The sequence below is a fragment of the Ursus arctos genome, unplaced genomic scaffold (genome assembly GCF_023065955.2).
Source record: "Ursus arctos isolate Adak ecotype North America unplaced genomic scaffold, UrsArc2.0 scaffold_26, whole genome shotgun sequence".
Classification (NCBI taxonomy): Eukaryota; Metazoa; Chordata; class Mammalia; order Carnivora; family Ursidae; genus Ursus; species Ursus arctos.
In genome coordinates, this window is record NW_026622941.1 from 20,315,962 (window position 1) to 20,604,319 (window position 288,358).

The window sequence follows — 288,358 nt, forward strand, 5'->3', positions numbered from 1 at the left end:
TCTAAAGTTTTCCCCGTTACTTCCCAGTTGTCCAGTTTGTTGGCATGTAGTTGTTCTTAGTGGCCTCTTCTGATCCTTTGAATTTCTGTAGTATCAGTTGTAATATCTTCTAATTTTGTTAATTTGGGTTCTTTCTCTTTTCCTTGGTCAGTCTGGCTAAGGGTTTGTCAATTTTGTTCATCTTTTCAAAGAACCAACTCTTAGTTTGGTTAATCTTTTCTATTGCTTTTCTGTTCTCTATTTATTTATTTTGCCTCTCATCTTAATTATTTTCGTTCTTCTGCTTACTTTGGGCTCAGTTTGTTCTTCTTTTTCTAGTTCCTTATGGCGTAGAGTTAGGTTGTTTATTTGGGACTTTCTTGCTTCCTAATGTAGGTGTTTATTTCTATAAACTTCCCTTTTACAACTGCTTTTGCTGTATCCCATAATTTCTGGTATGTGTGTTTCCATTTTCATTTGTCTCAAGAAACTCTTACTTCTTTAATTTCTTCTTTGATCCATTGGTTGTTTAGGAGAGTGTTGTTTAATTTCCATGTGTATGTGAATTTTCCAGTGTTCCTCTTGTTATTTCCATTTTCATGCCATTGTGATCAGAAAAGATAGTTGGTATGATTTCAATCTTCTTAAATTTGCTAAGACTTGCTTTGTGGCCCAATATATAGCCTATTCTAGAAAATGTTTAGTGTATGCTTGAGAAGAATGTATATTCTGCTGTGATTGAATTGAATGTTCTGTATATGTCTTAGGTCTGTGGTGTTCAAATCTGCTGTTTTCTTATTAGTTCTTTCCTGGATGACCTATCTATTGTTGAGAATGGGCTATTAAAGTTTCCAACTATTGGGGCACCTGGGTGGTTCAGTCAGTTAAGTGTCTGACTCTTGATTTTGGCTCAGCTCATGATCTCAGGGTCATGGGATCAAGCCCTGCATGGGACTCTGTGCTAAGCAGGGAGCCTGCTTGGGATTTTCCCTCTCCCCCTGCCCCTACCCCCATACTCTCTCTCTCTCTCCAAAATAAATAAATCTTTAAAAAAAAGTTTCCAACTATTATTGCATTACTGTTTATTTGTCCTTTTAGCTCTGTTAGTTGTTTTTTTATATATTATATATTTATGTTATACTTACATGTCATAAACTTATATAAGCAATGCTGGGCGCATAAATATTTACAATTGCTATATCGTCTTGATGTTTTGACCCGTTTGTCATTATATAATGACCATTTTTGTCTCCAACACTTGCTTTTATCTTTTTCAGCTTAACCATTCTGGTGGTATAAAATAGTATTGCATTGTGGTTATCATTTGCATTTTGGGGTTACTAGTGAAATTGAATATCTTTTGATACATATGTTGACATTTTGGATTCTCTCTTTTGTGATAGGCTGTTTCATGTTGTTTTCCACTTATTTCTATTTGGCTGTTTGTATTTTTCTTATTGATTTGTGAGAGTTATATATAAATACAGGTATGAGTTTTTTGTAACATATGAGGATGGCAAATATCTTGCCATTCTGTGGTTTGTAAGTCCATTTGATCTAATTTCGCACTGTATTATTTAGGATAAAGGCTAAGCTCGATGTAGTGACAAAACATACAAACAAACGAATTTTGAAAAACTAAAAAAAAAAAACCCCACTAAAATAAAACACATACTTCCTTCTTTCTCATGTAACTGACTGCCTAGAGGTAGATCGTCCGAGCTAGTGTGACTCTATTCCACAAAGTCATTTAGTGTCACAGGTTTTTTCCATCTTTTGGCTCCTTGGGTTTTGTCATCATTAGCCTGGTGAAAGCTGGTCTCCACCACATATGTGTCTGGTCCATGGGAAGGAAAAAGAAGGTGGAGAAATGTAAGCTGGGGATTTTAAAAATCAAGAACAAGAAAAGGTCCATTTGACTTCTGTCCATGGGCCATTGACCCCAGATTAAGCACATGGCCACCACTAACAGCAACAGTCTGGGGAAAGTAGTATCATTAACTGAACCACTCTGTTGCTGTGAAAGAAAGGAAGAATAGATTTGGGGGAAGATAGTTATCAAGCTGCTGTTACCATTTATTTTAGGCAAGCACTGTGTAAGTAGTTTAGGAACACACAGACTTTTAATCTAATGAGGAGAGGTGAATATGATATCAAAACATTATACAATACCAGTTATTATGAAATAACCACTACACAGAGGTACACATGATAGGAAGAAGTAAGTTAGGTGGAAAATTTGAAAAGGCTTTGTAAAAGCTATAGCTTTGGTAGAGAGAAAAAGCACAAATTTCAACCTCAGAGACTTGCAGTCTTGTGTGAGAGACTGAATGAAGCATTCAATGAACTTGAAGCAGTCTCAGGTGTTGAAGAGGGGGGCAGGATTGAGGAGGGAGGCTGGGAGATAAGACTGGAAACATGTATTGGAATCAGACCACAAAGAGCCTTGAATATCATGCTTAAAGAATGTGGGCTTTTTTTCAACAGTCAATGATAAAAAATTGAAGTCTTTTTTCAACAAAGTCTATTTTAACTTCTGTTTTACGGATAACTATTTTATCCTCCATTTTTTCAATATTTATTCAATGCAAACCAAAGTAATCCAATAGTAAGTAGAGATCCAGCCCTAATATTTTTGTTTTCTCAAGTGATTAAAATAAACACTGCGCAAAGTAATAGTTTCACTTAAGATACCCCAGAGAGTATTAGAGTCAGGGGGAAGGGTGTCATACAGGACTGCCAAGAAAATCTTCTTGAGAACTAGGACAATAATCAAAAAAGAGTACTAATGAAGATGTGAATGATCTGGCATGAAATTGGGCTCTGATGTGATAGTTTGATCTGAAATTAAAAGCTGATTAAGATTTTCATGAACTTAAATTTGAATCTGTGCAGCAAGTTATCAAGGGGTGTAATTAGAGTCACTTCCTTCCTAGGTCTGTGGGGAAATTCCCATCACCATTGATGAGAATTGTGCATAAAGATCATGGGAAGAGCATGGCCCTTGGGTTTCCTCTTAAACAGCCTGTAGGATTTGTTATGGTTATTTTAATGCACTGGTCCTTAGAGACACTGATTTCAGTTCTGCTTCTACCTTCGACATGCTGAAAATGACAGAAGTTGGGAGTGGGAACCCCGAGAGATATAGATATCTTTTCCTTCTTTCTTCTTTATCTATAATTAATTTATTTTCAAAGAGGAAACTTCTTGCTCCGTAAGTGCCAAATTATTAAACAACAACAGGCCAAATGACTCCTATCGATGGAAGGGAAAGACTACTCCCCCGTGTTGACCACGTGGCTAACAACTTCTTTGGGAGTTACACTTTGGGAACTGAGGTCATTTCTTTAAGTCACTGCTGGTTCTGAGACACTTATGTGCCAAAACACTTGGTCAGGGGATTTAGAAACGTCTGTGGTCTGGGAAACAGGATTTTTACTCGGAAAAAATCTTGAGCCAAGTGGCAAATGATGAGGAATTGTAGAAGAAAAATGTGATATTGGGCTAAGGTAAAGCAGGAAAAAAATCATTTCTAAGTGTGCACAGTGTCCTAGTTTCTCACTGCACTCTCAGCAAAGCTATCTGGGCAACAGACCTGGATCTTCCATTGTCTTTGTCTGCTCAGTAACTAGGAGTAGGTCTTGAGTTTGATTTTGAGAGGAAGTGTCTTTTCTGTAATTCTGGTACATAAACCAGTGTATCTTTCCTCATACTTTCCATTTCAGATTACTGAAGAGCGGAATCAGCACCCACCCTACCTATGAATTTCTGGTCCCCCCCAAAAAAAGAGAAAGAAAGAAAGAAAGAAAGAAAGACACCTAGCTATTTTTGCCAGGTGGTAAATATCAGACATTCACTATATATATTACTGGATGAATAAATAAATGACGGACTTGTAAAACCAGAAATATCCTCTGTATGTAAAATGTGTCTCTTTTACACATTATAGTAATTTACATGTTACGCTATTTGATGACACGCCAGTGGCAGGTATCAAAGAATCGGGAAAAATAACTGGGAGTGCACTGGTAGATGTAAGGTCTCCGCTACAGATTTCAGAGATCAGATTTACATTGCAAAGATCTTTTGTCTCTGGCCTAGAGAACAGATGTAATGCTATGAATCAGTCATTTACTAAGAATGCAATTAATTTCGAGGCAGTCCTTCATTTCAAGCTTTTGTTCTGGGCAAATCAATTAAAGTCTTTTAAGCCCTTTATTGGTGTTAACTCACTTACTCCTTGTAACAACTTAGGAGGTAGATACGAGATCATTCTGATTTTATGCATGGGGAAAATGAGGCAAAAGAAATTAATTAATTTGTCAAGACCTCACAGATGCGAAGTGTTGGAGCTTAAACCAAGAGAGTCTGGCTGCAGAGTCTAGTTCCTTAGCCATAACACTATATGGTTTCATGAGATGGCACTCTAGTCACTAAATATTATAGGAGAGGCCCAGGAGACTTTATGGAGAAAATGCTCTGGGCAGAAGAAAACCCATGATATGAAAGTATGTATGAGAGCAGCAAGGCCAGTATGATTTAGAGTGGAAAAAGGGGGAGGGCAAGAGTGGTAGTAATGCGATGTGGTAGCTCACGGGCGTTGGGAAAGATTTTGGTTCTCATTTTTAGAGAAACAGGAAGCCATAGGAGGCTGTTGAGCAGTGGTGTGGTGTAGTAGTATTTAAAAGAATATTGTTGGGGTGCCTGGGTGGCTCAGCCGGTTGAGCATCTGCCTTTGGCTCAGGTCATGATCTCAGGGTCCTGGGATGGAGCCCCACATCTAGCCCGGCATTGGCATTGGGCTCCCTGCTCAGCAGGGAGCCTGCTTCTTCCTCTCCCTCTGCCTGCCGCCCCCCCCAACTTGTGCTCTCGTTCGCTCTCTCTCTTTCCCAAATAAATGAATAGAATCTTTAAAAAAATATATTGTGACTGTGTATGAAGACTAGGGTGGATGCAGAGACTAAATATTTAATATAAAATAATACTTTAATTCAACGCATAAGTAAAAATTACACACATACAATCTTGTTTTCTAAAACTAAATAGTTCCTGAAACCTTTTAGCCAGTTAAATATATTTGAGCAAAAATATGTTCTCCAGTCATTGTAATACTCTAAAACTTTTGTATATTTTTAGGAATTAGGAATGTGATCTTCTCTTTGATGTGGCTGTCACCAGCTAAATGATGTCCCTGCCTGAGCCACGACCTGACACAGGAGGCCCTTCAAACTCTTTGATCAACTTCCCCATTAAATTGATGGTCATCAGGTTTCTGGCACCTAGTATTTGGTTGCAGCAGGAAGGGGGCTGGGGGAATTGCTCATGCTTCGTAGCTAGATTTGCCCCTGGGTGCCAGGGCAATCTGTGTCACTTGGACTCAGAAATCCTGTATTTTGGTCCACTGACTATGCCCCAATATTACCCCCCCTGCAGCCTGTGTCCCCTCCACTAACACTGGCTTGTGAGTGGGCAGCAGGCGGGCATTCTACGTATTCTTACTGTTGCTGTGGCAGCTGCCCTCTGGCTCTGCTCAGCTGCCCTGGGGCGGGAGTGGGGGACCTGCCTCAGTGCCAGAACTGCTAGGAAGACAGATATCCATCTCTGAAACCTCTGATGGGCTAAGTCGTATTAAGATAGATTGTTTTCTTTGGCATCCCATTCAAAAATGTTTTACTATTCTGACAGTTGGTATAGCTGCAGTCATATATACTGGGTAATGAGCACCCAGCTTGGACTCTGGAGGAAGTGGTAGAGGTAGACAATTGGTCATACTCTGGATATATTTTGACGGCAGACCTAACAGATTTCGCTAATGGATGGCATGTGAGGTATAAAAAAGAGGTGTCAAGTATGACTCCCAGGTTTTGACCTGATTGGAAGAAAGGCTGGGGGGGGGGGAGGGTAGGTTCTGTTAGTGGAAATGGAGCATTTGGCTTTAGGCACGTTTTAAATGCATACTGGGTATCCAGGTGGAGCTTCAAGTACCTGCTTGATACATGAGTCTGGAGTTCAAAGAGTGGTCGGAATTGTTCAGAAATGATTAACTCAGTAACCCGAGAAATAATTTCCATTCATCTGGTTAGAATCCTGAGTCATTTGTTTAAGATAGGATTTGAATATATTAATGATTACCTGCCTCTTTCAAATGCTCATAAATGAAGTAAAATAAATACAAACCCCCAAATCGGTGTAAAAGGCTATCGAAGAGCTCAGCTTTCTGATGTTCAGTTATGTGAAACAGAAGCAGAAACCCGTAGTCTCTCCACTTAGTGCTTCCTTGGGTAACCTCATCCCTTTCCTGAAGAAACAAGAGCTAAGGATGATTAGATCAAGTCTGGTAGAAAATCTCACTTTAGCGAGTGAGATAACGCTAAACCAATATATGCCAGGCCTGAGTTCAGGAAAAGATTTGTAGAGTTTTAAGATGGGAGGTTGGAGAGTCAACGAAAAATTATTGTAAGCTTTCCATGATACATCAGGCTCAGACAGAAGAGCTAAGAAAACATTTCAAATCTTGGAGGGAAATAAAATCAAAATGAAACAAAAAACATAGTTCCCTTGGAATAACCAATTTCAAAGACAGGAAGACCTGAGAAGTGTTATCACTGTGTGATATCTCTTTCACACGCCTCTAAATATGTGTGGTTTTTTTTTTTCCTTGAGCTTTGACTAGAGATAATTTTGTGAAAGAGAAATCACAAAACTACAGTGAATACAAAGAAAATATTTTAATAAAATATTCAATACAGTATTTCCCTTGTGGGGGCTTTTAAGAAGTGAGAAGCCAAAAGCAATAACTGTTACTTTTGGGAATCCAGTCCTAAGTGAGACAGGAATGTTCTTAGCTTTTCTCCAAAGCTCTTTGCCCAGTTCTGCCAACAGGCTGCCACGAGGAGGATGAGGAAACCTGCAAAGGTCACTGTGAAGAAGAGACTGAACACAATCTGTTTAGAAGCAACTAGAGGGAAGCAGTTTTTTGCCTCAGGCTTCTTACCAGGTGCAGTATCTGGAAAAAGGAGAAGGCAACTTACTGGTTGATACACAAACAGAGTTAACAGCACCCTTTTGGGGATCCCCTCCCCATCCTCCTTGCATTTTCAGAGTGACCAATGGAAACAGAGATCTGTGGTTTCAAGCACTAAGCATTTCAAACAGAATCATTCCTTGGCCAACTTTGGTATTCAAGGTCTATTACTATGAGTGGAATTCTTGGGTTTCAAATTGAGAGAAAGGAGAGCAGACTACTTCCTATGCATAATAGAAGCATGTCACTGCAAATACCGCAAGTGTGAGACACGTGTCCGCCATGAATCCTCCACCTTGTGTGTTGCCGGTTATTGACACAGAGAGTGCTGTTGCTTGAATATGAGTGTCATTTGGTGCATGAAGATATAGAAGAACAAATTACTGTGTTCTGGCTCTGGTGCAGTCTGACAGTGCTTTGCCTAAACCACCAACACTTGAGGAAAATTTTCTTGAGGTTGTCTTGCTGTCATGATTCCGATGTGTTCTGATTTCCCTCCGGGGTCATAAATTGCACCTTTGGCACCATGAGGGATGAGTTGTTCCTGCGGATGGAGTTATTTCTCCTCATGGAATTGTTTCTCCTCATGGAATTACGCTTCCTCAGAGAATTTTGATGGGATAGTTCACTCTTCTGGAGGGTCTGAATCAGGATGGAAGGCTTCTCATCAAGCTCTCGGGCACTGCACCTGGGAGCAGCTACTTTAACAGTGTTGCCAAATTTGGAGTAATCCACAGAATACACTCCTTCCTCCTCAGTTACAATAGACACAAAGCGATGGCCCCATTGGATCTCCTCAGCGATATAGGAGGTTCTTGCTTGTGTGGTAATGCCAGTAGTTTCAACCACTCCTTCCAGAATCACTATGACCTCTAGGTCTTGGTTGGCGAGGTCAGTTGCTGAGATATCGTACAAGGGGCTGCGCTTGTCGATCACATGGCAGATGATCAAAGGGGCCACAAGAAAAATGTTATTACTCTCAATTGGGTTATCAACAGGAATGTCCAGCTGGTGAATAGGCACCACTTCCCCTTCGGGTGTCGTTGTCTTCTTGACCACCTGGATGCGCACTGAGGCACTAATGATCATGCTCTTCCTTAGGTCGCCCACTCGGAACATGAAGCACAACTTGCCGTTTCGGACAGCAATCACAGCATGGCGGCTGAAAATCAAGGTTTCCGCCCTCCTGTGAGCCTGAGCTGTTTTCATGAAAATGCAGCCCAACATGACTGCATTGATTATCAAACCCACAATGTTCTGGAGAATCAAAACTGTGATGGCCAGAGGACATTCCTCTGTCATCATTCTCCCTCCAAATCCGATTGTCACTTGAACTTCAATGGAGAATAGAAAAGCAGAGGTGAAAGACCTGTCAGGAATGATATCAGAAAACCGTGCCATCAGATCACATTTTGCGTAATGAAGTATCAGTCCAAGCTGAATTTTCCATTTTCCTCCTCCAAAGGCTATTAAATGCTTTTGGAAAGACTTGGCAACTTAACCTGTCAAATGCCTGATTCTAAACACAAGCGCTTTCCCTCTCTCCCTCTCATCAGAATGCATCTACTTCCAGACTTCTGGAATACAGTTCCATTGTTTTCTATGTCATGTAATGATGGGCCTACTTATATGAAAGCATTAAAATAAGTTAAAATAATAAATACATTTGTATTTATAGACATATTTTACTTTGTGAAATACTTTCACAATGGCATAGTTTACTTGGTGAAACTTCTTACCAGTTAGATGTTTATTATTAATTGCATATCTGAGTTTAAGTGACTGGAGTCATACGGGAGGGTCCTGAGTAATAAGTGAACTTTTTATTATTTACAACCTTTAAAATCGTATTCATTGACTAACACTTACTGCATACCTTATACAGAGAAAGCACAGTGTTAAAAGGTCAAAACACATCATTCAAAAGTACTAGTGTTTTTAATTTAAAAAAATGTTTTAACGTTTTGCCATTTGGAAAGAAAACTTTTTTTATTGATTGTCTCATTTTGTTCTCTAATTCTAGAGAATACTGAGGCTATTAAAGAAAAATTTGAGGCAGAGATTAGTAAGTAACTGTGTCAAGATCACATAATTAATGAGAACTTGAACCCTCTCAATTCTGGCTTGGTGCTCCGAAAGAGGCAAAAGGATAGTGAACAAGTGTCAGTGTTTTCCTGGGAAGCTTTTTCAAGTCGTACATCTCATCCATATATCTCAATGTCAACAATGATTTGGTAGGTCCAAGGTTGACCTGGGTAAGACTTTTGAAAAGCTCTCGGGTAAGTCTGATCTATCCCCTTGCTTAAGATGCACCACATTTGTTATTCTTAAGATTAATTTATTCACCAAGCTACATATTCTATACTGCTGTGACTTCTTAACAAAGACAGGTTAGTCCTGTGTTTACCCCCGATGCCAATTTCAAATTTCTCTAATTTTACAGAAGATTAACCATGCGCAGGCTATCCACATTATCTACCCATTAATGCTATGCACAATGAGTCAGCAAAATGCTTAAACATTTGAATACTGAGTATACACGTCGCACTTTGGTGCAACACCATGGGGGGTAAGCAAAAATGATTCTTTTAACTTTTTTTTTTTTTTTAAGATCCCATTCACTTATTCAACAGAGATAGAGATAGCCAGCGAGAGAGGGAACACAAGCAGGGGGAGTGGGAGAGGAAGAAGCAGGCCCACAGCAGAGGAGCCCGATGTGGGGCTCGATCCCACAACGCCGGGACCACGCCCTGAGCCGAAGGCAGACGCCCAACCGCTGTGCCACCCAGGTGCCCCTTTTGATTAACTTTTAAGTGGAGTGTGAAAATTGCCCTTTAACCCTTCTTGTTGCTAAAAAGATTCGTGGAGAACAACAATGATTGCTTTTGGCACTAGCTACACAGATGTGTTGTGTGATCCAAAAACTCCACGAAGAATAAGAATGGACCCCAGAGGAAGGACTTGGACCCAACGCTGATTTCTAATAACATCTATATATTTCATGGAGCAGCCTGTGATGAATATTCCCAAATGTTTCGTTTTAACGGATTGAGGGACTATTCAAGTGCCATATTTTACGTATTGTTTATTTTATGAACAAATTTAATTCTAAACATTATATGCTAGCAAGATCCAGCCTTTTATGGACACCTGTCACGCTTTCAAAAGATAAAAGTGTTCAGTTGCTCGTTCGTTCTGCTACAGAGGGAGTTAGGCTGAATAAGAAGAAATATGTTGGTTTATTTTCTGGCTCATATTGGAAAAGTTATCCACATGAAAGGGAAAGGGAGCCATCCTAAAATGAGAATGGTAAAATGTTATTTGGACATACTGGTGAGTTACCATCACAGTAAGGTATGTCTAATTTCGAGGAAATGGTGGGACATTGAGCTTCTGAAAGGAAATGCAAAGAAGAAGAAATATTATTAGGCATCTCTTAAATTCCCTTTGGGAAAGAATGGAGATTTTTCTGTTTCTAAATTTTGGTGAAAAAAACTGTATCATATACGGTTTGTTATGATTAAGCTGCATGTTGAGCTTAAAGCACAAATAGTACCATAACATTAAAATAAAATTACTAAGATTTTAAGCTTCAAAGATGTCAAGTAATTTTTTTTAGGTAAGAAGTGCAATTAAAAATGTGAAAATTGTCAGGCTAATAAGATCAATTTTGTCTCATTGTATTTGTGATACCATTTCTCACAGTAAACTGAATGCTCCCACCAGCAGGAATGAACACGCTTAGGAACGCATCTTGGTGAAAAATAAGAGCTCATAGTAAAACAGCTTTTAACAACCAGTGCACTCCATATTCTTTTAAACAAAAATCATGGGAAGGATGTCACTTTTGATGATACATCTTTAATAAATGCTTCATGACTTCTTTTTCACAGGAAAAGCCAACATATTTGTCTTGGAATTAAAATCTATCATTTATTTTCAAGGCTTATCATTTCTGTTTCTTTTGTCTCTTTTTATGACTGTCTACTGCATGTTAATTAAAAATTTATCTTGATATGAAAGTGATTCACCAATATCAGTGCCTGTAAATTTCTTAAAGAGAAATATTATAGATAATGATACTTGACCTACAAGTGCCTGTTAAACACAGTGTTTTAATTGTTTCCTTTGTATCTGGTATGCTGATGATGACCAACATTTTTCATCTATATTTTCCTAGAGACAAAAGTTTGTGAAAAGTTCAAGACAAGAAAGTAATATCTACTTGGTGATAAAGGCAATGGATCAATTCAATATATTTTTCTCTCCTCAAAATCCGAGCTGGAATCTGTGACGTGTGATCTCGGCACACAAATGCCACATCCCTCCCTGATACGCTGGCATTGCGGTTACTGAGGACAGACAAGTTCACCGTCTGGGTTTCTGCTCCTTGCCGTCGTATGTTAATTTCAGAAGGTTTCGGGGTCAGGAAAGGTCTCATTCTTTACAGTTGCCTGGCAGAACGGTGCTTGTTCAACTTGCTTTGCTTTGTACATTATGTGAATTTGGAATATTACTCAGAAAATGTCCTGGCAAAGTTTCCAGTATTATTACCATTGTTTCACTTCAGAGTGAATATTTTTGCAATTGATATAAATGATCTCTTTCTGCCTTCCAACAAAACAAATTAAAAGACAGATCATCCCAACTAAATGTTCTTAGGCCATGTGAAAATATGAAGAGAATGACTGAAATCAAATTCCTTTTACTTACTTTTGAAACACAATATAAGCGAACGAAGCAAACGTTAGGCAATCTGAGGACTGTCTTGTTCCTATTCTATTAAAACTTGTAAAGAAAACCACAACATTAAGTCACTTCTATAGAATCTCTTCCATGAAAAACTTGGACCAATTTCCATTAGAACTTATTTTTTCTAGTTCTGCATCTTAGCATAACTTTTTAATTTTGGAATCCAATGCAAGCAACCAGATATTTAAGATAATCTTGATAAAGAAGGGCTTATATCTATTTATTTCATTTTTAGTGGATTTTTAATCTAGGATATCTCCTCACCAGTATTTTCCCGTTTTCCTCCCGATTTCTGAAAATGTCACGGGTAAGAGAAGTCAGGGAAAAATATTACTAGCATTTGCACAATATATTTTTGTCGATCAGAGATATTTACTTGTGGACACCGGAACTATGGACAGCAGCTTTTTCATACTGAAAACTGAAATGTGTGCTTTTTTCGAGTAAGGCACTCTGTGGAATCCTTTGAACCACAACCATTCTTTAACTGATACCGTATGTTTAAAGCTAACCAGAGGGATTGAAGCTCCACGTTTTCAGAGGCTCCTCAAACATAAAGCTGCATTTAAAAAGATTCTTAATGTGTTAGATTAGATTTTTTACTTCTTTGTGTCTGAAGGTACTAAAGCAAATGCTTTATTTCGCTTTCAACAAAATAACTGTGATACAGAAAGGGCAGTTTAATGTTTCTTTCTATACCATTTTCAATCCCTGCCTCATCCCACTGCATTCTTACCTGACATTAGTCACACAAACAGTGGACTCCAAACCACTTTTCTCCATTGCACTTTTCTCCATGTAAGCGTAGATGTCCCCATGGGCAAAGGCCACCAGCCACCACATGATGGCGAAGAGCAGCCAGCTGCAGAGGAACGACATGGTAAAGATGACCAGCGTGTGGCGCCATTTCAGGTCTACCAAGGTAGTGAAGATGTCCTGCAGGAATCGCCCTTGCTCGCGGATGTTCTTGTGCGCCAGGTTGCATGCCCCGCTCTTGGCGATGAAGCGGGCTTTGGGGAGGCGGTCTCGGACGCGCGGCTTGCGCAGATTCTCCGCCGCGATGCGCGCCAGCACATACTCCTCGGGGATGATGCTCTTTCTGGCCAACATCGTCCCGTCACCATAGCCAGCCTATTCACCTGTCTCTGACCTGCCTCTTCTTCCCTCGGGACGTCCTCCTGCATAAGGGAAACGACGATTTAAAACGTTCCCCTCCCCCATTTCCTCAACTCTTCAGTTCTCGCATTCAGGGATAGGTCTACACGTTCCAGGTGACGTGCAAAGCTAAGGTATGATTTTCTTAATCTAAACACGAATCTAGTTTGTGCTTGAGTTCTGGGATCGCGGATAAATTATTTGGTCTGAATCGGAACGGTTTCAATTTTCCTTTTCGCTTTGAACACATATGGGCATAGCCTTGGTTAAACAAAACCAGGAGCCCTCCTGTAAACAGCAGGGTCAACGATAATTCTGAGATTAACCGCGTCTGTAGATTAGTGGCAAAGATACAAACACGCGGCTTCTATGATGAAAATTGAAGCCATCTGGTTATCACGATCCATTTATTATTTACACGATATAGCAATATTAAAAGTAAAGAGAGGAAATTCTTCCTCCGTTATTTTTAGAAGTACGCGAAGAAAAGGCCGTGGCCTCTTGCGCAGTATAAATAACATGCTTAGTGAAATTTGACAAAATAATAATAAGCGATGTACTCCGTAACTTGAAAATGACCAAGAAGTATTTTAGGTTTAAAGAAGTATGAATTGCATTAAAAAAGAAGAAAAATTCCCAGTGAAATTCGTAATATTATAAATGAAAAACTTTACAGCGAAGGGATCAAACATAGAAGCTGCAGGAAAAGCCCGGACAATAGCCTGAGGGCTGCAGATAGAGTTAAAAGAGTGTGCCCCGAAAAGTCTATCCAACACTGTAAACCTCTGCTGTGTTTGGCATTTTAAATCATTTGCGGGGATGCGAATAGCCTCCCCCTCCCCTCCCCGGGAGGAGCGTTGAAACTTACAGACTCTGGGCAGCGGGCGCGGCGGCTGCACCTCCCTACACACGCCTGCCGACCGCTGGCAGGTCCCTCGCTCTCCCATCCCGGCGCGCGGGTGCAGGGACCGCGGACGCCAGAGGGACAGATCCGGGGGCCGCGTGTCCTAGGGAGAAGAGTTAAAAATAATAAAAGGTGCAACTGAATCTGAACGCGGGAGGGCTAGAGGAAGGGGGATGGGTGTGGATCTTCCCCTCCCCCTGCTCGACTCTACTTCCCGGGCCGTTGCTCCGGACGGAGGAGGGGCCGGGGGCGAGAGGACCTTGGGGGTGATGCTCCACAAATCAGCCTCTCGGTTTGGGCTTTGACGCGCGCCAGACCTCTGAGGCCGCCGAAGTTGGCGAGGTGGAGGCGGGAGGGGAGTGGGGGGAGGTGCATCTCGCGGAGGTAGGGAGCCGGCCAGAGGGAGGGGCGAAGAGAGGGTGGGGAGGGCGGGACCTGTAGAACCCGCTCTTTTCTAGTAGCTGCGACCCCCCGCTGCCAGCTTGACCCGCTCGACTTTAAAAGGCTCCCTGCTCAGGAGGGAGAACTTGGGAGTCCAAGTTCACTGACGTAAAGAGAATTTAGTTTTTATTTTTATTTTGTAATCTGCGTAGATAACTGGGCTACTTAAGATTGACTAAAACCAGATATAGAGATCAGAGAACAGTTTTCCGAGGTGTTCAAGCTGTGTTTACATATTTATTTACATTAAATTTCCATCTAGTGGTGATGATACAGGTGGAAGATGTTTTGGAACCCACTCTAAGTAAAAGTGTTTCTTCACCAGCCAAAGCTAGTTCTCAGTGAGTTAAGCGCGCGCGCGCACACACACACACGCGCGCGCCCGCGCGCGCAACGACCCCCTCCCTCCAAAAAGAAGAAAGAAAAAAAAGTCGAGTCTCTTCCAATGAGAAAGTTTACCCCAAAAGGGATCGCTGTCAACACTTTAGAACTCAAATGGCCATTCTTCAGTACTTGGTTACTTTCTGAAATGTTGCAGCTTCCTGGTCGTGTCTAGATGGTCTGAATGATAAAACAGAGCAATTGCGCACAAGAAAGATTATATAGTAAATATCTTTCTATAGTTTTTTGAATAGGCTCCAGCAAAGACAAATGTGCTTTCTCCCACAGGTCAGGCCTCCTGATTTGGCACTTGTGTTAATGGAAACTTTAATTCTTGGAAATTACGTATTTTCCAAGACTCAGGGCAGAAAGTGTATGGAGCATAAACAGTGTGTTCATTTAATTACCGAAAGACCTAAAATTAGTCTTTAATAAAGGCAATGAAGAATTTTTTCCCATTGTGGATAGATCTGTTTAACCCCTTTCAGCCCGGAGATGCTGTTAGTGGCAGCTCTCATCTCTACCGACATTAATTTTTACAGTAATTTATGTAGTAAATTGCCTATAAGTGTGTGGGGATCGATTTGTATAGTTAATCCCCTCAGTGTTCTATTTTACAATTGAGTTTGCTGTACAACTTATTCCCTATTCTTTTGGCTTGGGGAACATTCATTGAACACCTTTTCGCCCTTTTATGAAGGGTTTTGTTTGTTTTGTTCAGGTTTATAGATACATAAAGTCATAGTTGCTGTTCTGAAGAGGCAGACAGTTGTAGTAAGAGAAACAAGACTTTGATAATAAACTCCAATACAAGCCAGGGTGTGATTAGAAGGAGAAAAGGAAATACAACCAAAGTTCCATAGGAATTCAAATGAGAGAGATTAAGATAAAGACAATAAGGAGAGCTTCATGGATTAATTGACATCTGATCCAGTCTTCGGACCAGATATATTTGGGGTATGCAGAAAAGCAAAGAAAGGATGTTCTGCAGAGAGGAAGCATCAGGGACAAAATTGTGGAGTACTGACCAGAGTGGGCTACGTTTTAGTCACAGAACTAAATGAATTAGTATTGATGAAGCAAGGTCAACAAGGTAGCAGGATTGGACGCTTGAGTCCAGGGTTGCCTGGACAGCCTCTGTCACCACTCTTCTCAACACGTGGGTTATTCGTGTACTTGTCCCCCCAGCCACTCACCCCCATGAAACTGAGGGCTGCTGGAGCGCAGGGCTGGGGCTTCTTTATCTTTGTGTCCTAAGCCTCTGGCCTATCACAGCTCAAATGACAGGTGCTGAAAAAATACTTTGGAACCGATGCATGGAAAAGGTAAGGCTGAAAACCACATTGACCATTTGGAAATAAATGCATAAACGGCCTTAAATGCTCAACAAAGGAGTGGAGGCAGTTTTCAGTAGGTAGAGATAAGCTGTGGAAAGATTTGGATTAGAAAACAGCACAGTAAGTCTGATTTAGTAGGACTGATCAGGAAGCAGGGCTATGATGGCTTTGGGGGTTGCGTTTCTGAGTAGAGTTCCTTGGGCTCCAAAACTCTGTGATTGGCAGAAGGGGATACTGGAAACTATTATATTAATTAGAGAAGGAATGAGGTCTGGGGCTAATAAGCAAATACACAGAAAAGGAATGTTACACAGAATCAATAGTGGGAGAGGCAAAAATCAGAGCTGACTGTGGTATTTATCGTGGTGACAGAGAAATACGGTTGACCCTTGAACAACACGGGCTCACCTCTAGGCAGATTCTTTTCGATAAATACAGTATAGTACTGTGAATGTTTTTTCGCTTGTGATTTTCTTTTTTAAAAAAATTTAAAATTTAAATTCAATTAATTAACATATAGTGTATTATTAGTTTCAGAGGTAGAATTCAGTGATTCATTAGTTGCATGTAATACCCAGTGCTCATTATATCATGTCCTTGTGATTTTCTTAACGTCTTCTTTTCTCTAGTTTACTTATTGTAAGAATACAGTATATAATGCATGTAACATACCAAATGCATGGTAACAGACTTGTTTATGTTATCCATGAGGCTTCCAGTCAAAGTTAAGTGATTAGTAAAGTTTTTTGGGGGGGAGTCAAAAGTTATACATGAATTTTCAACTGTGTGTGGGGTCAGCCCTCCTAACCTCCAAGTTGTTCAAGGATCAACAGTATTTATTATTGATCGATACCTAGTTTCTCTCCCTTTTGATCTTCCTCTTCTCATATTATGGCCCAAAATATGAACATTTAAATTCACCTTGAGAAATTTGTTAAGGCAATCAATTAATTTTTTAAGAACACATTTACTACTTAAGGCTTCTTCATCGGTCTACTTGTTTAATCACTATTTTGCTATCATCCACTAAAAGTTACATGTGTTTTCTTAACTGTTCTATAATTTTCCTATTTGTTCTTTCAAGAGTGAAGACTACTTCGTGCGCCATTCTCGAGGAGACCAGTAATAAATGCAGAACAGAACTAACTTTTAAAATCTCATGATTTCCTTGACTTTAAGACTTTAAGAATTCTGTTAGAATCCGTTCATGTTGCATACCAGAGAAATTTATGCAACTGGGAAGCAATTCAAGGATATCTGTTCACTTTTAAGTGAACATCTGTTAGGTTCCTTTTAGATTCTATGAGCATTTTATTTGTGGATAAAGACATTTCTGCCATTCCTGTTCTCCTAAAAACAAAGTTTGTCAGGTGCCTTCAAACAGGTGCAGAAAGTATGAGGCTGATGCTTTTCCCAGTTTTCTGCTGCTTTGATTATCAAGTACACATCAGTGTAGTCCTTGAAAGCACTCTCTAGATAGAGGGTGAAGTCCTGGCATTTAATGACCTTGCCTTTGACTAGACTTGTGAATTTCGAACTCTTGGACTTCCTGAGCCATATTAGACGTAAGAATTTGGAGAGTCTTCAAAATGACAGTGGAAACGATTCATGTTAGCAGCCCAAATAACTGTTGGTCTATTTGCTTGGTATGCTACTTTATTAGTGTCCTCATATAAACCACTTTGGAACATACTGCTTGGGAATCAGCTTAATAAAACTGTTACATAAACTAGTAATCAAAACAGCATGTTATAAACTCACTTTTTTTGAGTTATCATGAAATGGGAATGACAATATAACTCTTCTTATTTATCTGTTCCAGGGAGGTTAGAGAATATTTCTTTTTGAGATGTGTATCTATTTATGTACAAAAAACCCCTCCCTGTCCTTGAAATGAGGCCACCCCATTTCTTTAAGGATAACCACCAGCACCATTCGTGCAAAGTATCCACTCAGCTTGCATGCCCAGCTCCTCAAACTTATGCCAGCTCCTAGGTGTGGGTCAGCAAGTCAGGAAAGGAGGCATTAATAACAATCACTACCTCTTAATGTACATCTGGGTGAACAAAACAAAGCCCCTGCAGCAAGGCTTTCTTGGGGAGGAAGCCATGAGCAAGCAAGCAAACGTAATACATTATGTAGTTATCAACAGTGTCAAGATTTAGAAGGAGAATAAAGCAGGGGAGTAAATATTGAAAGTAACTGGAGCCAGAAATTGGCAATTTTATATACAGTTTAGAAAAGGCCTCTTTAAGAAGGTGGAATTTGAACAAAGGATTAGTCAGGTGATCAACAGGGCTGGGGGTTGCAGGAAGAGTGCTTCAGGCAGCTCAAGAGCAAATATGAAGGAAATGGTCTGGTGTGTTCTAACAACAGGAACAAGATCAATATATCGAATCGAGAAGAGAAAAAGTGGATGAGTTGGGAAGAGTGGCAAGGAGATTCCCTGATCTATCTATCTCTCCATTTACCCAAAGAATCGGTAGAGTCTGCAGTACTGAGTTCTGGAAAACATTGACCTAATCCTTGATACAGCTATGCTGGGTGGTTTTCTTCCTTTCACACACGAGTCTATTAGGGTATAGCTAAATGTCTCATCCAAAATCAAATACCTAGTAGATGCAAAGTTACAACGAATGCAAAGCATCTGATCCCAAATCCTGCTTTTCTCACTGGACAGTATCTCAGAGGGATGGTTGTTATTCCATTGTTCAGCTACATGAGAAACACTGGGTAACATTATTTTATGCCACCCCAGGCTTTTACTGATCAAGGATAGAATAAAATATAAAATCTTTGGCCCCAAAATGAAAATATCTTTAATGAGAAGGTTTAAATACTTCTAATAAAATAACACCCATTTAAAAGATCCCCTGGAGATTCTCTTGCTCACTCAGGTATAAGAAACTCATAGAATTGTCTTGAGGACAAGATGACGCAATCCCTACAAAGTGCTCAGGATAGTGACTGGCGTGTAGTAAGTATTTAATAAATGTCGGTTCTTTTTTAAAATAATTTAAATTCAATGTAATTAACATATAGTGTATTATTAGTTTCAGAGGTAGAATGTAGTGGTTCATCAGCTGTTGGTTCTTATTCATATAGAGGGCTGCTTTTGGTTGGGTGATGGTCAAAAAGATCTCAGAGCCGGGTGTGGAGAGAGGAAGGGGGGAAGGTATAGACCCACACATTCCTTTAACCATTGGCTAACTATCTCTCCTAACCTAAGACTAAGGAGACAGGACAATATCATTTTATAGACTTGAGTATTATTTTTAGACCTCACTGACCTTCAGAGTGCTAACCAACACTTGTACTGGTATCTCCTCAGCTCTTGAATTTAATCGAGACATTGAGGACTGAAAAGAAGCCAGCTAAGACACTGGTAATAAAATAAGGACCCAGGAAGTCAACCTGTTTTACTGTAATAGTGTCTCCAAGAGAAGAGTGGTTCCTTCAATAAGTAGAAAGTACCTGTGGTAATTATTTTTTGCCAGCAGGGCACAAAATGCTAGTACTAAATAAAGTTGGCGGGGTCTCGTCCAAGAGAAGAGGAGGAATAGTGGCTGTTACCGTTCGTTTTTCCAGGCCTTGAAATTATGCTTTGATATTCTTGTGCCAAAGGAAGACAAGTTCACATGAGCCTGGGATCTGTCTTGCCATAGGAACTTTTCACAGGTTTTTCTGAAGCTCTTAGGGAAAGACCAATTCCCAACAATGTCCTGATCTATTGCAAAGCTTTCATGTCACAATGTTTTGAAAATTCAGTGACTCATATGGTGCTTGGAAAGAGAAATCTGACATTTTCCAGAACTCTCTGTAGGGTGATTCCTTATTGCCACCTTTCAAAAGTGCCAGTTGCAGAAGGGATTATAGAAGTCTAAAGTGATATTTAGACTCCATGATCATTTGCCAGAATTTTTTTCCTGCTATTAAGTGACCTGGATTTTCCTTTAGGTAAAAATTATCTGTGCCAGAAAAGCTTTCACAAAGTCATTTTTCTAAACAGGTTCATATTAGCATTAAATATTTGATATTTGTTGCTAATTTAAAATGCCAAATTACCTCACTTATTGTTAGAATAAATGGGGTAATAATATGCTCTTTCTGTAAACCTACAGAAGTTTATTGTGCTGTTGGGTCAACTTTTTTTTTTTTTTTTTTTTTTTTTTTTTTAATTGAGGGACCGGAGCAGATGTGTGAAATATGCCGTAACCCTTTGTTTAAGTTCACAGAGTTCTAGAGTCAGAAAGATGTGGATCGGTTGCCCATTCTGCCACTTACTTAGCTGGTGGCTTTGAGCAACATACTTCATCACTCTGAACCTGCTTCCTCTTCTGGAAAATAGGCACTTTAACATCTACCTCTAAGAGTTGTTTAGATTAAATGAGGTGAGTATGTGAAGGATTTAACACAGGCTGATACACTTAAAACATAATATTTTCTAAAAAAAACCTATAATTTTGATACAGCCTTCTTAATTAGTATTTAATTAACTTATCCCTTATTTGAATATTTTCTTTACCTGCATTCGTTAGTATTTTTGGGCCAGTAGTCCATAACGATGGTAATAACAGGCATGCTCTTCTTCTTAGTGATTTTGAGAAAATGCTTCCAGAATATATAATTTACATAGTTATCATTTTAAGGTAGTGTGCTCTTTCTACTTTTCTAGGTTTTTAAAAATTAATAATGGATGGTGAATTACATAAAATGCCTTTTTAGCATATATCAAAGTTATCTTTTTGTTTCTTCCTTGGCCAATTAATATGGTAAATTAAAGCACTGGATTAAAAAAAAGTCAAATTGTTTTTACATTCCTGAGATAAACTGCATGTGGTCATGGTGAATTATTATTTTAATATACGACTGAATTGTTTTTGCTGATATTTATTTAGGATTTTTGCATCAATATTTATATTTATAAGCGAAATTGGTTTGTATTATTCTGTCTGTGTTCTCTCTGCCTGGTTTTGGATGAAGGTTATGTCTTTAATTTTAATTTTAATTTTTTATTTATTTTTTAAAAGATTTATTTATATAGGAGAGAAAGAGAGAGGGAGATCGGGTGCACACGCACACGTGGTGGGAGGTAGGGTGGAGGTAGAGGTGGGAGGAGCAGAGGGAGAGAGAATCCTCAGGCAGACTCCCCATTGAGTGTGGAACCTTGGGCTCCATCCAAGGACCCTGAGATCAGGTTTTTTTTTTTTTTTTGGAAAGAGAGAAAGCAAGTGTGCAGGGGGAGGGGCAGAGGAAGAGGGAAAGGGAGAATCTTAAGCAGGATCCACACCCAGCGTAGAGCCCCAAGTTGGGCTTGATCTCATGACCTGAGCTGAAATCAGGAGTCGGAAGCTTAACTACTGAGCCACCCAGGTACCCCAGGTTATGAGTCTTTGTAAAAAAATTGATGCAGATTCTTTCTCTGTGGATTGTAATAGTTTAAATGGATAGGGATTAGCTCCTTGAAAGTGCAATAATTTTGAAATCATCTGAGTTTGAATTTTTTAAGAAATAGTTCTTGGCTCTTTAAATCATCTTCACTCTGGGTTTTTCTTTTTTGCTTCCCAGACCCCTATTTCAGACCTTCTAATACAGTCCTTCATATCTTCTCATTATGCTTCTTATTTTCTATCAGCTTTTCTGTGCTGCATTCTGGGTACGTTCTAGATCTGTTTCCAATGGAAAGAAGTCTCTCATAATCTAAACTTAATTGCTGTTTAACCTGCCCATCGAATTTTTAATTTTAATGGCTCTTGCTTTTTCTTTACTAGTTCCTTTTGTCTATTCCAAATTAATCTACTTTTTCTCACCTTTTAAAAACATGCATGTACAACCATATAACTGCCACGTGGATCACAGATCAAGACATAAAATATGTCTATCACCCTAGATTTCCTCCTGTGCCTTTGCAGACTGTCGCTGCTCCCTCCCAGAGCTAACTCTATTATGACTTATTTCATCGTCCGTTTGTTTTGCTTCTTTTGAGTGTGTGTACATGGGCTCCTATAGTAGGTGCTCTTCGGTACCTGACTTCCTGTACTCCACGTATTTGAGAGATTCGGCTACGTTGTTTTATTTGTGAGTATCTCATTGTGTGGAGAAACCACCATTTACTATCCATTCTCTTGTGGATGGGCAGTTGGGCTGTTTTGGGTTTTTTTGGACTATTATGAATAAAGCTGCTATGAACGTTGCTGTACAAATCTTTTTGTGGACGTAGCACTCATTTCCCTTGGACACAAGCCCAGGAGTGAGATTGTTGAATCCTGGTATAGGCACATATTTAGCCTTAGAGAAACTGCCTGTTTTCCATACAGCTTGTGCCATTTACACTCCCTTCAGTGGTGTATGGGAGTTCCAGCTTCAGCAGAGCTTGCTACGGTCAGTCTTTGTAGGTTTAGTGATTTATTGTCAGTCTTTGTAGTTTCAGCTGTTTTTATTTGCATTCCTGGTGAAGAATGATGTTGAGTACATTTTTACATCCGTATTGGCAAACATACATATTTTTAAATCTCTTATAGATTGTTTTAATATTTTCAGTTCTTGTGCTAATATTCCTATCTGTTATGTCTCTTGCTTCTCATCATGGTGGTTCATTTTCTCTTGTGGTTCTAATTTTGAAAGTGAATTAATTCTGTTACTTTTTTTTTTCTTTTCCAGGAGATCTAGGTTATACCCCAACAGACTGATTTTGCATTTGCCCTTTCCAGAACCCCAAGGATATCAATATTCTAGAGCCATTTTTGTATAATATCTCGGCGTGAATATATCATCTCACCATTGTAAAGTTGGAATCATATCAATTTTTTTAAGAGGGAAAAAGCTTATTCTGTGACTTACAAAATAATCCCGCATAATACTATTAAGATGTGGCATATGTAGTGGATTGTCAATACTAATATTTCATGTCAGAATGGGCTTTTCAAATTATAAAATCCTTTCATCGCCGTTTAATTGGAGAATCACAAAAACTCAATGAAGCTGGTAGAGTAGTTATCATGCCCTTTTGTTTTCCTTTTTGCAAACAAGGAAATGGAAACTCCAGCTTTATTTTATTTTATTTTTTTTTAAAGATTTTATTTATTTATTCGACAGAGATAGAGACAGCCAGCGAGAGAGGGAACACAAGCAGGGGGAGTGGGAGAGGAAGAAGCAGGCTCATAGCGGAGGAGCCTGATGTGGGGCTCGATCCCAGAACGCCGGGATCACGCCCTGAGCCGAAGGCAGACACTTAACCGCTGTGCCACCCAGGCGCCCCGAAACTCCAGCTTTAAATGATTAGTCCAAGGCCACACATCCAAAATGTGATAGAACCAAGACTAGAACTCAGGACTTCTAATTCCTGGTCCAGTTCCTTTTTTCAATATATTCTCCATAGGCTAACAGAATTATTCTTTATTATATATCACAGACCATGTAAAGCACTATTTCCAGGAGAGCTCAATGGATTCACTAACTGAATCATGACTCTAGTATACACATGGCCAGGAGTGTGGGCCTTGAGGTCCGACTGCCTGAATCTCTGTTCTACTAAACCTAGGGCAAATTAGCCAGTCTGAACCCCACTTATAAAATGGAGATATTGCTTGCCTTGTAGAATTTTTGTCAAGATTAAATGAGATTATACTTATAAGGCTCATATCATATCTGCTCAATATATGTTAGTTGTAATTATGCTTTCATCAAATTTTTTAATGAGATGGTTTATGCAATATGCATTCTACTGATAACTGAATTGATTTCACATTGCTCTTTTCTTCTTTCCCCCAGGAATTTTGCATCTCTCATGTTGTGTGTTACAAGATGGTACTAGACATTACAGAGATTATATGATATTTAAATCATAAGTCATTATGTCATCTCTCTGCTTTATTGGCACACATAGCTAAGCTTTATTAAAATACTGTTTAAGCCAAGAATTTCTCATGAAATATTAGGCTTGCTAATTTTTTCCCTAAGTTTTTTGGCCAAAAGCCTAGATGCCTTGTGTTTCCAATATAATATTTTACTGAATTTAATATATGCTAGAAGTTCAGTCAAGTGGGAATAAAGAAGCTCCTTTTTTCCAGGTGAAATCTTGGACCCCAAATCACAGACTTTTGCCACCTCTTTTTTCCAGTTTGCCAATGACACAGCAAATTCAGTGCCTTGGCCAAGTGCTTGGCACTTGTAAGTGTCTGAGAGTGACAGGTCCCCGGGAGGAACTGGTGCCTCTATCTGAAATATGTTTGTAATTGTCCTATGTGTTGGGGATCCTAAAATGGGTGAGAGAGTGCAAGTCTAGGTGGGTGTTACTGCTTGTTTTGAATGGGTGGTTGTGAGAAAGTGTCTCACAGGCTGTGAGTTATGTAGTCATTCCCACAGGGAAATAAAACTTGGGCTTAAAAAGTCAATATTTGGAGGTGATTACTTATGGCAGGAGAATTTGTTTTGTTTTCTTCTTTAAAAGAAAATTAATCCTTCCTTGGACTTTCCCTCTCTCTGGAGCAAAGGTAGGGTGTGGGACCATGTAAAGAATGTCCAAAGGGTTTAGTCAACCAGCTCACTCTACTGCTCATGCGATAGAAGAATGGTTCTCCCTCCCTTAATTTTTTTTTTTTTTCCACAGGAAAATAATGGTAGCCAGCTCACTATCATCACTCTTTTCCTGAAACTACTGGTTGTGATTTTGGTTTGTATTCTTGCTTTCATGTCACTCTCCAGACTGTGCTACGTTTTCCTCGGCACAGGGTATTACTTCCAATTGGCTATACTGTCTGGCCCCAGCTTTTTAGGCCAGAGGTCAGTCCCTGACCCAAAGTGAAGTAGTGACAAGTTGTCCAGTCATGGATAAGATAGAAAGATGAGTTCCACAAAGGAGATTCCTTGCTTGATAGTTTGAAAAGGACAATCTGAGAAGTAGAGGTAGTTGTGGGCCCTGGTGCTAGATGATTTCATCTGAGATAGGAGTGGTTGATAAAGGCTATATGCAAGATGAGAAAGAAGTGGATGGAAAGATAGAATGGCACAGAAGGGTAGAAGGGAGCTGAGAAGCTTGAGAGAGATGGAGTTGAGGGAGTGGACTGTCCCCAGACAGGCTGTTAGACCTGGCCCAGCCCGCACTTGTCCTCAGACCTGATAATTCTGCTTTCCCTAGATTTTAAGGCAGATGTGTCCTTTCAACAGCACTCCTATCTCTCCACTCCCATCCCCTGGTGCTTAAATTGCCATCTCGGGAGACAGATCCATGATTTGGAGGTGATTCATTTAAATTCTAATCTCAGTTCTTTCCCTGTACAAGTACAATAAAGATAGTTATTTCAGAAGATTTCATACTATTTTTAACATACTAGAAAGTTCTGTGCTATCCTGACAAATAGTCTCCTTGAATTACACCTGATTTATTCAAAGGTGAACACATAGCAGATAGTCACAAAATTATTAATCCAGATGAAAAGCCCAAGTTTGTTTTCCTGTACCATCCCTTAGTAAGAAGACAACCATCTTTCTTTCACAGATGCCCAGCCCAGGTCATTACCTTTATGACAACCGTTATCATCTCTTTGTTGAACTTAGAGCCTGTTCACTATAACCCAGCAATATGTTGCCATGTTTATCTTAAAAAATGATAGGAAAGAAATATTGCATCTCCTCTCACTGGAAACACATTCTATGATCCATCTAGAAGTGAAATGTCTTCTTAAGGTGGTATTAGGGCTAGAAAATACACTTAAAAATTATTGTAATTATGAGTTTCTCTTCATGCCGTCCACTGTAGGCACCTACATTTGACTTTTCTATGCATTGTACTAATATGCGATGAAAAGATTCATGCAGTTTTATTCTTCTTTAAGATGCAAGATAAAATGTGAACAGTTATGTGCCCATGGGTGTGGCATGTACACTGGGTGAGGGGTTGGAGGATATGTTGTAACTTGTGAAAGAGGGTTAACGGTACACATTAAGGGGTTCAAACAGTTGAGAATTCCATTTATGTCTACATTCAAAGGTTTGGATGTCTGAAAGAGATTAATTTTTTTTAACTGCTCCTTACTTAACTGGTGTTGGAATAAAGCCCCAACCACTATGGGTCAAAGAGCAAATACCTAGATATGGAAGAGCTGGTCTAAATCCACTTGACTCTGATAAGTCTTTCACTTAACAATAACTGATAATGTGTATAAATAGTGCATAGTGTAGCTCTAAGAGAAAAATGGGAAGTGGCATTAAGCAGTGTTGTACTGTTGCTGTTTATGAACACATTACTTATTTTATGCAGTGGGCAGATTAAGAGATAAAAACAATGGTCAGAAAACAAAGTTCTTTGTCATTAGTATGTAGTATATGACTGCAGATGATCTGTCATAGTTGGTGGTGGCACAAAGGTCACAGAGGACATTCTTCTTAGAGCCAATTAATTTACTTAGCCAGGTATGACTCCCTTGATCTTTGTCAATTTAGAAAGACAGCATTGGTGACCATAGGGTGAATGGCTAAGGGAAATTTGCTACTACCCATAGAAAAAGAAATTATTTATTTTAAAAAGATTTTATGTATTTATTTGAAAGGGAGAGGGAGAGCACGAGCAGAGGGAAAGGCAGAAGCAGAGGAAGAGAGATAAGCAGACTCCACGCTGATTGAGGAACCCGATGCAGGGCTTGATCCCATGACCCAGAGATTACTACCTGAGCCTAAGTCAGAAGTCAGATGCTTAACTGACTGAACCCTAGGCACCCCCCAAAAGAAATAATTTAAATCCCGTATAGTAGATATATAGAATGAGTATATCAACCTTCACAGATCAGTGGTGACAACACCACCTGTAGAAAAAAAGGTGAAAGTGGAAAGGGGAATAATCATCAGATAACTTACCTTCTTTCCATATTGTGAGGCATCAAGAGTGAAACCTACCCAAAGTGCTCACATTTATGGACTGTAAACATGGAAATATGGAAATATGACTCCAAATTTAGCGGAATAATGTACAAATGATTCGACAGCTAATTCAGATGTTGGGGGAAAAGGCTTTGCATCTTTGTGAAGAGGCTTCCCCCTTAGATTCCATATCGCTGCTTAAACCACAGAACAAAAGAAAATAGCATTCAGAACCGCAGTTTACATCTTCTGAGGTAAGATTCAGTTCATTTACCTCTACGTTTCCTTTATGATGGAACAAAGGGGTTCACTTGGTGACACCGAGAGGCCCGTTTTAGCCATCTGGAAGACGGTCATGTCAGGAAAGAGAGGGAGCATGTGAAAACCACCTTCAGGATTCTGTGGCTCCGTGTTATCATAACAGAGACTACATGATGACTGAGGTAGACCGTGATTCCCAAACTTGGCTAGTTATGAATCTCATCTGGAGAAACTTGCTAGAAATACAGCTATAAGCCCCTTCATTGGAAAGTCTGAGCCAGGTGCATCTTGCTAGTGCTCGAGAAAAACTGTTGGGAATGATGTGTAGTTACTCAAGAAAAAAATAAACATAAGTGACAGGACACATCCTCTTGACTACTGTTTCTTATGCTAAAACGCTAAGATGAGAAGATTACATTAAACTTTAGATAATGGACCAATAAGGGAATTATCATGGTCCTATAAATCACAGAAGTCCAAAGAGTACAGTCTAAAATGATAAAAGATATATTGGAAGATAACTATAAAAATTGCTCAATAGACCTTAGGGAAAAGTCCAGACATCCAGCTATTTAATTAGAGATGTCATAAAATTTATTGATATGGTTGTTTCACTTAATGGAAACTTCCACATGGAACCTGTACATAAAACTAATAAAGTGCAGGACAAGTGGCAAATGTGAAACAAAATTGTCAAAGCAGGGTATTATCTCAGCAATTGGTGTTGATTTACATGTATTGATCATCCTGGTTGATACCCAATGATATTACAAGTGAAAGAATAATAACCCTATTTAATCAAGCAAAGAGAAAGAGTAATTTATTATATAATACCAAGCCAGTATATTTTCACAGTAGAATAAACACAACACAGGAAGTTAAGAGAATAACCCAGAGTTTTAGGCCCATGGCTAGTGGTGAGACTAATCAATGGATCAATCAACTACACTTATTAGGACCTACTGTGGGCTAGACTCTTGTATCAAATGCAAAGGACATAAAGACAGACATGGTCCCAGATCTCAACTATCAGTTATGTGATCTCAAATACCAGTCTTCTGGTATCTAAACTAGAGCTAAGCTTTTAAATGGATCATGAGTAGTAGGACAAGAATAGAGGACGCATGGTCCTTTAAGAGAAATTTTTTAAAAACCTCACAGTGATATCAGTAACCTTGTTATTTTTCATATAAGTTTTTATGCATTTATTGCTTTTAACAAATATTAAGGAATTAAAATTTATAAAATGGATTTTAGTTAATTAAATGTAAAATTTGGGAGTGTAAGATTTGATTTGGTTAAGGATCATCCTTTATAGGTATGTATCTATTTACTAAAAAGTTATTTCAAGATGAGCCATTTCTATATTCAATAGATCATGTATATAGCATAATAAATGATTAAACAATTAAAAACGTCGTTCCTGACTTGATTCAGTCTGTTCAGTTTTGTAAACAATTAAACACTCAACTTCAATGACCAAAAGTTATGAGGAACTAGTGACCACTTGGGTGTCCGAATGATAAATGTGATTCTCAGTTTCATGTTCTTAGCTGTGCTTCTGTTGACATTGCCTGTAGAGCGGTATAATTTACAAATATCGTGAGGGGTTACTGTTATGGGTAAATCCCCATTTCTCTGTGAGAATGAGGTGTAAGTTGATAACAAGCATCATGTAAATGCAGCCTTACAAAAATTTCCATGCCGGAAATACTTGGAGGAGATTGGGAGAATTTTTAGAAAATATTTTCAAGATTGATTTAATAGTTACTGATTCTGTTTTGTTTAGCTTTGGAAACATTAAGAGGCTTTTTCTCAATGAGGTTTTATATATACAATAAACGGTGACAATTAAAGCCAGATGACACAGAACATGTCTGTCCATCCTTATGGAACTTATTTTAGGTAAACATCAGGACGCTATATTCAGGTGAAGGCCCAGTCATATATGCCAGACAAACAAGCACTACAGATTTCCCAAGAGTGAGTACACAATACAATAAACTGAACATAAAAACTAGAGGAAGGGAGCACAAATTCTCTTTTTCTATCAGTTATAATTCTTCAGAATCTAGCAATGCACACAGGTCCTCGTATGAAAATCCATGGTATTTATACTAGATGGGCAGAGAATCGTAGTAGAAAGCTTTGGCTGCTTAGTATGACAGTGCAGGTAAGTTTTAGTATTATAAAATTTATTAATTTATATTTAAGCAAAGCATAACACTACTATTCCATCCATTTTGGATGCACTCTTAACATGCACATTAAAATATAACATTTTGAATCACTTTTTGCATGTGCATTAAAAATTAGAGCAGTACCAAATGGATACACGTGGGACACCACTGGGCAGAAATGTCAAAAAGAAGTATACTCTTGCACCTTGAAATAGACACTTGTTTCATATATATTTATATAGGCAAACGAGGCCACTTGCCTATGCTCCTGAATCTTGAATAATGTGGCATTTTAGGGCTCAGGATCGTAACCACATCTAGTGATGAAAATTAAACCATAGAGAGCTTTAGCTGGCCTGTCATGGAAGGATTGAGTGTATTTACTCTTTGAACTTTAGTCTGGAAAAAGCACATTATTCCTGATATCTTAGGAACTCCCTCCTGACTGGACAGGGAAAGATGGAACCTTCAGTATAAGTTTTCAAATATCCAAACTCTTTCCACGATCTTTCTGGTTAAGGCTTTGCCTTTCCAAAGGTACCATAAATGACTTCTTGGTAACAGGAAACAATTTAGATGAGGAAGAGAGACTGGTAAAGGAAGCATCAGTATTATTATTAAGGAAATGAACAGAGAATATTCTCATCCAGTAGATAATGGATTTGAGTGTTTTATTTTCTCACTGATTAGAAAACCTGCCCTCTTAATTCTCTTCCAATAACATCTGGGGACACCAACAAAAAGGAAATCATATTCTTACAAATAAGAGTATAACCATACTGAATACTCATGGTGACTTCTATGCCTGAGAGATATTTATCAGACTTAAAATTATGAGAAATTATAGCTGTTGACTTACCACTTAAAGTAGCTTACATGTTTTAATACAGCCTACTATTCTTAAAGTTAAGTGGCTTAATCATTAGAAAATCATCAGTAATGAAGATATTAAGCAGTAAGATCTTGGAAAACAAAACAAAAAAGAAATATCAAGAGGAAATACAATATTCATTGGTAAAGTGACATTGTAACTAATTACAAAGTCCCACAACACAACACATATGCTTTACAAAAGTGTAAAAATTTAAGATGCCACTTTTTGAAGGTCTAGCTGATGATCCGTTAAGTAGGTTATGACTGCATTATTTTAAATCCATGTATCGGTTTACGACAGCCCTTCACATGTCTGCACGAACAAAAGAAGCAAAAACTCCATCTTCCCTAGCCAAGAGGCTTTCCGGAGTGTCATATTCTAAAATATTTCCTCGCTTCATCACAATAACCAGGTCTGCCGTCAGAATAGTGTGAACCCGATGCTGCGAGTGAAAAGAAAATACACGTACTTGTTACATATTTCACAAGCCAAAGCAATGGAATACGCATGTCTCACCGATTATTTATCTTGGGGTGCTAGGAGGTACCAGAATAGAAGCACAGCCTTTTTTTCTGTCTTATTTAACGTATCATTATTTACATACTTTTAAACACTGGCGAGTGTGACTGGGTCTTAGATGGGCTGTGTTAAATTGAGTGTAGCTAAATAGTAGTTTCAGCACTTTCATGGAAACGCAAGGAGGCTAATTTTGTTTGTCCAATAATTAAACGATAAGAAGACCCATCGTGAACCAGTTGGGTTATAGTTTAGTCTAGACTAAAATTATCTCTTGTGTAGAGTCAACTAATTCGTGGGCTAATGCACAATTTGAAGAGCCTTGGAAGGTGGTTCGATTCTGGGAACACTATGGGGAAGTGCATTCTGGCATGCAGCATTAGCAGGGGTTACCCAGGACTTCAGACATGCCGTGCCTTAGTCTTTAGAGATCACTGCCACACACTTGTTCTCTCTTTTCACCTGGCACCTTTTGGAGAGAAGCTTTGGGATTAGTAATTACTACTAATAAAAGCTACTTGAACATATACATTAGGTGCTCCACACACATACTTATTAATCATCAAAACATTCCTCAAATGTGGGTGTTTTCCCTCTTCTTTATGCACAAGACCATTGTGGCTCACGGAGATAAAGCAAAAACAGGAGATCACGTAGATAACAAGTAGCAGATCCAGCATAAAATCAGGTATTAACTTCAAAGCATGAGGTATTTCCAGCCTGCTATCAAATTGTTTTGTAGGGAGTATCTGCTACTTTCAAAGATTGCTCACCTTCCATTATTAGCGCTGTGGTTAAGAGCGTAGGCTTTGAGGTTAGACTGAGCGTGTATTTTGCTTTCCAAAACCACCTGTGTGGTTGTGCAATCCTGATCAGCAAACTCAACTTTTGTATGACTCAAGTTCCACATCTATAAAATGAGGCAAAAATATAGTACCTGCCTCGAAGAATGGTGGTGAGGATCAAATGAAGTAATCCATGTAAAAGGAATTCAGCAACTTGTCTGACACATACGAGCACATACTAAATGTCAGCTACTATTACTTTTTATTTTTAAAATTTACAAGGGAAAAATCTGTGCCCATGGGTCTTTTTACTTCTCTTGGTAAGATAGGTGCTGTGAAGTAGAAATATAATGTGGACCACAAATGTGAGACATAAGTAATTTTAAATTTCTTAAAAGCCACATTTTCAAGGCACAAATAAACAGATGAAATCTATCTTAAGTTATATTAAATCCACTTGATTTTTTTTTTTTAATGTAAGCTCCATGCCCAATGTGGGGCTTGAACTCATGACCCTGAGATGAAGAGTCACATGCTGTACCGACTGAGCCATCTAGGTATCCCATGAAATCCATTTTAATAATATATTTTAACCCAATATATTCAAAATATTTCAATATATAACCAATAGAAAAATTAGTAATGGTATCTTTTATGTTTTTCTATTAGTACCAGGTGTTTGAAATCAAGGTTGTATTTCACATTTACAACATGTCTTAATTTGGACCACCTGAGTTTTAAATGCTCACTAGCCACATGTGGTTCTGGGCTACCATATTGGACCTGGACTATGCAGGTCAAAACACCAGCGTGCTGATGGGAGTGCCAAACTCAGAAATATCGTCTGTGAATCTGATACACAGGTTTCCAAAGTCCCTTCTCCTAACAACCCAGAGTCCAACCTAAAGCCATCCCTCGGGCCAAATGCCTATCATCAGCCCTGGGCCATGTAGATGGGGTAGTCTCAATGCTTATGCTTTCAGAAAAGCAAACAGTCACAGTTAGGACAACTGGAGGAGAAAAGAAAGACATACCCGGAGGATAATAAAGATGCCAGCTCAGAACATGTACCACCATTTCCAACATCCATAGACAAACCTACCATTCACTGAATATTGGTAATGAATAACATGTATTTAGGAATTACCAAAATTGGCAGGATAATGTTTCTTTACCTTTGAGAGGATACTGGAGTCACTTGTCTACCCAAAAAAGATTAATTCTTCAATAACCATATCACCGATGCTAAAAAAAGAATCTGGCCTCTCAATCCCTAAATAGAATATTATAAACATTGCCTTATTATACTAAAATAATGTTTGTTTAAGAAATAAAAATAAAAACATGGAAAAATCTTGGCCAACAGAAAGAAATATATGTGGTGCTTATTCCATTAACCCAAATCATTTTTTGCTTGAGAAAGTGTGGTGTCAATTATAAGAGTATTGATGCAATTTTCAAAGTGCTCTAGAGAAATTAATCTAATCAAGAGTGAAAGATGAAAAATCACTTTCATAAATAAATGCCATGCACTATTTTGGTGCATGAAGGCTTCCTTTTAGAAGACAGAGAAAGTTATCTTTTGAAGTTCTTTCACAATTTTCACTGGTAGTTAACAAAATTAACAGAACAACTTTTAGCAGGGAAGAAAGAACAGTTACTGTTTAACTAAAGAGCTGAGAATCACTCTACCAAGGTTCTACCACAGGCTGCTGGTCTCTCTCTGTTAAGAGCCTGGTAAGAGGAGTTGGTCCCATGGTAATTCGTCCTACCCATGGCTTTCTGTGTCCCCGTGGGGAGGTATCCTAGTGGCCTTGAAATGAAGAACGAGTGAAAGATACAGAAGTCTATGGAAAAGTATTCAGTGAATGTAGGTGGACAAAAAGAGAACATAATCTTTTGGTTAAAAATACAAATTATGCTCAAGTAATCTTCCAGGTGTAAACTAAATGGGGCCGCTCAACAATACCATGCTTCATGCAGAAGAGAGAAAACATCTTTTGGGTAGCCAAGGATCTGCTTCCCTCCGCCTTTACCTGCCCTTTCTTTCTACTCCCCCCACAAATATCTCCCTACCGTTTCCAGTGAGAAAATTCTTGAAAATATTAGAGAACTGTTTTTCAAATTAGCCAATTCTCTCACCTGCTGAATCATTCACACTCAACTATAAATGACTTAATCAGGTGGTAACTGTCCTCCAGGGCAGAGTTCATGGAGGAAGTGAGAGAAAAGAGGCTTTTTCTTTACTTAGGCCCGGTGTCCAGAAGGTGGGCCCTGATGGGAGTCATTTCCTGCTACTTAAAAAAAAGCTACACTTCAAAGGGTGCACTTTCTCCATGCATCATTCACAAAAATGGAAGCATAAGCAAGCACTCCGTACATAGCTCCCAGTATTCAACAGTGAAACCTAAATAAGTCTGTGAATTTAAAAAAAATGCCATCTTCAGTCAGGTAAGGACCATGTACAGTATTTTTAAGAACACTTCACAATATATCCCCAAAGAACAGTGAAATTGGCCCCCAGGACAGAGGTAAATCTGGTTCTCGGATTTCTGTAAATACTATCTCTTATATATATTAGCGAATTATGCGTGCGCCCCATTTGGTATTGAACATAATGGAAGCAGCTGGTCGAGCGGATTTATGTGAGAATACTCGGTAGATAGTTCCCACACCACCCCCTTTAATCACTGTATTAGCCCTGCCTGGCTGAGGGGACCCCCCTAAGATATCTACCAGAGAATGGGACAGTTGGCAGAGTAGCTGATGACGGTCTACTTGTTGGTCATCACCAAAGTGGAAAAGAGGCCATTCTTGTGGGCGAGCAAGTTGGGCACAGTATCACACTCCACTAAAATACCCTCAGAGAAGACTAACACAAGACCCGCATCCAAGATAGAAGAGACACGGTGCTGGAGAGAAAAGAGAAATGGAAAGACAAGAATCAGCAAGAGGGAAAATGTCCAGGTGATTCATTTTAAAAAGTTCTTGTTAAACAGTAAGCCCAAATATGAGCAAGAATCCATCCATCTGCAAAGAGGAAGAAGAAAACCATGGCCTACTGTAAGTAAGCTATTACACATACAAAGATCTGGGCAATTCCTCAGTTTGATTGGTGCTCAGAGAAAGTATCTGCCTCAGCTGTGATGTACCTCATTGCCTTCTTTTCTGAAGCAGTTAGGTGAATAAGAACAGAAATCAAGTGTAAGCGGTGGCAGAATTGGTAGTCAGGTTGAAGAATTTTGCTTCTGAAAGTGCTCATCAGATGATTAGATTATTGAAAAGAGAATTATCCCATATGAACTACCATCTGTATCTGGTGAAAAAAATGCAGGCATTCCTACTGGAATCCTTAGATTTAGGATATCCCATCACTGTAACTTAGTGGAGCTAGGTAGAACAGTTTTGGGGAAAAAAGTATATAAAAGCTTTCAGAGCATAGCTGAGTTTTTGTTTTGTTTTGCACAGATACAGAACATTGGCCAAGAAATACATAATTCAACATACGTATACTTGAATTGCCCCAAAATAAAGATTATTGCATCTTTGAACAAAAACCAAAGAGGAGTAAATCCACCCTGTCTCCGATACTTACAGCTATTGTAACAACGGTGCGGTCTGCAAAAGCCGTCATCACCACTTTCTGCAAAATGTTTTCCTGCCAAAAAAATAAATAAATTAAGTCTGCATTTTTTCTCGCCATACTATTTTGTCCCTGAGAGCAAAGACCACACCCACCCCTCCAAGGCCCAATCCCTTCTGAGAACTCCCAGCTCCTGTCTTCTCTGGAAGGTGCGACAGGGAGCAGTCCTCACAGCAAGTTTCTGTTGGGCTCAGAAAGGGTCTTCAAACAGCAAATAAAACTCAGTGATCAACCCAGAATGACTGATAGTTACGAGGGAACTGAAAGGGGAAAACAACATTAAATGGGCATGGAAATGCTCACTTGAGTTATGCCACAAACAGTATGTATTCAAAACTAATAAAACCCTAAAATGGTGTTAACCCTGGGGTCAGAAAAGGGAAAAAATAAAATACATGCCCCAAATTTGGATTTTGACTCATAAAACAACCATCCAGGCAAAAACCATTTTTATCTTCACCACAAACTGTTATCATACTTTGAAAGATGTTCTGAGTAAAAATTCTCTCTCTCTCAGAGGAAAACTTGATTCTTAAGTCTTAATATAAAGACTTCCTTCCTGTCAAGTGGCTTATTGCCAATTAATTCATTCTCCCTTTCTCTCTCATCTCTACCGAGGCTGTATTATAATAGCCTTTATTGTAAATTGTAAATACTGTAAATCCTTAGCAGTTAATACTAATTTTGATGTAGTTATGCTTATTTAGTGAATTGGCTTAATTAGAAACTATTTTATTACTTTAAATTATGTTAACTTTGAGAAGGATATGTAACTTTGTATAACTGATTAGTCTTAATAGAAAGAAATGATGTCAAATTAGCATCTTCATATATAATTGTCTGTTAAGAATTCCAGTTTTTTGGATATTTTTTATCCAATCTAGAGTGTGCAGCAAGAAAATATCATGTTTGTGGATATTTTTTATTTTTGTCCTTTCTGATGCCAAACTTTTAATACCAAGTTAACTTGTATGACAACAACATTAATTGCTCACGCTTACAGTTTGTGGCTTAATGTGACATTTTCTCCACTCAATCACAACCTTCTAGACAGATTCCTCTTGGCATATTTAACAGTTTTAAATAATTTCTTTCAAAAAGCAAAGTTTCTGGTTTGTTACCATGAACACACTGAGAAGGTCATTATTAATTCTAGTGAATCTTTCTTCTTCAAATTACTTTAGAAAATAATGATTGATTTTGGTTAGCAATTTCTATTAATAGAGATTTGCAGACTTCATTCTATAACTTCCATGACGAAAGACTTGAATGCTTGAATACAGTACAGTACTCTCGTCAACTGAGCACTGGAATTTTATGGTTTTAAGAATTTATCAAAAAGTGATGGCCAATTTATTTTATGTTTACTGGCAGTAGACTGTCACGTCTCCTTTACTGTAATTCCCAATGTGCTATCATCAGTTGATTAAAGAGATGAATGAGAAGACACTGAAAACAACAGTACTAAGGACTTTGAACCCAATCAGGAAAAACTAAGCTATAAATTTCATGTGCATTTCCCCAGCTCTTCCATTTAAGAAGCGTAGATAATGCACTCACCGTGGCCATGTCAATGGAAGCCGTGGCTTCGTCCATGATGAGAATGCTGCTTTTGCGGACAAAGGCCCTAGCAAGACAGAACAGCTGTCTCTGTCCAACGCTGAAGTTCTCCCCACCTTCAGTGACAACTGCATCTACATCAGGAGAAGCAAGGATTTCGCTGAAATGCTGCTAACATTTTCCTTGAGCAAAGTAAGGAAAAATAAGAATGTCCTAAAGAGGATGCTGGATTTCACTGTACTGCTGCGAAGATTTCATACTGGAAAGGTGAAGAGGAATTTTACGTTGGGAAAATGAATATGATCCTGGGCCGTACTGTTTTTGACAAAAGGTGGTAAATTACCTACTTATAGCTGGATATAAAATACTGTTAAGGCATTTTGAAGACTGGAAGACCCTAGAGGCTATTTAATATAATTATTTAAGGAGATTATTTAATATAACTATCTCAGGCCCAGAGAAATGAAGTGGCTTGCTCATGATCACACAGCTAATTTGCAGTAGAGCTTGATAAGAAACAGAACATTCTTGACTCCAATGTCCATTCTCTTTTCATTATACCATCCCACTGGACTGTAAGTTCCACATGGTTAAGGACTGGATTTATTTTTGTTCATCAGTATATCCTCAGCACTTGGTATCTGACATAGCAGCTGAACAGAACATTGTTGAATGGATAAATGCATGTTAGTTCCTCATTATTGTTTTCTTTTTTTTTTTTTTTTGGGTTTCCATCCACATTTCATAAACTGTTCTATTGTGAGTTTAAGATTAATTATGATTAATTAAGATTAATTTTGTTTTACCTCTTTTATTAGAATTCAAACACTTCCTAGTAGAGTCCTAGGGGTAAATTTCTATTTTCTATTTTCTCATTGCATCACATTCTTATAATATTTCATGCTTGGGAGCTATGCCTTTATTCTCTAAATTTTAATTTACATAATAAATAAGGAGGGTGTGAGAGATGATGAATGTTCTTCACCAGAATTGGCCCGAACCAGATCTTTATCAAGCAATTGATGTAATCTTTATGAAGACAATGAACATAAGCAACATTCAATTACATAGCGTAAATATAATCCTCTGTTGCTTACACTGTACCCTAACCCTTGAACACTGTGCCTATGATTCAAAACAGGTACATACAACTTTCATGTGAGTGAAGGGGACTACAAAGCCATAATTGCCTGTATTCCCAACTACTAAAGGTGTGTCTAAATACCCCAGGAGAAGGGTCTATATGCATTATCAATTTCTCAAGTAGACTTGCAATGGTTCGCCATGTAAGACATCAAAATTATGATGGGAAAGTTCATCCAGGTCCCTGGAATTGCTCCCATAGTCTAACACTGGCAAGTTGATAAAACTATCTTTAGAGACATGCTATCTCCATTTCTGTTTGTGGGATGCCTTTCCCTTGGGACATAATTTAAAATCATAAAAGGTATTGTTTTTGAGTAGATCCTCTTTCCCAAATAAACATGGTGTTATTTTGTGGGCTGATTTCTTTTCTAGATGCCAAAACAACACAATGAACGTGGCAACTACATATTATGTACTAAAATTAGAATATCAACCAACTCTTACCTTTCTGTTTTCTTATATGAGTTCATATTTTAAGGTAGCAAAAGTCCAAAATTATAGATATTCATCATTTTTATGAATTAAAGACTGCATTGTGCACTTTCTGTTTTTGGTTTTTTTTTTTTAAGATTTTATTTATTTATTTGAGGTACAGCGAAAGTGAGCGAGTGAGAGAGAGAGAACATGAGCAGGGGGAGCGGCAGAGGAAGAAGGAGAAGCAGGCTCTTCACTGAGCAGGGAGCCCAAAGTGGGGCTCCATCTCAGGACCCTGGGATGCCGACCTGAGCTGAAGTCAGACGCTTAAGGGACTGAGCCATCCAGGCGCCCCTCTGTTGTTTTGTTTTGTTAATCATGTTCTTTCATTATTGTTGTTGTTTAATTCTGTCATTAGTTATTTGCCAGAAATTGTCTACCTCTGGGACTAAATTTATATCAATGATTGTTTGAATACATGCTTTATCCCTTACATGGGTGGCTAAAACTGACATTGCAGCAAGATACAGTATATAATGTCTTCATGAAATTACATCACATAAATATAAGCAAGAAGCCCTCCTGGCAACAAAGAAAATGGCTGCCAATGTGGAGAAACTGTCTGCTCCTACATGGTACTGACTACTTTGAACCTAATAGCCTCTTCAAACCTCTTACCCATTTACTGGGGGTCAAGGGTCATGTCAATCACATGAATAGTATGACCACAAGGAAACATTCTGATTCAAATGACCTGTACCTAATGTAATAAAAATTATTAAAAAACAAAAAACAAAAACAAAAACAACAAATGACCTGTACCACTGGGGCGCCTGGGTGGCTCAGTAGGTTAATTGTCCGACTCTTGATTTCAGCTCAGGTCATGATCTCAGGGTTGTGGATTGAGCCTGCTTGAGATCCTCTCTCTCCCCCTGCCCCTCCTCCCCTGCTTGTGCTCTTGTGCCCTCTCTCTCTAAAAAAATAAAAAATAAAATAAAATAAAATAAAATAACCTGTACGACTCAAGTGAAAAGACTGAAGAGTTAAATGTATTAACTGGAGTATTCTGGAGTATTCATATAGAACAGAATTTGTTAGAGGTTTCATCCTCTGATATCCCATGCAAAAACATTAGATTTTGAAGTGTCCCAATGACCTTTTGGAGATTATTTTAAATATAAGGGATTTAACATGAATTATGTGGTTCCAGCATAAAATATAGATAGAGATATATAGAAATAATTGCATATGTAAAAACAAGTGCATTCTCTAGAAAATATACCTAGACCTCCTGGTAGGGATTTGACCATATTCTTCAGCTGAGCAATTTCTAGAGCTTCCCAGAGTCTGTCATCTGTGCATTTACACTCTGGATCTAAATTAAATCTGTAGGGGGGAAAATAAGTTATTTAGTCAATAAATAAAAATAAAGGCATTTTTACATATGTTTGCTTATTGCTGTTCTTTCCTTAAAATATAAGTCCAATTTGTTTTGGTTATTGCTCTATCCCTAGTACCTAGAACAGTGCTCAGGACAGAGCAGGCATTCAATTCGTGTTAGATGAATAAATGAATAACCTTAATGTTATCAAAAATGTTTCCTGAAGACACAATCAGTAAGTTTATATGCAAGATAGGACATGATAAAATTCATTATGTAGATTTATCCACTTTTATATTATGTTTAATATAACTTGAATAGTGTCTAGCAAAGTGTTTTTATAGAACCGATGATAAAAGGGAACATGTAATACTATTTTAGATGAACCACACTGCACCACCCACAATAGTAGTATTCATAATAAATCTATCCAGACATATAAATTCACCATGGCAATGTTAAATAACTGGATACATCCTCAACTTTTAACTTCTACAGCTGAATATTGAGCAATCTTATGTCCATTTTCTCTTCAAGACAAAAGGAGGTGGCAATACTTCTTTGTAATTAAGGTAGAGGAGGTGAACAAGAGAGAGCAGAGGATGGATGCAACGAGAGACATGACCTGGTGGATCATGCCATGGAGAACTTTGGAGTCAGACAAACTTTACTTGGAATTGTGGTTCTACCGCTTACTGAGTGTATGAACTTGAACTAGTTAGAGCTTCTCTGAGGTTCAAAATTCTCATCTGTAAATTCAGGATAATAATACGTATACTAGAGCAGTGCTTTGAGGATGTAATGAGACAATATATTTAAAGCACTTAGCAGATAGTAGATATTGCCTTTTTTTTTTTTACTGCGGGAAACCATAAACCAGGCATGGAGAAGATTGTAGCAGCTTCTTAAAAGCAATTCTGGCTGCAAGAAAAATTGTGAGGGATGGGGGAATCAAGGGATTAACCGAACTCAGTATCTGCTGAGCCCAAGCCAGTTGCATTAAATGATAGGCAGGAGATCTGTAGGGTAGAACACCTTAGAAATGTCTGCCAAGAATCACTGCCCCAAGTACAGAGGGAAAGTGACTTTTGTGGAATCAAATTGAAAGAGCAGAGCTCCTGGAAAAACATAAAGGACTGGCCTCTGTAGGTTAATTTAGCAGCTCTAGGGTTTCCCAAACCAAATTGTTGGCCAGAATATTCGATCTTATCATCCCGATAATGTCATTCACACCTATCTGAAAAACAGTTCTGAGTAAAACCCTCCTATGAGCCAAAAGGTAAATCCTGAGACATTCGGGTTTCTGTTGAATACATCACTTACCTAATGGAACCACTGAATAGTATTGGATCCTGCAAAATGATTGAAAGTCTAGAACGTAGTGTGTGCAGTGGTAGTTTTGAAATGTCTATCCCATCAATGACAATCTTTCCTGTTAAACAGAAACAAAAAATTGCAGGCATGTAGTAAAATCAGAAGTAAAATAATATTTGTTTACAAATTGAAAGTACTTTCCTAGTTCAGGGTTGAAACTCAGAAGGTGAAGCTTTCCATTTAAGTATTAAAAACATCATTATCCATCTCTATGAGAAATATATATTTTGGTGGTAGTTTCTCTTTCTTATGTAGTTTCTCTGAAAGACATTCTCAGTTTCTATTCAGTTCCCATGGTTCATACAAACCCAAAGTACTTTTTCTCCTTAAAGCGTCCTCTTCCTTCTAATATTCCTTTATCCTTGTTCCCTGCTTTCTTTTCTTTCGTAAGATATTCTATATACATGCAACTATCTTTTTTTTTATTGTCTCTCTTTCCCGACTAGAATATAAACTCTTCGAAGACAGTGATTTTTGTCTATATTCACTCTTTTATTGATTGAACAGGACAGTGTATTGCAAATAAGAAAGGAAATTCTATAACATAGATATCAACTTTTAATTAATTTCTCCATACTGTATTTAGACTTATTAGAGACTTGTGCCATCTTGATGTCTTTGCCTCAAATTGATAGATTATTTTATCTTATCACTTTGTGCAAAGACAGAACTGCCATATGAAATGAACAGGCCAGGCAAAGAGTGGCAGGTAGAGTCCCTTTTCCAGCTAGATGTAGTTTCAAGAGGAGACAAGGTTATCAGTTGAAACTTTCTTTCAGGAATAACACACTATCTGTTAAAATCTTAACAACCTAATGCTAAACAAGAGAATCAGTCATTGATAGCCCATATGGGGCCTGAAAGCATGTTTCTGGATTCATAAGGAACAGGCTAATCTATTATGTTCAATTCTAACCACAGTTGTTTTGTTTTTTAATTAAAAGTGTCAATCAATTGTCTTTGGATCATGTAACTGAGTTATAATGCAAATCCACTGAAAGTCTTTATAGTAGCTGTGTATTATTTATTATTACTAGCCATGGAAGAGCAAGCTGCTAACCCAGCAGCCGATGCCAAATCCAAACCCCAAGGAGACTGCAATTACTGTAGTTCATCTCTGTTCATAAACTGACCTCTTCACCTCACAGAGCTGTTGTATAGATTAAATTAAATAATATAAACTGTCAAGTACAATAAAAACCTGAAGTACTATAATCATCATCACAATCATTTCAGATAATAATAGGAAACACTTCCTTGAGCTGATCAAGCATATTGCTGGATACCCATTTATTCAGGATGGTTTATGTGCTGGGCTATTTATAGGCCACTTGATAGACTAAATAATGTGACATATTTTTTCTAAAGCAAAGATTAAATTATTCCATGTATCATGTTATAATTTTGTGGATGAATAAATATTTTTTTATATTGTCAACATGTGCTTGGCACTTTGCAGGTTGCCACCCCCACAAAATGTTCAGCATCATTAAACTATGTTATGAAGGTAAGAGTCTTGCACCAAAATTAATAATGCAGATTACTTATCTCCTTGCATTTTTTTCCTTTGATGGAAATGGATGTGTTTTTAGTTTGAACAAAGCAAGACAGTCTTCCTTTCTCTCCCTTCCTCTTGAAATGCCACCTGCATCTACTGCTGTGCAAAATGGGTGGCTTTGTTTTCATTTTATCAGTTTATTAGAATTCTTTAACAACACTCTCTAGAGCTGAGTTTAGAGCTAATAATTTTATTAGCAATTTTATGTTCATTCTTTACTTCTAGACTGTTGATCTGGGACACCTGCCTCAAACCATGGGTCGCAGGACACAAAGTCCTTATAAATATTTGCTCTTTATTCCTGCAGGATTAGGTAAGTTGATGTCTCACTTCTTCTAAGGAAAAGCACCACACAGCCAATGAGAACATTCAGTTGGTAACTTACCATCAAATATATCCACCATTCTGAAGAAAGCCAGTGATAATGATGATTTCCCGCTGCCAGTGCGACCACATATGCCCACCTAAAAAGCAAATGTCACTCAGAGAGAAAAGGACTCAGAAAAAAGACAGAAGATGGGCAAAAAGTGTTTTTAATTTCAACAAGATACCACGGGGGAAACTACGCCTCTATTTAAATAGTTACAATAAACCGTCATTCTTTTCTTAGGTCTCCTTTATGTATCATCATTAAGGTAAAAATAGAGTCTTCACCGAATATTCAATGATTTCATTCTAACTCTTTTTATTTTTATGTGGCTGTGTTTTTTCTTCATGGCTTAATTTTTGCATTTAGTATATTATTGCTCTAATAAGTATTCAATTTTATCTTAGAAGTGATGATTTTATAAGAAAAAGTACACTGGCTCTAATTTTTTTCTGCACATTTTCTCTTTTTATTTTTTATTTTATGGATTTATTTTTTATTGTGTTCAGTTAGCCACCATATAGTACATCATTAGTTTCTAATGTAGTGTTCAACGATTCAATAGTTGTGTATAACACCCAGTGCTCATCACAATATTTTCTCTTTTTAAAGTAGCTAAAACAAATAGCTTTGGGACTAAAGCTAGTACAAATGCATTAGTTCCCAAGGGGATGTCTGATATGGCTGTAAGCCAGGAGCCAGAAATTTGGAAAAATACACATATTGTTGATTTTCCTGATCTTCAAGGGAGACTAATGAACGGCAATACAACGTAGAGAACATGTATTTTATCCTGATCCTATCTCTCTCTTTTCTCTTTTACGTAGATAATTTGACCTGTAAAGTGCAGGGAGTATTATGTGAGCCCAGTTGAGAATGTTCTTGGCTGAATGTCTCAAGAGCTTAGATAGTGATCAAGTGGCTCCATTTTCTGATTTGTATGAAACAAATGGCAGTGAGTTCCATACCTTTTGCCCAGGTTTGATGTAAGCCTTGACATGCTTAAGAACAGGTTTCAGATTATTTTCATATCTGACACACAGGTCATGAATCTTGATCTCTCCTTCTTGTGGCCAATGGTCTGGAACTTGAGAAGGGTCTGGGGGGTGAGGGTGAAGTAGGGAAAATGAATGGGAGAGAGAAAGAGGGGGCCAAGGAGAGAGGGAACGGGATAGAGGGGGGAGAGATGGTGGGAGAGGGAGGGAGGGGGAAGGAAGGAGAGAGGGGCAGGAAGACACATACACATACTTATATACATTTATACATACTAACATATACATTTTTTATGAATTTAAATAATATTGAACCAAATTCTGTATCTTTTTAAAATTAAAATTACATTCGGAGTAAAGGCCTATTGATTAAGAACCTTCAAAATAGTTTTCTATATGTGTGTTTCTTTTTGAAGCATGAACTATCCTGTCTTTTCTACATTCCATCACTTGATTCTATTGAAGATAGTTCATCTGCGAATTGATTCATTTGTTCAGTCAATCAATCTTCAAACATTTGAGTGCTTAAAATGTGAGAAGTGTTTTGCAAGATGTTGGGAATATGGAGATGAAAGACATGCCTCAAGGTGCTCTTGTGTCCTGGGGAAGCATCGGGATCTACAGGACTGCATGCAGAGTCACATGATGGAGTCCAACCCAAGGTGCTCTGGGAGCACGGATGCTGGTAACCTGAGAGTTCCAGGAGGGTTTCAAGAGAAGATGGTGCCTGCGATGGGTCTTAAAGGATTAGGGATGGGGAAATTTGTTTCAAATATATATGGAGAGAACAAAGATAAAAAGAAGGCATAGAATGTTGGTATGACCAGAGTAAAAGTCATGGATAGATGATGAGAGATGAGACCAGATAGGTGGGCAAGGATCAACTAATGAAGAGTCTAGTGGTCTTAGCTAACTTTTCTGGACTTTGTCCTTGAAGATCTAGATAGTTATTGAAGGATTTAGGCAAAAGAATGTATTTTAAGCATGAAATTTGAATTTAAGAAAGATCATTCTGTCTGCAGTATTGAATTTCCTGCCAATTTTATTCTAGCAAAGCTGAGAATCTCAGTAAGATCCAAGTTTCTTGACATCTAAGTTAATAGGATCTTGAGGAAGAGAACACAATAGTTCATAGTGTAGGCTGGTAACAAATGTAATGAAGTCCAAATACTTTTTATAATTCCCTTTAAATATTACTACATAATATCTATTCGGAGTCTGGTCGTATCCCAAAATTTTCAGGTCTAGTCATATCATTTCAGGTGTACCTCATAAAATAAAGGCAAGACGAAAAGGGATTCTCTGGATATTAAAGTGGAAAACAAAAGCAAAAATGACAATGTGTCTGACACACAATTAATATTTGTATAAAATATTTAAGTGAAACAAAATAATATTCAGAACAATACCCATAGTGCCTTCATAGTTCTCAGATTCCATAGTCAAGAAACTGTTCACTTTCTTCACTGCCCCCATCTGGACCTCCAGGTCAGCCAAGTTCCTCACAACCCAGTTCAAATAATTGGTTATCTGTGTCAGGTGACAAAAAGAAATTAACACATTTAAAATGAAGTAACGATCTTTGTAATCACTGGATATTTTAGGATAGGATGACTTGGACAGTTAGTGTACATCATGTGGTACAATTTGTAAGTGCTGCAAGATATCAGAGGCCAGGGAGGGTGTCATGGGATAAAGCAGGCAAAGGAGGTGTCCACTCTTCTTCAGGGGTCCTCACATGTCAATGATTCGTGAACTGTCCTCTGACTTCCCTGCACGAGTTGGATGTACCCGTTTGCCCTTATCTCATTTATATTCGTATTCATTTTAGTTTCCCAAAATAGGTTGTGAACAACTTACGACAGGGATCTCAAACAGCCTTGGGAATCTCTCACCATAGATTCTGAGGAGTTTCTAAAAACCGATTCGCAGTATCAGGACTGAATCCATGCTGCCCGAAAATGCTGGGTTTGGGCCCCAATCTCCTATTATTTGTAAGAGGTCATTTTGTTGTGAATTTCAATCTGCTCCTCTTATGTCCATGAATAGTTGATAATAATTATGGAAGGTACCTCCAACACTACATGAAAAGAGATGTGTTCATCGATACCTACCGTAAGTGCGTACAGAAGACCCAAACCCACCAATCCAGAATTGGAAGAGCCGCTGATGGATGCAATAGAGGCAGTGAGGACAATGCAAGCTCCCAGATAATCCTAGAAAGGAGCGAGAAAAAGCATTACAAAAATTTCCTCAAGTTCTTAAACAAAAGAACCTAATCAATTTAGAGAGGTGATCACTAAGACAGTACACATAACTTCTTGTGTGTCCTGTTAAGTTTCTGAGGAAGGCTACCTAAGATATGGATGAATGCCGACTCACCATTTTAAGGCTGGAATGGGTGTAATTCAATGCTCTCATTGTATCCATGCAGAAACGGATTCAGAGAACTTAAATAACTTGCCAGAAATTCAGCTGCAATTTGTGGCCCAACCAGCATCAGCCATAGGGTTTCTTTTTCTCCTCCCCTTCCCCCCACCAGCCCTTTCTATTGCATTGTGTTGCCAGATAAGTAATTATTTGGGGACTTGATTTACTACCTTAAATTTCATGTGTGCTTATGTCTGGGTTGTGTGATCTATCTCCCTTGAGCAATATAATAAGGGCCCTGCAGAAATTTGCATCTGGATACCTTGTTGAGATTCATGTCTAAACTTTTTGTCAAATATCTGAGCTCAGAGTCTGGGACATTAAATCTCCAGATTCCACGTAAATAAGAATTAGGGTTGTATTTACTCATAAATGGGAAGTGTGGGACTGTCTTAGAGCATCTGAATTATCTATGGTCTATCAGTGATAAACTCTTTGGCGAAATTTAAAAAATTCATTGAGACCAGTCTTTAACTCAAATAAAAAAGAGGGCAGAGCTGTCCATTCTCTTTTCTTTCTTTTTTTTTTAGAAAAAAGATTTTATTTATTTATTTTAGAGAGAGAAAGACAGAGTGTGTGGAGGGGCAGAGGGAAAGGGAGAAAAAGAAAATCTTAAGCAAGGTCCATGTCCAACCGGGGCTCAATCTTATGACACTGAGATCATGACCTGAGAGCCGAAATCAAGACTCAGATGCTTAACGGACTCAGCCACCCAGACACTCCACATCTGTCCATTTTCAAACACTTCTTGCTTCCCCATTCACCAGCACTCTTAGGCACTGTTATGTCTTATCATTTGAAAAAAAATCTTAAAAACTTTTCATGCCGATGAGTCATATGTCCCAGAAGCAGGTAGCATTTCAGGCATGAGCACTTCTAGAACTATTTCAAGTCTCATTCACTTGTGACCTTTCTAGCTAGATATGTCTCTGATCCCTCAAAAAAAAAAAAAACCCAAAAAACAAAAAAAAAAACCCAACTAATTACTAGGTGATAAGACTTTAATGACGGTAATGGAGTGTTTAACATGCTGGAGTCAACAAATGAAGTTACTCAAATCAGCTCACATGTGCACATTCTTGCCTCTTTTTAGAGCAGATCCAAAGATCCAGCTTTTAAGGAGCAATCAATAATCCCAGCCTTGAAATCAGAGATCTGGGCTCAGATGCTGACTTTGCCAATTACCACACAAATAATTTAAACTGCTTTGAAACTAAGTTTCTTTGGAAAATAGAAATAATACCTAATTCAAAGACTTTGAAAGGACTAAAAAAAAAAAAAAAAAAAAAAAAGATTAAATACCCGTTAGATTTCACCACCTCCATGTACCAGGATGTCTTTTTTCCTCTGGATGATTTTCAAATCTTTGAAACAAGCTTAAAAGTTTATGTGCATCATAAAACATCAAAGGTTACAAAGAGGCACTAAAATTTAATTCCATAATGATTTCCATGATCTTTACAAAGAATAAAGAAAGAAATCATGCAGAGTTACTCTCTTGAGGCAGTAAATTCCCAAGAGGTAGTAAATACTCCTTGGATTGCTTCTTCCAGTTGGACCATGTGTTAACAACTTGTCACATCCCAATTAGGTAGTACTTCTTCTTTTTCCCTTTATTTGAAGCAACAACTACATGGGTGCATAATCTAACCAGTCTGGGCCACTCTTACATCTGACAAATGCCAACATGCTTCCCAAATACTTCTAAAATATTTACAGCAATATGAATTTTTCCTTCCAGCCCTCTGTGTAAAGTTAATACTTCTAAAGTTATGCCATAAATTTGTAATTTCTATATTATCTTTTCTAAAAAGACTCATAAAAAGTTTCTGTGATGAGTCCCAGAGAGTAAGTTAGTATCAGGAGATACTTGGAGCAAGGCCCTTCCTCCCAGCTTGATATAAAGAAATGCGCCATTCAGTTTCTGAGAAATTTCTGTGGGTAAGGTACACATTAAGGATTTGAAACAAGGCATATTTTTATTAATTTCTATTCAAGAAGAGCTTCATTCTTCATACTATCATATATATACGTTTGTTTCAAGATTTTTAAAAATTCCACTTAGTTAACATATAGTGGAATATTTCAGGAGTAGAATTTAGTGATTCATCACTTACATACAGCACCCAGTGCTCATCACAAGTGCCTTCCTTAATGTCCATCACCCATTTAGCCCATCCACCCATCCACCTCCCCTCCATCAATCCTCAGTTTGTTCTCTATAGTTAAAAGTCTGTTTTATGGTTTGCCTCTCTCTTTTTTCTTTCTTCCCCCATGTTCATCTGTTTCATTTCTTAAATCCCACATATGAATAAAATCATACGGTATTTATCTTTCTCTGATTTATTTTGCTTAGCATAATACTCTCTAGCTCCATCCACATCACTGCAAATGGCAAGATTTCCTTTTTTTTATGGATGAGTAATATTCCACTGTATATATATACCACGTCTTTATCCAATCATCAGTCAATGGACATTTGGGCACTTTCCACAATTTGGCTATTGTTGATAATGCTGCTATAAACATCGGGGTGCATGTGTTCCTTCAAATCAGTATTTTTGTATCCTTTGGGGAAATACTTGGTAGTGCAATTCCTGGATCATAAGTTAGTTCTATTTTTAACTTTGTGAGGAACCTCCATGCTGTTTTCCAGAGTGGCTGCACCAGTTTGCATTCCTACCAGCAGTGCAGGAGAGTTCCTTTTTTGCCACATCCTCGCCAACATCTGTTGTTTCCTGTGTTATTAATTTTAGCCATTCTGACAGGTGTGAGGTGGTATTTCATTGTCGTTTTGATTTGTTTTCACTGATGCCGAATGATGTTGACCATCTTTTCATGTGTCTGTTAGCCATCTGGATGTCTTCTTTGGAAAAATGTCTATTTATGTCTTCTGCCCATTTCTCAACTGGATTATAATTTTGGGGGGTATTGAATTTGATAAGTTCTTTATAGATTTTGGATACTAACCCTTTATCAGATATGTCATTTGCAAATATCTTCTCCCATTCTGAAGGTTGCCTTTTAGTTTTATTGATTGTTTCCTTCACTATGCAGAAGCTTTTTGTCTTGATGAAGTCCCAGTAGTTCATTTTTGCTTTTGGAGTATTTACTACCAAGAGGTTGATGCCTGGGTTCTCCTCTAGGATTTTGATGGTTTCTTGTCTTACATTTAGGTCTTTCAACTATTTTGAATTTGTTTTTGTGCATGATAAAGTGGTCCAGTTTCATTCTTCGGCATGTTGCTGTCCAACCTTTTGTTGAAGAGACTGTCTATTTTCCATTGGATATTTTTTCCAGCTTTGTTGAAGATTAGTTGACCATAATGTTGTGGTTCCATTTCTGGGTTTTTCTATTCTGTTCCATTGATCTAAGCATTGGTTTTTGTGCCAGTACCATACTGCCTTGATCACTAAAGCTTTGTAATATAATTTGAAGTCCAGAATTGTGATGCCTCCAGCTTTGCTTTTCTTTTTCAAAATTGCATACATTCTTTTAAAAGTATAACAGCAAAATAATCACTGAGTTTCAAAAAATGGAAATTAGACAGTAGGCCTAACGTAAACATTCTAAAGGAAATGCAAAACTTTATGCACTGAATCTGTCTCTTTTCTTCTCTTTTTCTCTCACCCCCCCCCATTAAATTGGCTATGGAATCTATATTTTATATTGGGGCCTAGATTCACTCATTATATAGATCTAATTGGTAGATTCAGTTAGATGATAATTTAAATTATTTTCTATTGAATTAAAATGGTAATTCTGGTAATAGATTGATAGCCTTATCCTGGCAATATTGCCAGCAAGAGAAGTGAAAACAGAAGAAGGGAGGGAAGGGAGAAGGTTGATGAGTAACTTTGAGCTAATATATATTTTCTGGCTCTCTTTCACATGGCTAATGTTTTTAAAACTACTTGAAAGGTTCTCAGTATGATCATTAGATACTGTTATTTTAATTATTAGTCCAGTATATAAAATATTCCAAAATTTATATATAAAGATAATATATATGTATATATCATATATATATATTTATATTTAATTTCAAGTTAGTTAAAATACAGTGCACTACTGGTTTCAGGAGCAGAATCCATCCAGTGATTCATCACCCACATACAATACTCAATGCTCATCCCAACAAGTGCCCTCCTTAATGCCCATCACTCATTTAATCCATCCCCCCACCAGCCACCTCCCCTCCAGCAACCCTCATTTTGTTCTCTATATTTAAGCGTCTATTATGGTTTGTTTACCTCTCTGTTTTTATCTGTTTTTTTTTTTTTGCTTTATTTTTTATTAAAGATAATGTATAGAGATAAATGTTTTTGACATCTTAGCAACAAGGCATAGCTTCTTGAAGTACATTTATAGCACATTTTCCAGTGGATAAACCCATTTTCAAAATCTAAGTCTACTAAATTCAAATAGATATGAGAGCTTAAAAGTCAGTATGTCTGCAGTTTAGTAGCTATAACAAAGTTATTTTATTTATTATAAAAATATTCATTTTTTTAATTTTTATTTTTTTATAAAAATTTTTTATTATGTTATGTTAGTCACTATACAGCACATCCCAAGTTTTTGATGTAAAGTTCCACGATTCATTACTTGCGTATAACACCCAGTGCTCATGCAATACGTGCCCTCCTTAATACCCATCACCAGCCTATCCTGATCCCCCATCTTTTTTTTTTAGAAAGTGCTATTCTTCTTGTCTTCTTGTTACACCAACTAGATATTTTCAGCTCACTCCTGGATTATTACCACTACTCAAAAATCTTTTTTCTAAAAAAAAAACAAAAACAACAACAACAACAAAAAAAAACAAAAAACCTTTTTTGTAATGAATTTGGTTGGAATGTTTTGGAAGCGTTTGATCAGAATTTTGCCCTGATCTGCATAAGAAAGGAAACTCCTTTGTGCACCATGTTTATCAAGAAGACTCATAGCAAAATCACTAAATTGCATTAACTTTGATAGTAAGAGCTTGTGTTAGCTCCCTATTTTTCACTTCCTTTACCATTTTTAAAAGATTTTATTTATTTATTTGTCACAGAGAGAGAGAGAAAGAGAGAGAGAGCACACACAAGCAGGGGGAGAGGCAGGCAGGGGAGAAGCAGGCCCCCCCCCCCCCAGCTGAAGACAGCCGCTCAACCCACTGAGCCACTTAGAAGTTTAATGAATTACAGAGTGATTCTATGCTTACACCTTCTTTCCTTTCTCTGCAAATATGCCAACAACAAAATGGTTTCAAGGCAATAAATTAAGAAAGGAGAAGCAGCTGGTCTGAATAACTCACACAAAGGAGAGCAAATACTTGGGGATCACTAGCAGTGTCCTTTCTATGCTTAGTCCTTAGACCTTCTAACCAATGAATTCAACGAAAGCACGCTTGTGAACAAAACGATATAATGGAATGAGAGATTCAATTTAGGAAACAGGAGCTACCGCATATGTGAACTGCCAGTTCTCAAAGAAGGCCCCACCGCCAGACATTGTATCTGGATAGTGATGAATTATAACCTCCATGGAGTTTGTGAATTCAACTCTCCCCCAGGGGAGAAGCCTTTGATTTCCAAGTCAAAAGAGAGGCCTCTTCTCAGATTCTTGGTGATTCAGTGACATGTATCCATCTATGGGATTTTAGTGAAAACCGTAATTTTCTATAAAAGACTTGCAAATAGTTAACAGCAACACAATCTCTTTCCTCACGTAGCCCTCGGAAGTACCAGTCTATGGTACCGCTGAGTATCTGGGAGCACATATCAGGGCTCCCAGTGACAAGATCAGTGCACACCTGTCTGTGGTGGAGTTACGAACACACAAAAAAGCTCTGTGCTGTTTCATAAAATCGACTCTTGTGCGAACTCACCCTGAAGGCTATTTTCATTTTAGCCTGTTGATTCTAAAGACTTTTTTTTTTTTTTTTTTGGCTTCCTGATGTGAATTTTCTTTTATCCTTTCACCACACAGCAAGACAAAGCCTTGGAAAGACAGCCTTTAGATAGAGTTACACAATTTTCGCAAATGGAAACACCGATGCCAAAGAACTGGAACTGTTTAGTGCAGAGGGCTGAAGAGAAAACGCCGTGCTGAACAAAAGAACGTAAGCAGCCTTCAAAGGTTCGGCTGTAGCGACAGGCTGCACACGATTGTGGCCACTTCACTTGGCACCCAGAGGAAAAACACTCCCCTCTCTGCCAGAGCAAGCCGGGTGGTCACAGTCTCGCTCCTTTTCCCACCAGCCAAATTACTTTATTCTTTTAGACTCTTGTCCTTTTTCGATGTGAGTGTATTGTGACCTTTATCTTTTTCCTAATTCGGAATGAATATGAAGTGACCGTGGTGGGCAGGGCTATGTCTTCCATAGGGAAAGCTGTTTACTCAGAGAAAGGGAATAACTTGTGATGATTTTAGCTGTTTCTTAACTTGACCAGGAAAAGAAACAAGAGCCATATATTTAAAATAAATCAGAGAATAAACAACAATCGGATGGGGCTCATGGATCTTCCGGAATCCCATGAGGAGTGTTTTTCTCTGGTTCCTCTTCCTTCCTTCTCCTTGAGGTTTTCTGTCCAGGGAATTCAGTGGCATTGCTTCCCAAAGCTCGAACTGAGAGTGAAGAGGAAGGGAAGCGAAAAATAGCCACAGAAAGCTATGAGAAGTTTTCTCTTTCTCTTCATGAAGGTGATGAGTCCATGAATTAGAGTTGGTGAAATCCCCAGATCTGCATCAGGAAATCCTACTTGCTTCTTCTGATTTATGCCCAATGCCTCAACCTTCCTTGTACCATTTTAGTTGTGTTTCTGCTCTGGGAACTCTAAGAATATTTGCTATAAGCAGATATTTTTGTTAACTGAGGAATATGGCAAAGACTAGAGAAAGGAGGGGTTGTGTTGATACTGTGGATAAGTAAGATCAGTGCAGACTCACTGGACCAAATAGAAGTTTTCATTACTTATTTTTCTAACGACTTACAAGGCAGAATATTTCCAGCTGTGGGGGGTCAGAGAACAGTTTACACCCTAGTCTCCAAGGTCCTGTATCTCAACATTCATGTTTCTGACACAAGATCCATTTATTTCAAACTGCAATTGTGTCTCCAGTGATGTGGACGTGTCCACAGGAGCTCAGTAGTAATGAGGTCATTTATATGTGTACAATTGGGAGAAGAGTTACTTCCTAATAGGAGTTACCTAGTTAACTTATTCAGTACCCTTACTGTGACATACGTTCTTGAATTACACACTTATATTTGAGTAAAGATTCTGTTATTCACATATTCTAAATAATATCCTGGTTCTAATGAACATTCTCAAAGTACTCAGAAGAAAGAAAGAGAGTGAATCTGACTAGTTTAAAGTTGGCTCATTGGGGTTGTTTAGAGGTGTGTGTGTGCGCGTGCGCGCACATATCCGCATAAACACACTGACACACAAAATTAGGCAAAGGAGAAAAATCATACACAAAAGACTTTGGACCTTGATTTCTGTCAGCAGAGATGCCTAGAATTTTGCATAAATCAACAAGTTCCTTACCAAACCTTACCTTTACCCATCAGAAACAGAAGCGAAAGATTCCTTTTTTTTTTTTTTTTGGTATTGGTTTTTAAGGGAGAGCTCTGGTAATGAGACTAGACAGGAATTCTTGGAAGGTTCGTAATACACAGCAAACAAAGACAAGACACACTAACAAATGTATTATCAAGGAACAGGATGGATGGCAGAGCCTGCCCTTCCTGTTTCAAACGTCAATATTTTCTTTAGGTCTCTACAGCTGGAACTAGAATTCTTTTACATTCGGGTTGGTCCGCTGCCTTTTCACATGGGGGTTAAAGTAACGAGCTGTGAGTCAAACTGAACTAAGCCATTCTGAATCTGGCCACGCTACCTCTCTAATTTCTCCTGACCTCCCCTTTCTTGGCAGTCTGAAGGCTCTAATATCTTGTCTTTTGGCTATGAAAGCAGAACATATGGTTTGCTTGAAGATTCTTGTTAAACACTTGTCCATTAACCTGACAGTAGGAAGTGCTAAAGAGCAGAAACAGGAGTCAAGTCAGACTTTCACCTCAAGTCCAAAGCAAACACACTTGCCCCTAAAAAACCTGCCTGATCTCCAAGTTCAGAAAAATCAAATAACAAAGGTAGCCACTGACATTTTCTCTTATGATTTCGGGACATTCTTTCATAAAGCTACTTCGTGATTAGTTCTGTTTTTCAGATGTGATTGGGTTTTTTTTTTTCTTCCTTAGAGAAAACAAATTTAAACAAACAAATAGAAGCTTAAAACAAGGAATTGGGGTCTGGAGAGGATCTAGGAATAATGTCTTAGTTTTGGTATAAATCCCAAGCAACACTTCATCCGCCTTTATGCTATCTATAGGTAATTCAGGAGACATTTTGCCTTGCCCACAGCAAGCTGGAAGGAATTTCTTATCAACAACCAATGCTTCTATCTAAAATTTGTAAAATATAATTGTGTTGTGTCACTGAATAATTTCTACATTGTAACTAATAGAGTGGAAGAGGATCTCTGTAAACCAGGGGGAAATCATGTCAACTAAAGCTCACAGGGGCGTCCAAGAATCCATATCAACTTGTATCCAGCCATCAACAACTCAGATTATAACTTGGGCTCCTTCATTTCCATCTCATCAAATTTCTTTTACTATCTGCCTTCTTTGGTCTGTTGAGTTTTAAAAGCCTGAATATACTAGGGATGCTTAATTAGCAGACATGATATCCTTATAATAGTACAGATAAACTTCCTTTGCCTTTTGACAAATGGATAGATAATTATTTTATTTTTATGTTTTTGAAGATTTTGTTTATTTATTTGAGAGAGAGAGCACTAATGGGGTGGAGGGGGGAGGCAGAAGGGGAGGGAGAAGCAGATCCCCTGCTGGGCAGGGAGCCTGATGCAGGCCTCGATTCCAGGACCCCAAGATCCCCTGACCTGAGCTGAAGGCAGGTGGTTTATGGACGGAGCCACTCAGGATCCCCAATAGATAATTTTTTTTTTTAATTACAGACATCTCATCATCACCACCAAAGTAGATTATTTATAGTAGAGATTGTGCACACCGGTCAGCAAACTACATCTCCTTCCCTTCTGGGACTTGTGTCCCATCCGTCTCCTGGTTCATACTCCAGCTGGTTGGCTTATGAACCACTTACCACAGCAGGTGCTGTTTCCATTCACTTATTTATTCATCCATTCATTCAAAAGACATTTGTTGAGTGCACCTGCTAATCGGTGAACTAGGGGACTTATATTATTATTTTTCATCCTAATATCCCCATGAAGTACCTATTATTATTCCTATTTTACTGATGAGGAACAGACTCAAATTAAGTTGCTAGATCAAGTCTGTGTGATGCCAAAGCATGTGCCTGATCCCCTCCTTCATAAGGCTAAGAAGAAGGCAACTGATGATTAATTGTGGTTTTTTATGTTTTGTGCTAATGTGATCCTCCACTGGCTTAAAACATAGAAAGTCACCATCTCTTCCAGGCCTGTCCTGCTCAGTGAAGGAAACGAGTACATCTGTTCACTTGTCAAATTTGCTCTTTTGAAAAAAAAAAATGAAGTTATACAAACATTTGCCATTCCATTAACTTATGTAATCTAGAGACTAATGAACACAAAATGAATTTTTGCTTTTTGGGCTATTTGTCTTGCCATTAGCTAAAACATTATGACAAATTTCATCTGTAACATAAACAAACCTGAGCTATTTTAATGCCCGGAAAAAGTGAAGTTAGTGTGAATCTCGGTGCAAGACTAATTTTTACAACTGTCTCCCTCTTTGCATCAGCCCCCTTTTTTGTTTGGTTTCCATTTCGAAATCATGAAATGAACGTACCGTTCTGACCTCCAGCCATCTGTTGGCTGCGGAGAGAAATAAGTAGGCAATGTTGTTTGTGTCCGTCAGTTCCAGCATACGTTGCTTAAATCTGGTTTCATGCCTGCAGAAAACAAAACTATTATCATCCTAGCCACACAACGGGAGAAATAATAAGAAACAGTCACACTTACTACTACACTATTTACTCAACATAGTGACAAACGGATGGGATGAAATGACTAGTAAATGGACTCCTACTTCAAAATAAAGGCCAGCTGCTACTGCTCTGATGCACGCTTACTGGAGAGGGTGTGGTCCGGGGTTTCTTCTTTCTCAGACCCCTGCTATGAAAAGGAAGCTTTCTGATGACAAAGTCCTATTAAGGATCACTTCATAAATTTCCACATAATTTTGCGGCCACAAAAACAAGGCATGGCCTATGTTGCAAGGGCCTTACAAAAACCAGAGTAAGTTGTACAGAAATGCAATATGCTCTACCTACTTTTTATTACACTTTTTACTTTTCCAAATAACACAGTTAGAGGTGGGTGGGAGGTGCTGGACAAGGACCAGGGAAGACAGGAAACTATGCGTGTGTAACAGGCAAATATACACTTTTAAATTTCTCCTCCTGCTGGCGTTTCTGGGAACCAAAGAAGGAAACTGAGTGGAAAGAAGTAGAGGATGGGGGTTCTTGGAAGCGGCAGATGTTCTTGTTAGATGAGATATCTGATGCTCAAGGTTCTAAAATATTTGTAAGTATGGTCACTGCATGGTAGGAGCTCTCAGTCTATGGTACTTACAGGATTTTATGACAAATACAGTTTAGATATTGATCCCTGGCCAAATTAAATTCATTCTTGGAAATCAACATCATCGGACCAAATTTTGGGTAATCCATGTTATAAATGAAACTTCTAATAAGAATCTTATCCATCTGAACATGTGAGCTACTTTTTCACGTTACATGGTGATAAATCTTTCTAAATAACAAAAATAGTCTCTCCATTTTTCAGTTATTTTCCCTGAACAAAAGAACAATGGAAAGCTGGATAATATAATCAAAATAACTGATTTGAACATTGGAGGAAATGCCAAATCAAAATGTGGTCTATTCCCTCCCCATGGCTGTGACTGTTCTTATATGGACCGGCTGTCTGCACATTATGTTCGTAAGGAATAGCCAAGTTTCATTTGACAGCCCAGCAATGATTCCTGTTTGATAAAAGACTGCCCCAAGTTTCCCCAAATCTTCAAATCAATTTGCAAAACTTTATATTAAACCATCACTATGTCAAATGCATGAAGAAGTCCTGGGTGGGGCGTTCACTTGGCCCACAAAGCCTTCCATACAGGCCAATATAAAGCAGATACTTGATATCTGTCCAATCCATCTGATCATTCCAATATGCCAAACCAGATAAATCAGATAACTGAGTCAGACAACATCTGATCTACAATAATCAAAGGATTTGGCAATCAGAGCCAAATAATTACCTCACTTTGAGTTATGAGTTTGCAGCCTTGACTTAAATGCCATGTATAGGAGGACCTACACTGAAAAGCAACACACTCGAGTGGGGCTGAGCAGTCCCAGGAACATGGCTATCTCATTCTGGGATGGCCCTTTAGAAATGAAGAGAGTGAATAAGGAAGAGGAGGATGGCCCACAGGATTAGAGGATTTACTGCAATAATGGATATGAACTGTAAAGAGATATATATCCACATAAGGACCAATCTTTATGTATTTGCAGTGTTAGGGAGATTTTCAGCCATTCATTCAGAAACATTTAGCAAGCACTAACTCTACATGATATATATATATATACACACACACACAAGATGTACCCTCTGCCTTTGAGGAGCCCAGTCTTTAGGGAAGGAGGGAAACATGGTGTTAACAAGAAAGGACCATGCAACACAGAAGCTGGTTATAACAGCCCTGTGTACAACATGCTACTTGAATATAAAGAAAGGGGGTGATTTGCACAGGGAATGAGGTGGAGGATGGGGAGAGAAGGAGGATTAAGCAAAGTGTCATGGAGGACTGGGAGGATGATCCCAGTGAAGTTTTAAAGGATGAGCTAAATTTTTCAGGTGAACAAGGGAAGACAAAGCATTGGAAGCAGTAGGAAGAACGTGAGCAACAGCACAGAAATGAGAAAACTCATCACGTTCAGGGGCTCGAGACAGGGTTCTCTCCCTAGAGGACAGTGGTAACGGGGAGATCAGAGGTGGGGCCCATTGGATCAAAGCCACTGGGCCACTTTTGAGATAAACATCAAGCACTTTTTCTGACAAAATGCTTTGTCTGGGACACTTCTTACTCTTCATTTAGTTTTGGGATATTGTTTCAGATACACTCTTAAAGAGTTTGTAAATGGAATTGGCAACGGTCTGAAGCAGCAGCGAGAGGGGAGGGGTGGAAATGCAGTGAACATTCTTTCTGTGTGTTTCTATTTGGCAAGAAACCTTCTGTTTTCCTAATGGAAACTTTGACACACTCAGTCTGTATCTTTTCATCCACATCCAGCTCATCTTCTGAACATTCTTAGACCTTTATTCTGTTGGACCAAAAAAAAAAAAAAAAAAGGAAAGGTCACTGAAATCTCAGTCTAATTTAACTGTGATACTTTCGTGGTAAACTACTTGAGGGAGTTCACTGCCGCATGTGAGTACACCACGAACCCTGAATGCAGGGGAGGAAAAGCAGCCTAATCAGTAAATACTAACTTTCCAAAAGAGCTGAAGACTCTGGGGACTCTGGGTAGCCTGAAAGAAAGGAAGAAATGGATGGAAAAGAACATGTTTGATTCTTGACCAAAAGCACCAAATGTAAAGACTCTAGAATTTTAATCATGGCAGCACGACTGTCTCCACATTTTAAAACTTCCTTTGGTTTAAAAATGCTGATATTTGTGGTACTTAATATTTAGTTTAGAAATGAATGCTGGACGATGTAAATCTGGATGAATATGACGCAGATACTTCTCCATAAAAAGTTGGGTTGTCTTTTGTTTCTTCCAATCATAATTCAAGTCTTAAAGGTTTAACACATAGTATTTTGTTCTTCTTACAACTACCTAGACTTTTCCTCAAGTAAAATTAGGAGTAGTCATGCTAAATTCTGTCCATTTGTTTAGCAAAGAAGGTGAATGAAAAGCCTAAACCTTGACTCTTGGTCAAATTCCTCTGTCATTCTAAACCATTATTTCCTTTAAGACAATTTACCTGATTCCAGTCCCCATCACTCTTAGAAAATAACTTCACCTTGTTCAGGGAGACAACAGAGCAGAGGCTGTTACATGTTGAACCCATCAACGTCTTGCTGTTCTATCAACCAGCTTGCCTGAATCCAGCCACTCTTTGCACCCCACCTGCCATGTTATCCTATCTGTTTTCTCTGTGGTATTTATCTGGGATGGAAGTGGCAGGCCATGTCTTTGTACTCACATCAAAGGTAGTACCTAGCATATGTTCAATACTCAAATATATTGACTTGAAAGGACTTATTTGGTGAAAAACGGAATCTTTAACATGATAGACTTATGAGTACCACTGGTTGGCTTCTATCGGGATACAAATTTGTCTTACTATTATCATTTGATGTCAATAAATAGTTTTGCCAATAAGAGGCACTCTGATGGGAAAACACACCATTATAGAAAGTCTGAATCTTCATGATGAAGTCTATGTAGAAATTCTGTGATACATATTGTTAATGGTTATATCTCTATATTCTACTTTTTTTTTTAAGATTTTATTTATTTGACACAGAGAGAGACAGCCAGTGAAAAGGGTACACAGCAGGGGAGTGGGAGAGAAAGAAGCAGGCTCCCAGCAGAGGAGCCCGATGTGGGACTCGATCCCGGAATGCCAGGATCACACCCTGAGCCGAAGGCAGACGCTTAACTACTGCGCTACCTAGGCACCCCTCTATATTCTACTTTTTGACTCAAGTTTATATATATAATAATATAAATATTTCTTAGGTTAGAAAAAGCTCTAATTGAAATCACTACATATTTGCATTTAGGGTTCCAAGAAGACATTATACTTTAAGATGTCAATTTTCAAGATTAAATGAAATGCTCAGTCGTGCCACCTTCTCTTCTGAGTTTATTTAACACGGAAAATAGGGCCAGATAATTTTCTGAGTGTTAAGTAAACATTCTTGATCAAAAGCTTGGGTTCTTACTGTTTACCAGTAATAACTGAAGAAAACTGATTAAATCCTAAAATAACTTGATATAGAAGTATTTATTTTATTTTATTTTTAGTAGTGTTTCTTTTATTATTATTAATATACTTATTTTAACTTGTTTATTGCATGCTTCTTTGCTAATCACTGTGGTTAGTGCTTTCCATACATTTGTCAATTAGCCCAATGACCCTAAGATGCAAAGCTGATTTCTCCGTTTCACAGTTAAGGAAACTGAAGCTAGGGAATTGACAAACCCAGTCTACATTACACAGTTAGTATCTTCCCAATATGGCGTTCATTCTTTCTTTATTCTTGTTAAAATTTCAGAGGATTAGACTAACTCTGAACATCTATTGCCATCTTTTTCTCTCTTCTAGTTTAGAACACTGCCGTACCCACACAGTGGACAACCAAAAAATGGTAGCAATTACCAGTTATTAGCAGATAGACTTGTTGATAATGTAATTGCCTAATCAGCAAAATGAAAATATGTTTGCTCACCTAAATGCCCGAATGGTGGTGAGTCCTTCAGCTGTTTCTGAGAAGTGGCAAAGCAGAGGGAGCTGGGTACTATCATCAAGTTCCTGGAGATCCCTAGAACAGAGAGAAGTGCAAAATTAACTTCATATGCATTCGGGTTCAGAGGCTACTATGTCCATCCTAAGTTAGGGTTTTTACTTGTCATTGTCACTAATTTCTTCTAGAACTCAGTTAACAAAAACCTCAACAACTTATAATTTAAAGAGGAAGAGAAAGATGAGTACATAATGAATTTTGGTTCAGGCCAAGTATATACTGTGTTGTAAAGAAAACTACTTGCTTTGTGTAACAACTATAATAAACTGCTATGGGGACACAGAGGAATGGATGATTAACTCATACCTAGGAGATGGGTAATATTTTTTTGAGCAGGTAGAATTTAGGCTAAATCTTAAGCTTTGAGGAGGGCTTCAATAAAACAGACAAGAAGTGCATTCCAGCTATGGGAATAAGAGCAAACACAGCAGACTAATGAACCTGGTGGGTTCAATCTGGCTGGTGCCCAGAATCCTTTGCGAGGGCTGAAGTGGGGAAAGGCTGTATCAAGGAGAGGTGGGACTAGGTGGTGGAGGATCCTGGGGGGCTTGGACAAAATCACTGAAGATCAGAAATAAAATGATCAGGCTATGCTTAAGCAACATGACTTGGGAGGCTATAAAGGATGCAAGAGAGTGAGTTAGTATAGTCCAACAGATTTTTTTAAAGTTCTGAATTGCTGGGATGCCAGTGAGATTTAAAACAGGGGAAGGATTGTGAGGTAGTCTTCCAAAAGTAGGCTTCTAAACTGCAACAATTAATGAATCGTAGCAGGGCGAATAAGAGAAAAGAGTAAAATATGGCTTTGCTGTTTCTCGCTTAGCAGACTTGACAAATGACCATATTATTTATCAGGATGGGGGACAGAGAATAAAGGAATTTGAAGAAAAAGACAATGAGTCTGCCCTTAGCCACAATGAGTTTGAATCCTTGCCTCCATGCTTCACAGAACTTTTTCTCATAGGTCCTCCAAGAAACATTATATATATATACATATATATACATATATATATATATATATATATATATATATATATATATTATATTATCCAATGAATGTTTGGTGGGCCATCATCTGAATCATCCTTTTCATAAAGATGCACACTACTGATGATAACACTTCCTTAAGCCACATAAGCTAGCATTTCTAGAAGAAAGGCTAAGAGTTATACCATATGTTTCAAAACAGCCCTTTTTTCTTTTCAGTCTTTTTTTCTGCCATTTTTTAGGTTTTTGGGGCTGAGGATTTAGAGTTGCAGCATCAATATTCACCTTCCAGAGTCAACTGAATTATACTGTTACATAATCTTTAACAATTAACTTGGGCCATTCTGGGCTGCCTGTGTAGTGCCACAGAAAATGCAAATCCCTTTTGAGTTTCTACAATGGATTTGTCCACTTTAGAAACTGCAGATGAGGAGACAGAAAGAAAGAGGGAAGGGAAAGAAAGAGGGGAGGAGGAAAGTGAATATGAAGGAATGTGAGTAGTTTGCTACTTTAAACATAAAACTAAGTGGCTATTTGTCAATTTGACCAAGTAACAGGTGGTCACTACACTTGAGGTTTGTAATGAAGGGAAAAAATTAGGAAGGAGAAACCTTTGTTTATAGGACTGTATTTTGTGAAACCAAAAAGGTGAGGGTACAGCTTGACCTTGTATTCTTGTAAGTAGGAAACACTTCCTTGCAGAGCTAACCACACATAAGGTCTTTAATTTCAGAGATTCCAAATTCCATGACATTTCCTGTCTCCCACTTTAATTCCTTTTGGTGTTTACAAAACAGTCTGTTAAGTTGCCTGAGCTTTTCAATATGAGTGAGTCCTGCAGAGCCTCAACATCTAGAAAGGTTTTGGGTTTTTTAAGATTTTTTATTTATTTGTTTGACAGAGAGAGAGAGCACAAGTAGGCAGAGTGTCAGGCAGAGGGAGAGGGAGAAGCAGCCTCCCCACTGAGCAAGGAGCCCAATGAGATACAGGGTCCATCTCAGGACTCCAGGATCATGACCTGAGCATAAGGCAGACGCTTAAGACTGAGCCACCCAGGCGCCCCAAGAAAGGGTTTTTTGTCCGTGAAATTTAATGTCACGTGATCATATTGTTCACTCTCGAAGAATTTCAAATAAGAATGGTTGATAATCCATTATCAGTGTTCATTCTTTAACAGTGATCATCTCCATGCAGTGTCTGGGTAGCGCAGTCAGTTAAGCATCTGATGCTTGGTTTCAGCTCAGGTCCTGATCTCAGGGTCCCAAGATTGAGCCTCACATGGGGCTCTGCACTCAGCGTGGAATCTGTTTGAGATTCTCTCTCCCTCTGCCCCTTCCACTCATTCTCTCTCTCTCTAAAATAAATAAATATATCTCTTTTAAAAAAGATCGTCTTCATATTTTAGTCACTACCAATGCTAATAACAGATTGTTCTTTCTTATAATGAACAAAATTCTCAATTCCATTTATTTATTTATTTATTTATTTATTTATTTATTTGATGTGCAATTCCAATTTATAATGGACTAGGAATATTTGTCTGGGCTTTGCACTCAATATGTATTGCAAAGGGGCAAAAATAGGCCCAAATGAGTATGTGACTGAAGTAAGACATGACCGTAATATTTAGTGGTAAGAAGACAAGGATAGATTTGGAAAAACAGAAATGAATAACTGAACTTCTTGCCCCTCCAGCAAGCAGCAATAACACCAGAAGAAATGAAAGACTGAACTCATGACTAACTTCTCCCTTTTGGTCTTATTTTGCTACAAGAAAAGCAGACGAGGCTGGGAATGAAAAACATTCTAGATTTAATACAGATCTCTAACATTTGAAGGACCCTAAATCATAGCCAAAATGGAGAAACAACCACATTTTTTAAATTTAAAAAAATGTTATATGATATATTGAGAGGTTCCCAACTACAATCTTGGCTTTTCTTGTTACCTTCCCCAATTTTTCATCATTTTCCTTGCACTCAAGTCCTATTAAATATTCTCAGTTTACTGAATAAACTCAGTATCTACCTTCTTATTCCAGCACTTAATCCACACCCAAGGATTACCTTATCTATGTTTTATTTTCCACAGATACTAAGTTTTTTCAGAACAGGTTCTTGTCAGGTGGATCTCTTCACCTGCCACGTGGCTCACACAATTATTTTCAACACAGTAATGCTTACTGAGTGCTTGTTGCAACAAAGTGATTATTGCAATGATATAAAATTTACTGTACTATTTATAGCAAGGCTTCAAAGCTAAACTGGAAATTTTAAAACAATTGGTACTACATTTCATTTAAGTACAGTACATCTCAGCAAATGATAAATCTTATATTAATAGAAGAATGTAAGATTCATGGCTACTTTCATTTATATTTGGCTGGGTACTCAAGTACGTGTTAAATGATCCAATCTGGAAAGTTCTAATCTCTCAGAGTTACAGCTCTTCTATCAAACATTCAAGATTATCTACTTTTCTAATCATCACTCTGGCTTATCTCTTTAACCTTTTTAAATTCTTCTAGATTTTTACAGAATGCGTTTTAACATTTTACAATATTTTATCTTTTCTCCCCACTTGTGGAATAGAACAACATGAATTACTTACCCTTTGGAACTGTGTTTGGTTTTACAAGTTTTCTGTCAATGTCATGTTCAGAAAAAGGACGATAGCATGAAAAATCTGGCACAGTTTGTGGACTCAAAACTCAACATGTCAATCCACATGTTAATATATGTCCAAGGCTTAGACAACCAATTACAGAAACAATTATAATAGAGCTCCAAATGAAATATAATATAGGTTTTATCATGTTAAAAATAGGTTGCATTTCCAAATTCCATACCTAATCTTGAAAAACACTACAGCAAATCTGGATCACAGCAAATCAAATGTATAGGCTTTTGAAAATGAATAGAACTTGGTTTTACTTACTTAGACGCCACTCGAAAGTATTTCTGGATAAAATAAAAGGCGACCCCAAGAGGCACAAGAGCGACCAGGAACACAGGGGTGGCATATGAAATCATGCCAATGGCAGACAGGCACAGAAGTGTTGAGCGAGTTAGAGATTCCAAAGTTGGAGGGATGTGCTATTAAGAAGGTAGTTTGAAAGGAAAATATTTTAGCTCAAAGAAAATATTCGTTACAATGAAATAAAATATTCACTTTGTATTCATGTTAAGTTATATAATTAGCTCTTAAAGTAGTATATGAACATTTTCATTGTAAGCAAGCCTTCACTCCTTCAACTTCACTCACTTTCCTTAGTTCAGTATTTTACTCATCTATCTACCTATCTACTTATCATTGGTCAGTCTGTCAGTCTATTTATCTTGGGGATTTTATGGATTTTATGGTACTATACTATAAATCTTATTCGCCCATGTGTTCTTGATTTATTTTACTGAACAAGATAGACTATAAATCTTCCCATGTTACAATATACAAATCTCTCTCCTTTTTTTAATGGCTGCATACTATTAAAAACATAGTTAACTATTCCTCTTCTGTGAGACAGATACATTAATTTTCTGTATTTTGCTTGCTCATATCCTTTACATGTTTTTGATTGGATTATTTATCTTCCTTGTTGATTTTTAGATGCTCTTTATAGATTATGGATGTTTTCCTCTTGCTTTACATATGTTGCCAGCTTTTCTCCCAGTTACTCTATTATATTTTAAATTTGACTTTGATGCTTTTAACTCAACAGAAGTTTAAAATTTTATATAGTCATTTCCGTTGGCTTTTTTCCTTATTCAGAGTTTTGTGTCTTACTTAATTCCTACCCCAAAATTCTAAAATTACTCTCCCACATTTTATAGTGTTATGTTTTTATATGGCTATCTTTATTCCATATGTATTTGCTTTGTATTTTATGGGTAGTTAATTGTTCCAACATCCTTCATTGAAAAAATAATCATTTCTTACTGATTCCAGATACCACACTTATCCTGTGTTAAATCTCTCCATATGCTTGTGTTTCTGAGTTCTCCATTTTGTTCTTTTGATCTACTTGTTTTCTGTGATCACCAGAGTGTTTTATTTTTATAATGTTTTCTAGGTATCTGATAGGGGAATTCTCTATATACACAGGATTTTTAGGATTTCCAGGATTGTTGTATCTCTTTTCTTCTTATTTGGTTCTCTCTCTTTTTGTTTTTGTTATCATTATGAATAGAATTTATTTTTCACTTAATTTTTAATTGGAGTGGAGAAAGTTACTGAATTTTATATCCTATATCTTATGCAGATACTCTTCCGAACTTTCTAGCTGGTGTTTTATTATGCTAATTGTCTTGGACTTTCTAGGTGACAAATATATCATCTTCCAAATAAGGACTGTTTTGTCTTTTCTTTTCCCATACGTATTCCTTATGAAGTGTTTTGGATGCAGTGTGACTAACACCAAAGAAAACATCAAAATTTTTCAGTATACTTTTTACTTAATTGAATGCATTAAGCATTCTTTTCCTAAACTGAGGGTAATTTGGTATTCTGAAGGTAATTCCGAAAAGTCAGAAAAGACAAGTGCTGGAATTGATGGATTCTTTTGTCAATCATCCTAAGGGGTCTGTTCTTGGAGTGATCCAATTTTAGAGTTTTAGGACTTTAATTTCAGGACAAAATTCTAGAGGCTGAGGGATCTAAAACTAAACTGGGCATCCCTGGAATATTTTCTGAAATATCACACCATCTAAAGCTTTTTTTATTAAAGAGCCAATCTAGTTGAAATAAAGGACATCTAAGACAGCTTGGCATTCTATCCTTTGCTTCTGAGAGACACTCTGGATCAATACTAAACTTTTAAGAATTTTGCTGTGAATGGAGATACAACATTGATCAAAATGATTCCTTTCTATAATAAAAAATTAAATATTAGTTTATTCCTTGCTATTTCCCTTTATTTCCTGCTGATTCTCTAAGCATCCTCTTCTACATGCATGAATTATTTCAAATTAAGATTTTCCTTTAAGTTTTTATTCTAGAAATTAGTTATGCATATAAGATTGATAAGTATGTATATAGGCTTGAAGTTTTAGGAATCCTCGTTGTTAATAGGAATCATGGTTTATCTTAAATGTTATTTAGCTTATACTGAAAAAAATTGTTTCTGAACTTGGAAGTAACCCAGGCACTTACCTGATCAATGATATTTGTATCAGCTGAGAAGCGATTGAGAATCAGTCCCAGGGGGGTGGTATCGAAGAATCTAGGCAATAAACAGATTGGAATGTATGATAATACTAAACTATCTGGAACCTGAGCACTGCTAATGGACATCTTAGAGTCAGGAAAAGGAGAAGATTGTTATTTATTTGCTAAAAGGCTAAACACATTCTCTAAAGTTTCACATTTCGCTTAAATTTAAAGATGCATGTCTTTATGATTTTGTGTGGAGGAGTAAAAAATAATTACTTTTTTACCTTATTGGTCCAAGAATTATCTTATTGAGGAGATTGTGGTGAAGGTTTTTGGCAGCTGTGAGACCCATCCATTCTACAGTGAGAGATGTAACAAGGCAGAGGAAAATGCCTGCTCCACAAAGTATGCTAAATCCAGCCACATAGTAGGTCTAAAAAGCAACCCAAACCAAAAAACCCACATATGAAATTATCAGTTTTTTCTTACTAGAACACAAAATGATTCAAAGTCAGACAGTATTTTCAACTTCATTATCTTGCATCAATTTAGATAGTTGAAGGAGTCCAGTTTTTGGACACTAAAGACAGTACCCCACCATGTTCCTACTTGTTTCCTTCACTCTCTTCCAAGGTTTGCCTAAGGGCAGATGAAGCATTAGAGTCTGTTTTCAGGTTTGAAATATTCTTGGCTTTCTACACCGTAGAGCTCATCTTTCCTATCCCTAATCTCAGAATGACCAGCCAACACATTGGCGTCAGTAGTCAAAATCAATACCACCAAAACAGTAACAACAAATTACACACACACACACACACACACACACACACACACACACACTATCATGGGCATATACTTCCTTTGAATCCAAATCCAAACATTATCTTTAAATGTCTCTTATGATAAGCTTTAAAACACAAAAGCAATCCTAATAGATTCCATTTTGACAGGTTGTTCCATTTCAGGTCGTATTCTAATTAACTTACTGAATCATTACAAAAATCCTATGACATTTGGACTACTAACATTAAACTAAATAAAAGAGCATCACTGTTAATCTCAACATTTATTTCCTTGATGATTTGAAAACAGAATTCACTCTACCTGATCAGCTTTTCCACTATTGTTTATACTGCCCTCCGAAGTCCATGTGGCCAGCCAGTAGTCTATGGCCACAATGACTGAATGTTTCAAAAGCTTAGAGAAGATCATCAGGAAGAGCAAGAAGAATCCCCCAGAAGTAAGGTATCGCCAGCAGGTTTTCCATGGCATTTTGGTCCTGAGCCTCATTACAGTGGACATATTATCATCCTCATCTTCCTCCTCTTCTTCTTCTGCATGTAAAATATTAGTTTAAGCTTTCCTCAGTCAACAGGTAGATAAAATTTGTATTATCTCACAAAAAAGCATGTAAAAATCTCCCTCAGATTTATAGAAATACAAGTGTTAGTTTTAGAAATTTTAAATGCTTTTAGCAGGGAAAAACCTTATTTAAAAAATTGGTGAAAAGTGAATGAATGAGTGAGCAAAACAATAAGCAACATCTATGTCTGGATGAGATCATTTGCCAATTTATTACACATCAAATTGACAGGAAGTGTAGACTAGAAGTTTACAAAGTTATCAAAAGAACCAAGTTGCCAATAAAACCACAGGTCTGGCCTCTAAACACTTACAATTTTTTGAACTCTATATTTCTGTATTTGTAAAACTTCACCAGAAGGAAATAGGCTCTGAAATTTGTGGATTGCCCAAGAGGGCATAATCTTTGCTCTCTATGGTCCGTTTTAGATGTGGTCATGGAGGAGAATGAGCAAGAAGAAACCTTCCAGAGAGCAAAGGCAGAGGACAGAGGACAATAGTCAAGGAGTTCCTCTCAGATGTTTAAACCATCTGGAAACTCCAAGATGGTTATCCTAAGAACATACTCCATTATGAAGATGGAATTTCGGCATTTCCTCACCAGCAAAATTTGACTGTGTGGTCTGGAGACTGTCGTGCGTTTCCCATCCCTTCCTTTTCCAAGACCATTTTCATTACAGTTATCTTGTTACATATTCCACTACTATATATTGCGCAGGTTGTGGGTAGGAAAGATAGATGACTTTGATTTACAGGTTATCAGACCACAGAGATCTAAATATGGATACTATGGGAAAACTGAACATCACCAAAGATCCTAGTATTTCGAACTGGATGCGGTAAATGAACATACCTCAGATAATCTGTCCTTTGGTAAGGGTAGGTTCCATGTGTGAACAGGATTAGAAATCTGCATGATGAAAGAGCTAGATACTTATGGACTACTAGCTGTCTCCACAACATCCATTCTTTGTTTCCATATTAACTGAAATTTCAACTTGCCTATGGCTGCCCAGCTAAAGACAAGATTTCGTCCTTCTCCCAGTACCTCATCTGTCCATGTAATGAATTGGCCAATTGTAAAGAGTTAGGAACAGTATGTGCAACTACTTCCTGTCTTCCCTTCCTGGTGGCTAGAACAGACATAGTGACTAGGACCAGGAATAGCAACCTAGTGGGAAATAAATAGTAGCATACTGGGCTCTTTAATATGCATTATGTCATCTTATTCTGTAAGAAAGTAGTACTACCTTATTTTATGCCTGAGAGAGTGGATTAACACAACAAGCCCAGGGTAGAGTATCCAGCCATATACTCACCACTGAAACAGTGGAAAGTGTAACTGGGGATGACTCCACTTTTAGAGTGCATTAAAACTAACTGGTTTTAAATTCCAAAGGCTGATGTCTGTTTACAGCACCAGACATCTTTAAAAATATTTTTAAATCTGAGGACCTGAAGTGTGAAATCTATTCATTCATTTGTTCCTTCGTTCATTCTCTCAATGAGTATTTATTGAAATGCTGAATAGTTATCATCTGAAATATAAAGGTAGCACAATTTGGTTCTTTGGCTTGAAATTACAATTTTCTCTCTTTCTTAATTGGCTTGTAGAAATGCAGTCTTAAGCAAAAACTACATAAGAAACATGAAGTACAGTGCATTTACCCTACAGACTTAAATGAGATTTATCTTACAAACTTCTTGGCAACAAATGTCAAGGCAATGTAATTATTTCATCTTATTCCTCAATTTTCCAAGAAATCTTTTTTTTCTGTACTATACCTTATTAGATCCGGAAAACTGAAACATAACAAATGGCTTTTGTGGAATTCTCTTATTCTTCATTGCTGTATCGTCATGAAAATTCCATGAGGACTTACTGAATGATTCAAGTATAAATATTTCAAAACAGTATTTTCTTCATATTCCCCATTTATTGCTTATTTCTGAAGGACTGGCATTTTATTAATAACTTGATTTGGTCATTCTACTAGAACTTTCCAATTTATATGAATGAAGGTCTAGAGCTATTTAGCTCTTTTCTTCCTGCAAAGTGGCTTCTTATTCTTCAAGGGCACACTCGTGCATTAGTTGCCAAGGTAAAACAATCATGTCCCACTTGAATGTTTCAGATATAAGAAAAAGATCTACCTTCGTCTTCATCCTCCATTTGGGCTTTGGCCTCTCTTGAATACATGGCTCTTCGGAGGGTTTTCCTCTCTAGAGTTGTTTGGTCAGCTTCCATATCCTACAGTAAACACCGTGCTGTCATCACTCAAGGAGCTCACAGCTGCAGGAAGGTTTTGACTTACCCATCAGTGACCCACATATACCAATCGTTAGTTATCTTTGCCAGTCTTGGCCTCTCTGCTCTCTCTAGAGAAACACAACTCCTGTTGTAGGAGTAGTTGTGAGGCAACATCTAAGGTTTGTAAGGTTTCTGAGCTTAGAGGTGTTGGGCAGTAAGAAGCCAGGGCAAGCAGCAACAACACAATGGCACCAACCCCAGGAGCAGAGACACCTCCTTAAGGCATAATTCCACCTTTGTTTTATCTTTACACCACTTTGAGATACTCCCTGTAACTCTCTAACTAAAGATTTTTTCATGTTAATAAATAATTTCCTTCAAAAATGCATGCAGTTCTAGACTTGGTCAAGCACTATCACTCATCCCCTCTTATAAAAAATTATTTAATCAGAGTGAGTTTCCTTAGCATCTCACTAGGGTAGCTGCACAAAAGAAACAGACTTCAAGAGGCAGTGAAGGAAGGTAGGTAATTTTGAAGTAAATGAAAAATGAGGGTACTTAGGTGCCTAGCAACTTAGGAGAAAGCCCTAGGAGGGGGAAATATGCAGAAGGAGAAGGGAAATGTGCCCTAAACAAACTTTGTGAATTTTTCAGGGTTGCTTCAGTCTTGCATGCTCAAGACAGGGAGAAGCATTTCATTTTCTCTACTCCTCTGCTTCCAACACCCTCTTCTCCTTGGCTTCAGAACTGGAGTGGTAGTATCAGTTCTGATACACTGTGGGTTAAATCAGCTGAGGCAGGACCCTTTGGGAAATTAACCGTAGTTTTGTTTCTATGGGGAAATGAATTCTGAGTTCCAAACAACTGACCCACAAACTTTTGGGATCTATGGTAAATTGAGGGCTTTCTGTATATGGTCACCACCCACTCCCCCACCCCCCACCCCCGCCACACACACACACACACAATCACAGTTTGACTGTTACATCAATAAACAAATAAACCCTTAGTGATCAGTCTCTAGGTAGTGATCACGGTTGTTGTTGTTTTCGTTTTGGCCTTATACAATATGTGTGATTTAGGAGACTTGCTAGAAGGCTCTATTGCTTCCAGATTCTTAGTTTAAAAAGAATGAAAGCTAAAGCCTCCCTTGAATAGCATTTTTTTCAGAGACAGTTTCATATCGGCTTTTAATTTTGCCTAATGATAGGAAAACTAAAGCTTGTACATGAGATTAAATACGAAATTAAAGTTGACTCGATCCTTTGCATACAGGGTAATAAAATGAAATGACCCTGCACATTGGAAAACAGCAGATTTGGTCCTTGTTCAACTCTCCCTGCTATGTGAGCAAAAGATGGAACATCTCAGATACTTAAAAAAAATCTTTATTCATTTTTCTTATAAGTAAATGCTCCGATTAAGCTCATTACAGGTTAAATATTTTAAATTACATTGATATTTGGCTTAAGTAAATGTGAATTTCGTTTCATTTGTCTAAAAAGTATTTCTTGAACACCTGTTATGGATCAGATCGAGGCGAGGGCTGGAGGCTGGGGGAGGAGACATCAAATGATGTTAGTTTATTTTGCTTAATAATATTAGGAAGATAATGGTGTCATCCAAGCTAGAATTTTTAACAATATTTAAATCAGCTCAAAGTGTTATCTCTTCCTCCTTCTTGTAGTTTTCATTGCTATCCTTGTAACATATTCTTTTGTTGACACCTTAGCCCTTAAACTGACAGTTGTGTCTAAAGCCCAGGGACAGGATGTTTTGTTTCGCCGGCCTTCTCTGCTTGCTTGATCTGCTCTGGCTCTAGGTCAGCCTTTCTCAATCTTGGCACTATTGACATTTCGGCCAGATAACTCTGTTGTGGGGGCTGCACTGTAGATGTTTAGCGGCAGCCCTGTCTTCTACCCACGAGAGGCTAGTAGCACCTGCCCACCAGCTGTGACAACCAAAAATGTTTCTAAATGTAGCCAAATGTCCCCTAGAAAGCAAACCAGACCCTGGTTGAGAACCAGTGCTCTTGGCAAACACCCGACCCTGCCATACAACAAAGTGAACAAGAAACTGTTCCCCATCCCCGCCCCCCCCCCCCCAGTGTGACTCGCCCTCCCTTCAGATAGATCTCCAGTGCCTGCCCTTCTCTAGGTGGCAGTAACCTCCCTCCATACCCAGGTGAGGATTCTGGACAGGTGCACGGTTCCTTCTGGCTTCTGCTGGCCTCTATTCAACCTCACAACTGCATTTGCTCTGTCCACACCCGAACTTGCTTCATATCTCTGCCAGCTGATTTATAACCCTGTAATGTGTCTTTAATTATAGAGCTATGCTATCTCAAGTGATCACTTCATTTCTAAATACGACTTAATGGACTTTCTTCCTGGCTTGTTTAACAGTCAGAATCACTATAAAATCAAGCCAACAACGCTCTCTTTCTCTCTTTCTCTCTCTTTTTTTTTCCAGATCTTCTTTCCAAAGTAAACCATAAGTGGCCCCACTCCTTAAGCTTACATCATATTCTTTTGTCCCTGGCATCTAGGTCACTGTAAAAAAATGTCATTTGGAGCTACCCCAATCAAGTTTCTCACAGTATAATTCCTAAGTGGGCACTTGCTGATGGTACCTTGTAATTTTTTGGGGTAAATATCCTCATTTCAATGGTTCTGTGATTTGTCCTATTCTACTTAAACTTCTACTTTTACATATATTTTTTCTTTCTTAGGTAGTTTGCTTTTGAGATCTTTGGCAAATCCACAGAAGACAGAGCAATCCTAGGGTCTGTCTGACTTTTTATCTTCCTCTCTCTATGGAAACATAGATCCTTTTATTCTTTTATAAAATAATGCATTTTAATTTCTTGATATTCTCAGGAATTTGCTGATACAAAAATTTCATTTTATAATGCTGATTCCTGGCCAGAAGTACCAACTTTTGGACACTTCCTATTCACAACTCAAAAAACATTAAAAAAATTTACTAACACAATTTACAATTTCACCTCTCAACCACAAGTTGTGCTTTCATTGCTCAGTCTGGTCTCCGACTCGGTTATCACCTCATTCAATGTTATATGTGTGTATATATATATATATATATATATCATGCATAACATTATACCGGAATTACATTGAATACAGACCTGGGTTTAAGTCCAAATAGTACTGCTTATAATATGTACTATACATCTTACAGGGCTTCAGTTTTCTCACCTACAAAAGTGAGATCATATTTTCTTTACTTATTTCCCATATTTTCTTTGCTTTTTTCTCGGGGTTTGTGAAAATCAAATGAGCTCACGTAAAAAAAGGCTTTAAACTTAAAAAGTATATCAATATAAAAGTTAATTGTTATTTCCTTCTGATCACCTTCCTTCACTCCCCAGCCCTATTCCAGGCATGCTTAACAACTTCACCCACAGCTCACAGCTCTTCCTTCTTTCAAAATCATCTAAGATTTTGTTTTGTCCATGACCCTCAATTTGCAGGTGGTGAATGAAAATATCCTCACATTACAGATGAAGAAAATAAGATACATAGAAGGAAAATTAAGATAAAATAATGATATAAACATTTGAATAAACATATAATTATAATATAGTTCAAATTCAAATCCAAATTCTCTGAAAACCTGAGAGCACTTCCGCCAAAAGGTATCATTAGAATTATATTGTTTCGAAGTAGCCTATTTATTTAAGATTTTAATTATCTAATTTTTTTAAAAGATTTTATTTATTTATTTGACAGAGAGAGAGACAGCGAGAGAGGGAACACAAGCAAGGGGAGTGTGAGAGGGAGAAGCAGGCTTCCCGCCAAGCAGGGAGCCAGATGCAGGGCTTGATCCCAGGACCCTGGGATCATGACCTGAGCCGAAGGCAGACGCTCAATGGCTGAGCCACCCAGGCGCCCCTAATTATTTGAGAGCGGGAGCGTGAATGCATGAGCGGGGGGGAGGGGCAAAGGGAGAGGGAGAAGCACGTTCCCCACTGAGCATACAGCCTGACCCAGGACTCTATCCCAAGATCCCAAGATCACAACCTGAACTGAAGTCAGGCACTTAACCAACTGAGCCACCCAGGTGCCCCCAAAGTAGCGTATTTATTAATGACATATAAATATACAATTACTTTGGGTTTCAAATGAGGACCATTATATCATCAATATTAAATGGTAATACCACTTTAAACGAATCTTTAATAATTATACAGTATATTCATGACTCTTTTAAAGTGGACTCTGAACTCTTCTGACTTATGAGCAATTACCTTTTCTAATTCTTGATCTTGCCGATTCATAAGTGTTTTCCAGTGTTCATAAAGCTCAACATCTTTGGTTTGAATGTCCTTCAAAGTCCCTTCTCTTAGTACACTTCCATCTTTCATGGCTATGATCTAGGGAAAGTACATATTAGCATAACTGTGACAAAAACCCTTAACTGGCCAAATGAATTATTTTATCTCAGACAGCATTTCTTAATCTCCCTATTTACTTATATGCCTGTAATACTAAAATTAATGAAATTTCTTTTAAACTCTTACCCAGTCAGCATGTGTTAGATACTGTAATTTGTGAGTCACAAGAACAAGTGTCCTTTTGTCATCTTGGAGAAATTTCAAAATCCCTTCCTGCATTAGGTGATCACTCAAGTGAATGTCCAGGGCAGAAAATGGATCATCCTACAACCAGTAAAATGGAGAGAAGAGGAAACAATTTCTATATTCTTGATATGACTCAATTTCTCTAGAAAGTAGAAATATAAATAAGAGTAAATTATCTCTAACATCCAATTTATTAAAAAAAAACACTCTGTCCACATTTAAATTGTTGAGAAAAGGTATTAAATTAAAAGTGAAGCTTTTGTTTTCTCTTTCAAATTACTGAAATTACTATTCTCTTAAAAATTATTTAAAAAGTAAATAACAATATCCCAAGTGGTTTGTATTATTATATATAAGAACTTCAAGCTCAAAAAATGACACTTCTTGACAACCTTTAACAATAGATCAATGGAAGAATGAAACAATAATTCCACTAGTTGAAATTTAGATAATAAAAATGGGCATAGACTCCAGACCAAGATGGCGACATAGAAGGCTCCTAAATTTCCCTCCTCCCATGGGTGCTCTGACTATGCAGCTACACACAGAGCAATTCCCTCTGAGAGAAATCCAGAAACTAGTCGAGTGACTTCTACACATTGGGAAACTAAAAAAATACCCCATCTAAAAGGTAGTAAAGGCTGAGACACACTCTCACCACAAACATCACCTTCTGCACAGCACCATACAATTGGATGGAATCCCCAACTCCCAGCTTCTCTCTGAGGAGTGAAGGATGGAGACCATACATACATCTAGTTCCCCAACTTTTATGGCTGCTACCCAAGGGACAGGCCTCCAAATCACTTAGCTTTGAAAGCCAGTGGGGCTTGCATTGATAAGTCCCACAGAAATACAGGAAACAAAAAGCAGTTGGTAATAGGCACATGAGCACTTACCACATCTATCTCTCCAGGTCTCAGCACAGAGAAAGCAGACAAAAAAGCCCTTTACCAAGTCTCCCTGGAAGGAGTCTGACTGCATACTTTACAAGCTGCTACCAGAGGGTCCAACTTCTAATTAGCATGAACGGTGCTGATTATGATCCTTCCTGAAGAGCTATTGGGCACTTCCCCTGTCTTTTCTTTCCATCCTATTCTAACAATAAAACCAAGTTGCCAATATCTCCCTGGAAGGAGATTCTCACCTCTAGTGTCCCAAATGTTATGTTTGCATCCCCCCCCCACAAATGTAAATATGTGAGGTAATGGATGTGTTGATTAACTCAATGGTGGGAATCCTCTCATGATGTATACATTTATCAAATGACATGTTGTACGTTTTAAATATATTTTATTTGTCAAAAATACTTCAATTAAAAAAAGAAACTCCAGGTGGAGTCTGATTCTAGCCATGTTAACTACCTTTGCTAGAACTAATCAGCTATCATCATAGGACAATGTAAGAATTTAGATATATCACCTACAATATCCAGGATACAGAAAAAATTAATAGATAAATAAAATAATGGGAAAGTTTGGGCCATAGTCAAGAGAAAAAGCAGTCAGTAGAAACTATGACTCAAGATGATGCAGATGTAAGAATTAATAGCCATTTAAACAGTTATTATGGATATATTCAAGGGCTTGAAAATATATGGTAAAAAAAGCATAAAATATTCATTGGATCAAATGAGACAACACAAATAAAGTACTTGGTATAGTACCAGGTAAATAATAAACACTAAACAAATGACAGCTATTATTGTATTTTCAGTATTAATAGTAATAACTATAAGAATATCATACCTACCACTGAACTGACAAACAATTGTCTTGGGAAGAAAGGAAGTTTTTATGTACCAAGTGATTAAGACATTTAGGAAATAATTGACCGTGATGACATTCCTGTTAATTATTTTGACACACATTTTGTTTCTATAATGTTATATACAGCATCATAGTAGATGCTTGACGTTTTGGAATCCTTTAATAGAAGAAAACTAGAAACTACTAGAGAAAAGTGGAATGTTTCCAGAAAACGATGAATTAAAAAAGCAAAGTGACATGCAGGGAGGATGGTGAAGAGATACATAATCACCAGTTGAAGCACTACTCATGGCAGGAGATAAAAGAAACTCAGAGACAAAGCAGTAGAAAATGGTAGAGTTTTCTGGCAAAGAATTGGGAAGAGTGATTAGAACAATGAAAAAGGAATTCATAAATGTCTTCATTATACTTATTTCTTTGCTGTTCCCCATACATGCAATACGAAACAAATTTTTACTTTGTCTTATGGGACCAAAAAAGAAGTCCACTCATTCTACTACACATAGGTTACATATTGAAATATTTAAAAATTACAATTGGGGAAAAATTTCTAAACAATCGAGTAAGCACAATCATAGTGTATATACAGATAAGTTGCATTGGCTAATTATCTGGACAGTGAAAAATAGAAACAATTTCTATTGAGATAGAAATTAATATCTGGAAGTTAGAATAAATGCATGTATGTGGTCATTACACTAGTGATATGATTAGCTCAATAATTTCACAAAAGTCTCCATCAATCTCTGCCTGCATCAACAGAAACTATAAGCAAGATGACTTTATTAAAGTACTTAGGAATAGCCTGTATGAAAATCAATATTAGCAAGGCATTTAGATAGTTGAAGGGTGATTTAAAATTATAATAGGTTTTAAAATATCAGTCTACGATTTCATAGTGATGAATAAAGAGGTGATTTAATTAATGTCTTCAAACGGCTTTTATGGGAATACATTTAACAACAGAGACATGCTTACTGTAATCTCGTTTATTTAAAGCATTTAAATAATGCAACATTTTGGACAATGTAATATTTCAGTTAATAAAACGATATCATTATACACACACACATATATATACACATATACATATATGTCTTAATGTGTGTGTATATATTTTAAACATGGTAATGAAACAAAATGGGCTTAGCGACACAATCGTCTTGATTGTCCTGAAATTTCTTTGGATGACATGGGAGATACTTCAAAATCTTTCAGAACCTCTGGATCATCTTAATGAACATTATTTTTGAAATGTTCCAAGAAGAAGTATGAATAGGAGATTGAATTAGCTTTTTATAAAATTTATTTTTTTTAATATTTTTATTTATTTCACAGAGAGAGGGAGAGAGAGAGAGAGCACACAAGCAGGGGGAGCGCCAGGCAGAGGGAGAGGGAGAAGCAGGCTTTCCTGCTGAGCAGGGAACCCAATGTGGAACTCGATCCCAGGACCCTGGGATCATGACCTGAGTCGAAGGCAGCTGCTTAACCAACTGAGCCACCCAGGCATCCTGAATTAGCTACTTTTACCGTCCAGTGAGTTTATTTTTTGAATCATCACAGACATCGTCTTCTTATGTGTCATTTAGCTTCTTTTAATAACAAGAAACAACTCTCTTATTTGAATTTTCTAATTGTTAGATTTTGGATAAGTGATAGAGAGACAAACTAATAATATATGGAATTTCTTTTAACACAGAACTTATGCTGGAACTTAAGAATTACTTTAAAAAGGAGAGTTCAGGTGTCAATAGAAAGTGATGTGGGATAAAGCAATGTTTCCACAGAAGTGGAAAAATACCACCAGTATCAGGTTATGCTGACAAAGGTTTCTCCATCTCCATTTCCAATAAAGCAGCAAGGATATAATGACCAAAACTTAGCTACCAACAAATCATTGACTTTCGAAAATCAGGTAATGAGGGGCGCCTGGGTGGCTCAGTCGTTAAGCACCTGCCTTTGGCTCAGGGCGTGATCCCGAGGTCCTGGGATCAAGCCCCACATTGGGCTCCCTGCTCCGTTGGGAGCCTGCTTCTCCCTCTCCTGCTCCCCCTGTTTGTGTTCCCTCTTTTGCTGTGTCTCTCTCTGTCAAATAAATAAAAAATCTTAAAAAAAAAAAAAAAAGAATGAAGAAAAAAAAGAAAATCAGGTAATGATCGTAGAGGTAATCTGATTGTTTCTGAAACAACCTATTGCCTCTGATTCCAATAAAACCCTAAGAATTCCTTGTGATACAGACAAACCTATTCCAATAATTCTGACAACTTTTCACACAGAAATAGGACATGAATTGGAAATGAATTTTTAATAAAAATTCAGTTTGGTTTTCTATAAAATTCTGACTTTAAATGTTTAAGACAGTAAGGCAAATGGAAAGTCCATTATCTCTATGTTGAGAGGCTCAAATTTTAGTCATGACTCCACCTCTCTGTTGCTGGGTAATTTTCTAAACTTGGTTATTTCATTTGCAAAATGGGGATAATAAAGAGACTTGTCAGCACATAAAATTGTTGCAAAGATTAAATAAAATATGGTAAAAATCTCTGTAAAGTGTTTTAGAAGTGTTGTTTTATTATTATTTTTCTTTTAAATAAAGTCCTGGTAGATTAATACTTTGCTAATCCCCTTTAAGCAACACAGTGAGAGTTTAGTGACTTCCAGGGATCTCTTAATAAGGCAGACTACAGTGGTTAAGAATACAGTCCATGAGGGGCGCCTGGGTGGCACAGCGGTTGAGCGTCTGCCTTCGGCTCAGGGCGTGATCCCGGCGTTATGGGATCGAGCCCCACATCAGGCTCCTCCGCTATGAGCCTGCTTCTTCCTCTCCCACTCCCCCTGCCTGTGTTCCCTCTCTCGCTGGCTGTCTCTATCTCTGTCGAATAAATAAATAAAATCTTTAAAAAAAAAAAAAAAGAATACAGTCCATGAAATCAGGCCATCTGGGCTTATATTTTTGCTTCTCCATTACTGTGTGACTTTGGATAAATTATCCTCCAAAGCCTCAGTATCCTTATCCATAAATAGCAGTAAAATAATAGTAATAATAATAATAATAATAATAGCAATAATGCCAAAACTAATAGGATTGTTCTGAGAATTTAGTGAGTTAATGTGTATAAAGTACTTAGAATCACGCCCACATCAAAGGAAGCCTTTAAGAGTGGTTGCTATCATTTATGTGCCATAGCTTCATTATGGAGTATCTTGGTGTTACAATCAAATGTAATCTTTTATACAACTTAATAAAAATCTAAGTTTGGTGGCTTGGGAATCATTCCTTAAGATTCAGTTTGTATATTAATATTTTGAGGAGATACTTCTTTTAAAGAAAGCAAGACAATTTGTCAAAAGACCAATTCAATGAATAAACAATTTTTCATTTTCAAGAGCATATTATTTATTTTTATATACATGTATACAGTTCTCACTAATACATTCTTCCTATATCCAGTGAATATGTGTAAGTAGTATAGGCTTTGCATGGATATACTTTTGGAAATAACATAAATATATTCACTGATACACACAGCACACTTGTAGATGCCATAAAGCTTCAAAAATAACTGATATCCTTGATAGATCATTAAGATGTTTCCGTTTGGCTTTGATATTGTGTAAAGGCTAATGTGAGAAAGTTTAATTAAAGCAAAACATAACATCATCCAAGTAATTATTTGCGCAAGGTCCTTAAAGATAGGAGTAATGTCTTTTTCTTGTTTGTTTTCCTCTACCCAGCACAGAAGATGGCACTGAGGACATTCACTAAATATTGATGGATGGAAAGAAGGAGGGAAGGAAGGGAGGAAGGGGAAGGGTTGGAAAAGGGAAGAGAGGGATGGAGGAAAGGAAGGAGGAAGCTAGGAAGGGAAGGAAGTAAGGGGGGGAAGGCAAAAGGAAGGGGAAAACAGGACAATACAGGTAGTAATTTGACAGTAATATATACTTTGTAATACCAGAGAATCTTAACTGATCAGAAAAACAATACTCAACAGACATGCTGTTCTAGCCCAGACTTTGCCACTCACTAGTCATTAGTCCTTGGGTAAGGCACTCTATGCATACGCTTCTTCATCTAACATGGGGATACCATCTACCCTCACTCATAAGAATCAGAAAGGATAATATTGAGTGTTTTGGGAATTTTTAAACAATGGAAGAGTAAGATATCATTTTGAGGTAATTATTAAAACACATTGACAGTATTTTTTTGCAGCCAAAGTATTATTCAATTTCAGGTTGCAATGAAATACATATAATATTTAGATCATAAGATTCAATAATTTTACGGTTATCTGAGCTGACCGGAGTGCATCTAGAAGACACTTTTTCAAAGGGACTCTGACGAACACTATAACATCCAGGATTAAGAAAAGTTATAGAAATTATATTATTGTGGAAGAATTAAAAATACTAAGCTTGCTTAGCTTAGAAGAAAGTAAATTAAGGCAAGTTGTGGAAGTAATATTAAAATTTGAATATGGCTGCATAAAAGAAATATATGCTGCTGCAGAAACAGAAGGAAAACCAATTAATGAAAAATCCACAGAAGCAAATTTTAATAACATATTAACTTTCCAATAAGAGCTATCTGTGATAGGCAGAATAACAGCTCCCAAAGATGTCCATGCCCTAATTCCCAGAACCTGTAAATATGTTACCTTACATGGCTAAATGGGACTTTTGCACATATGATTAAGATTAAAGACCTCGAGATTGGAAGATTATCCTGGATAATCCAGATAGGTCCAAACTAATTACATGAATCCTCAAGAGAAGGGAACTTTCCCAGCTGTGAAGAGAGAAAGATGTGACTAGTAAAAATGGTCAGAGATACAGAGTTGCTGGCTCTGATGATTAAGGAAGGCAGCCATGTGCCTAGGAGTGTGGGCAGCCTCTAGAAGTTGGAAAAGGCAAGGAAATGGACTCTCCCCTCGAGGCTCCAAAAGAGAACACAGCCCTGCTCACGTGGATTTTCACTCAGTGAGATCCATATTGGACTTCTAATCTACAGAACCATCACATCATACATATTATTTAAATCACCAATTATGGCAATTTGTTATGGCAGCAATAGGAAATTCATACACTGACCAACTCCACCTTGAAGTTAAGCAATCTGTCTTCGGAGAGAGTCATCAAAAAGCTGTTAGAGGCGATGTGAAATGTCATCCCATAATGAATGGATGGGAATCTACAGGAAGTTAATCCTATGACTTCTCTGAATTCCATGACTCTACAACTGAAATAAGTAAGGGTCGTTAAATTGAAGGCAATGGAATGAACAGGGATAGAATACTACATCCAGAGAACCTTGGTCTCTTTCAGATTCCTGAGTCATTTTGTCTTCAGGTGGTTCAGCCATTATCGGATCCCAAAATTCAAGAAGTCATTTCCAGTTGTGGGTCCATCCACTGGGAAAGGGATTTACATTTATATAATTTACTGCTAGATCCTGCTGTAGTTTTAACGGTATGTTTTTCTGGAAAATTTTGGGGACAGGTATTCTTAGGGATATTAACCTGAAGTGAATATCCAGTATGTCCAAATTCTATTCCTATCCCCAGCAGTAGGTCCAAATTTAGTGGGAAACTAAAACCAATCTACTTTTTGAAGAGCTTCTAGATATTAGATGGACTGAAAATGCTAAAGTAAGTCTGGAAACCAGATTTATAAATGGTTAATAATTGCACAGAAGGAGAAGGCAGGGGAAGGATGCATTTATACAGTCTGCTGGTCTCTAATATACATACTTGTAAGTTAAGTTATTTTGGCTACCTCCTGATGGAGGAACCAAACTGGAGCAAAATTCATAATCAACATAATCTTCAAATTCTGTTTATGGATCCATAGGTAGGACCAAGTTTTTTTTACCCAGGATACACATGAGAATTATCCAAGGAGCTTTTTTAAGACTCAGACTCTAGACTCTGCCCTTACAAATTATGATTTGGTAAATTGGGAGTGGTACCAAAATTTCTATAGTTTTAGAAAGTTTCACAGTCAAAGCTCATACACAGCCTGAATTGTACACCACTGGAATGGAGCAGTATGCCTACTTAGCCCTCTGTCCACCAAGAGTACATTTTCTAGTCCTTCTTTCTTTGTCAGCAAATATAAATGAGAAGACATATGATCCTGTCCAGTTGATCCAATAGCATACAGACTTTTTCATTAATGAGGCTCATGGTTATGAAACTCATATATAAGCAACAATTTAGGGCACCTAAGTCACTTGGACACCAATTTGGATACCCCAGCTCTTAACCGTAAGTGTTGATCTGGTGGTTACTATGGGATTTTGTTTCCTTCACATTCTTTATGATTTCAGAAGTTAAACTGTCTTTCTTTTGGTTACTTGACTTGTTTCTTTAAAGGCTCATTTGTTCAGAGGGAAAAATGAAATAGAAGTAAAGGTCATTCTCACCAAAAAAACAATGTTGGTATTTTGATAGAGAGCTCGTGCCACACAAATTCTTTGCCTCTGACCCCCACTCAGGTTGATGCCCTAGAGAAGAAATAACAATAAACATAACACCCTTTCCAATAATAAATGATCTATTGGTTAAAAATTCTCTTTAAAATACGAACTTCTTTTAAAAAAATCTACATTAATGGTAATTTATTAATCAAATTGAGATAACATTGGTAAGATGAAATGAAAATTGTCTACTTTATAGTTATATTAAGATAATTTTTGACTAGTAATATTAATCTTTTTTTTCACTCTGATAGACAGCTCTGCTGTACAAAAGCATCAATAACCAAACACATAGTGAGTGTTAAACACTGCAAGTAACTCTAAAATTTTTACTAGTTTTGTGAATTGTGTCTGTAGTTTTCTTAACATATACTTCTTAAATTTGATATTACCAATTATGTTCAACAGAACTATATAGCAATATAATTTTATAATCAAGTACTAATTATAAAAATGTTTAACCTATACTGAGCACTTAGTATGTGCTAGGCTTGTGTGAATGCCTTTACATCCCTTATTTCTTTTATGCCTTATAGCAATTCCAACATATAGGTATCATTCCCTTTATACACAAGGAAACTAAGGCTCAGAGAAGTTAAGTCCATACTCTTAAATACTGTACTGCGCTATGATCAAGAATAGCCATTAAGAACACAGACTACAGAGGTAATTGAATCCCAGCTACACCACTAACTGGGCAAGTTCTTCAACATTTCTCAGCTTAGTTTCCTCAGCTGCAATATGCAGATGATGATAACACCGATATAACAAATTTGCTGTAAACGTAGATAATGCATACAATTTTTGCCCAGTACTTGAAACTTATAAGGGTGAAAAAATTTTAGCCAAAATGTTATGAAGATTATATACAGGCATAAATACTTTTTAGCTACTCAGAATAGTATGACATCACCATAAAACGTGTTTACACAAAGAAAAAAAAGGACACCTTAATAAGAATAAATAGATGTTGACAAGAGTAGAAGTCGGAAGCAATCTCAATTTCAACTCCAAGTAAGGAAAAATACATCTGATCAAAGGCAGGAACTGCCTTATATTCCTTAAGAACTCTCTAGTAGCTAGCATAATGTTACATAGATGGTGGTTACACAACAAATACTTAAGAGTGGCATTAAAGCTCCTGTGCTGCTGTTTCTGGAATCTGTCACTAGGACAACACACAGCCCCTATGCTCTCAGATTTCATTATGTTCCATTAAAGGTTAAAGACAACCAGAAGACTTTTCTAGATTTTTGTTTATTGTTTAATTAAACTATACATAGCTCACCCTCTCTCCAATTTCAGTTTGGTCTCCAAAAGGTAGTAAGTCAATATCTGGCTGAAGAGAACAGGCATCTGTAACAGCTTTGTACCTTTGGGAGAAATTATTTTGAATTTTTAGATCACTATTAATATATTGCCCATAAAGTAAGTCCCAGGTTCAGTATCTTGGAAGCCAAAATACAACATTTGTTGAATAATTTAGTACAGATTAGCCTCTACAGTAGGCTTGTAGTTACAAAGAGAATTAGATATTGGTTCCCACTCTTACAAAACTACTAAATGGAGCAGAAGACTGACAAAGAAACCTATAATAAAATGGATCTCCTTAGGCCCTACAGCAGAGATAGGTGCAAAATGCTCCTAGAATACATAGACATGGCTGACCACTCTGAGAAGTCAGTGATGGCTTTGCAAAGGAGGTAACACATAGGCTGTATCCAGAAGGATGAGCTGTAATTTGCCCAGAGGAAAATGAAGGAAAGGAAGCTTCAGGAACTGCACGAAGTGAAAAGGTCATGGTGCAACTCAGGGACAACAGGAGGCTCACTAGAACTGAAACAGGTTGTGGGTGGGTGTCTGTGCATATGGTCATGCATGCAGAAGGGAGGAGAAATGGAAGGTGTTGAGGATTGACGATACTCAAATAGCTCTAAGGCTGGGACTGGAAATGGTAAATTGGAAGTTTAGGGAAGCATGGAGATAGGGAATGCTGGGGAAAATATCCATAGTTTCATTTTCTCAATTACCTAGTCTTAAAATATTAAAAAGTCATTCTCGAGTAATCCCTCCTCTTCTCCTTGCTCTTATTTTTCCATTCTTATTCTAGAATGGTTTTCTGTCAACCATCGCTTCTTTCCTATTTCTGCAGTCACCCCCAAGTTCAGGCAATGAACACGGCATGCCTGGAAGATTATTCCAACAAATGTCTAAATAACTCCTTGCTAATTATTCAGAGTCATCCTGTATGTATCTGCCATTACACTTCCAGATTAAACATCGCATTTACTTTGTTATTCCCCTTTCTAAAACTTACTGTACCTCCCCAGAATGCGCTGAATTATATCCAGTTGGCTTTCAAGGCACTCCGCTACATCATTTCAGCTTTTATTTGAAATCTAGTTTGCCATTGTCAATACACATAAATCCTTTTCTGACTGGTTTGCTCCCCAGGCCCCAAATGATCCCATGTAATTTAGGTTCTTCCTCCCACACTATCTGCTTTCCTTTTCCCGCCCCTTTTCATGCCTCTCCCCTGACCTAATTCTTTCTCTCTCTCTCTTTTTTTTTTTTTTGAAATCCATTGGTTTATTGTCAAATAAATTTTTGTTACTCTAGGAGAGCCTCCATTACTAAGTAAGTTGATCTCCCTTGACCTAATTCTTAACTTTCGAGGTTAGACTTTGGGTTTTAAGACCCAGCCCCGAGATGATGGCTTCAGGGAAGGGTTATGCCTTTGTGCACTCTGGTGGTACTTAAAGATGTTTGAGAGATGGCATATTCTGACTGCTTTCAGTAACTAGACCTCTCAGATTCCACATTCTTCCTCTACTTTCCACCAGTTACTTTCCTTCTGCTCCTTGGATTTTTCCTTCTACTTACCAATAATCTCAGTAACTCCCCCTGTCGGCTCCCCTCCCCCCCGTAATTCCATTTCAGCTGTTTAGTTTTGGTGTACAAGTTGTTCTCAATAAATGTATAGGATGGGCTGAGACTTCCAGTAAGACTTCTGTTTAAAAAGTTGACTCAGAAGACCTGGTGGTGAGGACGGAAGTAGGCAAGCAGGGAAAAAAGGAAGTCATGGCTATAAAGGTTCCAGAAACCATGGACCAAACATAAGAATTAGAAATAGTTGTTCATTTTAGTTCTAAATTTTTTTTAAGATTTTATTTATTTATTTGACAGAGAGAGAGACAGCCAGCAAGAGAAGGAACACAAGCAGGGGGAGTGGGAGAGGAAGAAGCAGGCTCCTAGTGGAGAAGCCTGATGTGGGGCTCGATCCCAGAACGCTGGGATCACGCTCTGAGCCGAAGGCAGACGCTTAACGACTGTGCCACCCAGGCGCCCCTAGTTCTAAATTTTATACATTCAAAATTACCTCTGTTTGTTGAAAGGACTTCCAAAGGTAATATTTTCTTCTACTGTAGCATTTAATAGCCAAGGCTTCTGAGCTGCATAAGCCACAGAATACCTGTTCCTACTGAAAAATGGAAAAGAAAAACAAAATGCCAAAATTATACAAGGGTGTTGTGCTGTGTGTATTTTAGTAAAACTAAGGAAAATAAAAGTTGATAAAATATCTCAGACACAAAAATGGAAAACTTCCAAAAAAGAACATTTTAATAACTACCAACCTTATTATTTAATGGTTAAGTGTTTCACCTATATTAAAAAGATCTGAATTTAATAAAAATGTCTCCCAATGTGTAAAACTTGATTTTGCTATGCTAAAGAAGTATTTAAATAAAATGAAAATTTACTTTCTAAAATGAGCGTAATTTCAAAAATAATTAAAAGATTAATAGCAACGCTCTCTCTGATAGCCACAGATAGTTTACTTTCTATTAAAAGCACTTTATAAAACTATTAATTTTATATGCAGACCTTAGAAAAAGACATGAATTGGTACTGTGTCTGTGGCTTAATCACATTAATATATTTTAAGGTAATAGATAATATATAATTATTTCAAAACAAAGAATAATATATTGAGGAGTCCATTTCAATATTGAAATAACTATACATTTCAAAACATATTGAAATAGTTTATTTTTAAAAAATGGCAATCTCTTTCTCCTCCCCCATTTTTTTTTTTTTTTGCTTGCAAATTCTACCAGATGTCTACACATCAGACTTTAATTTGCAATAACCAGGAAAATACATGTGAGTTGAAGATAAAAAAGATGAGGGGACTGGGGTAGGAAAGGGATGAGCTTAAAAGTCACACTTCCACAGTTAGTTCATGGTCTGTAAGTACCAATTAAGGAATCAAGGTTAAAAGATAGTAAGGTTAAGAAAAAGAATAATTAGAAATGCTCAGTGATCATCTTGAAACATTATGTCTTTGGAGTTTAAAAGACATGATGATACACAGTATGCTAGTAGTCTCTTAGATAACCATATGTGCAGCATAACAGTGGTTCCCAACTTCTGACATGTCTGCTTCACCTCCCCCCAGTCTTCCCATCTCTAGCGTATGGACAGATCCCATCACTGTTTAACTCATAAACAATATACATATTCTTGCATTTTTATTTTATGAAGTCCCAAAACCTATTCACTAAGAACGGTTTGAGTTTCAGCCAAAGTTGAAACCTTTGTGCCTCATGGAGAGGAAAACCACTGACACAATGGGCCATTTTGTTTGGCAAGTTAATTTTTTAGCAGCCTGTAAATGTTGGGAATCACTGCTATTGGAAATATGTCGGCACATTTTAATAAATAACTTCGTACACTATCAGAATGAATAAAATGACCAGGAGTAAGAGACAGTATTAAGTAAAGTCTGAGGAAGAAAGTTATTCTTATTAAACGCAGATTAAAATAGAAATAATACCTTCTGGTTGCTTCAAAAGAAGGTTCAGATTCATTTACACTGCAAGTATGGCAAACAATGTTCATTAATTATGAAATATAAATATAGAATGAATGTGTGCATATATCAGGTAAGAAATAAAATAAACACTGAACATATTAAATGGCGATGTTTCCCAAATGGTTTTTGATATTAATTTCAAAGACAGACCAGACAGATAATAATTTTCTTTTATGTCTTCATCAGCTAGGAAATAATTACTTAGTAAGATTCCAAAAGATAGATAGCATTTTCGATTACATATAAAATCTGGATTCATATAGTAATCTGGGTTCTACCCCAACTCGGTTCCAACTAGCTGTGTAAATTTAGGTAATCTTCCTAGAATAGTTTCCTAGTGGATACAAGGATTTGGTTATCTCCAAGGCCTCCCTCCCTCCCTTTAAAATTCAAATTTAATCTATTTAAATTCCTAATTAGCTACCCTATGGCATGAAAAGAAGAACATTTTGGGAGCTCTAAACTTAAAAGGTTTAGACACAGCCTGGCCCTTAAGGAACTGGTGAGAAGGACAGACATGTACAATAGTTCAAACTGCAACAATTGGGTATAATTAATTATTACTGATATGATTTATGTATAAAGAGGTGTTTACCTAAAAACACTTAGTTATATCTATGTTATGGGGGGAAACACCTGAAGACCTATTCATTTTATTGTTCTGAATTTTAATAATGTAATTGAATTCCATCCTTCTCAAAGACCTGAATTCAAAAACTACACACAAAATTAAAGTCTAGTGGAACCCCCAAAATAGATCTGATTTGGCTTTGGAAAGCATCATGTGCTTTTGTGGAGAAAATATACCTAAGTACGTTGCCTGGTGATGTTTAACTTTGAGCTACTAAGATTTTCATGCATGCACGTTGCTAATAACATCTTGGTATGGTTAATGGAGGCAGGAAAAAACAATCTCAGACTAAAAATTCCATCTCAATAATGATTATTCCTTGACTTAAGTTGCTCATTAAAAAAATGAAATATACAATTTCACCTAAGTGATAGTTCCATATAATATGTTTTAGATATCAAGAAATTTGATTTTTTAATGGTAAAAAACCAGTCAATGAACTCAATGGTTTTAGTTACTTTGAGGAAGATGGAAAACAGATGAAGAGAAGCAGGTGTATGGCAGAAATTAATGGATTAATTTGCCTACTGGCCATTCAGCCAAAAGTGCCAATTAGACTTGTGAGAATGCTCACCAGATGTTTGAAAATGTCAGCCCGAATTGGACATATGAATTTGGAAGGCATCAATTTTTTTTCAATTACTATTCATTAAATTCCAACTATATTTATTCAATATCAATTTTAAAGTATTGATCACCTCCCTAGGGAAAGAACATCCAATCCACACTTGGCAAGTCAGGGTATACAGCAGAGCTCCTGCCAGAGGGGCAAGCAAGAGTGAGCTAGATGAAGTAAAGGCGAAGAGTATTTCAGAGCCACTAAAACACATACTGGATGGCCTTGAGTTATCCTGGTCTTGTAAGGAACTGATGTAAATTCGGCATGGCTAAAATGTGGGTCTAAATGGCAAGTGAAGAAAAGTATGTAGTGAACTTAAAAAGCATGCACAGCCAGATAACGAAGAGGCTCATAAACCAGTTTTACAGTTATTGAACTTGTCTTCAGAACAACAGACAAACACTGAAAGGATTTAAACAAGAGAGAGTGAGATGGATTCAGTTTAGAAATATCACTCTGACTGCAGAATGTACCAAACAAATTGGAGGGAGCATGACTAGACTGGCAGAAAGACCACTGGAAGTGGCCAGTAATGGAGATATGAAGGCAGTGCTTTGAATTAGAGTAATGGTGAATGAATAAGGAGAAGTGGACACCTTCAAAGATACCTAGATTGTGTGACTGACAAGATGGGAGGGGAAGAAGTTGTGGACCAGGAACACAGATGAGAAAGTGCATATGTTGGGGGAAGATAGCAAATTCAACATCAGACACATTTCGTTTGAGGCACCCAAGGGATATCTGATGACCATGGCCAGGAAGCAGAATTTACTCAGGAGAGAGATCTGGTAAACAAATGAAGACTTTGTGGTGATTTTCCCTCCCAATATATGCCTTAGATATCAAGGGCTTTGGAGTCCATCCTTTATTAGTGAAAAGCCAATAAATGAGTTCCAACAATTGTAACCTGTTTCATAACAGAACACAAGTACAGGACCAGATAGAGGAAACTAAATTCATAGGAAGCTATGTGATTGGCAGGCAAGTATATACAGAGGCAGAAATGAAGGGACAAAGTCAGAACCTGAAAAACAGCACTATTTAATAAATGGCTACGGAAGAGACACCTGGAGAAAGGACCAAGAGGAACAGGCAAATGCTTTGAGGTAAACTCAACCGTGAGTGGAAATTAAGCAAAGAGACCTGTTGAAGGAAAAGGTATGGGCAGCAATGTTAAACGGCCAGGAGATCAAGTAACATGATCATCAAAAAGTACCCGATGAATTTAAAAACTAGGATGCCACTGATGGACTTAACAGTTTCAGTGGAGTGGCAGAGGTTGGAACCAGAGTGCTGTGGGCTAAGGAAAGAGGAGAATAAGAGGAACTGGAAAGAATGAGTGAAGGTTTTTTAATTTTAATTTTAATATTTTTTTATCTACAAAAGGAAGGGGCTAGAATAGTAGCTGGAGCTGGCTGTGGGTTGAGATTAAAAAGATAGAGACAGGATAGAGATAGAGATAGAGATAGAGATAGAGATAGAGATAGAGATAGAGATAGAGACAGAGATGGGAGAGTGCTGTTTTTCCACAAATAAAAATAGAAAAGAGCCAGGGGCTGGACTAGATGTGAAGCAGATAAAGAGAAAAAGACAACATGCTTTGGATATGGGGTAGCTCAGCCTACTAAGGAGAGCACCCACATTAGTTACTTAAATAAAATACCAAGGGACCAGGAGAGAAGGCACATTTCAATCTACCTGGGAGAATAAGAGAAGGCTTTGTCAAAGAGATAATATCTTAGTTGACACTAGAAAAAAAGTGAGGCTAGGGAAGGGCATTACAGAGGAAGTGTGTGCATTTGGGAAATACCTGCAGTTCAGAGTTACTGGAGACAAGAATAAGGGTAGGAGGATGGCAGATACGAGCTTAAGAAGTTAGACAGGGGCCAGATCATGAAAGGTCCTGGTATAGTATGCAAAGGTCTTTGGAATATTTCTTGTATGATTTGGCCAGTGACTAAAAAATATATATATGTATATATATATATATATATATATATATGAAGTAATTAGATTTTCATGTTAGGAAGGTACATGTCATAACAGTATGAAGAAAGGTGAGGGAGGTATTACAGTGAATAGTTCACATATGCAATTCTCCTGAAATAGGCAAATTAAAATAGGCATAGAAATGTTAAGGACAGACAGAAGGAAAGTGATTGGTTGGATCGTGTGGGCAACGGAGAGAGAAAAGAATCTAGGTTGAATCTTTCAGTTCTGACTTGGGCATGCACCAACTGATTTCAGTGGGTGGGGACACACCCCTGCCAAGATACAGGAGAAGTACGTATTGTAGATATGAGGAATATGAGCTCAGTTTGGCTGTGTTCAATACGCAGCTTATATAAGACTTTTGGAAGAGCTATTAGGTCTTCAGAAGAAAGATCTTGGCCAGAAATGTACATTAGTATGTTGTTAACACTCAGAGAAGAACTGAAGTCAAAGATAGAAATTAATGGCCACGTAAAGGAAGAGGATACTACAGCAGACCACAGAAAGACTGAAGAAGAATTAGAATATTCTTCCCCACCTTCTATCTCCACTTATATTGCAGCTCCTTACTTTTTTGACTCATTAATTTTGGTTTATCCTTAAAATATAAGTTCAAGTATCATTCATTTATGCATTCTCCTAAAAAAGTTTTGTTGACCCCACCGACTCAAGTCAGTTAGGTTACTTATTATTTGTTCTTATAAAATCCTGTACTTCTTCCTGGAATTTATAAAAATTTAACCAAATAATTACTCATGAAATTATTTTCTTACTTCCTTGTGGCCTTCCCTGCTAAGCAGTAAGCTTCATGAGAACAGGGCCTGACTTGTTTTGCTCAGTTATTTTCCCCTAGCGACTATCATAGTGATTTGCATATCAAAGATATACTAGTATTAGAGTAAGAAAGAGAAGGTAGATATGGTTCTTTTTGTAGGTAGACATCTTCCATGAACAAATAAAAAAATCTTACTCTTTCTTTTTCCGTGAGTCATATTATAGTCTTTAACTTCGAAAGACCACCTGTACAACCTTCTACACAGCAGCATTGTTTAATCAAATTCGACTGTGGAGGACTATTTTTCTCTTCCAAAATCAATAGAATTATCTCTGACTTCCAACATCAGATTTTATTTGATTACATGAAAGTCATCAGGACTGCGTCCAGACCCATCCTCCACCATTCACTGTGGCGGTGAACAGCACTGAGAGCCACAGGAGAAAACAGGTCACGTGGAAAATCCTCTTCTGGAAAATGGCATAAGATTTCCCTTCTGCATGAAGGATTTGTGTGTATTTTCCTTCAAGAGTAAAAATTAAACTTGATAGCTAGCAACTTTCAGGTGTCATGGTTGATACTTATGGAATGGGAAAGGGTGACTTTTGTAAGCCAAAATTTAGAGGAATGGAGCTAGATGTGGACACAAACATGCTGAATTATATCTAATCCAGGAAAGCTGACTCAATGTGTTATTATTCCTTCATGCCAGGCAAAGTCACATGAAAAGGAGTAACTTCTCAATTCACCTGTCTCAGAATAATTGAACCACTGTTATAAAGCTGATTATATGAAGACACTAGAAGATAGAACATCAGCACAGGAGGATTGTTAGCAGCCTGGGCAAGAGGGAAAGAAAAAGAGTGGGAAACTAAAAACAAATGATGTCGGTGTCTCACATGATTACCACACTTATTACACATTCCGGACTCCCTCACTGGAGCCGCCCATCAGGTAGAGTAGTTTAGTTCTAGCTCCTAAGATGTCAGTAGGAATTATTTTTTATTAAGACAACTAGGGAAGAACAAATTCATTCAGGCAGAATATGTTCTTTTCTTTTTTCTTTTCTTTTCTTCTTTTCTTTCTTTCTTTCTTTCTTTCAAGATTTATTTATTTTTAGAGAGGAGGGGGAGGGGCAGAGGGAGACAGAATCTTTGAGCACACTCCACACTGAATGTGGAGCTCTTTGTGAGGTTCAGTCTCACAATTCTGAGACCATTATCTGAGCCAAAACCGAGAGTTGAACACTTAACCGACTATGCCACCCAGGTACCCCAAAACATTTGCTTTTCAACAATCATCAAGTATACCAACATGCAGGAGTAAAAACCCTGGCATTCTGACAATTTTGGAGAATTTTTTAGTCCCTTCCTTGTCTCTCTCACCTTTCTGTTCTGGGGCTACAACATGGCAGACTAGGTCAAATGTAGCAATTTCCAAAAGAACATCTACAGAGGTCTTTGTATACTTGGTTCTACCCATGTAGGTATGTCCTAGATGAACAGCAGTACCTTCTCTCCCGCCTAAAGTAAATATTTATCACCACAATGGGGCAAAGTACTTTATTGGACTTTGCTCGTGCCAGGACACATGTAAAAATAAAATTTGTGCAACCAGAGATACGTGCAATGGTGAAATAATGACAGCAAGGCACTTCATAACTTACGCTAATATTTAGTTTATTGGGGTTTTTTTTTTGAGCTTCCAAAAGTATCAGACAATTTAATCTGCTAAAATAAAGTACTTCTTAGCATTTGCACATCATCAACCTATCAATACTGATCATTTCTAAGTTAGCTTCACTTTAATAACATTTCTATGCCTTTCCTTATTGGACTAGGCACAACAGCCTCTTACAGAATGAAGATTTATTACAAATAACTCTTTAAAAGAAGGTCAGTATCTTCTGAATATTCCTGGTCTGAAAATACGTTTTATTAGAGATTAAGGATACCAGAGAAGAAAATTAAGTAATTCTGGTATTAAAGGAAAACAGAATTTCTGTTAGTTTATCAAATCTCTTAGAGGCTTAGTTTTTAAGTTGTGTGTCTCTAAGCCAACACAAACATTATTTGAAGAAAATCTCAGTCCTTCTGCCATTAAGAGATGGGATTATTGTCTGTGAAGGCAAGTGTTCATAAAAAGATGATTTTTAAATTATGAGGATTTTACAAATAGAGAATTATCATAAATCCTTTCCTACACCTTCATCCTATTGACTCCATCTCTAAGATATAATCTTTTTTTATTCGCTTTTATTATTAGGATCCATAAGAAAGATTTCTTAACCTCTGTTGAGTGAGTGTATGTTTTTATCTCTAGTTTCCTGTTTGCCTAGCTTTCATGAAGATCAGAGTGAAATATGTACTCCATATTTTATAAGTGTGCAGCACTCCAGTCCATGCATTTCTACCTATTCACGTCTCAGATTACTTAAATCTTATATTTTTCTTGATAACTTTATCTTATTTTTCAAGCTTTATTATACTATGTTATTTTACTTATTTTTAAAAATATTTATTTATTTATTTATTTATTTTAGAGAGAGAAAACAAGTGGGGAGAGGGTGAGGGCAAGCAGACTCCCCACTGAGCACAGAGCCTGATGCAGGGCTCATCCCAGGACCCCGAGATCATGACCTGGGCCAAAATCAAGAGCTGGATGCCCAACCAACCGAACCACCCAGGTACCCCATATATATTATTTTAAATGAAATAATTCACTATCTTTATGAAATGAGATAGGATATCTTGCTTAGGAATGCAAAAAAAAAAATACTAGATTATGTAAAATACTTTCCTAAGTATCGTATCATTTATTTATCCATTAACAAAATGATAAAGATTATTAATGATCACAGTGGCAGTCGATCTGGCCTAAGTGGAATCTTAAATAACACTAGAGAAGACTAGATTAGAAGAACATCCTAGAGGTCTGAAAATAAAATCTCAAGCTTCTTCTGTCACTGTTTCCCATTCTTTCTGTTTCAATGACAGTGAAACAAAGGTAAAAATAAAACTTAAATAACTTGATTATGGTTGTACATGTCACACAACATAATTTAATCAAGTAAAACCTATTTCTCAAAACCTACAGTCATCCAGGATGGATGGAGATAGTGGCAGGGCATACAGCCTGGCGCCTAACCTTAGTGATCACCAGGAACTCGTCATGAGGCAAACTGCAGATAGAGATTATTTACCAAGCTCTCTTCTGGATATTCACTGAACAGTTTCATGCCTACTGTCTTTTAGGTTGGCCCGCCAAGAATAAAATTTACACTCAACATTTCTCACTCTCCTTCTTTCATCCATGATACCAAATATAGGATGTTTCCAATTCAAATTTCACATCCACACATTTCCTTCTCTTCACTGGAGTTTAACATAGAAGCAATTCTTAAAATGCCCTTAAATAGTCTTTACTCACTCTTGATACATATCTGTGTATAAACAGCAGAGTCAGCAACAATAGAGTTCACAACGGTAGGTGCAAAATATTAGATTGTTGTGTGTGGGGGAGGAGGGCGGGGGGAGGTCCTGTGCATTGTAGGATATTTAGCAGCAACCCTAGCCTCTACCAACCAGATCAGAAGCAATCTATTTCCCCAGCGTGACAACCAAAAATATCTCCCCTGGGAGCAAAATCACACTGGTTGAGAACCACTGTTCTACAATCCAATTTCTTAGATAAGCTGTAGCCAATTTCTTCATAAACTGCTTATAGGGAATCTACTAGGTAGGTCCAACTAAATAATTATATAATATTATATAATGTAATAATTATGGTTCTGAGTCACTTTACTACTGCATTGTGCTTTGAAGACCCCAAGCCAACTGTATAAATATTTAGAAGAAACCGCATGCTAGATATCTCCTTTTTCATGCCTTTACAGTGACACACCATGCCACTCTGACCTACCTATATCTCTCTTACTAGATATTTCTTTTAAGAAGATTACTTTAAATTGGATGTGAAAGGGGTGTGAAAGGTTGATTTCTTAGCCCCCTATGAAGAGTTTGGAAAAGATTACTTGGTATTTCTTCACTGAACACTGAACCATTACGATTCTGTTTGCATTTAAGCTTTATGAATAATGTTAGCTTTTCATAACTTCTTTTAATTCAAGATGAATTTTCAAATTATTTCTATGAATGTTACTCATTTAGCTTTGAAAATCCATCTTTACAATCCCAATCATACTAGTTTATAGTATTTTAAACGTAAGAAACTGTTTTGTAATTTTTAATATATGACATTTAAGGATTCCACTAAAAAGCTGTACCTATTTCTGAGGGGATCCTCAGATCCCCTAACAGATTCCTCCTAACCTGGGAATCTATTGCTCTAATTTCTTCCCTTGGAAGATCATCAGATGTATGACAGAGCAATAGAAACCAATTAAAAATATACCTACTTGCTCCAGTGAACTTTGCCTTCCAGTGTCTGCATCTCACCAAGGATAGCAAGGAGAAGAGAAGACTTCCCACATCCCACTTGGCCCACAATCATGGTCAACTGACCTAGAGAAATTAAATAAAGGATAATAACAGGAGGAGATGGAATCCTCTTAGTAAAATAAAACTAAAATACATTTAGAAAGGCTGATGTTTCAAAATCAATGGCCCACGTTTGGTCTCCAGCAATAAGTTATATATTTGGTATAACTCTTTCTCTAATACACAATTTTTTTTGAAAAGGGAGAGAAAAATTCAAAGATATAGGTCTTGTTTTACTGTTTCCAACTATGGGAACAGCTGACATTAATGAAGAAAGCAATGAAATAATTGCCTAAATAATCTTGATTAGTTTTAATTTTATTATGCAACTCATTCAGGAGAAGAAGGCAGTTGTGACTCAGATTGATGATTGAGTTGAAAGGGATTTGGGCTGGCATTAAGACATCTTCTCCAATTTCTTACTTTTATATGCATGTAAAATAGAAAAATCCCAACCTATTGGCCATTAGGCCATGTCAAAAGTGTATTTTTATTCAATTACCTAGACCTTTCAAATAAATATTATTGTGCATTTGAGCCTTAGATAGCTTGAAAACTTTAGTTGTCTTCAGGGATAGAAAATAATTATCTTACATATATAGTCTTTCTTTAAATCCTTTCTCAAACAAAACAAAAAATCAACTATCCCATTTTTAAATGGACAAATCATAACTTGTCCAGACGTCTGTACACTCTGTAGTGAAAGGCAGGTCTTAGCATTTCCAGCCATTTCCACAATGATACCGTGGCTTATGAGCTATGTGGTGCAAAAAAACCCAAAAAAAAACAAAAAACAAAAAAACTATCGGTCATGTTCATAATGTTTAAAAAGACTTTTTTTTTTTGTTAAGATCAATTATCTTGGAAATCCATAGTTTTGATAATTAAAAATTTTAAAAATGAGTAACAAAGGACTCTTACCTGTTGGAATTCGAATATCTATATTGGATAATGTAGCTAAACCACTGCCCCATGAAAAGTAACCATTTGTGACCTAGAAAAGAACACATAAATTAAGTTCTAAAACTACGTATATATTTAGTGTTAGAGAATAATTTCAATTAAAAGCATTTTCTCTTTAGAGCACTAAAAGACTTTCAGTACAAGGTAGAACATACAGTGGTGAAATTCTAATTTAGACTTGTAGCTATTGAGAGGTATAAATGAAAAACAAAAAAGAATGGAAGTGAAAGAAGGGTTTTTGAGCTAGTGATATTATGAAAGGCTAAAAATTACAATTTTCTCTGAGAATTTGGGATTAGTAGATCATTTATATGAAAGTGTTCTTAAAAAGCAATCATCCCAGATATTTTTCAATGTAACCCCAACACTGATTACTTTCTCACTTTTAGGCAATTCCCAGAATCCTGGTAATGCAAGGTATAGAGTGGAAATGATGACAAATTATTCCAACAAAATGATTCTGTTACCAAGGAGGAAGGTTTAGTAATAAAGGAGTTTCCTGAACTGTGTGGATTAATGTCTATTCAATGAAGTTAAAACAAAGAGTAAAAGGAAGAGAGGAATAAAGCGCAGAAATGAGGTAACATATATTGGTGGGATAAACCTCAACAACCAGCAAAGATCACAAGACCTGTAGTCATCCAAAGCAATCTATTTAAAGGCATGAGGTGGACTTGATAGTTTTAATAGTTACAAAAATGGGAAACGAAAGGCCTGAATCAAAGGACTGAAGCTGCTTGAAAAGACGAGTTTGCCATTTTCAACGTAGGTTTTCTCTAGCTTATAAAATGTAAGACATTTAGTAATATCCATCACATAGTTGCACATGAAATTAGCCCTGGGAGGAGGGTGGCATGCAAGGGCTGCATTACTGATTGCTTTACAAATATTTGCTGAGCACCCATTCTGTGTGAGGTGCTGTGGTCATATCGATGTAGGCTACAAAGGAGGTATGACACCTCCTCCCTGCTTGCTTGGAGTTGCAGCCAGTTGAGTAAATAGACCATGGACAGGAGCAAGTACAGTACAAGACGGAATGGGCTAAGTAACAAATAGAGGGGACAGGCAGACAATAAGTGTAACAAAAAGAAAACCACTCATGCCTGAGATGGGGTTTAATTTTTTTTTTTTTTTTGAAAGAGGAGGTCGATTAGCTAGTTTTGGAAAACATATTGAATTACAATGAAGGCGTTTGGGGGTGAAGACCTACCATACAAATAGGCACAGGATCAAAAAACTACGAAACATGTGGGAAATAATGAATAGAGCTAGCTGGGTCAGAGGTTTAAGATACTGTGGCTCACTGACAAACGATGCTCCAAGAATTAAACAGGCTGAGGGTCCCTGTTTCTCTGAGGCTCAAAGAGCTGAAACTATAACTGCGATTGGAAGTGGGCCTGCATGGAACTGAGAAATAATCTGGTGTTTTCAGTGAACTGGGAGTAAAGCTTATCTGCAGAGAGAAGAGGTCAAAGGGGACATGGAAGGAGGTGAGAAGACAGTGCTGAAAGCGGAAGAGCCATGGGAGGCTGAGGAAACTAATGCTGATGGGAGGCACATAAAGGATCGCCAGGAACTACTGAGGGGCAGTGGAGCGGGAAGATCGTAAATGTGGGGCTCTGCCAACCGGTCCATTGTGTTGTTTCCTCCATAGTGCTCGGCAGCCTCTTCTAGGAGTGTTGAAGGCACGAAGTTGGGTTGCTTACAGAAAATGCTAAAGGACTGTGGGAAAAAGAAGGGGCTCAAGTTGCTAGAGGTCTCCATAAAGTTAAATAGCACTGTCAGCAAAGGTGAGGCCTGAGAGAACTGGAGGTAGGGTTCTGGTGTCAGGGACTGACTGACACAATAGAGTTTAAGATTTCAGAGGAGCAGCAGTTCCCGGTGGTGGCCAGGTGTGACCCCAGGCAAGGCTGTGGAAATGGAGTGAGAGCAGAGTAAGACATCTCCGGGCTGGGATACTAGAGAGCTGTGCACTTGGAAGTTTAAACCACATCCATGAATGGCACCAAATAAGCTGGAGAGATGGACAGGGAACTAGGCCCCCAGTCTTCAGTGATGGTGCAGAGTGATGATGAGATCCTCTGACAAGAGATGTGAGAAAGGTAGACAATGCCAAAACTTCGCAAGGGTGTGAGAGAGGAAAAGATATGGTCTGAAAGCAGCAGGGAAGGAGCTAGAGGAAAGCACTATCACTACACAGAAGTAAAAGAGGGAACAACCTCCATTCGAAGGGGATGATGGAAGAGGGTCAAAGTTAATCTCCCCTGCACCAACCACCAGCACTTCCACTCCCTCCTGCCTTTTACAAAATAGTCTCATGTCCCCACCAGGGTTAAAATCCTAGGTTTCCCTAGATAGTCGTTTGACCTTGGAAAATCAGACAACATATAAATCTTTGCGAAGGTTCATAAAAGGGTAAGTACAAAAATGATCATCATAGCATGGTTTGTGATAGAAGGAAAATGGAGGCAAAGCCATGTCCATCTCTAGGAAGTAAGGAAAATGCAGTGATGCATACTACAGAACACAGTAGTGTTGTAAGAAGGAGCAAACCATCATGAAAACATTTCAGAAGACCAAGAGCACATAGATGCTTATTCCATATTTTGCAAGGATATGAGTATGTTTAGGCACGTATATTGAGCACATTAGAGCTGATACCATAATGGCGGGGGAGTGGTACAGAATAGGAATGAGGAATGGGGATTAGGGGAAAGAATGTATTAAAAGTAAAGGAAGGAACCAGACAGAAGCAAGTGACTTATTGCATGATCCATTTACATAAAAGATCCGGAATAGATAAATCCATAAAGACAGAAAGCAGATTGGTGGTTGCCAGAGGCAAGAAAGAGGGGTAAATGGGGAGTGACTGCTTAATAGGTATGGGATTTCCTTTTGGGGTGATGAAAATATTTTGCAATGGGAAAGAGGTGATGGTTGCACAATATTGTGACTGTCCTAAATGCCACTGAATTGTTCACTTTAAAATAGTTAATTTGGGGACGCCTGGCTGGCTCAGTCATTAAGCGTCTGCCTTTGGCTCAGGTCATGATCCCAGGGTCCTGGGATTGAGCCCCACGTCGGGCTCCCTGCTCAGTGGGAAGCCTGCTTCTCCCTCTCCCACTCCCCCTGCTGGTGTTCCCTCTCTCACTGTGTCTCTCTCTGTCCTAAATAAATAAAATCTTTAAAAAATAAATAAATTAAAAAACCAGTTAATTTTATGCTATGTGAATTTTAGGTCCATCAAATAATTTTTAAAAATTTAAAAGCAGATGTTACACAGATCATTGTTCATTTCCTCCTGCTGAAAATAACCAATAAGTAAAAATCCTGAATAAAATGTAGTTTGCAAAGAAGTTCATTAAAACAAGGAGTAGGGAAATACCAAGTCCAAGTATAAAGAAAAGGACAAATTCAGAGCTGTAAACTCTGAAAACACCTAAGCCTCTTTCCCACAAAAGGGCCAAGAATAGCTAAGATATTTTAGAAGAAAAACAATAACATATAAGAACTTGTCCTAAAATATGTCAATGTTTATTAGGAAGTTATAATGATCATAACAGTGGAATCTAGGAGAAAGAAACAAATGGAAAAAAAAAAAAAAAGAAGCCAGCAATCAGTCCAGACATATAAAAGATCCCTGATGTGTGTATGAGACTACACTGAATCTCGGTGGGGAGGGTGACCGATAAGAGGGACTGGGACAACCAGATGTCATATAAAAAGTTAAATCAGACCTTACGGGCTCACTATTAAATGTAGTAAAATTGCTGCCTCTAAATTTACCACTGCTAAATTTCAACCAAAATTATTTGTTACCGATTTCCCTACTACATCACGTCCCTACTTCATACCAAACACAAAGATGGATCCTAGGTCAACTCAAGAACTGAAAGTGAAAGGTGTAGCTTCAAAGATTTTGGGAGTTAATATAAATCATCTTCATGACCTCGGGTAGGGAAAGTTTTCGTAAATGAGACCAAAAAAACCCAAAGCATCAGCGATAAGGAAAAGTTATATAAACCAGACTGCACTAAAATTAACAGCTTCTGATACGATAAAGCCAAGCTCTAAATGGAAGAAGAGTTCTGTAACATATAACTGCCAAAACAGCTAAAGTATAAAGACTTAGTGTCCAGAAATTTATAAAGGGGAGGGAACAAATAAGCTGGCAAGTCACAGAAGAGGAAATCAAAACCCACGTGGCCCATGCATACTTGAAAACCGCTCAACCTCATTAGACATCAGAAAAGTGCAAATAAAAACCACAAGATACGACTGCACCTCCTCCCGATACACACTTTGGCAAAACATTGGAAGCAGTAGTGAAGATGAGGAGCCACTGGAACTCTGACCACCACTGGTGAAAGTGTAAATGGGCCCAAGCACTTGGGGAAACAGTTTTCCACTATCTGGGAAAGTTAAGGATGCACACAGACGTTGTGACTCGGCAGTTGTTCACAACGGCCCCAAATGCAAAAATTACCAAAAGCCCGTCGAAAGTAGAGCAGACAAATTTCGGCACATTCATACATTGAAATGCTACGCAGCAATGAGAATGAATGAAGTACGGCTTCACAGGACGATCCGGATGAAAGAGACATACGTTAACGAGCAAAAGAAGCAAGACGCGCACACATACACACACACGTTTAAACTTAAAACAACTAAAATATGTTTTAGGGAGGCACGCATAGTAGGGGTAATCCAGGAAAAGATGACGATAAAAGTCAGGATGGCAATTGTGTCTTGGAGAGATATGAGAGGGACCAGCAAACGTGTGTGTTGGGAGGACCTTCGGAGGGAAGGTGTACTTTTCTTGCTGGTTGCACAGGGGTTCACATTTTCATTAAGTGGTACATATATATTTTATGTACTTTTCTGGAGGCATGTTCTATTTCACAATTTAAAAAAAAGATTTCAAAAAGACAAATGAGTTATTACCAACTTGAGAATTTCCACCATGAATAAAAACTTAAAGGCTTGACGGTGGCCTGAAACTGCAGGGCCCATCACTAAGCAGTTTTTTTGAGTTTTTTGTCTTTGCTTTTTTTTTGTGGAGTTTTTTTTTTTGGTGCATGAAAGGTCAACTTTAGAAAAACAAATGATAGCCTCTGTTTTTTTACGTTCTAAATAAAAACAAATTTAGTAAGGCACATGGAAAAGATGTATTTTTAGACTCTTACTATATTGAATAGAAAATGTCAATTAAAAAAAACTGATCCTGTTTCTGTAGTCATACATATAACTTGTTATGTGGGCACAACTGGAAGTACGAAGCACAAAGGGCCCTTCTTAGTCTCTCATTCCAGACCTTGTCACAGCATAGTACTTCACACCCTATCCACATATTATAATTGTTAGGGAACTACTAGAACTATTTTTTTCAATGATGCCTGGGTCATATTCATACACACACAGAGTCACACACACACACACACACACACAGTCACACACACACACAGTCACACACACACACACACACACACACACACACACACTTAAAGCTTTCTGGGGGATTCTAATGTACATCCAAGGGTAAGAATCACTAAAGCTCCAGGGGTGCCTCAGTGGCTCAGTTGGTTAAGTGTCTGCCTTCAGCTCAGGTCATGATCCCGGGGTCCTAGGATTGAGTCTCATGTCAGGAAGCCTGCTTCTCAGTCTCCCTCTGCCTGCGGCTCCCCCTGCGTGTGCTCTTTCTCTGTCAAATAAATAAATCAAACCTCAATGTTCATAGCAGCATTGTCCACAATAGACAAAGTGTGGAAGGAGCCGAGATGCCCTTCAACAGATGACTGGATTAAGAAGATGTGGTCCATATATACAATGGAATATTACTCAGCCATCAGAAAGAACGAGTTCTCAACATTTGCTGCAACATGGATGGGACTGCAGGAGATAATGCTAAGCGAAATAAGTCAAACAGAGAAAGACAATTACCATATGGTTTCACTCATTTATGGAACATAAGAAGTAGGAAGATCGGTAAGAGAAGAAAGGGAAGAAGAAAGGCGGGGTAAACAGAAGGGGGAATGAAGCATGAGAGACTATGGACTCTGGGAAACCAACTGAGGGCTTCAGAGGGGAGGGGGGTGGGGGAATGGGATAGGCTGGTGATGGGTATTAAGGAGAGCAAGTATTGCGTGGTGCACTGGGTGTTATACGCAAGTAATGAATCATGGAACTTTACATCAAAAACTAGGGATGTACTGTATGGTGACATAATATAATAAAAAATTATTATAAATTTTTTTAAAATCACTAAAGCTCTTTAAAATTGACATGTGACATATTTTATCCTCAAAACAACCATGCTAAAATGGCATCCCCACCACAAGATGGGTAAACCATAGCTCAGAGAGGCGAAGTAATTTGCCCAAAAGTCACACACCAAATCGACAGCAGAGGTTGGGCTAGCATTTGCTTATTCTATCCAATCACACATTTGCTCCAACTGCAAAGTATGGTGTCAGGCAATACAGAGAGAGAGGAGATCTAAATGTAGCCCTGGGCTCTATGAAACTCCGCGCGGAGGCTCCCTCCCTCTCTGACTGGCCTGGGCAGCACAGGGAGTCGGAGAGCCCCAGCAGTCCGGCAGAGTGTTCTAAAAGGGCTAATTTCCAGGACTCTGGCTGCACCGATGTCCAAGAGCCCTGGACTGCTCAGCATCTGTTCCTGTGGAGCACTGACCCCTATGTGGACCCATGATCAGTCCTCAGCTGGTTATCCCTTCGTGGCCTGTTCTACCTAAGCACGCTTGCTGGGAGAGCACAAAACGCTGTTTGAAACTAGATCAAAGGCACTACCGGGAACCCTGCGGTAGCGGGGTGTGTGTGTGTGTGTGTGTGTGTGTGTGTGCTCGGGAGAACACATGCAACACTGGCTAAGCCTCTCCTGGTTGAAGACAACCACTATCTAATTTATTTCCTTACAACCTGGATTTATAATATTGGTGTTCTCTATAAATCAATTCACTAGGTAGAGGAACGTAAGAGTATGACAGGAGAAATACGTTGGAGACTAGCTTCTAACGCAGATTGAGAAGGCTCATGCTCCAGTTATTAAAAAAGAGCTGCTGGGGCAAGAAACGTGGTTGGGAGGCAAGGCAGACCTGGCAATGAAACTCATCAGAACACTTCTGAAAATGTTATGAGGATTGGTGATCACTGTAAAGAGACTTTAAAGACACGATTTAGGACACTTTTACAGAACTTCACCATAAAATAGCAACCTAAATGTTTCTGGTCATGCAAGAATCCAGGAAATAAAATAACCTTTATTGCAATATCCTCTGTCTCTACAGGACGTAGACGCCGGGTTGATTGCTCATAGCTGTCCAGGTGATATCTTCCAGGCTGCTTCCTGTTTATAGTTTTCGGCTGCTGCATTCCAAATGGAAAAAAAAAACACAAGTTGAAGCTTTATGAAAAAAAAGATGTTTTACTGAACATTAACTCATATTGCTACTTCTCCACTTGAAATTTCAAGAAAAAGAAAGAAGCAAAGTGAATGTGATATTTTAATTCTTTCAGTGGCTTCTCAACAAAAAAAATAATAATAACAAAAAGCCTTAAGCTATCATTTTAAACCTAATTCACAAGCCTTTTAAGAAAAATGAAAATACGAAGATGTGATACTTGGAACAGATGGAATTGTAAGTGCAGAGCTCCAAACTAGGTTTTGGATAGTCTTCCTCTAGCTCTCCTGATAAATATACCCAGGCAGTGAAAAACAGCGTGTGTGTCAAAAGGCAAGCAGACTAACTCAGGTTAAACTAGAATCTACTTGGGAGGCCAGTGAGCTTGTAAATGCTCCAACAGTACATTTTTGATCACCCTTTGAATCATGAGGATTTTGAATTTCATACACTCACATAACTCAGATCGGGCTACACATCACCCAAGGATCCACTGTGGAATGAGAAAAACCATAAGGCTCTGGGATTTTTTTTTTTTTTGGTCCAAATATGCATATATACTGTTCCATAAGTATATAAACATATAACGCGGATGTAAGTATAATAGAATGATCTAGTCTTTTTCAAATGTTATAGCATTTTTCCTGGTCAAAGGACTAAAGCATCCACATAAAGAGGATGCTAGCTGGGGTTGGACAGTTTTCCCACACTTAAAAGGAACTTCAGTTAGGTCATACAGATAGAAATATGTTATTCTCTAAATTTGACTTCAATGTCATGCAGTAGAGACAGATGACTAAAGAGAAGGTAGAAAATTCAGCTCTGTAAACCCCTAATACAGAAAAATTTATAAGCTCAAAATTTGTGCCAGGAGTCTAGTGAACAACTATTTCAACAAAAATAATTATCTGTCTTACTCAAATACTTTATAGATGTTATGAAGGCTAAGTAATAATATACTTTAGAACTGTTAAATTACCTATAAAAGCAAAGTATTCTAGAATTGTAAAACTTTTTTTTTTCTTTTGGCCTGGAATTGCAGGTTTATCTTTTTGAAAAATCCACTGAATTCTACTATGGGAATTAGAAATGTCCTCAAATAATCGGTAATTTAATCCAAACAAGATATTGCTCTTCCAATTTCCATCAATTGTTATATCAACAGAACATCAAATTATCAAATAGTACATTGCTAGGCTATGTGCAAATAAATACACAGATTAAAAAGGTACTGAGGAAAACTAGCAGTGGTTCTGTCACATAGAAAATACTGAATGCATTTTAACTTAAAAAAAGTAGAGAGATTGTTCCTGAAATTTTATTTTAGTTCTGTTTTTCTTTTCACAATCTCACAGATGACCTTGGAAGTATGTTGCATGAGATGTAGAAAGTCGGTATCCTTCAAGCTAAGTGTATCTTCCTCACAAGACGAGTCTATGCCTTTACATAAATCCTCTGTCTTCTAGAGTCTTTAATTCCATAGTACTATTGCCCCAGAGGTCCAAAAGGAATGACGTCATGTTCTTCACAAAACTAAGAAGAGGGTGGGAGGAGGAGATGTGTTGACAGAGATTTGAGTCGGAGTTCCACAGATGTAATTTGAAGAGACTTTGGCTCTAGAATGTCACTAATTCTCCATGGAGATTCTACAGCCAAAACCACTTAACTCTAAGCTTTTACAGAATACATAGCATCTTAAGCTCTCAAGAAGAAGTTTCCATTAGTGTTATTTTCAAACACACAGCTTTTTTCACTCCATTTTAAAAAGTTTGTCGTTTGTGGTTTGGCCCATCAGCAGTGATGAATGACCCTGAAAGACATCAGAAGTCCAGTCTGGTTTCAATAACCCTGAAGATATTGAATACATTTGAAGAGGGTTCTTTTTTCCTTCCAAAAACCTTTTCTCAGTTCAATTTTTCTTCTATCCCTCATCTCATACAAAAGGTTCTTCAGATTTCCCTAACTCCACAAACTTGACCTCCTACATCCTCATTCATGAGGTCATCCACTCTGCTCATCCTCACATCTCTGAAAGATGACCTAGTAAGTTCTTTGGTAATCTCCTATAATCCAAAGAATGACAATGCTGGTTCTAATCAAGTACTTGACCTTCCTGCTGCCTCAAAGTATAGACACTCTATAATGTGTTCCTGTCTTTGTGTCCATGTCCACACAATAGCAAACTAGCATTTTGAGGCACGGTTACTCCTGCGTATACAGGCGTGGGTGGTAGCTTCTCAGACAAAATGACACTGGCTCAAGAAAACGACAGAGAGTAAAGTAAAACTCCAGAAAGGCAGAAGAAAACAGCAAGTCTAAATATAGATGAGTGTTCATCTCAACTATTTTTAGCAGTTTTAAACATGATGTAGAGAAAAATTTAATATAGATTGACTTCCTGGTAAAAAGACTTTCCAAACCTCAATTAATTCCAGTCAGAAGATTGCATGTGTAATTTTGCTTGGTTACAAAAATAGTAAATCTATTCATATTTTTGTCTAATAGTAACACGAATAACTAATATTAATTATAACATGACTCATTTAGAATAGCATCTTTCTATTTTATTATTATGAAACATACATATTAATTTTAAAGTCTTTCTTCAGAATTTTTGAGACACACCTTTCAAGAAAGTGATGTGATCCAGTCTCATTGATTTAAATATCTAATGGCTAATGACTCTTAAATTTACATCTCTAATGCTGACTTCTCTTCTTAGATGTCAATGAATGTCTCAAAATTATCATGTGCAAATACACTTCTTGATTCTACCTCAACACCAGTCCACTCACATCTTAGCCTACCTACCCAGTCTACCAGCAAGTCTTTATCAACTCAACCTAAAAAAAAGTACACTGAATTCGATCACTTTCTCACAATGTCCACTGCAACTGCCACAAAAACTAATTCTAACCATCACCATTTCTTGCCTATGTTATTGTAATAATCTTCTTATTGATCTGTTCTACTCTTGTTTCCACTGATTACCGTCAAGCCAGTAGCCAAAGTGACCTTTTAAAAACAACCAAAATTGGGGTGCCTGGGTGGCTCAGTTGTTAGGCATCCAACTCTTGATCTCAGCTCAGGTCTTGATCTCAGGGTCCCGAGTTCAAGCCTGATGTATAGATAGATAGATAGATAGATAGATAACCAAAATTCTATTAGTCCCTACTTTAAAACCTTCCTATGGTTTCCTATTTCACAGCAATACAATCCAGACCCTCAATCCTTGTTCTTACTTTATCTTATCTCTCCATTCTTCACCAGGCTTCAACCAAAGTTTCTCTGTTCCTCAAGCACATCAAATTCATTCTACCTCGGGGCCTTTGCATCTACTGGTTCTCTGCCTGAAATGCTTTCTTCCCCCAATCTTTGCTGAACAGGTATGTACTCTTCATTCAGGTCTCAGACCAAATGCCAGCTCTTCAGAGAGGGGCCTTTCTGGGAAATGATCACCCGGCTTCCAGTATCCCAGTCACTCTCTCGTACACTATTTTATTTTCTTCCCAAAGTGAAATTATCTCACTTTTTTAACTTGTTTATCATCTGCCTCCCACCTTAAGAAAGATAACTGTGACAAGGAGGAGCTTGTTTGCCTTGTTCATACCTATACCCCTGAAGTACAGGGTAGCCAATAAGTCCAGAAACACAGGCAAATACATATATGGTACACATCATATTACACGTAATACATGACAAAATAATATTGAACATGTTTCCAAGCTGTATGTAGATATTGAGTAAATATTTGTGTGATGGATGCATAAAATGGTTCAGGAGTTATAAGACTCAGGTTTTAATTCTGGCTCTGCTGTTTACTAAGTTTATGACTTTGTTCAAGCCACATAATACACAAACTCAATATATTCAGTTGGAAGAAAAAATAAGGTAATATGATGTATTGAGTCAAAAGATAAAATGCATCAAAAGCACTTTTTAAACTAAAAAGTGTAATACAGCTAAAAGGCATTAAAAGAATATGGTGTGGGAGTTGTTAAGCTTATTTAGTATTATTTTTATATAAAATTTGGGGCAGACAACCTTTTAATATTTTTTCAATTGAACATGTGCTGTCCCTCTTGGGATGATTCTTTGATGATTTCTAATGACAAGCCTTACACATTTGTTCATGAATCTTAGACTACCGAAGTTTGTTGTAGAAGCAGGTGGCAATTTTTCTTTATATAGGTTAAAAGTGGAGCTTGCAATTTCTTCTAATTGCACTCATTTAAAATCATCCAATATTGGGACTGTTGTCTAGTCACAGCTTCAATAATAAGAAAAAGCACTTACCACTCCAGTGTGTTTCTTACAGGACTCAAAAGGAAGAGAACCTTCACCAGTTCGCCAGCTATCCTCACCAATCTCATCACTCAAGAGAAACTCATTCAGCTTTTGAACACTGCGAAAACCAACCACATAAAAAGGGGGTTAAAAATAAAACCACCAACAACCAAGTTCTCCCAAAATAAACAATCATTTCCCTCACTCATTATCATGTTGAGCAAGCCACCTCTGAGAGTCATTTCTCAAGACCAACTGGGAATTCAGCTCTGAGGAACAAGCATCCTAACTAAATTACCCAAGAATGATGGGCTCCCAGGACCTGGGACTTTCAGTGCTAAAACTAGAAACGTCTCAGGAAAACCAGAAACAATTTGTCACCCCTTGAATGCAGCCAGAGTTTTTTGCACTTTTTTTTTTTTTTTTTGCAATTATGTCTCTTGTCAAAGACAGTAGAGTTGAGGAAGAACTTGAAACAGAGTGGTTAAACATAATAATGCCAATGAGGGAAGTTTACCCATTATTCTAATTTTACAAACGAGGGGAAATAAGTTATAGAGAAGCTAAACAGCCTGCTTAAAAGCATTTAGCATATAACACACAGCTCTGGGGTCCATGACCATTCTGCTATCTTGCTTAAATACTATATACTACACATATTTTCTGAATCTGGCAAGAAGACAGGCCCCTACAGAGTTGCTGTTCAATGTTGCAAAGGACCAACAGCACCAGCATCACCTGGAGCTTACCAGAGACTCTCAGGCCCCACCCAAGACCTACTAAATCAAAATACTCATTTTCACAAGACCCAGAAATGCTTCATAAGCACATTACAGTTTGAGAAGCCTGGCTCTGGAAGAGTGGTTTGCAAACATGCTTTATTATGGTCTCCTTGGGCAGGACACAAGACTCCTTGGCCCACCTACCCCTTCCGTTCTAACTTTTTCAAACCAGTTATAGAATCAGGAGCAAGAAGAAAGAACCAAAGAAACAAGAGCATGATTCAAAAACATCCTCCTATAAATAAAATAATATGCTAAAGAAAGTTCTGTGAAGCTGCAAAAGAAATGCTCCATTTAGCATGCTAGGATGCTGAAGGTGAACAAATCTAGCCTGGCACATGCAGCATCAACCACAGGGGAAATGTTGTCTGTAGTAGGAAACTGGAAAATAAAGATTTGAAACAAAAAATTATTTGTATTTTTTTTCATCTGAGCTTGTAGTCATGTTAAATGCCTCCAAATAGGTCTGCAAAGCTTGTTTTGTGTGTGCGTGTGTGTGTGTGTGTATATGTGTGTGTAACAGACTAAGAAAATGAAGAAAAGTAAATCTAACTCAGTCTTTTGCCTATTATCTCTAAGCCTGATGGCCTCGCGTGCCATAGAAACTGCTTCTTTTCACTGGAAACAGAAAGGTGAATAAACTCCATTGCAGCACTCTAATTATTAGCTTCCAAACCGCATTTACAGAGAACTAAAAAAGATAATTGTTTAAGAAGAATTTTAGTTGAATAATCCTCCATATGTATACACTACATTTTATCTGTTTATTCATCCACTGATGGGCATTTGGGTTGTTTCCGCTTTTTGGCTGCAGTGAATAATGCTACTATAAACCTGGGTGTACAAATATCTATTCAAGTTCCTGCTGCTTTGAATTTTGGGGGGTATATATCCAGAAGTGGAGCTGCTGCACCATATGCTAATTCTACATTTAATTTTTTGAGGAACTACCATACTGCTTTCAACAGCACCTGCACCAGAGTTCTGGAATTCCTGATTCAGTGTAATAGATTTATGACAACATGGATGAACCTTGAAGACATTATGCTAAGTAAAATAAGCCAGGCACAAAAAAATCCCCCACAACTAGCGTATGAGTCTACCTATATGAGGTACCTAGAAGAGTCAATCATAGGGACTGAGAGTCAGTGGTGGTTTCCAGGGCCTGGGAGGAGAGGCAATTGTTATTGTTTAATGCATATAGATTCTAACTTGAGGAGAGAATTTCCAGAATGGACTGTGGTGATGGTTGTACTGCAATGTGTATGTACTTAATGTGACTGAACTATACACATGAAATGGTTTAAATGGCAAATTTTATGTTGTGTATATTTTACTGCTATTTAGAAAAGGATTTCAGACCCCCTCAAAAAACAAAAGAAAGAGAGAGAGAGAGAGAGAGAGAGAGAAAGAAGGAAGGAAGGAAGGAAGGAAGGAAGAAAGAAAGAAAGAAAGAAAGAAAGAAAGAAAGAAAGAAAGAAAGAAAAAGGAAAGAAAGAAAGAAAGAAAAGCTTCAGTTTGTGTACTTCCTTTGAGCCTTTGTCAGCAAATACTGACCATATAGATTGGAAAGCCAACATTAGAAATGTGGTATGAAATGGCCGTTTGTCTTAAATGACAGGTATTTCTTCTTTACTTTTTAAATTGACATGTATTAGTTTCAGATGCACGACATAATGATTCAGTATTTGTACATATTGCAATCTGATCAGCACAATAAGTCGAGTTAACACTGTCACCATACGTAGTTACAATTGCTTTTCTTGGGACAGGAATGTCTAAGATCTACTTCTTAGATCTTAGTAGGGAAGGGAGTAGTGAAAGATCTTTATCTTTACAGAGTTTAGTTGTCGTTCTGTTCTTATATTTTGAAGAGTGGATTTTAAGGAGCACAGATTTGCCATTCCAAGGAATACCTTTTAAACAATTTCATATTATGTCTTTGCATACAAAGGGAAGTCCAGGGGTCAGGCTCGTTTGCCTTTGTAACTCTATGTAGAGCTCCTGCCACATACTACTCAATGAATGTTTGCTGAATAAATCAAAGAAGGAATAAACCAATGACTTAGACGTTTAAGTCAAGTCAGTTGATTCATCCTCCATTTCACTTTTCTAACACACACACACAAATCTTACTGAAGCTTTTATGGAATTAATGAGCCCCATTCTTGCTAAACATCAGGAAGCAATGGTTTCTGAGCATAACTGGGGCATAGAGAGAACTTTCTTTCCTCTCTATAACACCGCACTTTGGAATTGCAACTACAAGGAATATTGGAGGACCCCAAGATGAATGCTTCTCTAAGCCTCTTCTTCCTTTCCTTTCCCCTGCCCTCATCATTCTAGGCTCTCTGGCTGAGGGTCCCCAGCACTGCTATTTGTCATTTTTTGTTACTATCTCTCCCATTATACTGTGAACTCAAGAGCAAAGATTTTCATCTTCAGAATCTAGCCCAATGCCAAAAATACAACATAGTAATTTCTCAAGAAATGTCTGGTGAATGAATAAATGGGTAATACAAAAAGCATTTCCTATTCATATGAGGTCCTTTCAGAAATCACTGAGGCAAAGCAATTATGGAAAATGCATGAATCCTGACCAAGGGTGAAGTAATCTCCACCATGCTGCCAGGGTTATATATTAAAAATCCAAATCTGTTTATGTAGCATTCCTCTCCTTAAAATAACAAATGGCACTCCTTTGCCTTCCGCACCCTTAGCATCTTTCCTGGCTGCTCAGGATTTTACTCTCCAGCTTCCTCCCCTGCCACTTTCCACATCAGAACCTGTCACCAATGACACTCAACTATGTTTAGTCCCCTAAATATACCAAGATCTCTCACCTACTTACTCACCCTTTCCCCCCTGAATACATTGCTCTCTCAGCTTGAAAACGTTTTCCCTTTTTCTTCAACTGACCAAGCTCCACCTATTCTTTAAGATCTTAAAAGGAGCCACTACTCTTTTAAATCTTTACTGACCAGAGTGTCTGCTTTCTCACTCGATGAGCTTCAGCGACCCCCATATATGGCCCCATGACATTCTATGCAGAGCTCTGTAAATAGCATAACACACCATATTGTACTTAGTTTCCCCTCCTGGTCTCTCCAACTAGACTGTAGGTTCCCTGTGGATTTTACTCTACTTTTCATCTTTGCAATTCCTAATACCTCGTAATGTACCCAAAGTATTAAAAAGTGCATGTAGACCCACAGAAGATATCTCTCTGAAGCTCAGAAGGGAGAACAATAAAATGGGAGTAAATTAGTAAAATGGAAACCGGTAAAGTATCTAAAATATTTAGGCAATGTGCCAGGCACTGTTCATATACTATCTCATTTAATTGTTTCAATTGCCATAAGCAGGAGCTATTATTGTGCTCATTTAGTAAGTGAGGAAGCTGAACTATAGAGACACAAAATGACGTGGTGGAGGTTGAACAATGAGTACTCTAGGGCAGTCCTAGTATTTGACAGCAGATATATTTGATACCAACCAATTTCCTAGCCTGCCTCCACCATGTTTCTACGTCAGTGTTTTACTAATTTCTCATGTGTTTGGATAATTCATACCAGTCTTCAAGGTTTTATTTCTTCACTTTTCAAGTTCCACTTTGGGTGTTTAGATAAAGCTTGAGTACCTTGGACAGGTGCTGTTATGTTAATTTGGAATAACTGACTTTGTCACTGGCAATTATGTACTTTTCTTGTAGGAACTATAACATTTTTGTAAACAGGAACGGGGTTGAAGTACACATACTCTATGATAAATATCAGGAACAATTTATTTGATCAAAGGTAACTGTCGTGGACTAGCCAAGCATACATTCCTTTGGGAGGTATATGAGAGAAAGGATACAAAGTTATTTTCCAACAAAACAAGGGATTGCTTTTACACATTTTACTCTTGGCAAATAACATCTTTGGACATAGATATTGCATTATACATCAAATACCATAAAACTTCACTGAAATTATTTATAAAGGATACAACATATCAACTTATATTCTCCTCCAGGAAAGCAAAAACGCATAAATTATTTCCTTACAAATAAAGCAAAGTGGAAAATTGGGGCAAGCATCCTGGAAAATCACTCTTACTCAAATATTTTAATATTTTAGATAATAGTGACTTTTCCTACTTTCCCTCATTTCATGACTCTGTTTTGCAAATATAGACTGGTATACGATATCATAAAATGTCCAGAAAACTCAAATGGTGTGGGGTGTAGGGTTGTAAGGAAATAACCTGAATCATATCTGCCTCTTTCTTCCATTTTATTACGTATACATGGGGTCCCACCCATTGAGCAGCATGAAGACAATTTTGGCTAACAAACTCAACATTTTCCAAAGAAAGTATAGAATTTTCAAGTAGGAAAGAATTTTACATGGCATGTAATTTTCTTACATTAGAGAGGTCTGTAAGTTTCTTACAGGCATGTGTAATGCACTTTTGGGAGTATGTTGTACCCCCTTCCAACCCACCAAATCTCTGATGCATTTAAGAGTGAAGCAAAGAACTTATGACTGCCACGGTCCTGAAGAAGAGGTTTCAAAATCAGCTCACCAAAGTCTCCGATTATAAACAGGCTGCTCAGCTCGTTGTGGGCCAACTGGCATCAAAGACTGGTCACGGGTTCCCAGGCACAGAAGAAAATGCCAAACCCAGTCAATACTGGGAAGGAGCTCATTTGGGTTCCCAGAACCAGCACACAGTGGGGAAAAGGCCTGGCTCCTCTGTTGACCGGTCATCTCTGTAGGACCCACAAATCAACCACTGAGACTCATTTTAGAGAAGCAAGGTTTTATAAGCTGATTCTATTCAGCCTATGGCTTGGGAAATCTGGAGCTGAGCCCTGAAAACAGACTGGTCTTTATCAAACTGGCAAATGCCTTTCCCTGGGACTCAAAGAAAAAAGAGTGCTCTGCAGAAATATACAGTGAATATTATTCACTCTGAACTTCACCAGCATTTGCTGCAGCAGGACTGTGTACTATGGAGTGGGAGGGCACTCCTAGAGTTTTTGGTGGGCTTGCTTTCTTTCTTTCTTTCTTTCTTTCTTTCTTCCTTCCTTCCTTCCTTCCTTCCTTCCTTTTCTTTCTTTCTTTCTTTCTTTCTTTCTTTCTTTCTTTCTTTCTTTCTTTCTTTCTTTCTTTCTTTCTTTCTTCCTTTCCTTTCCTTTCCTTTCCTTTCCTTTCCTTTCCTTTCCTTTCCTTCCTTTTTCTCTTTCTTTCTTTCTTTCTTTCTTTCTTTCTTTCTTTCTTTCTTATAAATTCTTTAAGTCCTTTTGATGCTTGGTAACCTCCTGATTTCAGAGAAGTTAATCTGTTATAACTTATCAACTAAATGTTTTTTATCCCCACTGGAGATACAAAGTCAAATTCCAATTAAAAATGAAACCATGAGAGGGACAGCTATTAAATGGAGAAAATGAAACTAAGGACCAAAATAGCAGACTTTGGCCATTCATCAATTTTATTGTTTGAAGCAGCTTCCCTTCCAGAGGACTGCCTAATTTGGAAGTGGCGCTACGAAAATCAGTCAGTGTTCTGTACAACTGTTTCCGAGGCAGAACAGTAAGAAAAGCAAAGGAGGCAGACGAGGCTAGAGGGTCTGATTCTTAAACTCTAACAGCTCCAGAATTGGTTACCCGTGACATAAGCTACAGAACAGGACTGAAATCATTTTGTGATACTATTATAACCAATCAGAACTTCAGGGTATAATAAGATAAGGCATGTGCATCTTCCTGTTATTTGGGATTGAGCCATTGTTGAACCAATATAAATAACCATCCAAAGCTAAAGATTCTGTATTTTAAATGTCAAATACTAGTTTTCTTCATAATACGTAGCCATTAGGAAAATTCATTTTAGAAGACTTTACAAGAAAATAATTAATTAAAAAAAAAAAGCCCTTACAAGAAAATGCTCAAACATTGCTATCAGTGGCAATGCCAGGCTTCATGTATTTGAGGCCTCCGTTTTCCAATTTTCCTTAGTATTGTAACATCTTGACATTTGTTTCAAAGGCCAGGCATGATAAAGACTGTTTATAAAACATGCTGAGGTTTTATGAAGTTTATCCCATCTTGAAGACTTTCTTGTTCATAATAGAGTGTCAGACAGTGTAGATTGGTGCATACAGCATTGCAAGATAAGTGTGATATAGTTTGGTGACATACTTATTTATAAGACACAAGAAAAATGGTGGGAAAATGGTCATTATCGTATCACACCTATTTTTATTGTTGTGCATTGTAGGAAACTGTAAGTCTGACACAAAGTATACACTGGTTAAAAGAACGAGAGAAGCATATTTAAAATGAGCAAATGTGGAGAGGTTTTGCAAAGTCTTTCCATTGGCAGAAACCATGAGCCTACTTAAATTTTTCCCGGTTAAATTAAAATTAAAACAGTAAATATGTGTTGATGGGAAAGTTGTCCATCACTATAACTGCAAAGATAAACTAACGCAGCTTTACAGGAAAATATTATGGCCATTTTTATTTTAAAAAATCTTAAAAATGGGGGAGCCTGGGTGGCTCAGTCAGTTAAGTGTCCGACTCTTGGTTTTGGCTCAGGTAGTGATCTTGCAGTGATGGGATCGGGCCCTGCATAGGGCTCTGCGCTCAGTACAGAGTCTGTTTCAGATTCTCTCTCCCTCTCCTTCCCACTCATTTTCTCTCTTTCTCTCTCAAATAAATAACTAAAATCTTTAAGGAAAATCTTAAAAATGTGTAATAGTTTTTGACCTACCACTCTTTAAAGGCAATATAGCAATATTCATTAAGAACCTTAAAAATGTGCATACCATTCATACAATTGAACACCAAAAAAACAAATAATCTAATTAAGAAATGGGCAGAATATATGAATAGACATTTCACCAAAGAAGGCCTACAGATGGCCAACAGACACATGAAAAGATGCTCAACATCACTCAGCATCAAGGAAATGCAAATCAAAACTACAATATGATATCACCTCACACTGTCAGAATGCCTAAAATCAAAAACAGAAGAAACAACATGTGTTGGCAAGGATGTGGAGAAAAAGGAATCTTTTTTTTTTATAATGATTTTTTATTATATTATGTTAGTCACCATACAGTACATCCCCGGTTTTCGATGTAAGGCTCGATGATTCATTAGTTGTGTATAACACCCAGTGCACCATGCAATATGTGCCCTCCTTACTACCCATCACCGGCCTATCCCATTCCCCCACCCTCCTCCCCTCCGTAGCCCTCAGTTTGTTTCTCATAGTCCATAGTCTCTCATGTTTCATTCCCCCTTCTGATTACCCCCCCTTTCTTTATCCCTTTCTTCCCCTACTGATCATTCTAGTTCTTATGTTCCATAGATGAGAGAAATCATATGATAGTTGTCTTTCTCTGCTTGACTTATTTCACTTAGCATTATCTCCTCCAGTGCCGTCCATGTTGTAGCAAATGTTGAGAACTCGTTCTTTCTGATAGCTGAGTAATATTCCATTGTATATATGGACCACAACTTTTTAATCCAGTCATCTGTTGAAGGGCATCTCGGCTCCTTCCATGATTTAGCTATTGTGGACATTGCTGCTATGAACATTGGGGTGCATATGGCCCTTCTCTTCACTACGTCTGTATCTTTGGGGTAAACACCCAGTAGTGCAATGGCTGGATCACAGGGTAGCTCAATTTTTAACTTTTTAAGGGACCTCCACACTGTTTTCCAGAGTGGCTGTACCAACTTGCATTCCCACCAACAATGTAGGAGGGATCCCCTTTCTCCACATCCTCTCCAACAATTGTTGTTTCTTGCCTTGTCTATTTTTGCCATTCTAACTGGCGTAAGGTGGTATCTCAGTGTGGTTTTGATTTGAATTTCCTTGATGGCTAATGATTTTGAACATTGAGAAAAAGGAATCTTAATACACTGTTGGTGGGAATGCAAACTGGTGCAGCCACTGTGGAAGACAGTATGGAAGTTCCTCAAAAAATTAAAAATAGAACTACCCTACAATCCAGTAATTCCACTACTGGGTATTTACCCAAAGAATGTGAAAACACTAATTCGAAAGGAGATATGCGCCCTTATGTTTATTGCAGCATTATGTACAATAGCCAAATGATGGAAACAGCCCCAAGTATCCATCGATAGATGAATGGAAAAAGAAGATGTGGTATATTGGGTGCCTGGGTGGCTCAGTCTATTAAGCATCTACCTTCGGCTCAGGTCATGATCCCAGGGTCCTGCAATCGAGCCCCGAATAGGTCCCCCTGCTTAGTGGGAGCCTGCTTCTCCCTCTCCCTCTGCCTGCTGTTCCCCCTGTTTGTGCTCTCTCTCTCTCACTCTCTCTCTTGGTCAAATATAATAAATAAAATTTTTAAAAGAAAAAAGATATGATATATGTATATACACACAATAGAATATTACTTAGCCATAGAAAAGAATGAAATATTGCCATTTGCAACAACATGGTTGGAGTTAGAGAGTATAACGCTAAGTGAAGTAAGTTAGTCAGAGAGACAAATACCATACAATTTCAGTCATATGTGGATTTTAAGAAACAAAACAAATGAACGAAGGGGATAAATGAGACAAACCAAGAAACAGACTCTTAACTCTAGAGAATAAAGTGGTTACCAGAGGGGAGATGGGTGGGGGGATGGGTGAGATAAGCGAAGGGGACTAAGAGTACACTTGTCATGATGAGCATTGAGTAATGTATGGAATACACTGTATTGTACACCTGAAGCTAATATAACACTGTTATGTTAACTAGGCTGGAGTTAAAAAACTTAATAAAATTTTTTAAAAATGCAGATCCAGTTAGAACTACTACCCCTACTTCTAGAAATCTGTCTTAAGAAAATGATCAGAGAAAAAAGTTTAATGATATAAAAAGATGTTTATCTCAATGTTATTTATGTTAGGTAGAAAGTAGAAACACTCTAAGTGCCCAATAAGGAGGTAATCATTAAATAAGTTAGAGTACAGTACTTTGAAACAATGGACTATTGCACAGCCAATAAACATCATGATCTTAACAAGGGGAAAAGAATAAAAACAATAGGTGTAATAAGAAGTCTACATAATTTTGAGCTACATAAACTCAAAATTTTCATTTCAGAATAATAATTATTTTCATTTAAAAATAATTGTAAAAGACTGGAAAGTAGCATATTCAAGTTTTAGCAATGGTTATCTCTGGGCAGTAATTTGAATATTCTCTTTTATACTTTTTCAAATTGACTACCATGAGCACATATAATTTCTATAATCAAGCAAAAAATTCCAGACATTCCAGGGCATACCTTATGATGGCTTTGACTGCAAATCTGACCACTGTGGAGAGTAGGAACAGCGGGGTGACCAGGATATGAAAGAGAGACAGGGAAGCAAAGGCCTCCGCAGGTTTTAGATTGTTCCCGCTGGCGTACGCGTGGGTCACGAATGTCTGCGCAAAAAGAGAAGCTCTTCAGAGCAAGCTGGAGAAACTTCCACAAATGCTTACTTCAGTTTTACAGAACTAACCTATTCTGCTACGCCAATATGTCCATCCCAACTCTGAAAGCAATTACTTCACCCAAATTACTCCCTAACAAAAAGACTTGTTATTGACAGTTCTTAACAGTTTACATAGACCATCCTAGCAGTGAACTTGTGAAAAGGGCAGAGCAGATTCTGTTTACAGATTAGGAAATGGACTTCTGTCAAATTACTGAGTAGGGGGTATAACTGTGAAGTGAACCTAGAGTTCTTAACAACCAATCATGTTCTTTCCAACCAATACTAAATTTTCTAGGAGGAAAATAAGATGTTCCATTGTTTTAGGGTCCCTACTATGGATTGTTAGCAAATTTACCAACATTAGTGTTCGATGCAGAACTATTTATGTTTCTACATGTAATCCTAGTTTGTCATTTTAGTTTGAAATATAATGTACTTTTCTGGTTGTTGATCTAGCAGTATCTTGATGTAAGAATGCTTGGGAACCAGATCATGAAGATTATAACAGTAAGATCCCAACTACTATTCATTTTGCTCCCCAGGGCACACTTGGCGGTGTCTGGGGAGCGCTAATAGCATCGAACAGGTAGAAGCCAGGAATACTGTTACACATCCTCATGCAGAGGAAAGGCCCTACCAACACAGAATTATCTGGGCCTAAAAGTCTATAGTGTCACCATGGAGAAACCCTGGATTAGAATTATTACAAAGGGGACTGCAAGAGAAAACTGGCAGAGGTGAAGTAATATATATTACCACCCACACATTCTTGCTCATAAATCATTTCTAAACACTGACTTAGTTCCATTCCTAAAAGCAAGAGAAAGTTTCTTACAGCAAGCACAGCTGCTATAGGGATTGCTGCGTTCATGAAGACTGTGGAAAGAAATAAAATACATTAGGTTAATTGAACTGTGAAACATTTTCAGTAACTTTAATTAATCATCTATTATTACTTTAACTTCCCTTAAAGACGAAGAAGACCGAGTGCATTAAATAACATTTTGTCCAGAGTCCACAAACCTTGCCCTGTTGGCATTTCCTTGTTTGAAGTCCTATGAGTTCCCCCTCATTAGTTTGAAATAAAAAAATATTTTTTCTTTTTTTTTAAACAGGGTTTTTTAAAAAAAGACTTTACTTATTTATTTGAGAGAGAGAGAGCATGACAGGGATGAGGGGCACAGGGAGAAGCAGACTCCCCGCTGAGCAGGGAGCCCGATGTGGGTCTCAATCCCAGCCTGAGCCAAAGACAGATGCTTAACTGACTGAGCCACCCAGGCACCCCAGAAAATATTATTTCTTATGGAAAAATTATTTTTTATGAACTGTTACAAACCGCAAAATTCAGATGAAATACTCCTTTAATGATATAAATAACTAGAATCCAATCCAAATGTGCCTTCTTAAGAATATTTCCAGTCTATATTTCACTTGGTCCACTAAGCTAACTTACATATATGAAAATTGAGTTATTATGCAGCATACCAACAAGAATTTGACATCACTTCAAGTTCTCCTTCCAAAAGTGATATTTATTTTCAGTTATAGACCTTTTGCTTAACAAAATAACTCCAGGGATGCCTGGGTGTCTCAGTTGGTTAAGCGTCTGACTTTGGCTCAGGTCATAATCTCAGGGACCTGGGATCGAGTCCCACATCGGGCTCCCTGCTCGGCTGGAAGCCTGCTTCTCCCTCTGCCTGCCGCTCCCTGTGCTTGTGCTCTCCCTCTCTGACAAATAAATAAATAAAATCTTCAAAAAAACAAACCCTCTGCTTGTTTGAATATCTCTTCAGGAACATACTGCACTCACATTTGACGAGCGTGATATGTATAACTGAAACAAGGAAAATTCATATTTTAGGCTAAAATGCTAACATCTGGAGATCATAGTAAAATTAAAAAGCAAGTTGATGATTTGTAGTTATACTTTTCAAAAACAATAGAATTCTAGGGACTGAGTAAAAGAGTAAGCAGTTGGTAACGAGTGAAAGCTAGAACCTGGTTTTCTTGACATGCAGGAGAGAGTCCACCCAAAAATTCCACATCAGTCCTCACAACCTCCTCTCATGAACTACCCTGACCACTGTACACTGAACCAGATTATGCTTTTGCAGGTCCAGATGTGGCTTGGTTATCAAATCCGAATTCTTTTTTTTTTTTTTTTAAGATTTTATTTATTTATTCGACAGAGATAGAGACAGCCAGCGAGAGAGGGAACACAAGCAGGGGGAGTGGGAGAGGAAGAAGCAGACTCATAGCAGAGGAAGGAGCCTGATGTGGGGCTTGATCCCATAACGCCAGGATCACGCCCTGAGCCGAAGGCAGATGCTTAACCGCTGTGCCACCCAGGTGCCCCTCAAATCCGAATTCTTGTACAAGACTGAGAATCCAAACTCTGCCTTGAGGATCATAACAGCACAGATTAGGAGCTATGTTTCTGCCTCCATCTTTTGTGGCTATTGTCACCCTGTTCTTTAAGTCTATTTTTCTCTTTTCCCCTCATCATTTTTTTTTTTTGAAGATTTATTTATTTACTTGACAGAGAGACAGAGAGAGAGCACAAGCAGGGGGTGTGGCAGAGGGAGAAGGAGAAGCAGGCTCCCCACTGAGCAGGGACCCCCCCCCCCCCCCCCCCCCCGCCGCCCAACTCGGGACCGGATCCCAGGACGCTGAGATCATGACCGGAGCCTAAGGCAGCTGCTTAACCAACTGAGCCACCCAGGCGCCCCCCCACATCATTATTCATAATTCATTTTATAGTCCACATCTTTGACTGGGTAATCTCCCCTTGAGGAGGAAGAGCAAGAACAACTGTTTTTGATTGAAAACCATTTATACAGCAATCTGCACCAGGTACATGTAGCAGGCACTCTTCCTATCCCATTGCAAAGATGAGAATGAGAAACTTCAGGTCACACAGCTGGGATTCAAACCAATGCAGTCGGGCCTATCAGACTGCTCGCTACCACCTTGCTCTGCACTAACACGTCACAAGCATTGAGGTGCGATAAGAGTGCTTCACATACATTCTCATATTTAATGATCACAGCTACCCTACACAATAATGAGGAAGCTTGGGAAGGGTAACATGCAAGATTCCAAAGTAGGAGGTGATAGAGCTTAGATTTAAACCCTGATCTTTCTGGTTTCAAAGCTGTATGTTCTTGGGGAGCCCAGGTGGCTCAGTCGGTTAAGCATCTGTCTTTAGCTCAGGTCATGATCCTAGGGTCCTGGGATGGAGCCCCACATCAGGCTTCCTGCTCAGTGGGGAATCTGCTTCTCTCTCCCTTTGACCCTCCCCTGGCTGTGTTCTCTCCCCCTCTCTCTCTTTCAAATAAATAAATAAATAATTTTAAAAAAGCTGTATGTTCTTTCCACTTCTGCATATAAGACTCTATTAAAGTGAAGAGAAAAAAATATAGTACTGTCTTTTTGCCTTTTACCAATGGATTAAATCCATAAATAGCACACGACCATTTGGCAATGGAAACTAGGAAATTAATAGAATTTCTCTTCTCCCCAGATATTATCTCAACTGGCAAGAACACTGATTCATAAAAGCAGAGATGAATCTTCAGTTCTATTAGTAAGTGTCCTGTTTTAACTTTGCTTTTCAATATTTTCAGATACGACTGATTGAGCACTTTTATGTTTCGGGTACTTTTCTAAACACTTTACACACATTATCCTATTTAATTCCCAAAGATACTCAATACTTCCCAGCTTCCTGTTGAGAAAACTGAGACTCTCCCAAATACTAACCGGGGCTGTAGAGCTGAAAAGTTGCTGAGGAAGGATATCATTTCAGGTTAGCTTGCCCTCTAAGACTCAATAGTAACTACTCTGTCATACAGCTGACTTTTTCCTTTCATTATTTTTTATTTTCTTGTGGTACTCTACAAATACTATTTATAAAATATACATATTAATATAGTATAATATTTTATATTATTAATATTTTAAATATATCATATATTTAAATATTTATATATATTTAAAATATATCTATTTTAAGTATATTTTATATTTTAAATACTTTAAATATATATTTTTTTATATATTTTAAATATATATATATATATATATATATATATATATTTTTTTTTTAAGTAGGGTCCATGCCCAGCATGGACCCCAAGGCAGTGCTTGAACTCACAGCCCTGAAACCAAGACCTGAGCTGAGATCAAGAGTCAGACGCTTAACAGACTGAGCCACCCATGTGCCCCTATTTATAAAATATTTTTAACAGTTACTGAACAGTGTCACATTCACCGCCTCATTTGATTCTCACAATATAACTGTAATAATGATTTATTATTATTACACCAATTTTTAGATGAGGAAACTGACGGATGGAGGTTAGTAAGCACTAGACCATTTGCCAGGTGCTTCATATGAGATAATGAGGGTGAAGCACTTGACATCATGCCTGGAATAGAATCAATAACCCAATCAACATTTGTATCATTCATTATTTTAATCTTTACTACGGTCCTACATGGTTGACATTTATATCACCTCATGTTACAGATGAAGAAATTGGGGCTTGGAGGATATAAGCAACTTGGTCAAGGCCACACGGCCAAAAAGTGGCAGAGTTGGGATTTATAGCCAGCACAATGCAACTCCCATAGTGCAAGCTCTTAATCACCAAGAACACTGTATGTAACCATACCATAAATCTTAAAAGTGGCCCAACCGGGAATTTTACACCATTGACTTAAGAATTCTTGCTGCCTGTCATAAACACATGACTCTGTATTTTTACCTTCATGATTTCTTGTTTTTCTCCTCTATTATGGCCTCCTCTGTCCTCTCTTCTTTTGTATCTGACTTTCAAAAACCAACTCAAATTTCATGTCTGGAGACAGATGAACTGGATTAACGACCCACTTCTGCCATTTAGTAGGTGGATGATTTAAGGGAAGTTCAAGTTACTTAAGCTCCTCCACCTCAATGTTTTAATATCTAAAATGTAATTAATGGTAGAATCTAAATCATTAGGATGTTGGGAGGATTAAACAGGATGATATGTGTAAAACCACTCATGGCAATAATTGGCTGAGTATCTCAATATGTTTTTATTGCCATTCTTTCTGGCTGTGTCCATCCTTCTCATGAGTATTTCAGTCCACTGCAGAGAGAAATATACATTCCTCTGTCAGGTCACCAAATTAGAGTACTATTATATAAACAAGTGGATATCAATCATTCCATCTTCTAGCATTTTTTTTTTAAAGGTTTTATTTATTTATTCGACAGAGATAGAAACAGCCAGCAAGAGAGGGAACACAAGCAGGGGGAGTGGGAGAGGAAGAAGCAGGCTCATAGCGGAGGAGCCTGATGTGGGGCTCGATCCCATAACACCGGGATCACGCCCTGAGCCGAGGGCAGACGCTTAACTGCTGTGCCACCCAGGCGCCCCCATCTTCTAGCATTTTGACACCATATTAGCAGTGGTGCAGAGCTAAGATAAATCTCCTTCCCATTTCATTTCTAATGCATCAGGCATCAAGGCTAGAATAAATGAGCTATACAAACCAAATATTTTCTCTAAATCTATTTCACACAAGAAGTATTTATAATCTGTAAGAACTAAAGTAGTTTAGAATTCGAGAGGAAACAATATATTAACCTCCAGAATTTTAATTTGTTCAAAGTCTTGGGAACAATAGAGATAAGCAAAACTGACACACAAACCAAATCAAATGTTAGTGGGAGTAGTTCGGCTGAGTTTCTAAGAATCGTACTAACATAAGCTTAATTATTCTCGAGAGTACCCAGTGTCACTCTGAGGGGAAAAAAACAACAATTTTTTTAACAGCTGCTTTATAAAAATTAGAGTTGAAGATAAAAGTGTTCCATATTTAAAAGTTCTTGAAAATGTATTGGAAAAGAGAGTTTTATGTAAATGTAACTTGACTTCTTCTACTTGACATTTCTTCTCAATTTTCAAAAGTAGCATTTTAACTATAATCTTCAAGAAAATATAATATCATAAGCTTCTAGAAAGACAGGTAAGACAACTGCAGATAATTTTTGAGGATCTTTGGGGATAAGAAGATCAACAGTAATACAGTCAAATCAACTTAAGTAAACCAATTTTTACTGAAAACCCACTATTCACCCCAATGGTAACTGATGTGATGGTTTCAATTACAGGTACTATGCTCAGCACCATCCCCATTTTACAGATGAAGAAACCAAGGATTTCAGATGCAAAGTAATATGACAAAAGCACACATCTTAAAAGGAAACAAATTTAAGTCTACCTGACTCTAAGCCTATGGTAACCATGCTCTTTAATTTAAATTTAAATAGGCTCATGTGGCTAATGGCTATTGGGCAGCATGTATGTAGAAAATGAATGGGCTTCCTCAGATAAGTAGAATGTCTCAGTGATCACAACCTAAAGTGAATAGGCCACGTGTTTTCTGGTGGTCCTTAAAGCAATGGCAACTTACTGGAGAGTGACGTATAAAGTGCAAAGGTTTTGAGACTGGATAGTTCTTTCATTCTTGTTTCTTCTACACTTTTGCAAAAGATGTGCTCCCAGGCATACAACTTTAGAAGTTTGATGCCTTTCAATATTTCATTTGTTTTCTTCAATCTCTCAGTAGAATAATCCTATAAAACAAAAACAAAAAAACAATGCATGCTGCATCCAAGTGATTCAAAGAGCAGGACTATATATATAAAACAGACAGGGATGGACCGGATCTTGATTTCTGCCTGGCTTTGCCACTGATTATGGCTTTGAGATCCCCTGGGAACGATGGCAGGGGCGGGGAGTGGGTGGGGGAGAAGACAAACTCTCTGTGCTTCCACCTCCAACTCTAAAATGAAGAGTTGAATGAAATGGCCTCAAATATCTTTCCACCTAAAAACTGTTATGCTTCTGTTGCTTTGGGTGAAATAAAAGCAGTTTCTTAAAGTTTCACATGATCTGTTTGAATAATGTTTGCAGATAGTATATACAGACGTTTAGGGAAATGATACAGAGACTTTCAGTGGTTCCCTCTAACATCTAACTCATTTTATTCTCTCCTCAGCACTATCACTCATACTTAGAAAACAGTGAATGTAAGAGAAGTTGATTTGCTTCTTATTTGGGAACGTGAAGGTTGTATATGTTCACATTGTGTGTGTTCATATTGTGCCTTCCTAATACACTTCTTGAAACCAAGGACATTACCTTTAACTTCAAGAGATTTCTACATACCTCTTCTTAAGCTCTTGTTTAAGGCCTAAATTAGATTTACTCATTACTAAGAACTTGGATTAACTGTAAAGAGATTTTTACAAAAGTCACAATTTACTCAACTGCTGCAACTTCCACCACCGCCAGGTATTAGAATGATCAGTAAGGTACATTATGACCTATGAACCACTAAAAGGAGCAGGGCAAGTGGCCAAACGGTAGATAGGAGGAAGGAAAAATAGCCAATGGTTTGGTTTTTATTCATCTTCTGGTCTCTACAGGGTCTTAGATGCCTATCAAATGATTGTTGCATGAGTAAATGAATACAGTATGACTAGCTAAATGAAAGACAGCTGTTTGAGGATAGTAATGTCTCCGCTTTGTGTCCCTCTTCCTCACCTCTCGGTATTCACATCCTGAAGTAAAGATGGGTATATGGCTCAGACAGAAGTAATGAGTAACCTCAGCGGGAGCAGCAGAAAAACAAGTGATAGAACCACCTGCATGACACGCAACTTGCTTGTCACAGCAGAAACCAACTTGGGAAACAATTCCATCAGTGGCAGACTCCCTACATTTTATGACTGATTTACAGACAGCCTTGCTCATACTTAATCAAACTTTATTTCTAAACATGCTGTCAACAATTTTATTATTTGCAAATATTTCTTTAAAAGAAGCCAATTCTTACTCAAATAAAATGACTTCATGGCACATTGAAGCCAGAAAGCGTCAATAATTGGACTTCTTCTTGCTTGCCAAGTTGACCATGAACACTATTCAGCCAGAGAGGCTGCCACTGAAATACTTGAGTGTAACTCCATAGATCATCACATGGTTTGATTCAACTTGAGGGAAATTTAACTTCGGAAGCAACAAACCTGATGCTTAATTTGTTCTTTGGTCCAAGCATTCCATGTCAATAATTACAACCAACGGGCTCAAAATACACTTAGGTATATTCTCTAGACAAATGATCTAGAAGAAGATCCAACACCTCCTCACTTCACGGCACTTAAAAACATCAGGAATTGTGACTCCAGTATTTTGAGTCTAAGATCATCAAATCATACATTTCAAATCCACTTTTAAAAAGTGTTTTTTTGCAACACAGAAATTACACATTTGCTGCCTAAGAATTGAAATGAAATATAATAATTTCCAAATTATTCTGAGCGGCATGTATTCATTTCCCATTATTTTAAAAATAAAACAGCTTACTAGATTTTTCCTAATCAAGTTTCCAAAAGATGTGAACTTACCAGAGTGCTTTTCTGAGCCTCCGCCAACTTTGTAGCAATGAAGTACTGAATTGGCGCAAGGAGCACAATGACAGCTGCACCAACCAATGCGCTTGATCCAAGTAAATTATAGAGCAGAATCACTCCCATTATGATCTAGAAAGGAAAACATACGGAAAAGAGAAAATGAACAGCGTGTGGGGACCACTGCATGAAAGGAAATATATTTTGGTGAAAATGTAGTATTTCTTCATTATTAATTGACTAATAAATACATTTACTTGTAGGGCAACTCAACTAAGAACAGTTGGGTTTTGCTGTGTTTTATTTGGGAAAAGCTAAGTAGTAGGAATTTATCTTTAGTCTGATGATCTGTACAACGGGTGTCAATCCAATTTACTGTGTGAGGTTCCCCCGATGTTTCTGACCTTCTAAGACAGTCTTCACATTTTTAAAAGCACATGAAATTTTTCGTGAAAATATTATCACCCTCTGTAACTGACATTCCATATTGTCGTGGAATTCTACCAGCTTTTCCGGGCAGGAAGGAAAGCAGGAGGCAGCATCATAATGTAAGTGAGCACTGGATGGTTGTCTGCAGGCTAAGGAATCATCTGAGCTCCTCACATCCTCAATAACCCTGGAAGTCACTCGATGACAGGAAGGCTAAGCGTAACTAAAACTGTGAGGAAGCTAACATTGATGGTTCTCCATCATACCTCTCTTCCCTTTTTAAATTTATTTCCCCAAACCCAGGGCTGACCCACGGAAGCCAACCCTCTCTGGTTTGTCGCTTTCTTCTTCTTCCTTTAAACACTTAGGATTTGATCCCTCAATCTTCTCTCCCTACTTTTTTTCCTCCAGTAGCTCAGCTTATCATGGCTAAAAATGTCAACTAATGAACTATATCCATGTAGTGAAAGCATCTAATCCTTGTGTGTTTGCCAATGATAACAGCTTAACAGTGGCCTTTTGGAGGCAAGTACACATATTTACTGCCTAACCAATTAGGCTTTTTAGGGATTCCAATCAAAATGAAAGTTTCCTTAACGTCACTCATGATGCAGTCATTCAGAGGCAGCCTGGGATTTTTGGTGCATTTTAAATTATATCACGTAGGCAGCCACCTACTTGACTTGTATATAAGTACATATTGATAAAACAAGACCAAGCATATCTTCAATCTTTCTTTGTGTCATGCACTGCATAGGATATACACTTTTATTTGACTTGGATTTCCATTTAAAACTAAAAAGGCAAACAAATTTTAAAACTACCATATCTTCTTTATTATTGTATGCATTTTAGTAAACGTGGCACACAGGGACAAAGGTGACAGATTGGATCAAATAAGATCTACAGTTTAAGCTCTATCTACAGGATGCCAAACTCAAGATAACTAAAAATATTCAGCATCACGTAGAAGAAAGAGCTGAAAACATTTCTTTTGCTCTTTTTACCCAATTAGGGGGGAAAAACTGCATCTTTGCTAAAATGCTATTTTCCATAAAAAATAACTAAATTGCCCTCCAGCTTGTTAGTGTTCCTACCACCTAATAAAGTTTGACATTTTATAATACATCAGCTATTGAAACTATGGGATGGATTACAGCAATTGTTCTACTTTAGAAATGCTGTAAGAGAGTCTGTCAGAATGAAAGGGGTCAAGCCTTGGCTCTGTGACTTGCCTGAATTTGTTCAATAACAGTAACAACTAACAAATACTGGATGCCCATGAAATGTTAGGCATTATGCTGAATGTGCTACACATATTAACTTAGTTAGTCTTGACAATTCCAACAATTCTAGAAGGCAGATACTATTATCATTCCCATTTTAAAGTTGAGGAAACGAATGTTTTGAGGATTTAAACACTTGTGCAAACAGAGTAGAGCAGATATTTGAACCTAAGCAGTAGAATTCCAAACCCTACTTTCTTAAGCTATGTCAGAGCATTTCTGAGTCTCAGCTTTCTTCTCTATAAAAAGAATATAATAATATCAGCATATTCAAAGCGTTTGCCCGTTACTGAGCTAAGTATCTCATACTCCTTTTGTTTTGTTTCCTCTGCAAATGAGAATATTACTTATATTGATCTACCTGAACAGGCATTGCCCATAGATTGGGACACAGGAACAAGAACCACATGAGTTGATTGGTTTCAATGGCAACCAAGTTATTGATCTGTCCCAGGGTCATCTCACCCATGGATAAATTAGATGTAGATAGCCTAAGGATTTTATTGTATATCATGGCCTGTAAGAAAGAAAAACAAAAAAAGTACTTGAAGCTCTGAACTTAATCAACACTATGTTTATTCACTTTTATTGAAAAGATAACATTTTAAATTTTTCTGGAAAAAAGAGGGGGAAAAAACCTAGAATGCCATCTTCTTAAGTCAACCACTACCTTCATTTTAGCATAGTTACTTTCAGTCCTCAATTACGTACAAACTTAATTTCTGGCGATATAATCAAAACGCATATTCAATTTCAAACATAAGCTCTAGAACAAATCGAAACAGAGCTAAATAAATGAGTTTTCAAAAGCAAGCTTTCTTTCTTTCTTTCTTTCTTTCTTTCTTTCTTTCTTTCTTTCTTTCTTTCTTTCTTTCTTTCGGTAGGCTCCACACCCAGCATGGAGCCCAACCTAGGACTTGAACTCACGACCCTGAGATCAAGACCTGTGCTGAGATCAAGAGTCAGATGCTTAACTGACTGAGCCACCCAGGTGCCCCAAAAGTTTTATGATTATAAAAGCTTTTAAAAATTCAGTGGGTTTACTAATTAGCTTTGTTTATTTTATTAAGCAGCTAGAAGTGTTGAAGTTGCAGTATCAAAGTAAAAACAAAGGACAATATTGACTCCACTACCCTTCTATCATCGGATGGTGTATGGCATTTTCAAAAAACAAAGATCATTCAAAGCTTGTACATACCAGAAGAGCTCCACGAAGGTTAATGCCAGTCTCTATGGTTACATAGTAGGAAGCCTGCAAAAATGTCCTTTGCAGAATAAGGGCCAAGAAAAGAAGAACTGCTAGTACATAAGCATTTTCAAGAAATTCCTTTGATGAAAGGGTTTCTGAAATCTTGTCCCAGAAGAAAAAGAAATAAATTAAAACTGGTCTTTTCATATGCCAGGTGTACAGTTCACATCTATTAAATGATACATGTTTTTTAAATATAAAATCTCAATGTCTTTATAACAGCAGTGGGATGAGCCACAGCAAGGCAATTTTGGCTTTTCTTCATCATGTCCACAGATGCAAATTCAAACTATTTCAATGCATAAAATCCCAAATTGATCATTAAGATTGCTGGAAATGTCTGACTGTAGAAAAAAGGTACATTTTAATTTTTAAAAATTAAAGTATATTTTCTGTAAAGACATATTATTCTGTCTTAAGAAGTAGTAACTGAAGATTGAAGTTGATTTAGACTGTAATTTTAAGTAGAAACCACAAAACTGATAGTTGGTCAGCAAGACCACTGAAACAAAATACAATTTCTATAGCTTTACTAATTTAAAATAATTCTACATAGTTGACTTAATCTAATTTTCAGATATCTTAATTTATATTAACAACAAAATAAATTACCAACTATGAAATATGTAATGTGGCTATTGATTTCACCCACATTGACTTTTCCAGTGACAAAACACAACTTATGAAATTGTTTGAGTAAGAATATGACTGAAACCATCATAAGGACATACAAAACTGGTTGCTTTTTGTTTGTAACAATAGTATTTGGTAACTTGTTGGTTAGAAGTGAGGGAAAGGTAACACTCAAATAAGTACACCATGTCAATATCAGCAATCTTCATTTTTTATGGTTTAGATCCATTAATTTCTATGTCTGGTCCCCTCCTCTTCTTCCATGGGGATACAAAGAAATGTGTAAGTTCTGTTCCTTCTCAGAAAAACGTGTAAGGGAGAAGGATGATAGAAAAATTCTAGGTGGAATGTATGGAATGTAATCAGGCTAGTAGGGACAAAACATCACAAAAGTGCAACCAATGGTGAAAATATCTGGTTCTCTTCAATAATAATTGAGCACCAATATGTGCAAGCGACTAGGCTACACATTGTGAACACAAATATGAACAGTTCACAGTCCTTCTGTTTAAAGGGCTTACCACCTAGAAAGGTAAGCATATCCATAAATAACATGTTTTATTATAAAGAGCACTTATAGCGAGTGCCAAGGTGAAATAAACAACGTGTTGGACGGAACAAAGAAGAGTCAAATTCTAACCAGAACAATCAGAAAAGCCTCACTGAGGAGGTGCATTTGATGTAGGCTTTGAGAATGCATGAAATTTTAATAGGTGAAGAAAAAGGACCGTAAATCAGATTAAGGGCATAGAAAAGGAAAATTGATGCATCTAGTCTAGAGATTCTATCTGTGAACATAAGGAAATCAGCTCTTATCTTAGAAACTGGGAAGTTCATGATGAGACTTTCTTAAGAATAGAGAATAAGAGACTATATATTTATAACAGCAAATATATAGTATCTTATACTGTATAGCCCCCCAAATAGTAGCATAATATCTAACAAAAATATCATAATGTGACTTGCCCTGATCATTGTGAAACAGGGTGATGGCTTTTATCATATAAGAAAAGATAAATGTATATGGTGCAAATCACATTGCTAATGTGATTGATCACAGGCCTCCAAAAAAAGTGACTCGGCCACCCCTCATGTACTCATGCATGAAAATTCTTGGAAGGGTTGCTGAAAAGATCATAGAAAATAATCAATGTGAAATTTCTGAACATGGTTTCTGGCTCATAGTAGATATTCATGAAATATTTATAGGCTCTGAATCTGAGAAATAATTTTGTTGAACAGATCCATTCAATGAATACATAAACACATGATTTTCTCTACATGGAAAATTATTGTTTTCTTTGCTTTAAATGCATTCAATTCTCTGTAAATAAGCCTGTTTGAACTGTTCAAAGAACTGCATTAATAAAAAGGAACAATTACAATGAAATCTGCCAATAATACGTTTCTTTTCAAAAGCACCACAAACTTACTCCTGTTGTGTTATTTGTCCCATTCTGGGTTTCATTCACACGCTGAACTATTCCAGAAATACAGAGAGGTCCAGCAAAACCCAGTAAGTCTGCAAGATAACGGAATGTGCTACTAAGTAGAATTGGTCGTCCAAAAGCTCTATACATTGCTAGCCATATAGATGGAGTCCGGTTTGGATGATCTGCTACTTTTTTCTGAAAGAAAAAAAAAACAAAAAACAGACGAACCAAAATAAAACTACTAGCACAGCAATTAATCTCAGCAACTGTGGCAATTCCTTTTGGTATTTCTGATGATATTTTAAGTTTATAAGTAAGTGTTAATGAGTCCCTTTAGTAGAGTATGCATAATCCGTATCCTTGCATTCTATGCAAATGGTAGCTACTGCACGCCTTTTAATGGGATAGAATAAGGAGTATGGTCTATTTAGGCCATATTTTCAAAGACTTTGCATTATTTTTAGCTGTCAAAGGATAACCCCATATTCTTAAGGTCAAATTAATTTTAATTCTTTTTGATTTGGAACATACATATCTGTCACGAAAATTACCAAATACCATTGTATGGAAAAGAAGATAGTAAAGTACAAAAATCAAGCTTATCGAAAGACTAGTCAAGATTTCTGGAGTTACTATATCACAAGATATTTATCAGAAGCTCAAGATACTTCACTACAAGCTAAACAAAACTGATCATCCCAACTTCAAATTGTTTCTCTCCCAGGTATTTCCTATCTCCATGAATAGTAGTCAGCACCGTTTAATGTTGTGTTAAACTTATGTTTCCTAATTATTTGACAAAGAAAGGCAAATTTGAAGATGGCATATACGTTTAAGCCAATGCATGGCTTCACACATCTGTAGTGGTTTGTTGAAAGGATTTTAAGACCTGAACAATCATCATAATTAATTCTTAGAGAGGAGGTGGATAACATTTTTTCATTGTAGGAACCCAACTCAATGGAATAGAATTCAATTGTGTTTCATATTCGATTCCCTGTTAGATGAATAATTTGATTATTTTTAAAAGTTTATTAATGCAAATGTTAACGCACTAAGTTCAAGCTGATCTGTTTTATAAAGAGTACTCAGAACACTTAAACTATGTTTAGGCTATATTGTTAATCTTTACTTTAGCAAAGAAGTTTTAAAAACATTATGCAATACTTTTCCCAGAGGTGAAACCAAAAAGATGACTCAGGTTCATTTGTAGTAACCATTTCCTGCAATATTTATTTCATAAGACACATTTTTGACACAAAACAGAGGTCATTTTCATCATTTACCATAAATGCTTTGTTGTTTATTTAGAACAGACAAAAACTCTAACTGATTCACCATACCCTACCCCTTTCCAATGTTGTTGTGAATACTAATAATTTCAATCGCAACAATATTTGTAGATGACTGCCATATAAATTACATCTACCACTGTGGAGAGCACACATGACTATACAGAATAATAACAAGACAAATTCAAAATATCCAAAGACTCATGTTTAAAGTTTTTAAAGCAATTGCTCAAAGAAAGTACCAGAAGAAACCAATTTTGAATGACATAGAGGATGATACATGGAATAGGTAGATAACTTTATTTAATTCAGTTCTCAAGTTTGGAATACAGGCTCCAAATTTTAGTAAATAATTATTTTAGGGATCCTAGTTTCTTAAAAGTGGTTATTAATGATATGATTTATTTTACCTTTATATAACAAAATTATTGACAAGATACTTAAAAAAAACTTAACAATTCCATGAGTTATTAACATGATATGGTAACAAGAATTAGATATACATGATCACTGAGCTTAATTTTTACTTTCCACTTGGTTCCAGGAAAAAAAATAATGTTCCCTCTATCCCTCCTCATGTATGAACTGGGCAATTAACACAATATAACTTTATTTCATTGGCTCTTCTGGTATATTCTCAGTGGCCCAATTCACATGACTCAAAATTATTGGGATAGACATATGAAGAAAATCTGATCTTCCTTAACCAAGATGCTTAAGCTTAGTGCCTTTTACTTAACAGACCCATTTTCTACAATTATGGACATGAAAAACAGATACTAAATTACCTTTTGTTCTTCATATGCATCTTTCAGGCAAACATAATTCGTTACCGCCCTCATTGCTATTGGTAATTTTCCAATTGCTTTCAGATCAATAGGCTTTTTATGAGCAGATATGATAAGCGTGTTCATCCACCAGTATGTTGCTTTTGACAATAAATTTACAAATGGTTGAAGAAATCTCACACCCAGATCCTGGAGGTCTTCAGGAGGCTTTACTTTCTGAGGATTCATGAAGAATACATATCTCTGTGGCAAGAAAAATTCCACGGAGTAATAATAACCCAATTATTTTTCCACATATTAAAATTAAATTTTAACCTTTTCTACATTTTCATTTCAGGAAAACAAAATGTATATTTTAATACCTCTTACATTCCTTTGGAGATATTTTTTAAAATATTTCCCTTCTGTTGTGACTAGATTAATTAGTTAAATGCCAGAATTTTATGTTTAATCCACTTAGGGACAATTCTTAAAAAACCAGATTATCCCTTTAAAATATAGTTATTACTAACAACCAGTCTTTCATGATATCCTGTGATAGGGTCAACTAAATAAAGATTTTTACATTATTTAGATTTTTTAAATGTGTTGACACCATTATTGAGTCATTCTCTGATAATTTGTGGTTTGGCTGATGTTCACTAACTGTTCTCCGCTATTCCTTACAGATTGTGATTTGCCATTCAGAGCAAACTCAAAGTGATCTGGTAGAAAATGAATATTGAAAAATCATTCAGAAGTATGTCACACAACATAATAGCATTATGTGATGCAAAACACAATAGGTTTGTAATCACAGACCAGGCATGAGTCTTGACTGTGTGACTTTGAATGTATCTAGTTATCTCTGTAGAAGTTTCTTCATCAGTGAAATGAGCAAACATATTATCTTCTTTTCATTTTGAAATTTCTAATACAGTAGTTTGCTTAATATAGGTGTGCTTGGGGCAAATCATGGATGATGGAATTTCCTGATGAAAACACTTTCATCTATAATATGAACAGAGCATAATGTTTGGCACATAACAATCCTGCTCAATCAATATTTACAAATGAATAAATAGATTCAAGGGTCATACCAAGATTTCTGGAACACTAATGGCCTGAAACTTAGTGATTAGTTCAACTTTTATACACATGGAGGATATACATTTGTTCATCCTCTTGAATACTAATGATTTCTGGCTAACTATAATCTTTAATATAGGGGTCTTAAATTCCAGTAATTAAACAAAAACGATTAGATACCTACTCTGACCCGAATTACATTGATCTCCACAGCCATGAGCAGTCCGTTCAAGATGACCATCATGCCAGTGATGCAGAAACGCAGGTCTGATACTCCCCAACCAGACTGCCAGTATTTGACCAATTTTATGGTCTTTGTAATAAAGGCCATTACCCAATACAGAAATAGGGCTGGAAAAATAAAAAGGAAAAGGAAAAAGATGCAATCTTTCCCTGATATTTTTTTTGACTTCACTGAAATTTCAATATAAATATAATGCTTTTCAATAACAAAGATAATTTTTAATACTTTATTTCCACATAAATTTTATTTTTTAAGAAAACAACATATATGCCCCAGCGCACTTTTAGAGTTTTGAACTGAAGGTGCGGTAATGACTTTAAAATGCTGGTGCTATATTGCATGGTGCACTGGGTGTTATATGCAAATAATGAATCATGGAACATTACATCAAAAACTAAGGATATACTGTATGGTGACTAACATAACATAATAAAAATTATTATTAAAAAAACAAATAAATAAAATAAAATGCTGGTGCTTCCACTCTGTAATAGATGGGCAGATGTAAAAAGACACGTAAATAGGAATAACCTACACTCCAGAACTTATGTGTAATTCTGTTGACTTTAAAGTCAATTCTACCTCCTGATGTTGCTTTCTTTTTTTTTTTTTTAAAGAAGCCCCGATTATATTATATGCATCACCTATCCCATAGGTAAGTGTATTGCAGATTCCAGGGGTATGTCGAATGGTATTACCCTGGAATTACTATGGAATGTACGTTGGCTATATAATGGGGTTTCTGCTTTACAAATGATCAACATTCAAGTAGTAAGTAACTCTTCTCACCCAAATGGCTTAAAACACCACATTCCTCCACAAACTGAGGAGAAGAACAATGATCCTACAGAACAAAGCCAGACCTTACACAATGGGATGAGAAAGGTAGGGATCTATACCATCTCCTAACCACAGCCAGCCTTTCACAACAAAAATGAGATGGACACAGACACTTTACTAGAAATCAAAGGTCCAGTATACTTCAAACTTTGAATAAAGATCAGTACAAATGAATATGGGATTAGAAAGAAGTAATCTGAAACATATACGAGACAATCCATTGTACAATACTTATCAGAGTTATTAAAGTTTAAAGATGGTCACAGCTTCCTTAGTGAAAAAGAACTGAAACTTTGGCATATAAGTACATCATCTATTTTATTCTAGCATAAAATAGAAAATGTCAGAATAGATTTAGAAAAAAAAAAAAAAGACCAAATTACATGCAACTACATGCTACCTAAAGAGATTCATCTTGGGGCACCTGGGTGGCTTAGTTTGTTCAGCGTCCGACTCTTGATTTTGGCTTAGATTATGATCTTGGTGTCTTGGGATTGAGGCCCACATTGGGCTCTGTGCTCAGCACAGAGTCTGCTTAGGATTTTCTCTCTCCTTTTCCCTTTGCCCCTCCCTCTGCTCACCTGCTCGCTCTCTCTCTCTCTTTCTCTCAAATAAATAAAATCTTTAAAAAAAAAGAGGGAGATTCATCTTACGTATAAAGAAACAGATTGAAAGTAAGTAGATAGAAAAAAATATACAATGAAAGGAGTAAACACAAGAAATCTGGAGTGGCTATATTAGTATCAGATAAAGTAAACTTTAAAACAAAGAATATTATTATCAAAAATACTAATCCGAAGGGATACATGGACCCCGATGTTTACAGCAGCATTATCTACAATAACCAAATTATGGAAACAGCCCAAGTGTCCATCGATTGATGAATGGAGAAAGATGTGAGATACACACACACACACTGGAATATTACTCAGCCACAAAAAAGATTGAACTCTTGCTATTTGCAATGACATGGATGGAGCTAGAGTATTATGCTATGCAAAATAGGTCAGTCAGAGAAAGACAAATACCATATGACTTCACTCATATGTGGAATTTAAGAAATGAAACAAATGAGCAAATGGAAGAGGAAGAGAGAGAGGCAAACCAAGAAACAGACTCTTAACTATAGAGAACAAACTGATGGTTACCAGAGTGGAGGTGGGTGGGGGGATTAAGGAGTGCACTTGTGATGAGCACTGGGTGATGTATGTACATGTTGAATCACTAAATTGTACACCTGAAACTAATTCTACACTGTATGTTAACTAACTGGAATTTAAATAAAAACTTGAAAAAAATAGAGTATTATCAGAAACTTTGAAAACTTTTAATAATGACAAAGGGTCAGTTTTTTAGAGACACAACAATAAAAAAAAACACATTTGCCTAATAAAGATTTAGAAGATCAGAACGCTATCAACCACTTTGAGCTATTGATATTTATAAGGCTATATAATATTTAATATTATAAAAATATACCCGAACACCCAAACACCTTCAGAATACACATTCTTGTTAGTGCACATGGTACTGGCATAGGCTATATACTCAGAAAACCAGAAAAAATAAAGAAATCATATGAAGTATGTTCTCTGTTCACAATAAAAATAAATTAAAAATCAAGAAGAACATTATATCAAAAGCTAATGATGTACTATACGTTGGCTAATTGAATTTAAATAAAAAATAAATAAAAATGAATAAGTGAATAATAAATGAAGATTAAAATTTTAAATAAATTAATTAAATAAAAAACAAACAAGAACAATCAGTGTATTGATTTTCTATTACTGCTAAGCCAATTATGACAGGTTTAGCAGCTTATATCAACACACATTTATTATCTCACAGTTTCCATGGGTCAAGAGTCTGGGCATGGATGAACTGGATTCTTTGTTTCAGGGTCTCACCAGACTGCAAGCCAGGCATTGACCAGGGCTGCAGTCTCAACAGAAGCTCAACTGATTTGGTGTCCTCATCTTTGCCACACTCTATTGACTAGAAACAAATCACGTGTCCCACTCACATTCAAGGGTGTGAACACCAGGGACAGAGACTGTGAAGGTAAACGTCGAGACTTTCCACACAATTAGATATCTAGAAGTCTCCAAACATTTGGAAGTTAAACAACATAGTTTTAATTAACTGCATGTTAAAAAAGAAATCACTAGGGAAATTAGAAAATATTTGAACTAAATTATAATAAAAATAGTACTTATTAAAAATGTAAGGATTGCAACTAAATCAATACTCTACAAGGAAAATTTATGGCTTTAAATATTTATTTTAGAAAAAAAGACAGATCCAAAATCAATGATCTAAGTTTCTATCTTAAAAGCTAAGGAAAGAAAAACAATGAACAAAATAAATAAATGGATGAAAATGATAGAGATAAGAGTGGAAAGCAATGAAATAGAAAATGAATAATTGAGAAAATTAACAAACCTAACAAAGCCAACAAAGTTGATTTTTGTAAAAAAGATCAAGAAGATTGCTAAGTCTCCAGCTAGACTGATCAAGAAAAGAAGGAAATCATAAATCACCAGTATTAGGAATGAAAGAAGAATTATCCCTACATATCCTGCATACTTAAGAAAGATAATTGGGGAATACCTTGAACAACTTTATGACAATAAATAAAAAAACTTAGACGAAAGGGAAAATTTCTTGAAACCTGTAACTAACGAAAACTGCATAGCAAGAAATACTCTGAAGAGTCTATATCTAATAGAGAAATAAGTTTAAACGTAATAAATTTTCTCCTACTGAGATTTTTTTTGGGGGGGGAATAAACAAACTGACTCTAACTACATATGACAATACAAAAGAACTAGAATATCCAAGGCAATCTTGGGAGAAAAGCAAAGAAAACAAGTTGTATGGGTACACTATATGATTTCAAGACCTCCAAAGCAATAGTAATCAGATGAAGACAGAATGGTAATCTCATAAAACTCACAAACAGATCAAAGGAACAGAAACTGTAGAGCCGAGAAATAGATCATACTAAAATGGTAATTTGATTCAAATATTTTACAAAGGTCCCAACACAATCTAATGAGAAACGGAAAGTCTATTCCACAAATGGTGCTGGAACACATGGATATCCATTTGGAAAAAAACAGCCTTGGTACCAGCCTTACATCATAGACACAATTAATTTTAAATGGATCACGGTCCTAAAAATAAAAACTAAAACTATAAAGCTTCTAAAAAAAAAAAACAAACAAACCCAGGAGACTATGAGGGAAACGTATTTTGAGAAGAGGCAAAAAATTTTTAAGACACAGAAAGCAATAATTATGCATGAAAAAATGATAAGTTATGGTACATCAAAATTGAAATCTTCTGCTCACCAAAAGACCATGTTAAGTAAATGAATATGCATGCCACAGACTGGAAGAAAAATATTCTCAAAACATACATCCAACGCCATACTAATATCTAGTATATATAAAGTACTCCCACAACTCAATAATACAAATGCAACCCAATAAAAAACAGGCAAAAGATATGATATAGCTGCTTAACAAATATAACAAATGGTTAATAAACTTATCAAAAAGTGCTCAACATCATTAGCCATCAGGGAAATGCAATCTCAAACCACAATGAATTATCAGTACACACCCACCAGCATGGCTAAATTAGAAAGATCAACTCATCAAAGTTGGTGAGCATGTGGATAAACTGGGACTCCTACACATTATTAGTGAGTATGTAAAGTAAACCACTTTGGGAAAAGATCTTGTGGGTTCTTAACAAAACACCAACATTTACCTACATAGCCTATGATCCAGAAATTCTACTCCTAGGTATTTACTCAAGGGAAATAAAAAACACATATCCACAGAAAGACTTGCACATGTATGTTTATACACTTTTTTTTTCATGATAGCCAAAACCTGGAAAAAGTCGAGGTACTTATTGTCAAGAGGACAGAAAACTGTGGTTCTTTACACAGTGGAATAATACCCAACAATTACAAGAACAAAACACTGATCTGTACTATATTATGGATGACCCTCAAAAAAAATCATGCTGAGAGAAAGAAGTGTTACACAAAAGAATTTATACTATATGATTCAATTTATGTGAAGTTCTAGAATAGACAAATCTTATCTACAGCGGGGCAAAAATCAGATTAGATTTTTGCCTCTATGGAGATGAAAATGAGGACTGACACAAGAAAACTTTCATGGATGATGGCACTGTTCTATAGTTAGATAGGTGTGTGCATTTAGAAATTTAAGATTTCTATACTTCAGCATGTAAGTTTTATCTCACAAAAAGAACTGTAGGAAAATTTAACTCTAGTTAATGATATGCATGCTGAAATAATTAGGAGGTAAAGCATATTAATGTCTGCAATGTACTCTAAAGTGTATCAAAAAAATAAGACAGCCCAATGGACGGAGGGATAGAATGATGCAGAAATGTGACCAAATAGAATAAAACGGAAATAGGAGAATCTAAGTATTAGCTATTTATGAATATTCACTTGGTTCTTTTCAACTTTCTGTATGTTTGGTGATGTTCATAATATAATGTTGGGACAAAATTACTTGTTTTGTAATATGAAAATAAGTGTGATTTTTCTAGGCCCAAAGATTTCTCTCCTAAAATAATGAGAAAGTTAGACTATCTTTTATCTACATAAGTCCTTCCAGCAATATGAGCTAATTGTGCACTCTGCCTCGTATCTACAGCCAGACTGTGACCAGGTCTCCTTCAAAATATTATCAAAATGCACATTTCTCTTCTAATTACATCTTATAACTCATATCTTATTCATCAGCAGTTTTTCAGAAACTTACATGCCTAACATACTGGATTCCCAACAGCATATATAGTTTTTGGCTGTTGTCTGGTAAAAATTTCACTCTTTTTTCTTGGCATCTTCAAAAAAAGATTTCTGTGATAACATCTGCCTTTCATGTTGTACTAAACAGCTTTCTATTAAGATAATTCAGACTTTGACAAGCCTTTTAAATTAATATTTAACCCAGTATACTTGTTTGTACTAGATTGCCTTTGCCCAATCATATAATGTGGTGCAACACAGAATTAAATACTCAGTATTTTCCAGTAATTCACTTTAAATTTCGATGTCCTCCGGACAAGCAAATAAAATATTTGTGTGGTTTAATTATTACTTTTCCAAATTTCTTTATCAGTAATCAACATCACTCTCATCATTTAACAGTTAGGTGCACTCTCTGTACCCTGTGTCCATTCACACAAACACACAACTCTGCCTGCAAAGTTCAGATATTCACAGCCCCTTGCAGCCCAGCCATGATCCATGTTCTACATCTTCATCCTAGCTCTCTTTATGAAAGTACACACCACGGAATGCAGGGATTGGTCAGGGCATTAAATGTAGCTAATTGGGATAAGCAATATTTTTACAATGTCGGGCAAAAATAAAATTAGAACACTTCAGATAGCCTCTTATTTCCACAGGACAAGGAGGCAAGAGAGGCTGAAAAAGAAAAGGTGAGGCACGAAGCAGATGCAAGGGCCATGCTTTGAGAGCAGCGGCTTCTCAGGACAGTACAGTTTCCAGCATGCTGTGAAGCATATTCTGCTGCACGGGGTCCCCCACACCTCGGCAGCAAGGCTATGAAGAATGTGACATTGCCGCAGCATCGGTGAAAAGCTGGGACCTTCAGAAAATGCCTCAGGATCCCAAGCCACAGGCAGAAACGCAGGGAGCTACACGCACTGAAACTTGCTCCTGGGGCAGGCCTGGGCAAGGGCTCAATTCTTAGAGTATAGCCCCTGGGAGCCAGCAGGCCGGCACGTCCCTTCCCGGTCCTCCTGCCACACATCAACACACCACGAGGGGCATCTAGTCGAGAACAGATGAAGTGTTTTCACAGCTCAGAGCACTCAGTTTATCTTCATCTCTCCATTCACCAGGAGACTAGAGAAGAATTAGTATTGTCGTTTTCCCACGCTCCCCAGTCCCAGCCCCCAGGGACAGCGTTTACTAGGAAGAGAAAGAAAAATAGCTCCGGGGAAGGAGGGGGACACTTAATCATACTTACCTAAGAGTAATTTCGGAAAATTTGATGTTTCAATGTTATGATAATATACTATTGATGTTGTCGTGGCGACAAATCCCATCACAGCCGGCATGAAGAGGTGGAGATGCCGCGACTCCCGCCGTCTACGGAGAGCGGTACAGTATCAGTGTCTAGAGCTGCTGGCTCCAGATAATTTCTCATTTTGTTTCCAAACTGTCCATTATAACTTTCTCTTACTAATAAGATGCTTAAAATATAGAATGCAGTAGTCGTTGCTAAGAGAACATGCAAGGAAGACTATGTGGGGAGACATAATTCTGCCCAAAGGATTTATCCCAATGCAGAGGACCGGGTACCACAGCTAAACAAGCCCTTAAATACTCACAACAGGAGCACACATGTAACTAACTACTTCTCTACTGAAGGGCAGAACTGCTGAAGTAAGTTAACACCGAAAGCAAGTAAAAACCACCACATGGATATGAACTCTAATGTACATGAAAAGTACATTTATTCCTTTGATAGTTTTCCTAAACTTTATGGCCTGTGGTGACTTCTCCATTGGCACTGATGCATTCAACACTTGTGTGTTTGCTGTGTCCAGACATTATTAGATGTTGGGATGCAACAGCGAACACGACAAGATAGAGTGTCTGTGGTCACAAAGCCTAGAGTCTAGTGGGGAGAGCAATAGGAAATAGGAAATTATCACACAAGTGAAGGGACTGTAAGTGCATGCAGGGCCAGTGTGTGAGGAAGAGAAAACTTTGTGAAGGAACTGACTTCTGAACTGAAGCCCCAAGAATGAGGAATGCTGCCCAGAGGAGGAAGAAGGAAGACTATTCCAGGCAGGGGATCCAGACATGTTTCAGTGTATCACAAACAACTGAATATGACTGAAAAGACAATAGATTTCACTCTGAGGGCAATAGAGAGTTTCACATGGATTGGAAATATGACAGAACCAGATTTGCATGGTAGACAGCCCTCAACTCCATTTACATTAACAATGCCACCTAGTAAAACATTTAACTTTTCTCAAACTCCTTAAATACATTAGTACATAAACGGTATGAAGAGTGACTAGTTTGAGAGTGGAGGAAAAAGGAGCATTTGGGAAAGACACTTCACAAGAGGTATGGTTGATGGTGGAAAGTAAAATATGAAAGGGAATCCGCTAGTCAGGAACATGGTAGAAGAACACTTTAAAAAAGGGAACAGAATGTGTAAATACACGAAACTGTGTAACGTGTTCAAAATTCCAAGTAGTCGAGATGGGATGTTTGGTGAAAGGCTCTGTATGCCAAGGTGAGGAGCTGGAATCGAATCTTTTGGAAAATCAAAATACTTAACAGGTAACTAGTATGGTCGATTTTGGGGGTTTCAGACAAATCAATCTGGTAATAACATGGATGATGGAGTTGATAGGTAGTGTATGCCTCTGAAGAGAGGAAAGAGACATAGAAGGAAGAAAAGCAGTTAGCAAACTATGGGTATAGACCAGGCGAGAGAGGACGGAGCCTGAATTAAGCACTGGCGGCAGAAACATGGAAGTAACACAACATCTGGAAAATATTCATTGTTAAAATGGACAGGACTTTAATAGTGTTAGGGTCTTAGGGTGATGGGGAAGGAGACATAAAGAATAATTCCCAAGGGGGCTGGGTGGATGGTGGGTAACCACATAAGACTTGAAGAGGATGAGCAGATTGGAGAAAAGAAGCTAATAAGTTCCAGCAAGGCCATGCAAACCATGAAGGTGTCTATTAAACATACAAAGAGAGTTGTCTAATAGGCCCAGTGTATGCAGAGATTTACAACATGACCAGTATTATACTTAGCATCATTAATATGGACATGGTAACAAAAATGCGAACGTACCATGATAGCTTAAAAGCTGGTTTAAAAACCACCCACTACCCCCCAGAAATAGTTAAAAATGGTCAGAAAGAAAAAGTAGGAAGTAAATGTTTCATCAGCATGGAAATTAAGAAATGCTTCCAGTATTTTACCATTAAACCAAATAAAGAATTTAAAAAATCACTTACTTAATATTTAGGAAACTTAAAAATGAGCCTACTACCTATCAAGGCCTATAAATAAATGTGGTCAAAACTATGCTCAGAAGAAAGTTTATAACCTTAAACATATTCAATAAGAAAATATTAAAATAAATAAATTATGTAGTCAATCCAAGAAGTTAGAAAAAGAAGGACAAAATATCATGAAGGAAGACAATACAGTAAGGGATGAATAAAGATAGCAACAGCTACAGCAAGGTTTTATATTCATTGTGACATTTCTTTGTTGGGATTTCTTGGGTCTTTTAACCACGCTAGTCTTTTTATTAGGATTGCTATTATATTGTTAGTTGTCTACTTACAAAGCTGCACGAGTTTTGAGTGGTGTCCCAACCCTATTCTTTCCCTTAATCTCTGTTATTTTTAGAGTGTGACTCGCAGACCTCAAGGTTCTGGTAGAAGCACATGCATCCCATTATAGCAGAAAATCTTTACTCAGAAAGTAAAGAAGAAAATAAAAATGCATTCATCATGGAGGACAAAAAAAAATTTCAAAAAAGACAAAATGATAAAAATAAAAGCTTAAATGAAAACACAATAATAGTGAAGACTTTAATACACATTTTTAGAATTTGATGAATTAAATTGTATAAAAATGATCAATAAACAGGACTTGAGTAATCTAATCAGTAAACTCATAAAATTTTGTCTCCAGCAAAGAAAATATATTATTTTCTAATTCTTGTTAAAACTGTATAAAACAATCAAATTTTTAACTATACTGGAAACATTAATGAGTCCTAAAGTGTATTTAACAAATTACAAGCCTTATTAATAAATCAATCATATTAGACTAAAAAACAAACTGAAAATGATTGCTAGACCTAGGAGAATATCTAAACCAGAACCACAAACTATTTAAGTAGAAATAATAAAGAGGACATTTCTTACAAAAATCTATGCAAAACAGGTAAGGATGTTTCAAAAGAAAAATGAATAGCTTTAATATTTGTATTACTAAAAAAGAAAATCAAATATTCCAAATTAAGAAAGTCTTTGCGTTGTTTCACTAATTATAATGAGCATTTGTTACATTTTAAGTAAAGAATAGTTCATAAATATTTTGTTAAAGAAAGAGAAGGAAGGAAGCAATGATCAGCAATGTCAAATGTAGCAAGTATGATACGGAAGAAAAGGTGTACATTAAAGTGTCTTTAATGTTCAGTGGCATTCTTGTAGAAGCAGTTTCCAGAATAGGATGAGGCAAGCAAGAAAGCAAACCAAACTATGGAGCTCAGGAATCACTGGAAAATGATTTTTGAGAAGCTTGGAGAAAAAGGGTAAGGGGATGGACACTGAAGAGGGTATGTGTTGTAATGACCACTGGGTATTATTAAGACTGATGAATCACCTGTACCCCTGACACAAATAATACATTATATGTTAATTATATATATATGTTATTATTATTATTGTTATTAATAACAAATAAATAAAAGAGGAAGGGGAAGCAGTCAGTAGTCTGCAGCTAAAGAATGGGAGGGGTAACACAAAATCAAGAGTGCATTTCTGCTTGATTTCAGGATGGGCCTCTTATATCACTACTAGTATAAAACAAGTTTCTGACATTAGCATCTGTCTTCACCATTGTTAGCCCAGCCTCTACATCTCCGACTGAATCTATACATTGATCATGAGGCTGGAAAGAAGGAGGCATCCTCTCCTACATGATGTCAAGTTTTTAGGAAATGTTGGACTGATCCATCTTCCACTTTATTTATACACATAGAAACACACAGAGTCAGCCTGTATGTTAAGGGAATAAAAAATGAAGACTAGAATTGGCTATGCTAATACACTAGAATAGAAATACACCAAAGGGTTTTTTAACAGTAATCAATAAGATAATAGCCAATCAAGCTTCTAACTGCTGGAAGGCATGCAATATCATCAGAGTCCCTGATTTTTCTTTTTATTGGAAACTAAGACGCACACATCCATGCAAAGAACTGTCATAAAACATTACAAAATAGTTGGCTCCATAACAAAAGCTTAGAAGTTTCATTCCTCATTAATTGCAACAGAAAAACATAAACAGATGTCAGGGAAGGTCCTTATTAGATAAAAGAAAAATGATTTTTGAGCTTTCTTTTTAAAAACTCCTAAGAACTTTTCATATCAATTCTTCAATTGACGGTGCACTATTTAGCATAATTTCATAATCAAAATTCTATTTGACATTGCTTATCAAAATTATTTCCAATTTTTTGTTAATATGTGATAAAAATATTTTTCCCACATTATGTTCAGGTTTATAAGTAGAATTCATTATGTTCTAACTGCTTAATGCAAACTTCTTTTATAAGAATGACAAAATTCCTTCAAAAATATGGGTTTTCTGGCAAATCCTGATTTTAAAATAGTTTTGTGTTGCGCCTCAATTTGTGGCTAGATCCTCACTGGTTCTCAGACTTCTTTAATGCCTGCCTCATCTACCTTTGCTTCTTTACAAAACAAATGGAAACATCTGAGAACTGGTTATATAGTTATATGTAAATATATACCTATTTGAGCTGTACGTCAATATAGACAATCTTTCTATGTATACCTATATTGATAGATAAAGTAAACATCAAAGTGTTTAAAAGGAGAGAACTTTCTGTAAGAGCTACATAGATGAAGGAACAAAGAAACAGCACATGAATAAGCACAAGTCACAGATGACCTGAATTTTTGTTATCAGAGAAATCACGTAGCAACACAAAAATACGGACAAAACACATGATTATCAAATGCAGCAGTCCCCCTCTTAACTGCAGGGGATATGTTCCAAGACCCCAGTGGATGCCTGAAGTCACAGATAGTACTGAATCCTACATATATTATGTTTTTTCTTATACATACATACCTATGAGAAAGTTTAATGTATAGATTAGGCACTGTAAGAGATTAACAACTGATAATAAGAAAATAGAATAATTATGACAATATACTGTAGTAAAAGTTATGTGAATGTGGTCTCTCTCCCTCTCTCTCAAGATAATTTATTGCACTGTATTCACCTTTCTTCTTGTGATGAGGTTAGATGAGAAAATATCTACATGATGAGATGAAGTGAGGTGAATGGCACAGGCATTTGTGATCCAGTGTTAGTCTACTGACCTTCTGACTACCCATCATCAGAAGGAGGACCATCTGCTTCCAGACTTTGGTTGATCATGGGTAAATGAAGTTACAGATAAACAGGACTGCTATAAAATGAGTGACAGCTGTTGTTCCTAATAAGTTATAACTAAAAAATTAAGCCTGACTTGGTACGTTCTTAACTACCATCCGTATCAGTATACTCACTCGTATAGTGTAATCGTATTAACTATGTTGTGTCACTTACGAATCAGAAACAATGCCTTCTGCTATTTCGCAAACATGCACAAAGAGAAGGGCAAATGTAAGAATCCATCTCAGGTTATGTCCAGGAAAATGAAGCCATGTGTTGTGATGAATTTGTACTTTCGAGCTTTGACTTCCCCACCCTGAAAAGAAAAAGAGAAGAAATAAGAGGAGTAAATATAATCATGGTGGGTGCCTCAGTGGCTCAGGCGGTTAAGTGTCTGTCTTCAGCTCAGGTCATGATCCCAGGGCCCTGGGATGGAGTCCCGCATTGGGCTCCCTGCTCGGCGGGAAGTCTGCTTCTCCCTCTGACCCTCCCCCACCATGCTCTCTCTCTCTCATTCTTTCTCTGAAATAAATAAATAAAAATTTTTAAAAAATAAATAAATGTAATCATGGAAATAATTCGCATTGTGCTACCATTTGGGGGATGGTAGATTTCCTGAAACAGGAATGAGAGGTGCTCTCTAGGGTAGCAACGAAAATCCCGGTCTATTTTCGTTATGTTAAAAAAAAGATAGCAGTTCAATTTCAATGAATTTTTACAAGACTGCCTAGGTTAACACATTGACATTTGTTGCACTGCTCAAGAATAAGGCCAACTGTGGGTGACAACATGGTTATCTCATGCTAATCAGAGCTCTTACTGACAGGTCTCTGATTCATTTAAGAGGAAACCAAATTAATGATGATGTTAATAAAAGCAATTTGGTGTCTAAAATCTTTCAAAACATGGGATCTGTGGGGGGACTAACGCAAAGAGCCATATTTGGTAATGAAATGTAGAACTCATTAGTTGAGTCAACTCAATCATATGCATATCATGTGAGAAAAATTATAACCTATGACTGGGCCAGTGCTATTCAACAGTGGTAGTGATATTTTCTCAAAGAAATGTTTCGTTTGTAGAGAAGCCTCACATACTTCAAGAATGAATCGGGGTTTGTGCTCGAAATATTGCAGGAAGGAATTTCTGTAAGGACTAATGGGACTCCTGAAGCAGTCTTTGAAAAGAAAATTGATTCATGTGTTAGTTGTTCCCAAATGAACTTCATTATGGAAAGATTAGTTACATATAACATGTTGTACTCAAATTTATGCTGTAAACTCTTGCAGGCAAGCTTTCCTTATGCCTGATACTTCTTTGAGATTTATTTATGATCTCTCACTAGCTCAAGTAGCCAATGCGATAGATGAACAGAATAGATAGTCTGTATTTTCCTCCACCATTCCCCTTTGACAATGTTCACTCCAACTCCACTTGATTCAAATACCCTTTTGCCAGCCTGTGTTCAAAGCTACCGATGCACACAAGACTGTCACAGTAATTGCCTTCTAGAGGTTAGCTGAGTATCAAAAATGAATTATTAACTGTCAAATTGGGATTTAAAAAGTATGGTCTACTTTTGGCCAAAGGGCATTGTTAATGTCCTACAAGGTATACCAACCATATAAACAACAACTCATGTTTCTATATATGGCCACACTAGCACAGTTATGTTTACTGTCTATATATTTGCTTAACACGAATAACTATGTGCCAAGATTTTCGTTGGCTTCGGCATGATATATCTTGTAACAGAAATTTTTTTGATCACTGTTACAATGCCAGATACATAGTAGTCTCTCAATTAATATTTGTTAAATGAAGAAATTAAAGCGTATAAATTATTTGTAGACCTTCTTTTAAAGCAGGTCATGAAGATATGCTAGTTTTCTTAAGAAAAGCAGTCTGATGGTTTTTTCTTTTATTTTTATAAGTAAATTTATTTATAAGCAAAATTAAACACCAAATTCAGAGAGTAGTTACCTCTTTTGAAGGGATAGGGACACGGGATGTGGGAAAAGTAACAGGCTCAGGAAATAGTACACAGAGGGATTCACTTATAGTCTTCCCATTAGATTCCTTCAGATGAGTGGTGACCAGCTCAATAGATGTTTATCATGTTAGTCTCTGTCATTTTTATATGTGAAATGTATTTAAAAAAATTTTTTAAGTTAAAGGTCTATTTTGATTGTTTTGGGGGAAGTTATAGAAGTTATACATAATTGCTTTAAATAATTGGATTTTGTGTGTATGTAAACTATAAAATAATAGATAAAACTGTATTTTTAGCTCCTTTGCAAATTGTTTGCATAAGTATTCTTTACCTGGAACACACCCTTATCACTCCTACTTGAACTTGCATGCTGCATGTCCTCAGGTCCCTCAACATGTCACTTTCCATGCAATCATCCCCGCTAGCCCCAAGAATTAGTTGTTCTAGCAAGTTAATGCCCAGGATAATTTGTTCCTGTACCTGCAAATGAGCTTACAGTGTGGGATAGTCATTTTTCTCTTGACTTTGATACATCTGTTTCACTGGACACTTCCAGTGAATATTCCAGGCAAGTACTGTGTTTTACCCATTTTCCATTCTTTTCACCAGCTCAAAGCAAGTGCTCAACAAATGCTTTAGATCTATCCCACATGACTCTCTTTTCCTCTTTTTAAAACACTGCTGCTGCTACTTAAGTCCATTTCTAAGAAGACACGTGACTTCTGTTTTATCTACATAATATCCTATGCCAAGAACATAAATAATTGGGAAGCACAAAAAATTTGCTTGTTCTTTTCTGACAGATTTATATGATCAGTTTTCATGCTGGGAAAATTAGGTCAACATTATACCAAATCTCAACCATCAACAAGACCTTTAAAATAAATATTCGGTGAGGAAATACAGAAGAATAGATTACTTACCAATAAACAATATCGGAAAAGTGATAAACAACAGGAAGACATGAGGGACCAGGTTGAGGGCATCCACAAAGCAGGGATTTTGCAACACACCATCGTAGATATTATATGAAGAAATGTTGTTACCACAGAATGAAAGGCTCATTTCTTCTTATATGACTTACTCTAAAAGGAAGAGAAAGAATAGTCTCTCATTATTAAATTCTCTTTCATAAAATCATAGCCCTAAGGAGGAGGTCTTATTATAAAATTAACCCCCTTTATTTTCACAATTGAGGAAATAGGAAACTGTATGCCACAGTCATTTGAGAGTTTCTTATGAACGCTTTATACATTCTATAAATCACTTCTTCGCGATCTCTTTTTTTCAGAGAAAAATATTTTATTTTAATTTGAAAAATACATGATTATTAATATCTACCAATGGTGGTACCTTAAAGAAGTGTGTGTGTGTGACTAAAATGATTTCAAAGAACAAAAATAGTGATATAGCAAGAAAAAGAAAGAAAAAATGAAACAACTGACTAATACTACAAGACAGTGTATATTGAATCCTTTCTCGTCCTTTTTCACTGAAAATGCATTAGCAAATTACTTATGCTGGGCAAAATACCACCACTTTTCGTTAACTGTACAAAGGAATACTAATACACAAAGGCCGATGTGGCGGCAAACAGAAATCAGCCTTCCTCTGAAGAATATTAAAATCAAATGCTTCAGATAAATTAAATATAACTCAAATGACAACTTAATGAAATCACTTGGGTCCCACAGTCAGAGAATATTCTTACATGAAATGCACCCTAATCAAGTTTCGAAACAAAAAAAATGTTTTTAAATTGGAAATCAACATTACATTAGAGAAAAATAGACAAATTTAGAGAGTAAGCTGAGGACAAGGTAACCCGGGGTTTTGCTAGCCACTGTTGGGACTTTGGCTTCTACTCAGTGACATGGAATCACTGGGGAGTTTTAATCGCAGGAGTGACCCAGTCTGACTCACATTTTAAATGAATTCCTCTCGTTGTGCTGAGAAAGATGGTACAGGAACAAGGATCTGCTCCATCAAAATACCACTGTAAGGAGGGCACGTATTGCATGGTGCACTGGGTGTTATACGCAACTAATGAATCATCGAACTTTACATCAAAAAATAAATAAATAGAAATTAAAAATTAAAAAAATACCACTGTGAAATTCTGAAGAGCTTGAGCCTGCTGAAAAATTCTTTTATTATGCCTCCTATTTACTTACTACCTGCCAAATGCTGGGCACTTTGCATACACGATCTTTAGTCCTTAGAACAGCCAGGCAATGCTAGTTATTTGTATTTTACAGGAAAGTATGCGGAGGTTCAGTAACTTGCCAACCAATAGGGTAGCCGTGATCCATACCCATGGGCCTGACTTAAACTCTTTCTCCCCCTGCAGCATGCCGCCTCCAATGTATTTTTTTCAAAACATGTTATCCATTGTCATCAAAAGAAGTAGCAGTTTAGAATTTTAACCTCACTGCACTTGGTCTCTTTTCCACATTTATGTCACGCTAGATTTTGAGTTAGATTATTAAAGGTTGGTAAAGGTATAAATAAGTAAACTAGTACCTTTTCTCTCTTCCCTTTCATTGAGAAATGATTTAGCAATGGTCACGAACAATATTTTTCCCTAGGAAAAAAACAAAGAATGTTACACAGAAAAGATTGGCAACAGTAGGTAAACTATTGGAGAAATCAAATTTCAAGCAAAAGTTTTATAAAGCATTATATGAATAAAACAGCTAGTTAAAAAGCCTGTGTTTACAGTCCGTAAATTCTTATATGGAATTCCTCTCACATTTTGTTTCCGGTAAGCCCTTTTATTGAACATCATTGATATGATCTCTAGTTGAGACCTTTCTCATTAAAAAAAAAATTATATTAAAAAAAACCCTCAAGATGAGGGTATATACTTGGCAAATTCTTAGCAACTCTTAAGTCTCCAAGCCTCATAAAATAATTAAAAAGGGCTTGAGATTTTTTAAGTAACAGTAAAATGGAAGTTTTGTGTTATGTACTATAGCTATATGAAGTGATGGATCTTAACTAAAGCTAGTGTGGTAATCATTTTACAATACATCTAAATCAAACCATCACGCTGTACAACTTAAACTTATACAGTAATGTACGTCAATGAGACGGGGAAAATAGAAAAAAAAACAAACTGAAAAATAACAGCTAGTAATGGAATTTCTAAGACTTTCTTTTGTTTTTTAGACTATCCCTTTTATTGAGTAGAAATGATAAAAAGAAATTTGAACCCACTCTTATTGAAAGACATGTATAAACTGTTTCCTAGAATGAACCACAAAATAATTTTTACTTTTGCCGGTTTATAATTATAATATTACAATTGGCCACATTTATATACAGATAGATATTTAATCGTTATCATTGAGCCAGATACTAAAGTGTAATCTGAATTTGCAAAACATAGACTTCATTAGCTATAATAAGCATTGCCTACATGGTATGTTCAATCAATCCTCAAACCTATCAGTCAAGTAACCTTTGGATAAATGTGTATAACGGTGGAAAGAAGATACCAGAGAACTACAGCAACCTGCAAAAGTCAAAGAACATTTCCAGCCACGTGCTTGATGTCTGGGATTCTAGGCCATTCATTAACTGTAAAAATACTTATTGATGCTGACCATGTGCTAAGCACTAGGAATCCAAGAGAGCACATGCCAAGCAGTACCTGTGGTCTTAGACCGTATGAATCAAACTACACTAATCACAATAGCTCTTGGTATAATATAAAGCTTATGATCTACCAGGCAGGGAAATGGACAATGATATAATCATACTAGGTGCATACTTCAGATTAGTAAAGTGAAAGCTTTAGAATGATTTCTTTCTTCTACCATAATCTCTAACCTCACATGCCCTAGGGCTCCCAACCTGTTCGCTACCCCTTTTTATATCTTTCCTGTTTTTCTTTCTTTCTGTCTCCTCCTCCTCCATCCTTTCCTCTCTGACCCTTAGCTTCTTTCTCCAAACCTACAGTACACATGTGGCACATTCTAACAGTCAGCCCATCTTACAACTCAACATGGGCAAAAAGGAGGGAAGGAACGAACTTGTAGATAATTACCGTGTTTGCCAAAGGCATTTTATACAATCAGGACTTTCAATTAGTTTTTAAATCTCCTATTGTCATTCAGGGTTTCCCTCCCAGAAGCATGATTAAGTCAGGGACGTTTTGGGAACGGTATAAATTGCTGCTCTTGCTGGCTAAACTCAGTCATGTGACGCTCCTGAGCCCTGCCCCTTCTGGGGCTGTCTTCTTCAACTAAGCACTGACGGAGGCCCAAGCATCCAGGAGGAGAGAGAGGGGAAAGAAGCCAGATAGGAGGACATGACACTTTTCTTCCCACAAGTATAAACCCACTGAAAGATGTTCAAGTGTTTAGGACAGCAGACAGTTCGGACTGAATGAACTTTAAAGACAAATGTCAAAGTGAAACTTTGATTATAGAGATGGTCTGCAAAGCAGAAAGCATAGAAGGAAAATACTCCTTGATGCCCAAACGTATGGCTTCATGGAAAGAATCCCCCTCTCAGTATTTTTATTCTTGAAATGTGTTCTAGAAAGTTCCATACCCTCAGGAGTTATAAAATTTTGATTTAGTTGATGGCTAAAGTAAAGTAAAAAGTAGCATTCTTTCCCGCTCATCTAGAAGAAAGTGTCAGTTCTAATGATGTAGCAACCTCCGAGAACTTAAACATGCTGGAAACACCTGAAGAAAACATGCTGGAAACACCTGAAGAAAACATGCTAAAAGCACTATAAAAACTTTCATTCTTACACAGAAAGTCACTCGTTCTTTAGTTACATGGAGATTAACTATATGTTATGAGAGAGAAACAAGACACTGTAAAGAATTTAGGGCACCATTATCTAGGGCATTTCCAGGAATAGATCACTTAAACAAATGTAATAACTTCTTTGAAATTTTTCATTCAGTCTATGATTCACAAAATAGGAAGCAAAAGATGTCTGTCTCCCTATCTCTCTATGAATGACAGATCCAAGTAGGAAAATCACTAGCAAAAATGACCACTGACTTCTGATTTAGTGCCTGATCTCAATGCACCCGCTGAAGTTCCATCGCACACTAAAGGAAATGGTAGTCGACAGATAAGATTCAGACACGCCAAAAGGATGTTTCTTTTAATCCCAAATTGAACAAACAAGCAAAAAATAAATACCTTGGGCGGTCGCTTGATGCTGCTTCAAACCCCTACTCGTGCACTTGCACTACCTTCAAAACACCGGCTTCCTACACTGATTTAAGTGTCAATTTCAAGCCCAGACGCAGAACTCCTAAAAAGTAAAGAGTAACAAAAATTAAGCAGATAGAAAACTACTTCATGAACAATACAGGAGATCGTCTAAAAGAAAAAAAATAATAATAACTCCTTGCACTATTCCCGGACGGTTTTAAGTAGGAGCCGGCAGAGTTTTATAAGTAAAGCTGGAAACCTGATCCCCACGCCCTCTCTTCTCCGGCTGGGGCCCGGTGCCTTAATTCTAGAAATAGCGAGTCTGAAGGCAGCGCTGCGAGGGTGCGCGGGCGCCTTTTGCTTGCCGAAATCGACAGTTTACAGTTACTCTTAAAATGTTTAAATCATATTTGTGTAAAAAAATACGGACTCACTTACTCCGAAGGCAGTTTTCCTCCCCTAGGCGAAGCACGCAGGGCGCCCGAGCGGATTATTTTTAGGGTGGTGGGAGATCAGCTGCTGCCTCCTATCGGGTTTCTAAATTGCACAAACTGCTCTGAGCTGGGGCGGACACGACAACTCCGAGGCAGGAAACTGGGCAGAAGCCCCGAGTGCAGCAGTGCTTGGGACTGGAGACCCTCCCCACCCCCGCTCGGCCCTGCTTTCCGTACTGGGGCGACAAACTTGGGGCGCGAGACGCGAAGATTTTACAAACACAAGTAATAGCCTCCCTTAAACTTCATTAAACACTGAAACTCGCAATGTATGATTCAAAGATTCTCTGGAGTCAGGTTTTCAGGCGCCAAAACACGCAAGGTACTCGCTCGCACTTGCCAATTTTTTCCCCAGGTTCTATATGCTCCCTTTTATTAACCACAAAAGGAAGCGGATCTGGGAAATGAAGGGCTCGTTCCAGGCAGAGGACCCCGCTGCCAGGCTGAATGGGCGCGTGCGAATGTCTCACACGAGCGAGGCGGGCTCAAATCGAATACTTGCCCCAGCGACCCGGAAAACTTGGTTACCCCTCCGGACCAGTCGCCGCGCTTCCGAAAGGCGACCCTTACCCTAGCTCCCCGAAAGTGGGACTTCGGCTCCCACATCTGCACAAACAGTTCCCCCCACTCTTGCTCCCGACCAGAGAGAGAAATAACTGTCACGGAGATAACGTGTTTAAAGTCCACTCACCCCCACAATAACTGCCCCCAGGACTCAAGCCGTAAATTTTGTCCCCGGGCAACCCTCTTTAACCAACACTCGATTTTCTCAGGGGCCAGTGCTCAATCAGCTTGAAATAACCACTGTTTTCAGCAATTGTCCTAATCTGATAAAGAACGGTAGGCAGGCGGGCTGGTGCCTCCCGGGCTCCGTGCGCGAACGCCAAGGGGCACCGCTCCAGGAGCGCGGAAACCCGCGGCCGGTTCCCAGACCTGCTGCACCCTGAACCCGGCGGCCTCCCGGCCTCTGCGACTTGGTGGCCGGAGGCCGACCCCCGCCCTGCGAGCCCCGGGGATTTCCCGCGGGCGCCTCACTCTCAGGAAGGTCGCTGCGTTCCCGCCTGAGTGCCGGGCCTCCGCCAGCGACTGAAGCTTGAACCCTCGGCCGCTAGAGGTCTGCGGGGCCTCGCGGGGCGACATCTGGGAGGGTCCCGAAGACTCTGGTCCTACGGCGCTTGAAAGTTTGCCAACTGCACCCTGGAGCTGTCTGCGACGACGCAGGCGCACAGAGAAAGCGTGCTTCAAGAACCGGGATCCGGGTACTGTGGGTGGAACCCGAGAAGACCCGGTGAACAAGCCGGAAGGGGGACCTGGGGCTCTTCAGGGCTTCTGGGGAGAGACACCTGGAAATAGGGGGTGCAGATAATCCCCAGATATCTGAGTGTTCTACAGAAAATCAGGTTGACTTTGGGATTTTAAAAAAAAATATTACTATTATTAAGGTAATAGTAATTTGCAGCAGTAAGTCATGCTTACTGTAGAAACTTTGGAAATTATTGAAAAGTATAAGGGAGACAAATGGGCCCCCAAACCTATAAAACTGAAAACATTTTGTTGCATTTTAACAGTGAGTAAAAGCATGGACGCAAGAGCCAACCTGCTATCAAACCCTGCTACCTCACTCAGCTCAAACGCTTCAGGAAAACTATTTAATCTCCCTATTAGTTTCTTCACCTGTTCAATAGGGAAAGATAAAATATACACATATATATGTGACTTATATACATACACATATGGCTTCATATACATATACATACTGCTTCGTAGTCTTGATGTGAGGGTAAATGAGATAATCCCTTTAAAGTGCTGAGTGCCTGCCCTTTCAGGAAAAGGTAATATATGCCATTGTTACTATTTTTTCTATGCATATTTAATATTGTTGGCAATCACAAAATAATTTGTCTCCTCCCAGTACCTTTTAAAACAATTATTTTCTGATGGAATTTTAAAATCTCTATAGAAATCATTTAAATGGCTGCATAATGCATTGTGTGGCTATCATAATTTAAAATCCATTTTCTTATTGTTGGACATATAGTTACCGATTTTTCACTACCATATTTAATCCTATGATGAACTTTAAAATAAAATTTCTTCTTTCTTTGCGGCAGATAAATTTTTAAGGTTCATTTTCTGAAAAGTAATTACAGGGTCAAAAGCAGTATTTTTAGGGCTGTGGATATAGAATACAAAATTACTTGTCTAAAAGATTCGTGTTAACTCCCCCCAAACTGTATGAGATGACCTATTACACTTACACCCAAACCAGCATTGAATATACATATTTATCTTTAAAAATCCTGTAATTTGACAGATAGCATGCAATCTTGTTATTCATATTAATATTTTTTCAAATGTTCATTAATCTTTGTATTTCCTCTGTTGTGAATAGCTTGTCCATATATGTGTCCATCTAATGGGTCTTAATAAAGTTTCCTATGATTTTGCATGAACTTTTAATAAGAGGCTATTAATCTTTACATATACATGACAAATATTTCCCCCAGTTTGTCATTTAAGAAAACCATAATGGTGCTGCTTTTACAAAAACTAAAAACAGTTGTTTTCATACATTCTATAAAGATTTATTAGAACACACACACTGGGGGCGCCTGGGTGGCACAGCGGTTAAGCATCTGCCTTCGGCTCAGGGCGTGATCCTGGCGTTATGGGATCGAGCCCCACATCAGGCTCCTCTGCTATGAGCCTGCTTCTTCCTCTCCCACTCCCCCTGCTTGTGTTCCCTCTCTCGCTGGCTGTCTCTATCTCTGTCAAATAAATAAATAAAAATCTTTAAAAAAAAAAAAAAAAAAAAAGCACACACACACTGGCTAGATCTCCTGTAGGTCACAGAGGTTAGTGATGAGTCAGACCTCCAGGGTCCCTACCTTCCTGGTGCTTTCTTCTAAGGGAAGTTTACTTAGGCAAATTTGGTGTCTTTTACTAGTGCACTCTACTTCTATGCTTTAGTTAATAAATATTAACCCTTATTTATATTTGTTTAAAGGTTTTTTTTTTTTATTAAATAAAACAAGATGAAATCAGAGAGGGAGACAAACCATAAGAGATTCTTCACCATAGGAAACAAACTGAGGGTTGCTAGAGGTAGGTGGGGGATGGGGTTATTGGGTGATAGACATTAAGGAGGGCTCGTGAAAGAATGAGCCCTGGGTATAATATAAGACTGATGAATCACTGACCTCTACCCCAGAAACCAATAATACATTATAAATTAATCAATTGGATTTAAATTAAAAAATTAAACCATCAGAAATGAAAAAAATAAAGGATTTTTAATTTTTTATTCTATTCTATAATTTATTTTGGCATATGCCATGGGTTGAGAACTTAAGTTAACATTTTACTTGCTACACCAATACCATTTACTGAACAATCTTTTTCCTCTGCCCTGATGTGTAATACCATCTTTGTTGTATACCTACTATTATTTTATAAGATCTGTTTCTGGGCTAACTATTCTGTTTAATGAATTATTTATTTATTTATTTATTTATTTATTTATTTATTTATTTATTTATGAGAAAGAGCGAGCCCGGGGTGGGGGGAGGGACAGATGGGAGGGACAGAGGGAGAGGAAGAGAGAGAATCTTAAGCAGGCTCCAAACTCAGTGCAAAGCCCAACACAGGGCTCAGTCTCAGGACCCTGAGATCATGACCTGAGCCCAAATCCAAGAGTTGGATGCTTAACCAACTGAGACATCCAGGTGCCCCATTTAATGGATCTTTCTTACAATTTTTGCTTACTATATTACTATGATCAGATGAATTTGATTATTATAGCTTTAAAGTATATTTTTAATTCTGGGAGGGCCAGTCCCCTTTTTACTCTTTTCAAAATTTTCTTAGCTATTTTCTGTTGGGCATTTTATTGGAATTTCATTAAATTTAGGAAGTAATTTACCAAAAAATCAGATTTTTAGTGTTCTTTCTATCCAGAAAGATGGTTTCCCATTTACATAAGCCTCCTTTTTATCTTACTCTCAAATTTATATGTCTGTACATTTCTTGATATGATCAATCATACAAATTTTAGATTTTTGTTTTCCTATTTTGTACTGCTAAGAATGAACTATTTGTTTATATTTTCTGATTATACATTTATCTTATATTTAGCCATTTTCCTAAGCTTTCTCAATAATCTTAGTAATGTTTTACCATGTTACCATGACTGTCCAAAAAATATGATTTTATCTGCAAATAGTGTTACACTTGTATTATGGAGTGCATGTTTGTGTTCTCCCCAAACCTCCCATGTTAAAACTAACCCCCAGTGGGATGGTATTAGGAGATGGGGCCTTTGAGAGGTAATTATATTTAGATGAGGTCACGATGGGATTAGTGCCCTTATAAGAAGAGAAGGAGACTAGAGTTTGCTCTCTCTGCTCTCCACTCTGTGAGGACAGAGTGAAAAGACAGATATCTGCAAACCAGGACAGAGGCCCTCACCAAGAACCAAATCTGTGGGTACCCTGACGTTAGACTTCCCAGCCTCCAGAACTGTGACAAATCAATGTTTGTGGTTAAAACCACCCAGTCAACAAATTACCACCTAGGTAATTTACCTAAATTACCTAGGTGGTAATTTGTTACAGCAACCCAAACTGGCTAAGACAACTTACTTGCCACTTTCAGATAGCTTATTTATATTCTGTCAACTCCAAATTCCAGAATTGTATTAAATAATAAAAGAAAACAAACATCTTTTTTTTCATTAGAAATCCATACGTTATATTTTAAAATCAAGTTTAATTATAATTTTCAGAAAATAAAAACAATCCACTATACATGTAAAATCGAAAATGTTTTGATATAAACATGACCCCCAAAGGTATAGAATATTTGTATCTCCCCAGGAAGTTCTCTTGTCCCTCTAATCAGTCAATCTCACTATCACCCACCTACAGTAACCACTGATCTGAGGTCTATCACTACGGATTTGTTTTGCCTATTCGAAAGTGTCATATAAATGTAGTCATACAGTATGTACTCTCTTGTGTCTGACTTTTTTGGTTAAGCCTAATATTTTTGAGATTCATCCATGTTGCCACATGCATTAGTAGTTTATCCCTTTTTATTGCTGACAACCCATTGTATGAATACACCACAATTTGTTTATCAATTCTTCCGTGTGTATTTATATTAGGGTTATTTCCAGTTCTTGATAATGATGTATAAAGCATCAATGAAAGTTTTATAAGAATAGTTTTCATTTCTCTGGAGTAAATGCCAAGCAGTGGATTTGCTGGGTCATATGGTAATTATACATATAAATTTACAGAAATTGCCAAAATATTCTCCAAAGAAATTAAAACCTTCCTTCCTTCCTTTCAGAACAGTATGAGAGTTCCAGTTTTTCCACAGTCTCGACAATATTTAATTTCAATTCTTCTATTGGGTGTGGACAGGTTTCTGACTGTGGTTTTAATTTGTCTCTCCCTTGTGACTTATGATTTGGAGCATATATCCTCATGGGTCTGTTGGTTCACACATTTTCATGTGGTGGGCATAATTCCAAGATGGTTCTTATGACCTTTGCTCCTAGTGTTACTCCTGTGATTATGTTATGTTACCTGGCTAAAGGGATTTTGCAAAGATAATTAGGGTTACTAATCAGTTGACTTTAAAGTCAACTGATAATCCAGGGGACCCTAATTTAATCACCTGAGCTTTTTAAAAGCAGAGAGTTTTCTCAGGCTAGTGGTAGAAGAGAAAGTGAGGTAGATGTGAAGAATGAGAAGGATTGGTGTGACAGAGGTTCTCCTTGCTCAGGTGAAATAGCCATGAGGCAAGAACCTGAGAGTTGGCCCCCAGCCAACAACCAGCAGGAAACCGGGATTTTATTTCTACAACCATGAGGAGCTAAATTCTGTCAAACAGCCTGAATGAGCTCAGAAGTGAATTCTTCCTCAAAGTCTCCAAATAAGAGCCCAGGCAGGTGGACACCTTTATTTGGCTTGAGAGAACCTAAGCAAAGCTCCCCATTGAGCCCACCTGGACTTCTGCTCTGTAGAAATATGAGATAATAAATGGGTATTGTTATAAGCCACTTAGATTTGTGACAATATATTATGCCACAATAGAAAACCGTGACACTTCTTTTGTGAAGTGTCTGTTCAAACTTTTAATTGGGTTGTTTATCTTATTATTGAGAAAGAGTTTAATCATGAATAGGCACTGAAATTTGTCAAGTGTCTTTTATGCATCTATTGTGCTAATCATATGTTTTTTCCCCTTTATTCTGTTAATATGCCCAAATGAATTGTTCAGTTTTTGAGCATTAAACCAATCTTGCATTCCAGTGATAAATTCCTCCTGTTTATGATATCATCTCCTTTTTATATATTCCTGAATTCAATTTACTAGTATCTTATTTAGAAATTTTGCATCTGTTTTAATGATGGACGTTAGTCTATAGTCTTCCTTTCTTTGGTTTTTGTTTTTTGGGTTTGGGGGGATTTTTATTTGTCTGTTTTTGGCAATATTTTGTAATCAGGATTTAGCTGGCCCCATAAAATGAATTTTGAAGTACTTCCTTCTCTATTTTCTGAAAGGATTTTGTAAGATTATCATTTCTTCCTCAAATTTTTGATAGATTTAAAGTAGAAGCATGTGGGCCTGGAGTTTTTCTTGTAGAATAACTTTTATTTAAAAACTTAATTTCTGGGGCGCCTGGGTGGCTCAGTTGTTGGGCCTCTGCCTTCGGCTCAGGGCGTGATCCTGGCGTTGTGGGATCGAGCCCCACATCAGGCTCTTCCACTGGGAGCCTGCTTCTTCCTCTCCCACTCCCCCTGCTTGTGTTCCCTCTCTCTCTGGCTGTCTCTCTGTCAAATAAATAAATCAAATCTTAAAAAAAAAAATAAAAAAAATAAAAACTTAATTTCTTTACTAGGTATGGTGGTACTCAGATATTCTATTTCTTCCTGTGTCAGTTTATACAGCTATGCTTTTCAAGGAATTTGTACTTGTTTTAATGTCTTGGCACTGAGATGTTCATAATATTTCCTTAGTATCCTTTTGAGGTCTATAGGATCTTTACTGATATCCTCTCCTTCATTTGTAATATTGGTCTTTTACATTTTCTCTCTTGTTTCTTATTGCTCAGTTTTGCTAGATATTTGTCAATTTTACTTAGCTTAAAAATAATTTTGGTACCATTGACTTTGTATTTTCTAATTTTCTTTGAAACGTCTTTGATTGGTTATTTACAAATGTCTTAATTGCCAAGTATGTGGAGATTATTCAGATTTTTAAAAGTAGGAATTATTTAGGTAAAATTTATGTACAGTAAAATCTAACCGTTCCGTGAGTTTTGACAGTATATATACTGCCATGTGACTAGCAGCAGCCAAGATATAGAATCTTTCCATTACCATCCAGAATGGGGACAGGAGGCTCAAAAATCTTCCAAGCAATAAGAACAACATGTGTGGCCTCATAAAAGTTCATAAGATCTTGCATGCTTGAACTCTTAATGTAGCATAAATAAAAATATAGTGAGCTAGAAGGATTGTTAGAGACCGGTTTGTGATTGGGATATATTTCAAGGTAAACAATATGGAGCTTCTTCTGAGGTTTTGTAAGCTTGCATGAGATGCTATGAGCCTTGTTTATATATATATATATATTTTTTTTAAGTTATATATAATTATTTATTTATTTATTTATTATGTTTAAGTAATCTCTACACCCAACGTAGGGTTCAAACTCACAACCCCAAAATCAAGAGTCACATGTGCCACCGACTGAGCCAGCCAGGCGCCCCCAATGATCTTCACTTTTAAAAGATCTCTCTGTAGGCAATGTGAAGGGTTCGATGTAATCTCAGTAATATTAACTTCATGAGCACGGGCTTTTTTGAGTTGAGCAGGCAAATCTAAATCTGCTGTTTATATCTCGGTGCAGATTCAACATGGACTTGGTGAAACAAACAAACAAAAATTATGTAAATGATATCAAGTATTGAAAACAAAGTAGATAGAGAATGGGACTGGGACCTCAAGTCTTTATTTGTAAAATAAAAGGGACTGGGCTGGCTCCAACATTGTTCAGATTTAGTAAAGAGAGGACTGCTGGTAAATCTAAATATCTCCACAATTAGTGATTCATACTTTTGTTATTAATTAAATGAAATACTTGAGGAAACTATACATTTTATTTATTCAAACTAGAAAGAGTAAAATTATTTTTGCTTCTTTTTTTTTTAAGATTTTACTTATTCCTTTGAGTGACAGAGTGAGTGAGAGAGAGAGAGAGCACAAGCAGGGGGAGAGGCAGAAGCAGACTCCCCCCTGAGCAGGGAGCCCAAAGTGGAGCTGGAGCCCAAAGTGGGGCTCGATCCCAGGACCCTGGGATCATAACCTGAGCCAAAGGCAGATGCTTAACTGACTGAGCCACCCAGGCACCCCAAACTATTTTTGCTTCTAACACATATTAAAAATAAATAAGCTTAGATCTTGCTAATTTGAATATTGTAACAATTTTGATTACATTATTTACATTGGGAGTAAATGTAAATAGCTCGTCAGATTAATACTGTAAACATTTCAAGGATATTAATTACATGACTCAAAAAAGTAAACTGTTCACATATTTTTAAAGAAAGCTATTCATATCTGATATGCTAGTTATATGTATTTCCTATATAATTCTTTAAACAGATATCCAGAGATGTTACACTAAATTAAGTATCAGTAAAGGTCAGATAATTGCTTTCCCTTTGAGAATTCTGTAATCAGTTATTTTTATTAAAACTGACTTCTTTAATATGTTTAAATGTTTAAGAATTTAGTAGGCAGAATTCTAGAAGTAATTTCTCATTGATGTTGTATAGTATCTCTGATTAAATCTTAGAAAGCATATTTAAATATGTCTATTTTAATACTTCTCTGGATTCATCTAAGTAAACGTAAAACCCCAGATGTGTATCTTGTGTGCATGTGCTTATCTATACCATGTATGTTACATAGAGCTTCCAAAGTCAAATAAATGGTGTGTCAAAACTATTGGCATTCTTCCGTATATCTAACAAGGCATTCTTTTCAGGGTACAGGGTGCAGAAGGGTAAAGAGAGATTTCTCCAACCCTTTCCGACTTTCTATTTGAACTCATAACAAAGAGAAAAATCATTCTCGCACCACCAGTGTTCAGGGGCCACAAGCAAAGACGATTCTTTGGGCCAGGAACTGAATCCAGCTTTAACGAAGACAATATCTACCTCCTAAAGGCTGCCAGTTTTTCACAAGTGTGGCAGCTCACGGGCAGAGTAAGAATGAAAGACTGCTGTGTCTGCTCGGTGAAGCACCTCACGGCACGTTGCTCTCACACTTCTACAGCTTTCCACACTTCCCTCCCCAGCTCTTCCCAAGAGTCACCCTAAGCTCTTGAGCAGAGTGAATGTATGCCTTCAAGGACATGGCAGTTTCATCCAAAGGAACCCACCTCAAAACCAAAATTTCTTGTCGTCTTATGTTTCAACTTAAAAATGCATGTGAATTTTGCACTTTACCTGATGAACCCAGTACTACTACTAAGTCCATTTTCTTTCTTTTTAAAAAAATTTTATTTATTTATTTGAGAGAGAGCAAGAGCAAGCCCAAGTTGGGGGGAGTAGGGGCAGAAGGAAACGGATTAGCAGAGTCCCCACTGAGCAGGGAACCCAACGTGGAGCTCAATCCTACGACCCCGGGATCATGGCCTGAGCTGAAGGCAGACGCTTCACTGACTGAGCCATCCAGGCACCCCCAAAATCCATTTTCTAAATCAGTATTTCCCAACATCTGACATTCTGCTTGAATGCAATATATATTTGTTGAACGACCAAATAATATATGCAGATTGACTTCAGTGAAAAAAGTGTATCTTCTCAAATCTTCAAGTAAAATCCACACACTAGGAATATCCTCCATGATTACTCTGTTGTTTCAAGTGTCCGATACACATATCCCAGTTTGAGAAACATGGTAGGAGAGTCACTTCACTATCTGGTTGTTTACCAGGATAACTTCCAGAAATATTTTTACATGCAGATAATGATGCTGAGTCATGGTGCCAAATACAGCTTTTGGTCTAAGATAATTACAGTTTAACTTTATTTCCTTATTCCATTAGCCATGAGCTAATGAAATCACTCTTCAAACTGTCAAACCCAAACTTTCTGTTGCACAGGTGGTTAGAGCCTCTCTTCTTTCAGATTGTGTCAGCTCACTCTTTGTCCAGACTGTGAAGTCATAACTTAGGTAATAACAAAGTATTGGGAAATAGCACAATTACAAAGATTATTTGGCTGGAGAAGGAGCCAGAAGGGGAAAATAGAAAACCTTCTTATCTTTATGAGCCTTCCTGGAACGCACAAGGATTCACTTCTCTATTCATGAAAAGCAACAATAATGAGAGACAATGTGAGCAATTTTTATGTGCCAGGCACCAGGCTAAGCATTTTACTCAACCTCACATCTATTCTCTCAGCTAAGTATTTGATGATCCCTTTTATGTTGATAAAGAAACTAATGGAAAAAATAATGACTGCATTTCTTACCACCCCCACCGCCAGCCCAGTGGTACTGGGGATCTCGTGAGGATTTGCCCTGCCTCCCTTGAGGAGCAGAGAGCACCGCAGAGTAGAGATAAGTAAACAAGCAGTTGCAATATGTTTGCTTCACAATTACAAGAAGGGTTAGACATAATTTTGGAGGGCAGTAGAGAAAACCCAGAACATCAATATTAGTAGGAAAAAATTTCTCCATCTCTTTAGGACTTTGTTAAAAATCTAAACTCCCTCTTCTGAAAAAAAGTATCTATTATTAGAGCCCTGTAGGCATAATAATAATTGAAATATCTATAGTATATTAGTATACTCTATTAGCATAATAGAGTATACTCCTCTTTCCCTGTGTCTCTTTCCCCCTCCTAAACTAGCCCCACCTACCAATTCCTTGTTTGATTGCACTGCTAACTTAGATTTAAAGCCTTGGACTAATCATGAATTCATTGCCCACTTTCTTTTATTCTTCCTCCTCCATCCTCGCAGTTATTAAATCATTTATGTTACACTCAGCAATGACGCCCATCCACCTCTTTCCTTTCTCTCTGCCTTCCGTCTCTCTGAGAGTCCCATTAGTTATTGTATCAACCTCTTAAGGTTTCTCTCTGCCTAAACCATTTTACACACAGAGATTATATTCATCTTCCTTAAATTCATCCCCAAAGACTTTGTTACCACACTCATACATTTTTCATGACTCCTCTGTCATTTAAGGTCCTTATAAAGTTTGCCTCATCCTCACTGACCCCTTATATTCCAACCAAACTCTACTACTTACAACTCCGATACAACCCCCTGCACTAACCACCTCAATATCCTTGCTTTTGCTCCTCCAACTGCCCAAATCATCTTTTCTGCTTTTCCCTCTCCGTATCCTGTCCTGCTTCAATACTCTCCCCAAACAGCTCATTTCCTGCATCACCCAATTACGGATCTAGCACAGTGTTCTTCCCACATAGATCTAAAGCTGGTTGCTACAGCCCTCCTTCCGTAACTGCAGTCATAGCGCTCTCTCCAGAGTGGCATTTGCAGTGTTTCCCCAACGTGGCACACACCTCCAGTTCCAGCCAGCACGTTCCTCCCTAAATCAAGGTAACCTGGAAGGCAGCTGCCTCTGGCGCTGCTACTCCTTCTCTTCTCCCAGCAAGTACAAAACAGAGATTACCCAGAGGACAGACAAAAGGTCAGTGAACTCGAGTTGAACAAGTAGTCTTCTATCATCTCTTAAATCATGCCTTCAGTCCCACTAGCTCATAGCAACTTTCATGGACACTTGGGTATTTTCCTACCTTAAGTCTTTTGAAAATGAGAGCAGAGATTGACGTGGAGAGAACTGCAGAAGTTAAGCGCAATGAGCTGTGTTTCTTGGAGAGATATCAGTGAGGACACTTGTAGGTGTGAGCCAAGTAGGATTTTGGGTCAAGTATATCATTTTTAAAGCAATGAACTTTGTTCCAAATCATGCTATAGTTACATGAGTGAAGCCGTAGAAACCAGAGAGCAGATTCTCCAAAGACGGTTTGCAGGAATGAAGGATACTCCTAATGTTTATACAAAACAAAAAGCGTAGGTAAGATCTAGATCTCCATTACTATGCATCCTATAAATCTGGAAATACAGACTCATACACATGCATTTGATACTGAATATTCAATAGCTCTTATTGAGGATGTGAATACAGGCAAACTTCCTTAGGAAATGCTATAAAAGGACATAAGGTTAGAGTCGAAATTTAAAAAAAAAAATCAACAACACATGATGTTGTTCCTGGAACAGCAGATAGCAGAGGCTAATCTGGGAAACAGATCCTGAGGGCATTTAATAAACTTAGATAAGCCCTACCGATTACATTGGCTTGGTCACGTAATAACAATTGTTTATTCTTTTGCAAATGTGAGACTTTTGAAGAGTGCATTTCCTTTTTTAATGATTCGTTTGTAAAAAGAAGATATCTGTCTTAAGCCTAAAAAAGTACAATTCCTGAGCCTTGATGAAAATGAAGTCCTGAAAACCAACAGGTTGATGTTCTTGCTTCCACCAGCCCCACTGAGCACCTGTTTCTTGTAACAAAAAGTATTAAGGCTTGGATTAGCATACCCTTTCAACAAATATTTTTTTACTGTCTACTATGTGTCTCATATGTGGTTGGAGAAAATTGCACTACAAATAGACCTACCTCCCGTCTTACTAGAACTCTAGGTCTAGCAAGGAAGGAAACTATTAAATAAATAAGAAACACTTTTTTAAAAATAAAACTGTGGTATTGCAAGGTAAAGTATACAGTGTGTTATTGCCAGACCAGACCTAGCCCAGGAAGTTATGGAAACGACATCTAAGGCGTCCCGTTAGTGATGGGAAAGAAAGCATGGAAAAGGCACACTCGTGCCCCAAAACTGTCAGAAGTGATACGTATTCCATTGGTTAAAGCTAGGCACACACAGTCCTGCATTAACGTAAATAAGGATGGGGAAAATGGTCTAGCTATGTGCCTGAGAAAGCAATAGTCGATAGTCTTTGTCACAGAGAGTACAAAAAATACCTCATTGTAGAGGCCGCTTTTAGGCAACAGACTTGAGCAATGGAAACTTGAGCAAGGCCTAAAGAGCCCACAGGGACCACCAAGCTGAATGCAGACGGGCTCATTAAGTGACCCACCTCGAAATAGCCATACGCCCTAATGACCAATTACAAGGAGGCACAGTTCCTACGGTTACCAAAAAAGGGAAAAATCCATAGTCCCCAGACTCCCTCGCTCTGCCCCATAACTGTAGACCCTCACCACCGCCTTCTCGAAGACAGTCTCTCCTCTGCTGTCCTGCCCAATGCTCCCTTGCAGTGTATTCAATAAACTTCCATCTCTTCTGTTCTGCCTTGGGTGAATTCTTTCACCACCCATGCTGCTGGCCCCCACCCTCTGGGACACCCAACATTTACTGGCCCCCCATCTGATCCGAGCGCGCCCCATGCGTGTGTTCCCACTGCATTAAGTCCCATTTTTTTAATTATTGTTGAATTTGCTTTTTCTCCCCTCTCCTGCCCACATATCCATTACCCATCATTTTAGTCTTCTTTGTATTGTATAAACAGGATTCTGAAAAGTCCAAAAGGACCAGATTCAGCTTTTTGGGTATTTTTATACAAGATTAAAATAAGATAAAGTAAAAGACTTGGCAAACTTTAAAATACCATAAAATGGTAAGATGTTAATATTATTTGATGTTTATTTATTATAAATACTTGTTACACTAGAAAAGTCCCTTATCAAAATATAATTTAGGGATATGTAATCATATTTAAAGCAGGTTCGGTTTGTTTAGGTCCTTTCTGTACTTAGTACTTAGTCAAGACTTCCTGGGTTTAAACGTGGCAAGGAAAATGAAAAGGAGGGAAAAAAGAAAGCTAACTTAAAACATTTTCCATAATTCCCCTTCTCTTTCCGTCCTTCTGACTGTTTTTTGTTCCTATGGAAAAACACCAGGGAAAATATTTCAAGGAATCATTTTAAAAGACAAAGAGGAAATGGAGTGAAACCCCTCTTTCAAAATACAGTAAATAACACAATAGACACAATTCTCATCCAAGAACTGAACTATTAATTGTAAAAAGCAAGAGCTAATACCTCTCATCATAGGAAAATAACAGGACTTAGTCAATGGATAGGAAAATATACCAAACTTTAAGGAAGAAAAGATTTACTTAGAGAGACAAAAGATGAGATATGATTAAAATTAGAAATTCTGAGGGGAGAGACAAAATGCAAGCAAATTTTACAGTGCAGGGGATTTCTGTTTAATAGCAAGAAGAAAGAAATAATGTTCCATCCATTTTATACATGTTAGTGGTAAATTCTTCTTATAAAAGAAAATAAAAACTTAACATAAATACAACTAAATCCATGCTGTCCACAGTGAGCATGAAATGGGATCTCTGTCTTTGAAACTGTTAGGAGGATGCCTAATTGTTTTGCACATCAGTTATATGCATTCAGGTTTCCATCCAATGGGGGATCTGTCTCCAGCTGAGTCCCAGGCTGGAAGGATGAAAAAAATAGGGGCTCATAGAAATGAACAACTTGGTCGAGTTCATATTGCTATATATAAGGCAGAGTTGAGATTCAAACCCAAAACAAGTCTGACTCCAAAATTTGGTCTCTTGTAATAGTACCGATTTAACTGTCTACGTAAGAAATAATTAAGAATGAATTTGCTAGGACAGAAGGATTTTGTGCTGCATAGAATATCATAACACAGAACTATATGGAATGAGGACAGTGTGGGATACCCTTCCTTTCGGACTCTCTAGAAAGCAGATACCGAGATGAGTTAGGAGTGCATACAGTAGATTGGAAAGTATAACACCTTAAAAGAAAAGAGGAGAAAGTAAGATTGGACAGGGGGAGCTGTCAGACCACGACACAGACCTGACAAAAGCTCGTCAGCCCGGCAGGAATTGTCAGAGCAAAGCCAAGCCCTGGTAGCCCCTTGAAGTACCACTTTGCTCCATCAGCTCAGTCACCGGCTGGGGAGCACACTGAGAAGAACTTGACCTCTGTTCAAAAGCCGACGCAGATTCTAAGAAAGCCCATGGCTGGAGACTGGGTAGCAGACCCTTTTGAAGGGGATCTGAACAGCACATCTCAGCGTCTGCCACAGATACACAGAAGAGGAGCAGAGTTTGGATGATTCAGGAAGAGAAAGCAGAACGGAGATTATTCTTCTTCTGACCGTACGTATGTATATATGTCACCTATGTTTTCTGAGTCCTAATAGTTTGAATTTAAGAACAAGGTGACAAAAATAATTACTAAAAAAAAAAAAGCTATCTAAAATCTTACTTCCTCTTCAAGAAATATAACCTCCAGAAGAATTTTCCAAATTAATTTAAGAATATCCAGTGGGCGTCTCACATGAGTTTTAATAATATTCTGTTGACTACCATGAGCAAACCTACTGTTTTTCTTATATCCTGGTCCAGGTCACTGACATAATGTGTCTAATGGTGCCTAAGTTAAGAGTAGCAGCTATGCTATTGTTACCACGGACAGTATCACTGCCCAGACACTCCCCCACGGAAGTACCCCAGATGATGCCAAGAAGCCCAAGACTTGATATCTCGTCAGGAGTTCCATTCCAGAGAATAAAAGGGGTTGAAACCAGTTCTTCATTATTATCTGTACCACCAATGCAACTAACATTCTGTCCCTGTGTCCCCAATGCCACCATTTCCAGAAGACTCAATGTCTCATGGAGGTTGAAGAACAAAAGCTTTTGGAGATTTTACATGCTTTTTTACAGTAGCTCCCTTGCTCTCAGCCTGAGGATGGCTGGGCTGATTGATAATCTAAGTAAATAATGCAAATACACTCCCTTCGAACAATAATATATTGGACTCCACCAAACCTCTGTACTTCTACTTTCTCTTACCTGAGGAGGTTTTCTTGGTAGGAAAGCAAACTCTTGCTGTGTTGCCCACTCCCAGTCTTCCAGACTTATGTAGATATTTTTATATCCAAGGAGGCAAGCTAAGATAACTGCTATATTTGCTTGAGTTTTCTCCAGTTCCGAGGGAATAGGAAACTACTAATAGAAAGGAACGGAGTAGCCGATCATTTTTACAGCATGGTCTCTGTAAGAAACTGAAAACCACTATCATCTACAGGATAAATACAGTTATTCTCAACAAATCCTTTTCCTGTCTTTGTAAAGAGTTAAAGAACTTTTCCTGACAGAATAGCAGGCCCCACATGACCATGATCGGTACAAGTCTGTTGGCCAAATTGGGCAGAATCAACACCCTTCATAAATAGTCTTGAATCTTGTATTTGATTTTTTCCATGTGTTACACTAATACCAACGTAGAATGTTTGCAGTCCAGCTATTTGAATTTGAGGAAGTCAAGATAATGCTTAACACTTTGGAACTAAGCTTGAAGTTCAGTGTCAGTCCTACAATCTACGTTGGAATCATTTGCTAAGAATTGTCCCTGCCGAAGGCCTAAGCTCTTCTTGCACACCTTTATTTGGCCGACTGCCTTATAAGTATTGCTACCTTATAGGTAATACTGCAGTACCGGGTCAGTACTTTTAAGAAAATATTGAAGAAAACCATCAGAGTTCAAGACATTAAGCTCATTTCCCATCATACATTTGAAGACTTTTCAGTTTCCTTGGGATAAAAGGAAAACTGAGGAAAGCAGCATTTCAGCTGTTTCTCCAGCTATCTCAGAAACCTCATATTATTTTCTAGGAAAAAGAAAAAGAATTTAAGAGAATTTCCTACCCATTCTTTTCATGCTACAGAAATAAAATACATCTGCAGGCCATAGAGCATACAGCTATGTTCACCTCCTCTTCTGGTTATAGTGGTGACATATTCTTCCTGTTTATCCTTTTTGAGGATATCAAGTTTTCCACACTTCTGTTTCTGGAACTCTTTGATCTCACGGCTGTCTCTGTCTCCTCTCTCCAACTTTTTTCCATCACGGATCTTCACAATTAAGGACAATTTAGGACCCTACTGAGGACCTAAGACTACACCGGGGTCCAAACCAAGACTGAAAGGACAAGAATCTTACTTGCAGTTTGAATTTGAAGTTTTTCCTACATAAAATTCACCTGCAAGAGAGAAGAGACAGAAGATCCACACTGAAGAATTAAGTAAGCAAAACAAAAAACAAAACAACCAAAAAAGCAAAAAATTAAAAAAAAATTAAAAAACAAAAGAAGAGTAAGACCCTTTTCACAAACACAGCCCCGAGTCTCTAACCAGACCAGTGTGCAAACATGTATGCAGCCCTCAGAAGTGAGAGGGGAGGGATGTGGAGGGCTAATTAGACCAGCTAATACCTGGATTGGATTTTAATCCTTGCACAGAACATGATTGAGGCTTAGAACTGAGACCTTGCTGAGAAGCCTGTCCTGGAGAAGCTGTACCCTTAATGTAGAGAAGCTGAGAAGGAAAAAAGTGGCTCAGCCACCAGGCAGCTGACATGAAAGTTTGTCTTGCCTTGCGCTTTGGGAGAAAATGAGTTTTAAATGAGAAATCAGTTCCTTTGGCCTCCACTATTCAGAATAGAAACCCACATGGTATCAGAGAATCCTCAAACTGAGAAATAAACATAAATATTGGTCCTCAGCCAGTAATATTCTTAAGTGCTCATCAGAAGCTAATGTAAAATCGCCCTGCAAAGACTTCTTAATGGATAATATCAGTGTCTGGCTTCACCCAGATCCCCCGGATCCATTTTTACTGTTTCTTGAGGCGGAGACTCCCTCTTGGGTATGCTTTCCTATCCAGCACCATCGGGCCTCCTTTTTCAGAGCATTGCCCTAGAAGACACATCCTCCCGCTCTATAGTCTCAGTGGCAAGAATCCTGTGGCATAACTTAGACTCCGGAGTCAACTGCAGAATCAGCCTGACATCGTTTTCCGTGGGACTTTGCCCAAGATCACACCCTTGTCCAGATTCCTCGTCTTCTCTCTCCTGTTTCCTCCACTCCCTTGCCAGTTTGCCTGGGACACTCCCTTAGTAAGCACTGCCACTGAACCCTCATGTCAAGTGTCTGGTTCTAAGGAATGCAACCCAACATACTCCCATGGGATTCTCCCAGGCAAATAAACAAGCACCTCTAAAGACAAACTGTCTAGAAAAAAAAATTACAAAACATACAAGGGGAAAAATTCCATCTGAGACAGAGTCTTCAGAAACTACAACAGAAGTATTTAGCGCTACTAAGGACTTTGTGTAATAGAAAACAACTTGACAGAATATATAAATTATCCAGGATACAGATGGAGAGGACTAAAAATGGAAAGTATGACCATGAGTTTAAGAGAGATGGGGAAACAATGAAAAGGTTGGCCATAGGTCTAATAATAATTCCCAAGAAAAGAATAAAAAGAACATGGAGAGGAAACATCTAAAGCAATAATGTCTGAGTAGGTTATAGAAGTGATGGAAGAGAGGAAACAACACAATTCCTATAGAGGACCCCACCCCAAAAAAAGGTAAATGCATCTGAAAGAGACACTGCACAACACAAAAGCAGAGAGAACATCTTCAAAGTAACCAGATAGGAAAGGCAGATTAGCCATGAAGAAACGATTGAGACTACCAGAAGTAAGTAATAATTAGACTATCAGGACAGTAACAAAAGAGCCCAGAAGACAGCAAAATATTGTCTCCAAAGTGGAAAATGACTGGCAATATAAACTAAACCAAACTAAAATATCACTAATGAAGGAGAAAATAAAACCATTTTCAGACAGTGACTGTGAGGGGGGTGCTTGGCTGGCTCAGTCAGTAGAGTACGTGACTCTTGACCTCAGGGTTGTGAGTTTAAGCCCCACCTTGGGTGTAGAGATTATTTTTTTAAAAAAATCTTCAGATAGCGACTGTGAGATTTTAAAATGTAATCAATGGATTTTCACTAAAGAAAGAGCTTGACCCCAGGAGGGAGGTCTGAGATACAAGAAACCATGCAGAACAGAAAAAGAAAGTGAGTAAATGGATATGGGCTCAACTAAATGGCATAGACTCTGAAAGCTACCATCCCCCCAACAAAAATGCTCACTTTGGAGAGGTGAGATGAATTTCAGAAACAATAACATGTGAGTACAGCTCAGAGGCGACCAGAGTTAACATATTCTACCAATTTTATATAATTTGAGAGGAGAGTAGAATACTAGTCATCTTTACATTTTCTATGCCATATATGAACTGTTAATTTATCTACTTAAAGGAGAGAAAGTGAATACATTTTTGCCATACAATAATAAAAGGAGAATAAAAGGAAATTTTGAAAAATTATGATTTACCCAATAGGAAGAGAGAAGGAAGGACACAAAGTGAAATGTGGAAAGTGGGAAGCCAGAATGACATGGTGGCGTGAGCTAATACCGCTATATCAGTCAGTATCAGATGAAACAGATATTTGGGTGAGACAAAAACACCGTTATACTTTAAAAGAGTTGTAGAAAAGGAGCAATTCATTAGGAAGATATATCTCTTTCGAACTTGTACATGCACCTAACAACACATGTGAATTATGATTACATGAAAAACAAAAACTGACAAAACTACCAGGAGAAGGTGACAAGCCTACAACTGTGATGGTAAACCTTAGAACTGTTCTTTCAGTAAGTGATAGGGTAAAGAGATGGAAATTTACTAAACACGTAGGTAATTTGAACAACACAGTGAAAATACATGATGTAATACACATATAGAGAGACTTGCATCTAATAATTAAAAAAAATTGTTTTGAAGCACATATGCAACATTTACAAAATTTGACCTCAGATTAGGCTACAAAGCAAGTCTCACATGTGACTCATGTCTATATAGACCCATGTTTTCTTACCATAACAAAATTAAAAACAAGATAACCAATAGCCCATGTATTTGGGAATTTAAAAACACACTTCTTAATAATTAAACCATCAAAGAAGAAATACGATTGAGATAAAACAGTTTATGTGTTATAAAAAACACTAATCAAAACTTATGGAATAAAGTTGAACCAAGATTTAGATAAATTTTATAGTGTTATATTCATGTATTAATAAAACTAGTAAAATTAGGAAAAAACAATGAGTAAACTAAGCATCAAAATCAAGAAGTGGAAAAAAAAAAGAATAAATGCCAAGTAAGTAGAATTAAAGGAATAATAAAGAAAGGAGCAGAAAACAATGACAAATTGAAAAAATATATACCTAGCAGGGTGGATCAAGAAATTATAAAACGATATGATAATATATAATGAAAGTATGTGCAAGTTTCCACCTGCCTTCAATGGCTTCCTACTGTACCCTAGATCAGAATCTACAAAGTCCTGTCTTCCTGTCTGACCACACTTCCTATTGCTCTTCCTCTGGCTCCTTGGCCTACTTTGTGTTCCTCAAACTTGCCAAGCTCCTTCCTCCTGTTAAGACCTTTGCACTTGGTCTTTCCTCTGCCTAGAACACTCTGCCCTTGTATTCCAAAAGTATCTATCACATTCATGGTTCTATCAAAAAAAAATGTTTATTGAGGATCAGTTATATTCCCGGCACTGTCCTAGGCCTTGGGGATACAGTAGTAAGTACAGATGAGTAGTCTCTGCTGCTATAGAGTAAATGTCGTAGCAGTTTTATCATTTAGAAGGTCTTTCCTCTTCACTGACCTAAATGTCACTGTTATACATTTTTCTGTCTTCCTATTTATCTGTCTCTTCCCACTAGCATATTACTTCTTGGAGATGAGGGACCTGTCTATCTATGCTCAACACTACTCCAAGGGCATGGAACAATGCCTGAAACAATTGTGTGCTCAGGAAATATTTGCTGAAAGAATGAATGTTAAAATGAACGTTGAAAATGAATGCAAATGAATCTTGAAAGAATGAATTCATGAAAGGTGTTTCAGAGGAGAAAAGGGTTATAATTATACTTGAGGAAAACAGAAAAAGCTGCCTACAGCAAAGAAGGGTGTGTGTGTGTGTGTGTGGTCAAAAAAAAGACCTATGTAAAGATGAGAGAATGAATATCATGACTGAAGAATAAGAGGTTGAATGGGGAGACAGAGACCAGATCTAAAGTCTGTGTGCAGCACGAAGGAATTAACATTTAATCTTACAAAAAGCAGTGTGTATGATGGCCATTTATTTCAACACAAAATGAGAATTTATGTTCCCAAAATCCATGTTTTGAGATTTGATTTAAAAAGTAAAGAATGTTTTTATTTTGTTTGAATAAAACAACCACTTTGGTTATAATTGTTTATTTTTATGTACTCAGTTTTAACTGTATAAATTATATAATTGGTAAAAGGATATATTATTAATAATTAACTTTGTATCATGCTTCATATAAACATAAACAATGTGTAATTTATGTGTAAATCAAACATCGTAACTCAGGTATGTACAAAATTAGGATGCATTTTTCCCTAACTGGTGTCAAGTTCATGAGCCCACTCGTGTCTGGGTGGTGAATTTGTCATCATCACTATCGTTATTATATCTAACATGTAGTAAGTGTTTCTTTTGTCCAAGACCGTATTGTAGTCCATTTAGTTTTTTTTTAAATCTTTGGTGCAGGGACAATTAATTCCTCTGGGTCACATAGCTAGTGAACAGAAGAACCAGGATTCAAACATGATAGTTTGGCTCAAAGCCTGTGAACCACTACTCATGTTGATTCAGTCCTTCCTGATGAATTCAGTCCTGCCCACTGAAATTTGTCCCTTAATCTTTTCATGAAAACATATACTATCTGGTTTTAAGTCATCTTCTCAAGACGTCCTTCTCCACCTTCCTGATTTTCTCTGCCCACCTCCTATGTGTTCCTCTTCAGAGGCTTCTGCCACCAGTGTCACCCTCTGGTCTGGCCCCTGGAATTGGCCAAAGACAAAGTCACGGTCAGGTGGGATGAGAGGAGTTCCCTGTCCTCCATCAGGTTCAGTGTGATGTCAGTTGACTCCGGTGATGTGGGAGTCTCCATGTTGATGGCATCTGGGGTTTTCTTAGCCAATGTATATCTCTCCCAAACCCTCGCCAGTGGTGCATCCCTCCTTCTGGGTATACCTTCTGAGAACAACAGTCTAAGTGTCTCCTTTCTCTCTGCTCAACTCTGGGCTCTCTCAGGTGGAATCTTGAATACTAGTTCCCACGCCCTCTAGGAATAGGGATATGGTGGCCCTCAACGCATCCTCGTCATAGGCAACTTATGATACTCTCATGCCCTGCTGGCCTCCCGCTTCTGTGCACCCACTCACCAGTGGGCTTTCTGCCTTCAGAAATCTCCAGATGAAAAGTCAATGGCATTCCCTAAATTTTAGAATACAAATTTCAGAATATGCAAGTCTAGTATCTCCTCCAGTTTGGGAATTAGGGGTTAGTTAAAAGTTTCGGTAACTATACTGCAAGGAGATGGCCACTTTTCTTTTTCTCCTCAGGGTTTTGTGGGAACCCACTACTTTGCAAACGCAACAGAAGGGTGTCCCATAATTTAGGAGTAGGGAGCAGGGGACATTCTTTGTGCTTAAAAAGTGAACTCAGTGTCTTTTGTTCTTAGCTAGGAGTTTAACAGGTCCTACTCACTAGTCACTAACACCAGGTGATTTCTGAAAGGGATTTGAGTTGGGATATCATATTCTCATGTCCACATCAACACATTCATGTAATGAAACCACCAAAGACAGTGACATCAACACCGCCTGAGTCAGCATAAGGAATTAGAGTGACTTTATTAATATTAGTGACTCCTTTTTTTTTTTTTTTTAAAGATTTTATTTATTTATTTGACAGAGACAGATACAGCCAGCGAGAGAGGGAACACAAGCAGGGGGAGTGGGAGAGGAAGAAGCAGGCTCATAGCGGAGGAGCCTGACGTGGGGCTCGATCCCATAACGCCGGGATCACGCCCTGAGCCGAAGGCAGGCGCTTAACCGCTGTGCCACCCAGGCGCCCCAATATTAGTGACTCCTGATAGTAAACACATTCTATTTATATACTCAGCTCAAATAAGTAATAAAACCACCACTTTTAAAAGTCAACAGCAATATGAGCTGAGCTTTCTCTTTGGGTTATAAGATATATAGTCTACCTTTCAAAAATTCATTTTTCTATTAAATGTCAAATGCCAAAAATTACAAGGTTTTCTCAGACAATATGCACTTTCAGCATTTGCATTCAATTTTAAAATAAAGTTAACCATGTCTTTCTACTGTATTTTAATATAGTCTTCATCTTCTAAAGCTATTTGTCAAGGCAAAAAATAAAATAAAATAAAGTTAACCATGTTTTGTGTAGATTCCGATCATATTTATTATATAAATACATTATAGTGTGATGAACAAGTAATTCTTAGTATAATGCTTGGCTCATAATGAGCCTGTGTTCTAATTTGAGAAATATGGTTGGCATCATCAATCTCATTACCATCCGAGGGAAACCTAAATGACAATATATATAAATCATAAGGACAGGCCCTTCGTACATGTTTGCTGTTTTTCTGTCCTCAGTACTGCAATCTTTTTTCCCATAATTCATTGACCTTGATTCAAAATTTCTTGATTTTTTTTTTTTTTTATGGGGCACCTGGTGGCTCAGTCAGTTAGGGTTCTGACTCTTGCTCTCAGCTCAGGTCTTGACCTCAGGATCATGTGTTCAAGCCCCAACATGGAGCCTACTTAAGTATTTTTTTTTTTAATTAAAAAAAAAAAGTCTTGATATTTTTTTTAATGTTCTTACCAGGTAAGAGCATAGTATGTTCTCTTCATTATAAACTTATCCAATTTCTAAAAGTCCTTTGTTTTCAGGAGTCTACTTATTAAAACCATGTCATAATAGTATTGCTCTTGGCCAAAAACTGTTCCACCTGCTTATCCTTGCCTTATCCCTGCTAATTAGCAAAACTTGAGGGCAAAGTCCTTGAAAGTGATATGCTTTCATTTTCTAGATACTGTTTAATATATGGACTCGACAAGTTCCAGTCTTGGAAAAACTTCCCTTAAAAAGATTTCAGTGACCCAGACCAGCATCCCCAACTTCCACTGTCTGACCTCACTTAGAAAGCACTTTCCTGGGGCACCTGGGTGGTGCAGTTGTTAAACATCTGTCGTCGGCCCAGGGCGTGATCCCAGAGTTCTGGGATCAAGCCCCATATCAGGCTCCTCCACTAGGAGCCTGCTTCTTCCTCTCCCACTCCCCCTGCTTGTGTTCCCTCTCTCGCTGGCTGTCTCTGTCAAATAAATAAATAAAATCTTAAAAAAAAAGAAAGAAAGCAAGAAAGCGCTTTCCTCCTTGGTTATGGCAGTTGTCATCATCACAGACTGTTAGACATCCTACCACTTCTCAGCCATTCCTTTCTGAAATTTTGTTATTTTCAGTATTCCTGTCAAGATTGTGAAGCTCAAATTTTCTCAGCTTTTCTTCTGCAGCATTGCTCCCCCTAGTGCTGAGTCAAGAGACTGAATATTCGTGAGACAACATAAGCATTTTGCTTATTTAACTAATAGAGAAGGTAACTGCAGACAGAAGGATAGCATTTACACAGTGAGAGTACATTATCTGCAAGTCAGGGATAGGGTCCTCATCATCACCATATCTCCAGCAGCTAGTGCGGCATTGACTCCTCACAAATGTCCCTTAAACCAAACTGCCGAAAGAAGACATAGAATGGGAAAAAAATCAAAACTGTCTCTATCTTAAATTTTTAAATTTACAATGTGCCTTGTATAGTGGCACCTAAAGTTTTAGAAGCATCTTATAAAACAGCATTTTGCTAGTTATGAAAACATTGAATAATTAATTCTTTCAATTTTTCCCCACATTTTTCAAAGAATGGTTAAGATATACTTGGAAAGAAGTAACTTAGCAGTTTTCAACTTAGCAGTAAAGTGACTCTGACGGTTGGACCTTGTATCTGTAGACTTTTAAGGAATTTGTCCTCAGGTCACAGGCTAGAGCTACTGAACAGCCATGAATCCCATGATCCTTCAGGGCTGGTGAGAGCTTGTAGGAAAGCTTAGTTTACCCAGAAAGACCTACCCAATGAGAGTTCTCCTGCACTCTCTCAACAGTCGGCCATTTGCATCCAGTCTTTTCTTTACTTTTCACCTCTCCTCCCCAACTCCTCTAGATCTACACTGCTCCATCCTCCAGATTGACCAAACTTTACTCTTTGACCTTCAGGCTGTTGGCTGGGATCACGACAGCTCCCACTTCAGAATAGGAGCAAGGACTTTCCATTTGAAGTAACAGTGATAGTAAAGGATATACAGTTAGCCCATGACCCCCCCCCCCAGTCAAAAATCAGCATATAACTTTTGACCCCCCAAAGCATAAAAACTACTAATAGCCTACTGTTGACCAGAAGCCTTACTGGTAACAAATACAGTTGATTAATACATACTTTGTATAATATATGTATTATATACAGTATCCTCACAACAAAGTAAGCTAGAGAAAAGACAATGTTATTAAGACACTGGAAGGAAAACACATTTACAGTACTGTAATGTATTTATCCAAAAAAAGCCGAATATAAGGGGATCTACACAGTTCAAACCCGTGTTGTTCAAAGGTCAACTATATTTCTTGTGTTAAATAACACAACATTTCAAAAATATTCCTGAGGTGAAACACTTAGGAATGGCACACTTTTCTGTGTCTGGATATTATATAGTTTACACTTCATCAAACATGCTTTCTGCACTGCAACTACCATATTAATCAATCCCAGAGAATTTTGGTTTACTAATGCTTCACTTCATATTTTAAATACAATTTTTTATGTAGCGCTAGTGAAACAAGCTCCTACACTTTTTCAGGATGGAGGAGATGACGTTGGAAGAGGTAATTTTCCTACTCGTGAGATATAACAGTAAAATACAGTGACTGTGCGGAGGAGAGAATCCGTTCCAATGCATGATAGACAGAATCTTCTCCACTACTTCAAGATCCTGCTTCAGAATGTGGCTTCTGCCGAGCATTCTGCGGCTGGTTTCCTGTGGCTTCTGATGCTTAAAATAGTTTGGCATATAACCGAGAGAAGGAAAGTGTGTCAGTTAGGACTGGGGTCAGTTGCATATAACAGAGACCCTCCTAGAGAAACTGAAAAGCACAAGTTTGTGCTCATCTATGTTTAATGAAGATCAGAGAGTGCAGCCCAGGCCTGAAACCGTCGCCCCATGGAGTCACAGGGACCCCAAAGAAGCACTGAGCTCTCCCCGCTTTCACGTTCGCAAATGCATGACGGCTGCCTCATTGGCAGCAGGAAGGGAGCAATGGCAAAAAGGTCAAAGGGTGCACAAACCGTCTTTTAAAGAAAATGTTCTGGTAGTTACACATTTCCACTTTCACATTATTGATGGTTCTGAATAAGACCAAGGTAGAAAGAGAGAGAATAGGTAACCAGCAGTCTCTGCAAGAGAAGGAGGTAAAGGTACAGCATAAAAAGGCACCTCGAAATCTCTAGGTGAGTCATGGGAAAATATAGCAGAAAAAGCACAGCAGCAATCACCTTTCTTTAGGGTAGAAGGGAGAACAACGAATACCTTTCCATTACACCCGATAAAATATGCAAAGGACCTCAGCCAGGAATCAATGACAGCCTGGGTTAATGACTAGGATCTGGTTCCTCCTTCCAAGAGGCAAAGTGCTTAATTAGAATGATGGGTCAGGAATTTTAAAAATCTGACTGTGCATATTTTTTTCTTTATTCTCCTCCCTTCCCACTTTTTTTCTGGCTTCCCCGCCCATTTATACTTCCATCTCCTTTTTAGAGTCATTTTTTAATTTAAAAGTAGGATTCCAAAATTGCACTTTCTTTTTTGAAATGGATTAATAACAACTCTTGGTTCATGACACACTCTTATTGTTTGTTCGTGCATGGTCTGCTTCTGTGCATTTAGTTAGCTATTAATTTTTAACACTGAAGTAAGGACTTGCAAATTACCACCCAAAACAAAAGCTAGCGCCTTGACAATGATCCCTTGCATCCTCAGGTTTCTCCCACCCAAAGACACCGTTGCACTTGTAATTACATTCAAAGATATTTTTCAGCTTCAGTAAAATTTAATTTATTCAAATCTTATTTTATATGCCCATGAACAAATCCTCAGTAGTTAACAATATTATGTAGCTCTAAATGCTATTTATAGCAGCAATTGCTAGTTGCCAAAGCTAATGTTCATTCTCCTTTTCTCCTTTGATAGAATAATACCGGTTTGATTCAAGGTAGCAAAGTGCTCGGTTACAAGACTACGTTTCCCAGTCTCCCCTGTAGCTAGGTGTGGCCAGTGGCTAATTTCCGGCCAGTGGAACGTAAGTGAAAGTTGTTAGATGACACCCCTGAAAATGTTTGTTAAAGTGGGGACATACAGCTAGTGTACATGCACCACTTGACCTTCACTTTTCTCCTTTTGGGACTACAGATGTGACAGCTGGAGCTCCAGCAGCTATTATAACCATGGAATAAACTTGATGTTGGAAAAGCCATTCTCTAAGAATGACAGAGCAGAGAGAGATAAGCCTAACAATTATAGAACCATAGCAGCTCTGGGCTGCCTATCTCTAGGTCTCTCTTTAGTGAGGAGATAAAGAGACTCCTGTCTTATGCAACTTCTATTTTCAGTCTCTGTTACTAGCAGCAAAATGCACTTCATAACTGATACACTGTTGTAAATGGAAGGCTTTAAAGTTGTATTTTATAGCTTGTGATTTTTCCATAGGAAAATTAGTTTATTCCTTAAGGACTAAACATCTTAACAAGCTCTGTTGTTAGCAAAAAAATGCAGTGCATAACTGATATACTGGTATGAATAGAACATCTTCAAGTTGTATTTTATAACTTCTGATTTTTAAATTTGGGAAATCAATGGCTTTGTTTATTTGTAATGAAACTGGAGAACTTACTGAGCCCTTGTTGTTGTTCTAGTAGTTTTGCTGTTGAATCCTTGAACTTTTTTAAGTTAGTCATCTTATCATTTGTATAGGAAAGAATGAGATCCTGACACATGGTTGGGGTCCCCTGAAATTCTTGAATCCCCAGATTCCCCTGCCTTGGGAGCCTCAGAAGTGGCTTGTTCCTCCCCACTAAGGGTCTGAACTGCCCTCTTCCTTGATGATTATACAGAGGTCCTCTTCCAGGACAGTATGAGCTACAGTCAGGGTCTACCCCCACTTGCCCTCCCAGACTCTAGGACAGCAGTAACTCAGCCAGGATACATTGGGATATTGGGCTTGATAAAGGAGAAAAGGGACGCTACCCCAAAAGAGCTGCGTATCCAGCCGACATGTACCAGCAGAAGCTGGGTGAATCTACATGGAGCTATATTCTAAGGGTGGATCAAAAAGGGTGGTACATACGTTTGAATGAACGAGAACACTTCCCTGACACAGGATTTAAAACCCTGGCAAAGAGTGAAGGAGATGGTGCAAACATGAGACGGCTCCTTAGAAGCATATGAAAAGTGATGGCCCACACTACATGAGGTAGAAATCGATTTAGGACAGTTTTCTTTTTCTTTTTTCTTTCTCTTTTTTTAAGAGAATTTTTCATAGTACTGTATAAATAGGATGACCACCTATTGCAAATGGAGCAATTGAAACTTGCCAAATTGGGATTTTACAGTTATTTGAATGAATTTGGTTTTGTCTTTCCCAGTAGACTTCAAACTCCGTGAGGTTGGAGAATATGTGTTTTGTTCAAGACGCTATACCCAGTGTCTAGCAGAGATTAATAGCCTCCCAATAAATACCTGTCAAGCAGACCAAAGAAGGAATGTAATTAAGGAAAATTATATATCAAACAAGAATAGATTAAAGAGAGAGAGACACTAGATACCTTTGAGATTTTTTTTCTAGCTAATCTTTTTAATGTTTAATTACACAAAGAATTTTCTAGAATGTTAGTCAGCATCTCAGGGCACTTACATAGAACTCTTTTGCTAGACCAACGTTTCCTTTGCCTTTTGTGAAGCATACTTATTTTGGGTACAATACCACATTGTGGTGTTTAAAAGGAGCCATAAGCCTTACATGAATTTTGATAAGCCTGAGGAGAGCTCTTGTTTGTGGAAAGTAATCAAGAACCTTTCTAAAAAGAACAGATGGGCAACGTTAATTCTGTGGTACTTGTCCTCTTTCATGAGCTCTCTTTGTGATGGAAAGGAGTAAAAATTTATACCAGTGGGAGTGGGAAATACCTACAGTTTTGGCCCTTGAATGGCTGTATTAGCTATGATAAGTGTTTTCTCTGGTTACATACAATAGTTTTGGGCACCTAGGTTTATCCTATACTAGAACTACTAAGGAAAAGGTTTTTTTCTTGCCACATGCCTAAGACAATAAAGACCCATTAACGACAATAAAAACTGAATCCAAAAGGCTCCTTCCATCTTGAGAACGTCCCCAAAAAGGGCGATAAGACAGGAGAGTTAGTGGAGCCTCGTCCCAGGATAACTGATGTGCTGCTACAGCTCCATTCTTCTCTGCAATAAAGGAGAACCTACGATGAGTAGAGCATCCTTCTCACATTCCTCCCCCACAAAATAAGGTTTATATTAATTACTCAACGTTTTTTTCCTCAAATCCCAAGATTTTTTGAGTTGTTTGTTTTCCTCGATTCCTGTGCTTCCATTACTTTCTCCATATGAAAAAATCATCATAGTTTTGCTACCGTGGGAATGTCTTGTTGCTTAAAACAGATGTTAATGACAATTTGATTAAAAGAGAACATCAGAAGAGTCAAAATGACTGTGGGAAAGCGTGTTAATACTCTTTGGGATTAGAAAAATATAGCTATGTTGTATGGACACACTTAGAGGACTAATGTCAAAATTCTTCCATTGGTTATTTGTCCTTGTGAAACAGGCTTGTGCAGCAGTTCAGAAGTTTTCTATGCTCAGAGACATTTCCCTAAATGATGGGTTTTGAAATTTTTCTGGTGATGGATAGTAAAAATAGTCTCTGCAGTTATCCCAGACTATTCTGTCTCGCCCCCTCATATTCTTTTTTTTTTTTTAATTTTATTTATTTATTCGACAGAGATAGAGACAGCCAGCGAGAGAAGGAACACAAGCAGGGGGAGTGGGAGAGGAAGAAGCAGGCTCATAGAGGAGGAGCCTGATGTGGGGCTCGATCCCAGGACGCTGGGATCACGCCCTGAGCTGAAGGCAGACGCTTAACCGCTGTGCCACCCAGGCGCCCCGCCCCCTCATATTCTACACTTGTAGTACCAGAGGGTCTATACGCCGGGGATAGTCTGGGGTGTGGAGAGAAGAAGGGGGAGAACCCCAATGGGGCTGAATGAAATACTTGCTAAGGACCTAGATTCTGTTGAGTCTTCTAAGATTCCTTTAACTCTCCTACATCAGAGACTCTCATATCCAGTCCGGGTGTGAGCTCTTTGGGCTGATTTCCTCCACCTCAGCTCAGAGCCATGGAGCCTCTACTGAGGTCTTCTGACGGGATGCAGGCATTTCTACTCTTAAGAGATTTTGCTTGACCTATTCATGCATTCTTTCCTTACACTTTCTTCTCATTCCTTAGCCAGCTTCTCACCACATTGAAGGTTATAAGTGGTGTTTCTCAGGGTGTTGTCCGTTCCCCCTTTCGCTTCTCGGATGAAGCTGCTGAGAAGGAAAGGCAGCCACCTCAGACTCTTTGGCTTCTATTACCGAAAAATAAAATTTTTGAAATGTTGAAATGTATGCCCTAATCTGTTCTGTGATTGGTTTGTTTGGGTGAACCCTTAGCTTTGCCTATCATTATCATTTTGCCTACTCTCATTTGGGTATTAGGAGAGTGAGATTCGGGACTCACTATGCTATCTTAACATGTCAGTGTCCCCAATTTACTGTTTCTATGCAGGAAACCTCAATGGGGAATTCCAGCTTTGTGGGGAGGGTTTAAATAGGGGGTACAGGAGAGAACCATGAGCCAGCGATAATCTGCCCAGACCATAGTTCCTCTTGAATAAGATGATAAATCATGGTGTCTATCTAATTAAGTCTCTGTCTTGTTCATGATTACTTCTTACATAGAAGGGAAGAGTAAGAGCAAATTTGAGTGTCAGAATGTTTAGAACTCTCTCTGTCAGCAATATATTTTGGTACACTTGGGTCAAATCTACATTGTGTAAACAAAGAAAAATAGTTATGAGCAATTATCAGAGTTTAGGCAATGAACAAACTATCTGCTAATTAGCAGCTTTAGCTATTTTCTTTGGCAAAATTCATTGGAAAATTGCCTAACACACTCCTACATTCAGCTTGCCATGCATTTCCAAGTAATTAGAGTCTGATTTAGATTTTAAAAGTTTGATGTTATACACACACTCACAGCGAGACAGAGAGGATGGGGGAAAGAGGGAGAAAGGGAGAGAAAGACTTTGAAACTAGGAAGAAAAGTGAAACTATGTAGTCCTTTTACTTCTTTAGAAGATACGTTTTATTCTAATCCTTTCCTTAATGACATGCAAATATAATACAAATAACTCAACCCATTAAACTATTAAATTAAGAAATTATTAGCATAATAAAAGCTTTGTTTAATTTCTGAAAGATTTCCCCAACTCCTTTCAGCATGTAATTTTTTATTCTCAGGTCAATGAAAGGATAGAATCATCAGAAGAAAACACAAAGAATTACCACTACATTTTGAAGACCTATTAAAAAATAAGATTTTTACCTAATTCTTGGAGGCAAATCTAGTAAATTGAAATATAGTTATAACTATGGGCAAAATGCCACCCAAGCAGCTCCTGAAATGGTAGCCCCACACAGGGAAGGGGTTCCTAAATTTAACCAGGTTCAGCCAGCTGTTGGTTTTTATTCTTTTAAGTTGCCAGGAGCCATTTGCAGAGTAACCTGTATCGGCAAAAAGAACTGTTGCAATTATATTTAGGATCTACTTAGTAAAACCTCTAAACTTGCAGGTATTCATGACATTAAGATTATCTTTTGCACAAGTTGAGGAAAGCACTGGTAAGCTTTAAAATTGTTAATTAGAGTGCAGTGGCCCTTGAAGGATATTTAACATCCCTCTAGTGACCTGTGGAAATCCTGGCCTATTTGGCCCACAAGTATTTATTAAACACCTATTACACAGAAGGAACTTAAGTTTTCATCTTTCCAAGGATACCTATAATTATTTCTCTCATGAATGTTCTGTTCTTATTCATCAACAAATAAATCATTCACTGAAATATGCATGGCTAAACTTGGAAACTGAAAACATGAAACAATTTGAGGAAAGTTATTGATCTAAATGGCTGATGTACAATACACATATTACAGCTGACTTTATAAAATGATTGTCTTTGGGAACTTTCTTCTAAAAATAACTACTCAAGGGGCACCTGGTGGCTTAGTCGGTTAAGCTTCTGCCTTCAGTTCAGGTCATGATCCCAGGGTCTTGGGATTGAGCCCCGAGTTAGGGTCCCTGGTCCATGGAGAACCTGCTTCTTCCTCTCCCTCTGCCTGCCACTCCCCCTACTTGTTCTCTCTCTCTCCATCAAATAAATAAATAAAATCTTTAAAAAATTAATTAATTAAAAATTAAAAATAACAACTCAATTTTGAAGTAGGTGGATGCTGATTCTCCTTCTGTAGATTGTGTCTTGTGGCTTTCATACTGTGAGTGATGGTAAATGTCAACATTTTCTGTAAATGACATATCCTTCATGAAATTTTTGGTAACTGGAAATTAAGTATTTAACGTTTCAATGAAGGTAGACTTCTGTCTTTTGAAGCTCACAATTTCCTAGAGAGTTTATTGCAAAGTACTGAAGTGTTATCAAACAATAAAATAGAAAGAAGCAGATTTCCACCAGATAATAAATGATAAACCTTTGGAGGGAAAGTGTGCAGACTGTACTCTGTGTTTGGCCTACAATTGCCTGCCCGTATTTCATGTAAACCTGAACGATGATTTCTTACACTTCACTCCACCCTGGCACTCCAACTGTGGCCTGGTAGCTCCAGCCTCTTCCAGGCCATGGCATGGCCTAGGGCATAAGCAGCAAGTCCTTCAAGGGGTTGGCAAGGGCAGCGAGTTTGAACAATTCTCCACCACCACTAGAGACTGGCAAGGGTTTTTTGTCTTTAGATGCACCTTTAATCACTGCACACATCACCACTCAGAGAAGTGTGAGTTACACTGCCTGTGGGATGGGTTAGAAGAGAGATGGGCTATTGCTGGAAGTCTTTCAGACTTTGAATCACATATTAAAAGGAATCTTTACTGCACACAGGTCACACACAGCGCCTGATGGGACAATGGCAGAAGCTCGAAATGAAAAGCAGTGCTCTCATAAACTGGTCCTAGATTATTTTAATGCAACTATCAATAATAATAATACCTATTTAGAAAATAAAACCTCAGAGACAAATGCTAAACAGGCAGGAGACCTCATGGATCAGTGGTATAAATTGGGACTTTCTAGGAAAACAAGGATATATAGCTTTATCTCTTACTTAGCACTATTACCATGCAGGCTTCCAGGCCTTCTGGTGGTTAGTCCCCGAAAACCAGTTCATAGGCTGGGGCAATACCCTGTGTAATCCTTTGCTTCTTGGTCACAGAACTGCTGGACCTCAGATTATACTCAGCACTTGGGATGAAAATGTTCTCATGCGTTTAAGAACCTTTGGATGCAGAGGACAGAAGCTCAACTTGAGCCAGCTCATGCAAAAATCACAAGATTGCAGCAACAACAACAAATAGAAAGCCATAGAAGAGACCTTACTGGAAAGCTATTGGTGTAGTTTGCAGAATGAAAGAGGGGGAGCCAGGCCTCAGGAAACCAGAAGTCAGAGAAGCTTCAGGGCCCTCAGGGACTAGAATCAGGAATTCAATGCCACCAGTTCTCTCTTAATCTCACCCTCTCACTTTTGCATCTTTCTGTGGGTTGGGTTTATCTCCCCCCAGTGTAAACCAGCAACTGTGGCTGGGGTCACGACCTGTGGCAGCTGCATGGTTCTCATCCTCCCAAATTCACTACCAAAGGAAAGAACCTCCTTCTCCTAATTTAAATATCACGGGTAAATCTTTAGAGATAAAGTACCCGGTTGTATTAAAAAATGAATGTTTCCATTATCAATAAAATGATAATAAGGATATATTTTCTCTATATCTTGAAACCACATAGATGTTCGTAGCTTTAAAAACTCAAGGGGAATTGTTTCATTTTTTCCAAGTGTTCTAGAAGTTGTAAAATGAAATAATGAACTCAGTGAAGAGCAACTAAATAGATCTCCAGAGCCACAGTTCAGACACTATGCTTATTTCCAGCTATTCCTCATCCCAACTTGTGGAGGGATTAAAAACAGAAAAGAAAGTGATGATTCGGGACCAGCAGAAAGTTGATTTGTTTTGATATTCTGTCTTTTTAAGGATTGTTTATATGTGCGGATTGTTTGTATGTGTGTGTGTGTATGTGTGTTTATAAATTTTATGCTCTGTGAGACTTTATCACTGTATTCAAAATTAATTCTTAACTACACTTTTACAAAACAAATACTTTCTTCACAGTGCAAAAGAAATTTATGTACTGGAAAAAGAATAAATAAGACTATTAAGGCATAACAAAAGAAAAAGCATGTTTTAGGCTTTGGGGCTAATTGAATCACATTATCTAACTCTATGTTGAAGCCTGATTTCCTGTTTCCCATTCAAACAGCACCACTAAACTATACCCTTTCTCCATCTGTTCTATAGAGCATATGTATTCTAGATACACGGTACTTTTAAATGTCTTGGCAGAAATTATGTCAACAAGAAAGCATTGGTTGATTTCCTAGAAAAGGAAGGATTGAAAAAAAAAAAGCACCAATTTTTCTTAACTTTCCAGCCTTCTCCAAATCATTTTTTTGATGAGAAAAGTGTTTGACCTTAATTAGCACATTGATATAATCCTGTTCTTTCAAGTGGAATTTAAACTTTGCTAAGTTCAAAACCACCCTGGAAAATGCAAAGATATTTTATTTCACAATTATGTAAAAAGCAAAAATGCTTTTTATTAACAAATTATATCTTATCATTGTTGGTCACTGTTCACACCCTGGCTCTGAATCCCAGTGTAACGACTTAATTGCTGAGTAACCTTGGGCAAGTCAGTTAATCTTGAATAATTTCTTCCTCTGAATAACAGAAATAATATCGACTTCTTTAGAGAGTTGCTACCAAGAGTCAATAAGATGATATATGGACAGGCATTTAATATAGGACCTGGCATAAAGTAATATTCAATAAATTGCTCTATAGGCTTTGCTGTAGACTTCAACCTACAGCACACACATAGCTCACAAGACAGCTATCGGAATTTATGTGAAGTAGAACAAATCCCCGTAGCATAAAAAGAATGAGATCTTCCTCAATCTTGGAGATATGAGGGCTGTGGGACACTATGGGGTCTCTGATAGTATAATGATTAAAATAACAACAATAATGACATTTATCAGAGAAACAGAATGCTTCTCTGAACCCTTCCAATTTTATTCATACTCCAAATTTTTTAGAAGACATCGTAATCTGAGTTTCATAGGAATATAATAGAGTTGCATTGCAATGTAAATTATTTCCTAGAGATAGGTAAACTGCTTCTCTATTTCAATTTGCTTCTTATGGTTCATTAGTTTAGCTAGTTCATTAGCTAAAATCGCTAATTCATTTCATCCCTGTGATTGAGAGTGACCCAGGTGGATAGCATCATCGTGTTGAACGTGATTGTAAGGCAATTGATCATATCTACTTGCTCTAGGTATGATTCTTGCTTTTGGTTTGTGAAGTACCATGTTTCAATTCTAGCCCATTTTTTTCTGCTTTGCTGGTAAAGCTCATGGCAAGGACTCACTGTATCTCACCTTTGAATCTTCCATAACTACTTAGTTCCTAGAATACGGATCTTAACATGTGGCAGTTGATCTGAACTGTATATCTCAATAGATCTTACATAAATGTCTGTATATATATAAGTATATGTCTTTATCCTTTCTCTTGTGACACCAGGCCTTTGTGTTGGCACAGGCAAATACAGCATGAAGATAATGCCAAGCCAAATGCCACGCAGGACAATCTTTTCTCAACTCATGGAGATTTGGGGTTTATCATGCTTTTTGTTCCTTTCTCTCACATAATAGCATAGAAGGACTTGTAGGGTTAAATTACATAGACTTAAATTGGCCCCTCAGCAGCCAGAGAATTGAATCGAATCTCTTATAAGCAAGGAAGCTGTTCATGTGGGAAGTGTCATTCCCATGGGATCTTTTGTACAACTGTTCAAATGTTAAACAATATATCTAGGGAAAAGAAAGAATGTGGGAAAAATATAGTAAGTTTTTCTTGTGTGTTTGTATAATTTTGACTTTTTGGCCAAAAGGAGTAATATGTAATCAATGGTCTCACATTTTTCAGTACTTGGTCCCAAGCCAAATTGAAAAATAGCTCCTCTCCCACTGAGGATCGTCCCAAGGCTTTAGTGTCTCCTTTGTGTTGTGAGAACCACATCCCAGGATGTTTCCCTTGTTCTGAAATGGGGACAGTGGACGTGCAGACCTGAGCACTGTGGCCTGGTCATTAACGCTCACCAGCTGTCTCAAGACATGAGATCCCAAAATAAAAGTGATGTGAAACATCCCCAGGCCGAAAAAGTCACTCTACTAACACCGGGGCATGAGAGAGGAAAGAACTTTCTGTGACTCTGAGCTATAGTTTAATGCCAGAGGAACACTTTTCCTGATGGTGTGGCCTTAGAACGGGTGTGGGGAGAACAAGAGTTCTGTCCGATCAGCAGCTGTCTCCAGAGATCTGGGTGTGCAGAGCGAAGGCGTGAATTCGGCAACCTCGTTTGGCTTCAAAACGGCATATAATCCTTGCATGTAGCTTGTTTGTGATTTGCCCTTGGAGTCGTTATCAGCCAGGGTTGGCACCAGAAGAATCTACTTCAGACAGAAGTAGTTTGTTCCATTATTATTCTCCCATCCAAATTTAGGTCAGGAGATAGGTTAATTTTTTTATGGGAATCAAAACAAAACTTAGATTGGCTGTCAAAGTAACCAGGTTGACTGTATCCTTGTCAGGATAATTTTACTGTATAACTGCAAAGCAGTTTAAACTGCTTTGTTCTTTATAAAAGGAAGAAAGGGTTCAATGAATAACATAACTGGAAATATTCTATCTCCACTTATCCAGATCTGGGGTATATACATTGAAACATAACACCAGTGTTTCATTTTCATCTATTTTTTTTCTCAATTAAAATCAAATAAAATCAGGGCACCTTGATGGCTCCGTCAGTTAAGCATCTGATTCTTGGTTTTGGCTCAGCTCATGATCTCAGGGTCATGGGATCCAGACCCACATCAGGCTCCACACTCAGCACAGAGTCTGCTTGAGATTCCATCTCCCTCTTCCTCTGCCCCTCCCCCCATGCACGTGCACTCTCTCTCTCTCAAATAAATAAATACATCTTTAAAAAGCTTTAATTTAAAAAATAAATAAATAAAAATAAAATAAAATAAAATAAAATTCATCCTGGAACTAGGTTGGAACTAGAGATGAAGCACTTCTGGACTGTAAATATTCAAGAGTCACTGGACTATCCGATTTTTTTCACATACCTGGTCTCTGTATAATACATATTTAAATGTATTTCCCCTTAAAAAAAGAAGGGAGGCAAGGTAGTGAGTGTCACAAAAGACTGTGAGCTTAGGGATCAAAGCTGGGTTTGAATCCTAGCTGTGTTACCAGCTAATATGTGATGCTGGTCAAGTAATTCTTTCTTCCTGAGCAGAAATCTCCAAATTAGCAAAATTAGGGCAACACATATGTCACAGAGTTGCAAAGAGTAAATGATAATATAAAAATGAAAAGCCTATGGTGTCATAAGTATGTTAGTGACCCAATTAATGTCAATGTCCTTCCTTACTAGGCAACCTAGATAGTAAACATTCCTCAAATATTAGGCACCTACTTATCATGTCTTAAGTTGTTCACATTATAGTTTTAACTAGACCATTGCCAATTATTTGGGAATTTCATTCTAGTGAGTCCACCATTGGTTCAATCAGCTTTAGAAGAAAAAAAAAACCTATTATAACAGAGAGTCATCCTTCAAAATGAGTGATAGTTGCTACATGGAAACTAAGTGATGCTTAGAGACCCAAAATACAGAAAGGATTATGGCGTACTATCTTCCTCACTTATTTGTTGTTCATTCATCATTTAACAAATATTTATTGGTTACCTACAACACACCAGGCATTGTTCTGGGCACTGATAGAGAAGCGATCCAAGAAGACAATAACCTCTGCTCATGTGAGGCTTATATTTTAGTGTGGCAAATAAACAATATAAAAAATCTTGTATTAAAGGTAACAGGAGCTTTAGAAAAAACTAATAGGGTAAGAAGGATGGGATTCTGGGGCAGGGATAAACTGTGAAATTGTAAACAGGACCCTCAACTTGCTCCTCAGTGTGAGAAGGGAAGAAAACAAGAAGCTGAAAGAGCAAGACATGTAAATATGAAGAAGAGAGCCTTTCAGGAAAAGGGAATGGTAGTGTGTGGGCCCTGAGGTAGTATTGCATCTACTGAGCTTGAGGCAAAGCAAGGAGGCCAGTATGGCTGGCCTGGAGTGATGGAGAGGAAAAGTAGGAAGAGAAGAACTCAACTATTGACCTTGTAGTTCAATGGAAGCACTTTGGGTCTATTCTGAATGAAATGTGGAGCCTCTGCAGAGTTTTCTGATGCAGAGCAACATAAACTGACTCACATTTTGCTGAATGCCGGATGTAAGGAGTCAGAGTGGAGGCTGATATATAGGTTGGAGGGCTATTGGCATAACTCAAGTGAGAGATGATGATTGATTGGACCAGTGTGTTAACAGCAGAAGTGGTGGGAGATGGGTTGAAGTTAGAGGAGAAAACAAACTTCATGACAGGTTGGAAATAGGAAGAGTAAGAAAACTTTCAGCGTTTTTGGCCTCATTAGCTGGAAGGATACAGAGTTGCCATCAACAGAGAAAAATAAGATTACAGTGGAGGAGTCTGGGAGATGGGAAGGGAATTTGGGCACACATGAGCTTTTATTAGATACCAGTAGAATTGGCAGATAAACAGTTGAATATTCAGAGAGTAGGTCTAGGCTAGAAATATAAATTTGAACATTGTCACCACAGACGGTACACTGAACCCACAACAACACATCCCACGATTTTATAGAATTTAAATATAACCCAATTAGCAATCACTACCCTTCTTCCGCATTCGGCTAGCCTTAAAATAACGCAGTCATTCCTTTTATACAATTGAATCTTTGGGTCTCCACCTAAAACGTAGACATTTTACTTGTATTTAAAACAGCAACCCCGCATAATATCAGTAAGGAAGTGAATGTAGATAAGAAAAGAAAGTTAACCAATATTGGGGTTCTCCAAAATTAAAAGTTAAGAAAATGAGGGATCAATGGGAAATGCTAAGAATGAAAAAGCAGCCAGTGGGCTAAAAGGAAAACCAGAAGAATGTGGTGTCCTGAAAGCCAAGAAAAGAAAATGTTTTCAGAAAAAAAGAATGATCAGGAGTGTGAAATGTTGCTGACAGGTCAAACAAAATGAGGCCAGAGAATAAAAGTTGAATTTAGCAACATAAAGGTCATTGGTAAATTTTCAAAACACCATAAAAAATTCAAAGTGAAAGAAAAAAAATCATAATTGTAGGACAAGGGAGACCAACAAAATTCTGATTTTGGCATTGAGACTTCTTGGGTCTTTTTTTAAATTTAAAGTATCAAATCTTTTAAAAATGGGGGATGGATAGTCTATTCGTTAGTGGTTAAGGAATATATGCAGTCTGTGTTTTAGTTATTCTAGCACTGAGATGATTAATCCATCACAGTTACTCTCCATGCTGAATTAAAATGTAGAAGTGTAGACTTTGTATTAGTAACATCATCTTTATTAATATAAAAACCCTTAGTAATTACAACTAATAGTATTTCAAATAAATTGAATAGAAATTCTGAATATATTAGAAATATGTTTCTAGACCTCAATCGTCCATTCTTTTTTGAACAACATTAGACACAAGAACTTCAAATATTAAATAATATAAATTACATGTTGGCATTTATTAGAAATTAATCTGGCCTCTAATGTGTGTATACTTACAGTGCCATCTACTGTTTGCTAGTAAAATCATAATATCCTGGCAAACTGGGATAGAGAAATAAAGTTTAGGTATCTTATTATTATCAGTAACCTCTTTCTGGAAATCAGACATTCTGTGTAATAACACTAACTAGGAGAATACATCTGGTTATTTCAATGAGGAAAAATTATAACTAACATGTTCCATATCAACCCAAAAGTCAATTTTATAAAATGTAACAAAACTCACTGAAGCATATCTGTGTATGCACATATTCATACATATGTATGCAACAAACTATTATACTAGGATGTAAATGCTTAAAACATTACTTCGGATTACCAAACAATTATCAATATGGTTGTTTAACAAACAGCTGTTTTGCATGCAGTAACACTTGTTGACCACTGACATTTTTCAAAAAGTTTATAAGTGATTTCAATTTTATTTGGAATGTAACTCCAAATTTTTTCCCTAATCATTTTGTTTAACATGTGATATATACTATAGAAATGTCTCTAGGATATGTTGCTAAATGAAAAAAGTAAGGTAGAGAAAATTATGTATAATTTATTATTTATCTAGGAAAAGAGAGAGAATATTATGTATCATGATGTTATGTATAATAACATAACAATAAATGATATGTACATATACATGCGTGTGTAATGGACAAATAAAAAATTATAAGCTTTACCCTATAGAAGAAAGAAGAGATTAGAGCATAGGAAACAAGGATGGGAGCAAGGCTTCCTTTAAATATACCTTGCTTAGTAGGCTCAATTACATAATTATAAACCACAGATAGGAAAAAGAATTCTCATAAATAAAACGAAAGGAATGAAAAGTCAGATTGGGTTTTAGTTGTATGAATAAACGCATTCTTAGAAAAACATCGTAATGAGAGATAAATATACTCTATGAAGTTAAGGTATGAAAAGAAGTCATTTTTAATAGGAAAGCATTAAACAGGGAGAGTTCTGTGGGGGTCTGCCTGTAAGCTTTGGCACAATGAGGAGATAGAGGACCACATTCTAAAACTAATGTGTGTTACACAGACTCTTCTCCTCGCCCTTGATAGACAATGACCTGAACTGAATTCACGTATCATCATTAAATTTCAAATATTAACGGGCCTCAACAAAACTTTATATTCAACCTCTTTTCTTCTTTTTCTCCCCTTATTTTTACTTCCTGTGGAATCAACACAAAGTATTTTTCATTTGATAAGCGTAATTTATAGACTCCACTAGGATATAGGGCTTTGTGTTTTCAAAATAGTAGAAGGTCATTGTTCTGCTGTTTTGTTTACTTTCCTCTGTGCTTTAAGCACTCCACATCTGGAAGGAAATCAAAGGTCATCTCATCTGTCAACATTTCAATTATTCTATAAATCATTTACAGAACGGTAAATGTATATATTGTATACATTCTCAGTAAGTGCACATTGAATTGAATTGGTTTCTATTTAGAACTTAAGCAAATAAGACTCCTAATTTGGTTGTCTTTTCTTATATTTGATAATCAAATAATTCACACATATTTTTGGCAGGGTTTGTGGAAAAGGTATAATCTGACTATGGGATTAAAGTCTATATTCCTCCAAGTTTATGTTATCTCATGAATATCTGTTTTGTTCAGTTTACTTTTTATTTTGTATCCCATAAAATTATAATAGCCAATGACATGAGAATTTTATGATATTGAAGATCTTGAGATTATGTAACATAAAAAGAAAAAAATACAAAACCCCAGTCTTTGGAGTTTTGACCTTTATCCTGGTATTTTATAAAGACACACAAAATACCTTTTGAAAACACTAATATAATACTAAAATATATTGACATGGCAAAATAGACAATTGATACATCTTTCTGGTATAATGATGAACAATTGTTAGACTTATGAGCAGTACTCATTATTTGCACATTCAGTTAAAGAGGGTATTTCATTATCATGGACCTAAGTAAGTCAAGATAAGTAAACCAGGCCGAATAAACTTCCTCAAGTAATTCAATGGTTTTCTGTGCCTCATCTTATTTTATATTTATACCCAAATACATGAGGAAACTTTCACTCCAATACTTTATTGGATATTTATTGATAACTCCAACTTATCAATACCAGGTTAAGAGCCAGGGCAAAGTGTTGACTTGATGTTAAGGTGATGAAGCCAAAAATAAATACTTGGTTGACACAAGTTCTCTTTCTGATTCTCACAGTAAGAATGAGGAAATTTGCCTGATAAAAAGAAGGTACTTTTAAAGATTTAGCTCTGTCCCTCATTAACATCTTTGAAAATTCAGGAGAGATGTAAAATTTAAAAATTTTAAGAAGGAGAAAAGATGTTATATAATAGCTAATTGTTGTAGTTTGAGCTAATGAACCTAAGAAAGCAGAATTCCTCACAAAACAAAATAAGCAAATAAAAATCTGCACTTCTCTTTAGAGAAGAAACCTCAAGATATTGGTATGATTGTAAAGATGAGTTTCCCCCATCAACCTTTTTAGGCAGAAAACGTTTAAAGAACGACAAAAAATGTTAAATTGTAACACATAATAAAGTATGCAAGCACTGTTGGTTGCCTCCACAAAATTAATTCCCTACTTCTTTCATGCTAAAAAAATCCTATTTGAGTCTCTACGCAAAGGTGGGCATACCCCTAACGCAGCAGTAAATCTTGCCCATCTAAGTCAGTGATGGATAGGGAGTGGGGCTGCCTACGGATATGTGATGGAGTTCTGAGTGGAGGCTTCTGGGAAAGGTTTCTCTTTCCTTAAAAACAAGAAACTGGATGAGACAATCTCTCTGAACTTCTGGACGTGGTGCTTAATTGTGATGCCTGGAACTGCTGCAGGTATTTTATGAAGAGAGGTCGTCTGAGAAAAAAGGCAACATACTAAGGATTGCAGAGAAGAAAACCAAACTAGAAAGAACTGGGTACGTTATGGCATTACTGAACCTTTGACGATGTCTAGAGCCTCCATACATTTGGACGTCACATGTGAGGTAATAAACATTTTAAGGACCTAAGTCACTTTGAATAGGGTTTTCTATACTTACCAAAAGCATCCTGATACATAAAGCAACGAGACTTTTGAATCTTTTCCCAGCAGGTAAAATAGATACCTGCTTTGGGAGTTATAGAATTATGGAGAAGCAGCTTGCAAAATAGTTGGGGGCTGGCAGGAATAGATGAGCAAGAAATCAACAAGCAAGATCCTAAGAAGGTTGTCCAATATGGCAGGGGTGGCTGGGACCTTTTTGTGTTGAGCATTCTAACAACTTTCTATAACCCCAAATTGTCAGTAAAAGTCAGGAAATCTACAAGAAGCTTGTGTTATTGGAGCTTTGAGAAATAAAAGGAAAGAATACCTAATAAGTAGTAATATGTTGTAGAGGAAGGACCGTAAACACCATAACAAGCTAAAAAGTGTTCAATCTCCTGATAACCTGGTTACCAGGGGAAATATATCCCCACCATGCAAATTCAAACAGTTGGAAAGACAGATCCAGGAGCTTTTTTTTTTTTTTTAGAGTTTTTATTTATTTATTTGACAGAGAGAGAGGCAGCGAGAGAGGCAACACAGCAGGGGGAGTGGGAGAGGCAGAAGCAGGCTTCCCGCTGAGCAGAGAGCCTGATGCCAGGCTCAGTCCCAGAATGCTGGGATCATGACCTGAGCCGAAGGCAGACACTTAACTGACTGAGCCACCCAGGCATCCCAAGATCCAGGAGCTTTAAAAAAAAAAAATGCAAAATGAAGTTTAAAGGAATACTAAAAGATACTGCATTAGTAGGTCAAAAAAATTTAAAACCTTTAAATATGTGTTATATAATATGATAAAGAATATTTATAAATTTATTATATATTATATATCATTATTTATTTATAAATATCCAAGGGCAGGGATCCCCTTTCCTAGACTCTCCCCAAAGGCTTTGCCCTCCTGCCCTGCTTCCCTGTTTCCCACCATTGCCTTCCCTATAATGGGAAACCTTTCCCTAAGCCAGCTACCCCAGAGGTCACTGATGTAATTTTCGAATATCAGTGAGGTTCAGTGGGGTGGAGCCCGGAGCCAACAACCGACAAAGAATTCTTGAGGTGTCTTTGGTGCAAAACGGTGGTTTATTAAAGCATGGAGACAGGATCCGTGGGCAGAAAGAGTTGCTGCCCCGGGGTTGTGAGAGGTGGCTGATTATATACTATGGGGTTAGGGGAGGTAAGGAAAAGGAAGGTTGAGAAAGTACTTTCATATGTTAAAGAAGACTCACAGGGTACCCGAGGCCTTGTCATTGTCAAGTTAAGGTTGTTTTTCCCTCTAGCAAGGCATTAGCATTAAGATAGTTGGGAGATTCCAGGAAGGATGTCACCCATGTCCCAACCAGGAGTGGGGGCTGGGGGGAGGTTGCAAAGTGTCAGCGTCTGCTTTGTCTTCAGCTTGCCTTCCATTCCCTCATCAGCCACAGTCCACCTCTTTTGAAAACAGGGATTTCTTAGAACTAAAACAAGTTCACTGGAGACCTGGAAATGAACTAATGGTAAAATGTTTTCCCCCTTAATTTTTTTTATCAGTTTTTCATGATTCCAACCATCACCTTGGACCACCAAGCCTTGATTGGTGTTGCCAATTGTCTTCCTTCTAGGGAGGGATTTTGTAGCTCTTTGGCTGAAAGAAAATTGTGTGTATGTGTGTGTCTGTCGTCTGCCTGTCTGTCTCCCTGTCTATCTCTCACACTCAGGCTTTGTCTTTTACTACTTATTTTTTTAGGTTGAGGTGTGGAGAGGTTGTGGGTAGGTGGAAAGAGGGGTAAGAGGGTTTCATTATCTCAAGGTGAGAGCTCCCTTTTATTTCCGTCTATTCCTTCTGAGAGCTTTGGGTTTGGAGGCCTGACCGCTAGGCGGTGGATTGTCTGACTATAAAACCTGGAGATGGTGGTGATCCCCAAACAACAGCCTTTTGTCTCTGGTCAACTGCCTTCTTCAGAGAGAGGAGCTGAGCAGAAGTGAATTGGTTGTTAGTTTCTGAGTTTTGCCAAATAAAGTAGAATCCAAGAAGAAAGGAAAAAATATATATCTATAATATATACTATTATAAATAATATACCATATTATATATTTTAATATAGTATATTATATGTAGTATATTATATACTGTTTATATAGTATATTATATATAATAAATAAAATATATATAATATATATAAATAAATTATGTGTATTCATTAGGCTATACTACAAATATCTGTTAGCATAACTTATTTAAATTCAAATCAAGGAATTCATTTATTATGCAAGCACTATATTATGTAATGTGGGTAATATAAGGTGAAAAAGACACAGTTCCTGTGTTTTTCCGGAACTGACAGAGTAATGGGGAAAGCAAACACATGCATAATATGCACCCATACATGCAAAAAATAAATTAAAAAAAAAAGAAGAATCTTAAGAGTGTAGAGAAAAGAGTGATTAACTGAAAATGGATATTTTGAAAGGGCCTCATTAAGCAGAACCTTGAAAGCCAGCCAAGACATCAGCAAATGAGGATGAAGAAATAGACCTACCAGGTAAAGGACAAAAGATAAGCAACATTATGTAATAAAGCAATGAAGAGTATATTTAGAAAACAAATAATTTTATGTTGGTACAGAGTCTGGATGTCAATTTATGGAAGGGCAAAAAGATTATTATGTGTGTCGGTGAGCCACAGAGGTTTTTGAGGAAAGGAATAACATGGGATGTATTTAAGGAATTTAACTCTGGCCCAGTGAGTAGTTGAATTGGCATTAGGTAAGACATCCAAGAATAACAGTCTGCAGTAACCAGGTGTGGGGGCCAGACTAGCGAGATAAGAGTGGAAACAAAAAGGGAACGATGACGTAAGAGAAATTTCGAATATAGAATGGACAAAAAGAGGAACAAATATGATTCTAGGATTTTCAGCTAGATGACCTGAGAGAACTGTGATGCCATTGACCAAGATCAGGAACATAAAAGTATAAAGGACAGTAATTAGGGGTTTCTTAGGAATATCTATATGACGTTGACAATAGGCAGAAGAGAGAATAATCAAAAGAAGAGAAGCCAAGGATAAAGATGGCAATTTGACAGTAACTCATTCAGATGAAACAGTGAGCACAGATAAACTACAAAGAGGAAGAATATAAAGGGGGGAGGGGAGCAAGGATAAGGAATGTCTAAATTTCAGATAGAAATATCTTGTTTCAAACTAGTGGCATAAAATTGGCATTTCTGCCTTTCTTTCTTGGAAATCCTCCAAAACCAATGAGGAAAAAGAGAAACAGAAACACTAAAGTTGTTTTTGGCAAAACTTGAAGACAGTTAAAACTCCAAACCATAAAATAGGTGAAAGAGCTTTCAAAAGCAATGAGGATCAAGCAGGCAAATGCTCACAAAGAAACAGAGGGGGCTGGGGCAAATTCTGCAGCTGCATAGCTCAAAAGACCCCAAATAAAAGTACATTTCCTGAAACAGAGGTGCATACCCTAAGGTACAAAAAAATTATATCCCACGTCTGCAACAATAGCTAGAAGGAGCATGCATTAACTGCAGGAATTCAGTTTGGTTCTAAGTATTGGGGCAGGCAAAGCCAAATGAGGAATCACACAAAGGGGCAATTTTTAATGAGGCAAGCTGCTTCTGTAGCAGTGGAAGAAAGATTTTACATTGTTAAACAAATAAATAAACAAGTCTTGTGGTTACCTATCCAGCTATTAGTTCTCCACCACTCCCTAGCATTCCTGCAAGTAACTGAGGAAATGATCTGTTTCACTAATGAATATTAAAAAGGAAATTTGCTCATGAATCACATAAAGATACTAGAAAGAGAAGGAGAGGAAGAAGAAGAAAGGAACAGGAAAATCAACTGACAAGTTAAGGACACTCACTAGAATAATGTTACCAAAGAGTAAATAAAAAATTACCACCAGATATTTAATATAAATGAGCAAATCTTAACTAGCAATTGCCTCTATAACACAAGAATAAGGAGCAGAGATCCAGCATCTCAAAAAAAGATTTGGTGAGGAAATAGAAAGTGATAGAGTACAAGCTGGGAGGAATCAGAAAAGAAGAGAAAATATAAAATCATTCACAGAACAAAAGTGAGTTGGAAGGAGCACAAAGGAAAAAAGGTACTGCTAAATATACAGTTGAGGACATAGAAGATAAAAATAAGGTAAGCGTACAAAACGTAGTGAAAATGAAGAGTTAAATGATCATAAGGGAAAGAGAGAGAGGATGACCAAGAAACAGACTCTTCACTCTAGAGACTCTTCACTCTAGTCAAATGATGACTACCAGAGGGGAGGTGCGTGGGGGGATGGGTTAAATAGGTGATGTGGATGAAGAAGTGCACAGCTGTGATGAGCCCCAGGTGATGTACGGAAGCACAGAATCACTATACCATACACCTGAAACTAACATTACACTGTATATTAACTAACTGGAATTTAAAGAGAAACCTTGCACAAACAGAAGACAAGGCCCAGATGGCTTCACTGGTAAATTCCACCAAATTTATACCAGTCCTGCAAAAAACACTTCGGAAAAAAAATTAGAAAAGGGGAACACTTCCCAAACCATTGTATGCAGGCAATATCACTCTGAAACCACAACCAGACAGAGAAAAATAGAGACCAACATACCTTATGAATATAAACATAAAAATCCTCAACAAAATGCTAGTATATTAGTTTCCCAAGGTTGCTATAACAAGTACCACAAACCTGATGGTTTAAAACAAAGTGATTTATTCCTTCAGAGTTCCAGAGGCCAAGCAATGTGGCTGTATCATTCCAATCTCTTTCTCCATGCTCACTCACATTGCTTTCTCCTATTCCATCTTTAATCTCCTTCTGCCACCTTCTCTTAAGGACACTTGTGATTGTATATAGCACACACCTAGCTAATTCAGGATAATCTTTCCATCTCAAGATCCTTAACTTAATTACATGAAAGTCTTTGCCCTGTAAGGTAACAATCGTAGGTTCCATCCAGGAATTATGACATGTATATCTTTTGGGAAGCCATTATTCAACCTACTATAACTAGGACACCAAATCTAGCAACATAAAAAGAATAACAAAAATGATTGTATACCACAACCTCAGAAATGCAAGGTTGATTTGACATCCCAATATTCAACCAATGTAATATACTATGTTAATAGTATAAAGGACCCCAAAAAAGCACATGATCATTTCAATGGGTGCAGAAAAGATATTTGAAGAAAATCTAGCACCCTTTTATGATAAAAACACTCAAGAATCTAAGAACAGAACCCTTTTATACCTGATAAATAAAGGACATCTATGAAAAAGAGGCAGCTAATAGTATACTTCATGATGAAAGAGTGAAAGCTTTCCCACTAAAATAAGACAAGAATGTCCACTCTCACTTCTATTCAACCTGAAGGGTCTATCCAGGACAATTAGGCAAGTAAAGAAAGAAAAGCCATCCAGATTAGAAAGGAAGTAGTAAAACTGGTAGCAGATGACAGAATTTTGTATTTAGAAAATCCAAAGGAATCCACTAAAAAACTAGTGTAGCTAATAAATGAGTAAGTTTGCTTAAACATTAAGATCATGCCTTTACTCTGAAGTTTAGATGTAATTCTTTCAGGTGTTATAACCTTGTGCTGGTCTTCAAGAAGAAGAACTTGGATTCAGTTCAAGGAAATTTCTTATACTGGTTCCACCACACATGTTTTCACAGCTGCTCATGCAGTATCTTCTGCAGCCACAGGGTATAAAGAAGAAAATCTCAGTCAGTTGCATGGACTCCTCCATCCTTGGGGTAATGTCAACATTCTTGGGGGGCTTATGTAATGTCAAAAAATAAAGGTGAAGAATTTGGTCTTGGTCATCACTGTCAATCTATTCTATTAGCTGCTGCTACAATTTGCATTTCAGTCTGGTCTTTAATTGTGCATCTGTTTAGGTCATCACTGTGTCCCCCTGGTCATGACTCTGAGAACAATGGGCTACAAGCCTGGCTATGTCTGATACATACAGTCTTTGTCTTTGCTATTTCTGTGCTTCCTCTCTGAACACACTGGAAACTTGGTGAGATCTTACCATTTTATTTATTTATCTTCAATTGAACCATAATTGACATAATATTGTGTGAGCTTAAGGTATATAATGTACATGTTGACTTGATACATTTATATATTGTAATATGACTATCACTGTAGCTTTAGCTAATACCTTTAACATGTTACATAATCATCATTTCGTTGTTGTGGTGAGAATATTTAAGATCTCGTTTCTTAAAAGTTTAAGGATACAATACAGTATCATTGACTATAATCATTAAGCTGTGCATTTTATCTCCAGAACTTATTCATATTCTGGTTGCAAGTTTGTGCCCTTGAACAGCATCTCCCCAATCCCCTAGTCTGATCCTTTCTGCTTTCAGTCTTCAAGCTTAGCTGGTGTTTTGCTCCTCTACTGTCAATAGGTCATTAAGAGGATACTGTAAGGTGTACCTGGCTGGCTTTGTCCATAGAGCATGAAACTCCTGATCTTGGGGTTGTAAGTTCAAGCCCCAGCTTGGGTACAGAGATTACTTTAAAAAAAAAAAAAGTACACTGTAAAATTCTCCATTTTCCCCATTTCCTGGACTTTCGAATGCATTTCAGATCAATTTTATGGATACTTGTCATTTCTCCTTATGTTTGAAGATATGAATACTGAGTTAAAATGGCTATGGTTCAAGATTTCATTTCATGTCAGTTGTTACAAACTGAAACACATTTTCCTAGTATAATATAAGTGTTAGTGAAAGGAAATGCCAATACATCATGTGTGAAAAGTAAATGCATGAAAATGCATGAAGATTGAGGACAGTTTACATTATACATTTTATTCTCCATATGTCATATTTAATAATTTACATATAGGTTCTCCTCCATGAAATGTTAAGTTTCTTTACAGTTGGAGGTGTATATGTATATGTGTGTATGTGTTTAATTTATATAACTCACTGCAATGCTCAGGAAATTTATTTTACTCAATAGGCCCTCAATAAATGTTTGTTGGTGAAGAGATAGATGACTATATGAATATATTATGGCTGAAACCATAAAGGTGAAAGAGGTAAGTCTTTGTATATTCTGGTTATTCTGTCCTCCATCATTTTTGAAAGGAGAAAGAAATTAAATCCTTGAAAAAGGAGAATTTCAACGTCATTCTCCTGTTCTTATCTGTGTCTCAAGCCAACTAGGTAACATAGAACCATTTGATTTCAAAGATAAGAAGGCCCACTTCATGGTGCAGGTGACAGAACACTTGTAAGTAACAGGGAGAGTGAAAAAAGGAACTCCCAGATTCATATAACCACATAAAACAAACAAACAAAAATAGAGCCTACAAGCACCCAGGTGGACAGTTGGGCTGTTTTCATCGTTTGGCTACTATAGATAATGTTACTATAAACATCGGGGTGCCTGTATCACTTTGAATTAGTATTTTTGTATTCTTTAGGTAATGCAGTTTCTGGGTCGTAGGATTGTTCTATTTTTAACTTTTTGAGGAACCTCCATACTGTTTTCCAGAGTGGCTGCACTGGTTTCCATTCCCACCAACGGTGCAAGAGGGTTCCCCTTTCTTCCCATCCTCACCAACACACATTGTTTCTTGGGTTGTTGATTTTAGCCATTCTGACAGGTGTGAGGTGATATCTCACTGTAGTTTTGATTCGCATTTCCTGATGATGAGTGACGGTGAGCATCTTGTTATGTGTCTGTTGGCCATCTGGATGTCTTCTTTGGAGAAATGTTTATTCATGCCTTTTGCCCATTTTTTACTGGATTATTCATTTTGGGGGTGTTGAGTTTTTTAAGTTCTTTATATATCTTGGATACTGACCCTTTATCGGGTATGTCATTTACAAATATCTTCTCCCATTCTGTAGGTTGCCTTTTAGTTTTGTTGATTGTTTCCTTTGCTGTGTGGAAGCTTTTTATTTTGATGCATTCCCAATGGTTTATTTTTGCTTTTGTTTCCTCTGCCTTAGAAGACCTATGTAGAAAAAATTTGCTGCAGCTGGTGTCGAGAAATTACTGCCTGTGCTTTCTTCAGGACTTTTATGGTTTCAGGTTTCACATTTAGGTATTTAATCATTTTGAGTTTGCTTTTGTGCATGGTGAAAGAGAATGGTTCACTTTCATTCTTCTGCATGTTGTTATCCATTTTTCCCAAAACTATTTGTTAGAAGAGACTGTCTTTCTTTTTCCCATTGGATATTCTTTCTTGCTTTGTTGAAAATTAATCATCATATAATTGTGGGTTCATTTCTGGGTTTTCTATTCTGTCCTGCTGATCTTTGTGTCTGTTTTTGTGCTACTATCATACTGTTTTGATTACTACAGTTTTGTAGTATAACTTGAAGTCTGGAATTTGATGCCTCCAGCTTTGCTTTTCTTTTTCAAGATTGCTTTGGCTATTCAGGGTCTTCTGTGGTTCCATACAAATTTTAGGATTGTTTATTCTAGCTCTGTGAAAAAATGCTGGTGTTATTTTGATATGAATTGCATTAAATGTGTAGAATGCTTTAGGTATAGTACAGACATTTTAATATTTGTTCTTCCAATCTGAGGATAGAATGCCTTTCCATTTCTTGGTGTCATCTTCAGTTTCTTTCATCAGTGTTTTATAGTTTTCAGAATACAGGTCTTTCACCTCTTTGGTTAGGTTTATTCCTAGGTATCTTATTATTTTTGGTGCAATTGTAAATGGCACTGATTCCTTAATTTCTCTCTCTGCTGCTTCATTACTGGTGTATAGAAATGCAATAGATTTCTGTACATTGATTTTGTATCCTGCAACTTTACTGAATTCATGTATCCGTTCAAGCAGTTTTTTGGTGGAGTCTTGGGTTTTCCATATAGAGTATCATATCATCTGCAAATAGTGAAAGTTTGACTTCTTCCTTGCTGATTTGGATGCCTTTTATTTCTTTTTATTATCTGATGGCTGAGGCTAGGACTTCCAGAACTGTGTTGAATAAAAGTGGTGAGAGTAGACATCCCTGTCTTGATCCTGACCATAAAGGAAAAGCTCTCAGTTTTTCCCCATCAAGGATGATATTAGCTGTGGGGGTCTTTTGAAAATGGCCTTTATTATATTGAGGCACATTCCCTCCAAACCTACTTTGTTGAGGGTTTTTATCATGAAAGAATGTTGTATTTTGTCAAATGCTTTTTCTGCATCTACTGAAATGGTCATATGGTTCTTATCCTTTCTTTTATTAATGTGATGTGTCACACTGATTGATTTGTGAATATTGAACCACGCTTGTAACCTGAAAATGAATCCCACTTGTTCATGGAGAAAAATTCTTTTAATGTACTGTTGGATTTGATTTGCTAGTATTTTATAGAGAATTTTTGCATGCATGTTCATCAGGGATATTGGCCTGTAGTTCTCTTTTTTGGTGGAGTCTTTATCTGGTTTTCATCTCAGGGTAATGCTGGCCTCATAGAATGATTTTTTTAGAGTAATTTGAGAAGAATAGGTAGTAACTCTTCCTTAAATGTTTGGTAGACTTCACCTGTGAAGCCATCTGGTCCTGGACTTTTGTTTACTGGGGGATTATTTACCCCTGATTCAATTTCTTTGCTGGTTATCCGTTTGTCCAAATTTTCTATTTCTTTCTGCTTCAGTTTTCATAGTTCATATGTTTCTAGGAATTTATTCATTTCTTCTAGGTTTTCTAATTTGTTGGCATATAGTTTTTCACAATATTCTCTCACAATTTTTTGCATGTCAGTTATTATTTCTCCTCTTTCATTTGTGATTTTATTCATTTGGGTCCTTTCTCCTTTCCTTTTGATTAGTCTGGCCAGTGGTTTATCAATTTTATTAATTTTTTCAAAGAACCAGCTCCTGGTTTCATTGACCTGTTCTGCTGTATTTTTAGTTTCTGTGTCATTTATTTCTGCTCTAATCTTTATTATTTCCCTTCTTCTGCTGGCTGTAGGCTTCTCCTTTCAGTGTAAGGCTAAGTTCTGTATTTGAGATTTTTCTTTCTTTGTTAACTAGGCGCGTATTGCTAAATACTTCCCTCCTTAGGACCACATTTAGTGTATCATAACCAAAGATTTTGGACCATTTTGTTTTCATTTTCTTTTGTTTCCATATATTTTTTAAAATTTCTTCTTTCATTTCCTGGCTGAGCCATTCATTGTTTAGTAGCATGTTATTTAACCTCCATGTATTTGTGGTCTTTGCAGATTTTTTCTTGTGGTTGAATTCTAGTTTCATAGCATTTTGATCATAAAAGATTCATGGTGTGACTCCGATGGTCTTGAATTTGTTGAGGCCTGTTTTGTGCCTAATATGTGTTCTATTCTGGAGAATGTCCCATGTGCACTTGAAAAGAATGTGTATCCTGCTGCCTTAGAATGAAATGTTCTGAATATATCTGTTAAGTCCATCTGGTCCAGTGTGTGCCTCAGAGCCATGGTTTCCTTGATTTTCTGCTTAGGTGATTTGTCCATTGATGTAAGTGCATTGTTATTGTACTATTATCAATTAGTTCCTTTATGTTTGTTATTAGTTGTTTTATATATTTGGATACTCCCATGTTGGGTGCATAAATATTTACAATTGTTAGATCTTCTCATTGGAAACCCCCTTTATTATTATATTCTGCCTTTCTTTGTCTCTTGTTAGAGTCTTAGGTTTAAAGTCTAGTTTGTCTAATAGAAGTATTGCTACTCCATCTTTTTTTTGATGTCCATTCACATGACAAATATTTCTCCATCCCCTCACTTTCTATCTACAGGTGTCTTTATGTCTAAAATGAGTCTAAAATGGTGCAGCCGTTAAGCATCTGCCTTCGGCTCAGGGTGTGATCCCAGCGTTCTGGGATCGAGCCCCACATCAGGCTCCTCCCCTGGGAGTCTGCTTCTTCCTCTCCCACTCCCCCTGCTTGTGTTCCCTCTCTCCCTGGCTGTTTCTTTCTGTTTTTAAAAAATAATAATAAAAATAAAATGAGTCTCTTGGGGCATACAGGTGGCTCAGTCTATTGAGCATCTAACTCTTGATTTCCACTCAGGCCGTGATCTCAGGATGGTGAGATAGAGCCCCACGCCAGGGTCCACAATCTGCAGGGAATCTGCTTCCCTCCCTCTCCCTCTGCCCCTCCCTCTGCTTGTGTGCTTCCCTCCCAAATAATAAGTAAAATCTTTAAAATAAATAAATAAATAAATAAATAAATAAATAAATAAATTAAATAAGTCTCTTGTAGGCATCATATAGATGGATCTTGGGTTTGTTTTTTTTTTTTTTATCCATTCTGACACACTATGTCTTTTGATCAGAACAGTTAGTCCATTTACATTCACAGTAATTATTGATAGATATATATTTATTGCCATTTTATTACTTGTTTGTCATTGTTTCGGGAGATTTTCTGTGTTCCTTTGTTGTCTTTGTCACTTTCGGTCTTTCTTTTCCACTCAATGAATCCCCTTTAATATTTCTTGCAGGGCTGAACTAGTGGTCACGAACTCCTTTACTTTTTACTTGTCTGAGAAACTCTTTATATCATCCTATTCTGAATGATAGCCTTGCTGGATAGAATATTGTTGGCTGCAGATTTTTCCCATTTAGCACTTTGAATATATCATGTCACTCCCTTCTGGTTTGCCAAGTTTCTGTGAAGAGATCTGCAGCTAAGCTTATGGGTCTTTCCTTGTAAGTTAGGGATTTCTTTTCCCTTGCTGTTTTTAGGATTTTTTCCTTATCTCTGTATTTTGTAAATTTTACTACCATATGTCTTGGTGTTGGCCTGCTTTTGTTGATTTTGATGGGAGTTCTCTGTGCTTTCTGGATCTGGATATCTGTTTCCTTTCCCAGATTAGGGAAGTTTTCAACTATTATTTCCTCAATATATTTTCTGCCCCCTTTCCTCTCTCTTCTTCTTCTGGGACTTCTATAATACACATGTTATTATGTTTGATGGAGTCACTGAGTTCCTTAAGTGCATTCTTGTGTTCCATAATTCTTCTTTCTCTCTTTGGTTCAGTGTCATTATTTTCCATTATTTATCTCCTATATCACTTACTCGTTCCTCTATTTCTTCCATCCTTGTGTTCATTGCAGGAAATCTGTATCAAATCTCAGTTACTGTACTTTCATTTCTGACTGATTGTGTTTTAACTCTTCATCTCTGCAGTAAGGGCTTGCCTGAAGCCTTCCATTCTTTTCTCAAGCCCAGTGAGTACCCTTATGATTGTTGCTTTAAATTCTCCATCAGGCATGTTACTTATATCTATTCAGCTTAGATCTCTGGCCATGGCCTTATCTTGTTCTTTCATTTGGAATGAATTCCTCCGTATTAGTATTTTGTTAAGTTTCTGTCTCCTGTGTGTTAGAAAAGCCTATTATGTTTCCTGCTCCTGTGAGTAATGGCTTTATGAAGGAGAGATCATATAGTGTCCAGGGCCTGGCACTTCAGGGAGTGTCTCCGGTGTGTGCTGTGAGAACTCTGCTACTGTGTTTTGGCTGCTCTGTCTTTCAGGCCAGTCATCTGTCTTGTCCACTGTCCTTGTCTGCAGTGGACAACATTTGGTAGTTGGCCAGAATGGGGTTTTAACTAGGTGTGGTCTGGTCTGCTTGTTAAATGAAACCTGACACCAACTCCACTAGAACTGAACCCTGCAGAACTCTCTGGTCAAGAAACATGGTAGGGCAGGGGGTTTTGCTGGTCTTCTGGGGAAGAAGCCTGCTGGGCTGGGACTGAGGCTAGTCTGACTGAGAAGGGAAGTACCACCAGATGGGAGGGGTGTGGGACTTGGTGTTAGCAGGTTAGACAGCCAGTGTCAGTACTGTGCTGCTTACTGCAGATAGCTCTGTGTGTATGCTGAGGTACAGAGGAGGGAAATAGCACCAGCCAGCTCCTTTTTCCCCAGAGAGGGGTCTCCACGCACACCACCTTTCAGAGAAGCACTCTGAGAAGAGCAAATAATCTCCCTGCTCTGTGTCCCAGGTGATGAGTTTGGGAATATAGGGGAGGTTCAGTGGGGTGGAGTCCAGAGCCGATGACCAAGAAAGAATTCTTGAGGCATCTTTGGTGCAAAATTGGTGGTTTATTAAAGCATGGGTACAGGACCCGTGGGCAGAAAGAGCTGTTGCCCCGGGTTGTGAGAGGTGGCTGATTATATACCATGGGGTTGGGGTTGGTGAGGAAAAAGGGAGGCTGAGAAAGCAAAAGAAGACTGAGAAGTCAAAGATGACTCGCAGGACACTGGAGTCCCCACCATCGTCAAGCCAAGGCTGTCCACACTATCACTTATCAATGAGCTGCAGATACCTTCATATGTCAAAGAAGACTCGCAGGATATTGGAGGCCCTGCCATTGTCAAGCCAAGGCTGTTTACACTATCACTGTGTCCTTATTAATGAGCTGCAGGTCCTTTCCTTAGTTTTAGGGCAGCCAGGAGTGCCGAGGAATGTTGCATACATGGTGGGGATTGCAGGGTGGGGATTGCAGGGTGTCGGCTTCTGCTTAGTCTTCAGCCAGCCTTCTGTTCCCTCATCACCAGGCACTTTTCAGATCGCTGTTTCCACACTATCAGCCTCCGGGTTGTTTGCCTGCCTTCTCTCTACGACCAGGGCAGTGCCCTCCAGGCTGTATCCCACCCAAGCCCGCTGACCTTTAAAACTCCAAGCTTTAGGAAGGCAGGGGCCTGCCCTGGTCTTCTTAGGGAGGGTCTCGCTGTGGGACTGAAGCAAGCTTGACTGAGAAGGGCAATCATGCCAGAGCACAGAGGTGTGGGACTTGGTATAAGCAAGTTAGGCAGCCAGTGTCCTGGCCGAGTTGCCCTCCTGCGGGTGGCTCTGTGTGTATGCTGAGGGGCAGGGGAGGGAAACGGTGTCCACTGGCTCCTCTGTCCCAGAAGAGGTATCTTTCATGAACTCTGCCTCTCAGGGACACACTCCAAGAAGAGTGAATAATCTCCCCACTGTGTGGCCTGGGTGTTCCTCAGATAGCTATTTCCACTCCATCTCACCCCCCCCCCCCCCGCACCCCGACTTGCTGTTTGCCTGCCTTCTCTCCAGGTGGTGTAGGAGAGAGGGCGGTGCAGAGCAGGGCAGTGCCCTCAGGGCTCTATCTCAGCCAAACCCTCCAACCTTTAAAACTCTAGTTTTCAAGCCCCGCTGGTTGCAAGAAATCACAAAAATCAGGCCCTCTCTTTTCCCAGTCAACAGCTTTGGGGAAGTGTTCCCCAGCGCCCAGTGCACTCCTCTTGCTGGTGCATGCATGTGCCTTTCTCAGTGAGCAGGGATCCCTCCACTCTGTAGCACCCATGATCCACTTCTCCCCCTAACCACATCTCTGCACATCGTACCCTCTTCAATGTGGTTTCTTCTCTCCCTTTAGTTGTGGAGTTTGCTCTGTCAGTCTTCAGGTTGACTTCTGCGGTATTTACAAAGATGTGATAGATATCGAGTTGTGTTCGACAGATGAGAAGCCCAGGCCTCCTCCTATGCTGCCATCCCAGCCAGTACACTAGTACATTTCACCTTTAAAAGGTCTGCAGCAAAGGTCTCACATTCACCCCTGAGCAGTGTAAATAAAATCTGGAAAACAATTTGACTATATGTATCAGGGTTCTTAAAACAACTGTGAAGACCCTTCTGTAATCCAAGTTTCTCCCTATAGATAAAGTAACAGAAATGCAAATTCAAACTGTCTGGCTTCCCCTGCTCATGCATGAACTCATCCTTCCATTAGAGTCCCTCAAGTCTTTCCAGGAGTCTTCAGAAATGTCCAATATTTCTCCAAACAAGTCCTATCCCATCAGTGACACTGCTGGTTCTCCTGGCACTGTCCTCTCCCACCCCCAACCAACCCCCCCATCTTGGACTCTGTAGGCTTTCTCTGCTGTACCCAGAACAGCCACTAACAAGTCTAGTAGGAAGCTCTTAGCCTAGAAGCAGTGCTAGCCCTCTACTTCCCCTGCCCTGTGTCATACTTTCTCACCCAGAGCCTCAAGCATTGATGTTTCTTCCCTCATTCATCATACTCTCCTTCATGATGACAGCACTTTCACCTTCCTTTGACAGCTCCTGTTATAGGGCCTAGGTGCCATCCCATAGGGCCTGGCAGAGGACACTACGGTGTCCTTCCCACTTTCCCCCTCTTGCCGAAATACTCAAAACTTACCCTCTGTGTTAGTTTCCTATTACCACTATAACAAATTACTTCAAATTTAATGCCTTAAAATAACTCAAATTTATTATCCGACATTTCTACTCATCAAAAGTCTAAAATCAGTCTTATTGGGTTAAAATCAAGGCATCTGTAGATCTTCACTCCTTCTGGAGGCTCCAGTGGAGAATTGTTTCCTTGACTTTCTGGAGGCTCCAGGGGAGAATTGTTTCCTTGACTTTCTCATGTTCTAGAAGCTGCCTGCATTCCTTGGCTCATGGCCCCTTCCTCTGTCTCCAAAGACAGCAGTGCAGCATTTTCTCTCTGACTTCTGCTTCTATTCTTACATCTTCTCTTTCTGACTCTAACATTTGCCTCCCTCTCCCTAGAATCCTTTTGATTATATTGGCCCCACCCAGATAATCCAAGCTGATCTACCCATTCAGAATCCTTAAATTAATTACACCTGCAAAGCCCCCTTCCCCCATGAATCATAGTCACAGTTTTGGGGATTAGGACTTGGCTTTGGCAAGCTTATATTCAGAAGGCACAGAAGGTGTTTACAGCACAGCACAGATAACACAGCAAGCATCTTAAATACACTCCAACTCTAGCTCATCCAGCCCATGCTATTCACCTTTTCTACCCAAGATTTCATCCTTCCTACTGAATGAGACTTTGAGGCATTGTGCATTAAAAAAAAAAGTATCAGTAATCTTCTTATAAAATATGAAACACTGTGCCAGCTCATAACCTTTTTTCTCTAATACATAAATATTTCAATAACTCCACTTATTGGACCTTTACCGTGTGCTATCCACTGTGCTAAATGCTTTTTACACATTGTGACTCAGTCCTCAAAATAATCTTATGATGTGCTCATTATTATTATCAAACCTATGAGACGGTTGAGAAGACTCATAGAAGGTAAGTAATTTCTCAAGGTCAGTCTAACAAGTGGTAAAGGGAAGATCTGAACACATCGACCACTGAGCACAAAACATGACAAGGTGTTCTCTGAAGAATCTTTCAATCCCATGCAAATATCTTCTGCACCCTGCCCACACATCACTATGTGGTAGTTGGAGAAATAGGCAATGTGTAAACTGGGGCATTCTGGTATTTCTGACTTCCTTGCAGGGTCAGAGACTCCTATATGCTTGAAAGAAATGTGCTGGTCAGTCCCATGCCCATGCAGAACAGAAGCAGTGCATGTAACCAGGACACTGGGCAACTTTGTGACTTCCCCTGTAGATTACTCAGCTTTGTCCATAGCCTCCTTTTCCCCATGACGGACTCCTGCAGGAATGGGACTGCACCTGTAGGCTGGTTCTTTTGCCCAAGAACGCCTCTACGTAAAAGAAGTGACCGTGTTGCAGAAACATTTGTTGCTAGATCCTATTTTGAGTCTGGGTGTCCTCTCCATTCTTTCCTTTCCCTGGCAAGTCAGACTTTACTAAATCAGACTTTAACTACTAAATTGGAGTTTAACTACTCAATCATATGTATATATATACATATGATTGAGATGTATATCTCATTCCAGACCGGTTCTCACAGCATAGGGGTCTGAATCCAACTTGGAGGGTTTGAGATTTTGCATTCAAATCTCCCTTTGTCCACTTGGCACCTGTGGGACTTTGAATAGGAGTTGAAGTTACTCAGAGAGCTAAGTAAGGCTCAGTTTTATTATCTTCAATCAGAGGTGATGTTATGTGGTCAAGGGTCATTGTAAGGATGAAATGAAATTATGCACACAAAGACTCAGCAGTCTTCATGACGTACAAGTTCTCAATAAATGTTAACTATGATTATGACTACATTCCTGTAGAAAATGGCCATTTTCCACTAACATCAAAGTGATAGGCAATTTTAATTCACCACATTGCAGAGTATTGTTCTAGAAGATTCTCTTTCCAGTGCTAGACAGAAACTTCTCTTGTTTTGTTGGACTTAAATCTGGTCTTTGAAGGGACAGTTCCACAGCTTTATGGAACACTAAATCCTGTTGCTTCCTGACCCACCCTGACATGCTCCTTAACAGGGGATGGCACCCCTGTCAGTTACAGTTGATCTGCTTCCCCCCACGGTCCATTCTATGCCAGTCACAGAACAATGGTTGTGTGTGCCTGTAAAGACCTGGTATTCTGCCCAGGGGTTCTCTAATTGTGAGCAGGTCTTTATCAGACGTTTGTAATACCACAAGCAGCTGTACTAGCTCCAGGCCACACCCTATCAACTCTTTCCATTGAGTTCTAAGACTGAAGTAGCTAAAGGCCCTCCCAACTCTGAGCTCAGGATTCTGAGGCACCTCCCTTTCTTTTTCATCCTAAGTCATTATCAGTTAGAATTTGGCAGGGAGAGGCAGATAAGGGTCCGATGAGTCCTTCAAGTCTTAGAAATAACCCAAGTTTCCACAGTGGCATTTCCCTGAAGATTAAACTCTCTCTCACTTGCTCCACATGAGTTTTCAAGTTTATTTTCTGCAGTTCCTTTCCACCCTGCTTTCTGGAGTAATTTTCCTAGCATTAACAAATCCATGGGTTTTGTTTTTTTTTTTTTTGAATCACTTATTTTGGGGCACCTGTGTGGCTCAGTCAGTTGAGCGTCTGCCTTTAGCTCGGATCGTGATCTTGGGGTCCTGGGATCGAGTCCCATGTCTGACTCCCTGCTCAGCCAGGAGTCTGCTTCTCCCTCTCGCTCTGCCACCTCCTCTCCACCCCGTTTGTGCTCTCTCTCTCAAATAAATAAATAAAATATTTAAAAATAATATAAAATCATTAATTTGACATAAATTCAAAAATGGGTATGTTCATCCCAGGTATCAAATGTCAATTCAAATCTTAATAGTTATAAGGCCACTAACACCAAACCATGAACAATTTTGTTTATTATGGAAGCCCTCTTATTCAGTATTCTTTCACTCTGTTTATTATCTCTGCTCCAGAAGTGTGCATCTTGAGTTTTGTGCCAGGAATAGCGTCTGTCTGTGGTTGAAATTTCACCCCTCCAGGCACTGTCATCTCACACTCTCTGGGAATACCTACAATTTGGGGACCATGTTTGTTCTATCATGGGATTAAGAAAATTCTACCAACTTATTGCCTATTTGGCAGCTATTAATCTAGTCTTCTGGGGATCCTTCTCAGGAATCTGAGGTCAGGGTGGACTTCCTGACCTCAATTTCCCTCCCCTTGAATGTGGGCTGGACTTAGTGACTCACTTTTAACAAATAGAATGGAACAAAAGTGACAGTATGCAATTTCCACCCTGTGCTTTCCATCTTGGTTGCTCTGTTTCTCATTCTCTCTTGAATCACTTGCTCTGGGAAAGTCAGCTGCCATACTGTGAGCTGTTCCATGGAGAGACCATATGGCAAGGAACTGAGAGAGGCCTTTGGTCAATAGTCAACAAAGACCTGAGGCCCTTGGTCCAATAGCCACAAGGGACTGAGGCCTGACACAGCCATGGTGGTGAACCATCTTGGAATTAGATTCTCTAGCTCTTATCAAGCCCTGAGATGACTGTGGCTCCATCTGAGATCTTGACTGAAACCTTGTGAGAAACTTGTACCCAGAACCACCAGCTCTTAGACCCTTAGGAACTGTGAGATATAAGTATTTGTAGTTTTAAGCTGCTATATTTTAGGATAATTTATTATACAGCAAGAGATAACTTAAACATAACTAGCAATAGTTGCCAGCATACCCAGATAGCACAGAAATTTAATTTGGATTCAAAGGAAGATAATCAGTACATTTTGATCAAGTAATTTCATTTCTAGAAATCTGTTCCAGGAACTATCACCTACATAATTACAAATTTATATGCAAAGTTATTAAGGATTATTACCTTATATAAAAATGTTCAGCAATGAGAATTGTGAAATAAATTACAGTTGTCAATTTAAAGTAATTTTAGGGGTGCCTGGGCGGCTCAGTTGGTGAGCGGCAACTCTTGATTTCGGCTCAGGTCATGATCTCAGGGTCCTGGGATGGAGCCCCACATCAGGCTCCATGCTAAGCAGGAATCTGCTTCAGGATTCTCTCTCCCTCTGCTCCTCCCCCCCCCCCGCTCACTCTCTCTCTCTAAAATAAATAAATAAATCTAAAAAATAAAAATAAAAAATAAACTGATTTAAACAATGTCTAACAATAAGTTTAAAGAGTTTGTATTGCAATATATATAAATTTAAAAAATATAAAATTGTATATATATTGTAATTATAAGTCTGTAAAAATCTGTACATTAACAATCACGTTACAAAGTGTTAACCTTTGCTCCAGTAATAGAGGTGAAGTCCTCCGGAGGTGTAGGTCTCTAGCAACTGCAACTGTAAGTGCCAGCCAGGGCTTTCATTGTCATGGGCACATGTAAGATACCCCTTGTGACTCCAAGAAATACAAAAGAAAAGGGGAATTCATCCAGGACTGGGATTCTTGCATCCCTGGAGACCGACTGATTGTTAGGTTCAGACGTTGGTATGAGTTCATTCCTACCCACTCGCTTGCTTAAAAAATTAGGGTGGTGAATGCTTCCATTCACCAATCTTTTCTTACGGGCTAGATTCTAAACTAGGCACATTTATAGTATCTCAATTAATTCTAGCATTAAAAAAATGATCCCACCTAAGCCAGAGCTGAAGTTTATACATGGCTATCAGATGGTGCCACACCATACCCTTCCACAGTTCTTATTCAGGGTAAGTTAACCTACATAGTGACAGAAGGAAACATCTGCTAAATGATTTCAACTAGTGTCTGTGGTGAGGGTTCAGTTACATACACCAGCCTGGGACTGAGGGGTCCTGCCAAGAGCTGACTAACAACTGGGATAGTAGGGACCCTGAAACAAAATTCAACAGAAGGAAAGAATGAGTCTGGAATGAAGACCTTGGATTCTCGGGCAGTGCCTGAGAAACGTTACCTTATATGGCAGACTTTCCAGGTGTGATTAAATTCAAGTCTTGAGTTGAGAAGATTAGCAAGGACTATCCCAGGGGCCCAAATTTCAATCACGAGTGTTCTGATGAGAAGGAGGCAGAGAGAGATTACAAAGAGGAGAGGAGAAGATGATATAACCATAGAGGCAGAGTCTGGAGTGATGCAGCCACGAACCAAAGAATTCAAGCTGCCACCCCATCGATATAGGCTCTACCCACGATATAGGCTCTACCTTTTGATTAAAGAATTCAAGTTATAAGGGCAAACATCTGGATTATTAATGGCAGAGCTTGGCTACGAATCCTCAAGTAAAATTGTCCTTCCTTTTGGAAAAGAACCCTCCCCCAAATAACAATAATAATAATAATTAATAATAAATAAATAAACTTTAAAAAAGAATATTAACTTTGCGTATTACACGAAACCCAGGAGAATGTGATGGCCTGAAAGCTAAGAAAAGAAGATGTTCTCAGAAAAAAAAGAAGGATCAGGAGTGTGAAATGCTGCTGACAGGTCAAACTGGTTTCCTTTCTAAATTTTGGCCATTCTGTCTCTTTTGCTGTCTCCTTTTCATGTCCTGAACTCTTACATGGTAGAGGTCCACCAGTCTCGGTCTTTGGACTTCTTTTCCACCAATTTTTCATTTTAGCTGATCTCCTCTGGTTCCTCTAGTCCCTTCTCTTTTCTATCTACCATCACCTGCTATATGTCATCTAGTATTACTGCTTTGTATATTATCTCTATGCTGATGACTCCAAAGTTATACTTATCTCATAGACCTTGCCTGTGAACTCCAGGCCATATATTCAATAGCCCACTTTTATATCTCTTGAGTGTCTGATATGTGTTTCATACATGACCTGTCAAAACAGAGTTCCTAGTTTTGTCCCCTAAACTGGTCCTTTTGTAGTCTTTTCCATCTCAGTTAATAGAAGCTCCCTTCTCCTAAGGGTCAGGCACTGTCTGTCAGCAAATCCTATTAGCTATACTTTTGAGCTATATTCAGATATTGAGCACTTTTCATCATCTTTAATGTGTTTTTCCAGGGCCCAGAAAAGTACCTGATGAACAGTAGTCATGCACTAATGATTTGTTGAAAGAATAAATGAAGTCAATTATGTCATATCCCCGCTCTCTATAACTTCCTTGACAAAGCTTGGCCCATAATACCTTTCTGTGCTGTAATCTGGTCCACCTGTTCCTCTCTATCTCATGGTTTGCCACTAACAAGTATCATGTGCCCCAATTATAGTGACCTACTTCAAGTGTCCCAATTTATCCTGCTGCTTCTTTCCTCTGTGCCCCCCACAATGCTGTTCCCTAGGCCTAGAACATTCTTACACTTTAAGAGTATATCAAGAGTTATCTCAGCCAACAGAAATCTCATTCTCACCTAAATACTTCTCCCCTGTGCTGGCCTGCCTCAGCACATGCACTTCCATCACCACAAACCACACTCCACTGAGTTTGCCTGTCTTCCCCACAGAATTCTAAGCTCTGCGTCTTGGTCATCTGTCTTTGGTATTGCTAACATGTAGCACAGCACCCGGCTTGTGGAGTGCGATGAACAGGAACAAGTGAATGAATGAAAGGACCCCTCTGTGCATTGAGTATCTTCATATACAGAATCATAAAACAAGAGTTAATATGAAAGTATATTCTTTCTCTGTAAATATGAATGAATTATTATTTGGCAGCAACATTTCACACTCATCTCTAAAAGAAGGATGAATCCGAATATTTGCTTTGAGGTTGGTCAATTTTTATTCCTCCAAACTAATCCAAAGACAAGCTAACATTTCTTTTTTCCTGGCACAGTCATTCTTTCTCTTAAAAAAAAAGTTATTGTGATAAGAGCACTTAACATGAGGTGTATTGTCTTAAAATTTTAAGTGCATGATACATCACTGTTGACTATCGGTACAACGCTGTACGGCAGATCCCTAGAGTTTATTCATCTTGCTGAACTGAAACTTTATGCCCATTGATTACGCAGAAGAAAAATACATTAAGTATATTCGGATTTTACTGAAAGAATATTTATCAAACTTCCATGTGCCATATTTGGAACTAGATGAATTATCTTTCACTTTTACTGCATCCTCTCTCTCTCTCATTGTCTCCCTCTCTCTCCAGATTGAAATCTGCTAGTTCTCAAATTGAACCAAAATTGTACTGTAACAATACAAAGAATACAAAATGCTTTATTATCATAAGATTGCAACTATAAACAGAAGTATGTGTGGGCAGAGACTGGAAAAGCAGTATGAAATGCAGCTCCCTGACATTTACTGAACACATACTCTGACCCACGCATTGTTCTAGAAGTGATAACAAAGAAGGGACAGTCCCTCTCCTGGAGCAGTCCACAATCTCACAGCATTTACGCAAATCGCCATAATCCCTTTGATCTGTAACACTGTGGCACTTGCTCTGTCCCCAGCTTGGAGGACACCAATGTGCCACCGGCGTAAATCCACTGAGGTGTTGGTGGCCCAATTGGGTTTATGGGTCTTAGGGAATTACTGTGGAGAATGGCAACTGTATTATAAGGGGGAACTAAGGTTGTTACTGAGGTAGAAAGGAAAAAAGAGTTTGGGTGTGTAAGAAGCAGTAGATGTCCTTTGCACACAGTTACCAAAAAAATCAGTGTTGGGGTCTCCGAAACACAATACCCAGTGGGGGGGGGGTGGTGGCACAAACTGATCATTTGGCCTAGAGCTCTGGGATGGTTCTTGGAGCATATCTCCCTTCTCCAGGCCTGCACTGATACCTGTTTACAGCCATCCTTCCCCATATCTGCCAGCACAGCACCTTCTCCTCGAAGGAGAGTCCCAGCAAAGATTTGGTCCATCAGCTACCTCACAGGCAAAGGGATGTAAAGTTTCTAGTGGCTGTCCTAAGACCTAAAACACTAGAGGCTTTTTCTCTTCCTTTCCCAAAGGGCCAAGACCTGAGAAGCACAAAGGCCTTTTTTACCCTCCTTGAAAAGAAACAGCAATACCACGTCCCATGCCTTCTGGATGTGTTAGTCTCTACTAGACAAGACGCCTCTTTATTTCTAGCTACAGGCTTGTAAAAGTGATGAAAGACAAAATGTGTGTTAGGTCACGGACGCTTTCCCGAAAATCTATAAAAAAGAGATTGTGTGTGCATGTGTATACATGCCTTTGAACTTCTTGGTGGATCAAGAGGTCTAAATGATACCACCAGGGCTCTCTCTTCTTCCTGAATGTCACTGCTTTTTTCAGCGTGAACATTGGTCTCCCAGCCCAGTTCAGAACAGCAAACCCCCCTATTCCCCCTCCTTCATCCTGCCCTGAGGAGTCAGATTTACAGCGTTCTTAGTACCCAAAAACTCAGCAAGAGAAAGATCCTTTCTTCCCCAGAATCTCTGGGAAGGATTCCAATGGGCTTTGCTTGGTCACATGCCTGTCCCTAGACCACAGCTGTGTTCAGGAAGATGAGATACTATACCCACCAGCTTGGGTCACACACCCACCTCCGAAATGCAGAGGATGTGAGAGAAATCTCCACCAGATAATAGAGGTAACAATTTCTAAAAGGAAAAGATTGATAGCGAACAAAACAAAATAACAAAACAAGCAAAAAAAATAGGTGATTACTACGCTGTAGGGGAATAGTCAAGGTTGACTTCCAAGTTTTCGATGCTAGATGTTCAGTAATGTTGATAGAAAATGCAGATGTAGGAATAGTTTGGGCCCATACGGAGAGTTGAGGTTTTTTTAATGTTGAGTTTAAGGTGCCTGCAGGACATTTGAATGACGTAATCTCTTGGAAATAAAGAGTCAGGTACCTAGCAGAAAAATACACAATTATAATTTTAAAATATAAGATTTAATCGTGTTATGGTACATTTGAGTGTGCAGTGGGAAACCCACTACATTTCTTAAGTGGGGAAGTTCTTTACCAAAAAATCTATAACCTATGTGGTCTCATTTAGAAATCCCCGTATACTATAACCCCTGCCCACCAGAAGCTGCACTTCTTTCCAGTTATGTCTGGACTCTCACCGCTTGGCGCGGGTTTGGGCTGGATCTGCCAGAGCCTACTCGGCCTACTGGACCCAGGCGAGACGGCCGCGGACTACAATTCCCGGCGTGCCTCGCTAAGGGGCGGACCGCGGCGGGGGCGGGGCCAGGGCCAGGAACAGCCACCCCCGCGAGTGGTCGGGCGGGGAGATCGGGCGGCGCCGAGCTGAGGTGGCGAGAGAAGAGCTCCCGGATGTGGAGAAGCTGGGGAGAAGGCGTGGGAGGAAGATGGACTCGGTGGAGAAGGGGGCCGCCACCTCCGTCTCCAACCCGCGGGGGCGGCCCTCCCGGGGCCGGCCGCCGAAGCTGCAGCGCAACTCCCGCGGAGGCCAGGGCCGAGGTGTGGAGAAGCCGCCGCACCTGGCGGCCCTAATTCTGGCCCGGGGCGGCAGCAAGGGCATCCCCCTGAAGAACATTAAGCACCTGGCGGGGGTCCCGCTTATTGGCTGGGTCCTGCGTGCGGCCCTGGACTCGGGGGTCTTCCAGAGGTGCGCATGTGCGAGAGTGGGCGGCGCGGCCTGGGCGGGGGTCGGGACGGGGAGCCGGGCCGCTGGAAGGGCTGGGGCTCCCAGGGCAATTGCTCTTGGAAGGGGTGTGCAAGATCCGGGGTGTGTGGGCCCCGGTTGAGAGCGCAGGGAGGAAGTGCTCCAGCTTCCTTGTTCCGTAGCTGCTAATAGTCTTGACCTGGGACAGTTCCTGTCCCTGCCCTTGAGAATGCCATCCGTAAAGGGGGAGATTTCCCCCTTTTCAGCCGTCTCCGCCGCCCTGGTTGACCTCACAGGGTAAAGTAAAGGAGGCCACCCCTATGAAACGTCTGTGGCAATATGTGAACTCTTGTAGACAGAGGCCATTGGGGTTCCCCTGTTGCTCAGCCTGTGATAACCACTTGGTGCCGATCGATTAGGGAGGCATCAGGTTCATGAATGGAGTGAGGTGTCAAGGCTTTCTAGTTTCAAGCTCAGCTTGGAGATCCCTTTCTGACCTTTGAAAAATACTCCAAGCTATCTGCCTGTGAGTCAGCACAATCTAGAAAACTACCTACATTTGTACATAGGTAAGAGACAGTGAGAAAACGTACAGCAGGCTGTTTTATGATATGCTTATAAATGGTTTTATTGTATCTTTGGAACCTCGTCTGCCCTAAAGACAGTTTTAATTGTGCATCATTCAGAGACATTGCCATATGCCATTTTGGTCAGGAGTGACAAGCTGATGTCATTCATAAAAGAAAAGAGAGAGAATTTTGTGCCAGAAATGAGTTTACACATAGTAACTTCACCCTAATTATGCTTGAATTTGTTACTGTGGAAAGTAAATTATTTTAACCTTTTGATGTTTGGGTTTTGGTTCTTTAAGAGATGATTGTTTTTGGAGCCTATTAACTGCCCACATTAACATATGGGTATGTGATTTTCACTTAACTAGTCTTGTTTAAAGAAAGATACTCCAAAAGTATGAATTTACTAATTTACTTAATGTTTTAATCCAAAGGAAGCGCTGGGTGGAGCGAGGTAAATAGGGGTAAGCACCCAGAAGATAACGCTAATGTAGCAATGTAATAGGAAGTGTGCTAAGGAGAGATAGGGAAAGCCTTGGGAATTTGGTTCAATTCAGTAAACACATACTGGCCCTAATTTCTGCCATACACATCCAAGGAAACACCAAGATGAAATGACATGGTTCTTGTCCTTTTGGGGCTTACAGACTTTTGGACATTTTTTCACCTTTACAAAGAGTGCACATTGGTGGAGGGGGGGCGGGGGGAGACTGAGAGAAGGTGCCTCCAGGCAGCAGTGATATGCCATTTTTGTGAAATGAAGTAGAAATCAAAAATCACTTTCACAGTAAATTAAGAACAAAACTCATTTACAACTCTTTGGTTGCATGTCAGGAAACTCCTTTCAGCCTGGCTTAACAAAAAGAGTAAGGCTTGTTTCAGGTACAATGAGATTCAGAGGCAAAAAATCATTCATTCATTCAGCAAATATTTATTGACCACCTACTATGTGACTGGCACTGTACTGTGTCCTTAACCAGAGTTGATAGCAAGAGTCAGTCCCTGGTCTCATGGAGCTTGCATTATAATGAGAAACAGGCAATATACAAATAGTGTATACTATATTTGGTGGTGATAAATATTTTCAAGAAAAATAAAGCGGGGTGAGGGAATGGTGCACTCTGTCACCAGAATCCTCCATTTCTTGGTTCTTCTAGATAGGCTCTCCCTTTATGGTGCCAGATGGTTGTGCTGGAACTGCAAAACTGTCAGCACATAACGACTTGTCCAAACTCTAGTATGGTTTCCAACAGTGTACGGCCACGCTCCTAGGATGATCCTAGCCCCCCTTAAAATGGCTGAGAAAAGTCAATCTGCCAGGAGAATTTACTGTTTGTTTCACAGACAACCTGGTGACAGGCAGATAGCTTCTGAACCCCCTCTCAGAACAACTACTTTTGAAAGCTTGTAATTAGGAACCCCTTCTCCATCTTTTGGGATGTAAATTTATCACCCCAAACTGTCTCTTTGAAATGCAAATATCCTAGTAGATAACTCTCATTCCTTCCAGTCCCTGTGGGAGAATTAAGGGCCTGAATTCCCTGGGCACAGTGCTTCAACTTGCACCTTGCCCCCCATCATGAAGTTAGAAGTGTGTTTCTCCTCTGGATAAGCACCAGTTAACAAACCCAGATGGCCTAGTCACATGAACTAACCCCCTCTATCACCCCTGCAATACATTTCCTTAACACACTCCAGCCTATTAGAAGTCTCCAGCCTTTGTTTTGGGGAATTTTTTTTTTATTATGTTCAGTTAGCCACTCTGTGATACATCATTAGTTTATGAGGTAGTATTCAGTGATTCATTAGTTACATAGAACACCCAGTGCTCGTCGCAGCACGCGCCCTCCTCAATACCCATCACCGTGTTACCCCCATCCCCATCCCTTTCCCCTCTGAAGCCCTCAGAATGTTTCCAGGGGTCCATAGTCTCTCATGGTTCATCTCCCTCTCTGATTTCTCACCCTTTGGCTTTCCCTCCCTTCCCCTATCGTCCTCCATGCTATTGCTTATGTTCTTCATATGAGTGAAACCGTCTGATAATTGTCTTTCTCTGCTTGACTTACTTCACTTAACATAATCCCCTCCAGTTCCATCCATGTTGGTGCAAATGGTGGGTATTCATCGTTTCTGATGGCTGAATAATACTCCATTGTATATATGGACCACATCTTCTGTATCCATTCATCTGTTGAGGGGCATCTCGGCTCCTTCCACAGTTTGGCTATTCTGGACATTGCTGCTATGAACATTGGGGTACATGTGCCCCTTCTTTTCACTACATCTGTATCTTTGGGGTAAATACCTAGCAGTGCAATTGCAGGGTCGTAGGGTAGCTCTCTTCTAACATCTTGAGGAACTTCCATACTGTTTTCCAGAGTGGCTGTACCAGCTTGCATTCCCACCAACAGTGTAAGAGGGTTCCCCTTTCTCCACATCTTTGCCAACATTTGTTGTTTCCTGTTTTGTTAATCTTTGCCATTCTAACTGGCATAAGATGGTATCTCATTGTGGTTTGGATTTGTATTTCCCTGATGGCTAGTGATGTTGAGCATTTTTTCGTGTCTGTTAGCCATTCGTATGTCTTTGGAGAAGTATCTGTTCATGTCTTCTTCCTATTTGTTTTGGGGAATTTGAATTCAGTTTCTGCTGGATTCTTTTCCCAACTGCCATAGTTAACCAATCAAAGCTGTCCTTTCTGCTTTAGTGTCTAGCTTTGTTTACCCCCTTATTTTACTCCCTCCAGGTTTAAGTGTAACCAAAAAGAGTCTCTCTGGGTCCCCAGTGCTTGTATTGGTACAGTTTAGCTGCCTCTTCTGCTCTTGGAGCCGGTGATGGAGCGCCCCCTGAAGCACCATGTGACAGTTCCATCAAGAGAAAAATTGGAATATGATTACTAAAAGGGAGTAGATGGTGGAACTCAAAACCGGACAAATAGCCTTAGAGTAGACATAGGAGATTTTGCTACAAATGATTGGAAAATATATGTTATATATTAAGCAGTGATTTTCCTGTTTCCATTTATTAAAATGCATTTGTACAAAATTCCTTGAAAGAATAAATGATTCCTGAGAACCTTTTCTGTACCAGTTTTATTTAATATATCTAGACTAGAGTATAAGCATCTTGACAGTTGGAATGATATTTATACTTCAAGCCATCTATGGTATCTGTTACTATACTAATAATAGTGATTAGAAGAAATAAAACCAGGATTTTCCTTAACCAGCAAAATGAGCATAATTGGTCTAACTCTGCCTTCTCAAACTTAGAATACTGTATAATGAAGTGATTTTCCTCTGTTTAGTTTGCATAGCTGTTTGTTATGTGGCATCCTTTCTAGGGGTCTTGGAAAGTTCAACTAAAAAGGTAATAAAAGGGACTGGCACTACTTCCTCAGTGAAGGAGTGAAAGTAACTGTACCTTTGTTTTCTGCACAGAGAGCAGTGTTCAGACCTTCTTTTAGTGTATGTACTGTGCAGCGAGGTAAGGTCATAGACCCTGGAGTCAAACTGTGGATTTGAACTTCTGGCTTCACCACATGTTAACTGCAACTTTGTGTAAATCACTTAACGTCTGTGTCTCAGTTTCCTCATCTGCAGAATGGACTTAAGTATCCACCTTATTGGCTTGCTGAGGGGACTAAGTAAGGTAGTATAATACAGCCCTTAGAATGTGTCTGCTATATAGTGTGTGATCGATCCTTGACATTTCCTCCTCATATTGAAGGTTTTTACAATCTTCATCTCTTCAATGGGCCACAGTTTCCTTACTTGTAAAATGGGAAAGTTGTAATTGTCTTCAGAATTCTTTCTAATGCTAACATGCTTTGACCTTGAAGAGTTCATGGAATTGTGTCTTTACTGTCTATTTCAGGGGTCTACCAACTTTTCTGGTAAAGGGCCAAATACTAAATATTTTAGACTTTGCAAGCCAAATGGTCTCTGTTACGCAGCTCTGTTTTATGTTGTGAAAGTAGCTATAACAATATATAAGTGAATGAGCATAGCTGTATTCCATTAAAAGTTTATTTACGAAAATAGGCAGGGTATGAGCGAGATTTGGCCTGGGATGACTCTTGCTCTGCTGGGTTGAAGAGGTTCTTGTGAGCAGGTACTCTTACTTATCTTGGTATGCTTAATGTATTGGAACCTCAGTTAAAATGTGTTGATTTGGATTTAATTGATTTATTCTGAAGCTGCAGTCCAAGTTTGGAGCAACCTTGTTTTTTTTTTAAAGATTTTATTTATTTATTTGACAGAGAGACAGCCAGCGAGAGGGAACACAAGCAGGGGGAGTGGGAGAGGAAGAAGCAGGCTCCTAGCGGAGAAGCCTAAGGTGTGGCTCGATCCCAAAACACTGGGATCACGCCCTGAGGTGAAGGCAGACGCTTAACCACTGTGCCACCCAGGCGCCCCTGGAGCAATCTTGTTGCCCGTCACCTTCTACGTTCTTTCTTTGATAAATATTTACCCTAGGAAGGAATTGAAGAAAATTGCAGCTGCCCGATTTTGTTTTTCAGGGCTAGTAGATCTTTGGAGATTATTTTGTTCAAAACCATGATTTGTTCTTTGAGGCAGGTTTTTCCGTCCTGCTCAGAGTCAAAGCTAGCAGTACTTCCAAGGTTGCTAACTTTGTATACTACTTTGGATAGTTAGCAGTTGAGAAAAATGCTAAGACAATTTTTTTCATTCAGTAAAAAGTTACTGTTAGAGGTGAGTTTGTAAGAGCTCGATTTCAACAGTGGTTCAGTGCAATTAGTAAACCTCAGAACAAATTGATTTTGTAAATGTTGCCTAACATACTTGTGGGGGAAAAAAACGCACAAACTTTAGTTTCATTCGTAGGGTGTGGATTTATGATTAATGATAAGCCTATGCTGTGTTAGCCTTAAAATGGCACTTTATGGTTTAAAATAATATTCACAGGCGTTAGGGTTGATATTCCTGTTCATCCTGTTAGATGGAATACGACTTCATTTGAGGCTAAAGCCATTAGTATTAGGCTTTGACATTTACTCTGTACTTGATTTTACATTTTATTAGGCCTGTTTGTTCGCTTGCTCATTCTTTCTTTTTGCCCTCCCTTTTCTGATTCCCCTAAACGAAAGGAAAACCATCTACTTACATAGTCCCTTTAATAAATTATGTTCATTGTATTTAAATCTACATATGGGATGCTGTTTTCATACATATAAATTAGACATTTGGACCTTCGAAGTTCTGAAAGCAGAACTTCAGTTTTCCTTCCAACAGAGTCAGTGTGATGATTAAATGAGACTGTGTATGTGTTCCTTTTTTGCCGTTCCTATTTTACTATTTTGAATGGCTAACATGTACTAAATGTTTATTGTGTGTTGTGGTTTGTATTTAATTCTTATAAAAATGATGTGAGGTAATTACTGTTATTATCACCTGTATTTTTTTTTTCTTAATCACCTGCACTTTACTAAAAATTGAGGCCTAGGGAGATGATGGATTTTGCCTAAGGTCGTATAGCTAACATGTGGTGGAGCTAGGATTTGAACCCCTTCCTTCAGATCCCATGCTGTTAACCATTTAATGTTTCATTTATTAACACATATGGATTGAGCATGGTATGTAGCAGACACTATAAAACTACTTTGTAAAAGTAAAGCATCGTAGAGAGATTAGTCATTGCTTCCTTACCTCTCTTTCCTTGATGGTTTAAAGAGTATTGTAACTGTGTTGGCCTCTGTCTCTACCAATAGGCTAAGAACTGGAAGTTTCTCAAGAAAATGGACTGCATATCTTCCATGTCCGAAGTAGGACCTGAAACATAATGGGCACTCAGTAAACATTTCATGAGTGGAGAAATAAATGAATGATAAAAGAGGAAAGAAGAAAAACAGACCTCTTCCAAAACCTCTATTATTTTTTATTTACCTTTTAAGCATTTCAAAAATGTCACCAAATCCTGTGGTGTTGAATTTTCATTACAGAAAATCAGGATAATAAAGTAAACGGTGTCAATAATTTATTTCGATTAGTGACATAAATTAGATGTCAAAAGACCATTTCTTTAGCTTTTACTGTTCACTTTTTACTTTATTTACCATCTTACCATCCTGCCTTCACCTTCTCTATTTTAAAACTAGTTTTTCATTGGTACTTTGTTATGTACCTTTGACTATTTCATTTCTCCAGTAAAAAATCTGCCCTCAGATATTTCAGATTTCAAGATGGGGGAAAGAGGGGGCATCTGTGTTCTGCCTTGCACAGAGTGACAGTAAATGTGAGACATCTGATCCCTAACCAGTGGCTCATCTTGTTTACTAGGCTTTAAAAAAATATATATGGGGATTATTGACTTTAGATTTAAATCCTCCTTCTGCAAATATTAAAGGGAAGAATGGAAATTGATAAGTAAAATCTGGAGATGTTAGATTTTTTTTTTTTTTTTTTGGTATTCAGTAAACCTCTTCTCCTTAAAAAAAAAATGTTTCTTTAGTTTCTCATTTTCTTTTCACTCTTGACAATTGAGCATAGACATCTGAAACATGCAGTTCCTCTTACCCCCAGTAGATATTGAATGAAGGCGATAAAAGAAAAATAAATGCATATGCCAAAGACTGTAAGTCATTAAACTATCTTTGTGTAATATCACTAATAAAACATTGTGGCTAGAGGAATATTCACATCTTTTGTTTCTAGCAAAGGGAATTTGTAAAGGTCCAGGAGGACTAGCAAACTTGCCCCAAATAGCATTTTACTAGTAGTCATCATCTTAGAAAACCTAAACAGTGAACCATGTAAGATGTGGTGAAAGGTGCAGTTAAGTTAAACTTCCCAGAGCCCATCAAGTCATGTTCTCCATGTCTGTAATTGTTGTCAGTGGCTGTAACTCCATCAGTTGTGTTCATATGTTTATAGGATACCCATTGTTGGCAAAACAAGAGAATTGCATTATCTGATTATTTTGAGCCCAGATCTAGGCATTTCATTGCTTCTAAGCTTGAAATTCTTTCAGCATCATGGTTTGACTGCTACAAATCCATCTTTTTCTTAGCAAGTATATTAAAATTCTTCACATGGTAATTTGGATTTGAATGGGGAATAACAAGCAGGATCTTCTTTATTTCCTTTAGATTTGAAGTTCTAGCACTACTGTTTTACTTAATATACCAGTAGCCTTAAAAATACCAAGTGTCATTTTTTTCTAATTTTATAAAACTGTATCTGGTACTATATTTTTATTCAGACACTTAATGTAGTTTATATACAAAATATAATTCTTTAAATTTTATGTTAAATCTGTAATTTTTTTTTTTTAAAGATTTTATTTATTCGACAGAGATAGAGACAGCCAGCGAGAGAGGGAACATAAGCAGGGGGAGTGGGAGAGGAAGAAGCAGGCTCATAGCAGAAGAGCCTGATGTGGGGCTCGATCCCATAACGCCGGGATCACGCCCTGAGCCGAAGGCAGACGCTCAACCGCTGTGCCACCCAGGCGCCCCTGTAATTTTTTTTTTTGATGGTCTAAAAACTATTCCAACATCATGTTAGCGGTATTTTGGGGTTGCAGAGCTCCTTTTTATCTTTGGTGGTCTCTTTTAATGATTTGTATTGTTATGTTTATTTTTTAATATCTATCCAGTGTGTGGGTTTCAACAGACCATGATGAAATTGAGAATGTGGCCAAACAATTTGGTGCCCAAGTTCATCGAAGAAGTTCTGAAGTTTCAAAAGACAGCTCTACCTCACTAGATGCCATCATAGAATTTCTTAATTATCACAATGGTATGAATTTGATAGTTCATTCAAAATTTTATGTAATTTCCAACTTATTCGTTTTTTAGACTAATTTTCACATTTGAATTTAAGATCTTTGTATTCCTTGCAAAGAACTTTGATGTCCTTTTCATTTGTTTTGTCTTTTTAAGAGGTTGACATTGTAGGAAATATTCAAGCAACTTCTCCGTGTTTACATCCTACTGACCTTCAAAAAGTTGCAGAAATGATTCGAGAGGAAGGATATGATTCTGTTTTCTCTGTTGTGCGACGCCATCAGTTTCGATGGAGTGAAATTCAGAAAGGAGGTAATCTGTTATATCAGTCTTGATTTTAGCTTTTTGGAGAATCAGCTTTTTCATATGTAAATATTCTTTAGGAATGAAGGGAGCAACACATGATTATTAGCTGTAGTAGGTAATGACATTTATAATCAGTTCTAAGTCTTGTTATTGAGACAAGACAGACCAAATTCCCTGCTTTACTTTTTACAAATGGACATTTTAGCACTCTGTTTGCCTTTAGAGGCAGGCATGTCATTTTTCTAGATGTTAAATACTCCTGTGTTTGTTCTAGACTTGCTTGGTGAACTCCATATAAATCATACTGGGATTGTGGGATAGAAGTCTACCAAAAAGTTCTGGAGGACTTTAAGAATGAATTGTGGAATTGCTTCCCAAAATATGTAACTCTGATGTAAGAAGATTTCCATGGTATTTTAGCAGGAGCCTGATTTCTAGCTAGATAGACTAGGAAATACGGAATAAAGAATAAGATGACCACCAAATCGGTGAATGTTGTAACATACATAAGAAAAGGCAGTTTGATTTCTGTTAGGTGCCCTGACATTTGTTGAATATAGAAAGCTGCCTAAGTGTGACTTAAAGGAGACAGGAAGATGCAATGAAACTGGAGATACCACAAAGAAAAAAAAAGAGCAAGTAAGAGGATAAAAGAAGGGCTGAAAATAAGATTCTTCAGTCTCAAAATAGGAATGTTACCCAAACCAATGAAATATATCAGTAAATACAAATTTACCGATTGATTTCATTCAGCAAATATGTATTGATTGTCTTCTCTGTGCCAGGTTCTATGTTAAACTATGTATTTTAACTTTGAACTTATTTACTAAATCTCAGAAATTCTTATTTCTGAGGAAATAATTTCTAGGAAGGATCTATTAAAGCTTAAGAAACTAATTTTTGAAGCAAATCAAGGAAGCCCAGTGTTAAACTGAATATTGAGCTTTATATGCTATTTGATTAAAGTTTAAGAAGTTCAACAAATGTGTATGTTAGATAGATGACAAAGCCAAAGCCATAAAAATTAGATCTATAAGTATTTTTAAGAAAATTAGATATGTTTGAATAGATGTCTTTTAACATCGAGAAGTGAATGTTAGGGACCAGAGCTTTGTCTTGTCATATAGTTTCTTAGAACCACTATGAGACAGAATGCTATTGAAGAACAATGGCTCTAACCCAGAGTGGTATTTCTTGTGAGTCTGTTATGTTCCTTGTTTATAAAATCACTGAAAGTGCTACTGGATTAATCAATACTTGAAAAATTATTCCATTTTATATTGTATAACTTTTTGTGTTCTTTTTTGTCATCACACTAGAACCTCACCATCTAATATAATAGCCTCTAGCACTGTAAGCACTCAAAATATAGTTAGTCCAAATTGAGATATGCATTAAGTGTAAAATACATATTGGATTTCTAAGATTAGTATGAAAGAAGTATATGCAATATCTCATTAATAATTCTTATATTTATTACATGTTAAAAAACATTTTAGATACATAGGGTTAAATAAAATCTATTATTACAATTAATTTCACTTCTTTTTAATTTTTTAAACTGTAGCCATTAGAAAATTTAAAATTATGTATGCAGCTCACATTATACAGCACTGCTCTAGAGATTACACTTTGCACCCTTAGTTTGTTATAGTCTACCTGAATTTGTATTTTCACAAATAATTAAGAACCTTACAACAGTAAATTTCTATTTAGCCCCTGCCTTTTGTACTATTATTGTCACATAGTCTAATTCTATATATATTATGACCCACAGCGCATTGCTGTTCTATTTATTTTAAACAGTTAACGGTATTTTGAGTTATTTTAAAATAGTCCTTTATCTTCACCTGTGTATTTATCTTTTTTTGTTATTCTTCATTTCTTACCACTTACATGTGCTTCTGTTTTACAGTGTACATCTGTTAGTAACAGCTCCTCTCAGCTTTTGTCTGTCAAAAAATGACTATAATTCACCCTTATTTTTAAAGGGCATTTTCATGGAATATAAAATTTTGGTTTGCCTTTTTTTTCTTTCAGCATTTTAAGATTGCATCCTTAAGATGTTACTCTTTTGAAGATGCATCATTAATGTGTCATTTCATTATCTTCTGCCATCCATTGTTTCTTAAAAGAAATCAGCTATTATTCTGATCATCGTCTCTCTAAATTTAATGTCTTTTTTCCCTCAGGCTGTTTTTAAGATTTTTCCCTTTATCTTAAGTTTTCATAGTTGACTCCAATTTGTATTGCTGTGGGTTTTATTGTGTTTATACTATTTAGAATTCTCCGAACTTCTCATATCTCCAGGTTGATATCTGTCATTAGTTTGCAAAAATTCTGTGCCATTCTCTCCAAATATTTCTTCTGCCATGATTTCTCTCTCCTCTCTTTCTGGGACTCAGATTTAAGTGTATCTTAACGATTTTATGGGGTCCACATGTCTCCCACAGTCTGTTCTGCATTGTTTGTTGATTTTTCTCTCTGTGCTTCATGTGGATTAATTTCTGTTGACATATTTGAGTTCATTGATCGTTTCTTCTGACTTGTCCAGTGTCCTGTAAATCCTGTCCAGTGAATTATTTCAGATAGACGTGTTTTCCATTCTGGAATGTACATTGTAGTTATTTTTTAGAGATTCTGTTCTCTGTTAAAATTCTCCATCTCTTTATCCTTTTAAATCTTTTCCTCTCATATCTCTAACATATTTATGATAGTTGAAAATCCTCGATTGTGGGTTCTGACGTCTGGGTCATTTATAGTTCTGTTTCTACAACTGTTTTTCTCTAGTTATGGGTGGTATATTTCTGCTTCTTCATAATGACTCATGTTTTGTCATATGCCTGACATAGAGATCGGAGTACAGTTGACCCTTGAACAACACAGGTTTGAGCTGTACAGTGTTTTCAATAAATACAGTACACTACTGTAAATGTATTTTCTTTTCCTTATCGTTTTCTTAATAGCATTTTCTTTTCTCTAGCTTATTTTATTGCAACAATGCAATAGATATAGTATACAAAGTATGTGTTAATTGACTATGTTATTGATGAGGCTTCTGGTCAACAGTAAGCTCTTAATAGTTAAACTTTGGGGGAATCAAAAATTATATGTGGATGTTTAACCATGTCGGGGGTTGGCACCCCACCCCCTGCATTGTTCAAGGGTCTGTAAATATTATTTTCCTCCAGGGAGAGCACACTGTTTCTTCTATCAGGCAGATAGCATATGGAGCTAGTTGCTTTGATCCAATTAGGAGTTGTGCTGGGTTTGAGCTTCAGTCTCACTTTACCTCTTAGTGCAGGTGTCTTGCCAGCAGTGGATCTTGTATATTGCTGAAAACCCCAGGCTAACAGGATTTTGAGATCTAAGCACCACAAAACTATAATGGTTTCTCCCTGCCTTCCAGCCCATCCCTAGCTTCTTGTGCTGCAGCACACTGAGCAAACGTCCCGCAGGGGAATAATTAGGTGGGAAGAGCTAGCTCTGTGTAGGCTCTTATAGAAGCCAATCTATGATTCTAGTCCGTAGGGCCATTAAAAATTCTTCTGGTTTCTCTTTATCCCAGCAAAGTTCCTCTGCTTATGCCAAGTTTGATCTTTCTTTCACTTCTTCCTCGGATTCAGCAAATATCCCCAGAGAGGAAGCAGCCACTGATCCTTGTTCACTTAGGAAAAACTTGCCCCCTCATTCCTTTTCTTCAAAGTACCACTTGAATTAGTTTGTTTACTGCCTATCTTCACCACTAGATTGTACACTCCATGAAAGTAGAAAGAGTCTTATTCACTGCTATGTATCCCACGCCTGTAAAACTATACCATATGTAACTCTTCAATGTATATTTGCTGAGTATTTTTCCTAGATTATATCAAACACTGATGGACTAGGATTGAACAGTTAGGGAAGTAAGTAGAAATTGTTTCTAGAAGACATTACACCCATAAGTGGCAGCCAAAAGTAAAGAAAGATTCTGAATAATCACCAGCTTTAAACACACACACACACACACACACACACACACACACACACGAGTCATGCGTGCATGTCAATACACATCCATAAACACAGTTTTGGGAAAAATGCAGTAAAAAGGCAAGAGGATCCCTCTTTACCAGTACTGAGGGCTTCCTTTGTTACATCATGTTATAATCACTAATGCTGATATTGCTGAGCCTTCATTACCAAGGATAGTAATAAGTAAATATTATTTATTATTATGCTTAGTATATTTTTAAATTACTGGTAAGAATATGTAATATATAAACATTTTTATCAATATAAAATTCTCAATGATTTAATGAGGAAATCTTCAGTTTTCTGTAATATTTCTATGAAAGTAATTTCTCAACAACATTGTATAAACACATACTTTGTATTTCTATAGAAAAATGAGAAATATATTAAAATATTCAAATAAGGATATTTTATGACAAGTTCAGTCCTTTTGAAGCGGCCTTAAGTTTGCCTTGATGTCCTCCCAGAACCTTGTATTTTTAAAAATGCCTTAAAACCTCAATTATTTAGAATTCCTCTGTAAAATACTTTATTTTTCTATGATTAGATAATAATAATAAAATAATTATTAAATATTAGCAAACAAAGATAAATCATCAGCATCATTAGAGATTTTGTTCCTTTAAAAATCCATTTATTTATTGAAATAGAAAAATATTTTACAGTTTCAGTTTATTTATTTTTTTTTAGTTACTAAATGAATACTCAGTTTTCAAAGCAACATGGACTTACTATAGCTTTTTGCTTTTAGTTCGTGAAGTGACTGAGCCTCTGAATTTGAATCCAGCTAAACGACCTCGTCGACAAGACTGGGATGGAGAATTATATGAAAATGGCTCATTTTATTTTGCTAAAAGACATTTGATAGAGATGGGTTATTTACAGGTTTGTGCCTTCATTTTGCAAAAATCTTTTAAACCTTTTTATATGTATACCTCAGTTCTAAGAAAGACAGATGGCACAGTTCATAAAGGAAAGTATCAGTTCCTAGAGGAAAGGCAATAAGTGGTAAGATTTATCATCTGAGGCATTTATTCTGTAGGCTTACAATAAATTAATCTTTGGAATCCATTCAGTGAATAAGCAAGTTGTAGCAAATTTTGCTACAGCTAAGAAATGAATCAAATATTGAATGTTGTATACATGCCCTGATTTTCATTTTATTCCATTCAAAATTCTGTTTTTAATATATGGTTTATTACTGTCAGGTTGTGGTTGTACAGTTGAATAAAAATCTATTGCTTTTAAAAAGAGACCAAAAAACATAGTAGATGTGGAAGATCACCAGCCTGGGTGTCAGGAAAGCCAGATTGTAGTTCTCTATCTCTGACTACGTGTCTTTGAATATACATTTTACCTGTTCTGAATCTCGTTGCTCTCATTTTAAAATCAGGGCGTTGGATCTCTCTCACATCTTTAGAGCCTGCATGGTTACATCATATACTATTTGTTCCTTTTAGTTAATAGCAGGTATTTATTTAGCCCTTACTATGTACCAAGGACTATACAAGACACTTTACATAGGTTATCTCATGTAATCTGCATAGCTGTGAAATAAAGTAGACATTCCTGGCCCAGTATCATAGAGGAGGAATGGCCGCTTTGAAAAAAGAAAGTAATTGGCTCAGGTCATAAACAGGTAGTTTAAAAACAACCCTCTACTCACTGTAGTAAAAATTCTAATGTGACTTATGCTCTGAAGTAAAAGGATTTTTAACAGTTCTGGCAATATATAGGCAAACTGTAGACTGTTGAGTATTCAGGAAAATTGGGTTTGACATATGTAGATAGCACCCTTTCCAACTCTTTGCTAAGGGGACTGTTATTTGACCCTTTCCTAAAGTGTGGAGGACAATCAAGTATCTCATCATAAGATTTATGAAGAGACTGACAATTCTAAAAAAATAAAATTTACCAGTAATTGATTTTGACATTCAGATTATCACAGTCATAGGAAAGATCTCCCCCTTTTGCCCGCAGACCCCAGGATCAGGAAATTGTCCCTCCCTTTGCCCACATGTGATCCAGACAATTAATGTCCACTCCCACCTGTAGTTCAGAGATCTAAGACAGTTTGGTACAATAGATCCTAGTTATTTTTCCTTCCCTATCTTGCCACTTAGTTGCAAATTGGAACATAAATTCTGAAAATCTTTATACTGCTTTGGATGATGACGAGAGAGACTATCAGAAGATGGGGATACAATTAGGGGATTTCTAGAAAATTCCTTGTCAGAATATTTGAAGATGGGTATTTCTGCTTTTTTCAGTCTTAAAATAGAAATCTACTTAAAGAAAAATGGGAAGCTTGCACTGTGCAGATAGAATTTGAAAAATATTATGGTGTATAATTTGAATACATAGGAAACAAAAAGCTTTTCCCTCAAAAAATTATTTGTTGAATGTCACTCATTTTACTGAGTTACCTATTTTTCTAAGTATTGTAGAAATGAATTCATTGTTCTGTATTATAATAAACTTTTTGGTATTGTGAATGAATGTTAAAAACAGTACTCATGGCATTTGTACCATCTTTAGGGTGGAAAAATGGCATACTACGAAATGCGAGCTGAGCACAGTGTGGATATAGATGTGGATATTGATTGGCCTATTGCAGAGCAAAGAGTATTAAGGTAAAAACAATACTTGCACAGCCTGTGCACTGGACCCTGACATACTCCTGGTAGATATATGGAGTTTTCTAGGCACTAATTTTTGATACTCCAAACATTTTAGGATCTTTGCAGTTAGTCTGTTCATGTGAGGAAGACATACACATAAAATATGCATATAGATGGCTTATTCAGTAACTTGAGAAACACATAGCCTCATTAGACCACTCTACTCAAAGGTCTTGCACTGGAACCTGAAGTGTATATGTGACGTAAATGTGAAGGGTAATGTTTGAATAACTGAGTGGGAATGGTTATTGAGTTTACTGGTGTTAGCCAGTTGAGAGAGAGTGATTAGTATTGCACTTGTACTCAGAGGTCTATTTTGGTTTCTTTTAGATATGGCTATTTTGGCAAAGAGAAGCTTAAGGAGATAAAACTTTTGGTTTGCAATATTGATGGATGTCTCACCAATGGCCACATTTATGTATCAGGAGACCAAAAAGAAATAATATCTTATGATGTAAAAGATGCTATTGGGATAAGTTTATTAAAGAAAAGTGGTATTGAGGTATGTGCCCCCTGAATATAGTGATGTTTTTTAAGATGATGATTCAGGGTCAAAGAACATGTGAGGGAAATAAGAGATTTAAATTTTTAGTATCCTCTATTAAAATATCTGAAATTTAGCCTTCACATGCCTAGAAGATTGTCATACTTTTACTCTTAGATGAATAAAATTAGGAATTTGTCAATCAGCAAATAATATTTCTTGTTTTTTCAATAAGTATAAACATATTATTTTTAAATAGGAACTATCTAGTAATTCCCCTAGGATCTTTCAACAAGAAAAATTTCATAAAAAATAGGTATCAGCATTTAGGAAAAAAAACAAGTATCTTGTGGATTTTTAAGATGTAGCTTATTCTTATGATTGAAAATTTTAATTCAGAATGATTTAATATTTAATATATTTTCAAAAATGAAAGCTAAGATAATTTCTTATAATACCCTAGAAATCTTAAGTATGTGTTCCTAAGCAGTACAAGAGACAAGTTGTAGACTTCCCTCTGGATAAATCGAATTATAGGAGAATCTTAGGTTAGTATCAGACAGTGTATATTTTTTATCCTGCAGATAGGATCCTTCCTACTGTAGAAAACAGTGTCTTTTACCTTTATTGGACTTAGAAAATATTGTAAAGATTCATCATTTTAAAATTTCAGTTGATTTTACTTAATTGGTCCTTCAGAAGACCACTCATTTGTGACTTGTATTATTTACCAGGTGTTATTTTATTATGAAATACTTGTTTTCTTTATTTTCTCATTTTGCCCTTCTTTCTTTCTTTTCTTTTTTTATTTTTTAAGGTGAGGTTAATCTCAGAAAGGGCATGTTCAAAGCAGACACTCTCTTCCTTAAAACTGGATTGCAAAATGGAAGTCAATGTACCAGATAAGCTGGCAGTTCTGGATGAGTGGAGAAAAGAAATGGGCCTGTGCTGGAAAGAAGTGGCGTATCTTGGTTGGTATCATAAAGTGGGCCAGGACTTTTTTTTTTTTTTTTTTTTTTAAGAACTAGAGAAATAAGAAAGAAAATTCCCGATTGGCACAATTGTAGGGAAGTAGGAACTCTCTACACTACTGAGGAAAGTACTAATTTGGGATGGCCTTTCTGGTGGTTAGTTTGATAGTACATATCAGTTATATCCTAGTAGAATGATTACTGACACATGCTTTGGAGTGAGACCACACCTGACTGGTCAGTTTCGGTAAGGTAAGCTTTGATTTCCTCCCCTGTAAACTGGAAATGTCAAGAGTACCTGTGTCATAGGACTGTGGTAGGAAGTCATGAGATAATCTGGGTAAAGCACTTTGCAGCTTCCTAACATATAGGAAGTACACTTTGGATGATGGTTGCTTTATTAAAATGTCCCTAGTTTTAACTTAAATGTCAATTCCAGGAAGGAAATTGGACAAATGGGCAAACAATGGAGAAAAAAAAAAGCCCACTTAAATATCCTGGACATCCACAAAATGGAATGCTCTGCAACCATGAAAGACAGAGCTGTGATCCGTATTGATAGGGTCAGATGTCCCAAGGTTTTCACATTGGTGTTTAACAGATATACTATGTGCAGGCTTGGGGTTGGTTGCTGGGACTTACTGCGTCCAGAGCTTGCAGTCTCATGTCTACATTTTAGGTATTAAAGATGACAAGTTATTGAACTACATATAACATAAGCCATGTATGAAATAAATATTTACAAGGGTAGTATGGGCCTCAAAAGAAGCAGCACAGAAATGCTTTGGGAGCATGTCATCTGAGGACTTCAGGAATAGCCTTTGAACCGCATGTGAAGATTCAGTGAAGAATACTACAGAGCCTTTGATAGAAAATGATCTGGTTTTTGCAAGGAGAAAACAATTTTAGTGGAATGTATAACAAATCTCAGGTATACTAAGTATCTGTGCGATCCTCAGTGAGCCTCTCCAGCCCTTGGTTTTCTTATTTATCGTATAAACACAAATCAAAGTTCATAAGGGTACTGGAAAGAAAATTGAAAATTATATAGAATGCCTAATACGGTGCCTGCAGGTAGTAATAATAGCATATATCGCTTATATCAGTAAAATCATGCAATTACACATGCCAAAATACAGTAATTATCCATAAATAGTGGTAATTAGGATGATACTGATTTGGTTTTTGCCTTGATTTAAAAAAAATGTTTCTACCAAGAAAATGCATTACTTACATAAAAATTTTTAAAAACTATAAAGAGCAGAGGCTAGAAAAGAAGAAAATAGAGAATAGGGTCCAAATTTTAATTTTAAAATCAGAGCACTCTCTCACATGGGTCACATAAACGTATGAAAATATATTCCTTAAAAATATCAGTACTTACAAAGGTAAATTTTACTAAATACAGCTTAGTTTCAGGGGTAGATTATACAAATTAAATACTTGAATTTTCATCAACTTTCAGTGAGAAAATTCAGATTTCAATACATTTAGCCATTTAAAAATTTTCACTAGATAAATGTGGAACAGATTTAAAACAAACTCTTTAACAAGCATTTTATTAGTAGTAGTTGGTCTACCGAATAATAATACTTACACTCAGAATGGAGAATCTGAGGTACTGGGTGCTTCTGAAATTCATCCTGTCAACACAAAACAGGAGAGAAGAACAGGACAGGTGAACAAAGGGTGTAGTTTTGTCATTGTGATGGTAATTCTTCAACAAATAAGTGATGTACAAATCAAAGAGAACTGTTACAGATTAAAAGTACTGACAATATAGATCAACAAAGTGCAGTATGTGGACTTTGGCTTCTGATGCAAACAGATCAGCTATAAAAAGAAAATTTGAGATAACGGGGTATTTGAGCACATACTAAGTTACTAGATGATTTTTTTTTAAGATTTTTTATTTATTATTAGCACAAGTGGGAGAGGGCGAAGCAGGCTTTCCACTGAGTAGGGAGCCTAATGTGGGGCTTAATCCCAGGACCCCAGGGTCATGATCTGAGCCAAAGGCAGATGCTTAACCCACTGAGCCACCCAGGCGCCCCAAGATAATACTAAGGAATTGTGGATTTTGTTAGTTTGATGATACTGTCTCACTTTAAAAAAAAAAAAAAACAAAAAACCTTATCTATTAGAGATAGGTATGTGTTAGAGGTAGATGCTGAAGAGTTTTGGGGTAAAACATGATGTCTGGGTACTCCTTCCTAGCCCTCCCTCTGAAAAACCAAGGGGTGGAGCAAAGAGAAAAACATTGATAAATGATCCAAAACATGGATAATTATTCCACATGAACTTGGGGTTCTTGCATGTGTTTGGGATTTTTTTAATAAAAAGGTTAAATAATTCGTAATTTATATATAGACTATCTTATAATTCTAATATGCATGGCAATCAAATCATAATCCACTCTCCTTCTTTAACTGATAGGCGTTGATTTTGAATTGCTTAAGGAAAACCCTAGACCTCAGTTATACTTTTAAATACTTTAACATATCTGTTCCACCTAATCTGTGGTATTATATGCCATGCTGAGGTCTCCTGAAGCTACCAGAATTACTTACTGGTTGCTGTTTGCATCATTAGAACTGAGTTTTCTTTGTGTCCTTAAATACTCACCCAGTGTTCCTTTTACTTGCTAGGAAATGAAGTGTCTGATGAGGAGTGCTTGAAGAAAGTGGGCCTAAGTGGCGTGCCTGCTGACGCCTGCTCCACCGCCCAGAAGGCCGTTGGATATATTTGCAAATGTAATGGTGGCCATGGCGCCCTCCGAGAGTTTGCAGAGCACATTTTCCTACTAATGGAAAAGGTTATTAACTCATGCCAAAAATAGAAATTAGTATAATGTTAGGAAAGAAAGTATACAGCCTTCTTCAGCCACTTTTATTTTTGATTAAGTACAATTCCATGTTGTAATGTTACAGAGTGTGATTTGACCTGTGATGTATCTTAATATATTTTAAAGCAAAGTCTTCTCAAATTGTCACTCCCAAAACCTTCTATGAAATAATTGTGCTCTACTTTTCTCTTTAAGCAAGATAATTATCTAGAGATTAATACAGTCTTTCTCAGATTTTTAGTAAATGCAAGTAAGAACATCATCTAAATTGAATTTGTATCGTACCCTGTTAAACTGTGTTTGTGTGCTTTTAATGATGCTGAGATTTTATTTATTTGGGGACAATGTGTCTGGTAAGACATGCCCTTCTATTAATTAATAAAATTACATTTCACAAACTTGATGAAAACTCTTGTTGCTATACCAGGGAGTTACCGAATATTCCTGATTTCCTTTAAACGCTGACCATATAATCAGCATGAGAAACAAGCCGCTAAGTACCTGGCGTAAAGCATCTGCTTGTACCTTAGGTATGTATACATATAGCAGCCACTCCATACGAATGCAGGTCTCCGAAGAAATTCATATATTGTGAAGATTGTACATTGGTTTGGAGCAAATCGTTTGCAGTTACCTCTGAGGTCATGGTAATTTTACGTACAAAATTTGGCTACTGCCACAATTTTATAGCCACCAAAAAACACTCTCCTATCTGGGTAAATTCCAAGAATGGAGCTTTATCTCATAAATGTGGCCTTTTACCTAATAAACACCAACCACTTCCTGTGAAACATTTACATCTATTTCCATTGTAAAAAGAATTCAGTTCTGGCAAGAAGCAAGTCATTCAGGCCGAGTCACAGGAAGCTCTTTTCCTCTGTCAGGACTGGGTACGTCTGTCCAGTTCAGAGTCCGACCTTATAGTCCAGGCATTGCTGGAAGAAGAAAGGAACCTCTTCTACCTTAATTTCCTTGGTACCTCATCCTGGTTTTTCTCCCACCTTTCTGGCTTTTCCACTGCTGATTTTATTTTCTCCTACTCGTTAAGTATGCCCATTCCCAAAGGTTCTAACCCCAGGTCTTGTTCTTCCCAGAACCACATCTATATTCAAAGTTTAAGCTGTAGCCTGCACACAATGACTCCAGAATCTAGTCACTCATTCTAAGTTCCGACTGCATCTCAGATTTTTCACATTATAAGCCAGGTTCTTGGACTTCACCTCAAATGTCTGATCTGACCTTTGAGATCACAACCTTCTCAACTATACCTTTTCATCTCTCATCAGATACCAAATCTTGAGTGTCCTTTCAGTTTATCCTGTACTTTTGCTAGATTAACTGTTGATATTTGTTGTTACCCTTTATGAAATCTTTTAGTGACTCCATGCTGACCACAGAATTTGATAAAACATTTCCCAGTCCAAATGTACTCTGGACATGTCCTAATATTTCCAGCCTTAGTTCCTACTGATTCTTGTGGATCCCTCCACCCAATCACACTATTCCGTGTAATTCTCCAGCAGTGCCTCGATTAGCCTCTTCTCAAGTTCCTCCTTTAATCACCACGCTAATCATTCTGCAAAAAACACCTACCAAAATGCCTCCCAAAGTAAATGCTATGCGTGAGTATTATACATAGTATTTGGTTATAGTACTATGATTATACTGGAGTCCTTGTTTCATTTCGGTGACCCAAAGCCAAGTGTAAGGACAGTTCAGTCCTCGCTGAACTACTTCCTGTGTTCCCAGTAGTGGGGAATCTTGGTCAAGAAAATACATGTTCAGCTCTGACACGTAAAGAATGTAGAAATTACCAATCTCTTCCTCACAGAGAGAAAAATTGGAAAATTGAAAACCAGTGACTTCTCTTGGACCTCTCAGAGAATTGAGGTCAAACAGCAACCACTCCAAAACCTGAAGAGATGGACACAGCCAGAGATACAGCACTTGATACTTATTTACCTGGAGCAAGGGCTGCTGGGTACCTTGAATAAGAACACTTAACTGGTAATTTTGATGGATTGCCGGACATTGAGTATGGACTAATGTGAAAGTGAGAAACTTCTATAGGTCACAGTCATGAGCAGGGGCGGGGTGGAGGTGGGAATGGAGCACACTTTCCCTCCAGCAATGCCAGCAGGTTCTCACAGGATGGATCTGAGGATCCCAGAAAGATACCCCTACGACCGTGGCAGGAACAGGAGAACAGTCTGTTACTTCTAACAGCCTAATACTTCTAACAAAGGCCTACTCTGCAGTAGAAGGCTTTGGTATAATGCTGCAAGCTTGCCCCAACTAGAGAAGGGAATTCCACTTCACTCTAGCTCAATCCAGCCTTCCTGTGTCACCTACAAGAGGAAAAAAACCTCCATAGTCAACAGGGGAAAGGATATGAACAAAATAGATAGTGAATACCTCAGCAGGAAGAACAGGAGGAGCACTGGGAGGAGAGCTGTACCCATCGACGAGGCCCAGAAACACTTGTGAAAGCCATACTCCCAAGACGAGCCCACTAAAAGACCAAGACTTAGAAGATTTTAGAATGCTCCCCCTCTTCCACATCCTACAGCACATCGATAAATCCTACAGTTTAATAGCAGTGGAATACAGCTGAAAAGGCTGCAGAACACAGACTGAGAAGTGATCCCCCCCAAAAAGTCCCAAAACCAAAAAAAAAAAGACACTGAAGGAATTTGAAGTCTCATACATATAGCTACAAGAAGCATCAAATACAGTCCCAACTCCCAGCAAGAGTAACATAAGTCTTCACACTAAAGACCTGTTTGTCTTGGTACCTATTACTCAATAATATATCCAGCTTTCAGGAAGAAAAAAATTAGAAGGCATACCAAAAGGCAAGAAAAAGCAGAGCCCTGGGAGACAAAGCAATCACCAGATCTGGACTCAGACATGACACAGATGTTAGTATTATCAGATAGGCAATTTTAAAAAGCTGTAAAGGGATGTGATGGAAAAAGTCTACAACATGAAAGACCAGATAGGTAATGCCCATAGAGAGATGGAAACTAAGAAAGAATCAGAATGAAATGCTAGAAATAAGACACAGTGACAGAAATGAAGAATGCTTTTGATGGGTGAATCAGTAGACTTGAAACAGCCGAGGAAAGAATGGGTGAGCTTCGGTATTGGCCTATTTTATTTTTTCTTTATACATCTGAATTACATATGTTACTTTTTTTTCCAGCTTTATTGAGATCAGAATTGACAAAAAAAATTGTGTAAGTTTAAGGAGTATGACATGGTAATTTGAAATACATATACATTGGGAAATGGTCACCACAATAAAGTTAGTCAACACATCCATGACCTCTTACAACCACCATTCCTTTCTTTTTTCCTTTTCTTTGGTTTTTTGTTTTGTTTTGAGAACATTTAACATTCTACTCTCTCAGCAACTTTGAATTATATAATTACACTGTATTGTTAACTATAGTCACCAAGCTGTATGTGGAATTGACTCATAACTGGAACTTTGGACCCTTTGGTCACCATCAGCTATTTTCCCCATCCCCTAGCCCTTGGAAACCACCAATGTACTCTCTGTTATTTCAGATTCCACATATAAGTGAGATCATACAGTATTTGTCTTTCTCTGACAAATGTCAGTTAGCATAATGCTCTCAAGTTTCAACCATGTCACAAAAGGCAGGATTTTCTCTTTTTTATGGCTGAATAATATTCTATTATCACATCAAATGTACAGCTACACACAGAGCAATTCCCTTTGAAGTCGAGAAACTAGTGAGCAACTCCTTTACATCAGGCAAATAAGAACATACATTGAAACCATTAGGAAAGGCTGAGGCCCCCTGGCCCGGCCATAAACCCCATCCCTAGTACAGCACCATACAATCAGAAACTCCCAACTCCCAACTTCATAGCAGTAAAGGATTTGGACCCCATATTTAGTGTCCCAAATTTTAAGACTTCTACCCAAAGGGAAAGGCCCCCCAAACACCTAATTCTGAAAGCCAACAAGGCTGGTAAATGACTACATATAGCAAACAAAGAAGCAGTTGTTCATACGCATACACTTGTCCTGGCTATCCCTCCAGGGCTCAGTGCAGAGGGAGCTGGCCAAAATGACCCATCTCACAGTTTCTTGCCAAAAGACATATTATGTACTTTACAAGCTGCTGCCTGAGAATCCAATCTTACAAGGTATATTTCTGGGAGTTTGTCCATTTCATCCAGGTTGTCCAATTTATTACCATGTAGTTGTTCAGAGTAGTCTCTGACAATCTTCTGTGCTTCTGTGGTGTCAATTGTAATCTCTTCTTCCATTTATAATTCCATTTGAGTCCTCTCTTTTTTTCTTGGTTAGTCTAGTTAAAGGTTTGTCAATTTTTGTTTGTTTTCAAAGAACCAGCTCTTAGTTTTGTTGATTTTTTCCTACTGTCTTTCTAATCTCTATTTCATTTGTTTCTGCTCTAATGTTTACCATTTCCTTCTTTCCACTAACTTTGGGCTTTGTTCTTCTTTCTCTAATTCTTTGAAGCATAAAGTTAGATTGTTTGAGATCTTTCTTTTTCTTAATGTAGTCTTTAAGAAACAATTTATACACTATATGCTGTACACGTCTCTCTTAGAACTGCTTTTGCTGCATCCCATAAGTTTTGGTATGTTAATTTCTATTTTCGCTTGTCTCAAGATATTTCTTTCTTTTTTTACTCATTAGTTGCTCAGAAATGTGTTGCTTAATTTCCAAATAGTTGTGAATTTTCTAGTTTTTCTCATGTTACTGATTTCTACTTTCATACCATCACAGTCAGAAAAAATACTTGATATGATTTCAACATTCCTAAATTTATTAATGATTGCTTTGTGGCTGAACATATAATCTCTCCTGGAGAATGTTCCATGTGTGCTTGAGAAGAATGTGCACCTGGATGTGCTACTGGATGGACTGTTCTGTATATATTGTTAGGTCCATTTGTTCTACAGCATTATTCAGGTCTACCGTTTCCTTACCGATTTTCTGTTTGGATGATCTATCCACAGTGATTATGGTCAAAGTGAGGCAAGTTGCTGACCATCAAACCCAGACTGAGGCATCAGGAGATAGAGCCTACTTCCTAATAGAAGGAATTCTATTTTTTTATTTTTATTTTTTAAGATTTTATTTATTTATTTGAGAAAGAGAGAGAGCACAAGCTGGGTGAGGGACAGAGGAAGAGGGAGAGGCAGACTCCCTGCTGAGCAGGGAGCCTGATGTGGGGCTCTATCCCAGGACCCGAAGATCATGACCAGAGCCAAAGCTTAACCGACTGAGCCACCCAGGCGCCCTCTATTTTTATTTATTTATTTTTTAAGGATTTATTTATTTACTTGAGAGAGAGAGAGTGAGAACATGGGGGGAGGAGGGGAGGTAATGAGGAGCAGAGGGAGAAAGAATCCTAAGCAGACTCTGCACTCAGTGGGGAGCCCAACATGGGGCTCAGTCTCATAACCCTGAGATCAGGACCCAAGCCAAAACCAAGAGTTCCACACTTCACCCACTGCGCCAGCCAGGAGCCCCGAAGGAATTCTATTTTTAATCTACTATATTTGTTGATATGTCTCGGCTTGGGATTTGGAGAAGCTGGAAAAAGATCTGTTTGAGGGTCGTTATTATAATTATTATGCATTTTGCACTTTGGGCCAGTTAGCCAACCTCTCTGTGCCTTAGCTTTCTTACTGCTGGGAGTATTGTGAATATTACAACAACTAATACAAGTACCATATTTAGGGGAGTAGCTGGCTAACGTAAGATCTCTAAATGTTGTTGATGATGATGACGACGACGACTGATTTAGCAATTAAGACATTTGTATTTTAGCTTCAACTTTGTCACAAACTAAGTAAGTAACATTTTTCAAATCATCGGACCCTGCCAAGCTAATTTATTTGACTATGAACTAAGGGGTTTATAATAGACTGCCTCTATGGTTCTTCTAATTCTGTAGCTGCCAGATGTACTGATGTTTAGCTTAGAAGAAGAAATATTTTACATAGAAGAAATATATGCCATATTTATGATAAATATAGGTATTTAGGGCTTTGGGAACAATTGGCTACAAAATCATAACGCAGAAGTCTTTTAAATTTCTTTGTACATCAATGAACTTGAGAAGTAGGTACTCTTGATTAGACTCTATAGTTTTGTTTTTTGTTTTTAAAGATTTTATTTATTTATTCGACAGAGATAGAGACAGCCAGCGAGAGAGGGAACACAAGCAGGGGGAGTGGGAGAGGAAGAAGCAGGCTCACAGCGGAAGAGCCTGATGTGGGGCTCGATCCCATAATGCCGGGATCACGCCCTGAGCCGAAGGCAGACGCTTAACTGCTGTGCCACCCAGGCGCCCCGAGACTCTATAGTTTTTGAAAGAGAACAGCTATCAATAAAGTAACTCTCTGTGAGGACCATTTACATTTTTTTCCACTTAACAATGAAGGGCCTGTCATGTTCAAGACATTGTGATAGTCCCTGAAGAAAAAAAGATAAACAAGATCCAAGTCCACCACCTAGGCTGGCAGACAAATACAGGGGAATAGGATGAGAGGTAAATAAACAGAAACCAGGTCACAAGGTCTCGTGAGTTACATTAAGGATTTTTAACTTTGTTCTCAGAATAAAGGTAGAGAGAGTGCTTTAAAGGGGTTGAAACAGGAGAAGCTTTTCAAGAGGAGGTGATACTTGAGCTGGGCCTGAAGGACTTCAGAACATGTCATTGGTGTCAAAGGATAATAGCAGAGAAGTGGGGTTAGCATAGTGTGTTTAGAGAGTGGCAGAGGTCTGTGTATACAGGACCTGCAGGATCCAGGGGGAAATGGTGAGAAAGGAGACTGGAAGTTGAGGACCCAACGAGGAGTGACTTCTCAAGAAAATGCTGGATCCCTGTGTCGACTTTGAAATACTCAATGTCTTTCGAATCCAGTCTATTATATGAACAGCTTGCTTGCTGACTTTGTGCTCGCTCTTCCCTTTGTAAGAACTTTCAGGGATGCCAGACTGCGCACGGGATACGGTAAACACTTCCCAGCCCAAGCGTCATCACTTTGCTTTGTATCCTCCTCCGCAGAGGAAACTAGCAGAGAGCGCAGCGCTAAGCTTCCTCTCTTTAGGCCATCCTCGCCAAGTAAGCTTTGAAAGCCCAGGCTTCTTTCATAGCCCTGAGTATTTATGGGGTGTTTATTGGTTTAGTGTGTATCTGTAAGTTCCCACAAGTCAGAAAGCCTAGCTGTCTTGTTGGCATCCCCCTGGAGCCTGGAGGACTGATTCCCCCCACGGCTGGGAGGATGGTCCGCAGACAAGCCTCGGCTGTCAGCGCTCCGCAGCATTGCTTCAGCTAAAACAGCTGCTTCATCCAAGGGCACCCGCTTCCCAGGGATAGCCTATATCCTAGTAGTAGCTAGACAGAGGATACAGGGCCTTTGTGCCCAGTAAGAAGCAACACTGAGGAGCCACGCTAGCTTCAGAGCTCCCTGTGGGGTCGGCTGAAGCCTTTGCTGAGACTGCCCCTCTCCCTCTTCTGCCTACTCCTCCTTTCCCCCTTTCCCTTCTAGAAGCATTATCCCCGGAGCACGCACTCATAAACCTCCTGGGCACTGGCCTCCTCTTAGAGTCTGCTTCTCTGTGAAATATTTCCCTTGTGAATAAACGAATGAATAAACAGAATACACCTTATGCCAATGTGGGACGAGAGCTGGGTAAAGTAATTACTGTTACCTGAATCGTTCATTATTTCTCATTATTTAAAGTGCCAGGTGTGACTATTGTGAAGTCTTAATACTCTCTGTTAAATTCTCCGGTGTCTTTTGTTTGTTTACTACGTACTGCTATGAATCCCTTTCTCCAAGTCTGAAAGTGCTGGTTAGGAATGTCACCTTCCCCTACCGATCATCCTAGTTCTTATGTTCCATAGATGAGAGAAATCATACGATAGTTGTCTTTCTCTGCTTGACTTATTTCACTTAGCATTACCTCCTCCAGTGCCGTCCATGTTGCAGCAAATGTTGAGAATTCGTTCTTTCTGATGGCTGAGTAATATTCCATTGTATATAGGGGAAGAAAGGGATAAAGAAAGGGGGGGTAATCGGAAGGGGGAATGAAACATGAGAGACTATGGACTATGAGAAACAAACTGAGGGCCTCAGAGGGGAGGGGGGTGGGGGAATGGGATAGACTGGTGATGGGTAGTAAGGAGGGCACGTATTGCATGGTGCACTGGGTGTTATACACAACTAATGAACCATCGAACTTTACATCGGAAACCGGGGATGTACTGTATGGTGACTAACATAATATAATAAAAAATCATTAAATAAAAATAAATAAATAAATAAAGTGTGCAAAACTCTTAAAAAAAAAAAAAAAAAAAAAAAGGAATGTCACCTTCCACGACCTGCTGTGCTTTGTCTGCCTGAACTGGTAGGGGAAAGTCCTACTACTAAAAATACTACTAACGTATTTTGGTTTGCCCGTGCTTCATTGATGATATTCCTAATGCAGGACTATTGCATGCGCTTGAAATTTTAAAGATGAATTAGATGCAGTATTAAGTATTTGTATGCTGAGAAAAATACCTCATGTATTTTTAAAAAATCTCAGTGGTTAACATTTTGACCACTGGGTGTCATCACAGAGCTAATTTAAAAAAAGATGGCGCTTTAACCAGCTGATTGGAAGCAACTAATGGAGTCTAATAAGGTTTAATAACATATTCTCACCGTTCAACCTTCATACTTTGAACATTAATATCCACTAGAGGAAATTCTTTGTAAAATACAATTTCAGTATTTTTTAGTCTTTCTTCACAACAAGTCATACAGAAATAAAGTTTCTTCTAATGATGTTTGGGTGTCTTGAGTGAATGGGGAAATGGGGGAGGAAGGCTAAGGCCTAACAAAGATCTGGAAATGGTTGAACTACTACTGTGTTAGAGGACCAGAGCTAACTAAATAGACATACTCTCAAAGCTACCCAATTCAGTCATCTGGTTACCTCAGGACATAAATATGACCTCTCTCTGTTTTGACCCCTTTGAATCCTCACAACCTCTATAAAGCAAGAACTTTTATTTCCTCCACTTTACAGATGGAGAAACTGAGGCACAGAGAGGTCAGACACGAGGTGGCAGAGAGACAGAATTCGAGACAGAGAACTCCCCAAGAATACCAGATTATACCTTTGGTGTGAAGGACTAGGCAGTGTTATCAAAGTGTGGTGATCCCTTGACCACCTTCATCAAAATTCTATATAATCATTATTAAATATAATAGTTGTTAACATATATTTTCCAGCCACAGACCTCTGGGATAAGGTCTGGGAATCAATCTGCATTTCAGTAAAATTCTGTCAAGTGACTTTTGTGCACACTAAATTTTGAGACTCCTTGAGAGACATGACATGGGGAAGGCCTCCTTCCCTGGAAGGGAAAGAGAGAGAATGGGTCTCAGAAAGTGTAGCGGGGTCCTGAGCTCAGGAACCAGCCCATATCTCTTTAACAGACCCTTCACGCACACTGGAGACCTTCTTCCTGATTGCCAGCAGGCCCCAGTGTTCCCGTCCCATGTAGCCCCCGTCCCATGTAGCCCCCGCCCCCGCAGCACGCCCCTTCATCTGAGAAGCTGACTCGGGGCTTCTCAACACTGACTACGCACTCAGAGTCACTGAGGGAAACTTTAAAATCAAACAGATGCCTGGAACTAACCCAGACCAATCAAATCCCAAGCTCTGGGTGTGGGGCCCAGAGAAGAGAGATTTTTTTGAAAAAGGTTTTTTTCAGGTTATTCTCGTGTGCAGCCGGAGTTGTTGACTCCTGGTTTTGAGCAACAGTTCTCCAAACAGAATGTTAAGCAAGTCACTTGGAGGTGAGTCTCATACAAATTCAGCAAAATATTCTTCGGGAAACTGTCTTAAATAATATGAAGGAAGGGCAGGGAAAAGAATCCCAAGGAAAAGAAAAGTGTTTATGTTAGACTGAGACCCTTCTAGGCAGCATTAAAGTATGTCTTAAAGCCCATGTGAGAGACGGAGCAGGAGGGGCCTGTCCAGGGCCAGCAAGTTCAGCCACAGTGTCTTTCTCCTCCTGCCTGACCACTCAGCCAGAGGATTGCATTTTGCAAAATATGCAGCCCAGCTGGCTACGTGGGCTCCGGGGTCACTGCCTCCAGAAGAGTTGGGTGGCAGGTGGATCCATCATGGATGAAAGACCACTGCCTCCCAGCGGCAATCCCTAGAGCTCCTTAATGGACCCCGTCCCTGATTCCACGCAGAGCTTTAGGCCCCCCGAGCTCTGCCATTGCACTTTTCTTGTGGAGTTATCACCCTCCACTTCTGGACATAACTTCCAAGGAAGCAACACCTTCTGGCTTGTTCCTCAGTATTTTCAGGGTACGAGACAGCACCAGGAGTCCATTCGAAGGAATTTCCTATCCCTCATCCATCAATATAAAAGTAGGGCACTGGGGTGCCTGGGGAGGTCAGTTAGGTGCCTGACTCTTGATTTTGGCTCAGGTCATGATCTCAGGGTCGTGAGATCGAGCCCTGCATTGGGCCGTGCTCAGCGTGGAGTCTGCTTGAGGTTCTGTCTTTCGCTCTGCCATTCCCCCGCTCATGTGTTGTCTCTCCCCCGCCCCCCAAAAATAGTGGGCTAATTCTCCTGAAGGAAACCCTTTTATGTCTGCTTAGCAGAAAGCCTACAGTCCTGGCAGGAGGAGAGCAACAGAGATAAGGAATCCAAGTGAAACCAGGGCCCAGTGTGACCTGCGGAACGACACCCCATGTCCAAGTCCTGTTCCTTCCATCCTCTGCCCGCTGCCTGCTCCCGCACCCCACATCCTTCCCAGGGCTCAGACACCGTGCCCCCAAGGGAAGCAATTCAAAGCAAGAGAAAGGTCTGACCCACATGGGCCCTCAGGGGTCTCTTTGTACCCTCTCCTCATTTTACAGAAATAAATATTACTAGCCAAGTTCTCTTCGAATTTCGGATTGTTTGCCTCATAGCTGAGACCCAGGCCTCGGCCATACTTTAGAGAGCCGGCATCTCTGATAGAAGCTGGGAGCTTCCTCGAGCCTGCAGACGGCCACCCCTCCCCGTGTGGCTATCAAATGGGGCCTGCCCAGCGCACCGACTGCTTGTAATTCCCGCCCATCAGGCCCTTTGCTTGGCCGGCACCCCAGAAAGAGCACTGCAGCCTCATCACCCTCGGGCCTCAGTTTTGTTTGAGCTCCCTACAGGGCCCAAGGCATTCCTACTTAGGTTGCATGAATCTCAGAGGAGAAATGTGACTTCACCCCACGGGCGACAGAAGTCTTACATCCTCAGTTATAAATCAGAGGCTAAACACTCACCAAACAGGGTACAGGTGGAAGCAAAAGAAGAACAAAATGAGATATTTATTGGATTAGCTAGAACGACCTTTTAGAGCAAAATTAATATCAACATTATGCATTTGTATATTTACCTGATGGTTTAAAAAATATTTTTGCTGGAGCGAAACAACGTCTCAGGATCGTTTTCTAGCTCAGCTGTATACTACCTGGCAGGACTTAGCTGGATGCACTAATTTATTTTAACTAAAATTCTCTTTGGGCCAATGACCCAGAAGTATGCCCTCTGTCCCTCACACCTGGCCAGCTGCTGCGAGGATGCTTGGGAAAGACTGCATCTGTCTTCAGTTGTCATTTATCCAGATCCCGTAGACTAGGAGACTTGCACGAAAGGAAGGAGAATCTGAACAACTGACAACATCTAAAGACCTGTATTTTCTCCTCTCTAGTTGGGAAAACTTGATACGGTAAATTAATATAAACCCTTGAAATAAATAGCAAATTCGTGTTGAACAAAATTACACGTTCAGAAATGTACATATATGCATGTGTATCATGGACTCAGATTTGTACCCCTCTTATGAATTATAGTTTGAGGTACTCCTTATCATGCCAGGGATAAGGATAACCCAGCCAGTCAGCAATTAAGGATTAGGAAACCCTCATAACATTATACCAGTAGTCATGAAGATTTAAAGCTACCCATGATTATATTACAAATGAACAATAACAAAAAATGCCCAAAATTATTTACCCAAATCTGCTTAGTTATAGCTTAAGATTATGCTCCTTGCACTTTAGAAGGATAATAACCCAAACTGTCCTTACCTAAATGGTGTTTAGAGACATGGTGTTTCTCTGGAATTCGTTTCCTAATTATCAGCTGGATGGCTAGGTGGATAGATGACTCCTTATTATTTCTGTTTCCTGTTAGCTTTTCATCCAAAATAGTCCTAAGGGCCGTTTCCCACTTCTTCCCCTGCTAACTCCTTAGAAAATTCCATCTAGGTCTGTGTATTTAGAAAAAAGACCAATAATTCTTTTGTTCAACTAAATTAAAAATAAATAAGACCCATATGAATGTTATTTAAATGCTGCATTATTCCTCTTTGACACTGATAATGAATATTTCATAAATGTGCGAATGAGCTGCTTAAAAACAAAAAAGCATCTCTATTTTATAATCTTACACATTACAAGGAAAAATAATAACAAAGTAAGAAAAGGTAAAGAGCACACAGACATTATGCAAACCCCCACAGACCTCTCCACCAGATTTATTTACCCTATAGGTGGGTGACGGTTACAGGCTATCCTTACCATTTATAATTCATCTTTGCTTACCTTTACTTTTGAAGGAAGATGGCTAAAGTCTTTCATTATCCACCGAATGAATGAAGAGATATTGAAAAGCAAGAATCAAGAGTATTTTGTGACTGGTTTGATTTGGAACGTGGAGGGAAACCAAGGAATTAAATACGACTGTAAGCATTCATGCCCATAGGTAGAGAGCAGGTAGACAGACAGAAATGTGTTCCTTCATTCTTTAAGTCATTCATTCACTAATTCATTCTTCCATTCGACACATCTTTGTTGAACAATTTCTTGCCGGTAATACACCATCAGTGACTGAAGGAGCCACTGACAGCCTCTCTGTAAGGATACAATAAAATTGGGAGGGAAAGACTCACGTACTGTGAATAGTTAAGTAATAATAGAAGAGAATATAGGATCAGGTTGGCAAAAGAACTGACTAATGCAGACATGAAGTAATGGCGGAATACAAAAATAAGGGCCAAGTGGGGGACAGTCCTGGACCTGAGTTTTCTGGAAGGCGTAGAATTAACCTGGTCCGTGAACTCAGTTCACAGCCAGCATTTGTGAAGCACCCATTAATGAGGGCTGTGTCAGCCGTGCGTGGTGGAAAGTCCCAAAATGAACAGAACATGGGCTCTAACTGGCAAGGACTTTACAGACTAGTACAGGAGACAGACATCTACCTCATAATACAAGGCCCAAGTGAGTAAGAGCGGGAAGGGTCCCTGGAGGGCCAGGGAGGGACAAAGGAGAACAATAGGGACAGGGGACAGAGTTTTCAGAGCAGGCTTTCCTGGAGCTGGTGTTAAACCAGTTACGGGGTGGAATGCCTTTGAGGCACAAATACATGGAAGTGGAAAAAGTGCCGCCTAGGAGCCCTTAGAAGAATTGTTGGATTTAGCAGTTATTTATTGACTAGAGAGGAGGGGCAGAGAGAGAGAGAGAGAAGGAGGAAGAAGGGTGAAAAATCAGTGCCAGGGGAATCAACAGCGGAACAGCGAGAGGCAATTTGGATGAGGAAATGCATGTAAGTGATTTTGTCAGCTCCAAGGAAGTGAAAAAGCAAAGTGGGCGCGTCAGAGTTGGGGGAGGGGGTGCTGGAGATCCAGGATTTACTTTTGAAAAGGGGAAAGCTCAGGGGGCAGGGGTATTGGGGCAGTTAGCCTGCCGCAGGTCCCCAGCAACTGCTGTCATCAGGCAGACGCTCATTTCCACCGCGCTCCGGAAACCCCCTGAACTGGCTCCCCCCATGTTCTTGAACCTTTGCACTGGCCCCCAGGAAACACCGCCGCAGTCATCGGAGCTTCTTCTATGCAACCAATTACCTGGTGTCTAACAGACATTTCACACAGCACGGCCATAGCACAAGCCTTGATCCATAGCCCCCCACCCCTAAATCCCCCACTCAAATCATTCGGCTGTCAAGCCTTGCATCTGAATGCAAATGCTACCCACAGATACTCTGTTGATTAGCCAAAAATCTAGGCTTCATCTTCTATTTCTTTCTGTGTCTCACTCCTGCATTAATAGGTTAGCTGGCTCAGTATCCATATTATATCCTGAAATTGGCTGTCTCACCATTTCCTCTGCCACAACCACTGTCCACACGCTCCTCTTCTCTCACCGACGCCACTGGAATAGCCATGTATCCCTGCCTCAACCCTCGATTCCTGGGTCCATCCCCATCCACTGGTCATGCTGGGGAAAGTGGTCTGTCAGGACATCTCACTGCCCTGTGGAAAATCCCCCAGCTAGCACGAAATCTGAACTGCTCGCCGTGCCTCCAAGCCCAGGGAGCCCTCTCATCATTCGTGCTGGAACCACCACGTCAGGGTCCCCCGCCCAACGCCCCCCCCCCCAAGTAGCTCCGTGGGCACTGTCTCCCACACTACCTTATGGTACCTTCTCTATGGCACCCATTGGAGCCTGCCAGATCTCAAATGTTTCCTCTAAAAAAAAAAATTATGTATTTACCCCCACTACAATGTAAGTATCTTAAGAGAAGGGGCTCTTTCAAGTTCTTCATGTATCCCTACAGTCTAAGGCCTGGCACTAGAAGGTGCTCAAAAAATATTTTTGACTGACTAGTAATAATCCAGGAATTAAGACTCTAGGTTACACCCCTAGCTTATTGACCTTGAGCAATTTTCCATCAGAACTGGATTACAATGATCCCAAAGTTACCTACAAATCTGAAATTCTATAATATACAGTCCCATGTTAGTTCTTTCCATTTTGATGATCATTTCAGTCTCGCCAGAAGATGCTACAGTCTCCTGGGGTTTGCAGCCTTCACCACCAGTCATTGTCTTCTTCCCTTGCAGGCTCATCAGGTCTCCTCCTCTTACTCTGATGGCTTTGTCATTCTCTGCACGTCTACCTCAGGGAAAGTTAAGTGTGATTTTAGCTCCAACATGAAGATGAACACTTGACCAAGATCACACCTGATTGTCTCTCTGGAATACATTTTATTTGTAACAAATATGTTTATCTAGGCGATTTATGAAAATCTCATACTTCCTGAATAGTGATAGACCTGACACAGAAGACTCCAACAGATTCGTTGCTAGAAATAAGATTCACAATACACTGAAGTACAAAGCAAAGTGTTTGCTGAGTTAACTCAAGTTAACTCACTCAACCCATCGCTTTGGCAGCCTGGAGTTAGATACTACGGCGCAGACGTAAGCATATGATGTAGGTGTTCGGAAACGGCGTATTGTCTTTTAGGTAATAACCCTGAACTAAGTTCACTGCGATTTCATTACAATGTCTTCTAGGCTAGAGCTGCAGAATAATACTCATTACAGGAGACAGAGAAAGCAGAGATTGAATTAATCCTGGAAATGCTACTGGAAGAAAGAACACGTACTCAAAATATTGGAAAAAAATCAGGAACACTTCAAGGAAAATCATACTTTTCAGAAGTGGAAAATAAGAACTTTTGTAATTTGATTGACTTTATAAAAGATAAAGAAAATACTAGAATGCCATGCCAGTGTTACTTTAATGTGAAAGAGCACCTTTTCATTCTTTGTTTTCACCAACATACTGGGTTCTGATCGTGTGGTGTTATCTACCTATTGGGTGTTCCACCCCCAGTAAGATTATGTTTGTCATTGTTATGACAATGGAGAATATTTCTGCACAGACACCAGGGAATGTTGAAATAAAAATGTTTGTTTAGAGGTCATCATGTCCAAATAGGCAGAAAATAAATTCTTCTCAGACATGTGCTATTTTAGATAATCTCTCACTGCTTTTGTTGCACATTCATGCAGTTTATAGAAACCCACAGTAATATGCTCTCTCTGAACAGAAGTTATCTCCTCACCTTATGAATATCCTGAAAGCAGATATATAATTCAGCCATTTCAAAATCACATACTTCCTTTTATTAATAATTCTCTGCCATCACCAAATACAGTAATAACAGTCTCTCATACATGACACTTTTGACACATTCATGAAGTGTCCGTTTCTCACTGAAAGAAATATCTGCTTTTCATATTGGTAAAAAAAAAAAAAATATGTATTCCCCAAGTACTGCATCTCATAAAATGGAAAGTGGTTTGGTTTCTAATAAATATTTTATTTATTTATTTGAGAGAGAGACAGCGCGAGAGAGCCAGCATGAGTGGAGGGGAAGGGCAGAGAGAGAGGGAGAAGCAGGCTCCCCGAGGGGACCCCGGGAGCATGACCTGAGCCGAAGGCAGATGATTAACCCACTGAGCCACCCCGGTGCCCCTGGAAAGTGGTTTCTTTTCCCTTTTATATTAAAAGTAATCTTCAAAGTGTCTTGCTAGTTCGCTGTGTTTCATTTTCTCTGTGAATAGTTCATCAAATACTCTCCTCTGCTTTGCAGTGAAGTAGTTTATCCAATCACCCACCGCTCCTGGAAAAATTGGACGCATATCAGACAAGCACCAATTTAAATGTATAGTATTCACAAAAGAAATCTGTCAGATTTATGATAAAATGTGAGTGATTTCATTTCTTGGTGATAAGATGATGGGGGTTCTTCTTTTCTTTGTTTGCTTATTTCTTGCTTCTAATTTCCTCAGTAATGGCTGCATATTAAAAAGTTATTTCTTAAAAAGAAAAGAAGATTTAAGTATATAAAGGTCCTAGGTTCTACGATAGCAGGCAAAGAAATGTCTCACCTAAACTTAGTTAAAACATAAAAGCAGGGGGGCCTGGGTAGCTCAGTCGGTTAAGCCCCCAACTCTTGGTTTCGGTGCAGGTGGGCATCTCAGGGTCCTGAGATCAAATCCTGTTTGGAGCTTCGAGTGCAGAGTCTGCTTGGGGTTCTCTCTCCTCTCCCTGCCCTTCCCGCTTGTGCTCCCCCCCGAACTAAATAAATAAATCTCAAAACAACAACAACAACAACAACATAAGAGCAGACAAAGTGGACATAATGATGTCACTTATTTCCCTGCCTGCGCACCTGTGAAGTGAAGCAATCACTGTGCTGATAACATATCACAGGGCTGGGTAGTTGGTCTCTTTCTTCTTGATTCAAGTATAATTAACATACAGTGTTACAGTGATTTCAGGAGTACATTGCAATGATTCAGCAATTCAACTACGCAATGCTCATCATGGTAAGTGTACTCTTAATCCCTTTCACCTAGTTCATCTTAATTGGTCTCTTTGTAAAAAAATTTATTTTACAATATTGATAACAGAGAGTTGAAAATATTATCACTAAGTTACTTGTATGATATCCTCACCTTCAAAACAGGGTGTTTGGAGATTAAAGTCAGATCTATAGGTCACTCGGTACATCAGCCTTTCCTGATGGTACAAGTCACCCTCCGCCTTGGCCACAGCGCCCACTCCTCAGGACCACTCTTCTTGCCTCTATCACTCACACTATCCCAAACCCCAACCCTGGATCTTGCCCATCGTGGTCTTTTGTCACTTCTGGCCCTGGGCTTCATTCCTGGGGCTTAGGAGTCTGGATCCAGTTATATACCATCTTCTCGTAGTATGATGTCTACATTAACAACGAAGTTAGGGCAGGGGGGATGGAGTAAGACTGCTTGGATTCAAATCTTCACTCTACCAGCAACTAGTTGCATGACTTTGGACAAGTTATTCAGGTGCTTGGCATCTTAGTAAAATGTAAATAATATGAATACCACCCTCAAAAGTCTGCCGTTGAGTTTAAGATAAATCCAATAATGTGCCTGGCACATAGTAAGCACTCAGTAAATGCCGGCTATTCACACTCTATGGTTTTCCTGACTACACAGTAAATCCCTGTATGGATGTGATTTAATACATTTAACACTTTCTGATTAGAGGCCAATTAAGTGCATTTTAAGTTTTCAATGTCATGAGCAATATTGCCACATGCATCCTGTCTACATCTTTCCATAGTCCTGTAATCTCCCCCCTAAATTTTAGGGGCCCTGGGACCTCTGACACTTACGTGGACCACCTTGTATCTTTGCCTGCCGCCTTATCTCCATGGCCACCATCGTCAGTTTCTAGACTATCAGCTCCCTTTCTGACTTTAAAGCCAACTGCAGGCATAAATTCTCTGTAAAGTGAGGAATATCTCTTGCACCAAGGAGTTTGAATCATCCACTTCAGTAGTTTATTTGAAATGATTATTTTCAGAGGCTGGATCCTCACCCCCACCCCATCCAGCCAATCGAAGGAATAGAGTGAATAGACCCATCCTTGTGTTTAATTCTTCAGATAGTCCAAATTTAGCAATAGGCACTCATGCGGGCTAATATCAGGGAGGACGTTTTCACTGCTAACTTTCTGTGTTTTGTCAGGTCCTATATAAGGAAACCACTTTTAGATAGAATTTAAATTCATTAGACTTAATGTTGTTAGCTACGATTATATTGATAGGGTTTCACCTGGGGATGTTTGCTAGGGTCACCAGTACGGCAGGTCAACGACTACCTCTGTTCTCGTTAGAGTAAAATTTCTCAAGTTAGTGGGATAAGATGGGTGAAAACCGAGTATTTTGCTAATCAGATCTCAAAGGGCAGTGATAAAAGATATCAATAGTAGCACTGGATTCCATGAGGCATCAGAACTTTCGCATTTCTCATCAATCTCTTTACCATAATCCCTCTCAATCTCTGTTTCTCCTGTCTTTGCTTCTTTTACCTGCTTTCATGCACCCTTTTCCAAATTCTTTCTGTCTTCCCTGTATCCTCTCTCTCCCACTAATCCTAATCTTTTTCTTGACCCTCCCATGTCATCTTGCTCTTGTCCTCCATTTTCAAGCTTTGTGGAGCAGCGGTCCTCATTTGCTGCTTCCCTTCTTTCTCTCTCATCTCTTTAATCCACTCAATCTGCCTTCCATCACCACCACTACAGAAACCACCCTCAGAATTCATGAATGATAAATGGCCATGCTTGACTCTGGCTTTCTTCGTAATTCTGGCTGATTTCCTTTCTTGGCTTGTCTTAGCTATTTCATTCCCATTGATGTTAGGGTCTCTAGGGCTTCCCCTTCTAACCCTTTCTCTACTAGTCCATCCACCCACCCTGAAGAATTTTACCTAATTCCACAAACTGCCAATGGCTCCTAAACTGATTTCTGAGCTGAGATCAACCCAACAATTGGCTCCCTGCCACTGCCCAAGTTATGATCTTCCATGTTTTGTATCTGGACTATTCCAACAACTTCTCACTGGACTTTCTGCCTCTGGTTTCACCCTCTTCTAAACAACTTTCCACCTGACTCTATTATTTTCAGGTTCCTTCTTAAAACAGCAAATAGACCATGGGGAGAAAAAGACCCCTTCATAATGTGCATCAGAGCTTTTGGTCTCTGGCCCCAAATTTATTTATCTCCCTCATTCTGCTCCACACGTCATACCTGGCACAAGAGACTGGCACAAGAGACTACCTGCCCTTTCTAAAAGAAAACCCAATCTAATTCCATGGTGGTTCTGGGCTTTTCTTCTTGCTGTTAGCTCTTGCTGGCATGTATGTCCTTCCTGTCGTTTTCTGGTAAAATCTTGCTCATGCTTCCAGTCCCAGATACAATGTCATCTCCTCACCTACTTTGCTAGGAGAACTTTCTCTTTCCCTCACTCATATTGCTGTTCACATTTGCTCATTCTGCTAGTAGAGCTGTCATCACCTTGTATTACTGTCTACATTGTGATCTTCTGAAGGACAAGACTATTTTATTCAACTTTTGAATCTTAGTTCTCAGAAAATAGTTTATTACCAAATATTTGCCAAATTGAGTTCTTTCCTCCCTCCCTTTGCAATTATAAGAAAATAAAAAATGAACCACCAAAAAAGACAAAAAGTAATTTGCAAAGTTAAGGCACTATCTAATCCATATGAGTTAGTAAATATTTGCTTTGGGATAATTCTACTCACATGAGCCAAAAAATGGAAACAAAGGTGTGTTTTCTAGTAGGAAATCTGAGTATCTAATTGTAGACAATTTTGTCATTGTAATTTATGAAGAATTTGAAAAATGTTCAAATATTTTCCCCCCGGATCTGAACTAAAATTCTCATAGGTTTCAAAACCACTTTATATCCAGATGTACCCAAACTGCTTCTAAGTTAAATGTTAGCAAGTAGTAGAGAAGATTTATTTCCTTCTCTTTGGTTTTTCATGCAGGGAAGCGTCCCCAGATAACACTCCCAGCTTCTCTGTCTACCCCTTACTTCTGGGGGGCAAGTTATTTGGTGAGTTTGGGAAAGTGCACTATCCACACTCATCAGCTCCCTTCTCTCTTCTGAATTCAGAAAACATGTGTCACGTATCTCCCTCCACCATGCTTTCTGTGGGCTGCCTCACAGGGACAGGACTGCATTTGATTGTGACTAAGCAAGCACGTTCTGCAAAATTTAGGATAAGTTATTAGCAAACACACAAAGCTGCAGACCTGAGGCCCATTCTTCAAGGAGTTTTATCATCTCCATCTATTTGACACCTGTGTCTTTCTCTCAGTTGGTTCCTAACTGGGATTGGAAATCTCAATGTCTGGAAATAATGCGATTTAAGGAATTTGTTTAATAAACCTTCACTGAGGGATGACAACGAACAATCCATTGTGCAAGAGATAGGGCGCACGATGGTGAAATAAGAGATCTAAAATGGTAAAATGGAACTACTTCCAAATATAAGCCGCAGGCAAAGTACCACATCCCTTTCTGACTTACCTTTCCTGAACACCAGGTTCCTATTCGATGTGAGGGCACAGATGGTATGATTGGGGTCACAGTTTTCTTTGGCTGCATTATTTTTCATTTCACTGAACGACGTTTTCCGAGCAATCTTACTAATTTCACTGTCACTCACATTTATGCCGAGGAAAGTAGTTATTTTCTTGATGCTTTTCGAAAGATCCTGAGCAACCAGAAAAATTATTTTTAAAAAGTATAACTCATCAAAACACCAAGTTCATTCCCTCAACCCTGAAAACAGAATTTATTGATTTCCTGTTTTAAATTAATTTGACTTAAATTTTGATTGTTGAAATGTTAAGAAGGACTTACTCTCTTCATTTCTTCATAGAATATAATTAGAATGTTTTTATCATTTTTGTGCTCTTCCCAGCTTAAAACGTGATCAAACCAGGATCCATAGACAACTAGAAGGAAAGTGAATTGTGTTACTATTCAAGATCATAGCTTGGCTTCCCAGGGTTCTTCCCACTTCACCAAAGCAGGCAAAGTAAGGCACACACCTAGTAGACTCTGGAGTGAAGGGTTTTACTTAAGAATTGTTGAATCATGATAGTGTACACCTGAAACTAATCTAACGTTGTATGTTAAGTATACTGGGTTTAAAACGAAGAAAAAAAAAAGAAAATGTTAATTACATATATTACTACCATGTCATTCATAAGCTATGAGAAACTTATAATTAGGTTTAATAAAACTCAATAATTCAAAATTAAATAATATCTTAATATTTTTAAAAAAGAGTTTTCCTTAGAAGAACTCAATTTTAAAACACTACTTCTTTCAACTAAATACGATATTGTGAAATGAAGCTGGATGGCTATATCTTTTAATAAGGCTGTGTTGTTTGTCTCTTATTTTGGTAAGCATCTTTTTATCATTATCAGAGTGACAGCAGAAATACAGAGATACACTTTCCCAATAATTGTGTTCTGATAACTACTTTGGATCTTGAGAGAAATAGAGAAACATTGAGAATTTATTATTTTCTTCCTGTAAAGGGACATGCTTTTTATAAGTTCTTAGCATAAAAAGTTTATAAACTTCCTCAAAAAAGGGGCGGGGAGGAGAAAAGAGAAAAGAATTCTATTCATTTATCTTAGTTCAAGGCTGAAAAATACAGTGTTAGGGCTTTACCGGTAGTTGATATTATCTCTTTGTTGTCTTATTAATTTGACAGATGTCAAAAATGTCCAGGGCTTGAAGTAAAATTATCATGCAAAATAAATTATCAACTGTGATGATAAAAAACAAAAAGCGAGCAATTTCTCGTACCACAAAAAGTTGACTAGCTTGACAATCTAAAGCATAAAACAGAGTAATTTAAAAATACTAGGTATACACCTTTCCATGCATCCTTATTATCCACAGATTTAATACTAGCTAATGCCCGAATTATAAAAAAGCCCCTCTACTCGCAATTTTCTGAAGTTCTGCTGAAATAAGCATTCATGAAGCCATTAGTGTCTGCCAGACGTTGTGCCATATAACTTTTAAACATTAAAGTTTTGAATACGTTGATATAGTTAACTCCTAGCTAACTGCGGTTGTCCCCGGCTTCGGCCCCTGGGGAAGCGAAGGGCAAGAAAATAACCGTAAGGCATTTGTAAAACAACTTCCGCGACTGCGGCGTAGCGTCACAGAGCCCGGGTGTGCAGCCCGTGGACCCACCGGGCTGTAAAGTAAGAGCAGGTGTTTGGAAGGGCTCCTATGTCTTCGTCTTCAGTTGCCAGCATTCTCACTGCCAGTTCAGTGACTTACATAATACTTTATCTTGGAATGGCCCAAATGACCGTATCGGTGATAAAGAGTTGACCTATGAACGGCGGGCCTATTTTCAGGTACAAACACATGGTAGGAAAGAGCACTGATTTTCTCTCGTAGGAATTTAGGCAGTGAACTAGTCTCTAGCGCCCAGACCACCCTCCACCTGCTTCACCACGTCCCCTGGGCGGCTGCAGCCCAGCCCAGCGCTGGTGGATATCATCACCGCCCAGAGTTGCTGATGGAATGGAAGCCCTGGATACTGTCAGGGAACCCAGGCTTCTGTGTCCCCCGAGGCTGGGTGGGGAAAGAGGCCCCATGTCACAGAGTCACAGCCTGTAGTTAGGTGTCATTGATTTGGCCCGTTATGGTTTCGCAGCAGGAAATGCATTCCAACATGTCCAAGTAGATTTAATAATAATCTTTTGGATCATAGTCTGATCATTTGAGAGCCAGGTATTCTATTATTAACTAATTAATTTGTACTTCGTCTTGTTCCAAAAAGACAGAAGAATCTAAAGAAATTGGCTGCCTGGGTCTTTCTTACCCATGTAGAGAATTATACTTCGGGTTAATTTTTTTAATCGGAATCTTCATTGTCCAGACCTATGGCCTTAAGAAAATATAGCTTCCAAACAGAGACTTAAAATCTTTCTTTCCTGGGAAATGCTTTTCTTTGCATCCTTCACTTAATGACAGAATTTTCTACCACCTCCTGGATGGCCCCCCTCTGTTATCCAGAATTACTTGTTCCCCCTGAAATGCCCTAAACAGAAGTTGCTCTTTCTCAACGAACCCATGTGTCTTAGGGTCCGGACTGTGCACCAGCAATCTCACTGCTTCCTATCAACTTCCAGAACTCCTCCCTATGAGATAATCTAGGCTCGTGTCCTTTGACTATATCTCTCTTCCTAGCCTAATCTCTGTCAGAAATGGACTTTCTGATCTGTGCCCTGCAGTCACGGAAGACTGATCTTAGAACACAACCTCCTGGGGCAGCTCAGGTCTTGCCGCCAACACTGTGATGGACAGCGTCTGCAAATACCCTCCTTCATTTTCTTCTTGTTGTTCATCTCCTCAACCATTTTCTGGACAAAGCCTTCAACTTCCTTGCTCCCTTACTGTTTATTTCAACCACTTGAAAAAACACTCAGTATTGAATCAAAACACTTTAACGTCTTTTCTTCTTGCCCAATGCTGCTGAGTTCTGCTGAAGAAACTTATACAACTTTATATTGACACCACTGCAAATTCATTTTTCCAGCCTTAAGGGTCCCAAGGTTGCCTGGCAAACCTATTCGCCCTGCATTAACACATGCTCCTATTCTCCATGTCAGCGAGTTCAAACTTCCCACACTTTCTGCAAACCCTCTGCCCCACTCCTATCCAGTTTCAACAAACACCTTAATTTCTAGAAAGCACTCTGATGATAGACAGTTGTGCAGAAATTCACCAAGATGAAGTGCCTAGGAAATACAGAGTTCTCATATAAGACTGGAGAGGGGTTAGCAGAAAAAAAAAGTATGACGCTTAAATATTAGTTCATTGAGATATTAATCTGTTGGGATATTGCCAGAACACAATTTATAGTTACTATTTAATCTGAAAACCTAAAGTGTATTTGTAAACTGTCTGAAAGGTAAATTAGATAATTAGACAAATGTGTAGCTATCTATATCTTTATGGTACGGTCTTCTCATATAATGTGTATGTATTTATGGTTTGGCAACGAGTACAGGATATCATGCGTCGGTTGTAAAATAATCTTTCTAGATAAATACCTACTTGTAACCTTTCCACCCTAAAGTGAAACTATTTAAAAGTCTTTGCCCGTCTTTAAAAGTCTATGTCCAATAGAATGAGTAGATTTCTACAGTAAATTTCTAGTCATGACTTCATTTGAACATCTAAATAGTCCTACAAAATCCAAGTCTGGGCCTCAGAATGGTTAAGCAATTTGTCCACAGTCACACAGGGAATAAATTACAGTTAAGACTTGATCCTGCTTCTGTCTCCATAGCCTGTTTTTCTACTAGATCAAGTTGTCATTGCAAGACAAAGAATCTTCTCCTCAAAAAGTCACTGAAGAACATCCCTGAAATACAGGAATACCTTTGACAGGAGAACAAACAACCTTATCTTATAAACACTGTTACCACTCAAGTAAATTTTAAAAAGCTTTAGCGATTCACTGATTACTCCCAGTATCAGCAGGGTTTGTCCAGGCTAGATTGCTTGATTGTATAATACACAGCAGATCCCTTTGCAACTAAAAATCTATTAACACACCTAAGAAGGTATAGAAGAATCACCTGGAATAATTTTTCCAACTAATTGCCCTTCTCAGATACTCTGCTATGATGTCAGAAAATGGGGTGGTGGATGCCCTGTGACAGCTAGTTTGCTTCCCTGCATATGGACTGAGTTGCCCTTTTTGTAGCCACATTCATAGAAAAATAATCTCTAGAACAGGAGCACTAACAGGCCTGCTTTACCCTGCCCCTAGTCAGACTGTACCCAGAGGATGCTTTTTGTCTCCTGGGCACTGCAAAACAATAGAGATGTAGCCAAATGAGAGCTCATGCAGTAGTGAGAGGGGCAGTGAACCCCACTGTGTAATAATTGGAGACGAACGGGGCTTTTCTTTTCTTGAGGAAAAGCAGACTCAAGATCTGTTTTTTTTTTTTTTAATAATTTACATATTTAAACACAGTTCATTCCAAAAATGGAATTGAGGCAGAGTGAGGCATGCTAACCATCTTCAAATATTTAGAAGGCCATAGTGTGGAAGAGGAATTAGCGATCAGAGCAACAGTTTTCTTGCTGGGCGAGTTATGCCACTGTGCTAACAGCAAAGATTTGGGAGCTGACACCTAAATTTAAACCTTGGCTCCTTATGAGTTACTCAAGTTATTTGGCCTCCCAACGTCTGCATTTTCCTCACCTGTAAAATGAGGATGACATTTAGCTCGTGTGTTCTAGTGAGGATGATATGAGATCATGTTTGTATAGCACTTAGCTAAGTGTCTATAGCACATAGTAAGATTTTTTTTTTAACATCCTAGCGGTACTGAGATGGAATGTGTCATTTGGGGGCAGGAGTTGGGGGTGTGAACCTGTTGTCAAAGTTAAGAAGTTCAATTTTAGCTGGTACAATTCTTGGGAATGTTATAAAGACAGTCAAACTTCAGGTGGGGGATTTTAACCAGCTGACCTTTAATAGAATTGTCATTCCTGAAACTTTATGACTCCACTAAATGTTTGCAAAAGAGGAACTGAGATATTGTGAACATTAGCATATTCTTCCAGGGGGAATATGGCAAAAGAAAGAAACTCTGTTGCTAGCTAGTTTTCAGTATCCTCCTGTTAAGGTTATACTTGCTGTTGCCGCTCTGAAATTAACACGTAAAAGCTTAATCATTTGCAAGTGAAACAGTGAAACTCACAAGCAAGTCTACTTCTAACCCCAGGGAGAAAGAAGATCCCTCTTCTAAATTCTGCGTCATCTTGGTTCATTATTTCTGTTTAATGAAAGGCTTGGGAACTCAGGTTTGGGAACTGTTTTTCGTTTTTGTTTTTAAGTGCTCCAGATACCAGTAAGTCAGGAAAGAAGTAAAAAAATCAAAAGTCACGCATGGTTATGCAAGATCGATATGCACTGCACAGCTCAATCAAATAACATATGATTTTAGTATTTTCAGGAGAAATTGCTTTTTGTTCATCTTTATAAACCAAGTGTCAAGATGCTAATTCATTTCTTTTATTTGGGGAATTTTTTCCCCTTTTTTGGGGAGCGGGAGGGGGAGAATGTGTGTGTGTGTGTGTGTATGTGTGTTGTGTGTGTACCATTTGTTGGTGTTATCTTATTTTCCATTTAGGCATACCTAAGACATGTTTCAGGCTGCCTGTGCAGCTTTCAACTCTATCTTGCTCTACTCCAATCGATGCATAATTATTTCACTGACAAAACTGATGATATACGGAAAAAAAAAGTGATGCTTGATCAGAATTAATCTCTGTTTTAAAACATTGCAACCAGCTCAATAAGTAATTGCAAATCCGTACTACCCACAGGTGATAAGCAAGTCTGTGAAGAAGCAAAGTGAGAAAGAGTGGCTTAGAAGCAAAAAAAAAAAAAAAAAAAAAGAAAAGAAAAAAAGAAAAGAAATCTATTCAAATGTATTTCTGAAAGTAGGCCGTTAGGATCCAGTTAAACTTTTGGAAAATGCTTTCATTTGGAGGGGAACTGTATATGATGAATAGAAATCATTGTTATATTTACCATCTCCTCTTAGGAAAAGCTCGAAAAATGCAGCCCAGGTTTCAATGCCAGGGAGATTCGGGTTATCTCTGTAGTAGTGGAATAAAGAAACAGCCGTATCTTTTGGATTCCTAATGATGTAGATAATCTGTTAAAAAAAATCAATTTATTTTTAGATGGAAACAGCCTCCTCACAAAACGTGTTCTTAAAAAAAGCAACCGGACTTAACCTATACACTCCATGATTTTTTGGCATCTTACACAATTATTAAGCACAGACATAAGCCAGTGTCTCTCAAAAGTGAATGTGTGTAAGACTCCTTCGGGAATCTTGCTAAAATGCAGATTCTGATGTGGGGGGTCCAGGATGAGGCCTAGCGTTCTGCATTTCTAACAAGCTCCCAGGTGATGTTGGTACTGCCAGTCCACCGACCACACTTTTTCAATTTATGGCCCTATCTTCTCAGCAGTGGCTTTGAGAAACCGACCATACATTTGTAGGACAAGATTGCTTTCTTAATATAAAAAGCTAACATAATAAAATTTAAATAATTTTAATGTTCTAACACAGGACTTAAAATACACTAAGATTTCTTACAGTCTACCCTTATTTATAGGAGAAGGATGTTTTGGGATTTCATTTTCTACAATTAATTCTGCCACAGAGTAGGGAATCTGAGGCACCCTCCTAATTTACACAAACACTGTCCTTGCAATTGGATTCAATTCAGTACATTTTTGTTTAGTACCTACTACAGACCAGGCAGAGTGGAATGCTCCAGGTCTGAGAACTATGACGAGCAAGACAGAAATGTTACCAGCTCTCTCAAAACAGGTTAAGGGAACGCGGTGTCATGAAGGTTATAATAGGGACATACAGAGAGCAGTAAGAGCATATAAAAAACCTCAGAAAACCAGGTCGAGGAGCTGGACTGTCTTCGATCACAGTCAGTGTTGCACAAGGACCAGATGTTCTACTTGCTCTTAAATCGATAATCAGGTGGACACATTTCACGTAGGCAGGAAAGCGTTTGCCAAGTCATGCTGAATACATCACTATCTTTCTGTACTATGTTCATAGTCCAGGAGTTGTGTGTGCGACCCACATGAACAGCACCTGTTCTTCTTGAGAGATGTGTAAAGGCCACTGTGCACAGAAGTGAAGAGCCACCTTTACCCCCGCTCTGCCCCCATTATCCTCTCTTCATCTCAAGAGAAAATTATGGAGTAACTCAACACGTCAGGTTTTCTCTAACTGCTCTCCGCATCCTGAGCGGACTCATAGAACCGCGAGGCTCTGAAAGCAGTTTAAAAATCCATTCACTGTCTTAACAGAAAGGGATAAAGTGGCAGAATGTGAAGCCTTAGCCATCCAGTTGGAGTTTTTTGTCTGTTCCTTTTGGTAGACAGAAGCTTGCTTTAGGGCCTTTGGAGAATATCCAACGTTACATGTCGGCATCATCCAGTGGAAAAGACAGTGCAAACTACTAATACATTAATACGTACTTTGACAAGAGAGGTTAAAAGAAGGATTCTGTAATTATGGGTAGCAACATGGTAAGTAGACTTATTGTGGAGATCATTTCACAATATATACTAATATTGAGTCATTAAGTGGTACATCCGAAGTTAATACAATGTTGTATGTCAGTGATACTCACTAGACACACACATACAATATTCTAAGAAATACTAGGGGATGGTTGATATGAAGAGGAGGCAGAATAGTACTCTGAGAAAAAAATTAAATATTAACTAAATATGAAATGAGCTGAAAACAGACATTTCACTTAAGAGAGTTTGGAAATGGAAAAAGGCAGGAAGACAAAGATGAGGAAGAAAACATAGGAGGCTAAGTAGGGTTGAGGGCTGGTAGGGGAAGTTTGCAAGAGGAACTGATCTTCTGACATGTCCTGCTAGAGCAGGGAAGGTTCAAACAGCCCCTAAGCTCTGAGGGCAACAGAGGACAGGTCATCATCTTGGGAAACCAGGTGCAACCAGAGAGTTTCACTTCCCGTTAGGGTTGTACCTTAAGGCTCTGTCTTTACTGTGGTGGTTTTAAGAAGCCCCCTACCCTTTCTGAGCTTTAGTTTCCTTGCTGATGAAAGGAAAAACTTCTACTCTTGTTTTTGCTGTAATGTGTTTATAAAACATAGCTTAATCTTTGCCACATTGTATGCGATGGATACTATTGTTTCTGAGGAAAGCAAGGCTCAGAGAGCATCAGCAATTTTCCAAGGTCACACAGCTTGAGAGTGGCAGAGCAAGAACCCAAGCCCGGTTTTCTGGTCCTCCCAAGCCTTTGCCCTTAACCAACGAACTCACCTTGCATTGTTTTTGCTTGATATTCACTGGTAGCATGTTGTAGCTCAAATGTGTGGGAATAACTCTTCTCTTACAGTTCATTTTTAGCTCGTCAAATTTAGAAATGTCTCCCAACTCGATAGGAGACGTTAGACTAATTTGAGCATTGGGAATGTTCCCAATGACCTCTGCGATCCAGTGAGTGCCTGCACACAAAAATAAAACAAAACACATTTTTTTAAATTAAACTCTTAATGAAATAAATATAGAAAATTAGTATGAGGTTACAATAGCAAGGAGTGCATTAATTTTGTTATAAATATTATTATCTCTTGACGCCCATTGAAACCCGAGACACCCGTTGAAAGGCTAGCGACATTAATTCATTTTACAGGAAGACTCACACTTTAAAGGGCATGAAGGGACGGAGAACTCTCTAGGCTGTTTCCTCAGCTTGAAATACTCTTCTGTGCTACATTCACCTCTAGCACCCTCTCCAATTCACAAATACACAGATCTTCCTGTACACAGTACCCCCCCCCCCCCCCCGTCCTGCACTTTCATGTATCTTCCTCTTTTATAAACGGTCTTCTGAGTCTGCAATCCCCTGGCGTAACTGTTTACCCTCTCTGTCCCTCCCAGGTAGCACACACCCGAGTCCAGGTGCTGTTGCTTATATTTGTGTGCGACTCCCCATTTCCCCTGCAAGACAGCCACTGGATCTTATTTTTGTTTGTGTGCAAACACAGAGTAGTTGTGCAAACAAAGCACTTGAACAATGAGCAAATGTTCTATCCAAACAGCATAAAGATACAATCCTATGCTACCATGAAGTCTGGAAGGAATACATAAAGCAATTGTGGGTATGCGCCAGTGTTATAGACAACAAGAAACTGGAGCGGGCAAGGTAGAAGTTTGGATGGGGAGGGTGCTTTGCTGAGTTGAAAGCAATGTTCCTAAAAACTTTCAATCAGCCCTATTTCCTTTCCATTGATCTCATTTGTAATTCCAATTTGAAATTTGTTACAATATTCACTCATTTATAGCTGAATAAATATTTAAACAGTGCTCTCATTTGCATGATGTATTTTAAATTTAAGACTATTTTAGATTAAAATGCTCATAAGTCAACTCTTTGTAATATTCATATAAACATGACTAATATAGTAATGACATTTCTATTATTTTTCACAAGATGTATTGATTTATTCTGGTGAAGAAGAGAGAATAGAGTTTTGGGCTGTGTTCAGGGCACCTCCAGAGCTGGTGGGTGATATCAATTTGTAGGCATCAGTATGTGCAGTAGAAGCTTTATATACAGTTGTTTACATAAGGTATAAACTAGCCACCTGCTCAAAGAACCTTAAAAGTATCATAAATCACTTTCTAAACTAACATATCAACTTAGGGTAAGGTATATTTATTCAGAGAGCGAATAAATGAGGTTTATTTATTCACAGAGAATACCGAGGTATTCTGGAAGCAAACATTTAATTTCCATTTGCAACACCATTTTCCAATAAAAGAATTACATATGTGATTTATATTTATTCTCAAAAAACACCCTGGAATATCTGTGTGAACTCCATGTCTTCTAATGGGGAGGGCCTCTTGGGCCTGACTCACAATCAGATAAAGGGACTAAAATGCAAACGCAGTTTGAAGGGGCTAAGCACTTAGTTGCGGAATCATACTAGCAAGCATATGCCCACTTACACATGTCCACTCTTCCGGAAATCACAGCAGGCAGTTGGATAGTATATATCCCGCCCTCCTCTCGAAATTAAAAAGAATATATAATTAATTTAGATTATCCCCAGGATGACACTATTCATAATGGTCCTTTCATGAGTGTATAAGTATATGTGGAAATAAAGAAGAGTTTCATAAAGAAGAGTCCTTTAATGAGTATATAAGTATATGTGGAAATAAAGAGTTTGCATAAGAACACATAAAAGTGAACACTGAAGGGGCGCCTGGGTGGCTCAGTCGGTTAAGCATGTGCCTTCGGCTCAGGTCATGATCTCAGGGTCCTGGGATTGAGCCCTGCATTGGGCTCTCTGTCAGTAGGGAGTCTGCTTCTCCCTCTCCCTCTGCCCCTCCCCTCTGCTCCTGCTCTCTCTTTCTCTCAAATAAATAAAATCTTTTAAAAAATTGAACACTAAAAATATGTATGGTTTTATTATTAGCCCAGGAAAAAAATTATTCATTTATAAATCAATCATTAAGTGTGAATTGAACAAATACTGTTCATCGCCATGGCTGGTACAAGTACGAAGAGAACTTTATAATGTTACAGATATTATGCTTATTATGTATATCAGCATCTGTATACATTAATGAATAAAAGAGAAACAAGACTGTAGTAAAAGATCTAATTCCTCCAGTTGAATTTTCTTGAAACACAGTTTTCAGCTTTCTAATGTCAAACTTTTTCATTGAAATAAGCATTTACTTACTTAAATTTCCAGTAGATAAATTACAAAAAATAAATGTTTTGTAAAAATTGTTAGTATATTTCTATAGTGTAATATATTATATTATTATTATATTTCTGTACAGTAGAATATTATGTTATACTTATTTCTTATATTTCACACATTTTTAAATGCACTTATATATTTAAAAATACATTAAAATAAACTTTACCAGATTTTGGATAGGACACCAGAAACACATCATCTTCTCTCGCATTGAAAAAGTCCAGGGAATTTAGAAGTTCTTCTGAAGACATAGTAGAAAAGAGGATCCCCTTGAATTTGTGAAGAACACTTGACTGGTTCTGGAATGACATCTTTCATCAAATGAATCCAAAAGTATTTACTAAACACTAACTTTACACAAGGCACAGAACAAGTAATGTCCTTGATGTTAATCCTAGCTCAGTGGCAGGATAACCTTAGAATTACTAAGCTTGTGTTCCAGCTAGAGGAATATATATATATATATATATATATATATATATATATATATATATATACGTTTTGCAATTCTTTACAAGAGTAATTTTTAAACCATAACTAAGCCAAAGTCTACTGTGAAAATGACGTCATCTAGATTTTCTTGATAACACGTTACAAAATATTTCCTCCAACTTAACATTCAAAATAGTTTACATACAAGGCTATCAAGCTATCAGAATGTAATTATTATATGAGGGGACTAGAGTTAATCAAATCCTTTGGCCTTAATTAGAAAAGAATTAGTGGCTATAAGAGATTACGTCACTGTGTAAAGGAGTAGAAAAGTAGAACGTCTTGTTAATATTAACACATAGTAGAGGAAGTAGCCAATACGTATTGTGTTGCAAGAAGAGGAGAGAATGGAGTGAGAAATTTTTCTTAGAATTGGAAGATAGATCTGTGGCTAAAGATAAACATCATGGGAAATACTTTAAGAAAGATAACCAGGCGCCCCAACATGGGGCTCAGGAAACCCAAGCCAGAAAAGAGCTATCTTGAGCTTTGATGTATATGGGAAGTTTATGGTTGAATTAAGCAAATTCTTGTTTGAGTCATTCTTTGCTTTTCTCACTAATATTGATACATTCTGGATTTAATTGGCTATGGCAACAAAGCACCCAATAACTTCAGTGAACCACAGTTGAATCTTTTTGTTTGCTTGTCTAACCATCAAAAGAAATATATATCAATAAGGAAATGATCAGCATTTTAATAGAGCATAAAAAAGTAGAGGTCTACTGCGGGAGAAATAATTGAAGAAGAAAGATATTCAGATAGTGGCAGAAATGAAATTCAGAATAATCATATACATAGGAAATTCTAAGGAATCTGCAAACAATTAGAATAAACATGTAAATTGGTTCCTGGATTATGAAAACAAATTTTATTTCTACATTCTAGGAAAACCAACTGAAGAATAAGATTTGAAAAACTACTATTTACAATAATATGAAAAAAATCAAATGTCTAGAAATAAATCTAACAAAAGATGTGCAAGGCATTGAAAACCACAAAGTATTACTAGTTAAAGTAAACTAGTTAAAGAATTCCTAAGTAAAAGGAAACATATACCGTGTCCATGGGCCAGAAGACTCAATATTATTCAAATGTCAAAATTCTTCTTATTGATCTATAAAGTCAATTCAGTTTGATCAAAATCCCAACAGGCATGTGTGTGTGTGTGTGTGTGTGTGTGTGTGTGTAAATTGACAAGCATTTATATGAAAATGCAAAAGCAGCAGAATAGCCAAGGAAATCTTAAAGAACAAACTTGTAAGACTTAGATTATCAGATTTTAAGCTTTATCATAAAGCAACACTAATTAAGACAGAGTGGCCTGAGCTCAAGGATACAGGTAGAGATCAATGGAACAGAATAAAGAGTACAGAAAAAGACCCACATGTAAATGGTCACTTGATTCATGACCAAGGTATATAATTCAGTAAGAAAAAGATGGTCCTTTTAATGAATGTTGCTTTGTTCAATTGGATCCATATGGGATGGGAAAAAAAAACTTACCTTATATGCAAAGAAAAATTCAAGATGGATCGTAGAATTAAATTGGAAAAAAATGTTTCTAGAAGAAAACAGAAGAATATTTTCATGACCTTTTGGCAGGTAAATAGTTCTTAAATATGATACATAAAAGCACTAACCATTAAAGAAAAAAATTATAGTTGGGCTTGATGAAATTAAGAGCATCTGTCAATTAAAACACACCATTAAGAAAGTAAAAGGCAAGCCACAGACTGGAAGAAAATACTGTAATTACATATATTCAACATTATACTCATTTCCAGACTCTTTAAAAAACACCCAGTAATCAATAACATAAAAATCAAACAACTCAACCACATACCCCTGAATAAGCCTTTGGAAAAGTATTCAACATCATTAGTTATTGAGGAAATGGTAATTAAAATTAGCATTATGGGAAGATCCACTCCCACAATGTTGGCATCAGAAACTCTGTGGACCCACTCCCTGATGAAACAACCATAAATAGTGACAATTATTTTAAAAATAAAATAAACATTTAGGGGTGCCTGGGGGGCTCAGTGGTTAAGTGTCTGACTCTTGGTTTCAGCTCAGGTCATGATCTCATGGTCATGGAATTAAGCCCTGCCACTGGCTCTGGGCTCAGCACGGAGTCTGCTTCAGATTCTCTCTCCCTCTCCCTCTCCCTTTGCCCCTCCCCCCGCTCACATGCACACATGTGTACACTTTCTCTCTAAAATAAATTGATACATAAAATCTTTAAAAAAATAAAAATAAAATAAACATGTAAGGGGCACCTGGATGGCTCAGTCGTTAAGCGTCTGCCTTCGGCCCAGGGCGTGATCCCAGGGTCCTGGGATCAAGCCCTGCACAGGGCTCCACTGGGAGCCTGCTTCTTCCTCTCCTACTCCCCCTGCTTGTGTTCCCTCTCTCGCTGGCTGTGTCTCTGTCAAATAAATAAATAAAATCTTAAAAAAAAAATTCTAAAGAAAAAAAATAACATTTAAAATCTCAAGTAATGGTTCAAAATCAGGAAGCAAATGAAGATACATTTATTCAAGAAAATATTTGCAAATTACGTATCTGGCAAGGGATTTGACTCCAGAATATGCAGAGAACATTTATAATTCAATAATAGAACAACCCCATTAAGAAATGGGCCAAGTCTACACTGATGGGTGTGGGTATAACACAGGCCCAGGGAAAGGCTGAAAAGGCAAGGTAAAGAAACAGGCTGTATCCTGGAAGGCCTTTGCACTACACCAAGAAGTCTGAGCATTGGCCGAGAGCTACGGGAACCACCGAAGACTTACGCATAGGTGAGGAGCTCAGATTACATCCTAAAAAGCCCCACCTGCTAGCAGCGTGGAGGTGCCTTGCAGTTAATCCAGACTGAAGACAGAAACTCAAGCAGACGCAAATGGGGATGAGAAAAGAAGAGCAGAGCTGACAGCGTCTCCACGGTAGAAGCTCTAGGAATTAGTGGCCAATTAGACACAGTGGCTGAGGAGTAAGTAAAGTCACAAAAGCGGCCATCCCACAGGCCGGATTTAGGTTGCGTGTTTTGTGCTTATTTTGCCAGTCAAAAAATTACATTTGAACTGCATTGGCTTGTCCAGTCCTGTTTGCTTGAGTCCTCACCATTCCCTACTCCCTGTGGCCCTGCTGGGCTTTACCTGCCTGATTTCTTTTTTTTTTTTTTTTTTAAAGATTTTATTCATTTGACAGAGATAGAGACAGCCAGCGAGAGAGGGAACACAAGCAGGGGGAGTGGGAGAGGAAGAAGCAGGCTCATAGCGCAGGAGCCTGATGTGGGGCTCGATCCCAGAATGCCAGGATCACGCCCTGAGCCGAAGGCAGACGCTCAACCACTGTGCCACCCAGGCGCCCCTACCTGCCTGATTTCTGAAGGAATGACTTTTCTAGACAGTCTTTTTTTTAAAATTATGTTTGCTTATTCGGGGGTTGTGAGGAGGCACATGGATGAAGATGCAGTAAGGAATAGTGGGGCGAGGTGACTGCATTCCTCCCTCTGATACTGGCTCGGCCACCATCCCCAACCTCCCCAATCGCCACCCATCCCACCCCAGCCCCACCTTTTGACCGACCTCGATTGGATTTTCTGCAGAAAAATCAAAAGAGGAAGAATCTAGACTTTTTCTCTCATAGCTGCCTTATATCTATTAAATTCCGTGTCAGATTTCTAATCCTTATTGCAGCACTGCAGGAATCTAGGATGGCTTTTACTTTACAGATGAGTAAACTGAGGCGGTCTAAGTAAGCCAGGTTGCCAATATGCTTTAAAATACTGTGTTGAAGTTTCTTAGAAACAAAGGATCATAAAGCATGGCCTCATCCTTTTCCTAAGCCATTTGACTTTTTTTTATAGCCCTCATTTACTTTTATGATAGATTCACAGGTACATTCACCAGAATCTCTGGCCAGCAAAATTAATAAGAAATATAGTAGATTCATATCTTCACCTACATATGATATTGTCACACTTCACTGGTAGGAGTATAAATTGGCTACTGTCATAATAGAAAAGTGTTTGACAGTGTTCTGTCTATTGCTGGTTACAAACCACCATAAAATGTAATGACTTCAAAGCAACCAATTTGTTATCTTTCACAATCCTGTGGATTGACTGTGTTCAATTTAATAGTTCTTGCTTCAAACCTCTCAGGCAGAGGGGGCGCCTGGTGGCTCCGTTGGTTAAGCATCTGCTTTGACCTCAGGTCATGGTCCCAGGGTCCTGAGATCAAACCCTGCGTGGGGCTCCCTGCTCAGTGAAGAGTCTGCTTGTCTGCCTCCCTCTGCTCTTTCCCCCTATCCCCCAACTTGTGCTCTCTCTCTCTCACTTGCTTTCTCTCAAATAAATAAATAAAATCTTAAAAACAAGACAAAACAAAAAACCAAGCCACTCAGACAGTTGCTGTCAAATTGCAGTAAGGACTGGATTTTTCTGAAGACTTGACTGGGCTTGACGTGGAAGACGGCTTGATCACATGGCAGTGGATTCTGGCTGTTTACTGTGAGTTTAGACGGGGCTCTCTATCAGAGTGCTTATGCATGGTTTTTCCATGGGGCTTGGGCTTTTTACAGCATGGCGGCTAGATTTTGGAGGGGAGCATTCCCAGAGGAGTGTTCCAAGAGACCAAAGCAGAGACTGCAAGATTTCTTATGACCTAGTCTTGGGAGTCATGTGACATCACTTCAGCAACATTCTACCAGTTGTGTAGGGTCGGCCCAGGCTCAGTGCGGGAAAGGACCGCACAGGGATGAACACTGGAAACACTGGGGCCGTTGGTGGAAACTAGCTCTTCTAGGGTTCTCTGACTTCCAATGTCTCATTTCCCTCCTGGCAGCAAAACGCTCTCGCAACCTTCGCAAGGCCTCCAGGGTCCCACTCTGTTAGTCGTCAGGGTCAGGCTTCCAGTCTGTGACCTCATTACCTAAATCAGGTCCAGTTATCAACGGGGCTTCTTGGGGCCATTCTCTCTGCTGACGCTCCTTGAGTGCAGCTTCTAGAATACGATTCTCTCAATCTTTAGACTTGTGAATTAAAGATAGCAGTTATGTTCTCCTACACACCCACCATACAACAGGGTAAGACAAGAACAAGGGTACAAGACGCATTCACTTAAAAAGGCAAAGGAAGCACATAACTGTCGGAGGACTATAGAAACTTTATTGAGTCCAGTCCTCCTCCCTGCAAGAGATTCTTCAAGGGTCTAAGCTCTGGGATCTAGGCTCTTGGTTCTGAGCCATCTTCCCTCTCCCTGAGAAATAACACTTCAACAGCTGAGCTGACTTCTCAGACTGACTCATGCCTGGAGAAGGCTGGGGGCCTATAGCTCTTTTCCTGTCAAACTGTCTCTGTCCCTTTAAGTCCACATGGGGGGTTGTGTTTCTTTGTTTGTTTGCTTATGTAGGGGGCGCCTGGTGACTTTGGTTGGTTAAGCGGCTGCCTTCAGCCCAGGTTATGATCCTGGGGTCCTGGGATCAAGTCCCGCATTAGGCTCCCCCTGCTCTGTGGAGAGCCCTGCTTCTCCCTCTCCCTCTGCCTGCCACTCCCTCTGACATCTGTGTCAAATGAATAAATAACATCTCAAAAAAAAAAAGAGCATATAGGTTTTCTGTGATTATTGTTGGTGCTCCCTCCATGAGACAAAAGCCACGTCCATAAATATCTCTAGAATAGGCTGCATTGTCTTTTGGGATGAGCGTGGGGGTGCTTGGAGATGATGTCTTTAAGGTTCTTGGAAAGCTTTTTGTCTAGCAGGTAAGGTTTGAGACATGTGCCCTTAAGATTTTCTTTTCTTTTCTCTCTCTTTTTTTTTTTTTGCCCTTAAGATTCTTTTTTTAAATCTTATTTTATTTAAATTCAATTAACCCCTTAAGATTCTTAAAAGCCTGTTGCCCACCTCTGAAGTCTGTGAGGCACACACACGTTTTAATCTTTCTGAGGTATCATAAAAGGATCTTACGACCACATCCTTAACTTCATTTTTACCGTGAGAACATGTTTTGCTGATAGAGCTACAGATATGATCTTTGTTCTGGCGTCATTCCTTACTTTGAGACCATTTTGTTATCTGGAAAGACTGTCATAGACCCCCTCTATTTCCACTAGATTCCAGTTAAAACTGGACAGTTTCTTCTTTAGTTCAACTCCCTTCCTGTTTTTATTATAAGCGATAGAAGATACCAGTTATCACTTTCAGCGTTTTGCCTGATAATCTCCTGCACAAAGCCACATGTTTGTTAAGTACTCTTCCTATTTTCCCTACTTACGCAGGAAATAGTGTTGCTAATTGCTCTTGCATATATGATTCACATCCTCTTTCATTCAGCCTCCAATAATCACTTACTCATTATCTTAGTCACTGTCTTACCAAGAATTTGTTAGTTTTCTGATGGGCCTGTCAGGTTTCTTCTCACTGTCTAGTCCGCAACTCAATGTTACATGTTTTAGGTTTTTGTTACAAAAACACCTCACGTTCGAGTACCAATTTCCGTTTTCTTATCTATTTGCTGAATAACAAACCGCTCCTTTTGTAGAAAAGATTTTATTTATTTATTTGAGAGAGAGAGAGAGAGTGAGCAAGTGAGAGAGCACAAGCTGGGAGGGGGGCAGGCAGAGGAAGAAGCAGACTCCCTGCTGAGCAGGGAGCCCGATGTGGGGCTCCGTGCGGTGCTCGTGGTCGATGCAGGGTCGATGCAGGGCTTGATCCCAGGCTCCTAGGGTCATGACCTGAGCCGAAGGCAGACGCTTAACTGAGCCACCCAGGCGCCTGTAACAAAACACTCCTAAAATGTAGTATCTTAAGACAACAATGTATTGTCTGTCATCGTCTTACGATTTCACTGCAATTCTCATTTAGAGTCTCTCATGATCGCTAGGGCTGGAGGAACCTGAAGACTGAGCTGGTCCTCCAAGGTGACGTACTCACCATGAGGAGGCGATGATGCTGACTGTTGGCTGGGGCCATCTACCAAATAACCTTCCTACCTTTCTGCTCTTTCCTTCCTTCTCCCATTTGTCTGTCTTTCTTTCTTCCTTTCTCCCTTCTTTCCTTCCTTTCTTCCTTTTCTTCCCCCTTTCCCTCTGATGCTTTGAGACTTTTCGTCTTTGCAGTGAGGAGGCTTGGGAGGAGAGAGGCCTTAGCCTGGTGTCTGGATCAGGTGTAGACATTGGTCAGGGGGTGCATTTCTGATCCATAGGAGCCGAACATGCTGTATCTCCCACCACTGATAGGTTTGCTGCCACATGGGGTACCTAACAGAATGGAGCTCTAAGGGTATAAAACCATGAGCAAGTGACTGATAGTTACAATCAGCTGCCAGCAGCCAGAAAGAAAAACAATGAACAGAAAACCCAGATTTGGAAGGATTTCATGAATTAGAATTGCTGGAAGAGGTAAGTGACAATGTAAGTTTAGAAAATAAATAATAAGAACATTTAAGGAGATTCTATTAAAACCTTTAAAAAAGACCTTTTGAAACGAAAGATTTAGAATTCAAAATTCAGAAAATGAATCAAAGGAGAAATTGGTTACTGATGAATTACCCAATAAGTAGCCTATGAAAACTACTGAAGGAAAAATGACAAAACACAGAGCAAAAATTAAAGAAATAAGGTAAAAACCATATAAATGGAAGACAGATCCAGGAGGTTTAACATTTGAATATAAGACATTAAAAAAAAAAAAGACATATTTGACTGGATAGAAAAGAAGTATTTAGTGGGAAAAGATATCGAAAGATAAATGAAGACTGTGAAAATATTTCCAAACATTATGACATTATCATCTATAAGGTAAAGATTTAAAACCTTATTTTAAAAAATTTTTTAAAAATGATAAAACCTTTGAGACGAACTACAGATCCAAATGGAAAATAAGTACATAGGATTTTCCTCAATTTGTGATGCGACTATGTCCCAATAAACTCACCATAAGTTGAAAATATCAGAAGCTGAAAATGCACTTAATACACCTAACTATGAAACATCACAGCTTGGCCGAGTCTCCCTCAAACACGCTCCGAACGCTTACATCAGCCTACACTTGGGCAAAATCCTATAACACAAAGCCTGTTTTATAATGAAGGGTTGAACGTGTCCTGTAATTTACTGAATTCTATCCTAAAAGGGGAAACAAGAATGGTTGTCAGTACTGGTTGTTCACCCTCGTGAACACCACCCAGCATCACAAGAGAGTCTCGTACTGCATATCACTAGCCAAGGAAAAGACCAAATTTTGAAATTCCAAGTATGGTTTCTATCGGATGCATCTTGCTTTCATACCATGATAAAGTTGAAAAATCATAAGTTGAATCATCCTAAGCTGGAGACTACGTCTTACTAACAGATGTCTTACTTCTGTCAATAAGGAAACGGTTATATAAATTTGGATACAGCCATACTGTGAAATATTATGTTACCATTAAAAAGATGTATGGAAGGTATAAGCAGCATACAAAGAAAATGGTCATGATACCATCGTGTTTTTATAAAGCAAACAGTAGCCCTAAAGCCTCAATTTCTCTCTCTCTATGCACGGCACACCACGTATTTGTGTGCATATGATAATACAGCAAGAGAAAGGGATGACTATTCATCACACATGAATGCTATAGATGTGTGCAAAGAACGAAAGGAAGAAAGAGGCAATAAAAACAGAGAACAAGATGATTCTTCCTGACAAAATAGCAAGCATGATATGATATAAACTAGGCAAAATTACATATACGTCTAATATATGTCTATGCATGTTTATACGCATAAAGAGATATATGAAAGGAGAAGCATTAAATTTTAATGGTGGTTATCTCAGGATGGAGGGATTTCAAGTATCAGTTTCTTGCTTATACATATGTTAATGATTGCTTGAATTTTTTCTAGTAGGAACACACATTATTCATATCCTCAAATATGAAATTATTTTCATTGTAGAAAATGGAGAGGGGGGATGAGGACTAGATAAACTTTTTGAGTGAACACACCTTGAGCTAGAAGAGGCCTGAAAGGATGCCTAATCAAGGAAGAAAGAAATGGGTTTAGAAGCAACGCTGGACTGTCCTGTGAGAGAGACCACCACTCAAGTACTGAGTGGTGGCCAACATCGCTCTAACTGTACGCGCCAGGAAACCCCTCCAGCACCCCTTCCGAGGCGTGCTTTTCTCCTCTCTGAGAGCGAGCTGGGGACCCTCATGGGTGTGGCCACCGAGCCAACAGAAGGGCTGGAGCCGGAGGAAGGGCTTCAGCGTGTGTGACAGCGATGACTGAGAAACAACAACTGCCCTCAGCAAATCCTGCAAATCCAGAGCTCCTCCCCCACTCGCCTTCTTCCCATAATCCCCCAGGGCCGGGAAGGTGTAGACTCTCCACGTTGATCTTACTGCCCAGACCCCCACCAGAATAACTAACCTTGAAGGCCTGGTTAGGAGGTTAAAGAGGCTAGCCTTGATGTGCTAAGAAAAATTAAAAGGGGAGGGGAGCAGATGTTTAAGGAAGTATTTAAATCTTCTTTCAAAATGATAATTTGGTTTATAAGAACATGTCTTGATGCGTAATTCTACTTTCAAAACGGAAAATGATCTTTTATTTGCTTTTCTTTTGTATAATTGCTGATTCCCTTTCCCCATCTCTAGGGGCTCTGAAGTAAAGTTCATGTGCTTGGAAAGTCAAAAGAGGAAAGTATATTAATTATGTTAAAAATATTGCCACGCTCACAACGGGTACCATTTATAGTGTACTTACTACATGCCAGGCATTGTGCTAAGTGTTCTGTGTGCCTATCTTTATTTAATACTCCCCACAACACTTTTAAAGAAATACTGTTAAACTCATATTTTTTTTAGTGATTGAAAACAGACTCAGTGGGATTAAGTAATTTACTTAAGAATACACTTAGCTAGACTACCACAGTCAGTGTTAAATACTAACTTGAAAGCCCCTGTTCTTAATCACTTAATATCCTCCTACTTGTATCTATGCAAGAGTGTGTGTGTGGACGCATACATGTGTGTGAGTAAAATGTCCTGAGTAACAAATCTTTAAATACCAGAATTTTATATCTGCTATTTATTTTCCTAATAAATACATTCTCTTCACTCTCCTCCATTTCTAAAAATATTATTTGCATCTTTGAGGTCTTCCAGAAACTAGGCATAATCCCCAGTGGGAAACAAAAACCTAGAGCAGAAGCAGGTGTCCACAGTGAGGTGGAAACACAGTGCTGTGGAGGAGATGAACAGATTAGTAATGACTCCGAGGAGAGGTGGCCTTTGACAAAGGATTTGAAGATAGGAAGATTTTCACAAAGTGGAGGTGCGTCGTGACTTCTGAAAATGGTGTGGGGGTGCTGCAGGAGAGAGATTTTCCACCTCAAGGACAGTGCCTGAGAAGTTCAGCTACAACTTTGGTTGAAGATAGAATCGGAGCAGCACAGGTGAGGTTAAAAGATCAGACTGGGTCTCTGCCGTGGAGAGTCCTGAAGGCCAGAGGGAGAGGTCTGTTCTCAATCGGGGGGCCTTAAAGGACAGAGTCTCACCCACAGAGGCCAGGGGAGCGGATGTAAATGAGAGAAGAGGGCCAAGTGTAAGGCACAGACATATGCTTTCTTTTTTATATTAAACATTTAGAAATTAACTTGACTTCCCTAAGCAAATACATTGCCTTTCATTTAGCATTTAAATACGTAGCTTCTCAGGCTGTCTTTCCTTTTCTTACGTTTGAGAGATGAGGTTAGAGAAAAATCTCTCCACGCTAAGAAAAGCAACAGCTCATAACAATTTGATTGGTAATAGCCAAAAAGTGAAGACAACAGCAACAAATGTCCACCAGCCGGTAAAGGGATAAACGACTTATGGCGCATCCACGTGACAGAGTACCATTCAAAGATATGAACGTGCCACTACATGCATGCATCTCGAAATAGTTTTGCTAAATAAAAACACCAGAAAACAAAGAGCATATACTGTGTGATTTTATTTCTGTAAAATTCTGAACAACGTGAATGTGTCCATGATGACAGAATATGGATCAGGGGTTGCCTGAGGTTCAGAAGACAGTGGGGAGGTGCAGGAAGGAGGACTATGAAGGGGCACGAGGAATCTTTCTGGTGTGACTGATGTGCTCATTATGTTGACTGTGGTGATGACTTTGCGGATGTGCCCATATGCCAACTGTATACATTAAATATGTGAGGTTGCTTGTATACCAAACAGACCTCAGTGAAGCTGTTCAAATTATTGAGGAAAATATTTCAGGACACAGACCTGACGATCAAAGATTACTGCAACACTCTTTGCTACTTACTGTGCGTGTGTGTTCAATATTAGGTGGGTCTTGAACATTGCTGTTGAAATTATCTGATAAATCCCTATCTTTATAGATTGTTAGAAGTCTTTTCAACCATCAGGTCAATTCACAGTTTTTCTTTTTTTAAAATGATTTTATTTATTTATTTGAAAGAGAGAGTGTACTTGCAGAGGGAGCAGGAGAAACAAGACTCCCCGCTGAGCACGGACCGCCCCCCAATGTGGGGCTCCCCCCCCCCCCGCCCCCCGACCCTGGGATCATGACCTGAACGGAAGGCAGATGCTTAACCGACAGAGCCACCCAGGAGCCCCTGTAGCTTTTCAATTAATACTGTAAAACTATTGGAAATATCCAGGTGCCTGAGTGGCTCTGTCGGTTAAGCATCCGACTCTTGGTTTCAGCTCAGGTCATGATCTCAGTGTTGTGGGATTGAGCCCTGCAATTCCGGGCTCCACACTCATCAGGGAGCCTGCTTTAAGATTCTCTCTCTCTCTCTCCCTCTGCCTCCTCCCCCAGCCTCAAGTAAATAAATAAATAAATCTCAAAAATTTTTTTACTAAAATAAATCTTTAAAAAACTATTGGAAATATCATGTAATTATGTTCGTGTCTTTCTTGGTAAGGTCACTTATTTTGTACATTTATCGACTTGGTGGCGAAACACATCATTTTCTCCACCCTCCCTGCCCGCCACTCACACATCCACCCCACATCATCTCAATGTGTCATTTCATATCAACCCCCAAATCTGTCTAATCAAAAGGCAAACTGAACCAAAGTCTTACTGACTTTAAATATCAGAGCTTTACTTTCTCACTTAGCTGTTGATTCAGAGATATACTTCATGTAGACGAAGTTCGGTTTTGGAGACTATTTTAT

The 288,358-nt window shown here is 38.2% G+C and overlaps 4 protein-coding genes and 1 long non-coding RNA gene across 24 annotated transcripts; 2 read left to right on the forward strand and 3 right to left on the reverse strand.

Annotated features, from left to right (window-relative positions):
- Positions 1-6,692: 6,692 nt before the first annotated feature.
- On the reverse strand, positions 6,693-18,624 carry KCNJ8 (potassium inwardly rectifying channel subfamily J member 8). Its single transcript, XM_026502296.4, has 3 exons — positions 13,779-18,624; positions 12,492-12,933; positions 6,693-8,372 (listed from the first exon to the last, which is right to left on the reverse strand). The coding sequence occupies exons 2-3, from the start codon at positions 12,863-12,865 to the stop codon at positions 7,472-7,474; spliced, it is 1,275 nt and encodes a 424-aa protein (XP_026358081.1). The 5' UTR covers positions 12,866-12,933; positions 13,779-18,624; the 3' UTR covers positions 6,693-7,471.
- Positions 18,625-29,922: 11,298 nt separating this feature from the next.
- Positions 29,923-157,813, reverse strand: ABCC9 (ATP binding cassette subfamily C member 9). Of its 19 annotated transcripts, none has more exons than XM_048216496.2 (42): positions 157,584-157,807; positions 156,040-156,154; positions 153,394-153,454; positions 152,794-152,929; positions 151,794-151,955; positions 149,052-149,193; positions 143,661-143,782; positions 136,708-136,874; positions 135,456-135,698; positions 133,376-133,570; positions 131,259-131,411; positions 130,422-130,577; positions 128,343-128,477; positions 126,344-126,506; positions 120,714-120,754; positions 119,683-119,825; positions 109,604-109,712; positions 105,165-105,272; positions 97,849-97,921; positions 96,846-96,951; positions 88,373-88,411; positions 86,915-87,016; positions 84,824-84,908; positions 83,482-83,562; positions 75,229-75,366; positions 74,956-75,081; positions 70,589-70,685; positions 68,177-68,406; positions 67,357-67,505; positions 67,073-67,142; positions 64,862-65,019; positions 60,863-60,955; positions 56,174-56,276; positions 45,993-46,094; positions 45,288-45,408; positions 43,855-43,985; positions 42,905-42,983; positions 40,911-41,019; positions 39,489-39,592; positions 36,647-36,780; positions 35,039-35,101; positions 29,923-30,584 (listed from the first exon to the last, which is right to left on the reverse strand). In XM_048216496.2, exons 5-42 carry the CDS (start codon positions 151,933-151,935, stop codon positions 30,447-30,449), a joined length of 4,650 nt encoding a protein of 1,549 aa, XP_048072453.1. In that variant the 5' UTR covers positions 151,936-151,955; positions 152,794-152,929; positions 153,394-153,454; positions 156,040-156,154; positions 157,584-157,807; the 3' UTR covers positions 29,923-30,446. The 19 variants fall into 19 exon arrangements, with proteins under 19 accessions (XP_048072453.1, XP_048072459.1, XP_048072455.1 ...); XM_048216502.2 differs by lacking the exon at positions 157,584-157,807 and adding an exon at positions 156,493-157,529 and having other exon boundaries at positions 135,456-135,671; XM_048216498.2 differs by lacking the exon at positions 157,584-157,807 and adding an exon at positions 156,493-157,527.
- A 66,220-nt stretch (positions 157,814-224,033) lies between these two features.
- On the forward strand, positions 224,034-244,422 carry CMAS (cytidine monophosphate N-acetylneuraminic acid synthetase). Its single transcript, XM_026502286.4, has 8 exons — positions 224,034-224,407; positions 232,594-232,736; positions 232,880-233,035; positions 237,795-237,928; positions 239,582-239,676; positions 240,055-240,226; positions 241,026-241,179; positions 243,828-244,422. The coding sequence occupies exons 1-8, from the start codon at positions 224,148-224,150 to the stop codon at positions 244,016-244,018; spliced, it is 1,305 nt and encodes a 434-aa protein (XP_026358071.2). The 5' UTR covers positions 224,034-224,147; the 3' UTR covers positions 244,019-244,422.
- A 13,224-nt stretch (positions 244,423-257,646) lies between these two features.
- On the forward strand, positions 257,647-260,473 carry LOC130544872 (uncharacterized). Of its 2 annotated transcripts, none has more exons than XR_008961556.1 (2): positions 257,647-257,703; positions 258,928-260,473. It is a non-coding gene; the product is annotated as an uncharacterized LOC130544872 (long non-coding RNA). The 2 variants fall into 2 exon arrangements; XR_008961557.1 differs by having other exon boundaries at positions 259,001-260,473.
- On the reverse strand, positions 260,258-276,007 carry LOC113257499 (sulfotransferase 6B1-like). Its single transcript, XM_044385391.3, has 6 exons — positions 275,841-276,007; positions 273,213-273,397; positions 270,909-271,035; positions 265,175-265,269; positions 264,839-265,025; positions 260,258-260,571 (listed from the first exon to the last, which is right to left on the reverse strand). The coding sequence occupies exons 1-6, from the start codon at positions 275,983-275,985 to the stop codon at positions 260,453-260,455; spliced, it is 858 nt and encodes a 285-aa protein (XP_044241326.3). The 5' UTR covers positions 275,986-276,007; the 3' UTR covers positions 260,258-260,452.
- Between the last annotated feature and the right edge of the window lie 12,351 nt (positions 276,008-288,358).

Coding starts and splice junctions, on each gene's coding strand:
- ABCC9 (XM_048216493.2), bottom strand. CDS start 151,935: ATGAGCCTTTCATTCTGTGGTAACAACATTTCTTCATATAATATCTAC. Junction 120,755..126,343: donor ACTTTATACGTCACTCTCCA/GTAAGTTGCCAT, acceptor TTCTTTCCACAG/TCTTCATGAACGCAGCAATC. Junction 60,956..64,861: donor TACTTTCGAGTGGCGTCTAA/GTAAGTAAAACC, acceptor TCTCTGTTCTAG/GGATCTCCAGGAACTTGATG.
- KCNJ8 (XM_026502296.4), bottom strand. CDS start 12,865: ATGTTGGCCAGAAAGAGCATCATCCCCGAGGAGTATGTGCTGGCGCGC. Junction 8,373..12,491: donor GTTTGTGTGACTAATGTCAG/GTAAGAATGCAG, acceptor CATTCCTGACAG/GTCTTTCACCTCTGCTTTTC.
- LOC113257499 (XM_044385391.3), bottom strand. CDS start 275,985: ATGTCATTCCAGAACCAGTCAAGTGTTCTTCACAAATTCAAGGGGATC. Junction 271,036..273,212: donor TCAAGCAAAAACAATGCAAG/GTGAGTTCGTTG, acceptor TTTTTTTAACAG/ATTATCTACATCATTAGGAA. Junction 260,572..264,838: donor GAACCTGGTGTTCAGGAAAG/GTAAGTCAGAAA, acceptor CAATTTTTCCAG/GAGCGGTGGGTGATTGGATA.
- CMAS (XM_026502286.4), top strand. CDS start 224,148: ATGGACTCGGTGGAGAAGGGGGCCGCCACCTCCGTCTCCAACCCGCGG. Junction 224,408..232,593: donor GACTCGGGGGTCTTCCAGAG/GTGCGCATGTGC, acceptor ATATCTATCCAG/TGTGTGGGTTTCAACAGACC. Junction 239,677..240,054: donor GCAGAGCAAAGAGTATTAAG/GTAAAAACAATA, acceptor GGTTTCTTTTAG/ATATGGCTATTTTGGCAAAG.